At 41.9% G+C, this 249,810-nt stretch overlaps 19 protein-coding genes across 26 annotated transcripts; 12 read left to right on the plus strand and 7 right to left on the minus strand.

Annotated features, from left to right (window-relative positions):
- Positions 1-1,436: 1,436 nt before the first annotated feature.
- Positions 1,437-7,156, plus strand: ecsit (ECSIT signaling integrator). Its single transcript, XM_071926113.2, has 7 exons — positions 1,437-1,595; positions 2,527-2,926; positions 3,296-3,519; positions 4,047-4,104; positions 4,466-4,614; positions 6,232-6,337; positions 6,554-7,156. The coding sequence occupies exons 1-7, from the start codon at positions 1,458-1,460 to the stop codon at positions 6,850-6,852; spliced, it is 1,374 nt and encodes a 457-aa protein (XP_071782214.2). The 5' UTR covers positions 1,437-1,457; the 3' UTR covers positions 6,853-7,156.
- A 5,361-nt stretch (positions 7,157-12,517) lies between these two features.
- LOC144543546 (uncharacterized) lies at positions 12,518-17,040 on the minus strand. The gene is made up of 6 exons (XM_078291729.1): positions 16,893-17,040; positions 15,778-16,610; positions 14,016-14,828; positions 13,537-13,586; positions 13,387-13,448; positions 12,518-12,855 (listed from the first exon to the last, which is right to left on the minus strand). Exons 1-6 carry the CDS (start codon positions 17,038-17,040, stop codon positions 12,518-12,520), a joined length of 2,244 nt encoding a protein of 747 aa, XP_078147855.1.
- Positions 17,041-22,251: 5,211 nt separating this feature from the next.
- On the plus strand, positions 22,252-32,136 carry zfta (zinc finger translocation associated). The gene is made up of 5 exons (XM_071926125.2): positions 22,252-22,375; positions 24,135-24,650; positions 26,153-26,533; positions 30,414-30,869; positions 31,646-32,136. The coding sequence occupies exons 1-5, from the start codon at positions 22,252-22,254 to the stop codon at positions 32,134-32,136; spliced, it is 1,968 nt and encodes a 655-aa protein (XP_071782226.2).
- Positions 32,137-38,439: 6,303 nt separating this feature from the next.
- On the minus strand, positions 38,440-67,667 carry rtn3 (reticulon 3). 2 transcript variants are annotated; one of them, XM_071926058.2, is made up of 9 exons: positions 67,395-67,667; positions 59,880-59,927; positions 51,614-54,175; positions 46,671-46,878; positions 45,192-45,330; positions 43,879-43,948; positions 42,896-42,942; positions 41,810-41,868; positions 38,440-41,661 (listed from the first exon to the last, which is right to left on the minus strand). In XM_071926058.2, the coding sequence occupies exons 1-9, from the start codon at positions 67,483-67,485 to the stop codon at positions 41,613-41,615; spliced, it is 3,273 nt and encodes a 1,090-aa protein (XP_071782159.2). In that variant the 5' UTR covers positions 67,486-67,667; the 3' UTR covers positions 38,440-41,612. The 2 variants fall into 2 exon arrangements, with proteins under 2 accessions (XP_071782159.2, XP_071782161.1); XM_071926060.2 differs by lacking the exons at positions 51,614-54,175; positions 59,880-59,927.
- A 1,251-nt stretch (positions 67,668-68,918) lies between these two features.
- Positions 68,919-77,452, plus strand: men1 (multiple endocrine neoplasia I). Of its 2 annotated transcripts, none has more exons than XM_071926104.2 (10): positions 68,919-68,991; positions 70,277-70,767; positions 71,089-71,297; positions 72,298-72,426; positions 73,141-73,181; positions 73,341-73,428; positions 73,597-73,733; positions 74,888-75,032; positions 75,191-75,364; positions 76,045-77,452. In XM_071926104.2, exons 2-10 carry the CDS (start codon positions 70,332-70,334, stop codon positions 76,576-76,578), a joined length of 1,893 nt encoding a protein of 630 aa, XP_071782205.2. In that variant the 5' UTR covers positions 68,919-68,991; positions 70,277-70,331; the 3' UTR covers positions 76,579-77,452. The 2 variants fall into 2 exon arrangements, with proteins under 2 accessions (XP_071782205.2, XP_078137967.1); XM_078281841.1 differs by having other exon boundaries at positions 68,941-68,991; positions 70,285-70,767.
- Positions 77,453-78,172: 720 nt separating this feature from the next.
- On the plus strand, positions 78,173-105,386 carry map4k2 (mitogen-activated protein kinase kinase kinase kinase 2). Of its 3 annotated transcripts, none has more exons than XM_071926042.2 (32): positions 78,173-78,471; positions 84,415-84,472; positions 84,884-84,974; positions 85,398-85,462; positions 86,183-86,238; positions 87,254-87,301; positions 87,445-87,487; positions 87,639-87,711; positions 87,902-88,033; positions 88,834-88,896; positions 89,918-89,999; positions 91,217-91,330; positions 91,984-92,062; positions 96,102-96,160; positions 96,288-96,340; positions 97,127-97,165; positions 97,641-97,674; positions 97,768-97,933; positions 98,888-99,060; positions 99,287-99,328; positions 99,846-99,930; positions 100,411-100,490; positions 101,093-101,153; positions 101,253-101,376; positions 101,536-101,597; positions 101,703-101,806; positions 102,054-102,225; positions 102,538-102,606; positions 102,697-102,783; positions 103,069-103,139; positions 103,261-103,316; positions 104,142-105,386. In XM_071926042.2, the coding sequence occupies exons 1-32, from the start codon at positions 78,379-78,381 to the stop codon at positions 104,227-104,229; spliced, it is 2,622 nt and encodes an 873-aa protein (XP_071782143.1). In that variant the 5' UTR covers positions 78,173-78,378; the 3' UTR covers positions 104,230-105,386. The 3 variants fall into 3 exon arrangements, with proteins under 3 accessions (XP_071782143.1, XP_071782144.1, XP_071782145.1); XM_071926043.2 differs by having other exon boundaries at positions 101,539-101,597; XM_071926044.2 differs by lacking the exon at positions 97,127-97,165.
- A 987-nt stretch (positions 105,387-106,373) lies between these two features.
- LOC139932320 (RNA-binding protein 4.1-like) lies at positions 106,374-111,179 on the plus strand. Its single transcript, XM_071926050.2, has 4 exons — positions 106,374-106,405; positions 107,874-108,310; positions 108,692-109,446; positions 109,641-111,179. The coding sequence occupies exons 2-3, from the start codon at positions 107,899-107,901 to the stop codon at positions 109,429-109,431; spliced, it is 1,152 nt and encodes a 383-aa protein (XP_071782151.1). The 5' UTR covers positions 106,374-106,405; positions 107,874-107,898; the 3' UTR covers positions 109,432-109,446; positions 109,641-111,179.
- A 1,159-nt stretch (positions 111,180-112,338) lies between these two features.
- LOC139932329 (RNA-binding protein 4.1-like) lies at positions 112,339-116,641 on the plus strand. 2 transcript variants are annotated; one of them, XM_071926068.1, is made up of 4 exons: positions 112,339-112,454; positions 113,967-114,390; positions 114,487-114,508; positions 114,761-114,928. In XM_071926068.1, the coding sequence occupies exons 2-4, from the start codon at positions 113,985-113,987 to the stop codon at positions 114,789-114,791; spliced, it is 459 nt and encodes a 152-aa protein (XP_071782169.1). In that variant the 5' UTR covers positions 112,339-112,454; positions 113,967-113,984; the 3' UTR covers positions 114,792-114,928. The 2 variants fall into 2 exon arrangements, with proteins under 2 accessions (XP_071782169.1, XP_071782168.1); XM_071926067.2 differs by lacking the exon at positions 114,487-114,508 and having other exon boundaries at positions 114,761-116,641.
- Positions 116,642-117,328: 687 nt separating this feature from the next.
- On the plus strand, positions 117,329-129,413 carry sf1 (splicing factor 1). 3 transcript variants are annotated; one of them, XM_071926092.2, is made up of 12 exons: positions 117,329-117,713; positions 118,378-118,509; positions 120,449-120,524; positions 122,904-123,056; positions 123,302-123,391; positions 123,610-123,793; positions 124,850-124,965; positions 125,651-125,758; positions 125,900-126,095; positions 126,575-126,800; positions 127,178-127,342; positions 127,965-129,413. In XM_071926092.2, exons 1-12 carry the CDS (start codon positions 117,464-117,466, stop codon positions 128,294-128,296), a joined length of 2,028 nt encoding a protein of 675 aa, XP_071782193.1. In that variant the 5' UTR covers positions 117,329-117,463; the 3' UTR covers positions 128,297-129,413. The 3 variants fall into 3 exon arrangements, with proteins under 3 accessions (XP_071782193.1, XP_071782194.1, XP_078147875.1); XM_071926093.2 differs by having other exon boundaries at positions 126,578-126,800; XM_078291749.1 differs by lacking the exons at positions 117,329-117,713; positions 120,449-120,524 and having other exon boundaries at positions 118,392-118,509.
- A 1,695-nt stretch (positions 129,414-131,108) lies between these two features.
- pygmb (phosphorylase, glycogen, muscle b) lies at positions 131,109-146,239 on the plus strand. Its single transcript, XM_071926038.2, has 20 exons — positions 131,109-131,460; positions 133,721-133,822; positions 134,816-134,894; positions 135,021-135,124; positions 135,286-135,417; positions 135,525-135,636; positions 135,764-135,846; positions 136,491-136,634; positions 136,826-136,918; positions 137,645-137,791; positions 138,508-138,671; positions 138,776-138,890; positions 139,618-139,719; positions 139,930-140,077; positions 140,164-140,222; positions 140,413-140,554; positions 140,728-140,935; positions 143,591-143,725; positions 144,138-144,204; positions 144,754-146,239. The coding sequence occupies exons 1-20, from the start codon at positions 131,218-131,220 to the stop codon at positions 144,901-144,903; spliced, it is 2,529 nt and encodes an 842-aa protein (XP_071782139.1). The 5' UTR covers positions 131,109-131,217; the 3' UTR covers positions 144,904-146,239.
- A 4,028-nt stretch (positions 146,240-150,267) lies between these two features.
- LOC139932336 (uncharacterized) lies at positions 150,268-153,272 on the plus strand. The gene is made up of 3 exons (XM_071926074.2): positions 150,268-150,907; positions 151,753-151,998; positions 152,689-153,272. Exons 1-3 carry the CDS (start codon positions 150,292-150,294, stop codon positions 153,270-153,272), a joined length of 1,446 nt encoding a protein of 481 aa, XP_071782175.2. The 5' UTR covers positions 150,268-150,291.
- A 2,208-nt stretch (positions 153,273-155,480) lies between these two features.
- LOC139932337 (protein C-ets-1-like) lies at positions 155,481-162,574 on the plus strand. The gene is made up of 7 exons (XM_071926075.2): positions 155,481-155,499; positions 156,060-156,179; positions 156,304-156,507; positions 159,642-159,770; positions 160,967-161,191; positions 161,284-161,402; positions 162,359-162,574. Exons 1-7 carry the CDS (start codon positions 155,481-155,483, stop codon positions 162,572-162,574), a joined length of 1,032 nt encoding a protein of 343 aa, XP_071782176.1.
- Positions 162,575-171,504: 8,930 nt separating this feature from the next.
- LOC139932323 (bolA-like protein 2) lies at positions 171,505-220,152 on the minus strand. Its single transcript, XM_071926054.2, has 4 exons — positions 220,136-220,152; positions 173,205-173,322; positions 172,375-172,472; positions 171,505-171,780 (listed from the first exon to the last, which is right to left on the minus strand). The coding sequence occupies exons 2-4, from the start codon at positions 173,265-173,267 to the stop codon at positions 171,681-171,683; spliced, it is 261 nt and encodes an 86-aa protein (XP_071782155.1). The 5' UTR covers positions 173,268-173,322; positions 220,136-220,152; the 3' UTR covers positions 171,505-171,680.
- On the plus strand, positions 174,011-178,852 carry slx1b (SLX1 homolog B, structure-specific endonuclease subunit). Its single transcript, XM_071926115.2, has 5 exons — positions 174,011-174,449; positions 174,537-174,588; positions 175,591-175,911; positions 176,700-176,915; positions 178,519-178,852. Exons 1-5 carry the CDS (start codon positions 174,277-174,279, stop codon positions 178,546-178,548), a joined length of 792 nt encoding a protein of 263 aa, XP_071782216.1. The 5' UTR covers positions 174,011-174,276; the 3' UTR covers positions 178,549-178,852.
- On the minus strand, positions 179,732-187,205 carry LOC139932365 (membrane-spanning 4-domains subfamily A member 4A). Its single transcript, XM_071926114.2, has 7 exons — positions 187,069-187,205; positions 186,732-186,853; positions 184,913-185,023; positions 183,894-183,947; positions 182,298-182,459; positions 181,749-181,871; positions 179,732-180,337 (listed from the first exon to the last, which is right to left on the minus strand). The coding sequence occupies exons 1-7, from the start codon at positions 187,076-187,078 to the stop codon at positions 180,299-180,301; spliced, it is 621 nt and encodes a 206-aa protein (XP_071782215.1). The 5' UTR covers positions 187,079-187,205; the 3' UTR covers positions 179,732-180,298.
- Positions 187,724-195,254, minus strand: cd68 (CD68 molecule). The gene is made up of 6 exons (XM_071926051.2): positions 195,112-195,254; positions 193,369-193,862; positions 192,796-192,915; positions 191,341-191,410; positions 190,767-190,940; positions 187,724-189,448 (listed from the first exon to the last, which is right to left on the minus strand). The coding sequence occupies exons 1-6, from the start codon at positions 195,158-195,160 to the stop codon at positions 189,309-189,311; spliced, it is 1,047 nt and encodes a 348-aa protein (XP_071782152.1). The 5' UTR covers positions 195,161-195,254; the 3' UTR covers positions 187,724-189,308.
- ing2 (inhibitor of growth family, member 2) lies at positions 198,037-201,511 on the plus strand. Its single transcript, XM_071926052.2, has 2 exons — positions 198,037-198,299; positions 200,067-201,511. Exons 1-2 carry the CDS (start codon positions 198,155-198,157, stop codon positions 200,762-200,764), a joined length of 843 nt encoding a protein of 280 aa, XP_071782153.1. The 5' UTR covers positions 198,037-198,154; the 3' UTR covers positions 200,765-201,511.
- On the minus strand, positions 206,018-217,695 carry LOC144543547 (uncharacterized). The gene is made up of 12 exons (XM_078291730.1): positions 217,506-217,695; positions 216,889-217,097; positions 215,899-216,024; positions 215,115-215,248; positions 213,529-213,657; positions 211,987-212,234; positions 211,050-211,215; positions 210,229-210,430; positions 209,826-209,959; positions 208,707-208,843; positions 207,069-207,217; positions 206,018-206,257 (listed from the first exon to the last, which is right to left on the minus strand). The coding sequence occupies exons 1-12, from the start codon at positions 217,693-217,695 to the stop codon at positions 206,018-206,020; spliced, it is 2,064 nt and encodes a 687-aa protein (XP_078147856.1).
- Positions 220,153-231,830: 11,678 nt separating the features above from the next.
- On the minus strand, positions 231,831-238,213 carry rwdd (RWD domain containing 4). The gene is made up of 7 exons (XM_078291795.1): positions 238,044-238,213; positions 237,115-237,195; positions 236,463-236,572; positions 236,196-236,346; positions 233,593-233,701; positions 233,096-233,145; positions 231,831-232,944 (listed from the first exon to the last, which is right to left on the minus strand). Exons 1-7 carry the CDS (start codon positions 238,065-238,067, stop codon positions 232,891-232,893), a joined length of 579 nt encoding a protein of 192 aa, XP_078147921.1. The 5' UTR covers positions 238,068-238,213; the 3' UTR covers positions 231,831-232,890.
- Between the last annotated feature and the right edge of the window lie 11,597 nt (positions 238,214-249,810).

Consider the following 249,810-nt stretch of genomic DNA (forward strand, 5'->3'; position numbering starts at 1 on the left):
AAGTTGCAACACAACTTTTCGAGGTGGTTACGCCCCCTGTCAAATATAAAAATAAATGTCACTTCAGACTATTTATTTTGGAAAGCGTTTCCCGCCACCGCGCGGTAGGGTTTTGTAGTGCACGCGCTCTAATGCTGCCTTCTAGGGCTGTCGGAAATATCCGAATTACCTCCCAACAGTGGCAACAATTTCTTTGAAACCCGAGTTGAAAAGAGACTGGAGCTGGAATGGAGTATGGAAGTTGTGTCAACAATTAATGATGTATTTTACTGTCATGTGCAATTGTTAGGCATTGTATGTAACTAATTTGTAGCCCCATTGTTTTGAATATGTCTATTTTCACTTCTTGTTTAACTTGCACTTGTCATACATTTTTGTTTAAATACATTGATTCATTAAAACATCAATTACATGCGAATTCTGTCCTCTTCTGCCGCCGCAGCTCAAGGGAGCTTTGAGTCGCTTGATTTCTAAAATAAAATAAAAAACACAGATACCAAAAATTGTTTTGCAATGGGTCCTTTTTGTTATTAGGCCCTATGTTTTCTGAAAGCAATTCAGTGCGCGACGAGTTGTATTTCCATAGCAGTATTCTGAAAATTATGACGGAACAATTATTGGCGCTCATGTTTCTGTTCGTTAGGGGAAGGTAAGTGATGTAGAACCAAGACGTTCTACCGGCTATTCAACATGGAGGCGTCCGTGGAGAGAGATTTCTGAAGGAGACTCGTTTATTCATACATTCTCCATAATCGTAGGTATTACTGAGTGACAGTTGTATACATAAGTTAGTCTATCGTGTAAGTTATATAAATTGGTCAAACTTTGTACTATAGAACAATGTTTTCATTCAATCTTAAATGTATTTGTCTAACACTTAGCAGCAATACGTCCCGTTCTCTCGTATGGAGAGAACTGCATGCCAAATGCCATTCAAAAATGTCACTTTAATGTTTCCTTGCTTATCGGCAAACGAACATACCTGGTATAACATGACTTAATAATGGTTACGAATGAATCGATGCCACTCTTCAAGTCGGCATACATCACATTCACGAAACGGCACTTACTTCTGTACATTTTGAACTTTTGTGATCGGTTAACCTCATGTTCCATAGTCGCCTTCCACCAAAATACACCGTGTTGGGTGTTAGCGAGCAGTGGAGATGAACTCTACAAATTGAGATTTTTTAAAATATAGCGCTGTTTGGTGGGTTATCTCTATGCCGAATTTACCAGGCGACCTTAATGAGTGTTAATGAGACTTGGGCTTTGTTCTATGAGATGTGTACAGTTGCCTGTAAGCAAATGAGCATGAAATTACCAGATTTCTGAATGGAGTTTGGGGTAGCTTATCGGGGCTAGTTCCCATGTACCTATGTCATTGTTGCTGAAATGTAACGGTCGTTTCATCTGTTCAATTTTGTTTCGCTGAAGGTCAGTGTGATGGGTCTACCATGAACTGTGCTCGCTGCCTGTCGCGGCTGCAGAGTTTCGGCGTCCTGGGCCCGTCAGCCAAGTCTGCCGCCCAGTATGCTGCCTTGCTCCAGTCAGCCTCCAGTCAGCCTCCAGTTCTGTCTAACACCCACAGCCAGGTAAACTATACCCCCCATACATACAGTACATAGCCTCTTGTACTCTCTTATATGGAGAAAACGTCACGCCAAACTCCACTCAAAAATCTGTCAATTTCATGTTAGCAAAGGTACATACCGCATAAATATGCTTCACTGAATCACTGGGGTCCAGTCTTCAATTTAGTACACATATAATCCACCAAGCAGCACTCATTTCAGTAAAATTAGCTAAATCTATTATTCCCCTGTCTTCTTCCACCAAAACACCCCATGACCCCTAACACCCTGCAGCGAGTGAACCAAAAAACCTAAACCGAAAAGTTACAATTTTGTTGAAGAAATGCTGCTTGGTGAAATATATGGATGCCGAATTGAAAAGTGACTCCTAATGATGAGGAAAAGTTCCTGAGTCATATTTTATGCGTCGTGTACCTTTGCCGATAAGCAGGGCAACATTAAACTGCCAGATTTTTAAATTAGTTTGGCGTGACATTCTCTTCATATAAAAGAGAACGTATTGGGGTGAGGTAAACTTCACACCTAACTGTAAATATGTATTTTCACACTGCTTTTTAAAACAAAATTGAGCTATTTTGAATGCAGTGATAAATATACTTAATTTTGATAAGGAAACTTTTGCCTGTAAAGCTGCTATAACTTAATGCAAATGCAAAGGCTTGTGGTTTGTCACATGACCACATCCTCTGCCTCTGTGTTGGCAACCTATTGGCTGTTATTTCCACTGTCTCTTATTCCATTGGTTGATTTTAGTGTGTTTTTTTTGTAGCTATTTATGCTTTTAGACTATTTGTTTTACAAACCCTGACTAAGGTCACATGCTGAAACATGTTGGTTTTACTAATAAATCTGTTCTTGAGTGTTACTGGATTTTCCTCTGTCCTGATGTTCACAGCTACACCTTATAACCAAAAGAAATTGTCACCCGTAGGTGCTGAGGCGTTTCCACGGCAGCCCAGCCTGTCCCAAGAGTCGGCGGCCCGTGCCCTCAGACTTTGTTGAGGCCAAAAAGGACAAGTCGCTGGTCGCCCACGATGACCTGTTTGAGCGAGTGGCCAAGGAGGCCAAGACCAAGGCCACGTTCAGCAAGGTGGTGGACGTGTTCAACAAGAGGGACGTGAGGCGCCGGGGACACGTCGAGTTTATTTACGCCGCCCTGAAGAAGATGGCGGAGTTCGGCGTGGAGCGGGACCTCGTCGTCTACAACAAGCTGCTGGACGTTTTCCCCAAAGAGATTTTCGTGCCCAGGAACTTTATCCAGCGCATGTTCAACCACTATCCCCGACAGCAGGAGTGCGGAGTGCAAGTGCTGGAGCAGATGGAGAACTATGGTGTGTGTGTCGGTTTATGAGGTTCCCTCCGGTCGTGGAATATCATGGAATGTAGAGAGGGGTATTCCAGGCAGGGGAAGTCAGGGAATTTGATAAATTCTCTGGAGAAGTCAGGGAATATTAGGGAATTTTATAAATGGGTCACTTTACAGGAATATAGCAGAATGCATTTGTGGCATTAGATGGTTTTTTAGATGGAAACCAGCCTGAAAAACAACATTAATAAACCAGCAAGGGAGAGCATTTTTAGGTCATGGAAGCACTCCAATTTAGTGGACATCCACGTTTGCCTGTGTCCATGCTTTGAATTGAACTGAACACACATCCTTCTACTATTTTCTGTATGTGTGTTTGTGTGTGTGTGACCAGGTATCATGCCCAACGTGGAGACCAAGGTCCTCCTGGTCCAGATCTTCGGGGAGAAGAGCCACCCCATGAGGAAGTACCAGCGCCTCATGTATTGGTTCCCCAAGTTCAAACACATAAACCCGTTCCCCGTCCCCCTGCAGCTGCCCGAGGACCCGGTGGACCTGGCTCGACTCAGCCTGACCCGCATCGCTGGCGACCGGGACGCCAAAGTCACCGTCTACCAGGTACAGCTGGGCTTTTTCGGCTAAAGCTGAGAGAGGTTCAATACACCGGGTGCTTTATGAAGTAGATCAATACAACTACCGATCCAAGTACTACTCAGTTTACAGTCATTCATGCTGCCTAGTTCTGGCCAGAAATAAGTAATAATGATAAACAATAATAATAACATAGAAAATAGATAATAATAACATAATAAAACAGATCTTATTGAGAGACTAAAAATATCTTATTCAGAATAGATTAACAGATAAAAACAGCGTATTCAGAATAGATTAACAGGTAAAACCAGTTTATTCAGAATAGGTTGACAGTTTAAAACAGTATATCATTAAAGTATGGCTATCAGGACAGCTACTCAAAAGCACCTTGACAAGAAAAGCATGTGTTTTACAATGTAAAATATAGTAAAAATATAAGTTGTAATATTGTCGTGATGCACATGAGGCTATATGGTCATCAATACTGAGATCTGTGTGTCTGCCAGAAGGGGGCATGTAATCATGTCTGTTAATCTCCTCCTCCCTCCTAGATGCCCTGTACAGACATCACAGAGACCGGAGAGGAGATTACACTTCCACACATTGTAGGTACGGAAACAACAGAGTTTCATCTTTGGAGTTGTCATGTTTTACAGGAATTCCTGCAATATCATGGAATATAGAAAGGTGTATTCCGGACGATGGGAAATCTGGGAATCAGCTAAATTCTCTAGAATATTTTAAAATTGGTCATTTAACAGGAATTACAGGAATATAGCAGAATGTGTTTTGCAACTCGTTTGGCACATTCATTGCTTTAGATGGTTTTCCAGCCCAACTGGAATGGAAACCTGACTGAAAAACACCATTAACAAACCAGGAAGGAAGAACATTTGACCAAATGCATTGGTCTTAATCATATCCGTACACGTTCTTTTCAGTGTTTTCCTTTCCTTTCTTTCCTCTCCAGGTATCCAAAGCCCCGACCAGATAGAGCTGCTGGCCAGGCACAACACCAGCAGGCCGGTGTTCGTGGAGGGACCCTTCCCTCTGTGGCTGAGGAAGACCTGTGTCTACTACTACATCCTCAGAGCCGAGCCCGTGCCCCTCGACGAGAAGGTGGGGCACACACACACACACCATTCATTTCCAGTTTTCTGAATGGCGGTTATGTCTTGAGGGGAAAAAAATCCACCCTAAAACACTTTAACACTGTTCTGTATCTGTATGTATCTTGCATTTCTGTGTCCATGTTGTTGTTTGGTAAAATGTCAAAGCTTGTATGTTTTTTAGTGCTAAACTACAACTTGTTTCACTTATTTTCTTTTTATTATTTTTATTATTTTTATTATTATTTTTTATTCCTGGACTTCTGTATGAGTAATTGCATCTCCAGGTCTAATGTTGGTTCACTTCACTTCAGCAGGCTGCTTTTTTTTAATATTGGTATATATTTAATTTAAGTAAATAACTAACTAATAATAAGGTAGAGGTTTTTTGAGTATGCATAAAATAGAGGTTGCTTTTTTTGGGGGGGGGGGATGCATCTCACCACTGATGCCACCACTCACCACCATCTGATTTTGACAAAACTTGTGGAAATGATGCATCTCACCGCTGCATTCCAGCATTCAAAATGACACTGATTGGCCCAATAGATGAGTTTCCCGTTTACAAACAGTCAACAGCTCGGGCAGAAAAGCCGCTGTGGCTATCGGAGCTATAGCAACTTGGCTGTCGCACTGATAACAAACAAACGGACAACAATGGCGTACCTGGCTAGTTCGTCAGACTCTGATCACACAGACTATTTAGAAAAACTTGTTTTAAGTACTGGTGAATGACTGCCGGACCCTTATGCAATCCCAGTTGATGAATGGCTTGTAGACATGGCCAAGTGGCCACTGATCCAATGGCAAGACATATATGTATCTGATTGAAAAGCCTAGCGTATACAAAAGACACCCTCCGAGCATACAAATCTCTCGATTCTGTAAATTACGTAGTATGTTGTTCATGTGCAACAAATTAGACATTACATCTCTGGTGAGTTTTGTGTGTTCAGAGCAGAGGTCTTACCCAGCCAGCGTCAAAGTGTGAAGGCAAAGCCTTGTGATGCCTGGGTGTACGTACTGAAAAAGGCGACATCCTGACAACAAATTGTACATGTATGGCCGGGTAAGTGTCAACCAGGGGGTTTACTATGAAGCTAGCTAACTGAGTTAGCTGGATTGCTACTTCAATAGCACCCAGCTGCAGACCCGGAGAAGCCCCTGGCTAGGCTAGGCGGGGTTAGGTGAGTGTGCTGCCAGGCCAGGGGCTTCTCCGCTTCTTCGCTTCAGGGAACTCAGACTACTAACTAACGAACTGAGTGGCTATCGGTAGCCTTTCTGCCCCTGAGATGCGCGCACACTTTGTGACGTTGCTCGGAAACTCATCTATGGGGAACTACAGTTACAGCTCAAAACAAGGTGACATATCTGTTACTGATTGGCCCAGATGGGGACTTCATTATTCATCGGTAACTACATTTGTTCTCGTTTGTTTTTGCATTTTTTTTCTGATCAGGCAGTTGAAACGATGACCTATTCCAAATTGTTTACCGGCCAATTATGATCGGTGCACCCCTGATACTGGATGTTTCATGTTCACACACTGAAATCCGTTCGCATCACCACTGCTAGCTGAACCTCATGCAGTTGTATCTGTGTTTGTGGTCCCCCCCCCCCCCCCCAGGTAGAGGAGCCCTATGATCCAGAGAGGTGCTTCGACTTCCCTCTGCAGCTGAACTTGGATTTGCAGCGCGACCTTGGGGATGACGAGAGCTTCGATATGGAAGATGGTAAGATATTAGTATTGGTATCGGCCTTCAAAAACCCATATCAGTCAAACAGCCCACATCCCCCACCATATGTCATATGTTTTTGTCTACATAACACACAATCAGAGGACAAGTTCAAGCTGTACAGCTTTTAATGGTCCATTTTTATCATGTGGGAGTCAATAAAAATCCTCCAGTCAAACAGGAAACCTCATATGTGTCGTCTTCTCTCTCCAGTGGACGAGGGTCCAGTCTTTGCCATGTGCATGACCAGCCAGGGAGACCAGGCCACCCTCAACCAGTGGATCTCCGGCCTCCAGCAGGCCAACCCCGTCCTGGGCCGGGTCCCCACCCTCTTCCGCCTGGACGCCGGCCCTCGGGAGCTGCAGCGGGCGGCCGACACGGAACCGGGCCGCGGCCACCGGCCCGACCCAGAGACCGACGCCCGGGCCGGGGAAGAAGAACCGCGGTGCGAACCAGAACCTGATATTGTCGTGGAAGAAGAGCCGCGGAGAAGCCAGGGGATGAAGCACTGAACGGCAATAGGACTGTGAGCCTATCTTCATCCCATATAAAGCCGATTTTGATGTATAGGTCAAACTCGGCTGGGGCAAGGTGGATGAAACCAGTATGAGGTGGCAGTGCATTCTCAATAGGAAGCAGTGGCACAAGACGCCCAAGTGGGACAAAACCAGTGCACCTTGAGGAAGGTTCTGGGAAATATCAGCTGGTGTTTAAGCACTAAATACATCTTAAATCAACTTGAGTATCATTTTGGTTCCCGCTTGCAACTCCCCATTTGAGTGTCTTGCATTTGAAATCACCACAGATCAAGGTCATTTAAATTGGCAGAAACCAGCAATGAAAGTTCCACTGGTCATGGACTGAATCCCCAGTGTACTATAGCTGGGTTTCCATCCAAGCATTTTTTTGCAAATCATGATGTATTTGAATTAGAAAAGCTCAATTGAAACGGCAAAACTCAAGAAAATATCCTCAATATTGCAAACAAGTTTTCACGTTCGCTTGAAGCGGAGCGTCTTTTGGTCACTAAATAAATTCCGTAGGCTTGGCGTGATCGGCCTGATGAACGGGTTCAAGTTCAAAGAGGAACAGTTCAAAATTGACTTTGGACATCATCACCAATATAAGTCTACGTCACAGTTGTATGACTATTAGTTTATACATAATAATATTGCCAGTGCATTTCATTGTTTCTATGTTCAGAGAGCATGAAATATGGCCAACATTTATCAATTCTTGAAAGTTTCCATTTTTCTGGTGGACATTTTTCTTTACTTTCAGGAAATCCGTATTTTACTTACTTACATTACTTACATTTTAAAAGTTTGCTTAAAATTTGCTTGGCAACTGGATGGAAACGCAGCTTATGACTGAAAAAATGATCAAGCTAGAATTCAAACAGATGTATCCTAGACATTTCCATATAGATTTGTTATTGATCTGACACTCTTATCAAGCATGACCTGCATTGAGTGAGCAGGTGGGGGTTCAGTGTCTTGTTCAAGCGCACATGGCTGTTGCTGGGATGGAAGACTTAAGACCTTTGGGTTACGGAACGGTCTCTCTAAACCACAAGGCTTCACTGCAGTTTGTACTGTGGTCAACCCAAGTCTGAATAAAAGTGAAAGCCAGCAGCGGTGTATAAATACCGTCTATAATATACATAATAATATATATGTAACTCGATGCTCTTTAAAGTCATTTCAGTGCTTAAATAAAGCATTCATTAAGACTATTAGAGCACATTGAAGGTACTGTGTGTCAAACAGTCCGCAATCATCACAAAATAAAGACTCCCTTTCTAAGTTCTGTTGACTGAGGTCCTTTGTGTTCATGAAAGCCATTGAAATATTGTATTGAAGTGATGGTGGTGGATAGGTAAGTTCCTCTCACTGATATGAATATTTCATGTATCACGAAGCCAGTTCGGCCTAAGGTAAATTTGCAATAGCCGGCTACAGAAAAACAAACAGTGTCAATCCTGGCAAACCGGTCTCTCCAAGGTGGTTATCAACTGGCCATGAGAGAGGCGGGGATTGTAACAAAGAGCCAGTCACATACAACATGGACAGATCCAGAGCAACGGATTTCACTCAAGAAAAACAAACTACTGTAATGAATAAATATGAGGAATACTAAAAAATAACGGCAAAAAGTGACACTTGCCGCTGCCAAAGCTAGAGAGGATTGCTGGAGGAAAACTGTAGATAGTCCTCTGCTGCATAGGAAGTGATGCATTCTATGGTTATTTTATTGAAACTAAAACTAATTATGTGTATTGTATCAGTGCATACTCATAACCTTAATGTTTTTCCTATAGCGGCAAGAGAATCATTTTTATTGGCATTTTTCATGAAAAAAATATGATTTGGATATGTTCTCCTTCAAGAGTCCTGGCCTTTATTTGTGGAGCTCAAGTTGATGATAGGTAAATCTGAAAGCAAGGTATCTGCTGATCCTTAAAAAGCCTGAAAAAGTCTTAATCTTTTAAGGCCTGAAAAACTAACATCCAGTTAGTAGAAGTCTTATTTTCTCACCATGTAATGACAGGTTTCTTTGTCCAAGAGAACAGTACAAACTGCATCCTCCTGGTTTCCTTTTTCTTATTCTGCTTGTATAGTTTCACAACTTTCATGTTCAATCTTAAATCCAATTCCAGATAGCATTAGAAAGGTCTTAAAAAGCCTTAAATTTGGCTTTCTGACACCTGCAGATACCCTGGAAAGTCGATCATCTCATTGTGAAAAAAGTGATGCTCATATGTCAATCACAGAACCAGCTCAAAAGGTATAAAAGGTTTATTAGTACTAAGAAGGCATTTGAACATTCCCTTTTAACCAGTAAACAAGTCATCAAGTCAGAATTACATTCTCATAAGGTAAAATAGCTTGGTCAGTTTCAGATATTTACAGTTGGTTGTGGCTGTGTGGGCATTGTTTCTTCCCATAATGCATTTCTCTGATTCGACACGACCGACTCGCGAAGCTTTGTGCTCAACGGGACTTTATCTCAGCATACTGGTGATGAAAATCATATGGGAAAAAAAAAGAAAAATGGGAAAGCATTCCGGATCATCATCATCTGTAATATACAACTGTCCATCTGTTTACGACTCATGCAAGGACGCCTTTGGATCTTCCAAAACTCACAAATGAGATACTAGCTAAGGATATCAATAATGCATCATCATGACATAATCAGTTGTGTAAGAACAGATTCAATAAATAATAAATAAAGTTACATTTTCCATTGGAAGATTGTTCAAAAATAAAGAAAACAGCACAGTAAAAGATTTGGCATCATAACCACTTGTATTTTGTGTCGTATTTACAGTGTGTTTCATGTTTGACAGAGCTGATATGAACTGCAGGAGTATGTTTGTTTTTTTTGTTTGTTGTTTACAGGAGTTCAGAAAGTTACTGTAAAAAGTTGTTGAATACAAAAAGGTGTCAAACAGGAGTATCTAAGGTTCAGGGTTTGAAGTACAGCATGGTGCGTTACTATGGAACCAGAACAGTGACGTTAGTATTTGGCACTGAAAAAAAAGTTGGCATTGTATTTGGAATTGGGGGAAAAAATGGCATTGAAAAACAGGACATTGGCATTGAAAACAAAAATTTAACTGATAAAAAAAAAAACATTGGCATTGAAAAACTTTAATTGAAAATAGTATTTATTGGAACTGGAAAAAAAAATCTTGGCATTGAAAAAAAATGGATTGAACAATAGTATGCTGACATTAAAAAATAAAAACTTGGCATAAAAAATTAACTGAATGTAACACACTTTCTCTACACGTTTTTATTTTTTGATGCCAATGTTTTATTTTTCCAATACATTTTTTTTCAATGCCAAGATTTTTAATGAAAGTTTTTCAATGCGGATGTTTGTTTGTTTTTCAGTTCCAATAAATTCAATTTTCTTTTTTTATATGCAGGTGTTTTTTTAGGTTTTTTTTTAGTTACAATAAATACCATTTTCAATTAAAGTTTTTCAATGCAGATGGGTTTTTTTTTGTTTTTTTCAGTTAAATTTTTGTTTTCAATGCCAATGTCCTGTTTTTCAATGCCAATTTTTTTTCAATTCCAAATACAATGCCGACGTTTTTTTTGGTTCACTGCCAAATACTAGTCATTGTTCTGTCTCCATACTTACCGGCTACAAAAAACAGCTGTAAAACATTTCCAGGCCCTTGTAGAAGACGCCCATGCAAACATCCGCGAACAACGGGAGTAGAACGGTCTTGGACCTGAACGCCAGCCTTTTAGTTGTGCAGTAAAAACTTTGTACAAAACTGATAGGAACTGTCGGCTCGTACAAATACACGACAATAGAAAGATTTTACGTATTGTGCTGTGTGTGAGAAATAGAGTTAGACCGATATATCAATTTGCCGATATATTAGGCCGATATTGGGGTTTTATAATAAATGTCATATATTATTTATCATAATTTATCGGCCAGTCAGTTTGGTCCATCTCTGATAAGATGGAGGATCTTCCTGACCGCAGCTACACAAAAATTTAAATTTTGGAATTTGATTTTCTTCACACATTTTATTTATTCATTTGATTGTTCAGTAATGTTTTCTGTAAACTAATTTTTCAGCAATGTATCCCAGAGTTTCTCCCACCATTGAATAGGTGGAGTGGGAACTGCTAAATAATTTCATGAATCTAGGTTTCAATGGAGAGTTTTAGTGTCCCATGATGGTCTAAATGCTTTTTCACCCTGACAAGAATTAAATCCTGGGAGAAACATTGATTACTTGTTTTTTTAGCATAAAAATGGTCAAATTTAAAGATACTGAATATAATCACAAAATATCGGCTATCAGCGGTTTCAGTATAAAAATATCGGTATCGGCCTTCGAAAACCCATATCAGTTGAACCCTGGTAGGAAATGAGGTAAAGCTTCTTTTTGGGGTGTGTGTTCCCTTTACAGCATTCCCTTTCAAGCTGACCTTCCATGAAGGTGAACAAACTGATCTTTTTTCGTTTTTTTTCATGAAAATAAATAAATAAGACAAATAAAGTGTCGGTCTTCTCTTCTGGTCCGTATTCTTCTGCAGGCTCTGACATTTAGTTCCTGTGTGCTTCTGCAAAACAAATATGTGAAAATCACATCGTCTGCCATTCAGAAGCTATGTTTCCATCCAGTCAACAAATTTTAAGCAAACATACTGTATTTTCTTAACTTATTATAGCTTGTTATATTCAATACTCTACTGTACCACCTAAGGGTCATACAACCAGGATGGGATATACCTGGGGAAAACAGTGGGTGTATTTCTGAAGGTCAGACAAACATCGCTATGTTTCCATCGCTATTCATCACACTACTTATCCACCAAAACATTTTCAGAATTTTATAAAATTTTGCCGCCTACATTCAGCTTTTCTCACTTGACATATCCCATTATGTGTAAAAATACACAGGTGGATACTGTCTACTGTCAACTGTCAAATTGATGGTTCTTTTTGCCTCAAATTCAAAAAAATGTCAACAGTGAGATAGGTAGTATATAGTTAGGTTAGACAGAAATATGGGTCCGATATTGTCCTTTTATTAAAAATTAGATCTGGTCCAGTCAGTGTCACCCACCTCTGATATAATAGATATGATGCAGTGTGATTGATTACATACATACAGTACTTATTGTAGAATTTATCAATACTACACTGGTTATTTATGGGAAGACCTTAACCTGAACTGATTATAATGAGGCATTTTGATCAGATTCCACACAAGTAGTACTATGCTATTAGTAGTAGTAGTCGTAGTAGTAGCAGTAGTAGTATTTATTTCTAGGTTTCAATGGAGAGTTTTAGTGTCCCATGGTCTAAATGCTGTTTCAGGGGCTTTTCCATCCTGACAAGATTACACTGAATACTTGCCATTTCTTTTTTGGGGAATTTTTTGGCATAAAAATTGTCACATGCATGACTTAACGTGTGCAGTTTTCCTTTTACCTCTTAAATGTATAAATCTATAAATACTGACTAAAAGGATAATTCCGGATATTTTCAACTTGGGCTTTATTTTCCATCATGATGATTGATTGTGCTCAAAATTTCATCACTTCACAAAATTGAAAATGAGGCCCAGGTTGAAAATAAGCAGAATTATCCTTTAACAGCTGCCCTCCCCTCTCTCTACATCACTTCATTATTACTTCAGTATATCTCCACCGTACCTGCCAGGGCCCCGCCGTGCTGCTGCAGCTGGCTGGTGAAGAAGCGCTCCCGCTGGGACACCTGCTCGTCCCAGGCCTCCAGGATGCGCCGGCGCTCCCCGGCCTCCAGGCTCAGCGTGTCCGGGTGGGCCTCGTCGATGTGGGCCCGCGCTCCCTCCAGGCTGTGGGAGTACTGCAGCTCCCCGCACACCATGCACACCAGCAGCTGGTTCAGCGGGTCGTAGTCCATGAGGTAGCGGTTCCTCCACACGGCGTCCGACACGGGACCGTCCTCACCGTTAGTGTCGTCGTAGTCCTCGAACAGGACCTCCGATTCATCTGGAAAGACAGTGGGGAGGAAATTAAAGTCAATGACATGTATACTAGGGTTTGACCAATATGGGTTTTTGAGGGTCAATACCAATATTTTTAGATGCAAGCTGCTGATAACCAAAATTTTGTGCTATATTCAATATATTTTAATTTGACCATTTTCATGTCAGAAAAATAAAAAAATTCCAATTCTGGATGTGGGTTATTAGACCAATATGGTTTTTGAAGGCCGGTACCAACATTGATATTTAAACTGTCAATAGTCAATATTCTTTGTCTAAATTTTACTATTTCAATCCAAAATTTGCAAAAAAAATTCAAGAAAATTGAGAATTGTATTCTTGTCAGGGAGGAAAAGCCCCTGGTACAGCATTTAGACCAAAACTAAACTACTTCTAGACTACTACTAAAAATACAGTAGTGAAATGAAAGCAAAGTTTTTTGCTATCTAGCATTGATAACATTTTCAAAAAGGTAAATCTTCAAAAAGTTACCAAAAACCTTTTTAAATTGAAAGTGACAGAGTTGATACTTCACCTTCTATTGGTGCTGTGTAACTTGAGTATGGAAAGTACCCCAGGTCCGTGTCTGAGGAAGTGCTGTGAAAAACAAAGTCAAAGTTACTTCCACTATTATCAAACATTGAGCTGGCAACAACTACAAAGAGCAGCCAAACAAGTTTCCCACCTCATGAGCTGTTCAGATTCCTCCGAGGAGTTTACCCACTGACCAGAATCCTATAGATAAGACAGGGAGAGAGAGAGATGGGGGGGGGGTTAAAAGAAATGAGAGACTGTCATAAACAAACAACTGTACTTAGGCTCCGTTCACACTGCAGCTGAACGTGTCCCAGTTCTGATTTGTTACCTCACATGTCACGCAATCAGTGTGAAGAGCAAAGAGCTGCACGGAGTCACATGTTAGCAGTCAGTATCTGTCAGTTCATATTGGTGTGAGATATCGCTTACATCCTAGAATACATATGTACAGTCATCCAAAAATAATCAGATATGAGCAGCAATTCAGAATTGAGCATGAAGTCCTGCAGTGTGAACGTAGTCTTAGAGTTACTCATAAATGATCCACACTCTCAATCATTCAATATGAATATATTAATGATACAGAACCTCTAATCCATCTTTTTCAGATACCAGTGAAGCCCTTACCTGTGTCTCCAGGCCCTGTGCAGGCAGGATGGGCCTCCAGTTGTTGGAGGCTCTCCTTTGGGTGAGCTCCCTGTCCCGAATGGCCTTCCTGGCTCTCTGCTCCTTCTTTTTTACCCTCCAGTACTCCCTCTTCCTCTTCAGAAAGTCCTCCTCAGACTCTCCTGGGATGGGCTTTGGAGGAACCATGGTGCTTATAGGCGCCAGCTTGCCGGGAGCCGGGAGCATATGCTGGGGGCTCCGAGGCGGAACGCAAGGGATTTTTACGGGATTGCGGGTGGATGTGCAATTTGGACTTTGACCGAGGGGTTCGATGGGTTGCAGGTTGATGCTGGACAGCGGGTTGTCTGGGGGTTTCAGAGTAGGGAGGGAGGGGGCTGAGTCTACATCTGTGCTTTCTGGCACCTCGAGCGTCCACTTTCGAACTCTGGGCTGATCAGGGCTTGAACCTGGCGTGGCTTGTTGCTGATTCTCCACTAACAGCAGCCTGCCGTCCATCCCGTTGCCCAGCGACGGAGCGGCGGCGTCAGCTCCTGCAGGGTCAGACACAGGACTCAGGCTACGAGACGTCTGCGAAGGCCCAACATGCATTTCACTCTGCGCCCTGCTGGGTGAACAGGAGACGCTGCTGATGGGTGGTTTGACCTGGAGTGTGTCGGGTGATTGTCCAGCACTAGATGTAGTAGGGCTGACGACCAGGACAGTAGGGATGCTAGTCACTGCTGTCAGAGTAGCAGTGGAAGGCTTGGGCTGGAGGGCTGGTTTTATTGGTGGACTCACACCCTTGACACTGTTGATAATAACGAGACTTGGAGCCTGAAAGATGACGAACAAATTAGGAAACACAATGAAAGCCAGAGATTAGTTCATAACCAATGCATCTTTCCAAAACATACACTTAAGTGTTTGTCTCAAGTTTTAACGGGGCCCCTCTAAGTCGCCTTCCCCTCTATTTTTGCTGCTGGAGTGTCAAATGCCAGAGAGAGGTTTGTGGTGTAATGATTCAGGTTTCAGCTGGACTGGGCATTGAGCCCTGCCTACAATCAGTGGTGGAAAGAGTACTAGAATATCCTACTTAGAAGTATTGTTACTCTGCTGATATTTTACTTAAAAAGTAAAACTAAACTAGTACCTAAAAAAGTACTAGTGTAAAAATCTACTGAAGAAAAAGTAAAAAGTAGCTAATTTAAAATGTACTCAGAGTTACTTTTTTAGAAAAGATCACAGTTTTAGATGTTATCTTTTCTCTGCAATTCTAAAAGGACAAGAGGACAGAGTTCAATCCTAAGTTCTTTTAAATTTTTCCCATGTGGCGAGTCACTTCTAACCTGGCTGACACAGCGGCCCTGTGTAGGGCTCCACAGAGCCTGGATACGGTTCTTTGATCTATGTCAGCAAACCCATGATAATGAGGTAATCACATGTCAAAACACAACTTGCTCTTTACGAAAACCTGCTGCTAGCTGGGCTGCACCTAGCTAGCATAGTTTCCTCTTGCCCTTAGCTAGCAGTTGTGGTTACGGTAGACTGGAGCGGCTTTTGGAGGCTATGTAGGAACTTGAGAATATAGCCACATTCAAACATATTGGGGTACTGCCAGTAGCCGCCATTTTCTCCACTCCTTGTAGGGCGGGCGAGCCGTAAAGTGAGAGGTATTTTGCCCAGTAAAAGTTATTCTTGGCAGGTAAATTATTTGAGTTTACAAGCCCTTAGCAGATGAGCCAAAAAGTTCATTTTAAACGCTCACTCTAACATATTCACTCACCTGAATGTTTTTCGGGGAAAATCGCCTGTATTCTCCCTGTCTCTCTTTCTGCCTGGCCTTTGACCTGGCCCTCTGCTGCCTCTTCATCAGCTTCCAGTACTCCCTCTTCTTCTGCAGGCTGCTCATGCCGCTCTGCTCTGCCACCACGTGCTGCTGTTGCTGTTGTGCTGATGGTGAGTTGTTCTTTTGGCCTTGCTGTTGTGGTGGACACTGTTGTTCACAGTGTTGTTGCTGTGGATGCTGGTGATCCAAGGGTAGGTGATGCAGCTTTGGCGGCTCTGGGGAGCAGCAGTGTTGATGGCCCACCTTTTTGGTGCGAAGCCTCTGGGCTCTGCGTGGGGATGATGGGGTTGAGCCGTCTGAGGCTTCCAGGGAGGTGCACAAGTATGAAGGGGTTTGAGATGAATGTTCAGAGGCGGGGTGCAGGACTGCCTCATCAGAGGAGGGCAGAAGTGGGAGTGTTAATGTGGTAATCTGGGGCGAGTTCTTGACATGAGGGCTCGGTGAACGAGCTGTTACCAAGGCATTAGCATCTGCCTGCCAGCTTTTGATCTGTAATGTAAGGTCAGCAGCAATGGGCACCTCCTCTTCATCTCCGAGGGAGAGCTGAGGTACGTTTGGCTTCATCTCTTGCTCTGGGCCCTCGTCTGCTAGACCATCCTCCACTTCAGGTTTACAGGGCAGATGATCTGTTTTAGCACCAGTCGGTTCATTTTTACACTCAGTCACTGTGCTGAGCGATTCCTCCAGGAGTTTTTTCATAGAGGCCACGGCTAAGAGAGTGGTAGCTTGGCTGTCTGTACTCAGAGCTGGGTCAGGATCTGGCTGAGGTGCTGGAGGTGGTGATGGAGAGGGTGGGGGTTTGATATCTAGACAGATGGCTTGTTCTGGTTGAGAATTTAGGTCAACTGCTGGTGTAGACTCGCCTTCTTGTTTTATCTCATTTGCCTGTGGTGTAATAGGCACACTACTGTTGGGAAGAGGTTGGGTATTCCCTCTATGGTTAGTTACATTTCTGCTTAATGTGATATTGGTCGCTGCTACTTGTTGAGGAGGTGTCAGCTTTTGCATCTTCCTCCTCTGTAAGGCTGCATTGACCCTAGCTTGTAACACACCCTGCTTCAGCCTAGCAGCACGAGCTGCTCGCTGCTCTCGTTTCTTAACCCTCCAGTACTCCCTCTTCTTTGCCATCCTCTCCTCCTCGGTCAACTCTGGATCCAGAGAGGGCGCCGATAGTGACGATGCACTACTTGAAACGGCCATTTTCATGACACAGCCACCGACGTTTGACCCTGCTGCCAACACTCCAGAAACGGTGTTTTGAAGGGTTTGAGGGTGAGTGAGTGTGAGCTGACCTGTGGTTTGAACAGCTAATGTGTGTGAATTAGTAACAGTTGCGCTTGTGCTTTCAAGTTGGGTCCTTGGTCTGATTGACAGTAACCTTGGAGGCTTGTTTACTGACTGGCAAGCAAGTGGAAAGGAGACTTTCGCCTGAGCTGGGCGGAGTGGAGGGGGAGGCCGGTTTACCCTGATGGGGTCTCCTAATGCCACACTTTTAGTTGCACTACCTCCAAGTTTGGTGTGAGGTTGATGTTGACGGGGTGTGATGGTGTTATTGTTAGAAAGTAGATGAACTTCTTCTTCACTTTTGCTTGCTGCTGCGTTGTGATCCGTGGGAACTTGGGGGATGTTAATGGTCACCGTCCCATCCTCTTTGATGAACCCTCCAATGGTCTCAGAGGCATGGGTAAGGGTGCTTCCTGTTGGCTGGGTCACGGTGCTGCAGGCCTCCGCTCTGGCCCTCCTCATCTCCTCTAGTATTTTCTGGTAACGTTTCACTCTACGCATCAGAGAATCCTTCTCCTTCAACCTGGCCTTCACCTCTACAGACAGCTTGGCTCGCTGCTCGCGCTTTTTGATGCGCCAGTACTCTCGCCTCCTGGCCGCCGTCTGCTCAGGTATCTCATTGGGGTCAATTTTGGGGGCATTTCTGGTATTGAAGACTGAAGCATGGGATGGGGATTTCCCCCTTATGGTTCTTTGAATCATGAAACTCTTCTGGGCTTCAATGAACCTCTGTCTAGGCGTTCTACATCGTGCAATCGCTCGGCTAGAATTTGAAAGATGTACATAACTGGGAAGCTTTCTGGTTGGTTCTCCTGGCTTTTTCTCAGAAATAGCATCATGTCTGATAACTGTCTGTGATGCCTTATCCCCCTGTGATTCTTCTACTTTTATCTGGACTGCTTGCTGATTCTGGTTAAGGTTAACTGTGGTTAACTTAGCTGCCCCTGACTGTAAATGAGCATTCTCCTTTTTAACAGCTATGGTAGTGTGTTTAGTCATGGTAGAGGACATTACCATGACTCTGGTGTTCTTCATAAAACGTCCTGCAGATGTAAACGGGGTCTTGACCCTACTAAAACACTGTCTCCGGCCTGCTCCTCTGAAAAATGATGGAGATGGAACATGCTCAAGAACCGCGCTGTCCGACTGTCCTGTTCTTTGCGATGTTTGCTTCTGCGACGTCACTTCACCGCTCTGTGTCCGCTCTCTGGCTTTAGCTAGTCTAGCTGCCAGCTTTGCTCTCTGCTCTCGCTTCTTGATCCGCCATTGCTCTCTGCGCTTAGCTGCTCTTTCCTCCTCAGACTCCAGGGAAGGCTGCGTGTTGCCAATACCTTTAGCCCTCTGGGTGGCGACCAAGGCACTCTTTTTTCCAATTTGAGGTGTTGTTTTTGCTGCTCTGGCCTGTATTTTGATAGGAACAGGGGCAGATGGAGAAGACACAAGCATCATGCCTGTGGTAACATTGGTGGGTAATGGTTTGGGCTGAATGCATACTGCAACTTGTGTCTTACGTTGTGCTTTGGGGACTGGTGCACCCTGCATAGACACACATGGCTGAGGTGTTGCTTTAGCAGAGCTGCCATTGGTAATGGTCATTGTGGTCACTCTGATTGGAGGCACTGAGGAACTGGTTTTGAACAGGGTTCCAGTGGGTTTGGGTGAGGTAACGGATCTGCTCACAGCGCCCCCTGTTGATAGGCATTTCACTGTGGCTTTGTTGACCCCAGCAGCTTTGGCTGAGATGGAACTTGGTGCTGGGAACTGAGGCAAGACTTTGTTGAGTTTTATCGTCTTCAGCCACTTCTCCTTTTGGCTTTGACTGGCTTCGACAGAACTCGCACCCACTCCATTTCCACTCTGTGACGCAGGAGACATATTGGCTGTTTTGTTTGACTCATCATTATTCTGCAGTGGGGAAGAGGAAACAGCCAAGGAGCTGGATAAACTGGAATTCGACAGTGCAGAGGCATTTAGGTGTTGGGGTTTTTTACCTCGACTGTCTTGTTTTGGCCTTCCCCTCCTCTCTGACAGTCGGGCCCTCTGCTCTCGTTTCTTGGTTCTCCAGTATTCCCTCTTTTGGGCAAGGGTGGCATCGTCGAACTCTGCGGCAGGCCGGTAGCGCTGGGACGTCGAACCACCAGTCTCTCCTTTACCTTTCATGGTTGGCATGCTATCGGAAGCTTTGACAGCCCCCCTTCTCACCCAACAGTACCGGCCGGCTCTTCCCTCGTCACTCCGATTCAGTTCATCTCTTCAGTCCAGAATCCTTACTCCAAGAGTAAGTGCCATTAACTTACATGGTGTAAGCTAACACTGTCCTCCTATGTGATGTTGCAGTAGGTTTTCGCTCTGCAGAGGAACCGCCAAATCTCTCAGACATCACATCAGCATGTAGGAGTCCTGAGGGAGAGAGAATAAAACATGTTACATTCACATTTGTTTCATGCTATTGTAATAAACACTGTAAATACTGGGTGTGGGTCTGTTTCCTTTAAAACTATATATAACATGAGCAAAATCAAGCAGTTCTCTTTTTCCTTAAGTTCATGTCCTCATGTCCATTTCTGATGTATGTTACCATGCACACGAGTTGAGGCATTATTACTGGTAGGAAAAAAATTTGTTTGTCCCTACATCTAATATCATTTACCAGCACAACTTCCAGACCTGCTTATATGAATAGACTTATTTTCAAAGTGGAGCAATGATTGATGACTGACAAGATATTAATGTGATAAATTATTGGATGTTGGTCACCAATCAGCTTAGAGGGATGGTCTGAATGCTCCTTGATGTGATTTTTTAAAAAACAAATCTGCCTAATAGATTTCTAGTGCTTTAGCTTGATATTTGTTCTCCAATATAAAACTACAAGATTAAATTTGGACTCACTTAGGCTAAGGTATGGAAAGTGTCATACAGCTCCTGTGTGAGTGGTTTAAACCAGTTGAAATGCATTTCAAAAGACAATACAAAAGGGAATAAAACGCCCATACATCACAATACTAGTACACAGTGGACGATTTCTAGGTATGATAGAGTAAATAGCTTATAGTTGGCTCAATATTTAAATATGTCAAATGAAATTTAAATGTTACATATTTTCATTCCAGAGCATCTTTGGTACAAAAAACACATCATGTATCTACAAAATGTGTGTATCTGACGGCGTGCAGCTCAACCAGGAAGGAAGCAGAACGACACTGTCCCTTTAAACCTGTCCCTTTCTATCACAAATTATATCTGTCGAGAGCCATTTTCATCCTTTATTCTGTATCTGTTTGATTCCAAACGCAGCGAAACAACCGCCGCTCGAGCACAGTCCAAAACACCTACAGAAACCGACCGAAATTTTGCCACATTTGTGTGTAAATCACACCGAAAAGCGCTGTCTCTTACAGCGGCACAATGGACAAGATCTTCCTCCTTCTCTTGTCCACACGGACTGGCGCCTGTCTGAGTCTGCTGCCTGTCTAAAAGAGCCGAGAAAGCCCGCACGCTACTGTCATAAAGCCGGACGCTTCGAAACATGTGGAAGAAAAACATGCATACCCGTTACCTTTTAGTTACACCTAACTTTCCGGGACAGTTTTTTGTGAACGTTTTTGGACAGATATTGTGCCAGGACACTGCAGCTACTTTCCGCCAGCCAGCCGTGCTCTGAGGCTGCCTTGACAACGCTGAAAAGTACCAGGATGTGGGACCTGGATGCTCGCGCTGTGTGTGTGTGTGTGTATGTGTGTGTGTATGTGTGTGTGTATGTACACTGCATGGCGGGGACACATAGAGACAGTAGATACAGTAAGCCGACCCCCTCCCCCCCCTTTTTTTTAAAGCCCTAACCCATCACCACGGGACCCTCCACTGTATCTATCCATGCCAAATTATCTCACAATATTCTGCTTATGATATGAGAAGTGCATGAGTCACAACACACTGACTGACTGACTGACTGACTGGCTGCTGATCAACCCAATTTGACATTTTGGTTGTTGCGTGAAGCCTAATTTTGGCCACAGGGAGACAAATTCACCAGCTTATCCAAAGAAAATGACATGAATCAATCGAAAATGCATATGAAGCCTATACAGAATTATATAAAGCGCGTGATGACATATAGGCTTGTATTGTATTTCCACCTTGGAACAGCTGGACAAAGGTCCATTGATTTATAGGCTGTCTGTAAAGCTGGCCTCAATTGATGTTGGGGTTTTGTGCAGAATTGTATTCGGGCTACAGTTCAGTATGTTGTTTTGATAACATGCACCATCCATCAGATGCAATAGTTTGCCAAAAAATAAAAAATAAAATCTTTAATTTATGGGTTATTTCAACATTTTGCTATGAAAATAATTCCACTGTAATTTAATTTACTAGAAATTATCCCAAATAGAGAATGTATGAGAATGACTGGGTTATTATCTCCCTGCGTAGCCACATAGACAGTTATATAATTCAATATTAAATAAACAAAAAAATAATCCAAAATCTTATCAGATTGGGGTCCGTGGGGCCCTAATGTGTGTCTATTATGAATCTGACACGTTTTAACCAATACGTTGCTGAAAATGAAACCACTGTGCTCGTGCATCATTCTGTGAGAACACCAGCATTAGTATCAGCAGTAGTATCAGCATTAGCGCCTGCTGCTCCATCTGGCCCCCCGGGTGGGTGTGTGTTGTCGACGCCGCTACTGTCTCTTTAAATTTACCCAGGAGCCCCTTAAGGAGCCCCAGGGGCCCCTAGTCCGGCTCCCCACCCTGAAGACAAGCAAGAGCCTTAAAATACATTACTGGAGGCCTGCGCTGAGGCGCTTCCACACACACCAGGACCGACGACCGGGCCGAATCCGCCGCCGGAATACATGATTCTATGCTTATATGAAAAGTTAACTTGGCTCCCGTGCGGGGCGCGTGGGGGGACGAGGGGGACATTGTAGAGCACGGGCTCCTCAGCGATGGGCACGTTCTAGAGCGCCTGCCAGACGCGTGTCGAACGGTGTTAACATGTTACTGTTGTAACATGTTGTTGTTGTGAGTGTGACATGTCCCGCTTCGGCGCTCCGTAGAGGCGAGACGGTGAAGGAGGGAACGCGAGCCACTATTCCAAACAGCAGCCAGGCCAGTGATGGAAGAGAAAGAAACGGGGGAAAGCGAGCCCGTGGACCTCCGGTGTGCCGAGCAGGCTGAGCTGCTCTCATTAATAATAAGCGGAGAGGAGGAAGCGACGCAAGAGGAGAGTGACTTGGGAGGTAACAAAAAAAAAAAAAGACCCAGATACTGTTATTATTGTGGGTGTTTTCCACCGCGGAGTGGCTCTGCGTGGCTGTCAGAGCCACGGCCATTGTCACCCATCCAGTTAATCCGTGTCAGGGACAATGCCATGGAGCAGCATGGCCCCTCCGTCTCTGTGGCTCCTATAAACAAAGGCTCAATAGCACGCAGGCAGGCTGGCCGTGACGCGCAGTCGCCACCTAGCGGGCAGCAGCGGTAGGAGTCGCCGCCCACCACATAATAATAATAATCATAATCATAATTATCATAATAATAATAATAATAACAAACAAGACAACATATTATATTATATTTTATTAGGCTATATTATAACCACCAACCCCATATTATTATTAATATTAGTATTATGAATAATATTTATGTAGTATGTTTGTAAACACAGTAACAACACCCTTTACACTGGAAGTAAAACAACAAAAAAGATAAAATCGACAGTAAAAACAATTAAAGCAAAGTGAGTAATATGAAATCAAGGCAAGATCCACAAAAAGTAGGTCAAAAACAAATCATTAAAAGGAAGGTTTTTCAAAAGTTCTATATGGAACCATAATAACTCAAAGAACCCTCTGATTGGTTGAAATATAAAAAGTGGCACATCAGAATAAACAACCCAATGTGGTTCTTAAAGAGTTCTTTTAATACTGCTGGTTTGGAGCATTTCGTATATTCTTAAAGTCTTAAAATAATTCTGTGTAGAACCTTTGCTATAGAGAACCTCTCTAAAAGGGTTCTACTATGGTAGGAGTCTAAAGATCCATATTAAGGTTCTACATAGATTGGGAGTAGACCCCAAGTTGCACACATGTTCCCAGTAATACTGTTTAATATCTTTATTGAATGATTCATAAACAGACAGGTTGTTTTCACATTATTACAGTCAGTGATGTAGTGTAATAAGCTGGATAAGCTGTATCAATGATCATCATGAGCCAAACAACCACCAATATAAACAAGAATCAATTTTATTTTCTCAAAATAGAAGTTCAAGTTAAAGTTTTGAACTTGAACTTGAACTTCTATTTTGAGAAAAGCAGCCTTAAAAGCCCCCACCTTCATATAACTTGCATCAGTTTGATACTACTTGCTGTGATGTGTCCTCCTGATTTCATATCATTAAGGTTTTATTATATCAGCCTGAAAAGGTGGTAAACTGTATTCTGCTCATAAAAAGGTGGGTAAAGTGAGGTTAGGTTGGGTTTACCCAGGGATGGGACGATATATCGAAATTCAATATATCGCAATACAAAAATGTGACAATACGTATCGTGGGGCAGAAAAATGAATCGCGATATTAGCTCCATTTTATTCTGCTGTAGTAATCACAAATGAGACGGTTTGACCATCACAATTTCTCAAGCTCTCCATCCAAATTCTATTATTTGCACTTTGTAATGACATTTTGAAATTGTTGTTTACATTCTAGCAAGCCAAAGCCATCGCTAGAAAGATTTGTGGCTCAGAAATAAACATAATTCTGCACAGTCAGACTTTGTTGTCACTGAACTTTTATTTATTACATCGTATTGTGTTTGTATCGAATCGTGAAGCCCATATCACGTATCGAATCGTTTTGTGAGATAAACATATCGTCCCATCCCTATGTATTTCCTATTTCCTCTGCCTGCTTTCGGCCATATCAGATGTGTTTCCATGATGTTCACTGTCCCTCAGCACATTCTATTTCCACGTCACTCTGTTTTCTCTCGTTCCCTTCAGAAGAGGACGGTCTCGCCAACGGCCACGTGGAGGATGAGTCGGAGGCCGGCATGGTCACGCCCGCCGGCTCTCCGGGCACCAGCTACTGGAGCATCACTGAGGGGCCCGACCACCCGCTGCTCCTCTCCCCCATCCCCGGGCCGTCCGGACGCAAGCCTCGGGTGCAGCGGGCCTCGCGTCCAGGCCTCAGCCGCATCCCGGGCCGCGACCACCGCCGCTACTACCACGAGTACTGGCGCAGCGAGTACCTGATGGACTTCGACCCCCAGCGCCACGGCATGATCTGCATGGTGTGCGGCAGCTCGCTGGCCACGCTGAAGCTCAGCACCATCAAGAGGCACATCCGCCAGAAGCACCCGGACTCCCTGCTGTGGAGCGCCGCCGACAAGGAGGTGATCCGCTCGGGCTGGGAGAGCCACCTGAGCCTGGAGGGGGGGCAGAGGGCGTACGGCGCCGTCGCGGGGCCCTCGCCTCAGGGGGAAGACGGACTGCTGGACCTGGATCCGCACGCTGCCGGTGGGTAGGACTCTCACAGGGAAGCTCAGAAAGGATGGGCCAATAGTTTTCAGGAGCTCACACTTGGTGGCAGTATGAGCTTGTCTCTTGATACGATGGTGTGTGAGGAGGAGAGGATGATGTAATGTTCCAGGGATTGGAGAGGGAAGGATTGTGCCTGGACATGATCCTGTATAGATTAATAAGGGTATGATAACAGTACCCATATATGATACAAATCATACAGAAATAATTACATAATATGTACAGACTGGGATTATAATAATGTACAGAACCAGTCTGGGTTAGAGGCACCCCATTCACTTTTAAATCACTATTTCTTCACAAATAAGGCAGAAAGTGCTTGCTCATCATAGAGTTATTACGACATTAGAGGACAATTTTTATTAATCAATTTAAACTAAGGAAATTGAAACAATGCTTGGACAAGGTACTAGGCTCCCAAGACTTCATGAAATAATGCAACCTTTTAATAACATCTAAACAGCTAAACATCTTCTGTAAAAGAGTCTCCCACCTAGTTCCCACAGTACATCTCAGTGTCATGCCCCCACATTAGATACTATCCTCAGTGTAGGTGGTTTATTTTTTGCGTAAATGCCCACATTCAACAAAAGCCCCAAAGTTCCACCCTCATACAACCCTTACTTTTCAGTGAGGTCCCTCATTTACTTTTCTCATTTACAATTGACTACTGCATGAAAACTACCCAGGTCTTCAAAAGTCCACCCTGACATACTTAATGGTTTTTGGGTTAGCTTCATAGCTAACATGGACATTTAGGGAGTCAGAGAGTAGATGTTATCCTGCATCAGACCTACTGTGGAGGTGAAAGTCCCAGTGTCTGATGAAACCACTGTGGGGTTAAAGGGAAAACTTTATTAATAGCATTTGCCATTTGAGAGTCTAGTGACAATCCCTTTGTGCTAATATAAAAAACAGACATGTATATATAAGGTGTTTATTACTTAAGTCACGTGTTTGTCACCACCAGTCAGCAGTAGATTGACTGTAGGATTTTACACACACAGTCAGTGATGGTGTAATCACAAAAGACATACAAAGCCATTGAAATAACAATCACTTTTGCAGTACACTATGTAGACAACCATAACCAAAAAGTAGATCACATCAGAGATTCTATAACCAGTACACCAATAAACCTGGTAAAGATACAAAAAGTGTGAGAAATCAATTTGTCCTTTAAAATCTGGGTGTTGTGTGTCTTGAGGGTATAAATCCAGAATGTGTCCCTTTGTAGCAGTTTCTAGTTTCTTTTTAACCCATCCCCTCCCCTCCTCGATTCAAGCTGGGTATTTATTCAGTACCTGATATGTCCAGTATTGCAATTAATGAATGTTTTGATGTAGAAAATTCTATTAGGTGATGTCAGTAAATGAATTTTTGGAATACTCTGATCCCTTTCCAAAGAATAGTGGAGGTAGTACCAAGCACTCCTTCATATAGTTTTCTAAATTCCACTCTTTCTTGATTCTCATTAGAACACCTAGACCCTGTGATTCCCCAGCAGCAGCCCCAGCAACCTCCCAGCCTGCCCCCACCCTCCATGGCGGGCGACGCCCCCCTGCCCCACGTGGAGGAGGAGGAAGAGGAGGAGGAGGAGGAGCGGGACCCCCCCGGGCCGTCGGCAGGCACCCTGGAGCGCTACCTGAACGACTCGCTGCACGCCTGGTTCCGCCAGGAGTTCCTGATGGAGTACGAGGCGGAGGCCGGCCGGCTGCTGTGCATGGTGTGCGGGGGCCAGCTGCCCTCGCTCCACCTGGACCACATCAAGAGCCACGTGCTGGACACCCACCCCAACTCCCTGGTCTACAGCTCCGAGGAGAAGCACTGCATCCTGCAGGCCTGGGCTCAGACTCACGGTGAGAACAGGGCTTTCGGGTGATGCAACACTAGGCTTGGGCAGATATTTGCGAATATTGAAGATCGCAATATTTTCGAGAATATTGCAGTATTTTCCGCAGTATTGGTATACTGACCCTAGCCTAGAAATGTTATGTAATTTAGAAGAACTAAAATAAAAACAAAACAAAAATAAAAATGGGAGACTCATGCAATTGACATTTTTCACATGCTCTCACGCCACAAGTCCATTTTCTCAGGCAGTGAAAAAACAAATTCATAACTGATAACGTCGCGGGCGAAAAGAGACACTGACAGCGCACGGACAGACAAGACAGAGCAGCACCGTGCAGCAGCGAGTTATTCAGACCATCTGAATAGCGAGAAATATACACAAATCTATTATATTGTAATTTATTCCCATGCATAGTGCTCAGAGTAATCTCAGTCAGCGGCTCTTCTGCGTCTCTCCTAGCCTGGTAAGACCATCCTGATCACGTGACCTCACATTCTGTTTCGCTCCACGGATCAGTCTGGACTTCCAGCCGCCCACATCGATTTCAGTGGGCGGGAGTACTTGCCTTGACAGACAAACTCCTTCAGCCAATCAGCGAATCCAAATTCAAATCCAGTCGGAAGGACGGTGAAAACGTATTTTCCGCCGAGAAACTCCGCTAGTGCATACTCTTGTTCTTGTTTAATTGTTGTTATTGGGTCTATTTCTGCAATAACTGCACTTATGGCTGTGTTTACTCTGCTAACGTTAACGTTAACGCTCGTTGCTTCAGGAGACGCCATTACTGTTTTGCCAACGGCGGCCTGTATTTCACGTCATCAACTACGACGCAGTCCCTGATTGGCCCGGTTACATTGTAATTTCAAGAAATCGATGTGGGCGGCTGGAAGTCCAGACTGATCCGGGGAGCGAAACAGAATGTGAGGTCACGTGATCAGGATGGTCTTACCAGGCTGCGTCTCTCCCTTTCCTCTCGTGCCGTGCGCACGCAGGCAGGAGTGAGAGTGAGTTACTATGGTTACGGGGACGCTCTGTGTCTCTGTCGCTCTGAAACTTTCTCCCCCCCCCCCGGAAACAGGGTTCCCCCACCTGCCAAATCCCACTTTAACCCCTGCGTATATATCGCAATATTTTGGTTGGGACAGCATCGCGATATAAAATTTGGGATATCGCCCAAGCCTATGTAACACACCCTCTGGCGGCCATGTTGGAGGTGGTCAGCTCTTGGCTAACAAGAGCATAACCGATATTCGATAATATTGAATATCGCGATATTTTGAGAATGTCGTGATATTTACCACGGTATTGGTATATTGCCCCCCCCCCCCTATAATATTATTAATTAATAATATTAATATAAATTAATTAATATTATTATTATTATTAACAGCCTAGAAATTTGATGTAATTTTGAAGCAATAAAATAAAAATAAAAATAGAATAAAGAAAACACCCCTCACCCCCCTGCAATAATATCGTATATCGCGATATTTTGGCAGGACAGCATCGCGATACATAGTTTTGCATATCGCAAAAATAACACACCCTCTGGCGGCCATGTTGGAAGTCGTCAGCTCTTGGCTAACAAGAGTATAGCCAATTGCATTTCTAACCTTATGACTCGGTAGGGTTAGCAGATTTTTAAAAATCTCAAACACGCACATGCTTGGTCATGCACATGTGCGTGTACAGTATAAAGTACATTGATCATTATGAGCGGTTACCTTCTGTTCACCATTTATCTATACTGGGTAAACTTTAAAAAGAGCCGATACCAGTAAATTGGACTGTTGAGGAAATTAGGACTCAGCTCAGGTTAGGAGTGTCAGAGGGTATGGCTTCTTTTTTGCTTACATATAGGTTAGCATACAAAGTCAGAGGCTGCACACTTAATAGAGAAGTGTAGATGAATTTATACTGTAAAGAAACTAGAGCATAGCTATGTACTTGGCCTTGAAACAGATAACTTGTAGCAGTGAATGACCCGTACAAACTGGAACAAAGAAGGAACGTGAGGGACAAAGCGTGACGTGTGACCCGAAGCAACTGTAACAGAAGATTCAAGGATAAGTGATTGGGTCTTAAAAGATTTAAGACGTGAGTATAAATCTAAAGGTTAAAGGTACATATGATTCAAACAGGTTAAGGGTTAGGGTTAGAGAAGGTTAATGTTACTCTTCTGCACGACCACACAGGGACACTAGACTTCAAAGAATGCTGTGGTGCAATATTAATATCTTTAATCATTTTTAGTCAAAAACAAACAAAACGAAATCAAACAAACAAAAACAAAAAACTGGTTGTTGTAGACTAGTTAATTTTGTTAATCTTGTTTTGTGGGTATTTTGTACGTTTTCATACACATTGTCCATAGTCCATATAATTATAGAATCTATACAACAAACTAGACTATACTATAAGATTGTTCTAAAACAGTTCTAGTCAAATATTTCATTCCAAAACCTTAAGAATAACATATAGTCTGATTGATTTCTCCCCTTTTTTGTAGTACATTTCATTCAAGATTCAAGATTCAAGATTCACATTTTAAGTTTGTCCATTCAATGCCAATATGTGCTGTGCAAAGTATTGCCTGACGATGCCCTACAGCTATAGTACACATCCATAATGTCACTCACTGCATGGCTGCATCTGTTTGGGATGCACTGCCTAGCCTGCCATCTGCTTATGCCAATTTATAGGCCTACCTTAAGCCTTTGGTGTTGAAAAGTGGATCTTCTTCAGCAGACTCTTGTTTTTCAGGAGCTCCCCTTAGAACTCTGAGCAGGTTTAGACCAAATTCGTTGTTTTAAGGTGGACGGTTATGTCAGATTTTCCACCGTGGCAACCAAACTGCATCATATCCATCAAATCAGATGTGCATGACACTTCTGACAGCTTCTGACAGCGTCTAGACTAAAATTAGGCTACATAACTTCAGTTTTTCGATTACGTCTTCTGGGGTAAATGACAAAAATAAAGCACGATCTTGTACTTATGGACTTCTCTGGTGCATATTTCTGATATTTGTAGCTGTTTATGCATTGTTTAAATATGTAATAAAGTATTTACTGCTTGGGTACACTGGGCAAGCCAAAAATATCCTGGGCTATATGAGAGCTGAAGCATAGACACAACATTGAAATCACGTCTAGCTCTCAGTGGGATCAGTCTAACCCTGTCGTGAACTCAATGTGCAATGGAGTCAAAGTTAAATCCCCTGCCGTCTGTGACAGGAGTTATTACAGATATTAAAATGCTGCTTTATCAATCAACTACTCACTACCAAGCAACACAAAACCTTATATGACGTTTAATAGACTGCGTAGGTGCAGCAGAAGAGGAATGCCTGGGCCCAGATCAGACATAAGCCATAAAGGCTATGGTATGATAAATTACATTGGATTAGCCAGGTGTATACAATATGGCTACAATTCAAACCAACCAGTCAGAGTTGGGTTTAGCCGTATTCCTTGGTTTGGCCTAATCCTTTAAGGCCACCCTTCTGCAGTTTATGGGTGAGGGGGGATTTAGCACCAGCCTGAAGGTGCAGGCCGGCTGTTAAACTAGATTAAGAGGCATGACCATTTGTTATATTAATTTAATCTATTATCATCCATCTAGTATTTTTATTTGGCTTACGAGGCTACTTTACAGCCGCTTTCCTGTCATGAATGACTGGCGGCCAGATGTGGATCTTTAGTATCACACTGTGGATCTTTTTCTATCATACTTGAATGTACAATTTGGTTTATGGGTGGTTGAATGTCTTCAGCACAAGTCTTAACTCCACTACAGAATAGACATAATGCTTGTTTCAGTCATTTTAGATGCTTGTATTCATTCTGTTTTTGATTCCTCCCCCGCTCCATGCCCCATATCAGAAGAGTCGGACGACTTCATCAAATTGGAGCCCAACACCAAAGACGGCGGGGTGGACCTCTTTCCTCAGGACGTGGAGGCCATCCAGATCAACGCTGACCTGTACCCAGCGGGCGATGGCGCTTTAACTCAGGACACTTGTCTTATTGGCGAGGACGGCGGCGTCGGATCTCCGCAACAGGGACCCCAGCCTCTTCGCCAGCCCAGAAAGAGGCGACTGCGCGGGGGCGATCCGTGGCGGCTCCGCCTCGACTACCTGGTGGCGTACGGACCTCAGGGCCGGGGCACCTTCTGCATGGTGTGTTCTCAGGTCCTGCCGGAGACCAAGGTCAGCAGCTTCCGCCGCCACATCCAGGAGTGTCACCCCGAGACAACCACCCTGAGCAGGCAAGACAGGGAAGCTATGGCCGCAGCCTGGACCAAAGATTATCCCACTGAAGGCACACAAATTAAAGAAGGTGAGGTACTGCTAGCCACTGTGAAATACCGCCTGGGGCTGGTGTCAGAGTTTGGACTTATTTTAAACTGTTTGAATTTTGAGGACTTTACTACTTAGAAATCATACATGACTTCAGTAAACTGCGCTCTCCTCTGACCTAAATTTCCCCTTCTTGTATTGCGTTCCATTCAAAGTCGGAAGTTTGAAATTCCTAAATTGTAGGTTGTACTTCCAACCTCGGTTCATTCCAGTGGTCCAACTTGGAAAAACCAGGGAAGAAACATGGATGTCCATGAGATTTGCTTTGCCCAACGTCAAATACCGTTCAGCCAATGTTATGTCTGTGATAGTTGGCAACATTAGCTAGCGAGTTAGCATAGCACATTCGCAAATGTAAGTACATTTCAAGTTTATATGTTAACCCATTTACCACACAGGTGATCATTGGTGAGTCCAGCTTCCTCTGGACGGAGCACTTGCTCACTGTTGTTTAGGAGACACTTTTGGATTTCGCTCTTAAGTTTCAATTCGTCACTTCTCATGCGGGGATGGGGGTGGGGATGGAGATGCTCTTCTCTGTTAAAGCCCAACTTTGTAATTTAGGCTGATAAAAATCTTGCCTAGTGCAGCTTTAAAGATACAAACATTTGAGAGAGTTGTTTGTGATAGAAGTGGGCAGCTTTGTCCATTAGTAATTCTTGGTAAACGGACAAGAATTAGAGACGAAGGGAGTTTTACGTAGTTTAACTAGAACAATACCCTCCCTCACACTCACTCCCCTTCCTACTTTGGCAGAAATCGACCCAAGCGAAGCCGTCGGCCTAATTATTGCAGGAGGGCTGAACGACAACACCTCGCCTGACGCCGGAACACCCAGCAAAACAGTGAAGAGGGAGGAGGGCGACGGCGGAGGGAAGGGCAAGCCGAGGGACGGTGGCGCCGCGGTCGCACCCTCCCGCCACGGCCATTACCCCGGGAAGGACCAGCGGAGGAACTACCAGGTGCGCTGGCGGATGGAGTACCTGATGGACTATGACTGTCGGAGGCACGGCCTGATCTGCATGGTGTGCGGAGCCACCCTGGCCACGCTGAAGGTCAGCACCATCAAGAGGCACATCCAGCAGGTCCACCCCCACTCCCTGGACTACGGCCCCGAGGAGAAGCAGCAGGCCCTGCTGAGCTACAACCAGACCGCCCTGCACTTCGTCCACTCCGACGACTGCTTCTCCTCCCAGGACCACGGACACACGGAGCTGGGCCAGACCCCGGCACACTTTGGCACTTAGAAAGGGCTTCCCCTCTGTCGCTCCCTCCCATGGCTCCTGTTCAGGAATGACCCTCGGCTTTGTTTTGCATATCTGGATCCGAGAGTTACCGCTGAGGGACTGGCCGAAGTGACAGTAGATCTGAAGCCTATCTGGGTTAGAGGAAAGATACCGGGAGTGGTTCAGGTTTCCCCCAAACGACCACAGGTGCTCTCGGAGGCCAAGAAAGGAAATGTTATGACCACAAATGTGTTCTTGTGGCATAACAAATTCAAGTGCAGGCACCTGTGGGTCGTCCTATGTCTTCATCAGGGCGCAAGTCCAGCCCACAAGTGCCTGGACTTGGATTTTTTTGCGCCACAATAACATATCTTTGTTCATATTTCCTTTCTACCGATTACGTTTCCAGATCCAGAAAGGAGTCCAGGGCTTGTTTCTGGTCAGGGCCAGAGTCTTACGTTCTCAGGAAGTTAGAACAAGAGGCTTCGGCAAGGCCGATGTGAATTAGTTTTACGATAACGTGTCTGAAGACAACGCAGCACTTTGTCCCAAAAATGTACTAAATCCCAGCTTTCCTTGTGTACAGCTAATCGAATGAGACTGTGTTTGAAGTTATTGCTCAAGACAATGAATGCCACAGTGCAGTCCGTGATTTCAACTTTCTCTAGTCTGTTATTTAATTCCTTGTTTACAATGGAGGAAAGGGCCTCCCCCTTCTGTTCATCCATTACAATGAGATATGTTATCTCTCTGTCAGCCAGTGTGTTATACACCGGCCTGCATCCATTCCCATGATCCATAACCCATCTTGGCTAAAAGCTGCACAAAAAAAGAATCTATGTAAATATGCGGAAAATTATAATTATTTTTCCTTTATACAAGCACTTTTATGCGTCCTGGTTTCTACAAAACAAGTTTGTAATTACGCCCAGTTTTTCTACTTCATTCAAGAAACAACGCTACACAACGCCATTTTGCATGAAATGCTGTAACCATGCACAGCTGTCATGACATTGCTGTTTAACAGCTGGAGAACGGTTCATTGGACTTTTTGCATTTGTTAATCACGTTGAATTTCTCCAGCTTCATTTCTATTTCACCATCTCACTCATTGTACAAAGTTTATGCAACTGAATAAGTTGAAGAAAAGCTTACAGCTGACTAAAAAAAAACTCGTTCTGCCATAAAATGTCACTTGTTCACCTGCAACACGCACGACTCAGGGATTCTCCGTTTCCATCGCTATTCATTTGATCGGTAATCTTCTTTCAGTAACACTTAGGCTTTTGACGTTTCGAAAGATATTGGATACAAGTGTCAAATTAGCTCTAGACCAGGGGTTCCCAACCCCCGGGCTGCGGACCGGTGGCGGGCTGCGGAGGAATTATAATTTTCTTTATCATAAAAAAAAAAAATCAAAAAGTCATGTTATTTCATCCAAAACATCAAAAATTCGAAATGAGTTTCTTTGACTAGCGGCAGCCCTGTGATCGGTGGAGTTTTGAATGTCGGCTTGGCGGTTCATTAGTTCCGGTTCCGAACTGCACAGCACAGTGCAGTGTACAGGCAGAGATGAGTGGGCCTCAGCAAACCTCCATGGACCGTTTCTTTGCGGGCTGTTCGGGTAAAAGAGATGGTGATGCACAACCGGAAAATGTTACCAAAAAGAAAAGCAAACAAACGTCGCTGCAAGAAGGGCTTCATGTCGTTGCTCACCGAATTGCCAAAGCTAAAAAGCCCTTGACAATCGGAGAGGAGTTAATTCTGCCCGCTGCAAAAGACATCTGCCGTGAACTTTTGGGGGAAAAAGCAGCTAGCATGGGAGGAAATTACTACCACTAAGATTAAGAACAGACTTAGAAGCTGACTTGATGTGAGGAATACCCTGCGCGTCTCATTGTCAACCATCACGCCCCGGTACGATGTTCTTGTGGCCGGCAAACAAGCCCAGGGGTCTCACTGACACGAATATCAGTAAATTGATGCTCATTAATATTTGTAAAGCTAGCTTGATCTCTACATTTACTTTTAGAAATGATAGGCTGAAATCACTGTGAGTTGCGTATTGTAGTAATGTCTTTAGTGACAAAAGGGGAAGAAATGTTTAATTCTGAAGCAGTCTGACCGTTGAAATAGGCTGTTATTTACATAAAACTAGCCTTTGTTGCCACCCGCTGGTGAGTAAATATATGCAACTAAAACCATTGTAAATTAACCATTGTAAAACAATAATAATAGCCTACTTTTTAAAATGCACTTTTTTTTTTTGCTATGATGCATATTAAAATTGACCGGTCCGCGATTTTTTTTTTTATGTATGCGTCGGTCCGTGGCACAATAAAGGTTGGGAACCCCTGCTCTAGACTATTAACTGAAGAATGACCAGAATTTACACGCGCCCCAAACTGAACTTTTGATATACAATTAACGCGGTAACATAGTGAAGGAAATGTCTGCCCGAACCAAACTAACCCCCCCCCCCACACACTTCCCACTTCCCACTTCCCACATCGCTCTTTTGACATAGCACTTAATTATTTAAAAATGAAGTCAGTTACAGCGAAATGAATGCTAAAAATAGTTTGTTGCGATGAGGTATGATGCGTTTGCTTGTGTGTGTATTTGTACTGTGTACCTGTATGTGGGGTGGGGCAGGGGGGGGGACATATTAAAAAGACCCCCAGGGAGGTACTGTTTGGCTACACCATGACACTGCTCCTCAGCTTTTCTTCCGTTCCATCTCATCCACTCACCTTTCATCTGTACATGCCGAACATTTCTTGAAATATGCATTCTCTCCTCAACGATCCTTGTAATAAATAATCAACACCACGAGGCTGCCTGGTTTATTATTTACAGAATAATGCGACCCTCTGTTGCTGTGGATTTCAGCTATGTGCCATCGTGACCGAAGAGTCACACTTCAGCAATTCACTCCACTAATTAAAGGATAAACCCAGCCTTAAACACTTTAACGCTGTTAAAAAAAACAGCTATTGGTGATATATCTTGCATTTCTGGGTCCATTTTGTTGTTTGGTGGTGTATTTTACTTTTTATTCCCGTGGAAAACTAGCCAAACGTAGATGCTGTGATGTCATGTCCAGATATTTCCAGCAGCTACAATGGAGTTTGATAGCAGAAAATGTCAGCAATCTAAAACATCAATGGTAAACGTCAGGTTTTGGTGTCAGTCCCTCAGGATCAAAGAGCGAGGGCTTCTTTCTTTCTTTCTACACGACCCACAGCTGAAAGCTACAAGTTCAGGCTCCCTCTCTGAGGGTTGTTGAAAGGCATTCTGGGAAACGTAGGAAATCACTAACTGAAGTAGAAGTAGACGAGGCAGGTTGAGGGAAAGTGTATACCTAAAGAGTTAATTATGGCAATATGGCAGCCAGGAATGGCTTTGCTGTTTAGTCATGAAGAAAAAGGGGGAAAGGAGGAGAAAATGAAATCTGTTCAGCCTAAATAAAACCTCAAACTGTTAAGAGGAACTTCACCTAAACCAGCCAACATACACAGCTGTACTGATGTCACATTATGGTTGCACCATCCAGGACTCGATCTCACAACCTTTGTTGCCATAGGCAGGTCACAAATTTATTGAGCCAGCTAGGAAGTGATTCCACCTGCGTGTTTTTATAGTATTTTTTTTTTTTTTACCTTTATTTATTCAGGGGAGTTTCACTGAGAGCAATGCTCACTTTTTCAGGAACGCCCTGATCACATTCACACACATCCACACCTGGAAGCTGACCAGTACAACCACAGTCTGATCTGCTGGCCACTGAGCAGCTCCACTGGAGCGGTTGGGGTTAAGGGCCTTGCTCAAGGGCACCTCAGTGGTGGTAATGAGGGAGGGGCAAGCGCTGCTTTTCACTTTCCCCACCCAGATTTATCCTGCCGGTCCAGGGGATTGAACCGACGACCTTCCGGTCACAAGCTCGCTACTCTTACCTTTAGGCCACCACTGCCAAGTATGACTTCATGAGAGCAGGGTTTTAAAAGCTGAGGCATTTTGAGGCTTTCTGCTGGTCTTAATGTCCAAGAAAATCTGTTGCCACCATTACTGTGGAATCTGCTTGAACAAAGGAGGCAGTGAAAACATTTAAAAGTGGATTGTACTTATTTTGTCAAAATGGCAGCCTGCAACACCATTCTCTGCTCACAAATTTGCATATATCTTCTGTATAAAATCTTAAGTTTTTATCACATATGTAGTAACTGCACCCACACCATCATTGTCATCTCACATCTGGAAAGGCCCTGTGCATTTTGTGTGAGCCTCCTCCCTGATAACAGATCAGTATAGTGGGGGAAGACTGAGAGATCGAAAGGAAAGGGCACTGACCTCAATGTAAATTACCTCATTTCCACCCCTAAGAGCTGGTATCAAGGAACAGACCTGGTAAATAACCATAAAACTCCAACACTCAGCCCTGTCTTTGTTAATCCCCAAAGAGACAGAGAGTCTGAGATGAGGCACATTGGAATGTGTCCAAAATCAGGAGAAATCTTTGATACAGACTCATGAAACCTTGGGTATCACATTGTGGTGGACTCTAATGTATGTGTCTAATTTTATGTGTAACTGTGATGTTTTATATAATAGTTATTTGCATTATTCAATTTCTTTATCTTTACATGGGGCTTAGATAGCCATGTTTGATATTAAAGTGTTCATATATTGGATAGATCTGGGAACCAAAATTAGGGTTTCATGCATATGTAATGAGCCGTAATCATCGGAACCAGAGTGGGTCGGCGTTGGCCTTGAGAGACCCACAGCCCTGTCCAGCAGCCTGCGTGCTCCAGCCTGCTGAGAACAACTGAACAGACGTCGGATCTTCAACCTCCAGCACCTCGTCGAGCCGAGACTCCTCACAGACTCCCGGCCTCTCGTGCTTCATCTCTCTCCGGACCTCTGCTGGTGTCGTACGTACTGATCGTTGTCCACTGGGCATCATATCATACATCACACATAGCTATTCCATTACATTCTTCACACACATATCACACACTTTATTACAGCTCCCTATAGTTATAGTAACCATTCAGTTATTCAAGGATTCATTTAAGTCAGTTTTCCAGATATACTGTCGCCCCTTTAATGCTATCGTTGCTGACTCATGTTTTCTACTGCTCATCTTCCATGATTGTGTCTGCTGAATTATTGGTTTAATTATCAGTATTGCATATCCACATGATCATCTGTTCCTATTGCCATTGATTCATCACAATTCATAGGTATACCTCTTGTATATACTGTACTATATTCACTTGTATTTACCTGATTATTGAGTGTGCTTTAGTTTAGTAATAAATATATTATTTTGCATAAAGTCACCTCCTGTGCTCATTGTGTGGGTTTAAATTCAAACATGCCGAGAACTCACTCCTTCAGATGAGACCTGTTGATGCTGTCTGTTATCTGGTGCCCTTCTTAATTCTCATTGAAGCTAACTCTAAATTATATTGATATCAGACACCATTAATACCTACCGCCACTACACATATAACTTGGATGGTCTTAATGATAATCTAGTTTGAAATGTTTACTGCTACAGTTCACAAACTCACACCCACCTGAGACATTCTGTGCCATAACTCTTCTTTTTCAATATTTCTTTTACTTTGAATGATGCATCGATAGAGAGGCCCTTGAAGATCAGATACTGGTCTAGATAAATAAAATCTGTTCAGCTTTAGGTTTTGGCATGATATGCAAATTATTCCACATTTGTCTAATTAGGTGAAAAGTTTGAGTGTTTCCCAAATTTCAGATAAAATTCTGAAAGAATTCTCATCTCATCCAGGTAGTGCTGAGAATTTTGTCATTAATTTTCTTTGAGGTTGGTTAAATATTGGGCCAAAAGTTAAATGTCTATATACAGTATAATTTATAGTAAGGAGGTGTGGGGGGGAATCTCCCTCCTCTCTTCTCATCTGCTGTGCTGCAGCAATTCCCACTTTGTAACGCTTAAATAATTCCATATTTATGACTATGTAGCGTGGATTGTATTATGCAATAACACACACGCTCTAAGTAAGTCGGCAAGTGTGCGTCTGACTTTTAATACTTCATGATTTCAGTATGCTGGCCCCGTCTAAAATTAGAAAGCTATAATCCTCTCTGCGACAAAACACCATTCCCTCCATCTACAACGGACAGCGAACTCAAGTCAAATCTTCTTATTGGAAGATATTTCATCTTGATGCATATTTTAATCCTCAATCCCTCCATGCCGAGGATGTTTTTCTGCTCATCTAAAAAGCCCTAAAGTGCCCTGTAAATACAGAGAAGTGAACACACCACCAGGCCACGCTCCTTTGACATGTTTTTATTAATTTCACTTTGACATCAGTACAGGGACCACATATGTTTTTTTTTTCTGTTTTTTTTTTCTGTAACATCTTTCCCAAAAGCTCCAAAATATGAACTAAAGTCATAGCTAGAACAAACAGAGCTCTGATGTTAGTGAACAACGTCTAGATACCGGTCGAGTCAAAAGCAAAAACAAAAGACTTGCCAAAGACCAAAAAAAAAAATAAGAACACTCCTGCCACACTCCCATCCCCGAAGAAAAACACAGAGGAACAAACAGTAAAAGGAGAAAAAGCAACATGCTGTGAGGAAAACGGGTTAAAAATGTGCATGTCGATTCATTTTATATATTACACTCTGGAGCGATAAGCCAACTACGATGCTGCATCTTAAGAAAGAGGTTTGTAATAGTAGTGATCTATTTCAAACATAGGTTGCATACTGTAACGTAGGTAACATGGCCTTTGCTGCACAAAGGCTTCACTGAAAGGCGGTGCTTTCGTAACACACACACACACGCTTCTGAGGTGAGGTCACACTGACAAAATGTTAAACATAAGATGAATTGAACTGAATGTGTGTGGTTGGCAGTGTGTGAACAAACAAACAAACAGCAGCTTGGGGGGGGGGTTGAGCTTTTTCATGAACACGACAACATAGTCTTTCCAACTACAATATGCAACTTTAACATGAAAATAAATAGGATATATTCTACATGATCGGTCAGTGTGTTCATGCCTAAATCCCCCCAGTTTGCCTGCAATTGGCTTTTCAGTGATGTTGGGATGTTTCTGGGGTGTAAAGCATTTGCTGTGGGTGTGGCCAGCAGTGAGCTGGTTGTGGCTATCGAGGTGAGGCTAGCAGCCACAGAGCAGGAAGTCACCGCAAAACAATGGTGGAAAGCAGGAAGAAAAGAAAGAACATCAGCGGGGTTTTTTTTATTTTTTATTGCAGATCGGTTGCGTTCGCCATCTGCTTCTTCTTCTTTACAGATGCCGGTTAGTGGCGGTTACCTCCGCCTCAGGCTAGATGACAGTTCATCAAGATGAGTGACAGGTGTAGGGGCGGGGCCTTGACCAGCCGAGGGGGGAGGAGGGCGGGACTAAGGGGACAAGTTGCATATTGTAGCTTGAACCCGCACCCGAAGTGACAAGTCTCTGAATCCAGTGGCTTGAGTCTGCTATAAGACACCACGCGCACGGAATCAGCCAAGCATTGCTGCCAGACATCTGAGGCTCAACTCTAACCACAGACGACAATTAAAAAACGCACAGTGGATGGCATGCATGGGGAGGAATGTTCCACCAACGTTGCAGAGAAAACATTCAGCAGACGGAAAAGTCGTAGTAGTTACTGCATCGAGAGGCAGCGGGAACGGATCGCTCCACTGCCGGCCATTCATTATTCAGGAGGGGAAGTTGCACTAAACTGACAAAATGGCGTGCAAACTTACATTGGGGGCACGATGAAATGAAACGGCGACGCAACGCTGTGTTCATCACTTCAGTTGCTTCTATAGAAATCCCTATCAATCCCGACATGTAGAGATGTAGCAGTTGTGCTAAAATAGGACTGTTTTTTTTATTGAATTCAAAAACACCATCATAACAATCACAAGTAATAATCATCTTATAAACAAAAAAAACTAAAAAAAATCAGGGTCAAGAATATGATACAGCCTATATAAAGGGTGAGAATCTGTTTCCAGCTTATGCTATGACATGCGCTTGACGGCATTCAAAGAAAAATAACAGATTAACGAACAAGACCTCTATAATAACCACTCAGCGGACTGCTTCCACCTTCCCCGTCTCCTCCTCTTACTTTTAACCTGCCAAACCATCAGGAATCCACTTCTCAAGAGGCTGCTGGAGGCCTCGAGGTTAACGTTACGAAGCTCAAGTGACACTTTACGGAGCTCTTATGATGCTGTTGTCAAGCTAGTAGGGAGTTCAAAGCAGCCATCCTATAAGTAATATCCATATCAATAATAGTAATAAGAGTAGTGATGAGAAGAATCAAAATTTACAAGTGAACGTGAGGTTTTCCGACACTTTGTGACTTGAACAGGTGCGACAAAAAAATGAGTTGCGACTGCTGTTAAGTAGTGGGGGCAACGTTTCCGTTGATATAAAAAGCGAGGCTAACTGGTTTCCACACAGCAGAGAGAGAGAGAGAGAGAGAGAGAGAGAGAGAGCCTGTTGTCGTCTTTAAGGTGTATATACATACAGAAAAACATTTCGAAAAATGCATCAAATCAAAAACAGGGTGAACTAGACCAAATTATCACAGCTGGCTCAGTGTTCAATCCTCTTTTTTATTTCAACCTGCCTCGTGGGTTTTTGAAAACAAAAACAAAAAAAAAATGGTTCAGTGCATTGCAGAAACTTACATACATAAGTGCCTTTAAGGTGAACAGAAAAAACAACTCAAAAACAGGCCAATCAGTAACAGAAATCCCATTACTACCTTTCTACACATGAACTTCTTTTTTTTCTATTCATACGACTGCTGTAGAGCGAGAGAGCAGGCAAACGCTAGGCAAAAATGACACCCGAAAGTATTTTTTAAACATTTTTTTTTTTTACTTTTCTAACTCATTTTATCCGTTAACCTTCAGCGAAATGTGTTAAAAGTACAGACATTTGCTTTTTTTTTGTGTTTTTTTTTTTTTTTTTTTGCTAACAGCCACCCTCGAATGTAAAAACCCCACCCGCCGTCCGCTCGCTGCACACTACGAAAACCAGGTCATAGATTCAGTCTAGTTCACTCGACCCTGCCTCGATCCCAACACCCCCTCCTCCCCTTCCTCCTCCCCCCTTTCCCCCGGTGGCGGGTCGGTCGCGGCGTTACATCACTTCCTCCACTAGCGACTCTGCTTCCTGTCCGCGCAGGATACAGGTCTTTTTTTTTTTTTCCTCTAATGCTTGGAAGTTAAGCTGCGCAGTAGTTTGTCGTTTTTTTTACATTGAATATCGAGTAGCTCAAGAAGATTTTGTTTTTCTACCTAGCTGGTTCAGTGCGGTAGGGTGGGTGGTAGTAGTAGTAAGACGGTTGGTAGATGGAGCGGGGGAGGTGGAGTTAGATGGGGGTGGGGTGGAGGGGGGGGGGGGGGGGGAGATGGTGATGATGATGATGAGGTTTTAGTGGGCGGATGGGGGGATGGGGGCCGATCATTCGGTTTTGCTGCGCTTCACAGCTCCGGGAAGTTTCTCTTGCAACCTGGGAGGGGGGAAAGAGAGAGAGAGAGAGAAAAGGACAACGTAAGAAAACGCAAACATCTGTTCTCACGAGCGAAACTGGATTTATGCAGAAAAGCATAAGATGATTATCTGGGACACTCCGGCGCTGACGATGTAGATGCGCTTACTTAGCCATTGTGGTGTTGACTTGGGTGCGTGCCAGGTCGATGTACTGATCGATCTGGGTCTGGAGGGGAGGAGGGGGAGGAAAGAGCAGATGAGCATTAGTCAGGGGAAAAACAGCCAAAAAGAAACAAGGGAACATTTTAGCCATTTTACCATTTTTAGAGAACTAGTAAAACCTACTTTTTTCTGTTTATTTATAAAGCCCTTTATCACAAGCATGTCTCAAAGGGCTTCACATACCATCATATACTTACAACACTATATACCATACTACATCATATACATAATCCTCACATACCGACCAGTTCTACATCACAGAACATAGGACAGAAGGGAAGGGTGGTTTCATTTACTGTTTCCATAACTTTTTAGTGCATTTGTTATGTGCTTATGCTTCATATTAAAGTGTCATGATACCCTCAGTTTGCACCTTTCTTTGCCTACTGCATGATTTCCAAAAATGTAAGTGGCATGAGTGGGAAAGACTGTAGCATGATGATGTATAAAACTGCGTAAATCACCAAAATTGCACTATTCAGTCAAAGGTTTTTGGCGACAGTAAACTGGTATTTGCAGAGAAAATCCAGGAGAAATTATGTGATGAAATTATGTGATGTATTGTCGAGATTATGACCAGGATGAGATGTGTTTTATGTATTTATGGAAAAAAGAAACAAAGCTAAAATGACATTGGATAGATTTGATTTTTCAGATTAGACGATAACCTTTTGGAAAACGAATTTAACAGACCAGTCCCACAAACGTCTTTAGTTTCTGGAGGAACCATCGGCTATGACCAGAAAATGGACAGTCACAGTAAATGACTGCATCAGCATGACGCCGACAGACAGTAAAGTGACTTCATATCTCTGCGACTGGGCATGGTGCGGCAGCGATAGAGATGCAAAACGCCTTCAGTGTCTGATAAAGACTGTAGTCACCCGGTGAGGTCACCCTGCTGCTGATGTGTATGCCCAGTAAGCGCTGATGTCACCGTCGCTCACAGGGAGGACTTTGGGACTCGCTAGGAACAGGATTTGTCATCCGATACACGCGTCATGGCGCGGGGCGGAGGGTCGGACTCTCACCTTGTTCTTCTCGTAGATCGGGGGCACGGCGAAGAGGAGGATGTCAGCTGGGGAGCGCAGAGAGTGAGGCAAACAGCATTGGGTGAAAATTTGCAATGGTTGAGTAAGCCATAAAAGGAAATCTAGATTCTTGCATTTGCATAGTGTGCATAACAAGCATTCTTTCTACTAGGTTGAGACAGATATTGGCCTTTTATTAAAAATCAGATTATCAGTCTGTGATGTTTTCCATCACTGATATGATTTAGCTTCCTCCCTGACCACAGCTAGAATTGAATTAATTTTATTTTTACTACTCTTTATATCAGATTTCTGACCAGAGAAATCATTCCAGTGTGCAGTGGGAGGGTTTTACTCAACAGCCTGTAAAACCTGCAGTGAAACCTGCCTCACCCTGCCTTGAGGAGCTGCTAACACACCTAAAACTATGTCATCAGTATGGCTTTCAATGGAGAGTTTTAGTGTCCCATGATGGTCTGAATGCTGTTTCAGAGGCTTTTCCACCCTGACAAGAATACAATTCTGGGGGAAACACTGAATACTTGTCATATTTGAAATTTCTTGGCATGAAAATAGTCAAATTATCAACACAAAATACTGGTTATTGGCAACTTTGATCCAAAAATATCTGTATTGGGCTTCAAAAAGACCATATAAGTCAAACCCTAGTTTCTAAAAGATGTTTACAGTGACAGTTGACCAGCAGCTCCTCCAATTCCAGAGCCAAACATGAAATTGCTCTACTAAGTGTTGAGGAAAGGGACATGAAGAAGGCTTTAGCTGAATCCAAGGCGATAGTGTTGGACCATTAGACGGTGCTTTACCCATCTTGTCAGCCCAGTAAAAGGTCACTGGTAGCACTGGACTAAATGAGCATGACGGCCTCATTACAGCACCCGGGGGCCATTGTGGTCTCACGGACACCGATGTCTGCAACTGTTAAACGCTGCCGTTTTGGCGCATGACACCTAATGATGCCTTACCCAAGATGAGGATGGTGATTCCGTTGAAGACGGCTCCCACATAGGTCAGCAGCCACATGACCACAGCCAGCTGGGGAAGGAAATGGAAACACAAACCCGCAGTTAGTAGACAGCAGGAGGGCTATAGGAGGCCCTGAGGGAGACGGAGAACTGAAGCATTTCTAGGACAACACATCTATATTAGGGTTATATACAGATATATGGAGCAGATATTGGCCTTTTATTAAAAATCAGGTATCGGCCAAGCGGTGTCTTCCACCTCTGATATGATGGATATGATGCAGTTTGTTTGATTACATATTTATTGTAGAATATATCAATACTATCTATGAGTCTTTAACTTGAACTGGTCCTAAAGTGACATTTTGATTCCACAACAGTATGCATGTATCTATAATTATCATTATTATCCTGAGTTTCAATTGAGAGTTTTAGCATCTCATGGTCTAAATGCCGTTTCAGAGGCTTTTCCACCCTGACGAATACAATTCTAGAAACTGAACACAGTCAAATGTAAATATATTGAATCAAAATCTATTAGCACAATGGGATGGGATGTGAATACTCGAGCTGATGCGATTCTATATGTGGCACGGCGGTGAAATCTGATCCACTTCTATCTAAAGCTTTGCAGCAGCGGGGCCTCGCGCCTGGGCAGCAGACTAAAGCCGCTCTCTGGAAATTTTATGATACTCTCCTGAATTTACATCGCTGGTTAATGACCGTGATATTGGTGCTGAGGGCTCGCTGGGGGGGGGAGGATGACGAGAGGGGAAAGTGAGGAAGAGGCGGTGGGGGGGCTTGGATGTGCGGTGCTGATTTAATAGGGGCTTGGAGAGAGAGCTGAGCTACTGTACAGGGTATTATTCCTGCTTGGCTGATTGTGGGACTGACAGCCGCCCCGCTCTGATGGCTGGCTGGTATTATCTGGTCGGCTCCTGACTGCTGTAATGAGGCTCTTTCTCTCCCTTCTTGTTCTCTCTCGCTGGTCATGTTGATCCACGACCTCAAATGGCGTCTGGAGCCTAATGAGCCTATCTGGGGGTTCGAGACATGAAAACGTTTGGGACGATTGATGTCTATCACTCCTACAGAGTCCCATAATGGTTTTAAATTTCACAGCCGGGGTTTTAGGACTTCATGATAAGCAGAGTGGCGTAGGTGTGGAGGCTTATTACTGCACCGATCAGAGTTATAAAAAGACCGCACTGAGGAGAGAGAGAGTGGGACTATTTTGCCAGTCTGAATAGATTATACGATCAAAAAGCCAGGCATCAGAGCGGACAGCGACTGGACTGGCTGAAGTGGCCCACCTTCAGGGAGTCCACGAGGTCCTCGACCAGGAAGAGGCGGCTCATCTGCTTCAGGGCTCGGTTGATGTAGGTCAGACTGGCGTCCACGTGCTTGCGGAAGGTCTCCGGGGGAATGCTGACATCCTTATCCATCAGCGCTCTGCAGAGAGGGAGAAGGAGGGAGGGGGGGAGGGGTGAAGGCAAAATGAGGCTAACCGGCCAGGCGCTAATTGCTACAGGAAAACTTTAATAACCAGCTTGGGTATGAAACAGGGCTGACTCGCTATGTGCTAATCTTCGCTTTCATTTGTTAAGATTTTAAAAGGTGCAATAAGTAACGTTTTCACTGTCCCACAGCACAAAATGAACATAATACATCTGTGGGGGTTGATAGGGTTGCTGATCAATACCAGTGACTCTACGACTACTTGGCTAGCTGCTGAGATTTCTGGCTTTATGACTCACTTTCTGAACCGTACTCCCCACCCATTGGAGATTAAAGATATTTCCTGACTTCCCCAGAGAATTGACCAAATTCCCCAACTCTCCCTGTTTGGGATACACCTCTATAAAATTCAGTGATATTCTAAAAAATTCATAACCAGTGGGAACCCTGTTTATTCCAGCTACTCTGACTATTTTACCATCTCACTCTACTACCTTTGTGTGTCCGTTTTTTCCATTTCCATTTCGTTTGGAGGCAAAGATGAACTATGAGGAAAGCCTTAATCTGGTGTTTTTGAGGCTGGGCTGTGTTGTGTACTCAAATAAACGCTCCCCCGGGTCCTGGCTCGACCATAAAGGTTGCTCTATAAATAAAACCGGCAGAGGCCGGGGTTATATCAGGCGATGCCATGCCTGACCTCTCACATTCTGCGATTTGGAAGGCTTTTTGAACAGCGGGTAGCTTAAAGGCAGCATTTGAGAGCGAATCAAGAGACAGTGGGTGGTTTTCCAGGTTGAAAACACCAGTTCCCAACCGCAGCATAATGACAACGTCAGGGATACAAACGTAGAGCATTGCTAGGCAGTGATATACCACACACAATGTGCACTGCAATGATGTGGGCCTATATCACAGAATCAATTATTTATCCTCCTTGCTTGCTAATCATTTATCCACTTACATGGTGAAAGCATAAACCCCCACAGCTAGGGTTAGACAGTTTGATTCCATATTTATTTTAGAATTGATCAATACTATGTTGGTCGTCTACAACAGACATTTTTATCAGATTCCACACAAGTATACATAAAAAATTATTATTATCCTGGCTTTCATTGAGAGTTTTAGTGTCCCATAATGCTCTAAATGTTGTTTCAGAGGCTTTTCAACCCTGACCCCGGCTTTTTGGGGATGAATAATTGTCAAATTTAAAGCTATTGAGGATTGGATATTTACAGGAGGATTAGAGACATATGAAAATTCTGAGAATGAAGTCAGAATTCTGAGTTTAAAGTCAGAATTCATGTTCATATTCTCCTTGGGCGGTCTCTTACTTGAAGGGGTGCCCATCGCTGGACTTCTGCACGGCCTGAATGACGGACTTGTAGATGCGGAAGGTGATGGTGACGCAGAGCAGGGCCAGCAGCAGGTAGGAGACCACGCTGATGACGCTGAAGGCCGCCAGCGACAGCAGCAGCAGCATGGACAGGCCGAACACCACGCCCGACTTCTTGGGGTCCCGCCAGTGGATCAGGTCCTTGACTGTAGAGGAGGAGGAGGCAGGGAGGGAGGGAGAGGGGAAAAAGTGGAGGTGTGTATTGTGCATGTAAGGGAGATGCACAGACAGGGATTGGGGGAGGAGGAAAAAAAGAAAGAAATCCTTGTTATGAACACGTGTCTCCATGTGATTGTGTGAAAAATGGATGAGGGGAAAAACTGGGTTAGACCGATATATCCGTTTGCTGATATTGTCCTTTAATTAAATACCAGATACCCGTCATGTCATCATCTCCAATACATTTCTCTGACCACAGGGGCGGGGGCTCGGGCCTGAGCGTTCCAGCAAGTTAATGGGAACACGTGGCATATAGGGCCTTAAACAAAACACACACACAGACACACACACACACACAGACCCATCCCACAGAAAAACAAACGCAGCTAGAGAATTGTTCACGTTTCTCCTTCACATGGGACATAGACTCCCATCTCAGAGTGAAAAACCTATACTAAAAAAATCTTTAAAATTCCTCAGTCATTCCATTTGGGTAAAGACTTAAAATGAAAGATCCAAAAAGCCTCTTTCTTTTCTACGGATTTTTTTTTAAATACTGCGTTCTGATTGGTCTATGGGCCAAGTCAGTGAATACATTTATTGTTGACTCTATATGCAACCCTGTAACCCTGAAGAGGGCTATTACAGGCTAATGCACACACTCTTGTAGTAGACACAAATATCACAAGGCAAACACACCCCTTGCTGCAGGGGGGTCGGTGCCTGGTGTTGGTTTGCCCGCTATTACTTAACTCTGCTGTGACTCACACTCAAGTACATGTTACACAGCGTAAAAGAAGGCCCACACACACACACACACACACACCATCATCTGGCCAAAAACAAGGAGTTCCAGCGTGCCATGTACTGGTGGGCATGACTCGTCAAAATAGGGCTGTGAGTGACGATGAATAATCATTATGTTATCAGCTTGTATGTACATTCCTGTTTGTTTCCTTCATATTCTCCAATTCTTCCAATGTGTTATTTATTGAACATATCTTGATATTTTTATATTTTGTTTGCTAACCTCATACTGCACATATTTCAAATCTTTATTATATACGTATATATTCATATCATATAGCAGTAACGTCATTGTTGTTGGACTCAGAGATATAGAGAGAAACAGTGAGAGAGCGCTCCATTGTTCCTCATGCTGACTGCTGAGCCTATGATGAGAAAATGTGAAAACCTCGCAACTCAAATTTCAAAAAGTTTTAACTTCAATTGAAGGATAACATGGTTCCTCTATGGGTTGAGGAAATTCTACAACACCTTACTCTTATGAAACCCTTTCAAAATCCATTGGATAAACTCGAAAATACACGGTCACACTAAAAACAAGGCTGTGCTTAGTTCCTGAAAAGTTGACATTTTGGAGATACAAGGTTTTCCCCCCTGACAGCACCGATAAGCGGGGTTTCCTCGCCCTGCACTGCAGGGGTCTGAGTGTCCTCCCAGCATGCTTTGCTGCCGGTACCCACAGGGAGGCAGTCGGCGCTTGATGGCCCTTGTTCATTATCTCTCTTCCGTCTCTCTCTCCGTGTCTCTCGCCCCCTCTCTCTCTGTATTCCAGGTCCCAGTGGCCGCTGAGCCGCAGTGGCCTGCTTTTACTGTGCAGTGTGCAGCTCTTAAAGCTACAGGCACAGCCGAGGGCCTGCGTGTATACATGGGGTGGACCGAATAACAGGAACGCCACACGAAAAAGGATTTTAAAGCTGCACTGGGCAAGATTTGTATGTAAAAACCTTGTCTTATTGGCCTAAATCACAAATTGGGGCTGCATTAGAGATTGGAGATGCCAAAGATTCACCCCATTTGCCCAAATGAAATTCTGGTGTCAGGCATTTACACTTCTCTGCCCACTTTTCCCCCAAAAGAGACAGCCCTATAGCTAGGTTTTAGAATGAAACCCTTTGCACATTGTGAAGCGATTGGCAGTTTACAAGTTGTTACCACAAAAGCAAGGGAAGGCTGCAACTTCTATCCATAGATATTAGTCAAGAGCACTTATATAGTGCCACTGGGCAAGAAGTTGCCTTGCTATTTAATTTGGTTCTCTAAGTTCACGCTATTGGAGTTGTTTGTTTTGCTACTGTATGTTACCTTGACTGGACGAGAAGGAGTCAGTATTTTGTGGAATTGCATCAGCAGCAGAAACTTTGCTCAAGCAATCAAACACTACACTGCTTCAAATTAATGCCATGCTGGAGTTGCAAGTGTTTGGTGAGATTGCTGGCATTTCCCCCATTGCACATTAACATCTTTTTTTCCACAAATTACATCCTCTGTTCCGTATTAATCTGTATCATCCATGGTTTAGTAAAGTTGGCCCACATTTTCAAACATTTTAACTTCTCAGACATTACTTAAGTGCACACAGCGTAAACAAATAGATCGTACAAAAACCTTAGACACACACACACACACACAGCTGAAAAAAATATCAAGTCCATCATTATTTGAATAGAGTGGATAGAGGAATAAAGAACATTTTGAAGCAAAGAGGACGCCACCCGCCAGGTTTGGGCATGTAACAGTCAAGTGTAATGAGAAGCCTAACAGATAACTGCTCCCATGGAGTAATTAGCAATAAGATTGCTTCGAGTACCAAGCCCAACGCGGTTTGTGTGTCTGTGACAGTGTGTGTGTGTGTGTTCACACCCTGCTCTATTTTCATGTGACCCCATTACAACACAGCCTGACAGAAATGTTCACTCCTGTTAAGAAAAAAAGAAAAGAGCTAAACGTCAGAAAGCTTCATTAAGAGTCAAATACCGTAGGTGATTATAAACATTGGTGAGACTGGCTCCGTCTGATTCAAGTACTCACATGATCCCCTCCAAAGTGGCCCCCGTCCCTCCTTCACCAATCTCCGCACAAACAGAGGATTAACAAATCTCTCACCACAAATGGATTCCTTGATTTGAACTAATCTTTTGAGGCCTGGCAACAAGTCTGGCAATCTAACTAGCCAGCCAAGGGATGCAGAGAGCCTTTTCGGGCTATCACAGTGTGGACTTGAGTGACAGAAGGCTAGATCAACATGAAGTATGAGCATTTATGGGGTTTTCATTGACAAGGAACTGGTGTGGCAATGCTGCATTAGCGTTAACAATGGAGGCTAGCCAGCTGAAACAGGCACACCCAATGAAATAAACTCACCTAGCCAAGCATACCCCGCCTAATAACCTACAGAGTTGTGGAGCAGCACTGCAGAGAAGCACGAAAATAGCACCAAGGCTGTAGCTGAGGGGGAGGATTCAACACCACAGGGTTCACATACAGAACAGGACACAAAAAGAGAACTCCTCCAACAGAACGCAGTAATTACATCATAATTAGGAAATGGTTACAAAGTGTGGATCACTAGCTTAAATTCACATAAAAGCAGCCAAATCGATTGTCTTTCGCCTAGTTTCTGCTGGCCTGAACACCAATGCATAAGTGTGCCAAGTGTAGGGTATGGCACGCAACACATGCATAAGTATCACTGCATGTGTTAGGATTACTCTGTCTGCATACCAGCCTGTGTGCTTGCGTGTGTGTGTGTGTATGGGTGGGGGGGTTGAGGTTCATGTTGGAACGGAAGGGGGAGGTATTGGCATGAATGCCTTTAGGAGACTGCTGCAACTCTTGTACATTTACATCTTCCAGTACTCTGCCCAGTTTCTGGCCAACTTATCTGATGAGATCTGTATCGCACACAAATATACTATAGAGTATGCAGAGTAATTATCACTGCAAGCTGCGATGCATGAAAACAGCAGTCTGGCTTGGAATAGCTCTCATATTCGCGGCGTATCATTTTGCAGAGGAAGGGAGGGACGGCTGGAACTAGGCTCAAGAGAAGAGGAGAGAACAAGGGGGGGACTGAGAGATCTTATGACAGCAAACTAATTAGCCAAGTTGGCATCCTGCCTCCAAATCTACAGGGCAAATTATCACACAAAAATAATAGAAGAGGCACAATGGCCTCTGGATATGCCATTAATTTTGTATCACTTCCCTTCTTTGCATTGTGCCTCGTCATGCTTGACAATATTTAATCCAACACATGAGATATTAATGACGGCCAGTGGAAAAGGTTAATAAAGCTCCGTTAGTGACCATTCTCTTTCTTGAACGATCTTCTCCTCCAAGTGCAGTGTGCTGTGGAAAGTTGCATCAAAGCAGAAACCCAACACTGGGGATCGACTGTGCCGCCTGACTTCCAGGCCCCTTGCAAGCAGACACTCAGGCACCATATTTAAAACCCCCAACCGCTCTCTGCCAATAGACCACTGCCGAGCTTTAAAGGACAGAGGGCAGGACAGGGTCAAACGGAGAGGGGATCACTAGACCATATGCAGCCTCAGTGTCCATATACCCCATTACAATGTGGTTTGATCCTTTGACCTCTGTGACAACTGCACTGCGTGTGTTACCATGTCCCCAGCAATCTCTACAGACTTGGCATACTGTCAAATAGACCCTTAAAAACTGCCATGACTTTAAAGAGCAAGATAAATCTGTATTACAGCTTTATAGATGCATACCTAAAGAATGCATGCATTATCAAGCTCTTCAAACACATGTAACCATATGTTACACAACAGCAGATTCAAACCTTTTGAAAAAGGAACAGGCAGGTACGAGGTGCAAGTGAGACAAGGGGTCATGTTGAGGTGCTTGCATGAGAGGTTAGCGGGCCTACAGCCCAGAGGGAAGAGATGTTACCTGATAAGTGGGTTAGTATTGCTGTCAAGACATGCTCAGCAAGATGGTAGGCTTCAGCCACCCACTCGTCGATGGCTTCTACCTCTTTGGAATACATGCTGTCGGAAGCAGTCTTGGTTTGGGAAGATGGAGGGTTGGGAGCTGAGATAAAGGAAGACTGCTTTATAGATGCAGGGTCAGAAATCTTCATACTGGACTCGAGTGCCTCCTCTTCATCCTGACTGCTGCCCAGCTCTTTGAGAGCACTGATGGTGAGCCGTTCTTGTTCGAGATCCATCACCATGGTTGGAGGGGACTGGGGAGGAGGCGCGCCAGTTTTGGGGAGCTCGTCCTTGGAGGCAAGACCTTGATGAGCATCGTCGGGCTCTTCATCCTGCCGTGACTTCAGGCACTCCCTCATGAACTCCACAAAGCTATCCGTAGCTCCAGAAACTGAGCAGTCAGGCTCGATGCTTTCTGGGTCGCTTGTTGTGTCAGGTGTATGGTGACCTGCTTTAGTGTCCTTCTGGGTCTTTGAGCCAATTTCCTGCTGTGGCAGAGACTTGCTGCTTTCCATGTTATCTGTAATGATGTCATTCTTCACTTTTTTATCAATAACTGGCTCCTTGATGCTCCCACTTTGGAAAGAGGAATATGGGTCTTTGGGATATTCTCTATAAGACACCTGACCAACTGACTTGGGAAAGGGCTCTTCATCATCCAATGAAGTGAAGTCATTTGTGGTGTTCGCACTCAGTGTTTCAATATGGATCTGAGATGGCCCAGAAGGCGAGGGCTCCTTAGCATGGTTTAGGTCTTTCTCATCCAGCATGTCCTCCAAGGCAGGGGGTGCATCATAATCATAATCAAATGATTGTCTGTCATATACGTCATCCTGCATGAAGGTGGATTTAGAAAGTGAAGCTGTTTCAATATAGCCCTGTTTCTCTTCTGTGCAGATTTTTTCATCCACTTTGGATGGGGTGTGATGAGCTGGATCCTGAGCGGTAACAGTCTTGTCGTGTTTAACCAGGATTTCTTGTGCTTCATCTGACCACTCGTCATCATTGTCTGGGAAGTCTACTTCTTCATTTGTGACAGACTGTTTGGCAGTGAAAGGGGAGGGTTTATCATTCAACTCATTGGAGGTGGTCTGTGATTTCTCAGGTTGTGCAGAATCAGAGTCCTTTGAAGCAGCTGTATTCGGCAGTCCATCGGTTTTTGATGCAGATGTTTCAGGATCAGATTTGAGTATTTTGTGTTTGGGAGAGTATTCAGCATCAGAATCCACAGGTGAGGATGGAGGAGAGTAGCCTTCCATGAATTCAGTTTCTAAGGGGCGTGTCTTGGGTAGCTCAGTTTTAGTCACCTCCGGCTCTGGTTCAGGGGTTTTGGGAGCCTCTCTGGCTGGGTCTTTTACAACCTCATAACCCTCATCTTCCTCCACCTCCAGCTCCATTTCCATCTCCTCGTCACTATAATTTGGCTCGTCGGTCTCAATAACATTGATCGTCGGGACCTGCATTAGCTTCTTCTCTTGCTTCGGTGGTGGGGTCTCTTTTTCCTCAGTGGGGAGGGAGGAATCCAAGGGGGCAGTAGTGGTAGGATCACTTGAAGGTGCAGGAACAGAGGAGGGAGGAAGGGAGGGAGGAGGAACAGAGGCTCCATCCTCAATGACGGTATCATCCGACTCTCCTGAGCTGTCCACTTCACTCACCTCTTGGGGCTCCAGATCCCCACCCCACATGGTCTTCTTGGCATCCGAAACATTCTGTTTAGCATCAATGCCAGCCGGTGGTGAGAGAGGAGGTGATGGGGAGCCAAAGCCTGCAGGAGGTGCAGGAGAAGCAGGAAGTACCGAGTCCAGATTTGGTGGAGCCTGGGCACCAGATTTCTCCTGTTGGTCCCACATGTAGGCTGTTGGCAAGAAGCTGAGGTCAAACTCCGACTCCTCCTCAACACTAGGCTGCTTGGGCGCCTCATTGGACTTATCTTTCAGTTTTGGAGCTTCAACAGGAGAATCCATGAAAGCATCAGGGACACCAGCAAAAGCTGCAGGAACATCAGGTATAACTATATCTGTCTCCTTCATCTCCTTTGATTTAGCATTCTTTTCTGAAGCCAGGGTGCCTTTATTTAAATCTACAGCATCATCAAAGTCTGGTGCTGGAGGTAAATGAGCCCTCATCCAGTCTGCTGTGTCTTCAAACTCATTCACTTGTCTTATATCTCCAAGTACTTCAAATGGGGATTCTGGTGACTCCTGGTCAGCAGAACCTCCTTTCTTCTGGAAAGTTGAGGTGATCGTCTCAGTGGGAGACTTCTCATAGTGGCGTTCTCTGAAATGAGGGAAACCTCCGTCGCTCCTGAAATCAGGTTCCTTCTTCTTGGCAGCAAGAGCTTCCAGTGCCTTTATCCGCTCCGACACAGGAGATGTCTTGATCGGTGAATCTGGTTGTCCATCTGGCGGCCCTGCTTCACTCCCATAATTACCGGGTGAGAAAGAGCCAGGCTGAGAAGGAAAGCGAAGGGAGGTGGCCACACCTTCAGAGGGCTTGTCGGAGCCCAGGACCACCCTTTTATCTGCATTGCCATGCAGGAAGAATGACGACGAAGAGGAAAAAGGAGGGGAGGGCATATAAATCACAGACACTCAACTCCCATGCACTTCTAGTATTATTCAGCGAGGCCTCGATGTTGCAGCCCAAGCAGTCATGCATTGCATCATGGAACCATAATATTGGTTTATAATGGATGGGATCTTACTTTGTGCATGCTGCTCTTAACAACTACAGAAAGTTGCCATTAAGCAGCACTCAATATGGCAACATGAAGAATGATTTGTATGATCAAAATGAAGCAGCACCAAACAAAATAAAATGTCATAGGCTGATAATATTGTTTGTAAATCACTATGTGTGGCTGTGGTGACTGGATATCAGTTTTTAAATCTATTAGACTTACTACACACTCGCAGGCTTTTTTTCATGAACTGTACTTGAGTCCCTATTACATAAGAGAAGGTAAAGAATTGGCAACTGTTCTCTGTACACACCTGCAGCTGCAAAAGGAGTGGTTTTCAGTGATTTTCAGTGATTTTCAAGCAGTTTCCAAAACCTGGGACCATACATTCAAATTGAGTCAAATGTACAAAGTATCTTAGAAAAGCAGTGCTGTTCTAAGACCATTTGCCTTTTAGTTTCTTGTGACCTGACCTGTGAACTAAGTTCAGTACTCTATTCTTAGAATCTTTATAGTCGTTGAAAGTCAAACATTGTTGCCACTCCTGGAAGTGTGGATTTGATAGTGTCAAGGATCTGTAACTTCTTTTAAATGTTACAAAGTCCAACCGCGTGCAAGGCCTTATTTTGTCCATTTTGTTGGTACCTTTTGGATATAATGTAAAGCCTTCCTATTTGTTCATCTGTACTAAAGTAACGCTCACTGATGCAACTTCTTTGGCTGTAAATGGCCATGTCATTCCTAAAAAAAAACACTGCTGTAAAAAAAATTAAAGAGGTTAAAACTGCATCTGGCCCCTCCCTCTATAAGAACAACAATGACAGCAAACATGATAGCTGCTATTGGTCATTCCATATCAAGAAACCTGCAACAGAGAACACTAGATATAAAACTGAAAGCGACACAAGAAGGATGAGATAAAAGTTGTCTCGAGAAACAACACTCTCTGTATTCACTGCAAGACTTTTTAAGGGCAACAGTTAAGGTCAAGCATATATCTAGCATATCAAAACAGTTTTATTATATGATTTTGATTATAACCAATTAAAAAAAATCTAACTTGGTAACTGAAAGTTGATGTTGCTACATAATATTCATGTAACCTTAATAATGAAAGAAAGAGAGAGATGCCAGCATCATTATAATGGTCAAGTTTGTCCCTTGTTTCTAATCTCATCAATTAGGTACTGCAATTAATTCATTAGTTTAGCACAAATTCAATACATTTTATTCCAATGTCCTGTAATACAGCCAAATGGCTCATCTCTAGGACAAAAGTGCTACACAACCCTGGACCAAAAACATAACCAAAAGACAAAAAAAAGTGAATTTAAATGCAACTGATTTACTGGACTTCTCAATACACATTAGGAAGAGAACTGAGTACAGCAATTTGCTGCAATGATAGCTGAGACCCCAGAGATGGGATTTGTTTCCTCATTGTTAGACAACTGAAGCACAGAGAGGTTACAGACAGACTGTGTTCACACTGCGAACAACATGATCAACAAGTCACCAAAGTCCATTCATTTCCTATAGAGCTGAGCCACCAGGGAAACTCGGCCAATGTGTGGATGGTCAAAAAGCTTGTCAGCCGTCAACAGCCAATCAGATTTCTACGCTCTCTTGTTTCCCTACCAATGTGATTTTGTTTCATGAACAATAGCTCCACCTGGCAAAAGTGCAAAATGGATGAGAAGTTGATTACAGCCATTCAAAGCTTCCCAGTTCACTACAACTTTTATTTTAAAGACTACAGGAGTAAACATCTCAAACAATGCTTGGCGAATGATTGCATTCATTGTTCCAGTCAATGGTAAGCTCTTAAGTAAGTTCATTGATTTTTCTCTGTTTATTTTCAATTAATGCTACCTAAGTAGTGCTTGCTAGCTACCTACCTATCATAAAATCAAAACGATTTAATGTTAAGACAGCCAATACCAAAGCAGTGAAAAATATGCAGGAGAGCTCTCCTTTTCTAGATAATCTATGTTCCCCCTGCGCTGTCAATCAGGTCATTAAACGTTGTTAACCCACCACTATTCCTCACACCCACAGCTGAGGTGACATTTTGAGTCACTGTGATGGCAGGGTCCCCCTCGGGTATCCTGGGGGCCACAGAGTCCACAAGATGTTCCAAGCAACTGTTCCAATAATCACATGATCCCTTTCAGCACCAAAGGTCTCCTATGTCATTTTCAACACCCAGCGTCAAACCACCATGAATTGGCAGCTATATCGGGAGGTGAACGTCAGCTGTCCAGCTCAACCTCTGCATGCCCGACTCCACCTACGACCAGGGTTTAACTTTTACTTTGACCAAATACTCTAACAGGTGTACCGTGCAGTTGTTTTTTCTACTTAATACAAGGTCAATTTTTCCCCCCAGTGTTGATTAAACACTTAAAGGTGTTTCAAGTTCACCACAAGCATGTTTGGAGTGGCTCGTTCAAACTTGTTTGGCCAGGTTCTCACCTGGTGGTTTGATAGGAATGAGAACACAATCCCAACCAATTACAGGTAATGACCCCAAAATGCAAGGGTTTATGGGTATAAGGAGATGGATGTTGCCATCTGATAGCCAGCAGTTCCTCATGCTTGGAAAGCCTAGCATAACAAAATTAAGTCTGGGCTGATGCTCATATACAGCTATTTCTTCAATTACGCCAAAGAGCGCAGACAAGTCCATCATGCTTAGTTAAACTTACAGGGACTCGAATCAGATTTGTGACTCTCTTCACTGCCAAAATCTCTAATCTTGTGGGATGACACGTTACCAAAACTCTCTCCAATAAACGAGCAACTTGAGTCGATGTGACTTTTGTTTACAAGAATGGTTTGCTTGTAATTGGGCAGTGTGAACCTCAACAAACCAAATACTAAAATACATTAAGAAAACTTTACCACTATGGTTCAGACCAAAAAAACAAGGGTGATCACACCCTAAAAGACCATTTGAAAACCTGTTGTCAAATCTCATCATTACAAAGACAGATTACATTAACATATTTACTGTTTTTTTGTTATTGTGAACTATTGAACCTTGTAATATTTGCTGTGTGGTCAGCATGATCCCACCCCCCTCCCCCTCCAACCACTGTTATAGGCAACTCACAGACTGCCACTGGTGCACAGCTGACTGGTGCACTTTGTCTTGGTCAGGACCCACACCTCCCCTCTCAGTGAGCGCCACAGTACAATGCATTGTTCAAACTAGGCCACATGAATGGACTTTCCATCTAGCCGACAGCGATGTAGTCCTTTGGCTCTGCACTGGTAAACAAATTCCAAAACAGCTAGTGCTCCAAGAGAACGGCCACAGATGGAAACCAGAGCGAGCACTACTTGATTAGAACCATGAACACTTCAACTGGGCCTTTAACACAGGAGTGGCATTTTGAACATGGTTCAGATAAAGCTGTCAACAACCTTGTTTTCTAATAGGCCACTATTCATGTGCAATCTTCTAAATGAAACATCAGGGGCCTTCCACATCTGATTTATGTAATCTGCTCTCCACAGTAAAGTATGTGGGCTGAGTATCAAATATACCTTAATGAAATAGCAAATACCTCTCCTAAATTGAATAACTGGAGCCTTTGCCAATGTCGCTTTCGAAAATATGCGTAAGTTGCACATTTTTCAGAGAAGTAGGAATGTTAATCCCTTCATTGGTATTCAGTCCTTGAATAAAGCTGAATTAAAATAGTTTTAGTTGGCAAATTTGGTCTTCTCCACTAAATTTACTTTAACAACAACAGGAGTATCCCAAATAAATGACTAGTTCAAGAACGAAGGCATTTTACAGATGGTAACTTCCAGACAGCATATTGCACTTCTGCAACATTACTATCGAAGGACCTGGTATCCGTTATTGATAAAGCATTGCATTGCATGAGCCAAGTCAGATATTTTTGCTAAAGAGCAGACAAGTCAGTAAGAGTTCAAATTCCATAGGGTGCAGTCGTGTCATCTGCCCCTTAGTGATGTAGGGAATAGGTTGGACCCTTGTGTCTAAGATGTGTGATAACCTGTGACTAAGAATACCTTTGCACTTTGTGGTCCAAATAGATACATCTATCCCAATCAGAAAATAATACTTTCTACTTTATTACTGACTACCATTTTACAGATTACTCCAGCCTAGACTTCTAAAATTGTGTTAAAAATTAGAACTCAAAAAGAATCTGAAAATAAAGCAGAACAAAAAAAATAAATAATAATAATAACTAGATGAAAGAAAACCTACTTTTGAATCTCCAGCATAGATGTGAGACATGCACAAAGCCTACAAAGCCATAAGCAGATAGTGGAGTGGTGGGCGAGCGAGCAGCCACAGGCAATGGCGGGCCCAGACCCCTGGGCGGTGGATGATCCCTCCAGTGCCACTCATCCTCCGGGGTGCGGCTGCTACTGGGGCTGGAGGGGGGGCTCAGATACTAGGGCTGGAGGAAGGTAGGACCTCCCCCGGGACACCAACCTGATCCATTTTTAGGTTTCTGCTCTTGTGCGCACAATGTGAACTTGAACTTCTCTCTGCTTTCTTAAAATAAAGTGGCAATCTTGGGATTATCTTGAACCTACAGCGAGTGCCGCTGACCTAAATAATGCTTGCTAGCAGGCGGTAAAGACTGAAATGGATCAGACTGCTGTCATCTGTGGAGACTCGGGTTTTACAGATCTTTAATTTGGATGTGGTAAAGGTTCTGGGGACGGGTAAGAACAGGCAGCAGTGGGTTCTGAAATAGGAAAATAGACTTACTTTGAATCATGCATGTTACCACATGTGCTGCTTATTCAAGTGTAAGCTATTGCCAATTTGTTCTGTTGGAACATGAGGCATATGGCTGTCTAATACAGCATCACCAATAGGTTGAAGGGATCAGTCGCTTCTATGGCAATTGGGCGTGGGCAAATTAATCTTTACACCACATGCTTAGTATACCACAAGTGTAAACAACTGTACAATTTGTGTTGGTTAAGCTTTAGCTGATCAGACTATGGCTGTGCAGAGATTAATGTCGCCACCCACCCCCCAACACTGATTTTTCAAGACTAAAACCAGAGAATGGTTTGTCTCCGGCCATGCACTGAAGCTCCAGGTAGGCCATTTACTCAATGTGGTACGTTTCATCTCCAGTTGGGAGGGTTAAAATAATTACAACTGCCATATGTCGTTGAAAAGGGGAGAAGCTATGCCGCCCTGCTAAGTTACAATTAGTGCAGCCACCGAGGGTCAGCAGCGTTGGAAACAGATGGGATAATGTTACAAGGCTTCTAGGAGGAGGGGCGGGTAAGAGCAGTCGGGTTAGGGGTTGCGCTGGGTTAGGATTGGAATTCATGATGTTGTTGGTTTCTTTGCAAGCCCATTTTTAAAACCGTCTTTGATTTGATCTTACGAGCAGGAGAGGGGCACTAGAAAGAGGGGTGAAGAGAGCATTACAGCAGCAGGCCAGCAAGAGAGAGGTCAGAGGGAGAGAGAGGTAAAGTGGAAGAGAGGGGAGAGAGAGAGCAGGCGAGCAGCGTAAGAGAACCATACACTTGCCTTGAGGAGACTGAATGAGAGATACAGGCGAAGAGGAAAGAAAGGAATCTGAAAAAATAAAAAGGACAGAAGAATGAACATCCTAGAGAGGAAGAATATAACTCCTATCCACTGCACCCCGCCCCTTCCCATTAAAATAAAGACATTAACAATCAGTTAGGTCTATCCAACCTTAACAACTCTACATGCTATACAAAAAACTACTTCAGAAAAAGACCATAAAATACTCACTGTATCTTTTCACCCTTGATGCCCCATGCATATACTCTCCAGATTGACTCCAGTAAACAACCTACAATTATGTTAACACATGCACTTATATTTGCTATGCAGGCAGGACCAAGACAAAAATAGAGAAACTATAACTAATTACATAATTACAAGCATCAAAGGCACTTGTCTTTTTCCGTTTTCAAATCAAAAACGCTTCCCACAATTCAACTATAACCGATCATTGTTTCTTATTTTTCCAATGACATTCTGAAGTACCTCTCCGATGGTTTACTACTTGCCACACCAGATACCAGCTGGGCACCCATAGTTCACCCACTTGATGGGAATTATGTAGCCTTACAACATTTCTGCCTCACTTCTGAATCTCATGTGATTGGGAACACAAAGTCCTCCTTTGTGGAGCGCTATCGCCCAACACTCTCCCATGAGTATCAGGGCAAAGAGGGGGGAGTTACTGGAGTTCACGTCTCCTTTTCCCCTCTTGCAATCGAATGGGTCGGGAATGCCAGGAGAGAACATCTGAAGAATGTCTTTGGTCATGAGTAAGGACTGAGGGCGTGTGTGTGTGTGTGTGTGAGTTTCCGGTTTATCGAGGGAGGTGTGGCTCCTGGAGTTCAGAGACAGGCTGGGCAGGTTGGTGTTGGTGAGCCCTTGCGTTGCAGCATTCCTTCTCTCAGATTCACACCGCCCTTAACCTCTGACACACCACACCTTCACTTTTCAACCACAAGGCAAGCTCTGCATTTCACTTACGTTTCCACATTCGTCAGAGGTTGCAAGTAGTGTGCAAACAGGTGAGCCGCTCCAGTGCAAAAGAAAGCAATATCCCTATGTACATCGCTATTGAAAATACGCACATGGGGGCGTCCTGGTGGCTCAGTGGGCTGGGGCGCGTGCCGTGTCCTGGGTTCGAGTCCGGCCCGGGACCTTTGTCACACGTCATCCCCCTCTCTCTCAGTCATTCCTGTCTCTCTCTACTTTGTACTATATAGCCTAATAACAATTTAAAAAAATAATCATCTAAATAAATAAAAAATATGCACACGCTATGTCATGACTTGACCAAACATGGCAGGAGAAAAGTCGTCGGCTAATTGGATGAAGAATGTATTTCATAATCACTTTTACTGGCCAATTAAGTTTGCACATACAGGGAATTCGACTTGGCGGCTTGCTCCTGTAGATCACATTAAAACGTAACAAAATTATACAAAGAAGTATATAAAAATGTTTTAGCAAAATTTAGTAAATAGGTCTCTTGTGTACAATAATGTGCACATGGTTCTCTGTTAGAAACTAACTGTACTGATGTGAAGCCACAGAAGTCAAAAATAGAAAAGAATGAAATAACAGAATGCAGATCTAGAGAATACTGCACTTACTGAACGCTGCAAGGGAAAAAAGCTGTACACGTGAATTGGAATGGTATAAACAGAGCATAAATGGGTATATATACACACACAACTACACAGACAGCAGTGTTGAGTATATAAGAATAGATGTCCAGTCTGTTTCACTGAACATTTCCAGTGAAAACCTTTTCGTCACAATGCCTGATCGTGGAAATGATCATCTCTGCAGAAGAAGGTCTATCTGGGACAAGGGTTAGACATGGCCTTCATGCAGTAGTAGCTCATATTTCCAACACGAGGGGTCTTCTATGTCAAATCTATCATAGGCAGACATGAGTCGGAAGTCGGTTTGGCTACTGTGTCACCTCGGGCTACTTAGTCCGGGTGAATCCGAAGGTCTCTTAGGGGGGTTGATGGTACAGGGAGGGACTACTGGCATCTCAGTCATGCCTGCCATTTCTGCCCTGTGCTAGAGCTATCCAGTCCTGTCCACCCCTGAGGGCTATTTGCTCTGGTTGCCTTGGTGACTTTAGTGATTATAGTCGGCTCCATCAAAGAATGGGGAGGGGTGAAGGCGGTCTTGGTGGGATAAATGGAGAGAGAGAAGGAAAAAGAACTCCATGTTCTTGCATATATCGAAGGTAGCACAGCCATAACAGCGACTGGCCTCCTGTTAATTTATTAGAATGCTAGTGGATTAGGCTAACCACACCCTGCTGAAAAGGATATGGCAAGAGAAAAAAAAACATGATCTAGCCTAGTCCTGCTTGTAACTCATTGGGCCTCATGCAAGAACATTTTCGTATTTTTATCGTAAATTAACTAAAAATAACTTGTGCTGTTAATGCAGTGTTGTCTGTTGTGCGTTCCCTTACGAAAATCAACTATAGTATTTCTATACATTTTAGATGAATACTAAATAAATATCCCAACAAAGCTAATTCCCTATAGGAATATTATAGTGATACTACAGAAGACAAAAATACCATGATAAGGTCAGTATAAACTCACTATTGAGTACCACAGACACTCTAAGTCCATATCGGAGTATTATAGGAATATTATAGGACTATAGTGATTTGTCGTTAGGGCACAGTCACAGAAATAAAAAAGAAAAAAAGAAATGGCTTGACATGAAATTAGATGCAAAAAGCAAGGCGATCCATGACTATAACAGGAGGGCCAGGAGGAATTCTCCGTTACACAGACAGATGAAAGAATAGGCTTATAGCTGCCATAATTGGCGATATAGCTGTCAGGTGTTCAGCGATGTCGCCCTGGACAGCGACTTGCACCTCAACCTGGTAAGACCTAAAGCCATTTCTCTTTTTAAAGTTTAGATTCACTTGCACCCACATTAACGTTATCAGCTGGAGTAAAATAGCCTAGAAATCAGATTTATCTCCCTCTATAATGTATTTCCCCCAATACAATCTAACCTTGCCTTTGTCTCATCTGAATGTTTGTCAAATAACCTGGCAAATTAGTGTTTTTTGTTTTGTCTTTGTATTGAGCGCACTTATAGGCTACTATGTAACCCAGATGGATAGCCTACTTATGAGATTTTATGCGGCTCTGGTAAAATAAATTACGCACTACCTTCTTTTGAAAAAGCCAACAGTGCTCCCTTGCTATTTTTCCTATGACTATAACCACTGTACTGGTTAATCTCAACATGATTATACATTACTTTACAGAGTCATTTATATATTCAAACTCAACATTTCTTCAAAGTGACAGAGATACAATCCATTAGTCAACAACAAAGTTTTTTTTGCTTTGGAGAACGGCAAGTTGATTGTACGTGACTCGTACAACAGGTCTGGACCACTCGTAAATTTTGTTCGTACCTAAGAGAAAATTCTAAATACGAGAAAATTGGTGAATGCGGCAAGTTCTCGTAAATCGCTCGTACGAGTGATTTACGAACGAATCTGTGCGTACGAGTGGTTCTTGCATGAGGCCCAATCTCTCCAGCCTACACTTTGGCCTGCAACAGGACACAAGCCTATGAGATCAATTTGTGTTAACTAGTGTTACCGTGTTTCACGCTGTGAGCAACACAATCAACAAGTCACCGGAAGTCCATTCATTTCCTACAGAAACTCAGCTGATGTGCGGATGCTCAACAAGCTTGTCGGCTGAGAAACGTTGACCACGGCTGAAATTTTCACGGTCATCAGCTGTCAACAACCAATCAGATTTTCCTGACTCCTTGTTTCCCTACTGATGTGATTTTGTGAACGATAGTTCCGCCTGGCAAGTGCAAAATGGACGTTGATTCCAGCCATTCAAAGCTTCCCAGTTTTCAACAACTTGTATTTGACCCCAGTTGTCTTCCAAGCATAATTTTTGAATCAATGAATAAGCTCTTGAAGTCATTTTTCCTGTTTATTTCCAATTAATGCTACCTATTGGAGCTTGCTACCTAGCTACATTAACTCATCAAAAAGATGTAACGTTATAAAATGCAATATGATTTTCCTATTCAAAACATCTGCAGGAGAGCACCGCACTGATGCAACCTGAGGCTCTCGCACCGCCCACTGTCGGTTAGAATAGAGCGTTCAGCCAGGTTGCTCACAGTGTGGACAAGCAGTTACTGAGTAGAAGTACTGAGGTTATGGCTTTAACCTCGATAAGAGGTGGGAAGTGGCCTGGTGAGACAGTCTGGCTTGTAATACTGGCAATTATATGACCAATAATCATGAATGATAACCCGACAGAAGCCATTTTCTGTCTTCTTCAAAGTCCATGTTTACGTATGGAAACTATGGTTGGACAGAAAGGCAAGCAAATGCAAACATTCAGAGAGGTAATAGATCAAACTGAAAGGTGAGGTTTGATGCCTTAAGCATTATGAATAATGCAAATACTAGAATTTCTAGAAGGAAGGGTGAGCTGAGAGCCAGTTGTAATACTCAATAGTAATTTACATTTACTGAAGAGCTAGCAGATAAGACAACAACCTAGAGCTATTACGAGCTCTACAGAAGTTACTGTTGTTGAAATGTCAGTTGTGATTCTCCTGTGTGCCGGCTCTTCAATGAATTTCAACCATTATCACGCATTAAAACTACCTTTCTGCTTGCTGTAGAATGTTTGAGTCTAATATGTCTGGGTGTGCACCACAGCCATTTACATGTAGGAAACATTTTCCTTGACTGCAAGGACTTACCTAAGACCATTATTAGTACAAAAGACATTGTGTCCAAACAGTTCCTGCAATTGAGATTACACAAGTATGACATTGGAAACAGCATTACAAAGATGGATTCCGAGGCTAACCCGGCCCTGAAAATCTGGTGCAATGTAGTTTCAGAAATTAGGTCTTCATTTTGAAATGTGTCACTTCCTTTGTGGCTAGTGTCACTCATTGTGCCGCTCAAGTGTGTTGGGCTCGGCTGCAGAAAGGAGCTGGAGAGGCAGGCCGGGCCATCTGGTAGCTCACTGGGCATCCGCAGATGGCAAAATACACCAGTAGTGATGACACACTCTTCCTGCCCTTACCTGTCACACTGCTAATGTATTTGGTTTCATGGATTGTTCTGGAGGCTGCAAAGTAGCCTAATGCTGGATTCATGTTACATGAGAATGACTGTCAGAACTCCATGATTCATCTTTTCTGCAGACTTTGGTTGCTCTTGATCAGCTTTTTCACACTTAACACATAAATTTAGTGATGATACATTTGAGTCCATCTTTTACAGCAAACCAAGCACTGCAATGTCAAACACAAGCCAAAAATCCAGCAAGTAGTCGTGTCCTGGCATGGCAATGTAAGAGCTCGCAAAATGACTGATTGATAAAATCCATTAATTTTGTCGGCGTTTTTTAATAAATGTAAGCCTATCATTCCCTATGCTGAACTGCAGATATTTCCTCAGAATTCATAAAGTTAGAAAAACTGTCCATTGCCAAACCCAAACGAGTTCCAAAGTATTTACCATCTGAAAGTTGAGGTGAGCAGTATTTTCTAGAAGGAATCTCATATCTACAGTCTTTCCCATATGACTAAAGTCCAAGTGATGTGTTGAGGTGACTCAGCAGTATTGTAATGGCCAGGGGTCCTGGAGGACACAGGCTGTTTATCTGTCACAGAATGTTCATAACCTGTCATAATCATTCTTTGTGACAAGTTTTGTCAGGCATGACAATAAAATGACTGTCACAAGCATGTTTTCTGGACCGTGCCTTAGAAATTACAGCTCTAGCATGCCAAAACGAATTCTTGACAGAAGCTTTTAAAGAGGTATACCTGTGCTACAACTGTCTGACACCTGTCTTGTGGGATATTTAATACAAACATCATATACAAGGGGGTCACTACTATTCACTATGGCAAAGTCCCTTCATCCAATATCACCACTAAAACTTCTAAACCAGCAGCACTAAAAAGTGGAGCAATGACTGACAAGCTATTATTTGGTAAATGTGATAAATTATTAGACATAGGCACTTACATTATAATTTGGTCAATGTGATAAATCATTAGATGTAGGTCAGCAAAATATAAGCTAATAGAGAACATTGGTCCTTAATGCTCCCTGGTATGACTAGTATCTATTGATTTTTTAGACACGGCTTCCCAATAGATTTCTAGTGATTTTTGCTTGATCTTAGAAAAACTACAAGATCAAATTTGGACTCCCTGAGGCTAAGGTACAGAATGTGCCACACCTTGCCATGCCCAGTTGACGCCCATGATGGGATGAATCAGCATTCTATGAAGCTTGTTATCCATTCAAATAACATGATAAAGCTTTGAAAATACATCTTAAATAGATCTCATCTAATGGCTGATTGAGCCATGGAGTTTACATCAGATAGCTGTACAAACGCAGATGGTCGCCCTGCCCCTCCCTAATACACAATAACTTGTCAATAAGGCCCTGGCAGACAACAGTGTCTCTCTTTGTTTTAATAGACTCCTTTAGACTGCAGTAAACCTGGATAAAATGGAAAAAAAAGAAGACATAATCGAACTCCTCGGCATTTAGTCCGCAGAAAAAAACGGACGGTGGGGAAGCTAATTATGGCGTGAGGTTTTGTTCTGGGGTTGTATGCCATTAAGACACCGACACAAAATGGGCAACGCGCCTTTAAGAGGTCCTCCCTTCATTGGCCGTTGCCCAGTAACAATGCATCTGCAGTGCAGAACACCGCAACATGTAGCCCCGATAACGTCCCGTTACGCCACACTGTATTCCAAAATCTTGTTATTTAAGGTTTCATTGCTTATCGAAAAACATACACACCTCGCACAGCATGCGTTAAGACTTTTTCTGAATCAGTAGGATCCACTCTTAAATTCGGTATACATCCAATACACTAAGCAGCATTTATTTAAATGAAATTTTACTTTATTAATTGGTTCCCTGTTATTCTGACAGTCTTCTTCCGCCAAATAACACAGTGGTGCGTTTCTAAAAGTTGGGAATTTATTGCTGCTTGGTTGACCATTTGTCGGCCGAATTTTCCAGAAGACACTGAGGATTCATAAATTGTCCTAAGTCATGTTCTACCACGTATGTATCCTTGCCGATAATGAAAAGCAACATTAAACTGGCCGACTTTTGAATGGAGTTTGGCATGACGTTCTTTCCATACAAGAGAACGTTATGTGTCGGGGTTAAGGCTACACAAGGCCTGACTGGTACCCGTGTGTCCAAGTTCACCACCACAGGTGTCTCCCATACTAACCGACGTAGGCTAGTAACAACTACATGAAAGTCCTAAACGCTACAAAAAAAAGACTGAATAAAAGAAAGGAGTTTTTGCGTAACAATGGGAACAATTCTTCATTGTATTGTCGCCTCTCGCGGATGATTGACATGAGGCAGACATATTCAAACATTAAGACGTCTTTAAAGACGTATCATGTATATTAGTGATTATCGATTTAATTAAAGCTTACGCTATTACTTACCGGATAGCTTTGAGTCTTTGGCAGCAGAATTCTGTCCATCGGCAAACCCCTGCGACGATGATATCTGGGCGGACTGAGTCATTGGATCCATTTTTTTCAAACTATAGTTTCAAAAAACTGCACAAAGGCGATGAAATTGATGTCGTTACACTTGATATTCTCCTGTCCTGTCCTTTGAAAATGTGTTTTTCGTCTGACTTTCCTCCTATTTCCCCAAGAGCGGGACGCAGCGTTACACGGCTCTGCACCTTAACACGCAACGTCCGAGCACTGAGAGACAAGCCAGCGATGGAGGGAGAAACAAGAGAAACAAGGCGGACCCTGGAGGAGAAAAAAAACATGTCGCGCTGTGATGCTGCCTCCATGGTCTCCTCTTAAACTCCAACTTTCCATATCCAACTTCGGTAATACGACTTGTCTGCGCGTTCCAGTGCTTTCGATCAGAAACAGTCATAACAGTAGTCAAAATAGATCTGTAATAAAATAAAGGTATTTTTTGGTGGTTGCTGCTTTCTTATAGAAATCAAAGGGCATGATCACTTTGTTGGGTTGTTCATGAGGGCTCAACTCTTAATTCAGATATTTCCGATAGCACTTGAAGGCAGCAAGAGGTTGACGTTCACTTACTTAAAGGGATATTCCTGAACACAAACACCTGACCTACTCTGGAAAAAGTAGAATTTTGTATTTCTTACATCAACTATTCTGACATCACCAACTATTATATCATTGGCAGCTTGAACTGAATTAATTTGGAGGGGAAAGTGACAGACATTTTATTTTCAGAATTAGTGTCAGCTACCAAAACAATCCTCAATTAAGGCCCTAGTCGACGTTTTAGTGGAGCATTATTGAAAAATGTTGAAAGAACGTCGTGTTGTATTAATGTTTAAAGAATGACAATATTTTTGGTTTAAGAACAAATTTAACACGTTTAATTTGGAAATGTAGGCTATACATTTATTGATAGTTATATAGGCTACTATTGTATAGTAGAAGCCTGCATGTTTTCAAACCAAATAATTTGGTAGATCAATATGGTTTGAATGTGCAAACTGTCGTTTGCTGGTTTTGATCATTTACATTTTGTAATTTTTGTATACTGCTTTGGCAGTAACGTTATTGTTTGGGATAAACATTCATATCAATAAAGTAATTCAATTGTGTTGAATAATGATGAAGATGTAACAAGTCAGTTACACTGATTCTATTTTTTTATGTATCTTTTTTAATTGAATAATTTTACTGTGGCCCGTTTTCCATTATGTAATGTTTACCTTTGTTCCATTTTGTAACAATGTATCAATGTCACGCTACCATGCCGCCCTCTGCTGGGGATGTTTACCAAAATATCCGATGGACTACATTTCCCAACATGCATGTGAGGGAAGCGTAAGCGCAGGGTTGTAGATCTAAAACGAATGGAGATTGGCCTATTAGCGTTCAACCACAACCGACGTATTGTTATGAAATCTGGTCTATTACGCAAATATATACACTTACAACGTACTCCAACTGGTTTTCGAGCTGTCTGAACTGCGCGGCAAAAGAAGGGGGACACAAACAAAAACATGTGGCTGCGGCTGTGAGAGAGCGGGTATGTAATATCCTATCTAACACACTGGTCAAAATTTATGCTGCTGAGAGCTTAGAATGACTCATAAATGTTTGATATTGAGACTCCATAAACTTGTTGAGCTAGCCGGGTTAACGTTATCCAAAAGTGTTAAGGTTAGCTACCCAACAAGCTAACTAGCAGCTTGTTAGCTAACCCCTGACAACAGTCGTTACCCAGCCAGCTGGCTTGTTTGTTGCCGTGCCTGCTTTATTTTCTAGCTATTCTATTTCAGTATTAAATCTCACGACTTGGAATTATTTACAAGTCAGTACTTCTACTCATTCAGCAAGCTAACCTTAACAAGCCCACTTAGCTAGTCAAGTTAGCTAGTTAGCCGACGTCAGCCAACCAGGCTAGCTAACAAATGCACTCACAGAGAGTGTGCAGGACCTGGCCGAAATGTTTCAGCCTTTATGCCCAAAATGGATATACCCTTTCCATTTCTCAGGTGGCGTTTATATTTAAGTGTATTCATCGCTACGCCAAACCTTATACAACTAATATCTGTATCTTCGCCTTAGAGCTGCGTATGTAGCAGTAGCAGTAGCAGTGCCCCGCCCACTAAGCGCCAGACAGTTCATGTTAATGCTGTTGATGTAACAAACATTACACAACAAGAGCAGCCTAGTCGTGGGTCAAAGTCTCAGAGGAGGACGTGTGTGGATATTTTTCTAACATCAGGTAGTCCACATGATGAGGACGAATCGATTTTTGGTGAGAATTTAAACTGAAAGTGTGTTAGTCCCGATACCTCTATTCATAGAAAAGATAACGGTACGCCAAAGTCCATTCAAAAATCTGACAGTTATATGTTGCCTTGCTTATCGGCAAAAGTTCACACGTGGCAGAGCATGATTTAAGACCTTTTACAAGTCGTTAGGATCTACTGGTAAATTCGGCGTACATGTGATCTACCAGGCAGATGTTAAATTAATTAAATTTCTACTTTTCTGTACACTACCACCCAGAATGATGTGTTTTTGTGGAAGAAGATGGTGGTAATAACGGACAAGTCAATTCTAAAGATTGGACTTTTATTTACATAACAGCTTCTGGGTGGATTAGATAAATTTAATTTATCAGTGGAACCATATCATCATCATATTTTACAAGGTATGTAACATTTGCTGATAAGGAAGGCAATGTTAAATTAACATATTTTTGAACTGGAGTGTAGTATGGCATCCTCTCCATACAAGACAGAATTAAATGTATGAAGGCTAATATGATATTTAAATTGAGCTCACTGGTCTGTAACATTCAGCACTGCAGGTGAGGAGAACACCCATACATTGGACTTTTGAGTGACAGTCAACAATATGGGGCTGCATTCGGCCCAGAAGAAGCACTTTCCCCTGCGGGGGATCGACGGGGTGGTTCAGCTGTTCGATGCTGAGCTCCGGAAACCTGAGCCAGACCTGGCCCTCCTTTCCTTAGTCCTGGGATTTGTCGAGCACTTCCTGGCCGTGAACCGGGTCATCCCCATAAACGTTCCCGGGGTGCGGTTCGAACCGCTCGAGCCAGACTGTCCCAACTCCTGCTTTCCCACAGTGGAGCTGGGGATGATCTCCGCACTGCACGAGCGCTTCACGGCCCAGATCCGCGGGGCGGTGGACCTGTCCCAGTACCGGCGGATCGCCGGAGGGTCCAGCAGGGAACTGGTTAAGAAAGTGTCGGACGTCATCTGGAACAGTCTGAGTCGCTCTTACTTCAAGGACCGGGCTCACATCCAGTCTCTCTTCAGCCTCATCACTGGTACGGCATTACACATAACAGTATATAATATGGCTGAGGACATCAAGTTGTTTGGTGTGGTAGATAGTGATTATTGTGATTATAGGGTTCCGTATTTGGATTGATTCAATATCTTTAAGTTTGACAATTTTCATGCCAAGAAATTGTAAAATTCAGTATTTTTTTCCAAAATATTTTATTCTTGTCAGGGTTGAAAATCATCTGAAGCAGAATTTAGACCATCATGGGATTCTAACTTACTAACCATACTTGGATGTAGATAGTCATTACAATTGTTGTTGTCAAATTTATTTAACTCCTTATTTCTTAAATTTGACCCAGGCACGAAGCTGGACAGCTCTGGCGTGGCGTTTGCGGTGGTGGCCGCCTGCCAGGTGCTGGGGCTGAAGGACGTCCACCTGGCTCTGTCCGAGGACCACGCCTGGGTGATCTTCGGCAAGAACGGCGAGGAGACGGCCGAGGTTACCTGGCACGGGAAAGGCAACGAGGACCGACGGGGACAAACAGTCACGGCGGGAGTCAGCGAGAGGGTGAGGCACGCTTCGTCTCTCTGAAATAATAAAACGCTATGAAGTGCTTTCTCAACACTTGAAGAAATGCTCAAACATAATACAAACTTTAGACTACAAAATGGCAACCAAACATACAAGAGGTTTGTCAGAACTGATACAAGTGCCAGATACTTTATTATGTAGATCGGCCGATATAAGTACTGATGTAAGTATTACTCAATTTACAATTATTCATGCAACCTCATATTGGCCAGTTATAAAACAATTACTGGAATAAGTGCATCAATTGCATTTATTTATTTAATCAAATTATGCTCTGACCATTGTACAATATTCCTCAGTCAAATAAAAGAAAAATCATGATAATGAAATAGAAAATAGGCTGCATAACATGGGCTAGAAGATATAACTTCTCTTTATTTTGCACTGATCAAACATAAAATAATATAGAATAGGTTAACAGATAAAGAATAAAGAAACAATATAAAAGAATCTTTGCGATTAATCAATTCAGCCATGTGTTTGAATAAAATATACTTATCCAGCAATTTGAATAAAATACTTCAAGAGTAAAGATTAAAATCATTTACATTAGCCTCCACCCATATTCGCCATCAGTCAAGAAAATATTCAAAAGTTTAGGTTGTATTATTATAATATGTTTTAATTCGCACAGAATTATGGGAAATTCAAATAAAGAAATTAGAGGGAGGATAATGGTGGAACTGAGGTGATTCCCCTCCCCTGAGTGCGGAGGAGGGAACATAAAAGCTCAAAAATGAGATTCAGCCATGGTGCAACTTTCATATTGAGGCAGGAAGTGTATTGTTAGTCCCGCCCTCCTCAAGTTCCAACCCCAACACTTGTCACTCATCTTGAGCTGTCTACCTTGAAACAGCATCTAGGCTGAGACTGAGGTAACTGGCAAACGTAGCCAATCTGCAATAAAACGGGGGGATTTAGGCATGAACATTGATCACCCATTTACCCGGCCCGCCTGTGTTGGTGTTTCCCTCAGAGCTGGCTGTACCTGAAGGGCTCCTATATGAAATGTAACAGAAACATGGAGGTGGCCTTCATGGTCTGTGCCATCAACCCCTCACTGGACCTGCACACTGACAGCTCAGAGCTACTACAGCTGCAACAGGTGAACACTGACCGCTCATAGCATACAGTAGAATGTGATATACATCTATTTTTTCTTCCCTCTTTGCAGAAGCAATGAATGAAGTAAATACGCTATGTATTTTACACATTGTGTATATAACCTGTAAATTCACATATTTCTCATATTCCCATATTGGTTGTTATTTGTCATATATTGCATATATCTGTCATTTTTCTCATTTTCATTTTTGGTGTACTTGCATTCATTTTCATGCATTTTTCTTTTCTTGGTATTTTTCACTGAATTTATTTTGCACACCCTCATAAAGTTGTAATCCACATTTTTTCATGCTTATCGCTCATGCTTTTCTACTTAATATGTTCTTGATATATTCAGGAGAATTCATGCGGTTGCATTATATTTGATACTGCCAATTTGCTCTTTTCTTATTTATAATCTAATTTCCTCTGCTGTATCCTGATACTATTTTGCTGCTGCAGCGATCCAGTTTTACCCACAGAGATCGTCTTACACAAACACCAGGGCTGACCGCAATAATCAGTCACCAAGAAATAATGCATGGGATGAATGTTATATTTGAATGATGGAAGCTGTGTAATACATCATCGACACTGACCTGTAACCTGCAGCACTAGGACGTCTTTGTGGGATGTTTTTTTTCTGATCTGTCTCTTCTCACTCTTGATCTCTTGATTTCTTCTTCTTTCTTTTGTTTTGTGCATGGTAAAACAGAAACTGCTCTGGTTGCTCTATGAACGAGGAGACCTGGACAGGTGAGAGTTTGTGAAGTTGGTAAGGAATGAGATGTGTGTGATAGAATGTGCTTTGTTTGTCTCTGCCCATAAGGTCGTCGTCGGACATTTGATTCTTTCTGAAATTAATTCAATACAGTCTCTTTGTAGTCCTAAGCCTCCTTCTGTATTGTGTTCTAGATATCCCATGGCCATGGGCACTCTGGCAGACCTTGAGGACCAGGATCCCATCCCAGGCAAGGAGAACCCCCTCAAAATCCACCTCAAAGTAAGTCTGTACAACAGTATTCCCCAAGTCATGCCACGCTTAATTGGTGAATATTGATTGGCTACGAATTGGGTATGAATGCTTAGTTCAGTAAGTTTCTTCTCTCTGTTTTTTCTAAATTGTCAGATAATGTTAATTTTTATTCTGTGCTGATTTGTTCTTTCCCAGGCTGTGAGTTCTGCTCAGAAGCACTACAACAACGAGCACATCTACCCCTTCATGTACCTGGCCGGTTTCCACTACAGGCATCGGGACGTCCAGGAGGCACTTAGGGCCTGGGCAGAGGCAGCTCAGGTCATGCAGGAGTGAGTTAACACCGACTGCTTGTTCACACATGTGCGGATTTATTCTGACCGATTGTGGGCGGGGCCAGAGGCTCTGATTGCATCTATGTAGCAATCTTCAAAGTCAAGTCAACTGACAGTGAACGGATCGAACCCCTGATGGTTTTCAGGCAACAGTGTTGTTATATATTCTCTTAAATAAACCCCAGCTTCAGTTGTTATTTCACTACACTAACACAAGATGGCAGCGAATGCACATCTGATTCTGATTACTGATATTATCACTTGGAGCTGTCAAACGAGCAGCAAGATGACAAAGTGCATTTATCAGGCTTCCTGTATTTACTTCCCTAAACTGTGACATGATGCATGCATTTATCTCTGGTTGAGACTGTGTAGAGTAATGACTTTCTTTTCTGAAAGACTGACTGTCATATTCCCACCTCGGTGAAGCACAGTCCCAGTTTTGTAGCGCAGGGTGTGGTTTGCCCGAGGCTCGGCCAGGAAGCGTCCTTCAGCTCTCCATCCTCGGCTTTTCCTCCTCCTGGGGACAGGCGGCCCGCTCTCTCCTCCCCTTTAAACACACTGTTCATGTTCTCCACGAGCCACAGCTAAAAATACCAGCACTGACCGACCAGACGACAGGGAAAAATCCAGGCGAAACCCTCACATTCCCTCCCCGTCCATCAGCTTCCTTTTCCTGTCCCCACCATTGTTCCTCAGTTGCAGCTCGCCCTCTGCTCAGCATCGAGAAAAAGGGAAATGGTGTGCGGTGTATACATAACGGTGGATTCTGTTTAGAGTATATGCAGCAAAGTTCATTTCTCGGTATGTCTGGGCTGTTGTAATGGCGCGTTCTAAAGCTGCTGCGAGGGTTTTGACTAAAGCCGTAGGTCGTAGGTCCCACAGTTCCAGAATTCCTCTGTTCACCCATTGGCCAGGCCCTGACTTGCATAGAGTTGTTGTGTCCTCACTCAGGTCCTCTGAGCAGGCAAAACCTTAAAACAGAAGGTGATGGTGCCAGGCTTTCTGTCCGGCATTCTCTTAATCTGATGCTCTCTGCATTTATGATATGGCTGGTTGAGCAATTATTCAGTAGATGGAAAGAAACATGCTTCGTCACTGCCCATGATTACCAGTCTTTTCTCTTCTTTTGCCCCCGCTCCGCCCTCCAGCTATAACTATTTCCGTGAGGACGAAGAGATCTACAAAGAGTTTTTCGACATCGCCAACGACGTTATCCCCACCTTGCTGAAAGAGACGGCCACTGCCGCTGAAAGTGCCGGGGAGGGGGGAGAGGGAGGCGAAGGAGCCGACAAGGTAACCCATTCCAGTACTGTAGCAGATGAAACTTTTGACCCCACCCTCCCCTATTGGCCTCTCCTGAAAAATCACATCGGTTGCAGTCAGTCTCGTTCACCTGTTTGATAGATTATATCGTCTCTCTCTGTCTCTCTACCCCCCTCTCTCTCTCTCAGGACCAGCCCAAGCAGGCTGCAGCCTTCTCAGCCCTCCAGGACCCAGAATGCTTTGCCCACCTGCTGCGCTTCTATGACGGCATCTGCAAATGGGAGGAGGGCAGTCCCACGCCGGTCCTGCACGTCGGCTGGGCCACCTACCTGGTCCAGTCTCTCAGCCGCTTTGATGCCCAGGTGAGAAACCCAGAATAGCTCTGCCTTTGAACATCAAAAACAGCTACAACCAACCATTACATCAAAGGTATTTGAACAGAATAATAACATTTATAATAACCTTTATTTATCGAGTACTACTAAATACAAACAGGCACACACACAGACTAATTGAAACAATAAAAACAAAATTTGGACTATTCAAATAAAAGCAAGCCTAAGAAAAGTGACTTTTTAAAGGAGTTGACTGACACACCTATTCCAACTCAACATTTGGCAGCTAATATCGAAAAATTAGGTCACGTTTTGATCAGATTGCCCCCTTCTTGCGTATGAAGGTCATTTTTTAATCCTGCCCCACAAAATCTGGTTGCTGGGGTCAGGGACATTCATCAGACAGGCTCTTCTCTCAGCATAGAAATGATTTCAGACTCTCAGGGTTTAGTGACGTTTTTCACACCCTAGGATGTCTAAAATAGTCACTACCTGTAATGGATGGAGCAGAGTGGATTCACTCTGCTGGTTAAGACGGCTGTACAGTATTTAAGATGTGATGACAGGATTGGGTAAGAGCAGTGCTAATGAGTGTGTTGTATGCTATACCTATCAAATGAAGTGTTAAAGTGAAAAGGAGTTCTTACTGTGTTTTGACCTTCCATTCTCATACTGGTCATCTTGCATATTCACGTCTGCTTCAAAAGGTGCGTCAGAAGGTGTCGATCATCACCAAGGAGCCGGAGTCCCAGGACGACGACGACCAGTCGAGCGACGACCCGCGGGAGGGCCGCCGACGAGGCCCCAGAAGGGAGTCCAAGCTGGACGAGCAGAGCCCCCCTCACCCCTCTGCTCCCGTTCCACCAGCCTCCGCCTCGCCCCCCACCCAGCCGCCAGCCCAGCCCAAGAAGGCTGGCGAGGTCGGGGGTCGCCGACGCTCCTCCCAGGGCCTGCGGGCCGGAGACGGCGACGGAAAAGCCAAGTCGCCCAGCCCAGACCCGTCGTCCTCGCCCCCGTCCCAGCAGCAGGCGCCCCCCTCCTCCGCCGCCGGCCCGGTGGTGGCCTTTCAGAGCGAAAAGATGAAGGGCATGAAGGAGCTGCTGTGCGCGGCCAAGGTGAACTCCAGCGCCATCAAGCTGCAGCTCACTGCCCAGTCACAGGTACAGATGAAGAGGCAGAAGAGCACGCCGGCGGGGGATTACTCCATGTCCTTCATGAAGCGGCAGCGCAAATCGCTCTAGCCTTTTTTTTTGTGATTGTCATAGGAGGAGTTGTTTAAGACTTTGGTAGGACATTGTTCCGTTGTACTGTGAAAGGCAACGCAGACACACGAAAAAACACATCCACCTCGCTTTTTGTTTGTGAACGTTTTTGCCAGTGTTTTCATCCAGAAGTTCCTTTCAGTCATAAGCCTCATAATTCCTCGCAATATATTTTCCTCGCACAGATGATCTTGAGTCGAGTCGAACATCACATATCAAGTTTGAACTGAAGTAATGGCCGTTTCATCTTTGTAATTCAATAATTACCGTGATATTATTTTCTGGGTACCTTTGCCTCATTCATGGTTGATTGTGAACATTCAGTCATGATTAATTTGTGGTTTAAATGGGCAGGCAATTGCACACTAACTATTGAATTCTCATTGACATGTAAGTGGATGTTTTGAAGTTCTGGAAGCCAAAGTAATGGGGATTATCAGCAACATGACACTTGGAATACATTGTTTACGTGTTAAGTGTGTAAATATCACATTGTACCATTCTGAACCATTCAGTTTGTCCTCCACTCATCAGTTGACTGAAGCCTTTGGAAGTGATTTATTTAGGATAGTTACCATGTAACATTGTCCACTTCTGCTCTATCGACAGCTTATCTCTCGCTAGCTATATGTTGCCTTACTTTGCCTTTGTTATTTTCTAATGTAGGTGGCCTTTAGTTTGGAGAATAGCTGAGGTAGGCCTATTTCTAATGATTAGAGAAGACCAGAAAGACCATGCACTGTTGAAAGGGAACCACTTTAGGTGGCCCTGCTGCGTTGTATTTGCTTGATAACTTGTGTTTTTGTTTGTTTTTTTTGTATCTGCAAGTAATAAAGACCTGACGAAAATGTAATGTGATGGAGTCTACTTTTGTATAGCACACATAGGGGGGGCAGTAAGGCACTGGGTTCACAGGTGTTTGAACTGAAGTGGAGGCTTTACACTGCAAAAAATGTCCCAGCAAAATGAAGAATAGTGGAATTTTACTATTGGCTTGAAATTATCTCAGTTAGAGAATGTATAGGAATGCATTCCTGGTTTTCACTTTCACCACTACTATCTCCACATGTACAGTATAGACAGTCTATATAGTTCAATACTAAACAACTAAAAAGCCCATATGGATCACTGGGACTAAATCTGATCAAATGGGAGTCTGTGGCTCAAATGTGTGTCTATCTGTAGTTGCGTGACAAAGTATTTGAGAACCACCTTAAGTATTGAGTTTTCAAATTGAACTTTTCTTAAAACAAGTACAAAAAACGACAAGTACAAACCAAAGATAGTGAGATAATTCCACCTTTTCCCAATGCAAATCAACTCGATCAAAGATTTTTCTTGCATTATTTTCTCAACACTCGTTTCTGCCTGGCTTCAACATATTGAGAAAACCAGTGACATCATCCCACTTACTGGCAGAACATTTCCGACTTGTTGAGATGGATATTTTTTGCAGTGTGGCTTTTCATTGCTCATGCGCAACGTCATCTCCAACAGCACTTGGCTCTATTTGGATACAGACGAGAGTAGTGTGTCAGTGGCGCGGAGTTGTTCCGCTATCTACCATGCCTGTCAGTGAAGAACAGAGGAACCCTGTGTGTCTGGCAACCGGATCGATACACCGACAATTAGTCAGCTCCAATTAGTTCCGATCATTCAGTCAGTCAGGTAATCAGAGTCTGCTGCTGCTGCTGCTTTCCCTCCGACAACAACACTGGGGATGTGTGACTAGAGAAGCTGGCGCGGCTCCCCCATTAGCACCCATAGGTGTCTCCAAGCATGGATACGATCGGGGTGTCATTCCTGGACCCCTTGAATGACTACGAATTAATTCACCGTGTCGGGTGCGGCACGTATGGAGATGTGTTCAAGGTGAGTGTGAACATTTCCCCTTTCTGTGATCTGCTGTGTTCCACACTATGGTGGAGACGTCATAACATTGGTGAATTTGGTTCTGATTTGATTTTGGATTCGCCTTTAGGTCTTTTTCCTCTTCATATACTTTCTGTCATCAAGGTGAAGCTGTATTGTTGGAGCAATATCTGTAATAGGCCTATATGAATGAGTTTTTAATCACCCAATGTTATTTATGATGCGTGATACTGAGACATTGTCAAGACTCCAAGCATTAGGCTTTGTCTCTATAGGCTTTTTATTGTATTTCTTCCAGTAGATCACACAGTCAGATGAATATCAAAGGAGATACAAAGCAAAAAATGATCCAATGCTGTCTAAAATCCTCTTATAGAAAAGTCTACAAGTGTAATAAAGCCTGTAGGTATTGCTAAGGTTTAGATACAGCCAGTATAAAAGACTTGGGTCCAAGCCCTTTCACCCTATAGCCATTTAAAGTAGCCCAGTTTCCCATATTAACAGGCAGGTATTATACTAGGCACAGTACCAGCCGTTATATCATAACTGTTATATCAGTGGTTTTCACACGTTCATGTTCATGTGTTCATCTCCGCCACTGTGTGTTCTCACTTGATGATGTGAGCTTCAGGATGCAAACATCCTGTGCTGTTCACCCGCCCCGGTGCCTCATGCATCCTGCAGCAGCAACACCAAGAATTGGTTGGTGCCTCTTTTATGCCCCCAAACAGACACCACAGCAGAGACGTTTAAAGTAATCTGCAACTTCCAACCGGTGCTGGACATGCTGTTTGATTGACAGGTGATCTCTGGGAAGTGCAGTGCAGAAACACCACAGCAAGGAGCGCTGAGCACCAAAGATGGAGACGAAATGTAACAAAGACCTCACAGATGACCACCTTAACCAGAGGATCCTCTTTCAAATTGACATGAGCAATATCTAGCTCATGGCTCACTGTGGTGTTGGTATTCTGCACCATCCTTGCACCGCCGCTGCTGCATTTTGACATATTGTGTGCCTGCTGTGAATGGGGGAAACGGCACTGTTTAGCAGACAATAGCCCATTATCGCCTCCCACTTACCTCTGCTGCTGGACTTGGTGGAGCTGCTACAGTAGGAGTCAAGGGTGAAACCGCTGGACATGTGACGGCATGTGGGCTTTCAGTGGAGACTCATTAGACGACTATTGTTCGCAGGAAACTCTGCTGACAGCTCAGGGTTCAAGTGTGTGACCCTGTGGTTGCTCTATTGATAGTGATCCGTGGCTATTACCAGCAAAAGCTAGTGAAGAGGGGCTAGTGTTTCTATCCTCAAGTGGCCATGATGGTCCTAGACATCAGGTCGGTGATGTAAACTAAACCAAGCTTTCTCTGGCTCCCTAAACTGTCGAGTTGGATCAGTTCACTCTTTTAAATCGCCTCTGAAAATCTCATTTTTATGAACTTGCATTCTGCAACAATTCTTGGACTGTGTTTTTATTTATTATTGGCTCATTTTGTGTAATCTCCTATTTTTATGTAATGTATGATATGATACGATATGCTACGATACGCTACGATAAAATTAGATTAGATACGATATGCTACGATACGCTACGATAAGATTAGATTCGTTACGATATGCTACGCTACGATACGATATGCTACGATGCGATACGATATGCTACAGTACGATACGCTACGCTGCGATACGCTTCTATGAAATTAGATTCAATACGATATGCTACGATGCGATACGGTATGCTACGATACAATACGGTATGCTACAATACAATACGGTATGCTACGATACAATACACAACGATAAGATACGATTCGATAAACTACGCTATGATGCGATACGATACGATAGAACTTTGTCAGATTTCTCTGAAATTTGTTGTCTTGTTTTCGCTTGCTGTTTTTTTCGTATGCCCTGTTAAAGTTTTGTTTTTGAAAAGCTGCTATGCAATTAAACTATATTATAATTTTTGTGTGTGTAATAATAATATTAAGGAGAAGAATGATAATAATAACCTCCAGTTGGTAGTAATCATAGGGCAAGCAACCACCAACATAAAGTCAATAATATTTTCAGAAAATCATTCATTTACGCTCTTTTCCCCTTAAAAGAACTTATCCTCATATAACTTACATCAGTTTGATACTACATACTATGATGTATACTACTAATTTGCTTCATAAAAGCCTTAAAAGGTGGGTAAACTCTCTTCTGCAAATAAAAACTGAAGTTGAAGTGGGTTCACCCTCCACTACATCCCTGCATCAGCAGAAGGAATGGTTGTACTATGTGAGTGAAGTGCAGTGATGTGTGCTTGATCTAGTGTGCTGTGAACGCAGTGAAACCAGGCCATAGACAGGATGAGGTGTGTGTGCTTTCAAAAGTCTAGGCTAAGCTTGCGTTACGCCACTGAGGACTTGACTCAGAAACCTGTGAGACTCTCAGCATTAAGTCTGAGGTTTCGTCTCAGTCTTCACTTCCTTGTATGTCTTTCTTCACTTCCCTCTCACCTGACGTACTCATAACACTTAGTAGTAGTGGTTTGGTAGCCTTACACTGAGGTAAAGCTGGTCAAATGTGTTATCGAGACACAAGAATCTGCACTACAGTTGCTCTTTTCACTGATTAAAGGAAAACTCCACTCTCAGATACTCTTACGCTGTTATAAACCATCAATCTGTGATGTCCAATGGGGGCCTGACCTTGTTGCTTTCAGCTGTGGGTTTTGCATGTAGGCGGAGAGAGCGGTAACGATTGCAGGGAGTGTGAGTTTTTCCAGTTGAGAAAAAGAGAGACGTGCGCCTCTTACTCAAAGCACAACATGTCTTGTGGCTGCATTGCATTCTGACGCCAAAACCTGACACTTACCGTTGATCGCTGAAACATTTTCTGCTATCAAACTCCATTGTAGCTGTGCTGTAAATGTAAAAATACACCAAACAACAAAATGGACCCAGGAATGCAAGATAAATCACGGCTGCTTTTGTGTTGAGCTGTTTTGTGGTGGAGTTTTCCTTTAACACACTTTCAACCAGAAAGGAGGAACTGATCAGTGAAATGAGCTGCTGTAGTGTTCGGTTGGAAAGAAATGCTGCAAACTCTTGGCCCTCGATGGCACATGGTCGAGAATCACTAATGTAAGGTAAAACCTAAAGCCAGGTCCACACTACATGACTGTCAACAACCTAAGACATCTGCACTGCTCACATTACCTTGTTTCCTGTAGATTCTTGTGTTGCCGATGTAGAGGTGGCACTCTAGACAAAGTGGGTCACGCATTAAAAGATTCTTCATTTGGATTTGGTCATGAGGGATCTCGATACCTTGCTGTCTCGCCAAAACAAACACGGATCATGACAAGCTAAAATGGAGCTTGAGAAGGAAGAACAGCTCACAGCACTCATTGTGTACTTTGTGCCAGAAACGGGGAAAAAAAAGAACAAGGCTAGACGCCGAATTTGGAAGAGAGAATGTTTGGGGAGTTGTGGGCAGCATGGGTTGTTCTGCAGAGAGATCTGGAGGTGAATTTTAGCTAGTAATATAATAGCAAAATAGCTAGCTAGGCTGTGTATTGTTAGTTGTTCATACTGCTGTTGACCTGCTCAATCGTCAAACGCTTCGGTGACAGCAGCACAAAGACTGACATGGGGACTTTGTCTCAGGTCTTAAAAACTGGTCTGGGACAGCTAAGTTGGGCCAAAAGTTGTGTAGTGTGCGCCCGGCTTAGGGAAAGAGAGAAAGACGACATTTCTCCTGTCGTCTCGTCTCGTCAACCTTCTGTTCTTTCTGCTACTGCTATAGTTAGCTATCGCTGCAACTGAACATCACTTTTGGCTCGTAGCCCAAGCACGCCTCATGATTTCATCTGTATCAAATAGAAAATGGGGTGGTTTCATTGTGAAGAAATTACACTCCGGCCCGAGACTCCATCAAATCTCTGGCTTGGAGGCCGTTTGGGCGCATGATCTAAGTGTGGTGAAGCTTCCTCTCCCAATTCCCTGGTATGTAACCCTGAGTGCCTGTTATTTCAGACTTTTTCAGACGTAAAAGCCATCTCAGAGACGTTACTGTCACTTTAGTCACAGGAAGTCCTGTGGTATAACAGGAAAGAAAACAGGAAGTTGACGCAGTCAAGCCACAGGTTTTGTCTAGGCCGACCTGCTTATCCCATTGGCTGCTGCCATGCTTGTTGTGGATGCAGAGAGTGAAAAAGTAACCCATCTGATTGATGTTCCCAGGAAAAATTGGGGAAGTTAAAAACATAGCATAGATGCTTTGTCACAGCATCCACCACCACCTCTCCTCTGCTATTGTGAAATCACTTGAGCCACAGGTTTTTGTGTCTGGCTGTGATGGTTGCAAGTGTCTTGCCAACAACCAAGGAAGAGAGCAACAAATAACATTTACTTTTAGCTTTTTTGAGTAGCTTTAAGTAAGCTTTTAGTTATGTTTTCACTGGAGTATTGTACTTTGTTCTCAGCATATTTTGTAGGCTCTCCATAAGCATTGCATCAGAAACTAATCGTAAATTACATCTGCATAAAACTCCCACAAGCATGTGGAGGAAACGTTAAGTTAACTAACTGTAACATTAAATGTTCAAATTTATCTATGATAGTAGCTTAGTTAACATCCATCCAGCTACAGTGTTATTGTTTTGTGTTAGCCTGGTTGCTGGCTAGCTAGTGTGTTACAGTTAGGGTTAGCTAGTTGGATAGCTAAAAGAAACAAATCATTGTAACATTACTGAATACTTGGGATGGACATTTTCATTTAAAAAAGATCACAACTCAACTTCAGCATCTAATTGAAAGAACGCTCAACATAGTCTAAAATGTGTTAGGCATTTCTCTGGCCTACAAAAAAAGTAAACTGACTTTTCTTTGTTAAAAGAACCTAAAGTTTGAAATATATGCCTTCTCGTCTTTTTTGCATTGTCTTTGTTTTAAAGTAACTCAGCAGCATTTACTCTGTGTATAGGCCTATATTTTAAATGTGCTACTTTTTACTTGATACTTTACTTGAACTAAGTTGATTTTTACACCAGTATTTTTTCTTCTACCTCTGTAAAACGTCCATAACAATACTTCTATTTGAGTAGTATATTTTGGTAGTCTTTCCAGCCCTGACAACAAGCTACTTTTTATCACACAATCAAAGAATAACTCTTCAGTGAGTGGTACTTCCATGAATCTATCTGACCTTGTGACCTGGGGCTTGTCTGGGCTCCCGAGTAGGAAAGAGCTCTCTATCACAATACTATTAGCGCATGCTGTGGAATCAATACAAGGTGAAAGCCAAGGTGACGCAGAAGGCAAAAACAAATCATAGATCCTTTATCATCAACATCGCATACTGAGCTGGACAGATGCCCAGATTTTACTATCTTGATGGAGCAGGCAGGTGGCAGAGCTCCAACCAGGGCTTAATGTGTTCAGATGCTGCCTTTGGAAAAATGTGGTTGATGCTCTCTACATGAAACAACAATATGTCTTTTGCAAGACTTCTGGCAGTATTTCATCAAGATATTAACCCTCTATCTCATTATCTGTCGTAAACAGGCATTAGGGTGTTGGAAATATTGTTGTATGTGTGTGTGTGTGCCCTTTTTTTCTATAACAGAAGTGCATGGCTGGTCACAGCAGTGTAAACACAGGCTACTGAGTACTAAATTTACCATCTGAGGCCATTCTGTTGGCCAGAGGTTCCCAGACGTTTTTATGTAAAGGACCCCATTTCATTCATATCCAGTGAATGAAATAATAGTGAAATTAATTATTAATTTTCCTGTGGAAAGAGTGCCTCCCCACCCGTTTATTGGCCTTTCATTTACTTTCACACAACCGAAGTGTCATAGTAGGCAGCATGAGGCTAAAGGCCTAAAATATGAAATAAAATATAAAATACAATAAAATAAATCATATTTCTTTCATCCACTCCAGGCTCGTAACATCAGGACCTCTGAAATGGCAGCCATCAAGATTGTCAAGCTGGACCCTGGTATGTCAACAGTCCAAACATAACTCAACATGCTCACAACTGGTTATTCGTAACACAGTTATTATAGGTTGTTTTATGTGTCTTGCGTCTACTAGGGTCAGACAGATATGGGTTTTTGATGGCTGATACCAATATTTACCAATACTTTCCCAGGGCTTCTCATAGACAACTAGTGTAGTATTGACCAATTCAGTATATAATCAATCAAACTGCATCATATCCATCATATCAGGGGTGGACGACACTGACTGGACCAGATCAGATTTTTAATAAAAAGCAAATATCGGCCACATCAGCAAACCCATACATTAGTCTAACCCTGCATGCTGGTCTATAATTTTCCTTTTCTAACTGTGTGAACTCAGCGCACTGTGTCAGAAAAACACCCTAAACTGCTGCATGTCTGTCCAGGTGACGACATCACGTCCATCCAGCAGGAGATTACCATGATGAAGGAGTGCAAGCACAAAAACATCGTGGCCTATTTCGGCAGCTACCACAGGTGCCGTATGTTTTCAGCCTGTCCGCCTTAGATGTGTGGAATTCCTCGGACTGTCGGTGGACTCAAATATGTGGAATTTGACTTTTATCTCCCCACACCCCTTCCACCCACTATGCTGGATTCCTCTCCCACTCTTTATAGTATGTGGTGAGATTGTTGGCACAGCAGCTCATGCGTTAGTCTCTGTCTTTACTTTTTAGTATCTCCTTTTGTAATGCCTCAGTGTTTTGTTCTACCAACACAAGGTCAGATGATAATTTGTTGTTGTTTGAGTCCACAGATCCTTATTCCTGCACAATCAGTTCTCTCACAATCCCTCCAAAAAATGATAAACAAAAATTTGGATGGAAACTTCTTCAACCTGGAGAATAAGCAGAGCACATGTCAAACAGAAAGATAAAAGTTGTGTATCTCCCTCCCCAGGAACACCAAGTTATGGATCTGCATGGAGTACTGCGGTGGAGGTTCACTGCAGGACATGTACCATGGTAAAAATATAAATAAATATTAAACATCCATGATCTTCAACGCATTTTAAAGGTGCTGTATGTATCATTTTAACATCAATAAATCGTTACCACATCAAATTGGAGACATTAGTATAATAGTAGTGTAATTACAGTAAACAAACAAGACCATCACTGAGAAGCTTGGCAGCCTCTAGCAGCCCCTACACTGCATCTTACATTGTGCAGCACTGGGTGGGTTTTGGCGGGAAATCTGCTTTACAGCACAAAGGGAAATTGCTTTACAGCACAAAACAGAAAGAGGGCACTGTTCTTCCAGTGCAAATGGAGCTTAAGCTTTCAGAGTTGGTGGAAGGAGTGAAAGGCCGATGGAAAAATCACTTCCAACATGTTTATCCTCTTCAGTAAAGACAAAGACTTTTTTGAGAAGACTATCCATCCATAAGGAAGACAAAAAGACTAAAGAAAAGCAAAATTTGAGAAACACCAGCACTGACAGTACCACCGGTATGAGATAGACGCTACCAATCATCTCTACCACAGTCTCATTTGTTCACAGTAATTACACCAAGGTCTCACCATTAATTTGACAATGATATACTGATGTTTAAAAACGCTACATGGAGCACCTTTAACTCCGAGGAGCCAATTGTACTCTATTTTTAGAAATGTACCTGTAGGCTCATTCCTGTTCACCCTCCTTGTGAGCGTATAGGCTATTAATCAAACTGTTCCTTACAGTGACGGGCCCATTAAAGGAGAAACAGATAGCGTACGTGTGCAGAGAAACCCTTCAGGTAAGGCTTTTCAGGATAAATAGGCTTCTCAAAGTCACCAGCTGAGGTGCGCGGTCCTTGTTGCTCTCGCATTGTGAATTCTCTATAGATACAGTGCTGAGAGAATGAGTCTTGTTATGTTTTTTCCAGCCACAGAAGAGCAAAATAGTATTTAACCTAGCCAGACCGCTAAATATAGAGGTAAATGCTGCACAAGCATAACAGAGTCATGAGTCCACAGCAGAACATTGCCTGCCTGTCTATATTTTGCTAGTGACTAATTCAGCTGGTTGTTACTAGTGACCGTACCCCATTGCAAGGTTTTATGGGATCATTTGAATTGCAGGCAAAAACTCACACACTGATTTAAAAAAAGGTGGAATCCAAAAGGCCAACTGATCAAAAAAAAATGTGCTTGTTTGAATAATTTTTACAACCATGCTAATGTTTCTCTTGTGTACTTGCTTTAGTTTATTCACTATTTGGTCACTTTTGCACCTTATGTAAATAAACTGAATGATAATAAACCATAATTAACCGTAATCACAGAATTATCATCATCTGAAATTTGTTCATTTTTAGTGTTCTAATTTTGTGTACATGGTTATCATTGTGTTCCTTTACTGCTTTTTTTGGCTCTCTATGTTTAATTTAATTTTAATACTACTACTACTGCTACTATTACTACTATTAGTACTAGTTCTACCACTAGTACTGCTACTACTACTATAACAAACTACTTGTTTTATCTCTCTATGATAATTTATTTTTGTTCTAATAGATTTCTTTTATTTTATAGACGTTTTAACTATTTGTCTTGTTTTGTAATTTATATTTTATGTGGATCCCAGAGAGACTGTTTATTAGTTTATTAAGGATCCCCATTTGCCCATTAGCCTATGAGCTAATGGGCTAATGGGCAAATGGGGATCCTTAATAAACTAATAAAGTAATAAACTGAGATGGAACATAATCTGCATGGTAAAAAATAAAAGGGAAAATGTCAGCTGATTGTGTTTCTGTTGTTTTTTTCCAGGGCTTGTATCACCTGCATGAAACTGGCAAAATGCACAGAGACATAAAGGTACAGTAAGTTTCCTAGTTTAGCCAAGTCGTTACTATATAGTCATACATTATTATGGCAGGTACCGAGTCTTATTTCAGAGTGTGTGTTATCTAATGGCTTGTGAACTAGAGCCCATATCAGTGTGTGTGTTCTCTCTACAGGGAGCCAACATCCTTCTGACAGAGCGAGGAGATGTGAAACTGGGTCAGTAGTGATCTACAGTATATCGCGCGCGCACACACACACACATCTGCAAGACCTATTTGACCACTCACTCACATTCATCAAGTATGCTAAAATAGGCCTTCTATATTAGATTTCACCCCCAGTATGACGCTGTCTCTCTCTCCTGTAGCTGATTTTGGCGTGGCAGCAGAGATCAGCGCCTCTGTGGCCAAACGGAAGTCTTTTATAGGAACTCCTTACTGGTAAGATGGATGGAACTGCACTCACCTGCTGCTCTGAACATATAATCACACTTTTTGTTCCTCTCTTCCTATAGTACAAAACCCTGCAGATGAAGGGTAGATTAAGGGTAGACTGCATACTGTGTGCATTTCCTTTTCTGATGTTTTCTCTCCTCCTCCTCCTCCTCCTCTTCGGTGTTCATCTGTCCAGGATGGCGCCGGAGGTGGCGGCGGTGGAGAAGAAGGGTGGGTACAACCATCTGTGCGACATCTGGGCCGCCGGCATCACCGCCATCGAACTGGCCGAGCTCCAGCCGCCCATGTTTGACCTCCACCCGATGAGGTGAGTCAGCACCGACAGCATGGACACCGCACACACAGACAGCTGGGAAATGGAGGGATAAAGGAGAGTCAAGTGTTTACCACAGTTCCGGTGAACAGAGACTGTTTAGTCAGAGGAATTAACATAAGATGAAATTCCCGATGATTCCTGTGGGGGAATTGGGTCGTTGCAGTAGCAAATAACAATAGAAATAAGAATACAGGAAATGGTGTGTCAAGAGCACATTAAGTACTTTTTAAATTATACATAAATATTAAGTATTTATGAATGAAGAGCATGAAAATGAATTACAATATCATGAGGGTGTGCAAGATAACAGCAGTAGGACATACTTAGACAAGAAGAAAATGTAATGCAAATGTGTACAGTATGATAATATTCCTAAAATTAAATATATGCTGTATTAAATAGGTGAAAAAGTCTAAACCTATCAAGATATATGCAACATATAGAAATGTGAAGAATATGAAAAAAATAAATAAGGCTATGTGAGTTTAGAGGATATATACAGAATGTGTAAAATGTGCATTGCATTCACATTAGCAGCTATACAGAAGGCCATATGCACAGAGAGTACAGGTGTGTATGTATAGAAATTCTCATAGTCACTATCATGACCAGAACATATTTCTAGATTAATAAACTCTACATGGTGTCAAAGTAGGGACATAAACAGCAGACTTTTGTTATGTAACATCGTAATTTTGGCTGCCTGGTTTGCGTTTTGTCCTTGGACAGCCACAGTATGTAAACTGTTCAGACGGTTTCCCAGTCTGGTGACATTTAAAACTATGTTTCAGAGCGCTGATGTTGATGTCCAAGAGCAACTTCCAGCCCCCCAGACTAAAGGATAAAACCAAGTGGTGAGATTAACTGTCTGCGCTTCACATTTTTTCGGCTTCATAACTCTCTCCTTACCTCTCTGAAGGAATTTCCTTTAAAGGAATACACCAGGTTTTTGGTGGATTGTCCCGTTTGGTCAACTTAATGAGAACATAGACACCAAAATCATCCATGTGTCCCCGGTGGATCATTAGCTCTGGTGCTCCATGCTAACACTTTAGCACACACTATGTTGAGTGATAGTAGGCTCCATGCTAACACTTTAGCATGCACTATGTGTAATAGTAAGCCACTAGCATAGGGAAGTTGACATAATTTCTGTCAACCCAAATGTTGACTCTGTCAATGTATGGGAAGTTACTTCATATAAGCGATCTAAAAAGCATATATGGCTTTGATTTTGAAATATGTTGTACTAAGCATCAACACATCTCGTTTGGCTTAATTTCGTATTATTTACATGAACGACAGAATTACCGAACTACACTACCCAGCAGCTGTTTAGCTAGTTGGAATGTTCCATGTCCTGCAAAGGGGGCAAGCTACATTAGCTAGCTAGCTACAGCTTCACAGGCTATAGTGAAAAAATGTCAATCGTTACTTTCATGAGCCTGAACTCAAACTTAAGCTGAATTTCCCCAAGGGGATTAATAAAGTGCTATCTTATCTTATCTCTTATCTAAGTCAGGTGTACAGGTTTGATAGAGAAATACAAGAAAATATATATATATTTTTTTACATTTTTTGGCATTTTTTGTTTAAGAGGAGTATATTATAGCATGGCAAATTAGCTAATATGGTGGAAAAAGTCATTTTTGTCATTTCATTGTGACATTAACTAAGAAGCTGACCAATGGGACAGTGTCCCAAAAACTTCCTGTAATACTTTACATATAGGGTTTACATATGTATGTACTGCATACATTCACTTTTTGAGTGATACTTCTCATTTTTCCCATTAACCTGATCAATTTCCTCTTGATTTATAATTCATTCCTTCTTCGTCACTCTCTCTCTCCTCTTGCCTTCCTCTCTCTGCAGGTCTGCAAGTTTCCAGAGCTTTGTGAAGATGGCACTCATTAAAAACCCTCGGAAAAGGCCTTCAGCTGAGACACTACTGCAGGTTAGCATGCTTTCTATAGCTCCTAATTAATGAGAGGCACCTAACAGGCCATCCGTCCTCATTATTGAGCCCATTTACTTCAATGGAGGAGTACTGATTCCTCTCCTGCAGTGTCAAGCAAACATGCACTGCTGATAGATGCAGTAACAGTCTTCTACATTTTACTTAACCTTTATTTATCCAGGAAAAGTTGACTAAGCACCATGCTATTTTCCAGAGAGCATGGAAATGAATGCTTCACATTCATACAGTTGAACACATTCACACTGGGAGCTGCCCACAGTCTTCTACTGTTGGCCAGTGAGCCGCTCCACTAGCAGCTGGGGGTTCAGTGCCTTGCTCAGGGAGAGTGTTACTCAGTTTCTTTCCCCAACCACCTTCCGGTCACAAGCCTGCTTCTCTAACCTCTAGGCGACCACCATGTTTTGTCCTCTCAAGTGTTGTTGGAGCTTTTGGATTATATCCAGATCCATTTTTTCCACCTATGGGATGGAATTAATGGGATTTTTGCGTCCCGTTTGCTGATCATTCTGTTCTTAAAATGGGTGAAATATTGTCAGTAGAAATTACATAAGACAAAGTTATTAACTATTTCACAAAGCCATAAAATGCTGGAATGCTAAGCTAAGTATGGCCAGCGATTTTTTTTTTTTTTTTTTCATTGCAGCTTCAAAACCCATCAGAATCCACCTCAACAAATAAAGAAATGCATAACAGAGGAACCCTCGAAAGCAACAGTAGTCAATATTAGTGTTGGACGTAATTAAAAGCAATCATTTTCACATTTGACTGAAAGGGGGTGGGATCCGAAATCCCTTATTTGGGCTGAAAAATTATGTCACGCTTGAGAGGACAATTACATTTTGCTTTTGCCTTTTAGACACATAGTTAAACAAGTAAACATGTCATGCCTCACAAATGATGCAGGCACCCCTTGGGCCAATCAGTAACAAGATGCATCATCCCTCCAAGTTTCATCAAAATCGTGGTGTAGCAATTACGGCCTTTCAAAGACCGAAATTTTGATCTTTAATTATAGCGTCTCCATCAGACCAATCAGTATCATTTTTTAAACACCAGAACACAGTGCCAGCTTTCATCAAAATTGCACCAGTGGGGTCTGAGATATCACATTTGAGTTAAAGATTTTGCATCATTACACGACTCTATGAGATCAACATTGTTTCAAGGTGGTGTTCTTCGACCTCCTCCTCTAGCATCCGTTTGTGACCCAGCTGCTGACCCGTAACCTGGTCATCGAGCTGCTGGACATGGCCAACAACCCCGACCTCCACACCGCCACGCACAGCATGGACGACAACGAGCTGGAGGTCAGTACTGGGGACACTGGTACAGGACCAGTACCAGTACAGGACAGGACAGGGAGGAGTGGACAGACTGATAAATAGATGATTAAGATTTTAGTGTCAATCCAAGATCTAGGTCAAATACTTTTTTATTCTTAGTGCTTGTTTAAACCTGCTTGGTGTATCAGATGGGATACACTGAGTTCCAGAAAGTTTAGAAGACAATCAATATAAAGTATTTGAGAGTTGTTTTAATATACCTTTGTGTAATTGAAAACTTGTCCTGATGCAATAAAAGTTAGTCCATTTTTAAGCGATTTGTAACCATTTTACTATTTAACATTAGCAGTCATACTATCAGTAATACTACTACTACTATAACTACTACCAATACTAATCCTATTACTACTACTACCACTACTACTATAACTACTACCAATACTATACTACTGCTAATCATAATATGATTGTTTTTTAAATTTATTTTATATTGTATTACCCATCTGGCACTCCAAGCAGCTCAAACACAATTTGACCCTAGCCTGGACAGTCAGATCAAACTATACAGAAAGACAAGCTGGATAGAAAAACGTATTAAGTGTTTCGGGTTCAGCCCATGTCCTTTTCACAGTGTGTAATGTTATTACTGGTGTGTCACCTACGTGTTATGTTAACAGATTGGGGAAGCGGCTCCTGACAAGATCCAGTCAGCAGGGAAGCACCTGCCTGTAGAGAGGACCTTGTCTGAGGAACAATGTGAGCACACACACACACACACACACACACACACACACACACACACACACACACACAGTCAAACACACTCACGATGAATCATTATGCAGTGATCCTTCCATGAATAAGCCCACCTCCATATGCAGACCTTGCAAGTATTCTGTTAATCAACTGTTCAAGGTCATTCTTTTTTTTGGAATATTTTCATATTGTGCATATTTCCAGTCATTTTTCTTTGTCTCAGTGTGTTCTAGTAGCAGTAGTAGTAGCAGTAGTAGTATTATCCTACGTTTCAATGGAGAATTTTATGGTACCATGATGGCCTAAATGCTGTTTCAGAGGCTTTTTCACCCTGACAAGAACACATTCTCAGGGAAACACTGAATTCTTGTATTTTTCGGCATAAAAATGGCTTAAAGATATAGAATATCGGCACAAAATATCGTCTACCAGCAGCTTCAATCCAAACATGCCAGTGTCAGTGTCGGTCTTCAACAACCCATCTTGGTCAAACCCTGTCGCACGTGTAACGTGCCTGTGGCATGCAAACCACTTGTAAGTGTGTCTATAAATATATAAGGGAAGTTGAGGTCAACACCAGGCTGATGTACAGTATGGTACCAAGCAGAGTGTGAAGACAGCCGATCGCACCAGAGCAACCCTTGAGTCTTCAACCACAAGAAGCCCATTGACATTGCAGCGGCATGAAGTCACTCAAGCCCCGCGCATAGAAGTGCCACTGTCCAGCACACGCCAATGGCATGTTCTCACTGCCATCCTCTGACGTGGCCTCCAGCCCACATGTATGGATGGGTTACAGAATGAGGGCAGTGACTGAGAATCTATTGTCCCGATTCATATTCTGGAGATTACAGCATTGAATACAGGGGGGTCTTAATGGACAATGAAGCCACTCTTCAGCAAGGACAAACGACATATATTTAGACATGCGTGCATACAGTCAGAAACACACAAATACAGTGCGCTACCCAACCCCAAGGACTCGCATATACGGTGATCTCAGGAGTCACAAACACATTACCGTTTACAGTTTATTAAAGACAAAACTGTACAAACAAGTACCATAATATCCCTCTTAAGTAGAAGTGCTGTTGCCGAAAGTTTACTTATAGTGGTAATCCGTGAGTTCCTCATATTTTTTTTATTTTGTCTCCATCTTTGGTGCTGAGCGCTGTCAATCAAACAGTGTGGGCGGAGCTTTGATTTTCTGTTGATGCAGTTTGAGTTTGAGTTTCACTTCCTGTGCGCCAGAGGCTGAAGCTTTCATTAACTGGCTGTAGGTTGAATGACTATTGTGTTGTGTGTGTGATAGAGTAGGAAAACAGACTTTTAATGTTTTTATATAAAAATGTCATGGATTATTACTTTAAGGAAAAGTAAAATTACTGGCATAATAATTTACTTAAGAAAAAGTAAAAAAGCAGCTCATTTAAAATGTCCTCAGAGTAGAAGTTACTGAGTTACAAAAACATAATGTTATTACATATGATCTTTCCCATGCAATGGATGGCAGAATTTCCTCTCACACTGTTATGTATCATCAATCTGTGATGTTCTAGGAGTTATTTTGTTTTGTAAATTACTTTTTTGGTGTACTTACTTTCCCTCAGCCTGCCTTGTCTACTTCTACTTCAATTCAGTGAGAGAGAGCAACATCGAAAGCAATAGCGATTACATAGTAAGAGCATGAGCGCGAGAGGTTTTCCAGTTCCGAAAAAAAAGTGAGAGTCACGCGTTTTTTCATCTCTCTCTCTGAAGGCAGAGAGAGAGATGGAATGGTCTTTTGAAACTCATTCCAGCGGACTGGAATGAGGAGTGGCTAAGGGAGGTTCTTGCTCTGGGGACATTTAGCAGGATGTGACAGGAAGACCCAGTGTTACGGGAAGCTGATGAGATTTGTACCAAAGTTTTCAGATAGGGGGTGTCAGACCAAGGACAGCTTTGTTCTGTGCATTGGTGACAACCTGATAGCAGAGTGGTACAAAACATCAGGCCACTCAAGAGCACCCTTGCCTGCAAACCTATAAATAACACAATCTAACATGGTGTTGATTTGTATGATGGTGAGTTTGGAGGAGTGTTGGAGGAACAGTTACGCTACAAAAAGCCAAGTTTTGCTTTGACTTTTGTTTGTGTGTTGGGAGAAGGAGAGGGTAATATCTAACCAAATTCCCAGATATGTGTGAGATGACTGAACTGAACCATCAGTGGTCATGATAGTGCCAGAGAGTATCACATTTTTTCCCCAAACCACATGATTTAAGTTTTAGAAGTATTTAACACCAGGTTCAGAGAGAGGGCCATCTAGAGAGCAATAAAGTTGCTTTGAGATGATTGTAGTAGGGAAGGGTCCAACCAAGTACAAGATTGTGTCATCTGCATAAGGATGGATAAACGAGTCACTGACCGCATGCGCAATATGATTGATGTAGATTGAGAATAGTGTGGGGCCGAGGATGGAGCCTTGTGGTACTCCCTTGGTGACAGGCAAGGGTTGAGACAATAGATGAGCTTTAACACTGAGTTCTACCAGAGGGATAGTGGGAGAACCAGGCGAGGGGGTGGTTTGCGACCCAAATGCTGCCAAGTCTGTCAACAAGAATAGAGTGGCCATACAGTATCAAATGCTTTAGCCAGGTCAATAAAAATAGCTACACAGCATTGTTTGGAATCAAGAGCAGTAGTGAAATCATTGAGGACCTTAACAGTTGCGCTGATACAGCCATAACCAGAGTGGAAAACCAAAGAGAACACTGTAGACATCAAGATATTCAGTCAGCTGTCTATTCGCAAGTTTTTCCATCACCTTAGAAATGCATTGCAAGATAGCGTGGCTGCATTACATTATGGACTATTGAGGCTCCTGTTGGTATTGCTGCCTCCTCTACTACGGATTTCTCTCTGTATGATTGTTGAACGTCGGTGCAAAATGGTGGCTCTAGAAAGAAGCTCTCGCTCTTTGATTCTGAGGGACTGACATCAAAACCTCAGGTTTACCGTTGATGTTTTAGATAGCTGAAACATTTCCTGCTAACAAGCTCCATTGCAGCTGCATTGGAAACATTTCACCGTGACATCAGGTGTTTGACCAGCTATCCACAGGAAAAAAAAAAATACACCACCAAACAACAAAATGGACGAAGGAATGCGAAGTACATCACCAATAGCTGTTTTTTAAGTGTTAAAAACACTTATTTTTACAGTGGAAATTTCCTTTAAATTCAAAAAAACTTGCAAAATATAGTACAGTGAAGCATGAATCAACCACACTTTAAGTTTAACACTTTATGTTAGTGGTGGTTTCTGTACAGATCATCCCCCTTTTCTTCACCAACATAGTCACTCACTCAAATAGTGTTTCCAGAACTGTAGGCCAAGGCCATCGGTCTGGATCTGATGACATTCACTGACTTGCCCAAACATTTCCTTCACTTGTTGCGTGTAAATTAACCAGTTTCTGATGCAAAGCTTATGGCGAGCCTTTAAAATTTGCAGACTGTAATGGATGCGATTTGATGTAGTGAAATATATCAGTCAAAACATACTTGCGTGAAAGTAAAATTACTGATTCAAAAAATACTCAAAAAAGTACAAGTACACAAAAAAGCTGCTCAATTACAGTCACGAGAATCATTGCATTTTGTTACACTGTGAGAAAATAAGGTGCAGACTTGGGGACTGTACCTTGTTTTCTCATAGTATACTTCCACCCTTGACTAGTATAACTTTTCTAGTTAACTGTTTTGCGGGGTCAGGGCTGTAGCGTGTCAGAAGCCAGTCTACCATAGTGCTAACTCATTATTGACGTTGTGATGGGAAATGGTGTGGTTGTAGAGTGCACCCTGCGGCCGGCAACAGCTAATGCTAATCGATGCACTTGAGAGTGAATGCTAATCAATCGGGTACAAATGAAAACGTCTGGACTGTCTGGTAGCCGATCGGTCTGCTTTTTGTTGTCTTACTCTGATGTTCTTTACTCTGTCGTAAACCACACTACTCTATGTGCAATACTGATTTCATCATAACATTTTCCTTTCAGTTGACCAAGTGAAGTTTGGGCCCCCATTGAGGAAAGTCACAGAACCTTATCCTGATATGGTAACTCGCTATTTCATGAAGTCATTAGCATGCTGACATGTTTTTGACAGTACATACTGTATGTTGATGACATATGAAGATATATATGAATATGACTAAGGGTTCTGTTTTGTTCCCCCAATTTCAGCAGGGCTCCTATGACGACGACTGGAGTCTCTCCGGAGATGAAGACGACTCACCGTAAGACATTCTTCTTCTTACTACTTTTCCTCTGTATCTGGAATATTGTGATAATCATTGTGAAGTCATCACAACTGTACAGGATGCCCCTTATTAGCTGACCAGAAGTTAACCTGAGGACAACAATGGAAAAACATCCTAAATTTCTCTCCTCTTTTCATGCCAGAATGTGGATATTAATAGCCTCAGGCTGTTGATAGAAAAGGCTGTGGACACCTTAGTGAGACAAAGGTGGTTCCTTCTTGGGTTAGACTGATATAATGGGCCGATACTGTCTTTTATTAAAATTCAGATCTGGTCCAGTCATTGTGGTTCACCTCTGATATGATGGATATGATGCATTTTGATTGATTACATATTTATGGTAGAATTTGTCAATATTACACTGGTTGTCTATGAGAAGAACTTAACCTGAACGGATTCTAATGAGACATTTGGATCAGATTCCACACAAGTACGCATGATTGTTTTGTGATCGTTATTATTATTACTAATATTATTATTATTATTATTATTATTATTACTATTATTATTATTAGTAGTAGTAGTAGTAGCAGTAGTAGTAATAGTATCAGTATTCTTATTATTATTGCCATGAAAATAGTCAGATTTAAAGATATTGAATATCGGCACAGAATATCAGCAGTCGGCAGCATCAATCCAAAAGCATCAGTATCTGTATCAGGCTTTAGAGACCAGTATCAGTCGAACCCTGGTCCCTTCCCTCCCATTGTTATCGGCCAGCCAGGCCCATAGTCAGATAAACACCAGGTCTTCCTGTTGCAGGAGCCTGTTGGAATGTGTGGAGCAAGCTCTGCAGCTGAGGTAGGCCACATCAATCCACCTCTAACCACCAGTGTTCCCTCCCTCCCCCATGAATTCAGTTGAAATTAATCGCTTGGGACTATTATTAGTATGTAAATATCAGCTAATGTCAAAGATCTTTTACATAATCAGTGGTTTTGTGTACACACTCTGCTAATCCCAACCCCAAACCCCAAACTGCAACTATATACTTCATGAACTGGATGTGGATCTGATTTAGCACAAACCCACTGGTTTTGCTCCTTGGCTTTTTGTGCTTGTCTGCGTGTTTGTGCGTGGTTTTTCTGTTGCCATTTGTTTATGTGCTATTCTTTGTGCTATTCCCTCTGCATTCATCTTAATTGTCCGGCTTTTTGTCATAATTACATTGCCAGATCAGCTGATTTGATAATTATTCTTAAAGACTATTTGATTTGAGCATCTATCCACTCAGTGCCTGATAAGGACTCCTAATGTTGCTCCTTTTGTCTTTCAGGAGTTTAACCATTAAGAGAGCGCCATCTACTGATGTGAGTGGGAACTACATAGCCTATGCAAAAATGGAGATCATCTGTTGAAATCCCCTCTTATGTCATTCCTCGTGTTATTCTGACATTTTTCAGGGGGGTAAAGGCGGCAGGAAGGGCAGTTTGTTCAGCCCGTCCACGGCCTCCCTGCCGGCCTTCAGCTCCTTCACTCCCAACATGGAGGAGAAGGACCTGACGCTGCGACCCAGCTGCACACTGGGCCCCGACTCCACCCACGCTGCTGACTCCACCTCCTCCTCAGGTACGACGCATCCAACCAACCTGTCCGTAATGGCTCATGGTGAAGTCAGTAATATACACAGGGGCATCAACTCACTGAAGTCTCTGCATCATCATCATCTTCCATGAAAATTTCCAATCCCGCTTATATCTGTTAAATTTATTTTGGACAAAGTTGAGGAATGACTGAGGAATGACTAGATATTATTATTTGGCCAATGGAAACGCTCTCTGGTGTGATTTTTTTTAAATATGGCTTCCAAATAGACGATCCAATTAAAGGATTATTAAAGTTTCAGATTTGAGTTTTAGTTGATAGCCGGCTTCACAAAACCTAACTATGTGAATCCTGGCTAACTAACCGGTCTCACAAAGTTGGTTATCAACTGGTTCTGTCAAACCGGGACTTTCCAATCCAGCTATGAGCACGTTCACATGAAGGAGGCAGGGTTTGTAACAAATAGCCAATCACATGCAACATGGACAGATCCACAGCAGTGAGAGACATTTAATGAGATAAGATCAAACTATTGATACCTGTGGGGAAATTAGGTCGTGGCCAAAGTACTATGATTCAGCGGGTAAAAGGAAATATATAAGCGCACAACTAGAATATAAAAAGAAGCAATAAAAGTAGTAGAAAATAATGAAGCAATAAAACCAGTAGGCTATAAATAATTGTGTAAACATATGCTGCTGACAATTTCAACACACTAAGTAGACTGTAGAAGTAGGTATGGGAAATAAATGGATTACTATCATTTCATATAATGAATAGATATGAGCAATGCCAAAACATTGCAACAGTGAACAGTAATAGTGTTTCTGCTGCCAAGGCTAGAGAGGATTGCGGGAGGAAAATTGCAGATAGTGTAAATGCGTGAATAAACATAATCATTAAGGCTCAGTGGGCGTACTTTCCATTGATACAATCTTAATCAGTCATCTTCTCTGATATTATCTTATGTTTCACCAGCCTTGGCCAGGTGCTCCGCCACGCAGGACATCAGACAGCGCTGCAGTGACCCCTGTCTGCCTGCGGGGGGCGCTGGAACGGCAGAGAAGAAGCCCGCCGCCGTTACCTCTCCAAAAAGGGAGACGCCCCTATCGCCCGAGTGGAGCACGCTGAGAAGAAAGACTGAGGACTCTGTGAGTTCCAGCTGAATATGTATACATTTATCTACATCAATAAGCTTGTGTGGTTTGCTAACCTAATAACTTGTCCTACTGATTTTGTTTTGACCCTTTAAAAGTCTGTGCGTCTGTAAGATTAAAGATCCTGCAACCAAACAATCCTGATTTACAATGCATCTGAAATCATGCAGTCATTATCATCCCCCTTTTTTTGTTATGTGTAACCTTTTTAAATTTCTAGAGAGCTGTTTGTCATGGACTCCCTCCTACTCCTCAAGTCCATGTAAGTGTGAAATCTAATAGCATGTAACCTACAAAATACCATACTCACCAATTGCAGTCCTCTCATAACTAACAACATAAGTATCTTTGCATGCTTAAAGCTGCACTAGGTGAGATTTTTAATGAAATTCTGGCGTTGACGAGTCGAAACTTAAAAGCAAAATCCAAACTGTCTCCTAAACAGCAGAGAAAGCTGGACTCACCAACGTTAGATCTTTTGCCTCTCTTATCTCTTTGGTTTCCTTTGGTATAAAGCATCACAGACGGACCGTGTATGTGGTTTGCTGATGTCACATTACAGAATTTCTGGGTAGTAAATTCAAACCGTTGCCTCTGGGGCCGCCAACACGCAAAGTTGCCTACTGCAGCTTTAATTTCAATACATACTGTAGTCATTCTAATCATCGTGCATTTTATGTTTTTGTTGATACCATTAAAAAAAGGAAGGTTTGCTAGAACTTCGAAAGATGTACTACTCTAGACTATTAGTGAATCAGTTGGTCTGCTGCGTTCTTTAGATGGGAGCCTGCTTCTCCAAAGTCTTCAACGGTTGTCCTCTGAAAATCCACTGTGCTGTGACCTGGATTTTTCCCAAGACAAGAGGTAAGGCGATTGAGAGTGTCTTGAAACTCCAAAGGGTGGGGAGTGTTTGTTCCAATACAGGAGTAAAGTGGGCTTTGAAAGCCAGAAATCTCAGCACCTGTCCAAGTAATCGTTGAGTCATTAAAGAGTAAAGCCCAAATCTGTGTAAAGCCTGACATCTAATGGTAAAAAGCATGCTACTGAAATTGCCATCTGCTATTGGCTGATCTTTGGTGCCAGGTGATGTCACCACCTGTTGTACTCTGTAGAAGTTGACATCACCTGGTACCAAAGATCAGCCAATAGCAGATGGCAATTTCAGTAGCATGCTTTTTACCATTAGATGCCAGGCTTTACATAGATTTGGATTTGGGGTTTAGTTAGTCTTTAATATTGATCAACAACCCTATCAACCCTCTGCAGATATATTTTGGTCACTTTGTGATATGGAAAAAAAAATACTTCTTGCCTCTTTAACAAGCGATGTCTTTTCCATCTTAGATCAGTACCTTATTCTTGGGGCAGAGGAGGGCATCTACACACTCAACCTCAATGAACTTCATGAAGATACACTAGAGAAGGTAAGAAAAAGGACTGTTCCGTTTATTCACCATATTCTAATTTCACTTGAATTGAGAAAACTGTACCATAATACCCTTGTGAGATAAGTCAAGATTAAACTTAAATTGGGTTGTTGCAAATAGGACACAGCAAAGAAAAATAGATTATAAATAAGAACAGAGGGAATGGGGGATTTAAACACAACCGACAATTCCAATGTGTCGAGAACACAGTAAAAAGAAATATATATTTTTATACTTTTCATTCATATGAGTTACAGCGAGGGTGTGCAGAATAACAGCAGTAGAACATACTGACACAAAGAATAAAATGAATGAAAATATGTACCATTTTAAAATGTAATAAAAAATGAAATGCATGCAGTCTTGATATTTTTTAAATATCAAGATATATATGCATTGGATTCACATTAGCAGGTCCATGCAGAGGTATGCAAACACCAGTTGTAAAAGACTATTCACATCATCATCAAATATATTCCATTTACAGATGTAGATAACATCATTTATGTCGTGAACAGTCTAGGTGTGCAGATGTGTGTAGTATATCATGTTTATCACATGGTAAATGCAGATTTTACGTGTTGATTGTCTTCCCACAGAAGCTCCCTCAGCGATGTACATGGCTGTATGTTATGAACAACGTCCTGATGTCCGTATCAGGTAACACGTCCATTCAAGTGGTGGTTTTGTCAGAGAAAAACAAAGTACTGTATATTATCTGTCGTTTCCCTCCGCTCTAACAACCCGTCCCTCCTGCAGGGAAGTCGTCCCAGCTTTACTCCCACAGTCTGACGGCCCTGTTTGAACAGAGAGGACATCTACAGAAGAAACACAGCAGCCTGTCGCTCGGCACCAACCGCTTCACTGAGAGGATCAGCCACAGGTAGAGTAGGACGTCAACTAGAGTTAGGGGCTCGACAGTCAGTAGTGGTAGTAGTAGTAGTAATAGTAGCAGTAGTAGGAGTAGTAGTAGTAATAGTAGTATCTTGATTATTGTCTTCATGAAGGATGTTCTTGCTATTGTGTATTGTCTCTCCATCAGCAGGAAGTACGCCATATCTGTGAAGATCCCCGACACTAAAGGCTGTAGGAGGTGCAGTGTAGGTAAGTGGAGTGGAATTTGCCCTGGATGCATTGTCATGTCTAATCAGTCATACAACTACAGACTCCACCATAGTATACGAGTCTTTCTTTCCTTCTTTCTCTCAGCAAGGAATCCATACACAGATAGTACCTTTCTGTGCGGGGCGGTTCCATCTGGCCTAGTTCTACTGTTGTGGTATGAGCCTCTCCAGAAGTTCATGCAGCTAAAGGTTTGGACCGAGATGTTATTTTGTGTATTATTATTATTATTACACCTATTACACCACCTCCGATATGATGTTTGATTTTGAACCATTGAATACTTGGAGTTTTAGGGAATTTTGTGGAATGAAAATGGTCAAATTAAAGATACTGAATACCACAAAATGTCAGGTTCAGCATCAGCCTTCAACACCCCATATCTAATGATCATAACCTGACTGTTCCTCTTTCTACTGCCATATGTTTTGCTTGCAGCATATAGCAATAAGCCTCCCGGATCCTCTCCCGATATTCGAGCTGCTGGTGCTGGTGACAGATGAGTTTCCCCAGCTGTGTGTTGGGGTGAGAGACTGCAGCGAACCCTCACCCACCCAGCAGGTCAAGTTTGACATCATCGAACTGAACGGCACGCCCAATTCAACACCAGGTAGGATGTGAGCGGTTGCTGCTGTGGGTAAAGGTGACTTTTGTATGGGTTTAAATAATCACTTAATTAATCCTCGTCCACTTCTACTTCAGTCAGTGATTTCCTACATTTCCCAGAATGCCTTTCAACAATCCCCAGAGAAGCGTGAACTTGTCGCATTCAGCTGTGGGTTTTACATGCGTTTCCTAAGACCTCAGATGTTTCTCAGAGAGCTCAATCTGAATTGAGAAAACTGAATTTGAAAGGAATCTCTTTCCATCGGAAAAGACTCATTCTGTACTTAATTTACATATTCTCTCTCTCTCTCTGTAGATCGTGGACCAGTAGGGGCAGTACAGGTAACCCAGCTGGACAGAGACACCGTTCTCATTGCACTAGAAAGTAAGCATCGAAATCTAATGAAACATTTTGAATCGGCCAGCCATCTCTCACACTGATTAACGTTTCTCACTCTTGACACTCACTTGACAGAAACTGTTAAGACTGTGAACCTACAAGGGCTGCCATCCAAAGAGCTGGCCGCCGAAATGGTCTTTGACTTCCGCATTGAAACGCTAGGTACAAACCTACATCTACTACAACTTTATGTAATATTTATTTCAACACTAACACAAGATATGAGTGCTCGACCGATATGGGTTTTTGAAGGCCAATACAGATATTTTAGGATTGAAGCTGCTACGATATTTTGTGCCAATATTCATGTATTTCATCCATACTTGCATGGAATTCCCATAGATAACCACACCATATCCCATATATCGGTGGAACCCTAATTTGAATATTCCTCTCGTCTGCCTGTTTATTTAACTGAGTTTGAGTGACATGACTTGTTTTTAACAGTTTGCCTACAGGACAGCGTTCTGGCTTTCTGGAAGCATGGCCTTAAAGGGAGAAGTCTCCATTCAAGTGAGGTGATTATCTCAAAGGAGATTTATGTACGGCCGCGGTGTTCGTGCAGGTGTTGTTTCATTCATTCAAATTTTAACATTTGCATGATGTCGATAAAACAGTCAAATGCATGTGTATTTGCAGGTTACGCAAGAGATCACAGACGAGAGTCGAGTATTCAGAGTTTTGGGAACAAACAGGTATGTTAACACTTGTCTGCCAACATCAGTCACAAGTTGACACACTAAGAGGTGAAAGAACATAGTAGTAGTAGTAGTAGTGGTAGTGGTACTAGTAGTGGTAACATAAGTAGTAGTAGTAGTACTAATACCAGTAGTAGCAGTTGCAGTAGAAGTAGTAATAATAGTGGTAGTAGTTGTACTAGTAGCAATAATTACAGTAGTAATAGTAGTAATTGCAGTAGGAGTAGTAATAATAGTTGTAGTAGTAGCAGTAGTAGTAGTAATACCAGTAGTAGTTGCAGTAGAAAGAGTAATAATAGTGGTAATAATAGCAGTTGTAAGAGTAATAGTAGTAGTAGTAGTTGCAGTAGAAGTAATAATAAAACTGGCAGTAGTAGCACTAGTAGTAGCAGTAATAACAGTAGTAGTAATTGCAGTAGGAATAGTAATAATAATGGTAGTAGTAGCAGTAGTAAAAGTAATAGTAGTAGAAGTAGTAGCAGTAGTAAAAATAGTAGTAGTTGCAGTAGAAGTAGTAATAATAGTAGTAGTAGTGTTTTTGGACTTTGAAATGAAAAACACAAATTCAGCTACTCTTGGAGGAAAATTGACAAAGCTTTAATATTAAAAACAATACATTTCAGCTGCAGTAGCCTTTGTTACACTTTGACAAACCCTGATGAAGGCTATTACAGCGGAAACACTTTGGTTTTTAATATTACAACTTTGTCAGTTCTTCAAGAGTAGCAGATTTTTTTTCTAATTTCTTTGGTTCTGTTTGATTCATGCACTTTGGAGGAGCTGTGACAGACTTTGTGCCCTTTCTCTTTGGACTGTGTACAGGGACATTGTCCTTCAGAGCACACCGACATTAGACCCCTCAGCACTGAGCAACCTGTACATCCTGACTGGCCATGAAAGCAGCTACTGAGACAAAAGGCTGAACAGAAAGTTGAAAACAGGAGCTGCAAATCTTCAGAAAATCACATTGGAAGGAATCACAGTTCTACTATATAACCCTGTGGATAGAAATTGTGAAAGCAGTGCCCTCTCTGACTGAAGGTGTAGCCGACACCAGCACCGACTGATCCCACTAACTCTCTGCTGTGTATGAGACATTATGCCAATACGGGATTCAGTTTCCCTCCCAGACTGAAACTGTATTTTTCTGGAAGGACCTGTAAAAAAAAAAAAGAAAAAGAGAGAGACTTGTCAAAATGCTCAGTGGTGAGTTTCTAATTCTTGGATGTGCTACATGCTACATAAAGTTGCATTAGGTAAAGGTTTGTAAAAATACATCCGTCTTATCCGCCAAAATCACAAAGTGAGGCTTCAATACTAAACGTAAAATACTGTTCCGCATGCAACAGCCAACAGTATTTGGCAGCGTTAGCTAGCTAGTTAGCATAGAACGTTAGCAACTGTAAGTGCAACCTTACATTTCCAATTTATGATTAACCATTTACCACACAGGTGTTTTGGTTTCCCCTCGATACCATTTGGGGCCGCCGACATGCAAAATTTCCGAGTGCAGCTTTAAACCTCGACAGTTTCTCCTTTCATACTGCTATGAAATGACAATAACTCACCATGGAGGAGTGAAGTGGATGTTCAAGACAGAGAAACCCTACTGCTTTTTGCTTTTGCTGCAGCCGATATTTCCACTTACATATAACACAACATATGGCTACAGGACGTGCCATAGAAATGGAGTGCTAATACATCCTAATACTGCTTGTTTGACTAGAATTGAAATGCCACTACATAAGGATTTTGCTAATTGTGTGTGTTTGATATTTATGTCATGGGAAGAGGCCAGAAATAATGTAACACTCACTCTTCCCTGAGAGATACTTGAAAGAAGCAATATGCATATGGCTATTTTTTTTTTTTTTTTAAAGGTGTCCTAATATGTCTTTGAGAATCTTTATGTATATAGCTGAAGATACAATTTCAGTATGCTCTTATAGTATGAGGGGGGAGAGTGTGACTCAAAATAAGCTTTTTTATATTCACTGAAGCAGATTTACATCTTACATTGTCATGAGAGTGGTTTGGTAAGATGTCAGAATAAAATGGTGATAAATGTTTATGATTCTGTCTGGTTTAACTGGGTTGATTGTTATGTTGTCCTTAAGAAAGTTATTGCTTCTACGATCTCAAATAAACCAAAATAAACTGAATTTTCCATTTATGACAAGAAAAAATAAACATGCATCAGTTTGACACTACTTATTATGATCTATACTACACATTTAAACTGTAAACTGAGTTTGGCTGGGTTGCCTGTCCACTACATCTCTGGATATATCTTTCCAGAGAGCAATGGAAAACGGTTATAAAACAGTTTAATTTTCACAAAGAGCACAGAGGAGATTTCCTTTAAACCTACGTAGAAACTGTAAAATTCAAGCGAATTTCTTTGACTTTGTTAGTTATTAGAATTTCTAGAGGCCCTGTTTTAACCACGATGTGATGTAGTTCTCGCTTTTACCAGAGGGCGGTGCTGTTGGACGCTTTTCCCGTGCGTCAGTGCTATTGAAATGTTGCATTCATGCCCTATGGGAATAACCGTCAGAACCTCACCGAACTCATTTGAAGCGACCGACGCGTAACGATTGGTGTTTTCTGTAGACTTTGGTTGCCCATCGTGTATTTTACAGCACACCAAACATTGCAATATCAACACCAAACGAAATATCAGCTGGTAGTTTCCTGCAATGGCATTTTAAGAGTTGTGACACAAAATTACTTATGTGATGAACATCGTTAATTTTGATGTGTGTGGGGTTTTTTTTTAATGAAACTATCATTGCCTGCACTTGACTATGTATTATAAGTTGGAGAAATCAGGGTCCTTCGTCACAACCCGAGTCCCACTCCTCAGTTAGCATTTAGCTGAGGCAAACGGCACTTTCTCGCAGTGTTACTTATCGAAAGCGCAAGAGAACTGTAGTATTTACCACGTTAAAGTTGACATTTACAGTATTTTGAAGCAGTAGGAAGTACATGTGTTTTTTCCCAGCGGACCTGAATGCAGCATCATCCTGCTAGCGGCGCCATTTCACTGTTCATTCATTGGTGTTGAGGCCTACGTCGTTTCTCAGGTAAATCAAGGATATCTACTTTAAAATACTATAAGTAGACACCTTTAAAGAAGTGGGTGATATATATTTCCCTTTGTGGCTTTATTCCGGTTGAAACTTTATGAAAAGCCATTGTCTGAATTCACTAGCCAGCCAGAAATTAACGTATTAACCCAAGTTAGCGAGCGTTAGCTTGCTTAACTTAACCGCCTTCGTTAGCCAACCATGTCAACGCCATTACGTCGAAACATGCAGTGGCTATGAAAACATCAACCAACGACTCATATTAACTGAAATGTAATGTTATTAGCTACTAGCCAGCTATGCTGACATGGAGCAAACATTAGCGTGAAGCCAGTTATTCTGTTGTGGCGTAGATTGGTTGGTAAAGTAGCCTTTAGCAAGCTTACTGTGACAACCTCTTCGCAGCTAATGTTTACTTAACGCTAGCAATTAAAGTGAAATGGCTTAAGGCCCATTCTGCAGTGGTTCAATACAATACGTAAGGTATCTTGCTAAGGGGAACAATGGCCGAAATTGTGTGTAACTGTGCTAAACTAGGATAACTGTGCTAAACTAAATAACGCCGTAAACTAACGGCAACTACGTAGCTATTAGCCTAGCCTCGATACGTGCTGTTCTCTCTTGTATGGAGGAAAAGTCACGCCAAAGTCTATTCAAACTCCATAAAAAAACTGACAGTACAATGTAGCCTTGTCTATCGGTAATCCCCGTGGAACATGGCTTATGACCTTTTGTTTTTCAGAAATTGTTAGGGTCTCCAGGTAAATACGGCATACAACTGATCCACCAAACAGCATTTATGTAAATTAAAGAAAAAGTTTTATAATTGGTTCACCCTGCTGGATGCCGCCCACCATGGTGTATTTTGGTGGAAGGTGATTGTGGGAATACCAAGCAAACCAATGTCAAAAGTTGTTAGTGCTTCTTGTTGTATTGGGTGCATGCTGAATTGAAGAGCGGACTGATTTGTAAAAGTCATCAGTCATGTTCTGTGACGTGTGTACGTTTGCAAGGCAGCATTAAAGTGTCAGATTTGTGATTGTTTTTCGTTTCATACGTGAGAATAGCACGTCTCTGGACTACAATTCGCCCTAACGTTATGTGCTGTTAGCTTTTATCAGGGCTGCCTGGCAACCTACTCAAATTTGGCTATTGCAATCGTGCTTAAACTTTTTTCCTCTTGGGAATCACCTTAAAAATATCTCCATATTTCCTACTCATAAGATTTTTAAAAACATGTTTTTATAGGCTGCTGATCCTACTACTATCCCACATCCTCTCATTAGCCTGCTCCCACATTATATCGTGCAGGGGAAATTAAAGTATGATATAGCCAGGAGCTCCATGTAGATCAGAGTCATCTTGTTTAAAACCAGTTTTTGAAGGCACCTAGGCAGCAAATACTAGTTTGTGGGTGTAAAAATGAACCTGTTTGCTAACAAACCTCTTTCTGACCATCTCCTAGGATAAACCCAGGTGGAGTTTTCATCATGGTGAAAATCTTTGTCGGTAATCTTGCCTCCAGTACCACAGTCGAGGAGCTGCGCGATCTCTTCACCCAGTATGGCAAAATCTCAGAATGTGACATCGTCAAGAACTTTGGCTTTGTGCACATGAAGAGCATGTCTGAAGCCGAGGAGGCCATCCGCAACCTCCACCACCACGAACTGAACGGCGAGCGCATGAATGTGGAGATGAGCAAAGGGAGGCCCAAGTCCACCACCAAGCTGCACGTCAGCAACCTCGGCGACGGCGCCACCAACGACGACCTGCGGGCCAAGTTTGAGGAGTTTGGCAGCGTGGTGGAGTGCGACATAGTGAAGGACTACGCCTTTGTTCACATGGAGCGAGTGGATGACGCCATGGACGCCATCAATAAGCTGGACAACACAGCCTTCAAAGGTGAACTCTCGGGCAGGGGAGAGCTTGTAGTCTTTGCTATCTATAGATACGAATTGGGATTCTCTTTAATCGCCGTAGAGCTCACGTGACGAGTAAAACCCACTAGCTCTGATTTTTCCACATAAAGAGAAAAAGAATGGAAAACCTTTTATGCCTTAATTGACGAGACGGACTGAAAGTAATCACTTGTAAGATTGGCCCAGTTTATTGTATAACCAGCGGCAATGTAACCGGTCAATAGGCACTGACGCAAAATGCGCTGCAGGTGATTTCGCTTCGCTCAGTGATGTCGGTGAAATTAATTTAACGTGTTTGTAGTCGGTAAGAGCCTTTCGTGTCAGAACCCAACGGTCTCATGCGTCTCTTCTCTCTCCTCACAAGGCAAGCTGATGAGCGTACAGCTGTCCACCAGTCGGCTTCGCACTGCCCCGGGAATGGGAGATCAAACCGGCTGCTATGTCTGCGGGAGACAGGGTCACTGGTCGAAAGACTGTCCAGTCGGTCGGAACGGTAGCCACAGTGACGGCATGAGGGGTCGCAGCGGCCGGGTCCTCCCACGCGGTCCCCCAGGTTATGGCAGGGGCGGCTACGGGATGGCCAGGGCTCCAGCAGCTGATTACATGGGTGGCTCTGCGTATAGTCGAGCTAGTTACTTGGGCGGGCTGCCGCCTCCCCCTCGTAGGCTTAGTGGCTACGGGGCTGAGTTGGGGGATAGGTACGCCAGCAGAGCAGCAGGCTCCTATGTTGAGAGGTCATCAGTTTATGATCGTGACCGTAGCAGTGTTGACTATTATGAGAAGTACAGAGCTCGCCCTTATGGCTCAAGCTATTTCGAGGATCGCCGTGTCTCCTATCTCCCCCCTCCCCCACCTCCCTCTTCCTCCCTCTCAAGGCTCTCCTCCAGCATAGATCCATACGACCATCGGCCGCTGCCTCCGCCTTCGTCGGCCACCGCTGCATACTATGCACGAGACCGCAGCCCGATCAGACGAGTGCCGGTCACCTCGGCGGGCTACTCCTATGAGCGAACGAGACTGTCGCCGGTGTCTGCCTCCAGAAGCTCCTCCTACGCCGTTCCGCGAGCCAAGGACCCTTATGCGGCACGCTATGCGCCTTATTAAAGCCACGCTGCCAAGGTGAGCAACATAGACGAATGTAACGGTTTGTCAGATCTCCCAACTTTACTGTGAAACGTTAATGGTCAGTGGGGTCTGGGATCTCGACATGCGTTTTAACCTAGATTTCCAGGTACTGAATCCTTCAGAGCTGTGCTGCGGACCGTGACGCTAAACCCCGTTTCTCAAAAGGGAATGCTCTGCTCTCTTTCTAGGTGTGTTTGTGAACTGCAGGACTTTTCCTTTGCTGTCATTTCTCCGAGCTGCATGATTCCATCGATCTGTGTGGTGTGCCGCAAAACAAAGCGTACGGGATGCGATCGGAAACCGGCGTGTGCATCTCCCCGGCACCTGAGGTGCCAGTTGCCTGCAGATGAATCGATCTTTCAGTCATTGAGTCAATCCACATCCTCACGTGCACATACTTCTTTTACAGTTTTCAAGAAGGATGGTTCGCAATTTTGAACCACACTGTTTGTATGACATTTATAATGTATAGAGTGATCATTTTCTCGCTTGCTCTGCGGGTTTTCAACTTTTTAGTCACGTGTCTCTTTTTTTTTTTTTTACCTGTGTTTCTTCCTCACATGAAGCAAATTGTTGAATTAAGCAAATGTCAAACTTTTTTAATAAGTAATTTAGAGAAATGTTCTTGTTTCAGGATTATTACTTAAATTTATTTGATTGGTTGGAGAGCAGTTAATCGTATGGGTTGCTCAGTGCAAAACAACCTCTTTTTCTGTTGTCTCGCCCCTCAAACACACGTCCGTGTCTTTTATCGAGGACGTTCTGGGTCGGTTATATGGACATGGACAAAGCCCCGTGCTACACAAAATCCTTTTACCCCAAATGATCTGCATTAGTGGTGTCCAACCATGTGCCATGGAGGGCCGAGAGTCTGCAAGTTTTCATTCTAACCAAACACTACAGCAGCTAATTTCACTGGTTAGTTCTTCCTCTGAAAGGTGTGCTAATCCGTGTAATAAGCTATCTAAGTGTTTGGTTGGAAAGAAAACCTGCAGACTTTCGGCCCTCCATGGCGCACGATTGGACACCACTGATCTACAGCGAAAACAAAATCATAATCCATATCCATGCAGCTGGCCCTGAATGTTACTGCTGAGCGTTACGTTGGGATACAGTCTCATGCTTTAAGTTGCCATCTGATGTAAGAAAGAAGTGATTTCAAAACAAACATTCCAGCCTCTTAATTGGTTTTTGTCTAATTTGAGTCTGTGTGACCTCTGAATTATAAAATTGAAGATTTATCACATTGGGTCAGTTCTCTGACCTGAAGTCGGAATGCTTTAAATACTTTATAGTGTTTGTGCTCTATTCTATTCAGTGACACCAAAACAAAAATGTAGGCTGACATTTGTACAGTATGCAAGTAAGTAACATTAGTCACTGTATTTTCTCCACACTGACAATGTTTCAGACCTTGCACATAGCTGATAATGAAAATAACCTGTCTTTATTTAACATTGAATCTTAGCCTGGGATGGATGTTGATGGCGAAAGTATCCAAGCAATACAGCAGCAGCAGTAGATAAAGAAATGTGAGGCAGAACTCAGGGCTTGGGCTGTATGTGAAGGCACTTGTGTTGTTTTGTTGCGGGTGCCTTTGTCAGTTTTGAATATGGGTGGAGTTGAAGTTTGTATTTTTCATACTAGCTGTAATAGTCACAGCATACATTCAATGTTTAAAATGCATATGGTTTTTAATAAACCCAAAGTTATTTTGGTGACACTGACATTTTTCAATTCTTTGGTTTGAAGCTTCATTTGACTTTCTGTAGGTGAGATGGGGTTCATTTTTACAATATTGCCTTTGAGCAAGAGAATCAGGGTGTTGGAACTGGTTTATTGTAAGGCTATTAAAGCTGACCTCATGTCAGTATTTCCACCAGAACGTTCTCAACGGATGGTCTATACAAGATTTGGACTATGTGACTCTCATTGATTACATGAAAAGCCAACTTTTACTCAAGCTTTCCAGGCAATCTGTAGCACCACCAGCATTTTTTTCTGACTATTATCAACAATCGTAAACAGGCAAAATGACATATTGAAGAACCCCCCATCTTGCATTAGTCTATTATGGATAGTTTTGATTATGGCTTCTTGGATTAGTTTCCAGATCCCCGTGGTACTACATATTTTCCATTTCAAAATCCCATACTTTTCTGAAAGCCTTAATTTCATGCCTGGATTTGAAGATTATGGTTATTATTCCCCTGCAAATATCAGAATTTAAGAAATGACAGTGGGTTTACAACAACTATATAAAATTGGCAGTGTATGGGGACTGTGTAACAAACCTTCAGACGTTTTTGTGCAACTCCTCAACATTTGAAGACCTGTAAATCATCAGCTTCCTTCATCCGTGAAGCGGATCATCCTTCATTCAACTAGTGGGAGGAATGAAGTTAATGTTTGGATCTACTGACATAGAATGCCAATATTTAAGCTGAATATCTTTTGGATCTCAACTGGTTCTTAGCTTCCCAGTTTATAATATACTTGGTCTGTATCTTACAAAATATCACCAGAAAAGCAAACAGTACAATGAGATACAAAAGTGTCTCTTTAGACACATTATATTCAGACTGAATGGCCATAATCAAATAACCAAAATTCTCTTGTGAATCATATCCTGGCGGCTATTCTGCTTTCTAAAGTCCCCGTGCTAACCTAAACGGCATCAACATGTGGCAGAATTCAATATTTTGCTATAATACTTTCCCCACAATGTGAAGTTTCATTTTCTTGCATGAAAGACTGAAATTATGGTCGTTAAATCCCAACACTCATGATGGTGGATCACTTCATTCATTCATTGTTGTGCACACATGCAAATCCCAATAAAATAGCCTTGGATGGTAGGCTACAGCATTATGACTATACCATAATGGTCCCTCCCAAGCCCTATAGCTTATTGTAGTGTACTGTTTAGCTTAGCGGTCCACAAATTCAGGAGTCGCCATTTCACGCTCAGGGGGTCGAGGCACTCACGGCATCATTACAAGGTATGAATACAAGTAACGCAATGCTAAAATGAATCTAGGGTCAAAGCTGCTGCTTGGTTAAAATACAGAATAACGCTTTCGGGTTAGCTGTAACAAACGCTAGCAAACTTAACTTTGCTATACGACTACGAGTAGGCCAAGCTGTGAGGCTCCTACAGTAAGAGGCGTGTAATGTTTGCAGGGCAATTGTGACTCGAAATGTGGACAAGCATGGTACTTGCAGGATTCAATATATTCGTAATATTGCTATTACTGATTACCACCCAAAATCTGCCCTGCATTCCAAAATACTAGTGGCAGTCATGGTGCAAATTTGGTAGTTGCTAGCGTTAGCTCGCTAGCTAATACTTTAGCTTGCCAATTGGCCACGGTACGTGCCGTTCTCTGTATGGAGAGAACATCACGCCAAACTCGATTCATAAATATGACAAATGGATGTTACCTTGTGAGGGTACATAAATAACCTCGTATAGCTTGGCTTGACTTATTACGAATCGTTAGGGTCTTCTGGTAGATTCGGCACGCAAGTGATCATCTAAGCATTACTTAAATCAAATCTCAACCTTTAGAATTGGATCCTACAAACGTCTTTAACCAAGATGACGGCTGTATCGAGCAGTATGTACACTTGTTAAAGTTGAGATTCTATTAATAATACATGCTGCTGGATTATCACTTGGACGTCCATTTTGTCTCAAGACTCTAACCATTCATTAATGGTATTTAAGATATGTTATACGATGTATGTACCGATAATCAAGACCACATTAAATTACCAGTTTTTTTGAATGGAGTGACGTTATCCATACGCGAGACCGGAGCTTTCTCGGGCCTGCTGCAGCACGTTCAAGTTAGATAGCAGTTTGGATTTGAGTTGGGCCTTTTCTTGCCAGTACATTCTATTCATAGTTGTAACAAAAGCAATTTAGCTAGCATTGTGCGTCACATCATGATTATACTGCAATGCAATAAAATACAACCTTTTAGCCGACAATATTACTCAATACGACTACTCAACAATACATCTGACAGTTGCCTTCAAGCAAGGCATGATTCACAACTGCATAGCCTACATACAATAGCCACACAGACATGCAGAAGACATCCGCATTACAAATTGGGCTTTGTGATGATATCTGTGATATTATCAAGAACCCTTTTCTGGAGCTGGCTCAATGAAATGGAAATGGAGACAATGGAGTTTGTGATCTGGAGTCATAGAAGGTGTGATTGAGCTTTATGTTTAAATGAGATTTATTTCCAAGATGGTTCATCTTAATTTATTGATATCACAGATTACGGTCTTGATTCTCCCACCTTTAACTGTGGGAAAGCCTTGTGTATGTACACAAATCAAGACTCCTCAATTGACCAGGAAGATAGTAATATGGTTAATTTTGATTTAACTGATTAGGCGTGTGAGATTTCATTAAATTAATAGACTGATATGCTTTATCTGTGAATGCTGTTGGACCAATACCAACACTTTGAATTTCTCATCTCTTCCTGTAGTGAAGTGGAAGCTCCACAATGGTGAAAATATTCATCGGGAACTTGTCACCGGACACAACAACAGATGACCTTCGCTCTCTCTTCTCCCAGTATGGCAAGATCGCAGAATGCGATATTGTCAAGAACTTTGGCTTTGTGCACATGGATGACAAAGCGGAGGCAGAGGAAGCCATCCGCAACCTCCACCACTATGAGCTGAACGGCCAGCCCATGAATGTAGAATTGAGCCGTGGCAAATCAAGAGCTTCCACCAAACTCCATGTTGGCAACATCGCCTGCACCAACCAGGAGCTGCGGGCCAAGTTCGAGGAGTTTGGTTCTGTGTTGGAGTGCGACATAGTAAAAGACTACGCTTTTGTTCACATGGAGCGAATGGAGGATGCCATGGAGGCCATCAGTAAGCTAGACAACACAGCCTTTAAAGGTGAACTCTCGGGCAGGGCATGATGGGGAATTTGACCTTGTTATATTAGACACACGTTATCAAGAGTAAGTAATTCTGTTTCCTGTGAATTAACAGGCAAGTTATGGATACAGCACAGGTAAGTGAGAGGATAAAGATTAAGGGATAAAGGTAAGACAGAGAAAGCAAGGCAACGTTGATTATTTTGTAGCTTGTTTAATAATTCTTATGCTCAAATAAGTGATGTATAATAGTTAGGTTTCGGAGTATAATCCTGTTTTGTTACCAGGCCGATAGACTGAGACACCTTCATGCCAGGGAAGAAGTGTGAGAAATGAATTATTTAGGATTAATGCAGGCATAATTCCTTATTGCGTCTTTTCTTTTTAAGGCAAACTGATGAGCGTGAAGCTTTCGACTAGCCGCCTGCGTACTGCGCCGGGAATGGGAGAGAGATCGGGTTGTTATCGTTGCGGGCAGGAAGGCCACTGGTCCAAAGAGTGCCCTCTAGACCAAAATGGCTACCACAGAAACGGCTCAGAGCCAAAGTCCGACGGATACGGTGACTTGAGATTTGGCGGGCGTGGTCGCAACCGGGGTTATCATCCGGGCTTCGGTGGCGATCCAGATTTTGGCGGCAGCTACGCCCCTGTACATGGTTTTTCCCGGGGTTCCGGTCACAGCAGCAGCGTGGCGGGGTACGGCAGGGGCGCAGGCTACGAGAGTGCAATGAGTTATGGGGCGCCCCCAGGTTACAGCATAAGCGCTGCGGCTGAACATAGCATGGCTCGGATGTACGGCAGCGAGGTGGCATACGGGGGCGGCAGCTCACTCTATGGCGCGGTACCAGCCTACCCGATGCGACGGTCGTCTTGTGAGGACAGGGATCCGTACGGGGTCGTGGACTTCTACGAGAAGTACAGGGCCAATCCATATGGAGGCAATTATTTCGAGGATCGCCGCACCGTCCCCTTGCCTGCTCCATCACCGCCTTCCTCCTCTGCTATAATGAGGGACCGTCTGCCGCCCTCTAGCCTCGACCCATATGAGCGCCCTCCCCTCCCTCCTCCACCGGCCCCGATCTCCTCATACTACGTACGTGACCGGAGTCCGATTCGGAGAGTCCCCGCCGAGGCAGATGGGTACGCGTATGAGCGCTCGCGCCTCTCCCCGGTGCCCACCCTCCCGAGAAGTACGCCCTATGACCATCCGCGGGATCCCTATGCTGAGCGGGCGCGCTATGCATACTAACCCTTCTCCTACACTGCCAAGTGAGAGCTGGCTGGCTTTCAGTGAGTAGGATAGCCTAAGTGCCATTGGAGTAACTAAAAATTGAACACTAGTATATCTCATAGGTAATATCCAAGATAAGGGTCAGCCCTCTGTCTACATGAGGTGTCTGGGTAATAAGAGTAAAGTTACATTCAAGCTTGCTGATCACAATAGCCTAGGTCTTATATTTGTGAATGGATGAATGGGTTAACCTTGTGGTATGCTCTCGTTCTGGGTTGTACTCCAACATGTAGTACAACTAATTCTCAGTTGATCACCTTTCATTGCTCTTGTTGCGTATTGTGGTTTGGTCCAATGCTGAGATGGCTAAGCCTAAGTGTGGGCATGCTAATATTGGGTATCTGCAACTGGGTCTGCAATCACTTCATGATACTGTTGAGATCAACGTTTTTCACCTCTGAAAGTAGATTGTACATACACTATTTAGATTCCATTAGGCAAGAAGGATCAACTTAGTGCATGATGCATGTTTTAAGGTGAGTCCTATGATTACGTTCATGAAATCTAATCAGTTCTCCTCAGCGGCATCTTGATGTATTACTTCCTTGCTGTTTATTTTCCATTATAAGAGACCATTGAGGGTCACAGTGTATCTGTGTTTGTGCAAGAACATCATGTTATTTCACAAGTGAAAAAAAAACACAACACAACAATATGATAAACAAACTTTATATTGTTTTACCTGTGGGCTTTTGTCAAACCTGGTCCAAATATGAACTTGCTCAGAGAATAAAAAATGGTTGCCGTTTTCGCTTGGGCTATGTCAAACCTGTTGTGAATTTGTTGAATTGTGATCATGGTTTATGTTTTTGCAGTCGACACACGCTTTTGATTTTTCTTTCAAATCGGGTGATGAATATGAGGTTTCACATTTTGAACACTGATATGGTTTGATGAAGTGTTTTTAATACAATTTCACATTGAAAATTACCTCAGTGGTGTATGCTGTCTGTTTTTATTTGTAATGCAATTTAACTGTTAGGCTAATCTATTACTCATTAAAGTCAGAAAAGGATGTGCTCTCTGTGTTTATTGCATTGTGTATCACTCAAAACATGATGTTACAAATATTTACTTTACTTTGTATATTATGGAGGTGTCAAACCCATTCCCAACACAATAGATCAAGTTTCATTTGTCTTGGTAACATTTCTGCTGAACCATATATGGTCTGAAATTTCACAGTACATTATGACACATGGTACAAGGACAAGGACCTTACATGCAGTGCAAAGGGATGATGCAGGACATACAGTACATCAGACAGTACACATACCACATTAAATGTTGCAGTGGCATTATCATACATTATGTACAAATCTACTTATTGCTCATTCATGTATCACTTACTGGGATAAGCACACTTTTATATCAGTTTGTTCGTGGTGTTTTCATAACATGGAAAAGCCATAGCATTTCTAGTACCATGACGTTTGTAGAAAGGGACGGGGTCAGAGGTTGACCAAAGAGGCGGACAATAACTGGATTGGCAATTGAGTGACCCAATCAACTTCCAACAAATTTTGAGCTTGACGACGAAGAAATCTTTTTTTCGTCCAATAGAAGACGACCCTTAGGGAGGGGCTTAGCTTGGCCAATAGGAGAGCTTCATACTGCAGCGGATCATCCTTTGTGGTTTTCTGGTGGGCGCCATTTTAATGATACCACAGCGCGAGCGGAGGAGACAGTGTAACGGCCGATTTAATATTTCACTAGATATTTTCATAATTTGTCTAAATCTACGTTTGGTCTGAGCCTGCTGACTTTTGACGGAGGCCAGTTCTTTTGAGTACCTCTGGAAATGGCCACGGGAGCAAATGCAACCCCTTTGGGGAAGCTGCACCCCAGTATTGGCGCTAAACGAGGATTTGACTCCGGGCCTGGTGCAGGGAACGGGCTGATGCCAACGCCGGGGCCGCCCGTATCTTTTCCGACGCTACAGGGTTTCCAACCCCCGATGCCAAACGTCTCTTTTCCGCAGTTTACTGCACCAGCAGGTTTTCCTACGCAGACTCAACAGCCAGCTGCAGTGGTCGGGATGCCCAAAACAGGTAACCCAGACGCCCGCTGGCTACAAAGATAGTCTCACTGTATGAGCTAACGTAGCAACAGTAGCTAGACAGCTAACGTGGACTAATAACGTGGATTAAAGGCCCAACATCAGGCTCTGGCCCTGCACGAAATGGAGACGTCCAAGCTAGCAGCTGAATGTTAGTTTACAAGCTAACCTTATTCCACGTTAAGGTTACTATCCTGGTTCACTGTTAGCATTTACACTTTAACGGTTAGTTAAATTATTGCATTGTGATTTTTGTGGAGGTCGGAATGTTAAATTAACGTCGATGCATTAGCCAAGGTTAGCTCCGCAGTGTGCTGTTGTGTTATTGAGAGAATGTCACGCCAAACTACAATTCAATGGGGTCTGCGTTATCTGCTAATATAGCTAACTTTATATGACTCCGTGCCGTTTCTGATTTGTTAGGATCCACTCTTAATTTCTAATGCATATGACTCAACCAGCAGCACTTACTTCGCTATTTAGTTTACATGTGCCGAATTGAAGACAGCGTCATAATGATTCAGAGAAGCCATGTTCAGAAAATCCTTATTTTTGAAACAAGGTCACGTAATGATGTTCTCTCTGTACAGCAGAGGACGGCATGTAGTGGGGCTATAGTCAAGCTACTTCAGCATGTTCCGTAATTTCTTTGGCAGATTTCGGTCAGAAGAAATCGAGGAAGAGGAGTCGCTGGAGCAGCGAGACGCCTGACCAGAAGACGGTCATACCCGGCATGCCCACTGTCATTCCCCCTGGACTGACCCGGGATCAAGAGAGAGCCTATATAGGTAAATTGACTTACAGTGTACCCGATGAACCAAGATTGTAATGTTAAACATAAACGTAGATTTGTTTTATAGAGATGTCTTTTAATCGGATCTGTGTGTGAGGTTCAGGTTTCTCTACAGTGTGTGTACACATAGGTTATGTTTGCTGGATTCCCAACAGTTAGAGCTCCGTTCAAGTGTACAAAACATCAGAGGTTCACACTCCAAATTAAAGTATACAAGCTCACCAACACATTTCCATTTTACTAGATAGCATTTCGTTTCTGAAGCTGGTCACTGCTTGATGAGTTAGCTCCAACTGTTGAAATTCAGCAATCAATTCTAGTGAGCAACAAATGCAACATGTTGATGTGAAGTGTTAATGAAGGCAATTTCTCCCTAATGGAGGTAAAGTGGTTCTGCTGTGGCGAGTGTTTTTGTGGTCTTAGGGTTTGCATACCATTGGGCACCCATTAGCAAGAGGAGATGCGGTTAGGGATTAGACACCACTGCTTGCTGATAATTGTCCTGAGCTGCAGGTCACTCACTGTCTTGCCTGTTTCCCTATACATCATCAGTATTGTTCCCTTGCATGGAGGGGTTACTCATACTGTCCTTCTAACATGCTAAATTATGCTTCTGTTTATATTGGTATCAAGTGTGACTGTGAGCAATGCTGCTTCAACGGCAAAAGAAATCCATCTAACATACACATTTGAATTATTCATCACTTGGTAAATCCTTTACAGTGTTGTGGACCTTAATTTCAAATTGCGGCAAAGTGGGAAAACGCATGATTATTGTTTAGCCTTGCCTTTTTAGGTTGGGTTTAAAAAAAAAACGAATGAAACGGGTGCTTGTAACCTGAAATGCCTTTCAGCAGCAGTGTAGCACCAACATACTGCCTTCATAGGCCCTTAATAGGGTGTTTTGAAGCAGACAAATCTTTTGTCAATAACTGAAGTTGTTATTGATGTTGTTCACTCATTGTTAATGGTTGGTCTTCCTTGGTATGTAAACATTCATTTGTGCCTACCTTCCGTTGTCACACTTATCTTTTCCTTTGCTCATTCAGTAGAACCCCTAAAACAATTCAAGGGAAGCGCTTTAATATGAAATCGCTGTGAACCACAATTCACAGGGGCTGTATTCATCTCAATGAATCCAGAGTAATCATTTCAGTGACCAGTGAATCTCTGTTGGGTGTGTGTGGGAATCAGGGGGTGGCAGGGTTGTCATTATAAATTTCATAATGTGCATGAGATGAGTGATTTCTTTTTTCATTCCCTTCTGAATGTAAGAGTTGCTTCAGTGTAACTGCAGCCCCTCAGCTTTAGATCTACGGAGTGCAAACAGTGACTGCGATCACCTGTTTTGTTATTTAACCATGAAAACTAATAGAGCTATTAGTGATGTAGACCCGGCGTGTCCTTCAAATGCCAAAGCCACATGGTACCATATGCTGCAGTTTGTAGGCAGTAGATGAAGCCATGTCTTTTTGGAAGAATATACTTCAGCTCAGGTTTGCAATATTAATGGACTGGCAGGCATTTTTAGGAACCCTGGTCTAGTCATCCACTGACATGTTGCCATATGTTTCATCATGTCTGAAGTTGATTAGTCTTATGTAATTGAGTTAATCAGGAGCCATTGTCCCATTGAAATTTAAGACTTGTTATTACCTCTAGAACGTGTTATTCATATTGGTTAATTTGTTCCTCTGATTTCCCCAGAAAGGAGTAAGGACTTTCATGTTCTAGAGTTATTCTTTGATAATGAGGTGTTCATTTTATCTCCCCCTGTTTTAATTTAACAGACTCATCATTTGCTGTAATATGTCTTTGCTTCAGTAATGAATGAGACAGTGCTCTAATGTGAAGGGCGCTGTCTCTCTGATGTTGTTGTGGTAACCACATTTCTCTCCATCCTTGTTTTTCTTTCCTAACCTGAATTCTTCCAGTCCAACTGCAGATCGAAGACCTGACTCGTAAACTGCGTACAGGAGACCTGGGAATCCCTGTTAACCCTGAGGACAGGTCGGAAAAAGATTAAACCCACGAACAGTAACACTTTCTCTACCTTCTTGACGTTTTTTTTGAAGACAAATGTTGATTCTCATTATATTAGTGGTTGTTAGCCTAAATCTCAGATGGTGTATTAGAATTAGCTGGCACTTTTATTACTTAGCTAGCTATCTCCTACTGGAAGGACAGTATTATCTAGAACATTTTGGCCAAGGTTTTTTTGCACATAGACAAAGCCTAGTGCTAGACTAAATGATATACATTGATAAATGTTCAGCCCTTGGACTGTTCAAGCCATCACTAGTAAATGTACTTGATAGTACATTAAATGTACTTGATAGTACATTTACCGGTACTGGTAGTTTGCTCAATTTTTATATTTTGTCAGCTTTCTTTGAATTGGCGTTGGTCTATTTTTACAAGTAGGACTATAGAAATAGCATTTTAACATTCCTGTTTGGTTTTTTTTGTGAAGTTAGGGTGGGGACGAAGGTATGTCTGACAGGTTTTCATAATTTGGCTATGATAACTACATTCATTAGGTATATAGACCAACTTAATTTTTGAAGTTGAGTTCAGGTGTATTAAAATAGAGACAATTTGGCAAGTGATTTGGAATTCTAGTGACGGAGCCAAATTGAAATTGTTCTAAAGACGTGCCCCTTTTCATTGGATTATTTTTCAATTTACTTGCCAACTTGACAGTTTACTAGAGTTATTGCCTCCAGTTTAGCTTCCTAGTCCTTATTCATCATGGTTATGTTTCACCTTCATTGCTCGTATTGGTATGTGTTCGATGTAGTGGTGTGTGAATGTATGAATGCACTATTATGCATAATTAATGTATGAAGATTTTTTCTCAACTCTGAAGCAGGTTTGGGTCAATACTTGTGACTCTACATAAATGATTATTTAATCTCCTTTTAGCTGTTGAGTTTTAGTAGTTCTAATAAATTGGCATTTTTGGAAAAGTCTTAAAATACTTTAAAAAGTCCCATCACTGGATGTTACTTTGTCTAACTATTTCAGTTACTGGATATTTTAGTGACTTTGCATTTTAGATTGTAATAACAGAAAATTTTTTGCCAGTGATGATTGCACTAATTACAACATGCCTACGATTAATAGGTTTTACCTGAGACATGACAAATTAATAACCAGTTGGATGTTCTCCATGGTCATTTATGGTTTTCCCATAATGTGGCTTCCAACATTTCCACCCGGGGGGGGGGGTTTTCCAGTTTTCCATGTGGACTGTTGAGCTCTGGAAGAAAACTGCCAGAATCCTGTGTGTTCTGGAAAAGCAATGGCCAGCTTATAACATAGTCTCCATAAGGATCTATTCCCGCAGGAAATGCCGTTGCTCTCAAGAGTGTGTGAGATTTATCTTTGTTAGCTAGAGTCCCTGTCGTCTGTATATGGTATAGAGTTTCTCATCATAATCTTAATCAGACATTTCCACAGCGACATAAAAGTTGACTCCAGGACTCTTATAAATCACTCCCCACTCTAACATGAAACAAACAACCGGGGGTGTTTCAGGTTGTCACCGTTGGAAGTTTCAAGCATAAAATGAAAGACCTCTATTTTTTTTTCCTACTCTTCCTCTCTGAATTACCGTCAAATGGACACAAATGTGGCTCTCTGATGGGAGAGCTTAGGAAAAGGTGGACATCTAATCTTAATTCCTTTTCTCTAACCCAAATTACCCCACGTCAACCTAACCCTTTTTCAAGCACAGAGCCTCCTTAACGCAGCTACACAGGTTTTCAGCACCCATGGGGAGGTACGGACCTCTTCCGCCACGTCAACACCAGGCAACTCTCAAAGCCAGCCTTTCTGTTTAGGATTGCGAATTTTGCTTTGTTTTCTTTTTTCCTTCAACTTTCCTTTCTAGTAGGCCAACAATCCTGTATGCAGGTTTAGTTATGGCCACTTATTTTTTCTTTGTGGTGGATGCCCCTCTAGTGCATTGGGTTTATGACCACTATACAGCTTTGGTTGCCCCCCGTTTTTTTTTACCTGAAATTGTGTGATAAATGGGACTCTTTGGCCTATTAAATATCAGTGCAGAGTTCCTACATAATTTCCATTTTCTTTGAGTTTACTGCTCTAGCATTGACCATGTGTCATATAGCCAGCCTGTCTGAGAGATTTGTTTCTCTCCATAGTTCCAAATTCAGAGTAACCATTTTTTCCCCTGAATAAATGAGCCATGTTTCTCTGTGAGACATGTTATTGCTATTGATCCAAATGTCCTACTGAAGATTGCCAACTCTTAAAGGCTTAGATAGCTATAGGGAACCTGTGTGATTGTCACTGGCGTAGTTCCACTTCTCGAACGATATTGACGGTGGCTTTCTTGTCTTTTTCTTCTGCCACCGTTTTCAGGTCTCCCTCTCCAGAGCCCATATACAACAGCGAGGGCAAGAGGCTGAACACTCGGGAGTATCGTACGCGAAAGAAGTTGGAGGAGGAACGTCACTCCCTCATCACAGAGATGGTGGGACTCAACCCTGAGTTCAAACCACCTGCAGACTACAAGTATGATCTATTTTTTTCCCCTTTAACCATCAAATGTTGTACGATTGGCTTTAGACGGATACATGGTGTGCATGTGCTTCCCCATTTGAGTTTAAGGATCAAGGTATAATATTAAATCGGCAAGGTGATTTCCTCCCTGACCTGTTCATCCAATCGCCCAATCCTACTTGTAACGTTATGTCTTGCTCTACTGCTGCTTGTAGTTCAGAATCTTTTGATTTATTTCTTGTGCTTGTCTCCTGCAGGCCCCCGGCCACCCGAGTGAATGACAAAGTTATGATCCCGCAGGACGAATACCCCGAGATCAACTTTGTTGGCTTGCTGATTGGGCCACGGTAAGTTGGACTAAATCTTACTCATATGGTGTACCGTTTGTTCCTCACAATGAAATTGAGGAATGGACTATGCATCAGCCCAGGTCCGTCCATCTTGCACAATATTTCAGACGCCAATATTCCATATTGACATAATTTCGGGGAATTATGCACGTCAGATTTACACTGATTGACCTAAGGGAGTGCTACAACGTTTTTTTTCTTTACTGTTTCACCAGTGGTAACACCCTGAAGAACATTGAGAAGGAGTGCTGCGCCAAGATCATGATCCGTGGTAAAGGCTCTGTGAAAGAGGGGAAGGTTGGCCGTAAGGATGGACAGATGCTGCCGGGGGAGGACGAGCCTCTGCACGCCCTGGTCACTGCCAACACAATGGAGAACGTCAAGAAAGCTGTGGAACAGGTTCGGGAACTGCAACCTTCCTATCATACATTCAACCTTTGTTCGGCTCTTTTCCATCAACAAGCCGACCTAGTTTGTTGCTTGCAGTATGGATACACAGCGAGTATCACTGTGTATCCACACTGCAAGCAACTTTGTTGCTGACCGGTTGTTGGTGTTGCGAGAGGCTCTGGTTGCATCTATGTAGTGGTCTGCAGCTACAAAGTTTTGATCAGCCAAATCATGTATTTTCCACTGCTTTGTTAATGCCTTTCATAACGTTAAATTGCTTTGAGTCAACATGGCTAGCTGACATGACATGTTGCTACAACTTGGAGCCGGGACAGGGGGTGACATGCAGCAAAGGGCATGGGCTGGATTCAAACCCATTCTGCTGAGATTAGGACTTGGCCTTAATGGTACGCGCTCTACCGGTTGAACCAGGGCGCCTGATAATTTTGATTTTTATCACCTCGGGGATTTGTTTCAGTGTTTTCTGTTTGAGTTGACACACTTCTGCAATTCCAATTCCAAAAAATTCCCACATATCCCACTTGTAATCTAGCCTGTAGTATTTGGGAGCTGATCCGCTTCCCAAGTACTTGTATTGAAATCGGCTAAGAAGCTTCCTGTTATCGATACTGAAACGGAGGAAAATGTCTTCTGACGTGAAAACGTTTTTTGTGAAGTTCATGGGCAGAGCAGTTATTGTTTAGAGGAGCCGTGGCTATTTAGGCTGAATGCTGTTTATTTAGCCTAACCTATGGCACTACTCTTTATCTGTTAACCTATTCTGGATATGGAGTTTTTGATCAGTGTGGAAGAGAGAAGATATATATCCTGTAGCCTATTTTTCTTCATAATTATTTTTTATTTTATTGAGGATTGTTTCATAATTTCAGTATTTGTATCAGTTCAGATACAAATACTGAAAGTGGTATCAGTTCGCTTCTACCACTCACTAGATTGCTAATGTTTATGTGAGCATTTTGTGCATGTATGCTCTATACCTTGCCATTGCAAGTAACATTTGATGTACATTATTATATACTGAGTGTGAGAAATGTGTATCCGTAGATCCGCAACATCCTGAAGCAAGGCATTGAGACACCTGAGGATCAGAACGACCTACGTAAGATGCAGCTGAGGGAGCTTGCCAGGCTCAACGGCACTCTGAGAGAGGACGACAACAGGTCAGTGGAACAAGTCTTTCTATGGTGGAGTTTCATGAGGAGTTGGATATCGTCAGTTCATGGGTCCTTTCGCTCAAATTTTTGAGACAGAATGTCTGGGTGCATTCATACCAAGCATGTTTGAGGTGGTTTATTAAAACTCTGGAGCGTTTCCTCCTTTAGTTTGATTAATTTGGCCAGGTGAGAACAATGACATTCAAATTCTGGTGGTACCAAATAACTGCAGCAAGACGCCTGAAAATGTGGTCCTCTTCCAAAAGAACTGTGCTACAACTTGTAAGGAAACAACCCCTAAACACAAGGGTTTATGAGTATATTGAGACATTTGATAGCCAGCTGTTCCTCATGTTCCTCAGAAGTCTACAATAGCAAAACAAAGCGAGGGCGAACAGCTGAGTATGAGCATCTGTCCAGACAGCGATTTCTTCATGTGTTCCTAATTGGTATGAACACCAGAGAAAGGAAATTACAGCCAAGAGCACAGACGAGTCCATCATGCTTAGCTAAAGTCCCTGAACAAATACTTGGTCCATATTGCTCGGGTTTTAGTGCAGGTATAGCTGTATTACATTTCTTTACAACTGCTTCAATCGCATCTAGACTCTGGCAGCAATTCACTGCGCTTGCTTCTATGGCTTCCACTACAATCACCAAAGACAGAAAATGCCCTTTTTTGTCTCTGTAGGATCCTTCGTCCTTGGCAGAACTCTGAGCCACGCAGCATCACCAACACCACCCTCTGTACCAAGTGTGGTGGAGCAGGCCACATCTCCTCTGATTGCAAGTACACCAGGTAATAACCATGAGTTGACCGAATCAAGTCACAAAATGTAAACTGAGTTTCTTCTGAGAGTCTAATCCAGATTGTGTAACAAATATAAGGATGCTAGGATGGTGTTAATTTCCAATACTTTTTTATCTTTGCTTTCCCTAGTTCGTTTGCTGCCCACAGAGCGAGTGGTGGCGAGCCTCCTCAGTCGGCCCAGGACAAGGCTCGTATGGACAAGGAGTATCTGTCCCTCATGGCCGAGCTGGGGGAGGCTCCGGTCCCCTCGTCTGGCGGAGGACACTCCAACAACCAGGGAGGAGGACCTCGGGGCTCAGGACCCAACAATAACCAGCCGCCGCCGGTCAGTAGTTGTCTCACATTATTCACTCTAGGGTTGAACAAGCCAGGGTTTGACCAGTACGGTTTTTGAATATTTTTAGATTGAAGCTGCTGATATTCAGTGTTTTTAAAGTTGTCCATTGTGATGCCAAAACTTCCAAGTATCCAGAATTTCATTCTTGTCAGTGTGGAAAAGCCTCCGAAACAGCATTTAGACCATTGGACACTAAAACTTTCCATTGAAGCCCAGGATAATAAACATATTCATGCATAGTTGTGTGGAATCCTATAAAAATGTCTCATTTATTCAGTTCAGGTTAAGGGCTTACCGCAGACAACCAGTGTAATATTGATCAGTTTTACAATGAAATGGCGAACATATAGTCACATCAGTATATTCCCAGAACAAATGGCAGATTTCCACCCTGGTACATCAAGTGATTCAACCATCCTTTAAGTCCTATTTCACACCACACATCTGACTGTTGCATCTCTGTGCAGCAGAACCGGCCTCCTTGGATGAACTCCGGCCCGTCTGAGAACAGGAACTTCCACAGCATGCACGGAGGGCCTGGTGGCCACGGGGGACCCCACAACTTCCCTCCCCCCATGCCCAACATGGGAGGCCCCCCGATGCCCCCCAACCCCAACGGCCTGCCTCCCCCCTGGATGCAGCCCCCACCTCCCCCCATGGGCCAGGGACCAGGACCTCACGGACACCCCATGGGTAAGGGCTGACAACCAGGATTTAGTTTTATTTTGTCCATTTATACCACGACTCAGAAATTTCTGGAAACAACTTCAGAAAAAAAAAAAAAATCTCTGTGGAAGTCAAGGAATATCAGGGAATTTTACAAATGGCTTATTTGACAGGAATGTAGCAGAATGTATTTTCCAACTTGTTTCACACATTCATTGTGTTAGCCTGAAAAACAAACCAGGAAGAAAGAATATGTTTAGCAAAGTTTGTATCAAAACTGTAACTTTACTATGGAAGTCAGTGAAGAAACTGGACAGTCAAGTTACTGAATGCACACTTTATAGCCGCTCTATATTTCTTTGTTAGTGTTTTGACCTCTGGCTAACGGCTTGGTTTCTCTGTAGGTCTGCTGCCTCCTCCCATGGGCATGATGCCACCACCTCCTCCCCCCCCTAACAACCAGCCACCCCCTCCCCCCTCTGGACCCCTGCCACCATGGCAACAGCAGGCCCCGCCTCCCCCTCCGACCAGCAGCATGGCAACCAGCGCACCGCTGCCATGGCAACAGAGTAAGAACACACAACACCTTTGTGAAAGGCTGCCCAGAAAATTAGGCACTGACAGTTTGTGACCCGCAAACCAAGCCGTGTTTCTTTCAGAGGAATATTTGAGAAGTTTCTTTATTGTTAATTGTTTAATCATGGAGTGGTCAAAATAAGTTTCTACAGTGCAATTCTGTTCTTTTTGACAGTGTCTAATAAAAGGAATTAAAGTTATTGTGGAAATGTAACTTGACACTACCTGGCTTTGATTTCAACAAACTCAACAAACTTCTGGAGTCATAATCTATTACAACTATTGCATTAACTATTACATGGACTATTGCCATACAGTGATGTGTGTGTATATAAATCTTTTTATGATAAGACAATAAATGCTCTAGCATTTTATAATAAATCATTGTTGTATCAGCAGTTCTTCTATGCATAGTTGTAATATGATATAAGCTATGTTTGCTAAAGTTTATGTATACTCAATAGAAGAGATGAAGGAAGCCAGAGAGCTGAGATCACATTACAGTAAACTGATCATTATTTAGGTCTATATGTCATGGTGGGACTGGACACAATGTGAACTTGTTGCTTAATGTAAAAAGTAAACTAACAGCTCCCCCTCTCCCTCCCCCCACAGATACCGCCACAACGTCCAGCCCGGGCACCGGCACCCTGCCCCCCTGGCAGCAGCCCCAGCAGCCCACGGCCTCTGGACCCCAGCCGCCCCCACCCATGGGCACCCCCTCCATGGTGCCCCCTCCCCCGGGAGTCCAGCCCCCGTTGCCCCCCGGCGCCCCGCCTCCCCCCCCTCCGCCGCCCCCTGGCTCCACCGGCATGATGTACGCCCCGCCGCCTCCGCCGCCGCCCATGGACCCCTCCAACTTTGTCACCATGATGGGGATGGGGGTACCGGGCATGCCCCCCTTCGGCATGCCCCCCGCCCCGCCTCCTCCGCCGCCCCAGAATTAACCCCTCTCCGCCCGCGCACCCTCCCTCTGTGTCCGCCGGCCACAGAAGAATCGTCCTCCCACACGTTTTTCCAACCTGCAGCACACTGTTCACCAGATATCAAACAGACTTATAATATTCTATACAGAGCATCTACTTCTGTTCACTGAAAAACAATTATAACCTGTGCTTTATTTTTTATTGGTCCTTGGCATTGTGAATCTCTGAAACAATGAAAGGGTGTGTCCGTTGAATTTGTAAATTTGTGTAACTTAATTTTTTTTCTCTTTTTAAAAGTTTGTATTAACACAAAGCTCCTTGTGTCCATACAAACCCTGTTGCTCTTGGGCAGGTATTTTGTGTTGTATCAGTTTTGCAGTGCTACCAATGTTTCTCTGTCATAATACTCGTACCAAATAATTTGCCGCAAGTTTGATTTTGCTGAACAGTATCATTTCATTCGATAAAACAGCCTAATATGTTATTTGGTTTAAATCTTTAACATTGAACTTCCATTGGATTTAATCTGTTAACTTGAGTTTAATTCTTAATTCGCATGATCCATGTTCAGATTCTTCAGCCCGTTCTCAAGTGACTCACGTCATGTTCCCTTTTGTTGGCTTTTGAGTTGAACAAGATGAATATTTTTGTAACAATAAGATGTGAAGTGTATCACTCAGTTCTGTCAGAAAACAGATTTTTGTAATACTGTCTCAGATTGTTTTCCAGAATTTTCCAGAGTTTAGATTTTTGGTTACTTATGCATCTTGGCTATGAAACTCGTTCAATTTAGTAATTCAGTTGGGTCCATAGTGAAAAGGGAATTTGGTGCCGCGTTGTGCTGGCTTCTGACCCCATGGACTACTTGAATACTGAGAGTCTGACTATATCCCTGTTCTCCTGCATCTCCCTCTGCTCTGACATGTAGCTGTGTGCAGTGTTTCTGTTGCTTCAGCAAGGATGAAAATCTTACTTTTGTCCCTTCAGTTAATGGAGAAGAAAAATGTTAGATGATATTGTATTTTTACTCTTTATTTCTGGAATCGGTCTGTCGGCCTTACTGTTGTGTTATTGGTTCTAGCCTGAATGAATAGCTGTTGAAATCTTGCTTGGTTACCATTAAACTCATCAAATTTCACCTTTTGTCTTTCTGTACAGATTTTCTCTTTTTATTCATGGGTGCTAGGCCATTAATTGAGTCAGACAAAATGTCTGCCAAGTGTCCCCTCTTTCTCGGCAAGGGCATGTATGCTGCCTCATTCACATGTTGCATAACAATTTGGGTTTTGCCAAGCGTGTCCTTTGCCTCACAAACGATATAGGAAGACAGCACTTTTAGAGAAACTTGTATGTCTTAAACACAATTGATAAGCAGGAGTTGATGTACAACTATCACATGGTATCTGTCCTTCACACCACAATCTTTCTGTGGTCTTTGGCAGTAAGACAAAGTGGCTTTAAATAGCTGTCATGGTCAAATTCCTGCAGAGATGAACAGTGGTGCTATTCTATAGGACAGAAGCAGTGAGCTCTATCTGTGTCTATACTGACTTTAAATACATAGCTTCCATATTATCTTATGGTGGGAACCTCAACTTCCACTTACTAATTGCATGCACCATATAGAAAACACATTGTACCCAATGATTGGCTTGACTTCCCTGTTTTGATCTGTGCGTGTGCTGTCGGAAATATTGAAATCACAAGCTTGGCTACATATAAACGACCCAACAAAGTGGTAAATACAACTGGAAAAGAGGGATTTTCTAGGTAACCGAGTTGCTGAGGTGTGATGTCTAGTGGAGTGGAGAGCATGGAGGACAAATGATGTAAAAGTGATGGATTTTACATTCTTTTTAAATAATTTGTATAGCATGTTTCAATTTTTATTCTTTGTTTAGCTTTTAGTTAGTTTTTAATATATTACTTAAAACAGTTGACATAATTGATTTGCATTTTCTCCTCTTTATTGTACTGCTGCAGCACAAAGCTCTGTGCCACTTGATTTCCTAAATGAAACAGCCACCAAAAACTACTTTTGTTACAAGGTCCATTTTATATTTCTGACCTAAAGCACTTCACCTCACTGCGTTCAACGACCTCCAAAGTCAGAAGCAGGAGTACGAGGAGTACTTGAGGAACCAAAGACCCATGCTTCACTGTGTTTAGTTAAAGTAAAAAGTAAAATTAGTAGTAAAAAGTTCTGTTATTAAGAGCCAATCCTCAATTGTGGCTGTATCTTCAATAGACCCTCCTCTCAGCCAGAAATCCGTCAAGTTAGCCAGTACAACACCGGAAGTAAGTGATATAACATAATTTGCTTTGATAAATGAGCCTGCTGGCTAGTCAGCTAGCTAACAGTTTGTTCAGGTTAACTGAGCTGACTCTTCTCAAGCTACAACTCAGAGTGTTTTGGAGTAGAGACTAGGGCTAAAGACAAGACAGTTTACTGTGTCACAGTAACCTACATTTGGAAACAAATCCACCTTATCACACTGTTCACTTTTACTTAGAACTTTACTGAAGAGACCAACAACCATACAACAAACTTATCCAGGAAGCCTATTTCTCTTTTTCTTGCCTGGGTGTTATTTCGGCATTAATAATAAAAAAAATTAAAAAATAAAAAATTCTTTAACGGACCTCCATGATGGAGCCAGGCGTGGTTGATAGGAGATTAGCGACGCACCTGCAAAGCCTCTACTCTAAAACAGTTGAAACAAATATGAGCTAATGCGGGTTTTATTTTGAAAGTTCCAACCGGAAATGCCGTGTTTAGTTCTGACTAACTTGACACGGGCTAAGTGACATATAAGAGGCTGGACTGGCACATCCTATCGGCTGTCTGCGCACTGTGGAGAGACCAGAGAGGGGCGGACAAGTTGCAAAGTGAAATTTCCCCTTTTATTTATTGAAATTAAAGTTAAAAACCCTCAGTCATCATGCCGAAGCCGCTGACAGACCAGGAGAAGAGGAAGCAGATCTCGGTGCGGGGGCTGGCCGGGGTAGAAAACGTCGCGGACCTGAAGACGAATTTCAACCGGCACCTCCACTTCACCCTGGTAAAGGACCGGAATGTGGCCACCAAACGGGACTACTACTTCGCCTTGGCCAACACAGTCCGAGACCACCTGGTGGGCCGCTGGATCCGGACGCAGCAGCACTACTATGAGAAAGACCCGAAAGTAAGCAGCGGGCAGATGCCGCAGTTCCGCACATCCTGCACGTACACACAGCAGCTGACCTGGGAACAGTGGGAGGGGATGCAGGGCTCCCATAGACTTATTATGGCGCAGTATCAACTGATGCTCGAAGTGTGTGTGTGTATGTGGTTTGTGGTCACCGTGAACCACATATCCATTTATAGAAATGTTCTGGCTGCTGTGTTTTGACGCATATTCTGCAGGGAAATGGAGTGTAGTGTGTGTATGTGTGTGTTGAGTGCTGGCCGCCAGGGAATCCTGTCCACAGTCACATTTCCTCTCATATCAAAGCTGCCTGTTACATAATCTGCTGTTTGTGCATCTGCTGCCGCCTCGGTAACCTTGATCTGATCATCGTGTACAGGCTGGCATTGAAGAGGCTGAATGGCTCAAATGGAATGGAAATATCAATTTTAGCCAAGTATTGATACTTTGTAGAATGAAGAGACTCAACTGGTTGTTAAAATATGTATTACGTAATAGGATATTGCACCCCCCACCACCACCACCACCACTCAATGTATCATAAAATGGCCACACACACTATTTAAAAAAAAAGCCAAATCAAGCTATATTGGCTACTCTTTTGAATTATTACACATTAAACTCAATATATTATATGCATCTGCGAAATGTCCAGCAGTCAGCGCCTTGCATGCCTGGAGTAGGAGGCTAATGGAAGAATTTCAAGGACCTTCACCCTATAATAAATGAAGCCGTATGTGTGGCTGCACTTGGCTCCGAGCAGCCTGCTGCATTCTGTAATGACGAGCCAGTTCCTGATGTGATGGGGGCTGGATGCTGTCTGGCCTCTTGTGCAGCCCACTGAGAACAATATACTGATATGATATGGTATTCCCCTTAACTGGTGGAAGTTGCATCAGAGGAAGAGAAGTAAAGGCACAACAGACTGAAGTCTGAAGTTTCCATTTTGACTTGGATCCTTTGTCATCCATTACCTTGTGCGAAGCTGCACTCCTTCAGAAGCTGTTTGTCCTCCTTCCCAGTGTGTTGCTCACATTTGACAGGTTTACATAACAGGTATTTTCTCTCTGTCAGCGAATGTAAGCTGTTTGATGTGCACTGTTTCCTCCTTTTATAGGTACATCATGTATAAATAAAATCAGCCCGACCCAAAATTGGGGTTAAAACCCAATGGAACTGCACTATACAACCAACCTGAAGTCTCATTAAGTGATATAATGTAAATTGAGTTATTTTTCTGACTGTACTCTATGTGTAAACCGATCTCTGCCAAGGAGTGGCATCCGTGTGTAGACAGTGTAAGCAGTGTAAAACACCCCCCCCCCCTACTTTTTTCCATGCCTGCTTCCTTTATATGACCCTCCTCCCATCACTTAGCAGCAAGATCAAGAATGTCAAAAGTCAATGGAAGATCACAGAGGCTGCCAAAATGTCAATGAGGACATCAGCAAAGACCAGTAGTAGTAGCAGTAGCAGAAGTAGTAGCAGTAGTATCAGTACTAGTATCTCCATATTACTTAGTATGTATAGCAGTACTGCCACCACTTTGTGTTCATTTTGGAAGTTTGTGTTAAATTCCACGTTTTCTATCAGAGCTATTTAAACTGCAGTGAGATACATGCTGTATTAATATGGGCTTGTGGTCTGAATTCACCCCTCTATGCACTGTAGGAGCTATTGTTGGAGTAGCTGCCAGAAATAGCACTCCTGTTGTTGCCTCTGACAGCACCTGTTGTCTTCTAAACCGAGATAACGCTGCAGGGTCATTGAGACACATGGAGACGCTCTGTAGTGGCTAATAGTCTGTGGTGGTGGCTACTAATCTGAGGGAGAAGAATTGTTTGGGATAGATATTGATAATTATGATGATTATAATGATCAGTGGTTGAATGTTGGCGTGGGAGATGGAGAAGAACTTTTAGGTTTTTAGGTTTCAACTCTTCTCCTTCCTGGCTGGATGTAAGGATCCAGTGGCCTTTGACCTCCCCACTCCAGTCAGAGCAGCAAAGTCACTCCATTTCTTCAGTCAAATTATGAAAACTCATCTTTTCAAGAATTATCTCACCTCACTCTCTTTCCACTGTTGGATCCACTCTGCTGGATATTCGCTGGATACGTGACAATTTTGGGATTTTTTTTGGCATGAAAATTTAACCCATATATTGAATATTGGAAGGAAAATATCAGGTATTGTCATATCAGTCGAACTCTAATCTACCCAGCAGTCACTGATGGGTTTTCCTCTGTTTGCCTGCAGCGTGTCTACTACCTCTCCCTGGAGTTCTACATGGGCCGGACTCTCCAGAACACCATGGTCAACCTGGCTTTGGAGAACGCCTGTGATGAAGCCACATACCAGGTGAGGCAGAGGAACATGTGGAAGAACCAGAGCCACGGGACAAAAGATTGTCAGAATCAGAAATCACTTAATGTCCGGTCGGTGATCATCATAAGGCAAACAACCACAGATGTAAACAAAAATCAATTAAAATTAGATCTCAGACTCCACTGATCTTTCATGAAACTTGAAGGGATGATGCCTTTTGGCACTGTGTTCTGGGTTTTTTTTAAATGACATTGATTGGCCTTATGGGGGTGCTATAATTAAAGGTCAAAATTTGTAACTTTATCTCAGACACCGCTGGTCCAATTTTGACGAAACTTGGAGTGATGGTACTTTTTTATGTTCTGGTTTTAAAAAATTACTCTGATTGGCCTGATGGGGGTGTTATAATTAAAGGGCAAAATTTCTACCTTTTGAAAGGCCGTAACTACTGCACTGTTAAGTCCGACTGACGCAAAACTTGCTACACACAAACTATCCGTACAAATTACACTGATTGGCCTAATGAGGGCGCTATAATTCAAGGTCCCATTTTTAAACTCAAACATTATATTTTAGATGTCAGGTCCAATTTTGACAAAACCTGGGATGACCCGTTTTGGCGTTAATATTTAAATTTCAAACTTTGAAAGGCCCAAACTGCTACACTACCAGTTCAATTTTGATGAAACTTGGAGGAATGATGCATCTTGTTACTGATTGGCCCAAGGGGTGCCTGCATCATTCGTGGGGGACGACATGTTTACTTGTTTTGTTTATAATGGTCATTGTTTGCCCTATGATGATCACCAAGTGGAAGTTGTCTTTACTTGCCACTAGTGACAATAGATATTGTTATAGCTAACAATAGATTAGCTCATCCTCTAATGTAATAAAAGACCAAAGTATGAAACAAACCGACTATTTTTATACTGTATAGAGGTTAGAAAAGGGGCTTTGAATATATATAAAATATGGGCGGCCAAGTGAATGTGTAATGCAGTATATTAATGTTTCTGTTTTCTGCAGCTGGGTCTGGACATGGAGGAGCTGCAGGACATCGAGGAAGACGCCGGTCTAGGCAACGGTGGACTGGGTCGTCTCGCTGGTGAGCCACCGCTTCCTCCTGAGAAGAATAGCCTGGTCATAGACAGTGATGCTTAGTGGTCTGGACAGCCTTGTCTCACCCAGTCTCTCCCCACCCCCCCACCCCCTCCACCCCCTGTTTCCTCAGCTTGCTTCCTCGACTCCATGGCCTCTCTGGGTCTGGCTGCTTACGGCTACGGCATCCGCTACGAGTTCGGCATCTTCAACCAGAAAGTTGTCAATGGCTGGCAGGTATTTTGACCTCTATATTTAATGCTCACCTTGGATTATGGCACAAGGGATATTAACACCATATCCCGCGTATTGATAAATGTCATAGGACAATTAATCATGAAATGCAAAATAAGACCATCGTCCAAAAATAACACAAAGCGATCGACATTTTCACAAAGGTGGAGGAAGCTGATGATTGGCTGCGTTACGGCAACCCCTGGGAGAAGGCCCGCCCCGAGTACATGCGCCCAGTCCACTTCTATGGGAGAGTGGAGCACACCGCCGAAGGAGTCAAATGGGTTGACACACAGGTGAGTAGGAATACCCCACAGGTGAGACTTCATCAACGCATTAAGCAGAGTACAATCCATGATAGTCAATGTAATTAATCATATATTTCTTTATACTTGGCGTCTAGGTTGTTTTGGCCCTTCCTTATGACACCCCAGTCCCCGGCTACAGGAACAACATCGTCAACACTATGAGACTGTGGTCTGCCAAGGCCCCCTGTGACTTTAACCTCAAAGACTGTGAGTATTTTAATGTAGACTGTCAGTGACATAATGTGTAGCTCATCACCTACTAATAGAATCCTACATAATCTAATTCAACAATGAGAAAACAAATTTAAACAGACATACTACTGCTGTCCCACAGTTAATGTTGGTGGCTACATCCAAGCTGTGCTGGATAGAAACTTGGCCGAGAACATCTCCAGGGTTCTCTACCCCAACGACAACGTGAGTGGAACTCTGTTTTGCTGCTGTATATATTCATACCCTGTCCATCCATATAAACTCCTCTTAATAATCCATAAGCTTTTCTAAATCAAGATACCAGAAACCGCTTGTAAAATCTGACCAGTGCACACATTTCAGAAGTTGGCAGATTAGAGATTTAGTTCTACAAACGTTTCTCGTAGGCAGAGTTGCTCTGGAGGCAAAAATAATCTCATTGGTTGAGTTAAACCTCAGTGGGCGGAGCCAAAGAACCACACTTTTCGGAGCATAAAGTTGGATAACTGGCAAACTTGAATGGCAAAGAAAGAATTCCGGTCAAATTAAATTAAAAAAAAAATATATAAATGGCAATGACTTTTTTATTCACTCATGTCCATGCCATTTATGATGCTGGAAGGTCAGCAGCAAGCTAACTAGCTTACCTAGATAGCTATAGGCTAGTATGGCTAGTTTGAGTTTGGAATGACAGCTAGCTAACTAGTTAACCTAGGTGAGGTTTAACTCAACCAGTGAGATTATTTCTGCCTCCAAGAAATATTTGTACAACTACAACTCCAATCCGTGACAAGTTGATTACCACAGATATTATAAAAATGAAATGACAGATAGCTATAACAGATTTCCACGTTGTCTTTGGACTGTAGTTCTTTGAGGGGAAGGAGCTGCGTCTGAAGCAGGAGTACTTTGTGGTGGCAGCCACTCTTCAAGACATCATCCGCCGATTTAAAGCCTCCAAGTTTGGCTCCACAGAAGTTGTGCGAATGGACCTTTCCACTCTGCCAGAGAAGGTGAGATACAAGCCAGCTCTCACGATTCAGTGATGGGTTTGAGATATAATTGGGCACTCAGTTGGCTAGAATGCATACCATGTAACTGTAAAGTCCTGTCTTCGAAAAACAAGTGCTTTCTAGTTTCCCCTTTTAATAATTCTACTGCATTGTTTCCTACATTTCTCTCTTTGTCTTTCTCTGGTTTGTAGGTGGCCATCCAGCTGAATGACACCCACCCTGCTATGGCCATACCTGAACTGATGAGGATCTTGGTGGACATTGAGAAACTCCCTTGGGAGAAGGTATATGGTGCCCCAGTAGTCCAGTCTAGTCAGTCAGTCTTACACTATAACATCTTGAGATAGAATTATCATAGGCTGGGGACAGACTATGAAAAGACTAGACATCACACACTTAACGATTATTTTTTTCATCTTGCGTCATAGAAGAACACAGAATTGATGACCAGTTGAATTTGAAGAACACACACACTTAACGACTAGTTGGACTAGGGGAACAAATACTTGACGACCAGTTGGTTTTAGGGAACAATCTCCCAATCTGGCAAAAACATGAACTCTCATGCTGCTGCAACACAACCAAAACAAACATGGAGTTGGAGCATTTTTCTTTCCACACTTTCTGAATTGTTTTTTTCTCTACTGCTCAACTCTCATTTGAGTGGTTCACACTCAAAGCTCACACTTCTCCAGATTTGACATGTAAAGATCAAACAACTTTAAAATAATGGCAATGGTTCTAATTGGATTAGGAGGCAAGAGATTAAAGAACTGAACCTTCACACACTACAAGATCATCTGTACGACATCTTTTCAGCCGAAAAGTTGTGTAGTGTGTCTCCAGCCTTAGAGGCATATAAACCTATAATCCTAAATAAGGAGACTGCTCCATAAATGGACGTAAGGAAGACCAGAGGATCGCAGAACATAATAGATATTTTATGATAATGCATGAAAATGTCAAATTTCTTAAACACACCTATCTCTCCACTTTCCTTGTGTGTCCAGGCTTGGGACATCGTGGTTCGCACCTGTGCCTACACCAACCACACCGTCCTGCCTGAAGCCCTGGAGCGCTGGCCCATCGACCTCTTCCAGAACCTCCTGCCCCGTCACCTGGAGATCATCTTCGAGATCAACAGGCAGCATCTGGAGGTATTCATGTGTCTGCATACTGTATATAGACAATAAAGTTCTGAATTTGAACCTAGATTTACATTTTAGGCATTTAGCTGATGCTCTTATCCGTAGGAACTTACAATGAGTGCAGTAGTAGAAAAAGCTTAAATTCCTAGATCACCAAAAATTACAAGCAACCAAAAAGGAGGTCAAAGGTCAGGGCCTTGGCACCTTTTACAATATTCCTTTAACCACAGACTGATCATGTAAGAGTGAGTGGTAGGAAAATAAATAGAATATCAACTAAGGAAAGGGATTGTTTTTTACCTCCATGTGATCCTTATTGGGCATAGATTTTCTCTTTCAGGATTCAAAATGTTAATTAAAAATGGGCATCGGAATAAGATGTAATTAAACTATGATCTCTAGTCAATGATCATCATAAGGCAAACAACCACCAAATTAAAAAAAATCTATTATATTTTAAGAAAAGCATGAACTTATCCTTTTTGCCCCTTTTTAAGACCCTATCATGTAACTTACATCAGTTTGATACTGCTTACTATTATGTGTCTTATGAATTCATGTCATGAAGGTATTTGTCAGGCTAAAAAGGTGGGTTAACTGAGTTTAGGTGGGTTTATCCTCCACTACATCCCTGCATATCACCCATAGTTTTTTCTCTTTAATATTTCCATGAAACAAAGAGCGCTGCCGTATATTGAGAGGTCTGTTTTCTTTACCCCCTCCAGCGCATCGCTAAGCTTTACCCCGGAGACCACGACCGCCTCCGCCGAATGTCCCTGATTGAGGAGGGCGACCAGAAGAAAATCAACATGGCCCACCTGTGCATTGTGGGATCCCACGCCGTCAATGGAGTGGCCCGCATCCATTCTGAGATCATTAAAGACACCGTGTAGGGAAATCAATTTACCCTCCAGTTTACATCACCAAAATTTGGCATTACAAGGTTTTCCTATGGACAACACTATGGACTGCTCTTCTTCTTTTGTCCACCAGGTTCAAGGATTTCTACGAGGTCGACCCTGACAAGTTCCAGAACAAGACCAATGGTATCACACCCAGACGCTGGCTGGTGATGTGCAACCCTGGCCTGGCTGAGGTCATCGCAGAGGTGTGTGTGTGTTTGTTCTTGCAAATACTTATTTGAATATTATGGAGGCGTGTTGCCATTCATTTTCAAGTTTGCCGTTTCGTTATAATAAGATCTTTTCTTGTCATTGTGAGAAAGGATCATAAGGTTGAATTTGCAGTTTTGATTTGCGGCTTCTTATTTGGGAGTTAAGGGAAAATTAAAGGGGAAAGCTAAATCTGTTTCTAACCTCATAAAACATGTCACATATTTCACTTAACCTGTGTGAAATAACACATTTCAACATAAGTTTAATTATGTTATATATCAATAACCATGTCAAAGGTAGGCACCATAATCTTATCAGTGTTTTCAGTCCAGAATTCTATGGGTTAAAGTATTTTAGGCCACTGATACAACAACTGATTTATAATTACAAGGTCTAATATGTTAAAATGGTAGTAATGGAAAAATTTAAGAGTAGTCATTTATAGTAGTAGTCATTTATTGATACCAAATTGTTGTGCCCTTGGTTGCAAGTCATATCAAGGGCTAAATCATTTTGGACCACAAATATAGTCATAATAACAAGAAAACATCTCGCTATAATGAGAAAAGATCTCATTATCAAGACAAAACCTGGAGAATTTATTTTCAAGATAAATGCAATACACTTCCGTAAATATGGATCTGATATGGCTCAAACTCTGGGACATGTTCAGTACTTGTTATTGGAGGATGCATCTTCATCAGTGTGTTTTATCTATAGAGGATTGGTGAGGACTACATCCGTGACCTGGACCAGCTGAAGGGGCTTCTCGAGTTTGTGGATGACGATGCCTTCATTCGTGACGTTGCCAAAGTCAAACAAGTGAGAACATAAAATTTGTGCCACGTGGCTTGACTGTCCCAGTCATCAGCTTTCACTTTACACTATGACTTTGACTGGAAATATATCACTGTAAACACATGCAGGGATGGATTTAGTGGTTTTTGACATTCAACCTTCATTTATTTGTAAGGAAGATGACCATTTTCATGCCTTTTTGTGCTTCTAACCACACCCCACCTCAACTTTCAGGAGAACAAGATGAAGTTTGCTGTCCATCTTGAGGAGCAGTACAAGGTGAAGATCAACCCCAACTCCATGTTCGACGTCCAGGTCAAGAGGATCCACGAGTACAAAAGGCAGCTGCTCAACTGCCTACACATCATCACGCTTTACAACCGTGGGTGTTTACTCTTTTACTTGACATCATTCCAGAAAATAAATTTTGGACTTGGAGTTAAAGGAAACTTTTTTTTTTGTAATCAGGCATCAAGAAGGAGCCAAACAAGTCATGGACCCCCAGGACTATCATGATTGGAGGAAAGGTGAGCAGCATTTAAAAAAATCATTCCAAGTATTCACTGTTCAATTTATGTTGATCGAACCCTACATAATGATGTTTTGTCTTAGATATCAGCAATACAACAACAAAAAGTCATTCCCAACAGACGAAACATGATTAGCTGCAATGAGGTTTGGTTTCTGTTTCTCAACATGTGTCTCCACTGTTCCCAGGCTGCTCCAGGTTACCACACAGCCAAGATGATCATCAAGCTGATCACGTCAATCGGAGACATCGTCAACAACGACCCCGTGGTGGGAGATCGCCTTAAGGTCATCTTCCTGGAGAACTACCGGGTCACTCTGGCTGAGAAGGGTAAGGGATGTTTATACTGTATAGGCCTATGTAGGTCTCCCTTTGTTCACTCTTAAAGGAGTGAACGATTTCCCTGTGACTCTCAGACTTTTGGACACATTGTACCGTGTTACTGAGCAACTCCTCTCTCACTCTCTTGCTCTCCATCTATACATCTCTCTCTCTCTCTCCAGTCATCCCTGCGGCCGACCTGTCCGAGCAGATCTCCACAGCGGGCACTGAGGCCTCCGGCACTGGGAACATGAAGTTCATGCTGAACGGCGCCCTCACCATCGGCACCATGGACGGTGCCAACGTAGAGATGGCAGAGGAGGCTGGAGAGGAGAACCTCTTCATCTTCGGCATGAGGGTGCACGATGTGGAGGCTATGGACAAAAAGGGGTGAGTTCAAGAATAGGTATGAATTGTAAATCAGTACTAGATAATGTTGAATCATTGGATCAAGTGATGACTCAGGAACTGACTTTTTAGATGTCCTTGGCTGCCTGGCACAGTTATTAAAGCTACATTGGGCCAGTTTTTTATGTAAAATATACACGCCTTCTCAGCCTAAATCACAAAGTGCAACAGAAAAGAGCATCCCATCCCCACTAATTGAGATGCCGTACTTTCACCCTGTTTGCCCAAATTAAATTCTGGTGTCAGTATGGTCGCTGGTGGGGAATCTTCTCCACGCAGGAGGTGACGAATCCAAGAGTGTCTCCTAAACAACAGTAAGTGAGCGCTTTGTCCAGAGAAAGCTGGACTCACCAATGATAGCTGAACCTCTTCACCCCTTCCACCCCCACCACAAACGAAGAAGAAATTTAGTTTACTGATGTCACTGCACAGGATTTCTGGATATTGAAGTCAAACGGTTACCTTTCGTGGCCATTTGGGGCCGCCAATGTGCGAAGTTGCCGAAGTGCAGCTTTAAAGAAAAGATCCATTCCTTTTGTACATGTCTAATATGTAAGCATATCGTCTCTATTGGGTGAAAACCTTGCATCACCAACATGTTAACTTTTCTTAGAATCTTAGAAAAACAGCCTTTTTTAGATTGACCGCCATGCATTTTCTGAGTTTATCCAGAGGGTTTTGAAAGGGTTCCGTAAACAAACACTGACTGTGCTCTAGTCCAACCTTCATATTGTAGAGTTGACTGAGGATGTCCATGCCCTCATAAGGTAATCCTTTCAACTCTCCATTGCTCTCCGTGTACAACTAAACAATGATGTGTTATAAAGGAATTGCCTTGTTTGGTTGCTGATGCCAACATTGCACTTCTTAAAGGGAATGGACTCTCGCTCAAAGACTCTAGAAAGAAAAAGGAAAGGCCAGTTGGCCAGTTGCCTTGGGTAACTGACCAAGGCAATTCACATAGACCATTTATGCCTTAAAGAGAAACTGTTGAAAGGCTGAGCGTATATGGAAGGCCTCTAAACTCACTGTTCACCTCAATACGCTAAAAGATTTAATGAGAAACTTTGATATAAAGGTTAAGAATACCAGAGCTGAGTTTTTCTCTGACCGCATTGAAAAGAATCGTCATGATTCCAGGGTTCTTTTCAGTGTAATCAGTTGTACCGCAGATGCTCACCCCAGTGTCATTATTGAGCCCTCCCCTCATAAATGTTTAGAACTCTTAAACTGTTTTGTTAACAAAGTGTCCCTTGCAGATTATCCAACCGGCCCAGGATGTAAAAGTTCAATGCTTCCTTAGAGTGTTTTGATACAGTGTCCACCGACTCTACACCGAAGCCCTCTTCTCTCTTGACATACTTCCCAGATTTCTCAAGGAAGTATTTGAATCCGTTTGTCCATATACATCTTATCAGTTATCAATAGCTTGTTAACAACTGGGACTATCCCCACCTGTTTTAAGCATGCAATTGTCCAACCACTTATTAAGAAGCCTTCTCTAGACCCCAGTTCCCCGAACAACTATAGACCAAATTCCAAAATCCCTTTTTTGTCCAAGGTTTTGGAAAAAATAGTGGCTGACCAGGTGACTGCTTGTATGAATGGAAATGGAGTCTTTGAGAAGTTTCAGTCTGGTTTTAGAGCTCCTCTCAGTACTGAGACTGCCATTCTTATAGTGGTGAACTTGTAGCCGCTGATGCAGGGAAATCCTGTTTTAGTTCTCTTAGACCTCAGCGCTGCATGTGACACTGTTGATCACTATATTCTGCTTGATCATCTTAAACACTTGATTGGCATCTCTGGTACTGTTTTTAATTGGTTTTACTCTTATCTGCAAGATAGGACTTTTAGTGTTGCTGGTGACTCACAGTCTTCCTGTGGGGTATCCCAGAGGTCTGTCCTCGGGCCAATTCTATTTTCCATCTGTATGCTTCACCTGGGGCATATCATTCGCAAACATAATATCAGTAAGCACATTAAGACGGTTGTGCAGTCTTGTTTTCTACTAGTCAGGAGGCTTTCTAAAATTAGTTCATTTTTATCCTTTAAGAACCTCAAAACTGATACTCATGCTTTTATCACATCTCATCTTTAGTATTGAAACTCTTTGTACACCTTCTGAGCCAGTAGAGTCCTCACAAGGACCAAGAAGAGAGAACGCATTACTCCCGTCTTTGCTTCCCTCCATTGGCTTCCCGTTCAATTTAGGATTGATTTTAAGATTTTATTGATCACCTTTGAGGCACATGTTGGGCTAGCACCTGGTTATATTGTATGAGCCTGAGCGCAGCATTATATCCTCAAGTTCTTTTGGTCATTCTGCAATCCAGGCTGAAGACCTGTGTTTTGTGACTTGTGTTTTTGGGAATGTTGCTTAATTATTAACGTATTTTACTTTGTCATGTATCCCTTCCTCTTACTATTTTTACTTTTCTTTTATTCCTGTCAAGCACTTTGTAACTCTGATAAGTCTCAACCCATAGAGGCACAAGGAATCCTTACATTTTGGTGATTTTTAGTTCTAACTACAATTGGAGTTACAAAGTTTTCATGCAACAGTAAAGATATACGCTTGGTCACATATCCAAATGAAGGTTCTCAATATCTGATAAATGGACCGCATTTTCTCCTCAGCTATGATGCCTTGTCGTACTACAACCGTGTCCCTGAACTGAAGCAGGCCATGGACCAGATCTCTGGAGGCTTCTTCAGCCCCAACCAGCCCGACCTCTTCAAAGACATCGTCGACATGCTGATGCACCACGACAGGTTAGACACACACAGTTATGCTGACGCTACTGAATAAGCACCTTGGCTATGCTGACACAGTCATGGCTTACTTTTATTCCCATAGTCATGCAATGTCTAATACAGTGTCTCATTTTTAAACATCAATCTATCATTGTCAAATTAATTGTGATACCTTGGTATAATTACCGTAAACAAATGAGACCATGGCGGAGACGATTGGTAGCCTCTGTCTCACACCAGTGGTATTGTTAGTGCTAGTGTTTCTCAATATTAAGACCACATTTCCCAGTGTAAAATGCAGTCTAGAGGCTGATAGAGGCTGCCAATCCTCTCAGCGATGGTCTTGTTTAGTCTTGAAATGAATGTGGTAATGAGTTATTGATGTTAAAATGCTGCACATGGCACCTTTAACAATCTGTTTGTACTGCAGGTTCAAGGTGTTTGCAGACTATGAAGACTACATCAAAAGCCAAGACAAAGTCAATGCGCTCTACAAGGTCGGTATTCCAGTTAGTGTCTAGAAAGTCTAGAATGATCTTTTCTTGCTTGTAGTCTGTCAGGCAGCCTATGCAGTAGGGCTGAACAATTAATCGAAATTTTATCAAAATCACAATATGGCCTACTGCAATTTTCAAATCACAGGAGGCGCAATATTTGTTAAAGGCGAAATGTGTGTCAAAATACCATTTTAAATTAAATATTGTTGTGCTGCAGAGATGTCCTGGCCTACACATCATATTCTACAGACGGAAAACATCTTTCCGCAAAAATCACACCATAATCATTTTAATATGTTTTTCAATGAAAATGAGAATAGTGATGTAAAAATTATCATTCCCTCTAATATCGCAAATTATATCGCAATTGCAATATCAGTCAAAATAATCGCAATTAGATATTTTTTCAAAATCGTTCAGCCCTACTATGCAGCATGGTGAAGTTCTGAGATCCCATCTTCCTTAATTGTCTAGGACCAATAGTTTCATCTTATCTCACCATGTGATGACCCCCCCCCCCCCCTTATCTTTCTCTCTCTATACTAACAGAACCCTAAAGAGTGGACCAAGATGGTGATTCATAACATTGCTGGCTGTGGTAAATTCTCCAGTGACCGCACCATTTCCCAGTATGCCAGGGAGATCTGGGGCATGGAGCCCAGTCTGGAGAAAATCGGAGCTCCCGATGATCCCCGCTAAACCGGCACTGTCTCTGGCTCTTCCACAACCATTTAACTCGATGTGTGGTTCAGTTACAAGAGAAAAACCATGTAGCTTTTTCATTGTGTAAAACGTAGCAGTATTTCTGTAGATTATTACGTTGACCCCTATACCACTTGATGACCACTTACCCGTATCTCTTCCCAACTCATCTGGCATTAACATTCGTCAAGGCGGGCTTATTCAGGATCCGTGGGGTTTTGTTTTTTTTCCACCATGCACCAGCAATGCATATTGTCACTGTTGGGTGAGAACCTTGTATCTCCAAATTGTCAACTTTTCAGGAAAGAAAAACAGCATTGTTTTAGCTTGATGACAATGCATTTTTAGTGTTATCCAATGGGTTTTTAAAGGGTTTCATAAGCCCAAGAGGTCGGAGAACTTTCTCAACCCATTGAGAAACCATGTAATCCTTCAACTGAAGCAAAAAAATGCAAATCACCAAAATTGGAGTTACGAGGTTTTCACACAGCAACCGTGAAATTCTACTCTCTGTGCCACAGTGGTTCACACTGCCACTATTCTAGTATTCTGAATACATTCCCCTTCTACTTTGGAGCCAGTATGACAAAACGGCCTAGCAAAAATGTCCGAAAAGTAGAAAACCTCACCACTGTTACGGTACCAAAAACCACGTCTTCCATGGAAGAGAAAAGGGACACAAAGTGGCCTCGCATGTCAAATATGCACAACAGCATCACAACAGCACTGTGACTAGATTGAAGCCATGTCTCCATTTTCACACCAGATTACTTTTCATACTAGGAACTAATAGGTCCAAATCACAGACGGCTCAAACATGTTATTGAGTTCTCTGACCGCTCAGTGTTTCATGGTGTATGCTGAATGTATCCATTTCTGTGTGCGTTCTCATTAACAATTGGGGTAGCCCTGCAATGCAGATGACTGTAAGTATTGACCCATCAGTTTAGCTGTGTTCTCTTCAGCATGATTCTGTCTGTCTCACTATGCTGTACTTTGTTCCTCAAAATGACCTGTGTTAGAAAACAACAAAGCCTTCTCTGCCTAATACCTAAGTGACTGAATTTGTCTTTTCCAAGTTATGTGTAGTTGTGTATGTTTAACACAGGTGAGTCCATGACATCCACTGTATCGCAGCTTGATTGATGTATTGTAACGGCATAATTCCCTGGTTCAGCTACTGCTTATCACTGTCTGACTGAAGTGACACCACTGGAGGACATGAGATGCGTAACAAAGCCTTTGGAGGTGATAGAAAGAATTGTCCACAACACTGAACCTAACATTTTCATTGTCAGTGTTTTTGAAGTCAATAAATGAAATGGCAAAACTATGTTCACGTCTCACCTTTGCTGAAGCTGTTAGCTAAAATCACAGTAAAGCTGCATCGTAGTAACACACTACTCTATTAAAAAAGGAATGCAAATGGTCGATAAATCTTTATAAATAACAATAACTAAATGTTATTTTTCCACCAAGCACTATAATCCTTGAACAGTAGCTAAACGATGTGATTGCTAAGCGACACATAAGTAGCGAGTATGAGGGTTGATTTTCATTTGGCACATTAATATTTAAAACTAAGACTAAACCCAAATCTGTGTAAAGCCTGATCTAATGGTAAAAAGCATGCTACTGAAATTGCCATCTGCTATTGGCTGATCTTTTGTGCCAAATGATGTCACCACTCACACCGCTACTTAAGTGTCACTTAGCGATCACTTTGTTTAGCTACTGTTCAAAGCTACTGTCCAAAGATCTGCCAATGGCAGATGGCAATTTCAGTAGCATGCTTTTTACCATTAGAAGTCCGGCTTTGCAGAGATTGGGGTTTGGGGTTTAGTTACTCTTTAATATGGTCAAAGGTGTGTGTTTATATATTATAATGTTATGTCAATATTTAAATTAACTGCTGTGAGGTCACAGGTGTTTATCAAGTATTTTACAACGGCTGTGCTGCAGTCTGACCTTCTCATTTTTACTACAGTATGTGATATAAATGGTATTGAAGATAAATGTGGTTAAAGTGAAACAACCCCTAAGTTCCCTAAGCACTGAAATCCATAACTCCAACCAACTTCACCTATGACAGACTCAACCGCCTGTTGTACTGCTACTTCCCCCTTCTTATCGTATGCTATCAACCTCTGTTTCTAGGAAACGTGTCATACCGGCCTATCTTGTTTCTGAGTGTTCCTAACCCTAACTCTCTAAAAACCTATAGCTGCCCATGTGGTTAGGCTCAATGGAACCACAGCTCTCATTTTAAACCCCCACACATACATAGAGAACAGTCTCAGGTGATCAGTGGTGTGCCTCCCCCTCACTCTTGCAGCTATTCTTCGCCCTGCTGACAGTCTAGCAGCAGCCGTTGCTGTGAGGAAGTCCATTTCCTTTGTACGTGTGAACAGAGCACTTTAAGGTCACAACCCCTGTGTATGTAGATCTGCTTTGTCATGTCTAGTCCAGTCTGCACATTCTCCTCACCAGAAGTTTGTGCTTCTTTATCATTTTCCTCAACTGACTCAAACAACAAGGCTTCCTCCTTCTTGTTGTGGTAGTAGGCCTCAAGCATCCATACTCTATAAAACAGATAGCTCTGGTCTTCAGTTCTGAGTATGGATGTAAATTCTGATTTTTCTGCCTTCCTGAATTCTGACATCACCAACCATTTCATTTTCACCATCATCCATTTCAAATAAAACAAATAAAGAACAATTTTCAACACAATAGTCATTTCGTAAAATACCATGGCAGGATACAACTTCTTGCTGGAGTTTTGGTTTGTGGTTGACATTGCAAGGTTTGCTTTGCTGCAAAACATGAACTCAAATGTAGCATGTATCAACCCCATGTGTGTTAAATGTGGAAAAGCTGTTCAGGAGCAACAAAAGTCTACAGAAAACTTCAACTTTGAACCATTTAAACTGGTGCTGGTCAGTTGCGTGGCGCAGTTATTCCCATAGCACGTGCACGCAGCATTATGCCTAGCTCTCATCCTCCAATTAAATAAGGTGTGACATTTTAGACCAATTAGCCGGTGTGACGTATGATAGCTAGTTCTTAAATGCACCTGGGTGTACTTCTACAACTTCTCCGACGCTTTGGAAGGTTGATTTTCCCTCGCTATACTGAAGCTGTCACTGACTTCTTCTTTCAGACATGTGTGGGGTTTTTGTTGGACTGCTGAAGGCCCGACGGGCTCTTGCTCCCAGGGCAGGTGGAATGATCCAGCAACGAGCAAACTATATCTTCAGCAAACCACCTAAAGACAACATTGGCGCCGCAGTAAGTTGATAGAGGTTAAACAGCCCCAATGTTCCCTCTTCTTATGTGGAGACGTTGCTTATCGCGAAAGACGGGTCTTTTGGGTCTTCTGGTAAATTCGGCATACAAGTGGTCCACCAAGCAGCACCACATTTCCATAAAATCAACTTTTTAATCGGTTCACACTGTTCGGTGCCGCCCACCACGTTGCATTTTGGTGGAAGAAGATTGTGGCAGTTAAAAGGGGAACCAATTATCAAAGTCGGTGTTTTATTGAACTGAAAGTACAATTTCATGTATGCCGAATTTAAGAATGGCTCCTAATGGCTGGTAAATGTTCTTATGTCATGTCTTACTAGGGGTGTATGTTTGTTAATAAGCAGGGCACTTTTTTTTTGCCAGATTATTGAATGAATTTGGGCGTTACGTCCTCTCCATGTGAGAGAATTAACGTTAATGAGACTAATGATAGCTGTGAACATGCCTGACGTAACTTTAGATTTGAACATGCCTGACGTGACTTTAAGCTGGTAACGTTCTTTTTCCCCTTTTTTAAAGTAACTGGATAAGTAACATGTTGGATTTGTCCTGCAGGAGTCTGTGTTCGTCCTGACCGTCATGACTCTGGCCACCCTCGGACCTTCTGGTTGGGTCCTTGCCCACCTCGACGATTATAAAAAAGCATGACTGGACCAGGCTTTTGAAACACTGTCTTAACTTGTCGAAGCCAGTGTCGTTGTTCCCAGAAGTCAAATGTTTGAACTGTTTCGGAGCTTTGATGGGGGTTTTGTACACGTTACACACAATAAACTGAAGTTTCTTATTGATTTCTACCTGTCCTTGAATGATTATTTAGTGCAGTCCACCTTCCACACCAGTAGGTGGCGGAAATGAATTGATTTTAGCTGCTTGTCACTATGTACACTGAAGTATCAAAGAGTGTCAACTATCAAGATGGAAACGCTTGTCCGCTAGACCGGAAGTCATATCGCACCGGCGTATAACTGAAAATATATTGCTGAATAGTCAGCTAGGATACCTAGCTAATGCATGTAGGAGCTAATTTATAAAGTGACTGCCATGCATAATAACTCACATCAGACCTCACCATCTATGCATGCATTACACTATTATTCTATAAGACAATTATCCATTTTGTGTTACAGCGTTAACTGCAAGCAAAATGTTTGTAAAACGTTGTCAAATTAATTTTTAGTTTATAAAGCAAAATGGTAACAATATTAGCTTTAGCTTCATCAACTCTGATTTCACCAATTTTAATTGCTAAATGTTAAAATGAGCTGAAATGTTAACTTTGATTTCAGTTTATAATTGGAACCCTCGTTGTGATTATGCTGCTTTCATGTCCCATGGGAAAGATGGTAGATGCAAGCTCCTATTTATAAAAAAAAAAAAAAAAATACTGCTTAGTGAGCTTTCACCTGGTAAATACTAGAAAATACTGTTCACCTCAGCTTTCAGATGGTAAATACTACTAGAAAATACTGTTCACCTCAGCTTTCAGATGGCAAATACCACTGGGGAACTCGAGGTTTGATGATGGACAAGGATCTCTGATTTCACCAACAAGGAAATAGCTATAGTCGAGTGTATGTAATGATATATTCATGTCAAATAAAATGAACAAAATTAACGATTTTTAACATAAGTCATTTTGTGTTCACAGTTCTTAAAATACCACAGTAGGATACAAGTATTCGCTAGATTTTCGGTTTGTGGTCGACATTGCAACGTTTAATTTGCTTTAACCACTCAGTGCATGTCTGATAGAGTAGAAAAGGCTGATCGGGAGCGAGCAAAGTCAACAGAAAACTTCATGTTTGACGACTTCAAACAAGTTAACACGCGTAAACACTACAAGTCGCAATAACGGTTTTTCTCATGGCACCTGAATGCAGCATCACATTGTAGTCTTGACCTCCCTGGAAGTAGGCGGAAGTGAAACCTCTCGCTTCGCCTATAAATTCTCTGGAAATAAGCTACATACATCACCACAGGGCAGCAACATTTACACCAATACATTCTCCGTTTTACTCGCACGGAGCTTGTGAATATCACCGAACCACGTCGCTGCGCTAATGTGCCTTTGAAAGCAGCATGAAGTCTCAGCTGCCTCGGACCAAAAAGCTCCCGTTACCGGTGTCCAAACCGGCCGGAGGGGAGGTTTCGCTGTCTTTCCACGACGAGCTCGTCGCAACAATACATGGGGCGTTCGAGGTGGCTGTGGATATCGCAGTACTGGAGGTGACGAAACTGGTCGGCCAGGCGATGGGAGACCTCCAGGACCGAATGCAACGGGAGAACGAGTCCCTCAAGCGACGACTGCAGAAAGCCGAGGAAAAGCTGGAGTCCGTGCGGAGCGGCATGGGGGAAAGAGGCGGTACCCCTTCCGCAAAGCAGCTGTTGAATGCCACCAGCCATACAGACCAGCCGCCTACTCCTCAAAACAACCACAGAGGACTGAGGACTTCAACCGGCCATGCAGACCAGCCACCTGACCCCCAACACAACCGGGCAACCAGAAACGGAGATGCAAAGCAGAACGCAGGCGATGACGTGAAGAGAGAGCCCGCTCGTCACGCTGCTGTGGAAGAACAAAGAGAACAGAGTAACGGATATTTTAGTGAGATCTGTGAAAATGGACAGACACACTGTAAGGAGTTCCCCGACCCCCACCCCAGAAACCCAGTTGCCTATGGTGCCTTGCTCAAGGGTAGGTTGCACTGCATTGGTGTTCAACACACAAATAGAATATAAAATAAGTGACTAAAACAGCAGAAAGAATAAAACACAAGCAACAAAACAGAATAGAAACAATTGTGGGTTTATCATATGTTTCTGACTATTTCAACATATTCAAGTAGACTATGACTGGGAAATGGGGGGGAACATAGAGATTATTAACACATATGGATTAAAGGTACATACAGTTGTTGCATACAGATGATGTTAACAGTCACAATTGTTTACTTAAAGGGGAACACTGGCCATCTTATTTTATTTTTTTAACATTATTCAGAAGCTAATAGAACATAAATGAAGAGACTTATGCTTGTGTATTCATCAAGAACGCACAGCAGAACCACTAGGTGGCAACGTCATCACATTGACTTACTGGTAAACGGAATAAACATAGGAAATAACTGGGAAAGGTATGGTATTATCTTGTGTTAAAGGCAGGGTCGGGTAGGTTTACTTTCAAAAAGTATTCCATTACAGTTACTCATTACCTAGGTAGGTAATGAGGCACCGGTGCAGATAAGAAAAGGTAAAAAATGACAGAATACATCACAATATTTCATGAACTTTTTTCTTCTATGCCACATTTTATAAAGACGTAGAACACCTGCCACTATTTAAATAGACTTCTGAGTTTCTTGTTTTCACTTTAAAAAAAAAAAAAGTTTAATAATCCTCTAATTACATCATTTTTTTCACTTAATGTAAGGAACATGTTTCTTCTATTATGTTCTATCACTTTCTGAATAATATTGACATTTTTAAAAATGGCCGGTGTTCCCCTTTAAATTTGGATCGGTCTACTCTTCTTTTCCCCAGAAGCCAATGAAGAGAGCAGGGTTGAAAGGTCGACGTTAGAGCGGGTCACAGTGAAGGAGGAGAGACCCGTGGAGGCCGGGGACGGTCCGGCCTGCTGTTTCGACTCGATGGGAGTGGAGGACTTTGGCCCGGAGAGCCTGTCTCTGGTCCAGTCCAAAATGCTGGAGGAGTGGAAACCGGAACTGCTGGATATTGAGAGCCAAGAGGAGCCGGACGGCCTGCTGCCCTGCACCAGCCTGGCTCTGGGTAAGAAGGGAAACAGCCACAAGATGTCTCTCTATAGCAGCAGATCCTTGTTTGAGTTAACTGTTCAGGTTGACCTCAGTACTGAACTGAATTGTCTCTATTAGGGTTTCACCAATATAGGCTTCCGAAGGCTGATACTGATATTTTTGGATTGGTGCTGACGATATTTTGGGCTATTATTCAATATCTTTAAATTCAAATTCAACCATTCAGTGTTTCCCACAGCATTGTATTCTTGTCAGGGTGGAAAAGCCTCTGAAACAGCATTTAGACCATCATGGGACACTAAAACTCCATTGAGCGGCCCATTTATGCACCAGGGAAGTGGTGTTACTTCACACACAAAATAGCGACTCCTTACCTTCAATATGTTCCAAAAATCCACAGACATCAGGAGTCGTGGTGCTGTCAGTATCCTGATCATGGCAAGCATCCATTGAATAAAAAAAATGCGCTAACTCTGTAAAACATAATAGAACGTTCATTGTTGTTGATTATGAAATAGTCCAACCTGCCCAGCATGCTGATGATGGACTCGCTCTACAGAAGGTAGAGTGTTGTTGCAATCACAACTCTGAACAATAGAGGCCAGCATTGGACCAGAAAATACACATAGACCCTTTAATAAAAGGCCAATATCGACCCCCTATATCAGCCTAACCTCAGTCTCTGTATTTGATTCCTCTCCAGCTCATCCTCCAAACATGCCCACCAGCGTCCCACCGGTCAGCGACCTCCCCTCCCTCTCCTCAGACTTCCCCAACATCTTCCAGACGGCGGAGCCCGCCCCCGTCCCCGCCGGCCCGCCGCAGGTCTACGACGTCCACGTCCGGACCGCCCGCAGCCTCGGCCAACCCTCCGCCGGCCCCAACGCCTGCAAGATCTGCGGCCAGACCTTCCAGCAGCCCAGCCTGCTGCGGCGGCACTACGGCCAGTGCCAGCAGAAGCTGCAGCAGCGTTGCCGGCAGCCGGCGGCGGGCAGCAAGAGGACCAAGCTGCAGCTCTACCCGCCGGGCTGCAGCCCCTTCCGCTGCAGCGAGTGCGACCGCGAGTTCAACCGCCTGGAGAACCTCAAGACCCACCTGCGCATCCACACCGGGGAGCGGCCGTACACCTGCTCCGTCTGCTCCAAGTGCTTCCGCCACTCCGGGGCGCTGACCCGGCACTTCCGCATCCACACCGGGGAGAAGCCCTACGTCTGCGGACAGTGCGGCAAGTCGTTCCGGAACTGCGGAGGGCTGAAATTCCACCAGCGCTCCCACAGCAGACAGTGATGATAGGGTTCGACTGATATGTGGTTTATGATACCAAGATTTGTGAATGCAAGCTGGTATTTTATGCCAATACTCAATATCTTTAAATTTGACCATTTCCATCCCCAAAAATCCCATTATTGCAGGTTTTGCAGACTGTTAAGTAAAATCCTCCCACACCACACTGGAATGGTTTCTCTGGTCAGATATCTGATATAGGGATGATAATAATAAATTCATATTGACTAGCTGTGGTCAATATGAACCTCCATCATATCAGTGGACTACACTGACCGGACCATATCTGGATTTTAATTAAAGGCCAGTATCAACCCGATATTTCAGTAACCTATTGGTCTAACCTTCAGTGATAGTGCCTGGACATTTCTGGAGAGCATCAGGATATGGGTGAACCTGATCCAGCTGCACCGCAAGCTCTCTACTGTCTATATATATATATTTTTTTTATTTAACCTTTTTTCTACCATGTAGTCTCTTTGAGATTCTGAATCTTGTTTTTAAGAGACGTGGCCAAGAAAGCAGCATCTTAAAAATGCGAACATTATAAAAAAACTAAAATAATAACAAAATAATACACATAAACTAACATGGAATTTTATATTCAGTGATGGGTAAAGTGCAAAGTGCATCTTATTGAGCTGGCCTCTCTTATATAAAGTGTTTTATCACTTGAACAGACGCAGTAGGATGGAGAGAATAAAACAGGGGAAGACACAGGTCATCCCCAGTGTTTCATAGTATGACATGAAATGTTAGTAATTTCATGAAGTTCCGTTGGTTTGTTACCTGTTTTAGGATGCAATTATTAAAGAAAGTCAAGCCTGCTTGTGTTTGTGCTTTTTTATTCTGATTTTGTCGATCTTGAAAGCTGGAGGAAAGCGCCGCTTGAGCCAGTTTAAATGTATTTTTATTCTTTTTGTTTCATTTTATCCAAATATGCCTTTCTTACTTTGACCACAGGGTTCCTGCACAGGTCTGGAAAGTCTGAGAATGTATAGAAAACAAATTTGGAAGTATAGAAAACAAATTTGGAAGTATGGTTTTAGACCCTGTCATCTCACATACTGAAATCTCATTTTGATATTTGTTGCTCTAAAGAATAATCTTTTATATGTATATATATATATATATATATATATATATATATATATATATATATATAAAAGATTATTCTTACATATACATATATATATATATATATATATATATAATATATTATATTATTATTATGCTCTAAAGAATAATCTTTTATATGTATATATATATATATATATATATATATATATATATATATATATATATATATTGATTTGGTGTTAAGTGTTACTTTTGCTGTTAACTATGCCATATCATATATATATACATACATATATATATATATATATATATATATATATATATAATATATTATATTATTATTATGCTCTAAAGAATAATCTTTTATATGTATATATATATATATATATATATATATATATATATATATATATATATATAAAAGATTATATATATATATATATATATGTATGTATATATATATGATATGGCATAGTTAACAGCAAAAGTAACACTTAACACCAAATCAAGAAATTAGGGTCTGGAAAAAGTTTAGAATTTGGAATCTGGAAGCCACATTTATTAAAATTAAAATCTTTAGAATGATTTAAATATGGCTGGTCAGACAGTGGCCTCCTGTTTGTTTCTATAATACTACTATTTTCTCAGTTTTCTACACATGGCAGTTGTATGTTTCCAATGGGGTTGATGGTTGAAGTTTCCAGTGGGTTTTTCAAGGCTGATACTGATAATTTTGGATCAAAAACTATAGCTGATACTAAAACTCTCCATTGAAACCCAGGAAATATAATAACAAGACCCACTCCCCTAGAATTTTGATTTTCACACATTATGGTTTGGCAAATGAACTGACAATATGAAAAAAAAAAAAGTTCTTGCTGTATAGAGCCAAATACACTATGTTATTGCCTCAAGCTGTTACATCACATTTTCTACTTCATCCAAGGGGTTGATAATAAGACACTTTCCATGTATCTGGCCGCTGCCCCTCCCATATCCACTTGATTGGCATGTGTCCGTCACCACCTGCCCCCTCCTCCCCTCCCACCCATCATATTAAAGCCCCATTCTTCCCTTTGTGGGCTCAGTTTCCTCCACCTGATTCTTCAACCCCATTCCCAACAGACTGGGATGGACTGGAGTACTTACGGTAAGGCACCTATCCCATCTGCTCAGCATTTCACTTTTAAATGAACATCATCACAAGCTCGAGTTGTTTCTGATGAATTCCTTGTTTGCTAAAATTTGGGTGTTCTCTATTAAATATTGAACTTGACAGAAGGTTTAGTACAAGTTGTGTAGTTTAAAACCATGAGCAGAACCTAAAAAGGGCTGTGAATGATGTATAACTGCATATGTTTTGGGATCATAATGATGTTTTGTAACAATTTACTTGAAATAAAGTAAGTTTAAATGCTTAAAGTATAAGGAATTGAAAGGCATAAGTGCATTGTAATCACATTGTGAGTGCATATTTATTCGAATCAATATAATTTTAAAAAAATGTGCACAAAATTTATGAGGCAATATAGTTAATGAAATGATATTAACTTGAATTGATTTTTTTTTTTTTTAGCTTTGTCTCATGATTACATTGTAAAAAAAAGTTCATCTGTGCTTCCAATGGTCTTATAAGCTGCTTGTAATGCATCACAATGCATTTAAGTGAAGTGTTACCTGATGTTATTGTTTTTTTTATCTCCGACCAAGAGCCGGACCCCCCTGAGTTCCCTCCTCTCACCCCCACCAGTAAGGAGGTCCTCAGCCAGGCGGTGAAGGCCAGTTTCGCCGGTTTTGCCCAGGAGAGAATCAGCCGACACTTCCCACAAGGTACTGCAAGACCCACTTGGAGCATATTCTAATAGTCAAAAGACAATTTAAACCTTTTATCGGGGTAGTCGAAGAAGTTATACCATCATAAAACGATTGGGAATCTGCTCATGTCTTGGTCTAGATCCTAACTTGTGGTCTCAGTGGGAGGTGAGCCACTGGCTGGACTGGTGCCAGGCTGAGTTCGGCCTCCAGTGCCTGGGCTTGGACCTGAGGGACCTGCAGGGCAGCGAGCTCTGTGGCCTGGACAGAGAGGCTTTCCTGGGCCTGACCTCCGACTGCACCGCTGGAGAGATCCTGTGGGAGCATCTGGAGACCATGAGAAGAGGTACGACTGAAAAACAGGACCAAAGAAAGAGTTCTAAGGCTCTTCAGTGTCTGAGGAGATGTTGGTGACATTCAATCTTTTATCAAAACTTTTACCGTCTCCTTAGATAGCTCCTTTCAATTATGGACTCGTAATGGCATTCTAAAAATGAAAGATCTTTATATTAATGGCACGTTTCCCTCTTTTGAATTACTGCGCAATAAATTCAATTTGCCTCGAACCCATTTCTTTCGATTTCTACAAATTCGCAACTATATTAGATCCAATACAACTACCTTTCCTAGTGCACCTAATAGCACCCAGATGGAATCTTTGTTTTCTGTTGATCCTTCGTCTAGGGGGGTAATATCATATATCTATAACTATATGTCTAATCAATTAGATATATCCCTAGATTTTCTGAAATCCACTTGGGAGGAGGACTTGGGCATTGGCTTAACAGAGGAGCAATGGATAGAGGCACAGGAGGGTGTGCACTCAGCATCCATATATGTACCAGGCATGGTCTTATACAGTTCAGGGGGTTGCATCGTCTCCATCTTTCAAAGGTCAAGCTTTCTAAAATGTATCCTAATATAGATCCTTTGTGTGACCGTTGTGGGGTATTTCCTGCCTCGTTGGGGCACATGTTCTGGCTACGCCCAAAATTATCCAATTTTTGGAACTCTATATTTAAAACTCTGTCTAATATCCTGGACACATGGTAGAACCTGACCCAGTGTTGGCTGTATTTGGGGTACCGGGAGAGGACAGTCATCTTAGAGGACTCACTTCCACTGTGGCAAGGTTCATAACCCTTTTAGCACGCAGATTAATTCTATTGAACTGGAAACAGGCACAGCCTCCCACTTACACTATGTTGATCAAAGATGTTATGCAACACCTTAAACTGGAAAAACTCAGATTCACTTTACGAGGTTCCATTGAGAAGTTCCATAACACTTGGCAACCCTTCATTGATTATGTAGAGGCTAGGCAATAAACATCCTCTTAACTCTTTGCTACAATAACTAGGTTATACCTAATGTAAGATGTCAATAATCACCATGTACAGCAGCTTGGTACCTTGATTGATATTTATACTGTATACTGTATATGTTCTGTACGTGTCTTATTTTTTATTTTTTTATGTGTGTCTGTGTATGCAAATTCTGTACTGTTTTTGTAATATTTTATATCATTTGTATACACTGCTTACTGTTTGTTTGTTAACTAAAATACCAATAAACAGACGTTAAAAAATTTTTTTTTTACCGTCTCCTTGTCATTTGAATTTTCCAGAGAGTGAATATGACTGTAGTTCGTCAGTAGCTGCCTGCACGATGCCATCTTACTGCCACTCTCAAATGAACAAAGGTAACTGTTACTTTCATGTTGCTTATCTAACTTATAACTATCACATACATCAAAATCGTCACAATTTTCCCTTGTTTCATCTGATAATCTTGCCTAAACAAGTTTATAATTCCCTTGTCCATGTTCCCCCACCAGATAATTATTCAGCCTATGTCGAGCAGCATCCAGACAAGCATAGCTACCATCTTCAGTATCATCAGCGAATTCACAAAGAATGGATTGCGGCTGCTAATAGCACCAAGAATTGCGTATCATTTGCAACCGCTATTTGCTCCGTCTCAAGGACCGATTCACAAAAGATATTGCGCTAATGATATGCCAGTGCAAACACGCCCATAACCTGTTGCAACTGAGTGCAATTTGCCCCTGTTTTGTGTCTGATTGCAATTATCAATGTGGCAAAGTATAAATGTTGCCTTTGCGCCAAGAACACAGTAGGCAGGACAATGGCAGAGACAAAGAGAAAAATGAAATTTTTAGACCGCGAGCTGCAAGTCCTGACGGACGAGGTGTAGAGGCATTCCTCAAAACTTCAGGCAAGAAATTTAACCGGGACTGCGAGAAACCATATTTGGGATTTAATATCCCAGTCTGTCAGTGCTGTTGGTGTTTCCAAACGCACACCTTCAGACTGCAAAAGAAGATGGCATGATTTGAAGCGGAGAACAAAGGAGAATGTAGGAGAGCTTTATTCATTTATTTTTCATGACACAATTGCATCCTGTCACTGCATCCTTTGTTTGTCATTACATCTTACTGCATCCCAAAATAAACTAGAAGGGCACTCGGAGAGCGCAGACCTCCGCCAAGGCCAATCCAGTCTTCTATGATAGCGCAACCAATATACGGATCCGCTCCAAAATTTAATGGGTTCTTCCTTGGCCCATGCTACACCCTTCCACCAAGTTTCATGAAAATCGGGCCAGTAGTTTTTCCGTAGTCCTGCTGACAGACAGACAGACAAACAAACACAAACAAACAGCACCAAAAACATAACCTCCTTGGCGGAGGTAATAAATGAGTTTGAGCGGGGCTGTCCATGGTGCTGGATCTTTAGGCCAAAATAAGGCCCACTGTGCTGACTAGTGAGATAAGTGAAAATATTTTCAGAGTGAGAAAGTGAGTTGTATTGATTGTTTGGTTGTACTGATTTATTTGCTTTTGTTTGTGAAGCAATCTGTGTTAAAGTTCTATAGTAATAATAATAATAATAATAATGTCAAAATATTATTTACAGACTGTATTTACAGACAATTTTATTTTTTAGGTCACACGAAGGTGGAATTGTTGAAGAGACATTTGCAAGGTCAATTCAATTCAATTCTCAGTTAAATCAACAAGTGATATTCTCCTTGGAAATATCCGCTCACGAGCACGCCTGGCATTACGATGCCTTCGCCCGGCTACAATCACTGCTGCCATGATCACTGGAAAGTCTGGCCGTGACACCCCTTATAAATGCGCTTCAGTTACCACCAACTCTCTGAAGACGCTAATAATTTCACTCTAACTGCGTGTGGCAATTAGCGCCGATCTTTGTGAATTGGACTGTTTTTGCAATGAGGCTCATTTGCATAGAAAGGGGCCAATTTTGCGCCAAATGTATGCATATTACCTAATAGCACAGGAGCACCGAGATGCTATTTGCGTGGCAGCGCAGTTAGCTGTGCATTTCACCCTTTGCGAGTGCTTTGTGAATTACACGGTTTCTTTTTGTCTTATTTGCACAGGTTTAGCGTCAGCAAAAGCCGTGCAATCCTTTTGTGAATTCGCCCCAGAGAGTATAGACCTCCATGCTCTGGACCCTGTGACAGTGCAACATCAAGACTATTACCTGCTCAAAACAGAGGACCCTCATAGGAACATGGCCTCTGCCGCTCTGCTGCAAGAACCAGGAGGAAATGGAGGTAAGAGGAGAATTTACACTTTTTTGAAAGATAATTTTTTGGGCATTTTCACTTTATTTACAGTTCAAAGTAGAGAGAGACAGGAAAGGTTGGGAGAAAGACCACAGAGGTCCTGGGCTGGATCCGAATCCAGGATGACACATTTACAGTTCATGTCTTAGCCCACCAGGACACCCCTAAATGTTATACTTTTAAAGGTAAAATATGACACAAAGACATTATATCCTTGAATTATATTAGACAGTAGAGGCTTTGCAGTTGTGTCACAAATCTCCTATCAACCAGTCCACTAGAGAACTGGCTGTGTGCAAATAATGTCCATTCAGTAATGCTAGTAAAAGTAAATAGTCTAGATTTGTTTCCAAATGTATACCTTGACACACTGTCTTGTCTTTAGCCCTAGTCTCTACTCTAAAACACTCTGAGTTTTAGCATGAATAGCATCCAGTTAACCTGAGTTGGTGTTTGGTTTGTTAACTAACTTAGCTAACTAGCCATCCTTCCATCCATCCATCCGTCCATTTTCTAGCTGCCTATCTGGGTCAGGGTTGTGGTGACAACAGCCAACTAGCTAGCAGGCTAATTTAGCAAAGCAACTGATTTTAATGTTAACTACTAGTTACTACTAACACTAGCTTCTAGTAGTTAGTGTGAAATCAGATGTGTTAACAGGACAGTGATACTGTAGTTACCATACCAGTGGCCAGTTCCAGACACCTTTGGGCCAAATCCAGACACTCATCAATATTTTAAAATTTTAATTTCAGCCTCTCAAATATGTGTGATTTCACATCACTTGCCTTATGGTAGGAGACTCTTCAAAAAATTGCACTAGAAAACTGTAAACTGCATCAAAGAGTGTGTGTCTGGAACTGGCCACCAGTACATTGGCTAACCAGATACAATTGTTAGCTAGCTAACAAGCTGACATTATCTAAATACAAGATTAATCAGATGTATCCGTGATGAAATGATCAGTTCCTAGTCAAAAGCAGCACAGATATTAACCACGTCTATTCAATTCTGTTGCCAAGTCGTACGCTTAGAAACACAACCATCCTGTGCGCAGCTATTGTGGCCCAAGAGGGACCACCAATATGGCCACCGAGGGTGTGTTACGGTACCTGAAAGCCCTGTATTGCTATAAACCTGCCTTGTTCCCAATCCCCTGTGTTTCTACACTCTTGTACTTCCAGAGACGGACTCAGAAATCGAGATTCTCCACAGTGATGACTCTGACATTGCGGGCTCTCTGTCCTGGACCGGTCCACTCCAGGACATGGAGCCAGGAATGGAAGACACCATGTCCGAGGATGCCTTCACCTTACCACAGCCGCACCGGAGCTTCAAAGAGTTTGTAGGGAACAAGACGGATCTGGGCAGAGCTGTGATACCGGCAGCCATCCTCGCTGGTTATACTGGTGAGATAAACGTTCCATCACATGTGGATCATGTCCGTTCGAGATCTATCCAGCTGATATTCAAGCTGATTCTTCCCATTGTATTTCAATAGGAAGTGGCCCCATTCAGCTGTGGCAGTTTCTATTGGAGCTTCTGACAGACCGCAGCTGTCAATCATGTATAAGCTGGACAGGCAATGGATGGGAGTTCAAGCTGACAGACCCTGATGAGGTAGATCAGATGTCCATACTAGGGTTTGAACCATATGGGACTTTCAAGGCCGGAACCAATACTGATATTGTTGGATTGAAGTTGCTGATAGTCTTTGTTTAGTGCTGATATTCAATGTCTATAAAAATATTACAAGTGTTTCCCCCATAATTTAATTGTTGTTAGGGTGGAAAAGCCTCTGAAACAGCATTTAGACCATCATGGGACACTAAAACGCTCCAATATTAATGATAAACATATTCATGCATACTTGTGTGGAATCTGATCAAAATGTCTCAGTAGAATCAGTTCAGGTTAAGGGCTTCCCATAGACAATGTGTAGTATAGAATAATTCTACAATTAAAACAGTACGTAATCAATCAAACTGCATCATATCCATCATATCAGAGGTGGACCACACTGACTGGACCAGATCTGATTTTTAATAAAAGGACAATATCGGCAAACCATACATCGGTCTGACCCTAGTTCATACAGTCACCTCTATGAGACTCTAGGTGATTGTTTTTGTCATTTTACAATGTTCAGAAGTTAAAGGTGCTATGTGTATCATTTTTAATCATCAATATATCATTGTGAAATGAACTGTGATACCTTGGTATAATTACTGTAAACAAATGAGACCATGGTGGAGACAATTGGTAGCTTCTATCTCACACCAATGGTATTGTTATTGAGAGCGTTTCTCAAAATTTACACTACATTTCCCATAAACCCCATTGCTTCCAATCCTCAATGTAAAATGCAGTGTAGAGGCCAGTAGAGACTGCCGATCTTCTTGGCAACAGTTTCATTTGTTTACAGTAATTATACTAATACCTCAAAATAAATGTGGTAATGATTAATTGAAGTTAAAATCCTACACATAGCACCTTTAATGGCTAATGTTGAAGTTCTGAGGAGAGCCCTGTAGTTGTAAAAGCCCTCTGGTATTACTATATGGTTTTGTCTCCAGGTAGCGCTGCTATGGGGTCGGAGGAAGAACAAACCCAAGATGAACTACGAGAAGCTGAGCCGCAGCCTGCGTTACTATTATGACAAGAACATCATCCACAAGACGGCTGGCAAACGCTATGTCTACCGCTTCGTCTGCAACCTGCAAGGCCTGTTGGGATATGAGCCCGGGGAGCTGCACGCCATGTTGGATATCAGCAACAAGAGTCACGAATAACGTCAAACAGACATTGGCAAAGGAGCAAAGAGACTAAACTGTTTCATATGGGGCCTTCGGCTTAGGACGCTCATCACTTTCATTATTTATGAGAATAAACCAGTTGAGGCCAATGTGGGTAATACACAATGTGTAATCTGTGTACATGTGTGAGAGGATGCTGAGGTCGTCTACTAATATCAGTTCTGAGCCTTGACAGGTGAGGTGTAGCACTTTAAATTGACTGATTTGTGATTGACAAACAATAAAAACTCACAACAAAGTCATTTCTGTATATCTTTATGTGTGAATACTAGGATTGGACGGATATATTGTTTGCCAATATATTTGTCCAGTATTGACCTTTAATTAAAAATCGTCCACCTCTGATATGATGAATATGATGCAGTTTGATTGATTACATATTTACTGTAGAATTCATCAATACTACACTGGATGTCTATGGGAAGCCCTTAATTTGAATTGATCCTAATGAGACATTTTGATCGGATTCCACACAAGTTTGAATGAATGTTTTATTAATAGTAGCAGCAGTAGTAGTAGCTGAAGTATTAGTATTAGTATCGGTATTGCCCTTCAAAACGAAGCGCACTTTGACTTGTGACTAGAAGGACGCTGGTTTGAATCCCTAAATTAGCTGGGGATAATAATATAGGACTAGCAAGTCAATGTGTAGCACTGTATGAATGGGAGGCAGGATGATGCTCAGTTGAGTGTTAAGTGTTTTTAAACAGAGTCTGAGAGATCAGCTGGTGGTTGGACTAATGGAACCTAATTGATGTATTCACTCTTGCTCACCCAACTCCGTCTGCCCTTCAATTCGCCACATATGTGAAGTAGTGCTGTGTGTGGGCGACTGGGATAGTCAGCTCCTGCAGAGAAATCAAGCGGTCTAATTTAACATCTCGGATACCACACAAGGCTTGTTTATTGATTTGCTGCCTTCTAATCCCTAATCCAGCAGGGGGATTTATTTCTGCTCCTATGGATTTCAAAACTGCTCCTTTCAGTCCAACGCTGTTTTGTCTCCAAAGCTTGTCTTATGATGCACCAACATGTAAACAGCATACAAGTCAGAAAAATTTGTAATTGAGGTTACACCAAGATAAAATTTTGAGAAAGTATGATGTAATTTCTTGGAAAACAGATAAGAGGCTGGAATGCTTTTCAGCTAAATTAACAATTGTGGGGTTGGGCACTCTTTGGATAAAAAAAGCTCCTTTGATAATCATGGAAAAAAAGAGGCCCAAGGTACTGCAAAGATCTGCTAAAAAGTCTTGAAATGGTGCTATATACTAGGGCTAGAATGTCAACAAAACAAGTTAGGCTTGAAGCCCTGCAAGTCTTTTTGTCAAATTTTATGTCTATTTTACCAATCCCCCTAAACTAACTAACCAACCAGCCTTAGAGCTGCTACAAGTTCTCATTATCTCACCATTAGGATAATGCTAGTCGCAATTGGCTGCCTGAAAAGTTGCTAAAAGTTGCCAGATGGCGTCATACGCTAATTTGCATATCAATATATTTGCTACAGCTCCTGCTCTCAGTGGAGGTAGTGGCTATGCTGTGTATGGGAAGCACTGTGAACATCAGACCTTTCTGGATTAGACAAGCAGGTAGTGCAAATCAGCATCAGCTACCAGTTTGTTGCTTTGGGAGTCGACACATTAACATTGTTCTCTATGGTCGGAAAAAGTCACTAGATTTGTCACTGGTCACTTAAGAGGTAAAAAGCAACCAGTGCGCCAATGGGCCAAACTCCCAAAAAGTTGTGTAGTTCTTGAAGTTGTTGTTCCATGAGTCTAACCGCAGGGACAGCTATAGTTTGCTTAGAAAGCTAACGTTAGGAGTATGCAGAAGAAAAATATATGAAGTTTTCCTACAAACAGCTTAGATGTTGGTCGTATAAGCCAAGGAGGGGAAAGCAGTATAATAGACTGTTAAGGTAAGAGTCTTAGTGGGTAGTGAGTTGACAGACTAGGCTGAAAGGTCAGGAGGTCTAGCTGGAGAGACTCTAGACCAGACTTTGGCATTAGTGCTTAGGCAGCTTAGGGGTAATTGTGGTTTATTTTAAATGATAATCATAGATAGAATACCATTTTTGGAAACACTGTAAAGGGTACAAATTGTCCCAGAGACAGAACAAGACGTATCTGTTGGTGTCATGTATGTATAAGTGCGCAGTGCGTATAATGTAACCGAGGACTCTGAGTCGTACTTGAGGGGATATTTTGGTCGGAGGGTCCAGTCACACTCAGTGTATTCAGTCACCTTGTCTGCTCTCTCCCACCAGCCAGACTAAAAAGATCAAAGCTGTCTTTCGTGAATCAGAAGTCGCCCGTCGAGGCGGCTATTGGGTGGCTGTCCGTCGAGAGAGAGAGCACATGGGGTGGAGAGTTCTAGAGTCACCATGGTCTAAATGTTGTTTCAGAGGCTTTTCCACCCTGACAAGTGTAGCAGGGAGCACTGTTCCTGACTGGATTCCACTGCATCCCTAGTGGGATCCATATATGGTAGTAGGATCCCATATATGGTAGCAACAACTCCTCCCATAGCAATCTTTCAATCAGTGCAGGTAGTATAAATAAAAGCTAGTTTGGTAGCTGCGGGCACTCCTTCTCTGCCTGCGGAGCCAATGTTTCCCCCTGCTGTGGTCTTTGTGTTTCATTTCTCACCTTGAGACTCTCAGCTTTCCTGATGGTGGCCATTCCCCATGTCTACTTTGAGTAGTAGCAGACGGTCATTCAGCGAGGTACGACTCTGGTTGTAATCGGCCCATGAAAGTTAAACTTGGTCCCTGTCACCGCTGCTGTTTTGCCTGAGTTCTATTGTTCTTAGTTTAGAGTGTGTTCACAGTGCTGCTTACCAATGTACGAATTGTAATTGACTGTGAACCAACTGGTATATTTCCCCCTGGGGCATGTGTTTTAGGAGATTTTAGTGGGATTCTACAGTGGAGCTGAGTGCCACCCTGGTGGGGGTTAGTCCGGTCCCTTCACTGCATGCTGAGTACAGGCACTGGGCACCTTGTAGCTTGATTTTGCTGTGGTTTAACTTGGTTTTGCTGTGGTTACACAATTGAGTATTGCACCCCCTGGGCTTTCGCCCTCCTACTCTACCCCTGCTTCAGCGGCCCTCACCCACTCTAGTGCTCTACTATCTTACTGTAGTTTTAATAATTGTCCTAGTTTTATCCAGAGACTGGAAGTAGTTTGATTAAAAGAAGATATTGTATTGTGTCATTGAATAAACTATCTATTTTTCTACTGCTGACATAATAGTTTATGGCAGTCTTATTTCATTCATTTCATAACCCCTTTCTTCCCCAGCTCCTTCCAGTCTCCCTTTTTAAATCTTAATAAAATAAATAACTTTTTTTTATTTGGAAACACATCTCTGTCTTCCTTTAGTGGATGAACCTATGCATACTACTTTGGGTATTTAGTCTCATACCTGTGACATTTCCTTGGGTGAAATTCCCAAGGTGGCGTGGTCTGCTTCTCCTTTCCTTACCACCACGTCACACAAGCATAACATTCTGGGGGAGTACTTGGATCTTTTTTTTCCCTCAATTGAATTTCTTTTGTTAGCTACTTCATACATATCAATATTAAACCACTTCACTTCAACTTCTAATACTCAAGCTCTCCGCCCAGGGCTTAAAGCAAAAAAACTTTCTGGGGGGGGGGTAGTCAGCACACTGCACCATCGCACCATTTATTTCTCTATTTCTCTATAAAACTAGTCCAATAACAAGCACGGTTTTCTTACACTTTACTCCTAAACCGTGCCCACGGATTAGTAACCCATGCGCACAGATTTGTAATATCTACGTTGATAACATCAAAGAGGGACTTTTAGGCCTATATACAGTGAGCCAGAGCCATTACACACCGCTTGGCATACATATAGTGAGCTGTAATAGCCATTAGGCACCTAGGCCATATGGGAACCATAACCATTGATTAATCACATCAGTAGGTCTAATTTATGATCCGATGTGTGTTTTGGTGACAATATGAAACCTATTTACTCCCTATAAATCATGCTTGTAGAAAAAGCATGTTAATTAGCCTAAATTGTATATGCAACTCTGTGGGCCGCTGTGGTGTCCCTGTTTGACGTTATCAATATACATATTACAAATCCGTGTGCACGGTCTACTAATTCGCGGGCACAGTTCACTATTCCGTGCGCATGGAGCCGTGCGCGGTTTACCAATTGGTGCCTGTATGGATTTCCACAACAATCATTTTTTTCTTACCAGGTGACCCCTGGGGAGCTCTGTAGAGAACAGCCAAAGCAATGCCACATTTTTATGCTGAATGACGATTTTAAATTGTGAAAGACAGATCACGTTCCGGTCTGTCATTGCCGCTGGACCGGCAGCTGTAACTGTCGCTCCCGGTGTGGTCAGATATCGGAGTGCGCGCATAGCGGTGTTGTGTCTGGGATTGACCTCATGTGGAAAGAGCACTTTCTTTCTGCTGGTTGAGCACACAGTGCAGAACAAACCATACGCGGCGCTGTGGGTGGGCCCAGGCCCTCCTAGGCCCACCCACAGCGCCGTGTATGGTTTGTAGGACCCTACAGAGAAATGAAACTCACGTTTCCACAGTTGACTTCCTGCAACAACTCAACTCTCGTGAGACTTGAGCGAGACTTGGTTACACACAGACCGGATCAAGCGAAAGGTAAAGACAAACGTTTCATTTCTCTGTAGGGTCCTTTCCATAATGTTGTCAGACACTAACAATCTGAGCCTGTCAGTGGCAAAAACAAGCACTTTTAGTGGACGTACATTGACGGTTCACATTTGCCCCGTCGGATTACATTGCAGCTCGTTTCGTGGCTGCCGGCTGACGCGATCTCGCTCAATACTGGACCAATTTCAAAAATTGTTGTCCCCTTTAGTCACTTACACACAAAAAGATGGAAAAATAGGGTCCAGGTTGAAAAATACCGAAGTTACCCTTTAATTTGTCGCACCAAGTGTCAAACGGTTTCCCGTCTCCACCCGTTCCATATCCGTTCCAATCCATACCTATCGCCGTTTGTTTTTTACTCCTCTCTCAGTGACGCGTGTATCTTCACCAGCTTTCATAAACTTTGTTTCCATATTTCAGCTGTGCTACACTACGGAATCGGTGCTACATTGTGATAGAAAGTAGCTTGCTGTTCATTGGATAAAAAAAAAAACTTGCTCGCATTCCATTGGTAAATGTAAAATATTGCTTTGCTTTGCTGAATATGATTGGATAAAACGCATCAAAAACAAAAACCCACGTGGAGTGAGTTTTTTTTTTGTTTTTTCTTGTCGAAAATAGTTTGTGAATCTAAAACGTCCATATGCCAGAAATCCGGCACCTGGCCGGAGGTCTTTAAGCCCTGAGTCTCCACCAAATAAAGACTCTCTCTCTAGATTGAAACTGCTTTAAAAGTAAAATGCAAGGTTGTTGTTCTACTCCACCCCTGAAAAGAGAAGTGTACCGCTCTGCCCAGTGTATAAACCCCCCACCCCCAACACACACACACACACACACACTCCCCCACGCCGGGTCTTCCATTAGCTGGCCATGGGAGGGAAAGTGGTGGAAGTAATCCTCCCACACTTGGTGCTCTCTCCCTGCTTCTGTCACCTTATTCACTGAAGGATAAAATCAAATCAACATTCATCCATTTCTCGTAAAAAGGGAATTTTATTTTCGCACCACAAGTCTAGGGATGTAAATGATGTGCTGAATTCTAACCATGTCATGAGTCAGTTCAGTGAAACACCCATGTCTGTACAAGAGTGACACCAATGTAGAACAAGTGAAACATGTCGTCCAAAACACATCATCCCTCCATTGTAATTTGTGAGGATAGCTGGAATTATGTTGCTAATTTTGAGTCAAACGGACTTGCGCTGTAGGAGTTAGGGCCTTTACATGTTAGACATTTTGACCTTTAATTATACCGCCCCCATCTGGCCAATTAGTGTATTTATTTATATTTTAACAACAGTGCCAAAATGCATCATCCTTTTATTTTTTTACATCATGCCTTTTCCACACCCTGCATACATGCTGTTATATTTAATGTTTTATTCTCATAGTTCTAATATGTTCTAGTGTTGTAATTGTTGCTTGTGTTTAATACTCCTCATTTGCTCTCTTCTTATTTATCGTGTTATAGTTTTCTGCTGCAACAAATCAACTTCAGGATTCGACTAATGTGAGTTTTTGAAGGCCGATACCAATTGCCATATTTTTGGATTGAAGCTGCCAATAATATATTATTGTAACAAACTTTTGCGCTGTATATTTAAATCTGATCATTTTCATGCTAAAACAAAATCCCCAAAAATCCAAGTATTCAGTGTTTCCACCAGAATGTTGAAAGGGTGGAAAACCCTCTGAAACAGCATTTAGACCATCATGGGACACTAAAACTCTCCACTGAAAGACAGATCCTCACCTTCATCATATTGGCATTGGGCAACATTGACTGGCCAGTATCGGCCCCATATATTGGCAAACTAAAATAAATCGACTTAACTCTAATGCAAAGTGAGCATCATGTTCACATTAGCAGACCGGGCACTGAAAGACATTTTGACATTTTAAAAATGTAGACCTATGTATTCCACACATGAATGTTTTCTTCTGTTTCTTCCTCTTCCTCTTCTTCTTCTAATAATATACAGAAGCAGGACAGATTTCAACTCATTGAACATGGTTAGTGAATAGCATGGCTTTCTGATGTGGTCGTTTTCACTCTTCCCTGTGCAAAACTTAAGTGAATCTGGGGCCTGAATACCTGTAATTTTTTTTACATGAAAAGGTCAAATTGAAAGATAGTGAATATTGGTACGAAATATCAGCTATCGGCGGCTTCAGTCCAAATATCAGCATTGGTATCAGTATCAACCCAAATCAGTTGAACCCTAGGAAAAACACACTTAACACACTGTCATGCTCAATGGCATGCCTAATCCTCTGTAAAATGCATGTGCCATGTAAGCACTAGGAGGAATTATTTTCACTCACACACACACACACACACACACACACACACACACACACTACGGTTACCAACTGGCTTCTGAATGATTTGTATAATTACAGGTTCTCAATTTAGAAACGGTTATGTTATATGTGTTTATGATTATGTACTTTTGTATTGTTCGTTTTTCAACCAAATAATTAGTTAGTATAGTATTAGTAATTAGTTATTATAGATACTGATGATCATTTACTGTTATATAGTACATGTTTTCACACCAAAAAATTCAGAATTATTATAGATATGAGTGATTATGTATTGTTGTATCATACATGTGTTTGAATCAAATAATTTATCAAATCCATTTGGTTTGAATGTATAAATTCTTGTTAATTTTTGAACAATGGACATTTTGCATACCTACCGCTTTGGAAATATTGTTGCTGACAAAAAGTCCCTGAATTTATTATAACAATATAAAATATTTGTGTTACCCATTTGGCTTTGAAACCATTCATTCCTCTGAATATAAACCTAAAAGCAAAATTTCTCAGGAAATGTTCTCCACAATCCTGGACAAAAGAAAGTGAAATCTTACTAATATTGTCAGCAGCATGTCAGGTGGTGGCTGATGTGTTAAAATCAATAGACTCTTAATAAGCGCTGAACCTTGCCCTCCAGGTGGGGGGTCTGCTTGTGTTAACGCCTGGGCTTTATGTAAGGCTCCAATAGACTTCAACACACATATACATATATACACACATGCACTCTCTCTGCACTGGGGAATAAGCTGTGTGCTCTCAGTAGTGATTTGTATAATGAATGTAATCATTTATATTCAGTGCCTGTTTTTGAAGTGTTGCACACTTGATCTCATGCTTGGTCATCTGTTGTTACCGGGTGTTAAATACACATTGCATCACTATTAGGGTTAGACCGATATATGAAGCCGATATTGTCCTTTTATTAAAAATCACATTTGTTCCAGTGAGTGTCATCCACCTTTGATATGATGGATATGATGCAGTTTGATTCAAATGTTATTAAAATTTGATTGAAATTTGATGGAAATTTTTATCACATTGTGTGAACAGTATCAAAAACCCATATTGGTCGAAAAACTATTTGGGTGCAAACATATAAATAAATAAATCACACAGCAATCTGTGAGACTAGATCTGTATCATGACCATATATGGGCGTAACTATTTTTTTTTTTCCCATCTCACCTTCTGGTGCAGCTCAGGGAGATTCTGGAGGATTTCGTCAGCATCAGCATTATGATAGTAAATCCTTGATAACATATTGCAGTTGTCATGTGAAAACCTTGTAACTCCAATTTTGTTTCCAACACTTCTCATATTGCATAACACCATATTTGTAAAGAAGCAAAAAAACCAAACTTTTTTTAACCTACGATTATTTCGAAGCCTGGTTGAACTAGGAGTGAGCTAAAAATATCTAGCTATTTTTCCATGACCTTTCCATAACCTTCCATAACTAAATCAGATTGCTTCCATGACCTAAACATGTTCTTCCTTCCTGGTTTGTTTATGTTGTTTTTCAGGCTGGTTTACACTCCAGTTGCACCGAAAACCATCTAATGCAATAAATGTGTCAAACAAGCTGGAAAATATACTGCAATATTAATAATAATAATTTACATTTTTGGGTGAACTACTCCTTTAATGATCCATTTGTAAAATCCCATGATATTCCCTGACTTCCCCAGAGAATTGTCTCATAGACATTCCAAAGACATTCTCACAATAATTCCATGTATGACTCAACATCCATTCAATTATAGCATCAAAATTTCAGTTGAGACGCCCTGCCAGTAATCCTATCCCACTTCAAGCAACGTCTGCCACCCAAACCACAAGTGTAAACAAGCAAACATGAATGACACACACTGTACAAACACTCACGACTCCACTGACAAATGAGTATGCGAGTGTTTTATTGCCACCAGTATTTTCCATTACATGTAACTCCATGGCACTGATTTACAGAAGAATGAAGGAGAGCGCTTGTCTGAAATCATGATGAGGGGGATGCATGTGTGAGCTCATCTCCTCTGTCATCCAGCTGCAGGTGTGTGTGTGTGTGTGTGTGTTTGTCACTGCGATTTCTGTTTCTCCCACTGTTCTGGTGTGAGGGTCTTCTGTTCGAACGCATGGATCTCTTTCAGCTCCTCGGCTAAGCAGGCGTTCACCATCCTGACGAACCAGAGGAAAGGTTTATAGGTGCAGATGATGAGTCCATTAGAAGCACAGATAAACTTTTCCTTAAATTTACATTAATTCACCCCTTAATTCATGCAAAATCCCCTTAAAATGAGTTAAGGGAGTTATTAATGAAGGAAACCCAATCAAAACCACCTTAAACACCCCTTAATGTTTGACTGCTTACTTTCTAATTTAATGTGAAATTCAGGGAGACAGGAACTTCCCATTAATAACTCATTAATAACTTGTAAACCTGCACAAAAGGAATTAAAAATCCCTTAATTTCTAGTGTCTCCATAAATCAACCCATGAATAAATCCCTTAAAACCTATGATACTAACCTTACCGTTTTAAAGCTATGTTATTTTTAATGGAGAATTAATGTTTATGTAATGTGAAATTAAGGACATTTCAGGGATAAAATTAAGGGGTTTAGTTTCCTATGACTATTGTGATATTGATTTTGTCCATATAGCCCTTCAAGTTAGGGCTGGGCGATATGGTTGAAATCAATATCATGATAATCATAACAATCTTTTGCGATATCGATATATATCCATTCCACTGAAAGACACTGTACTGTACCTGTGTCTCTGTAAAAGTTGTTTGCCCTCAAACTGGGACGACACTATCAGGACTTTGAAGCTGGCAGCACATCGGTTGGGTGACGTATCCTCCACTTCCTGGACAAGACAAGGTACATGTTGGAGCCATCAGGGTCACAGGTTATGACCAAACATCCACAGGTTACTGTCATGATGGTGATGCTTAATTATGTATGATCTGGTGTTGTATCTTGTTGGTTGTGTCTCATTTTTTATGCTGCAAGTGTCTAGTTTCAGCCTGGGTGAAACCTGCTAACCAACATAGGTCAGGGTTCAGCTTCTGTATTTGGGTTGACTTGAAATTCAGCTTTTGTATTTGGGGATAGAGTGTTATACCAAACGCCATTCAAAAATCGCAAAAGTCACAAAAGTCATTACATTTTTAATGCTGCCTTGCTTGTCGGCAGAAATACATACATCGGTTCGGCATACATTCAATTAAATAGCACTTATTTCAGTAATATTTCAACTTTCACATTTGGGTAGCCTTACTTCCATCATCATCTTCCATCAAAATACACCGAGCAGGGCAGGGCGGTAGCGAGCAGTGTGTACCGATTTAAAAAAAAATAAATGTTTTATTGATATAAAGAGCTGCTTTGTGGATTATCTATATGCCGATTTTGCCATATATATATAATATGTTCATAAAAGCTCCAAGGTACGTTCTACCAGGTGTGTAATATGCCGATAAACGAGGCAACGTTAAACTGCCAAATTTCTGAATAGAGTTTGGCGTACAGGACAGCGCATATCGGGCCTAGGCTGTACTGGGAAAACATGTGCTTCAAATAATAGCTACCAACCTACCACATGCACCGCTCCGAGCTCCTTGATGAGTTTCTCCCGGATGTGATCAGCTGTTATGGCCATATCTGCATGAACAAAACACGCGTTGTTGTAAGTGCTCAGCTGTTACAGTGGGATTCTGAATTGATTTCATAGATATTTTCAATGTGTTACAGCAGTCGGAGATAGACAGAATAATACCAGAAGTAATGCATGTTTGCCTTCACAATTAAAGCATCACTACACACAGTCGTCGATGATGGTTTTATTTTGAAAGTTATTCGCGGAAGTAATTTATTGTATTCTGGCTAACTTGACGCTAGATAGAGGTTAAAGACCGGCGCATGAAGGGGTGGGATTAATTGACCAGGAAGCGAGGAAATATCCAATCGCATTGCGGCAATGACCAACAAGACCAATCACATCCAGTATATAGAAAATATGGGCGGGGTTTATTTTTTGAAGCAACGAATCATAAGAGAATATTCGGGGTCCTTACAGCAAGATGAACGTACATGTTTTGACTGATTAATATAAACAAACTAAAATGATGTGATACGAGTTCGTCCACTTTAAAGGTAAAGCATTACCTATTCCAAGTATTATTATAAATTACACTTTTTATTTTGTAATTATTATCTGCTAGTGTTCCTTTTTTAGAAAATATTTTATCAGGCAAATCGGTGAACTACTAAATCTCAAACGCCGCACTGTTTTGTTTACAGTTACATGCTAACGGTTAGCTGCCCTTTTGCGGTGTCGTTAAAGTTAGCTGTAATTTACATGTGTAAATTTTATAATGTATTGCATACAATTTTATAATGTCATAGAGTAAATAGTAGTAATATTGCCATGGCAACAGAGACATTGAATTGGCGGAAGTATTTGCTTTATCTTTCGTTTTGTTTTAACGCTAGCTAACTAAGCATATTGCTTGCTGATGTGCAGGCTGTAAATTAGTTATATCATCGTTTACAGCCGTTATTTGGCTGTATTCAATATTAGCGACATGGATGCTGTGTCTCTTTTTGGTGAGGAGTTAAATTAAACTCTGCCCCGTGTTTGTCTTACTGATAAATTATCTTCATGCACAATGGTAGTAGAGGTAGAAAGCTTCTTTGGTGTGTACATGCTATACTGCACTAATCCGAAATTCAAAGGTCGTATCTACATCGGGTTCACTGTCAATCCCGAGCGGCGGATCGGACAACACAATGCTGGGCGGCACAGAGGGGGAGCCAAGAGGACCAGTGGAAGAGGACCGTGGTATGACCTTATAACCTATACTGCAGTACACGGTGCATTGTAATCACCTCATCTGTAATAATCTGCATATTCCTTTGTATTACACAGGGAGATGGTTCTCATCATCCACGGCTTTCCTTCTGATATTGCTGCCTTGAGGGTAAGCCGGTGTTTACCTGAGAATTGTATCTTTATCAAGGAGGAAAAGCCTCTGAAACAGCATTTAGACCATCATGGGACACTAAAACTCTCCATTGAAACCCAGACTATTGAAATTATTTTCGTGTCAGCAGCTCTTTAAGGCAGAGTGACCCACCACCAAATTCAAATGGGAACAAATTCTTCATTACGCCGGGAACTATTTTAGGTGAAATATGCTGCCCAGAGCAACGGCATGGCTCTGTGATGTGTTTTTAATCGTTTTTTTTAATACAATGGAGTTCTATGGCTGCTGGGACATGAGGCTGCATTCGGCACCAGCTACATGGATGAGACTTGTTGGCAAAACAAAATCATTGCTGATTTTGTTATTTTCATAGGATTTGTTGAGGGTAAGCAATGCATTAAAAAACACCAGCCTTATCCTTTAAGTAGCTGTGGTCAGGGAGGAACCTCCATCATATCAGAGGTGGACGACACTGACTGGATGATATCTTATATTTAATAAAAGGACAATATCAACCTGATATTGGCTGTTCCAAAGTCCACATTAAAAACAAGAAGTACGTGGGTCTTTGCCTTCAGGGTTGACACTTTGGATCCTGAAGAGCTCAGGCTGCTAAATGCAGGTTAGCTGTCCTTTAAAAAGTCTGAAAGATCTTACAATAACTTATCTAAATTAGGTTTTTTGGTTGTTACATTGGCCTTAAATCCAATTCCAGGCAGCATTCTCAAATTTGGCTTAATGAAACCTGCAGATTCCCTGCAAATATGTATCTGTATCTTTAAATCACTTCTTAAAACTCATTTGTATTGACTTTTGCTTTCATGCTTTCATGACCTTAATTGTCCTTGACCTCCTATTTATGCCTTAATTTTATATTTTATATCCCTTGATTTTGCTGGAGATTTTATATCTGTTTATTATTTAACTCCTTAGCAAAGTGCTTTTTTTAATCCATAAATGATGCTAAATCATGTTGTTATTATATGATTCTATCAGTTTGAGTGGGCGTGGCAGCACCCCCACTCCTCCAGGCGCCTGTCCCATGTCTCGCACCGCTCCAGGAAGGAGTCCAGCCTGCAGTTCCACTGGCGTGTCGTCTCCAACATGCTGCGCGCGGCGCCGTGGAGACGCCTGCCGCTGACCGCCCGCTGGCTCAAACAGGAGTACAGGCTGGACTTTGAGCCGAGTCTCCAGCCGCCCCTGCACATGCCTATCGCTTTCGGAAGCGTCAGAGCCAAGAAGAAGCCGCCGCCATCTCGGTCTGAGGAGGAAGAGGAGGGGACAGTGAGGTGTTTGCTCTGCCGAGGGCCGGTCAAGGTAGAGCTTCTGTCATTTACAGATGATGATCTTGTTCAGTTTAAGTTCCATTTTAGTCTCAAACATAGAATCAGTTAAATACAACCTGCATCATTATTATTGGCTTTTTATTAGAAATCAGATCTGGTCCAGTCAATGTGGTTCACCTCTGATATGATGGATATGATGCAGTTTGATTGATTACATATTTATTGCAGAATTGATCAATACTACACTGGTTGTCTATGGAAAGACCTTAACCTGAACTGATTCTAATGAGACATTTTGATCAGATTCCACACAAGTTTGAATTAATGTATCGTTATTGTTAGTAGTAGCAGTAGTAGCAGCATCAGTATTGGTTTTATTAGTATTATTATCATCCTAGGTTTCAGTGGAGAGTTTTAGTGTCCCATGATCCAAATGTTTCAGAGGCTTTTCAACCTGACAAGAATAAATTTCTGGGGGACACACACTCAATACTTGTCAATTTTAGGAATTTTCCGGCATGAAAATGGTCAAATTTAAAGATTGTTGTCATAAAATATCGGCTATTGCCAGCTTCAATCCAAAAAATAGCAGTATCGGCCTTGAAAAACCATATCAGTCAAACCCTAGTTGCTGGCTTCACACATAGGTGAGAGAAAAGGAGAAAAAACAAGGCCTGGTCATCAGTTTACTGTATAGCTTTGATTAAATTAACATAAAGAGATTTACACAATAGTGACATTAAGCCTCCTATTGGACTTCAGAACTTAACTTGTTTGGTCGTTAGGGAAACCGTCAGCCAACGCTCTTCTCCTCCCCAGGCGTCGGAAAAGCTGAGCTGCTTCCACCCATCCTGCGGCATGAGCAGCCACCTGATCTGCCTTGCCAGGCACTTCCTGAAGTCGGAGCCCGCCCACCTCCTGCCGGTGGAGGGCCGCTGTCCGGCCTGTCATCACTCGCTGCTTTGGGGGAGCCTCGTCCGCCACAAACACGGCTGCTTCGGAGACCTGGAGGAGATCGCGCCATCTGCGTCCCAAGTAAGTCAGCGGGATGCACAGGTGTGTGTGTTGTGTACAAGGTTTAGACGGATAAATGGGCCCAATATCGTCCTTTTATTAAAGATCAGATCTGGTCCAGTCAGTGTCGTCCACCTCTGATATGATGGATATGATGCAGTTTGCAGCAGGGTTGGGGTCAGTTCATGAATTAACTCATCAATGTTCAAGGTGATGACTTGAATTGGAGTATAGTTTTTTAAATATTCAATGAAGGGGCATTTTTACATTTTAATTAGTAGTATAAATCCTCCAGTCAAGAACCCCCCCTTAATGGACAAGTATGAGGTAGTGCATTCTCAATAGTAGCACTAGACACTCAAATCTGGCACAAAACCAGCACAGGAAGGTTCAGGCTGCCTTCTGATTTGCCTAGAACTACATTGTAAATCAACTCGTGAGTGAGTTTTGTCCCTGCATGTGCTTCCTCATTTCACTGTCAGCATTTCCTACAGGAAGTGTGTCAGGTGGTCGTGGCTGAATAACCGCACACGCTTAGTGTTTTCTGTCTTGCACGTCTGTTTTAATGTGCAAGGGTTAATATACTTGATATATATTTGTAGGCTCCCAAAATAAAATGCCCTTCATTGGGTACAATGTCGCTCATGCCCAGCAGATGTCACAGTTAGACCTTGCGTTCAACATGGCATACGTCTCAATGAAAATGAATGCATATATAATGGAGTTTTGGCTTTTCTATTTAGGGTTTTACAGTCAAGGCGGAGAGGGTTTTTTTCTATAAAGAATGTCTTGCACGAGGCTACATTTTAAATGACCAAATATGGTCATTTAAAAAGGCAAAATCAGCAAAAGAGTTTCCACTGGCATGTATACATCCAATTGCCTGACACTGGTACTTGAGAGACAGAGATAGAGACAGACAGAGACAGAGAGGGAGAGATAGATACAGAGAGTAAACTCATATTGATTTGATCATATTGAGTAACTCATATTGATTGAATAATTGTGAATAATTTCCCCACGGAGGTCATTAAAGTGTCATCTAGAGTTATGGAATGTTTGCAAAGTGGTTGTAGGTGAAGACAACGTCCAGGGATACTTCACCCAAAAAAAAAAAAAATAACAACACAAAGTTTATGTATTATACACATAATCCTACAGATATCCCAAAACTGTAAATAAGTGTATTTGGTTTAATAGCTGTTGTTAGCTTTAGTAGCAGAGTTAATGACTCTGCATTTGTCTGATGTTATCTAGGTGACACTTGTTTCCTGTAGTGTTAGACAGCTCAACACAATAATGAAAATGAATAATGGCATGAACTTTGCTGTGAAATAGTGATGGAGAATGTAATTTTCCACTCAGTAAGTTAATTTGAAATGCGTAGTAAAGTAAAAGGGCTTGTGAGGAATTTAAACTAAAACCAAGCATTACAATCAATTATCTACTGGACTCAACTAAAGAGCCAAAAATTCTATATTGGTTACACGTTTATAACCAGGTCTAGTATTTCAGATGCTTGAATCCAATACTTCAGTTTATCAAGCCCTGACATCAAATGCATCAATTTAACATCATCTTGGTAGTTTTTGCTTTACTATTTTTGTCCTCTGATCTTCCACAGAGCCACTGGGCAGATGGACTGCAGATCTGAATGAGTGGAGCCTCTGAATATTTAATTTTTATGAGTATTAAGTAGAATAATGTATCATTGAAGATTCCTTTTCTTACTTGTTAGGGATATACAGTAACTGAAAAAGCTTGACTGTCCCCTACCAGATATCTGTAAAGGCCTGACACATCTAGTTAGGATCCAACAGTACTGTAAGAACTGGCTATCTTACATTTTTATAAATGTGAAATTTAACTTTTAACCATGTTTGCTTATATGTATTGTAGTATATGTATTTGATGTATTGAATATTTGTGTAAAAAAAAAACTTGAATTGTGGGATAAATAAAACATGAACTGTTTTCTAAAAATGTGTGGAAAACTTAATTTTCTTTCACAAGCAATGCATAAATATTGATCTGTCCAGTGAAACACAACAGATTCTGTTCATTCAGGTTGATAGGAAGGTAAAGTATAATGGAAATTGTTCTAAATAAATAGAAAACAGACATTTGCATACACTAAATGCAAAAATGTTCAATTATATATAGTTACAGTAAATACAAGTTTATAAAGAAATCTGTTTTTGTAGAACCACATGTCCAGTGGTTTGAAGGCTCCTGTGTTTGCCTTGGATCTGTTATTGAATATGTTCACGAACATGTTAAATGTCAGTTTCCAGGCTATTTTTGTGGCCTCATTCAAATGAATGGGAAGTAAAAATCTGAATGCTACAAACTCGTCCTGTTGTATCTGATCTTGGTGATTAGTTTATATTCTGGTTTTCATGGTGGTCAAGTGCCGGATAACCCCCATGTTAAAACTAAGTGGAATATTGCTTTAAAGTTTCATCTTACCATAATACTGATATTTCTGACAGCACTTGGAAGGCAGCATAGTTACCTCAAACACCGCACTATATCATTTGACACTGTCAGGTGACTCGATTTAGCTACCAACTTATTATATATTGACGTGACATTATGATAAAGTTAGTTAAAGTTATGATTTTGTAGAGTATGATTAAAAAAAATGAATACCATTGGTTTCTTCTGTCCTGCTGTGTGGTATTGCATGTGAGATTAGACTACATTTTACAGAAAAACAAAGTTGCAATTAGTTCCATATCCATATATACTGTATATATTCCATATGGTGTATTATAGTTCAAGTACAATCCACCCTCTGTTGAAAAGACCCCTCAGAAAGAAAGTAGAAAACAATGTTAAACTCATTAAAATAGAATTGTTTCTTATTTTTCATAGTCATTACATACAGTGATGTAGTGGTAAATAAAAAGGAGGGTAAACTATGGCCTCCAGTTGGTGATCATCATAAGGCAACCAACCACCAATACAAACAAAAATCAGCTGAATTTGCAGAAAAGCATGCATGTATTGCTTTTTTCTTCATATGACTTACATCAGTTTAATAATACTTACTATGACATCTACTATGAGTTCACCTCATAATCCAAAAATGAGGGTAAACGTCCCTTGTTATGTGTTAATGTATACATTCAGTAGATATTTCAGTTGTCTTGTTAGAACCATGTTATATCATTTTCATTAATAATCATATAGTCTATTATAAAAGTGAACATTAATGGAGAATGAGTGCATATAAAAAACATAGATATCAAATGTAAACAAAACAGTGTCATATTGCAGATTATAGTACATTATATTTTTGTCATTTTTACCAAACACATTTAAGTGTAAGAAAACCTTCATGAAGTTTTTACAGGAATTGTATGAGGCTTTGCATCTGGCTTCTCATACAGTTTGTCTCCTCATTGCTGGACAGGAGGGGCTTGGACAGTGATCACCGGCTGAGAAGGAGTAGAAAACAAGGAGAAGAACAAATTAAAGCAGAGGAACGGCCCCCTCCATGATTACTTACCCAGGTGCTGAGGCTTTCAAAACTCACTTCCCCCGCACCCCACATTTTTAACTGCTCAACAATGAAGGATGATGCTACAAGCAAGCAATCAGTGTCGCAACACATTTCAGCTATTGCACATTTCTCGGCTCTACTTAGATAGCTTACAACTCTACATTGTGAAATTGTTTGTGTCAACTACAGGCCACTGTAAGCTGTGGCAGAGACCTGTCAATGTTTTTGTAATTCCTTTGGTCGCTGATAGAGGTCGATAAAAGTCAGAAATTACTTGTCCCTTTAAACAGTTCCACAGCTATCTGAAAACATTTTCAGTTGTCTTATCAACAGTTCTTATGCTTTCTAAGAGAGGATTTTCAGATGACTTAAGGCAATATTCCACTTAGTTTTAACATGGGGGTTATTTGGCACATGACCGCCATGAAAACCATAATATAAACAAATCACCAAGATTGGATACAGCTGGACGTTTGTAGCGTTGGATTTTTATTTCCAATTCATTTGAATGAGGCCACGAAAATAGCCTGAAAACTGACATTTAACACGTTTGTGAACAGATTCAACAACAGATCCTGCTTTTAAGACAACAAATAAAAAAATGTCATGGCGGTCAAGTGCCAAATAACCCCCATGTTAAAACTAAGTGGAATATTGCTTTAATGCACCCTCTGGCGGCCATATTGGATGTCCTCAGCTCTTGGGCAACAGTGGCTGAAAACAGCTGGTTGTGTTTCTAAACATACAACTCGGCCGACTCAAGAGAACTGAATAGACTGGGATTGTTTTTGACTGGGAACTGATCATTTTGCCACTGATACATCTCATCAATTTTGTGTTGATGATGTCAACACTGTCTTGTTAACACTGATTTACACACTAGCAAACGTAGCTAGTATAAGCTAGTGTTAGTAGTGGCTAGTACCTAAATCTCAACATTATCAGGTGCTTTGCTAAGTTAGCCTGCTGGCTAGTTAGCTAGCTAACAGTTTGTTCAGGTTAACTGAGCTGACTCTTCTCAAGCTACAACTCAGAGTGTTTTGGAGTAGAGACTAGGGCTAAAAGTTACAGTAACCTACATTTGGAAACAAATCTTCCTTATCAGACTATTGACTTTTACTTATTACATTACTGAATTTACCTACAAGTTACAACCACACAACAATCTTTTTCAGGAATCTCTCTTTTTCTAGCCTGGTTGTTTATTTGTTTAGACATTGTTTGTTCACAGACAATTCTCCAGCGGACCTCCATAATGGAGCCAAACATGGCTGATAGGCGATTTGTGTCGCAACTTCAAAGCCTCTATAGCTTTATTTCTCTGCTGACCATCAGGCTCCACTCACCATTTTGGGTGCCGGTGAGCAGCAGTTGACCACCTTGCAGCAGTAGGCAACCAGAGTGATGGAGATGGCGACCAGAGCAGCCTGTATGACCACGCTCTCAGCGAACAAGTGGGAATGGGCGTTCTGCGGAGAAAGGTTGGCAGGGATTAAGCCTTGATTGAACAGACAAGATAAGATGAAACTTCAATGATCCCTGTGGGGAAATTTGGTCATTGCAGCAACAAATTAGTAATAGGATACAGTGAAGAAGAACAGAGCAAATGGGGGTATTTAACATAACACAATTGACAAATCCAACATGTCAAGAACATATTAAGTCGAAATGTATGAATGAAAGAAGAAAAAAATTGAATTACAGTATCGTGAGGGTATAAAGAACAACAGCAGTAGAACATAGTGAGATAAAGAAGAAAATTAATGAAAATGGGTACAGTATGAAAATGTACCAAAAAATGAAATATAAGCAGTATGAAATGAGTGAAAATTAAAAACCTGCATGAACTATCAAACATGACAACGCAACCAATGTCAAGAGCGCACATAACTCACCTCCGCTTTTTGGCAAACGTCGATTGATGTGCTATTTTCCTCATAGTGATAAGCCCAGCAGGAATAGTGAATGGGATGATCTGCCAGCTTGATCGCATTAAGGAACATATTGAACACGGAAGCCACACAGGCCACCATCTGCATTCCCAAACAGGCCTTCAGCTGAGAGACAGAAAGAAAACTGTTGATTCTCATTCATTTCTCTGTAAAAATAACATTTAGAAAAGTTGTAAGACGACAAAATAACGGAAACACCACATGAAAAAGGACTTTGTTGTAACTAAATTGCAATTACAGCGACTTCGCACTTTGGCAGCCCCAAGTGGCAGTGGGAGGTAACTGTTTGAAATTTGAAGGACTTCATTACCCTGAAATTATACAACGTGATGTCACTAAAGTTTTCTTAATGGCTGTTAGAGGAGATGGTGAAAAAAGAATCTTGGCTGCAGGTCCAACCATCATTAGTAAGTGCAACTTTCTCTGGATGGAGCACTCGCCAGAATTTAATTTGGGAAAATAGGGTGACTATGGCGCCTCAGTTAGGGGGGGATGGGACGCTCTTGATTTAGGCTGGTAAAATGGCTGGATTTTAACAGAATATTCGGTAACGCTTTATTTTCCGGGTCCGCAATTTCCTAATAATTTCCTAGAAAGGAAGTGTTAATTTCTTAGGAAGTTTCCTGGAAAGAAACATGAAATTATGTACTAATTATAGGGAAAATAGATAAAGAGTTCAGTGGTAGTTGGTAAATTCCTCCACTTTCTTCTGTTGTTTCTAAGACAGAACCATTAAATTATATAGTAGTTAAATAGAAAATTAGAAATTAACTACAATTAATTAGAATCCAACAAATAACTATATTATATAATTATATGAATAATGACTTCTGGTAATTGACCTCTGCCTATTATTTTTCCAATAAATAGTTTATAGTTTTGCAGTTCTTTCCAGGAAATTCTTTTGGAAATTGACAGTATCTTATCGACTCCACCAGACTGCTTACATTTTCTATGTAACTACTACATCATTTCATGGTTCTTTCCAGGAAACTTTTATATGTGAGTTTTCAAAGCAACATGAGGTAATTAACTACAAAAAATGTGGTAATTAAGGACAAATGCTGTATTCAGAGCCCACATTGCAGGAGCATCAGTCACAAAAACTGCCAAACTATTTAATGTGGCAGTGGCAAGGGGAGCAGCCTGCCAAACACTGACACACTGCATCAGTAAAGAGGAACTGTGGTCAAGTGGAAGCTCTCCGACAGGGACAGACAGACACTTAACAGTCTGTGACAGTCTCAACAAAAACTGTACTGAGCTTCACCAAGCTGGTGTTTAATGGCAGAGCTGCGATTCAGAAACCACTAGAATCCAAGGCTGACGCACAAAGATGCATAACCTGGTGTAAGCAGCACAAAACCTGGAGCCTTGAGGAAAAGGGAAAAAGCAATCTGGTCTGATGAGTCTTTCTGAAGGCCTGACTGGTTTGATACTTCATATTTAGAATATACTGTTTGGTGTTTCTGTTATTTTGCCCGTCCCCTGTATATAGATAACCGAGATGAGCTTCTCCTCTCCAGCCAAGTAACTCACAGTGGGGACATGGAGGCTCTGCGCCGCTATGGCCACACTCCCAGCTATTATCACCTGTTGAGAGCACAAAATGAACATACTCAAAATATCCTCAATAACACTGGGACAAAGTCTGGAATTTCACCTTTAACATAAGATGAAACTTAAACGATTGCTGTGTGGAAATCGAGTCACTGCAGCGACAAATACTAATAGGTTACATCAAAGAAAGTGGAATAAAAATAAGAATAAGGCAAATGATGGATCATATAAACATAAGGAAAGTGACAATTCCAATATGTAAAGTAGAAATGTATGAATGGAAAGTGTGTGGATTATAGCATTATGAGGGTGTGCAAAAATACTGAGACCAGGAAAAAATGAATGCAGAATATACATTATGGGAAATTATACCAAAATATGGAATATATGCAGTATGAAATAAGTGGAGGGTGGGGGGGAATAAAAAAAAAAAAAAAAAAATATATATATATATATATATATATATATATATATATATATATATATATAACAAATGAGAAAGATTTGAGAATGCAAAGAAAAGTTGCTTAATTATGGAGACTCTAGTGTGCCAAGCTAATTATTATAGACTAGTTCAGTGATTAAATATTACTTATTAATCAATAGATACAGTACATTTAAAAAAAACATGTTATGAAGTGATTCATTAGATCCACATTTAAATAAAAACGGTTACTTAAAAAAGTTGTAATAAAATGTTTATTAAATGTGTCAATTAATAATTCCATTTCCAATTCCAATGAATTATGAACCGGAAAATGAATAGGAAAACACACTACTAAATGGAGTAACAAAAAGTGAAATTTAAATGGCTTTTTAAAAATCATCTTACAAATCCGTTTAGAAATTCAGTCATTTACTCATTTAATCATTTAAAGACATCATTAACCATTAATGAACACTTTATTACATTCTAACAGTTTTTAACTGCATCATTTTAATGTAAATCGAATGAATCACTTTATAAACTGTTTCTGAAATGTTTTCTCCATACTTACCAACAGCGATGCGATGATGAGAGATATGTCGAGCCCACGAAAACTACTGTCCTGGGTCATAAACATGCTAACGCAGCTGATCTCAAACACACTGAGGCCAATTTGAGTGATCTAGGACAGAAGAGACAATACATGCGTTACATTACACACACGCGCACACTCACACACACACGCACACACAGATGAAAGATTTATTTACCGGTATGTCCACATAAATACAAGCATACAAAGGACACACTATTAATGCAGTCAGATATTGAGTCAGTCAGTTACGTAAGTGCCTAATTGGCAGCCACATTGTTGCATACACACAAGGGCGGATATTTCATTTCACTGTTGGGGGGGACAATAAACAGAAAAATTTCTCAAGAGCAATTCCTGAAGGGGACACCAAAGGTGCCGCCAAAAGTACTGTTGTATTAAATGTATATAGAGGTCCATTATGAAACATTTCCATAAGCACTTCATTCCTTTCGTATGAAGATTTTATCAAATTGCCTTTGATATTACTGGGGTCTTTCTACTTGGCGTTTCGGTGCACTGAAAAATGATCGGATGTCTGTTTTTCTTTTCTCTGCCATTTTAACTGACCTGGCTGGCTGACAAATAGACACACACACACACACACACACACACACACACACACACACACACACACACACACAGCATGCAGGTTATTTACAGTAGTAGGTGAGATGCAACACCCATTAACTGAACTAAAGCTAATATATGCCTAATTAGATTTTGTTTTCCCGAAAAAGCAGATCTCTAATGTTTTGCTGTCAATGTAAAAGTCCAGAACGCTATGAAGCCTGCCAGAAACGTACTTATATTTAACATAATGTTTGTTGTAATTATGTCTTTTTTATTAATTAAGTCTTCATTTATTTCCAAAATTATGAACAAAATAACATAGTGGCAGCCATTTTACATGCAGTAAGAAAAAAATAATATACTTAGAACCTAATTACATAGGGTAAGTTAATCTTAAATATTATATTATAGAAATATTACTGTTACCATCTACAAAAGATAAAGTATTTTGGTATGAAATCCCGCATTTTAATTTAACCAACTATCCTGTATCATAAATACATGTCTGGCATTTGTAACAAACCAAACCGCTTGAAAATCGGTCGAAAATTCAGTGAGTTATGATGATTTTAATTGTGGATAGACCTCCTGCCTCCATACACATACATGCATTAGGAGACGCGGCTCCGTACCAACACGTTGACGCACAAGATTCAACCGCGAGGTAATGGAACAAAATGTAGTCTGGTTACAATTGTGAATGTGTTTTATTCTGTTGAGTGGTAGAAGTAAAGAAAAATGTCTGACACATCCTTTGTTTTAAGTTAACCTCAGCTACTTACTGGAGGTCAGCCACCACTGACACACTTCCAGAGATCCTCCACACACACTCGTACCGAGGGCTAATGTGTGTGTGTGGGGGTTCGGGGAGGCAGGTAGGCAGTGGACCAAACCACTGTGAGGCATATGAGAGAGGGACTCAACGCATTGTTTTGCGTCTATAATTAGCACAAGTGCTTTCAATGCATATTATTATATTATTTAAAATTATATAGTTATGTTTACAATGATATATTGAGGGGGACAACTCTCTGTTAATCCCAGGAAGGGGGGGTCCGGACCCCCCTGTCCCCCCCGTGATTTCTGCCCCTGCATACACACAGGATGAAAACAGTGGCAGGTCGAAGGAGACACACACGCACGCACGCACACACACACACACACACACACACACACACACACACACACACACACACACACACACACACACACACACACACTATACCCCTAAAGCTTGAGGCTCAGACTCCAGGTACTTCTGTTTCCTCGCAGGGTTTTTCTGGAAAGTCACTTCGACCAGCGGGCTTTGGGCCGGACCGCCCTCCGCCTCCACGGTTGCTTCTTCGTCTTTAAAAACCAAAACAAATCACATTTCTTTTTAAGTTGGCTGGTTATTTTGACCCCGGCAAAAAAGGTAGAGGTAGAATGAGAAAGAAAACACAGTCTAGAACGACTTTAGGCATGAAAACACGCGTCGACCGCATCTGGAATTCATTACTTTGAACAACATCCTTCTCATCGCGCTACATAGCAAAACATTCGGGAAGGTTCTGTTTTTTTACCTGCCATCATCGCTGTGTCCGTTACGACGTCACGAAGCGACTCCTTTCTGCTTATTACAGGTTATACTGAGCACAGTTGGGGTCAACGACGTTTCGCACCAACGCCCCAAAAGGTTCCGTGTATCTCCGTTAGTTTTCAGCCAATCCCACCCGCCCCCTTTTTGGTCAATGGAATTTAACTCCTGCAACCCATTTCCTGTCCTGTCAGTGAGGTTATGAGGAGGTTACAAACACTATCATGATGGGCTGTGCGATGATTTTATAGGGAATATTGATCCTGAATGCTCAGCTGATTATATATATTTTTTAGATTTGGCTTCCAAAGAGATTTCTGGCCATTTTTGCTTGATCTTTACTACTGATAACAACTACAAGATCAAATTTGGACTCACTGAGGCTGAGGTATGGAGAGTACAATGCTTCCCTAAAACTTCAAGACCCTTATTATAAGCACATAGAGTTCAGAAATATGGTCCAACAGTTATCAGCATGAATTGTGAGGCTATACTTAAAAAAATAAACATAGGCTAATTTATAATTGGCTTTTTATCTCAAGGCCAGTCTTTGCCTTTGCTTTTCCTTGCTTTGTGAAAAAAAACAAGGAATCTATGAGTTTGTAAGATTCACTACCCAGCAAAGAGAAAGACACACACAATGACATTTAGAAATACATTCATCTTTATTGGCATGTGAGGTTTACAACATGTAAAAGTGCTGATACACGGTGTCAAGACTGTACATTACGTCCCTCATTTCAATTCAATTATCAATTTCACAGCATAACCTCATAGCTGGAATCTGTAACTACACTACTGAGGAGCAAAATAAACTGTTCTCCATAAGTAGACCGGGGGAATCTGTGTCCTGTATTCAATTCTACACAGACAAAATGAGCGTCAATTGACAATTCTCCAACTTACTCTCTTTAAATCTCTACTTCATGAGCCGACAATGACAGAAAAACTATGATTATTTTCACCAATATGCAGCGTGGGCTGCATGTGAAAGATGAGGCAATTAGGTGGGATATATGCAAGCAATCAGTGCATTAAAAGTCAACCACGCAAAAACAATCCCTTATACAAAACATGCTCCAAATATTCCCTTTGTACTGATTACCTAGAATGCAAACATAATGAGCATAATCAGTTCTTCTACAGTAACAGTGATTGGATAAATTCCCCTTTTTGCAATTTCTCAAATATTTCCATTTTGAAGTTGCCATACATGCAAGATGACTTGATCCTTTTTGGGAGAAAAAAAACAACAGAACAATAACAAAACACACAAGAATTAGTGCTTAAAGAATGGAGAATTAGAAAGCACTATACAATGTATTTGTACACACAAGCTCCATGTAATTAAGCCTAAATAGGAAAGATGGTAAAATTCGACTTAGGTCTTTCTGTTAGTAGGTTAGGTTATCAACCATAGAGGAGGTGGAGTTTTGAGCTCCCACTTTCAAATCCCTTCATTTTATTGTATTTTACTCATACATGGCTAAGGTTGGCTAAGGCACGTATCATGTAACCGCAAGATAGTGGGTTCGAATTTCCCTATGTCTCTCTCTCTCTCTTCCAGTAAACAATGCCCAAACAATAATCTGAAAAAAAAAACTGGGATACCAGCCAGTCAGTGTCATTCACCTCTGATATGATGGATATAATGCAGTTTGATTGATTGCATAGTTATTGTAGAATTGATCAATGCTACACTGGTTGTCTATGGGAAGCCCTTAACCTGAATTGATTCCAATGAGACATAATCAGATTCCACACAAGTATAATATGTCTGTATGTATGTATATATTGGTATCATCATCCTGGGTTTCAGTGGAGAGTTTTAGTGTCCCATGATGGTCTAAATGCTGTTTCAGAGGCTTTTCCACCCTGACAAGAATACAAATCTGTGGGAAACATTGAATATTTTTCCTTTTTGGAGTTTTCTTGGCATGAAAACGGTCAAATTTAAAGATTGGCACAAAATATCGGCTATTGGCAGCTTAAATACACAAAATATTGATGTCAGTATCAGCCTTCAAAAACCCCTAACAGTCGAATCCAAGTATTTAGTAACAGGTTGCTAAAACACTGTTAATAACAGTAACAATGGTAAAGCAAGACGAAAATTGGTAGATACATTTTGAGTGGAAGTGCCCCTTAGCCCCTGAGAATGATCATTATCTTATTGACTTTGGCGTATCATGGGAGTGACCTCTGGGTGGCCTCTGCCGGGCGTGTTCACAGAGACTGGTAGCCGTCTGTCCTCCTCCTGCGGCCCAGCAGGTAGGCCACCACCACGATGACGATGAGCACCAGCAGCGTCACTCCCACCGCGATGGCCACGCGGTAGTCCGGCTGGTCAGCGACACACTGGTCAGCTGGAACACACACACACACACAGATATCAAATTTACGTCTGACAACTGATAAAAACAGATGAAACGTGGACGACAATCCACTAAACCCTATGGAAAACTCCCTGCATCTAATATCATTCAACACCAAAACTTCTAAACCTGCTGATATCCACATATCAGCAGTCCAAATTTCTTTATTTCAATTATTATTTGGTCAATGTGATAAATTGATTATGTGATTCAGTTGAAGGGACTGACAAGATGCTATTATTATTACTTTATAAGTCACCAAATTATCAGTTTAGAGGAAACATTGGTCCTGGGTGTTCCCTGATAGGCGATTTTCTTTTTAATGATTTTTAGGCAGCAGCAACGCTGGCAAGCATCGAGAATTGTCAATGAAGTCACTGTTAAACTGTGCATGTCTTGGAGTGCCGTTTGATTGCTGAACCTGTGGTGGCAACCCTTACTGGCCTGCAGATGGCGCTGGTCAGCTACCTGTGTAATACTACAATTGCCCTTGACTGTGGTAGTATGATTCACAACAGCAGACACACACTTCAGTAACAACCAATATTTGTGACCAACATCATGATTAATACATTAGGCCTACATCCCCCTTCATGGGATAACAAAATACAGCTGCCAAACATGGAGGTAGTTTTTAGAATTGTCTTTCCAATAGATTTCTAGTGATTTTTGCTTGATCTTTACTCTCCATTATAATGAGAAAAACTACAAGATCAAATTTGGATTCACTGAGGCTAAGGTATGGAGAGAACCGAACCTTACCACACCCAGCTGACACCCATGTGATGAAAGTATAGATCCACCCTTATTGATTACTTATTATCTACTTAATAATCAGATGTTGGAGTGGAAGAATCATAGTGGAGACTTTGTAAATACAAATGTCTCTACTTCCTTGTTGGCCTGACCAAACTTGTTTGTTTCATAATTGTAACCTGACACCTCTACTCTATGTATCTCCCAAATCTAAGAGACTCTGTGTGCCTATCGTTGGCAGAGTTTCTGTAAGTGGCACTCTTTTCTTTGTCTGTTCAGCCATGGTGGCTAATGCTGCTCATGCTAACTACCCAGTTCTTCTTCTGTTTATTACAAACAAACCAAAAATGCATCACTTCCTGTGCAGCAGAGGATTTTTCCCAAGAAAGAGCTACCAAACACCAGGTTTTTAGAACAGTAAATGTACATTTTTTTCATGAACTGGATATAGGTATAATCACTAATGTGTTATATCAATCAGTGATAGAGTAGAAAAATGGACATTTATTTATATGAAACTGTTGCCAATATTTTTTAATGAGAGAACACTTACGCAAACCAAACTCCTTGCTTTTGGTCAGATTGAAGGCCTGCATCCTATCTTGAGTGACATCCAGGTACAGTCCGTTCCCCATGTAAAGTGATTCGCTCTTGCAGGAGTAGGAGTGTCCAATCTTGGCAGCAAAGAGATGCACTGACTCGTTCTTGGCAGTGTAAACGGCATTACCTGCAACATTGAAACAAAGCAACAAGGGAATGCTAATGATCAGATATCCAAGCTTGCTAGTCTGCAAAGCTGAAACTAGCTTAGTTGTTACTGGTATCAGGTGCTTGACAGTAATTCAACAGATTGTGTCTATATATAGCTGGAAAGAGACACACAAACAAGGAAGTTCATGTAGCACCGCCTGGTGATTCTCAAACGCTTCTCACAATGTTAATATTTGCCAGTCTTGCGCAACAACCACCTGCAGTTGAAATATAAATGCAAATGAACGGCTGACATGACCTGATCTAAAATGTCAACTTTGAACTGGCAGTAAATAATATGTGGCGATAATATGTGTGCTCCACAGCATTTACCCAGCCGGTCTTGACACACTTTGCTTGGTGGTCCACTGACTTACCTCCAGAGCTGAAGGGGTAGGACAATTTGAAAGACAATGTGTTGACATAGACAGCCTTTTCGGTAGCACTCTGGAGGGGAAAAAAAGAAAAAAGGGACAGCTTGTCACCAAGGTTTCAAATAGGATTAGGTCATTAAAGGTGCCACGTGTAGCATTTTAACATCAATACATCATTACCATGTTAATTCTGATATATTAGTATAATTACTGTAAACAAACAAGACCATCACTGAGAAGACTGGCAGGCTCTACTGGCCTCTACACTGTATTTGACATTGAGTGGCACCGGGTCGGATTTGGCGGGAAATCTGCTGGATTGCTTTACAGCACAAAACAGGAAGAGGGTGATGTTCGTAAAGCATAAAAGTTTTGAGAAACAATAGCACTAATAATTGAGGGCTTTTAGGTGATGTGACACGTTGTCAAATGGCCATATTCTAAGTCCACAGCTCTTGAGCAACAGGCTGTGAACAGCTGATTTGATCTCTAAACTTATGACTCGGCTGTCTCAGCAGCATTCAATAGACATGGTTAATTTCTGTACTGTTTTTTACTGGGAACTGATCATTTCACCACTGATTTAGTGTCTAGATAAGGTCAGCTTGTTAGCTAGCTAACCATAGTATCTGGTCAGCTAACTATCATAATCTTACTGTAAAAAACATCTGATTGTACACTAGCTAACGTATCTAGTAGGAGCTAGCGTTAGCAGTGGCTAGTAGTTACATGTTAACATTAACATTAGCTGCCTTGCTAAATTAGCCTACTGGCAAGTTTTTCTACACTGGTTGTAATATATTCAGACATTATTTGGACACAGCCAATTGGCCATGGTCTCATTTGTTTACGTTAAGTATACCAAGGTATCACAATTAATTTGACACTGATAAATTTAAAAATGCTACATGTAGCACCTTTAAAAGTTCACATCCTGTAGATCTGGAGAGTAACTTTGGAAAAGCATGGGATTAATCACACAAGCCTTGTGGTATGCGACAGTGTGATGAATTTGTAACAGAGTGGTGTTTTGAGGTATAGCATATACACATTGGGGGACAGGCAATGTTACAACATTTGGTCACATCTCTCTAACGTGATTCATCACTTTGCCACAAGGCCAAAGTTTCCCTGTCACATGCTATAAGAATAGATCTGTCAACCATACTTCCCTTTTCTTCACAGTTCTTCACTGATTCCAGTTCCCATATGAAATTACAGGCCTAACAATTTGCTATTGATCAAAAGGCTGAATGAGTTGGTTATTATAAATGTCACATAAATGTCGTACGTTGTATTAATTAATTAATCATTCAAGGCCTTGTGTAGAATGCCAAATCCGTATAATTAGGTCAAAGATAAGATGTGGTATTGTGAAACAGGGCTGACCTGATCGCCACATGCTCTCATTATTGTAATAATACCAAATTTATTACAATTCTAGGAAATCAAAAGTACCTTGTTGAACATGAAGGTGATGGCGCCTTCTTTGAAGGTAAGGGTAAGGTTGGCTTTAGGTGCCTCACACTTCCCTTCTGCTTTTGTCAACTGTGGCTGAACAATGAAGGTTCCATTCAACTGAAAGACAAACAGAGGAATCAATCATGGGATGCATACACATGATTAATTCAGGCACACTGGACGACCACCTTGTACTGAAAGGATGCAGTCGCACCGTCCACGAGATAAATCATGTTGCTTTTGTAGGGTGGGGCAGCAATAGTCTTATGACACGAAGATGACACAAAATCTAACCCTCCGCAGTCATCGAAACACGCCACAATGAGGAAATCAAAACTTACATAAAAACATCGTCAGCATCCTGCCGAGACTTTGCAGGTTTATATAGCGTATCTATTTTCAGGAATTGAGAAAATCGCTTTACTTTGAGCTGAGCCGGAGTTTTGTGGAGGAGACAAGTTCTATCAATGTTGCTGCAATTAGAAGTCATCTATAGAGCTCAATAGATTACTTAAGGCACCTTTAAGACTTTTGTCGTGTGTTGTGTTTATTATGAACGCTGACATGTACCTTGGTTGTTACCAGTCGGATCTGCACGGCCATCTGAGCCATCAGGCAGATCCCACCTTTGTCTGTCAAGCTGTAGTTTCCCACAGTCAGGTTGGCAGGGGGTGTAGGTTTAGGAGGTGCTGGGGTGGTAGGCTTGGGGGTGGTAGGCTTGGGGGTGGTAGTTGTAGGCTTGGGGGTGGTAGTTGTAGGCTTGGGCGTGGTAGTTGTAGGCTTGGGGGTGGTAGGCTTTGGGGTGGTAGTTGTAGGCTTGGGCGTGGTAGTTTTAGGCTTTGGGGTGGTAGTTGTAGGCTTTGGGGTGGTAGTTGTAGGCTTGGGGGTGGTAGTTGTAGGCTTTGGGGTGGTAGTTGTAGGCTTGGGGGTGGTAGTTGTAGGCTTTGGGGTGGTAGTTGTAGGCTTTGGGGTGGTAGTTGTAGGCTTGAGGGTGCTAAACTCAGATGCAGGGGACAGGCTGGCAGCAGGTTTGTTTCTCTTTCCGTCTTCAGCAGATGACAGCGCTTCAGTTGAAAAGAGAGAGGAGCCAGTGCATTACAATGCATGCCGCCATCTGAGAATGTTCTAAAACCTGACCTCTGAACTGGCTGCACATGAGGGTTTTTAAACAAAGACTGAGAATGACACTGTGTAGCTGAGCGTCTGAGTAGATTGGCTGTGTTTAATAGTCTAACTACTTTACGTGTTGACATCAACTGATATCTCTCGTATCTAGACTTTGCCCCAGGCTTCATCTGAGTACACAAGACCACAGCACGCTTTGGCTTGTGCTTTCAGTACACAGCTTATATCTACAGGGTGAAGCAGAGGTAACTGAAACGTCCTAACCCAGCATTCAGAAAGATGCGCCAACAGGATACAGACCACTCATATTTACTGACTGTGCTCTGAATGGAGGGCTTGCAGCTGGATTGGAGTTGTAAGCAGGAATGTAGTGGTAAAAATGTGGGCAAACTTCGGTGATCATCATAAGGCAAACAACCACCAATATGAGCAAGAATCAATTATATTTTTCATAAAAGCATGCAGTTATACTTTAAAAGACCCCTTCTTCGTATGACTTCATATGAGCCTAAAAAGGTGAATAAGCTCTATTCTACAACTAAGAAGGTGGGTAAACTGACTGGTTGTAGGCATACTTTTATTTATTTTTTTAAATACTGTATTTTATTACAACATTGGAGTTGGAGCTTGGGGTTACGCGTTAGCCCTTAATGGGTTAAAAAGCACAAACTGGAAAGGATTCTTCCTTTACTCTGCCAGTAAAAAACAGCCCTCCTGTCTGCCAGCAAACATGTGACTCAGACCTGTAACTTGCTTATACTGCCGAAAGACTCCGGAAATCTCTGTTCTCTACACAACCCAGGAAGTCAGGGTGAGCTGTCAATAACACAACCGAGGGTTTTGATTTATAGCCTGTGTGCAGAAAAAGTGCTAAAGCTGCCTTTATTCGTCAGAATACACACGACCTCTATTAGACAATATTTCCCACCATGGTGTGCATTAGTCGACGGCACGAAGGTGAGAATGTGCATTAACGGCTGAATAGAAAAAATTTAACAGCCTGTTTTTTTAAATAGGCTAATTAATTCTTAAAAGTTGTCCGAGTGGACCTAAATATCTTATAATATTGTAATAAATGTACTGGAGCGGACTTATTTGTCTATATACCGTTACAGTTCACCACTAACCTGCTGAAACACCTTTACAAAATGGTTTCAGTTTTTACGAAGTAATTTGCGTGTGGCTTACCTGAGACAGCAGAGCAAACAATGCAAAGTAACAGAAGTGCCCTCTTCATGGTGACAACTGATGAGTTAAGGATAACTAGCTTACTGCGCCAGTTGTCGTGTAAAGAAGAAACACCACCACCAGTCTGGGGTTAGAGCTGAATGTGGAACTAAAGCAGCGCTGCGTTCGCTTGATAAAAACCAGCTGCGTCAAATTGTCAGAAATAGTCGGAATGTGACGGGAAGTAAGGCGACTTAGCCTTCAAAATAAGAGCATCACTAGTCCTCAAAGAATCCTACTCAAGTAGAAGTACAGTTACTCTGCTAAAATGTTACGTAGTAGAAGTAAAATTACTAGTGTAAAAGGTACCTGAGTAAATGTTATGAGTTGTTTTAAAAAATAGACATTGTTACATCTTTGAACTTTATGCATTGTATGCTTAGCTGTGCTAATTATACCCTGCTGGTTATATGGGATGTTGAGTTATCAGTACTTGGAAGCTGGAAAATATATTAATTGCACACAACTGTTGGTCTGTCAGTTTGTCATTGCCACTTTGCTGTCCTGTAACTGTTGTCTTTCCCATGCAAAGCAAAAAGGACAGTTAAAAAAAAACCTTTAATTAACTTTTAAAGTGCATAAACAAAGTAAAGCATGAATCAACACAACAGTTTATTGCGTAATAAGACTATAGTAACTTAGTGATTTGTGAGAGATTTTTTTTTTTTAAATGCCCAACCCCTTCATTCACTTTTCAGCCGCCATAGCCAAAAATGAGAAAATAGAGATGCTGACTTTCTCTGGGTGGACCTATTTAGATTTTATCCAGTAAAAAAAAGAAGACAAGAACATTGGACATCAACGCTGTTTGGTTTCCTGGTTGTTCATAAGAGAGCAAACTGACTGATCTTGATTTTAGAAGGGAAAAGAGGCAAAGATCAAGGCAAAGTTGAGGCTTCAGTGGGGCTTTTATTTTGAAAGCCGTGACCGGAAGTCCTGCAATTTATTCTATAACTTGAAAACTGGTATGAACAGCTCAGGAAACGAAACTGGGGTTGATAGCAGAGCAAAGGGAGCAGACATGGGCAGACAAGAAATTGCTCAACAGCAAACTGGAGTGGTCATAAGTTAAGCTGCGTGTTATTTTCGACCAGAGGAAAAGGAAACCTAGCCTTCTGACTTCTTTGTTGCTTTGTTAATTTGATTTATATTGAAAATGTGCAGAAACTGTCAAGGGATTGGAGGTAGACGGACTGAAAAAGTGACATTTTGGGCAATGAGTTCAATTGGGCATCAAATTAATGTTCTCCGTGATCTATCTTGTATCAAAAACACTTCGCTTCACTTCATGACCAAAGCTGAACCACCAACACAACATAAATGTCAGTGAAGAGGCTTTCTTCACATTCACAGACATTTAAACTTAGTCGAGGAGATGTAGTAGCAATAACAGCAGTAGTAGTAGTAGCAATAGTACTAGTAGTAGCAGTAGTAGTAGTAGTATTAGCAGTAGTTGTAGTAATAGCAGTAGTGGTAGTAGTAGCAGTAGTAGCAGTAGTAGTAGTAGTGAGCAGCAGTAGTAACCTACTAGGTGTAATAGTAATAGTATTAGTAATCTAGTAATAGTATTAGTAGTCGTAGTAATAGTAGCAGCAGTAGCAGTAGTTCTAGTAGTATTAGCAGTAGTAGTGGTAATAGCAGTAATAATAGTAGTACTAGCAGTAGTATTTGTAGTAGTAGTAGTCAAGTCAAAACTTGATTCTCCCCCAGGGGAAATTTTGTTTGCAGCAATGGTAAAAAATACACAACAATAACCACACAGCAATCAACATGACGAGACAGTCAAGAAGAGAGAACCCCCACAGTAGTAGCAGTAGTAGTAGGCTACTAGTAGTAGCAGTAGTAATAGTGGCAGGAGTAGTAATAGTAGCAGTAGTAGTAGTAGTAGAGTAGCAGAAGTAGTACTACTACTAGTAGTAGCAGTAATAGTAATAATACTAGCAATAGTAGTAGTAGTAATAATAGTATTAGTAGTAGTAGGAGTAGAGGTAGTAGTAGTAATAGTATTAGTAGTAGTAGTAGTAGTAATAATAGTAGCAGTAGTAGTAGTAGTAATAGTAGTAGCAGCAGCAGTAGTAGCAGTAGTAGTAGTAATAGTAGTAGCAGCAGCAGTAGTAGTAGTAGTAGTGGCAGAAGTATTAGTAATAGTGATAGAAGTATATAAGTACAAGTAGTAGTAGTAATGTTGTTATTAACATTATTGGACAGAAGAATGTGGACATTCCTTCACCTCGTGACACAGAAACAGGAAATAAAACTCATCCCCTCAATATATATATATACATGCATCTCCATATAACTATATTGGGTACACACACACACACACACACACACACACCCAAGCAGGTGGTTGCACCGGAATTGTTTAGCTACAGGCTTATCTGAAATATGTGGTCTAAAGGAGGAACTTGAATATCTAGTTGTGTTCATTGTCACGAGGTTGAGGTGAGAAAAGCCCTGACCTAGTTATAATACTTTAAAATGTTTTAAATTGCCAAAACACAATGATAGTTATTTTTATATGGTCAGTTTAATTTGTGTAGTTGTTTGTTTAGTTTCAGCATTCACAATCAATCCACTAAAGCCTAAAGAATAGTATATCTATATATATATATATACATATGTAATATATGTAATAACTATACTTAGAATAAAAACTTATAATACTTTTGCTCGATCTTTGCTCTTCATTATGACATACTGTTTTAGATTTCCCCATTTTTTTATTTCCCGGGAAAACTTTATGATAATGAAGTCACTCTCAGCCAATACCGACGCTGAAAATAAGACTGGGCCCGCCTCCTCTGACGTTGACCGCGAGGAAACTGTGCATTACCATAAAAGGAAAATACTCCCGCATGCGCAGTGGCCTGAGTTTTGTTTGAAGTGAACTGCTGCCTGGAACTGCCCTGCAAGCAGCAAAGTCGCCAAGCATTTGATTTTAACACTACATTTTTCAGATTTCTTCCATATTCTTTTAGTGCCTCTATGCATCGTAGGAACGATGTTAGGCCACCACTATCCAAACGCCGAGAAGTCACAACAACTGGTCAACTATGTGGAGGATTATCTGGAATGTGTGGAGTCCCTGCCTCTGGACATACAAAGAAATGTTTCTCTGCTTCGAGAAATTGATGCAAAGTACCAAGGTATGGTATTTACGTGGTTTATTAACAATTACAACTGTGTGTGTTTCAATCTGGCAAGTTTGGACTGCAGTCTAACCGGGTGTGCTGAAATGGTGGAGCAGGCGCCAGGCTTGTGTTCCCATTTTGCAAAAACCGAACGCCGATTGTAAGTGCTAATATCTGCTTCGATGAACACCAATGTGACCGACTACAATTTGGATAATTTCATTGACGAGCTAAGTGTTAAAAAACCAAGTTAGCCAGCTATCAGTTAGCATAACCCCGATACATTCCGTTCTCTCGTATGTGTCAAGCCAAAGTCCGTTAAAAAATCAGGTAATTTAACGTTTCATTCTATCAGTCAACATGCATGCCCAGTAGAACACGACTCACGACCTGGTATGAATCGGTAGTGTGCACTGACAAATTCGGCATTCATATAATCCAACAAGCAGCACTGTATTGTAACAAAACCTTAACTTTTAGAATTGGTTCACACTGCTCTCTGCCGCCCACCGTGGTGTATTTTCGTGGAAGATGAGTGTGGGACTGACAGGGAAATCACTTATGAAAGTTGGAATTTTATTGACATCAACTGCTGCTTGGTGTGTTGGATATACGCCGAAGTCAATATCGAATCCTAATGATTCGGGAAAATGTTTTAAGTCGTGTTATCACGTATGAACCTTTGCCGATGAGCATGGCAATATTACACAGCCGGATTTTGAATGTAGTTTGGTGCTGCGTTCCTACGATAGAGAACAACGTATCGGGGCTGATTAGCAACTTGTTTTGCTACCCAATTCCCAGCGACAGCAATTAATTTTCGCCTTGTTATTGATTGTGATGTACAATATTCATGTGTTTGACGCGATAACTCTCCTATTAATGCGATAGGGTATTTGTATTAACCAGCGTGAAAGTAGTTCGCTTTGCAGTCGCTTGTTTTCCCTCATTGTTGCATGTTGATGGAGGGTGTGCAACGGCTACAACTAGCCTCCGTTACCGATAAAAACTACACGACGTTATCGACAGATTTACATTAGCGCCAGCTATAGAGTCAACGACGCGTTCAATTTGAATTGTTTTTAAGCGACATTACACATCCAAGCGTGCTTTCAGTACGCTTGCTCCACAACTCTGCTCCGTCGACTGTCGACAGCAAAAGCGAATCGTTCTTTTTCTTTGAGGCAACCCCCTTCAACATCTGACTGCCGTCACTTCCTGTAGGCATGCATTCTAATGCGGAAGTGGAGGCTCCCTCCTCCTCCAGGCTAACTCCAATTTACCTGTCAATGGCCTCTCCATTACTGACAAAGATTAGCAAGTCGTTCATATGTCTGTAGTTGACCTACAGCAAGATTTAGATGGACTTCAACCCAGGTTTTTAACTAAATGTATGGACGTTATCTTACAAATAATGTAGCCAGACCTGTGTACCTATAGCACAACCTTAAACAATATCATTTGTAACAACAAGAAAGTTGAGATTCTCTACAGCTGTTGAACAAACATATCATGTGTTCCTTTGTTTTATTTTGTGTTCTATTGATTTTTTGTCTCTGTTGATAACTAATTGATTGTCTCTGGCTTTTGTATGTAGCCCTATCACCATATGAGACTTCAGTAAAATAATAATAAAGTAACAGCCCCAATCAAAAATTGCAGTTTGCAATGCATCCCCTGCTTTACACTCAGCTCACATGCCCCTTCCCATGCTTCACACTCAGTTTCAGTAATTTGTGGAACCCCACCCCCCACTCTCTGTTTGTATCTTTTATTATCCAGAGGTGCTGAAGGAGGTGGATGAAGTGTTTGAGAAATACAAAGGCGAGCAGGACGCGGCTCAGCGAAAGCGCCTCCAGAACCAGCTGCAGCGAGCGCTCATCATCAGCCAGGAGCTGGGCGACGAGAAGATCCACGTGGTGACCCAGATGACGGAGCTGGTGGAGAACCGCTCCCGCCAGATGGACTCCCACTCCCTGTGCCTCCAGGAGCCCACCGAGGCCGAGCGGGTCCCCACGGAGCGCCGCTCCGGCGTCCAGGAGTCGCCGGCCCCCGAGCGCGCCTCCACCCGACGCCCGCGGCGCCAGCGCAACAGCGAGAGCCGCGAGTGCCACCCGTCGGCCAACGGCTCCCTGGCGGATGACCCGGCGGAGGAGCTGCCCGTCTCGCAGCCCCGAGAGAAGAAGTCCAAGTCGGCCAAGAAGAAGAAGCGCAAGGCCAAGCAGGAGCGCGACGCCTCGCCCGTCGACTTCGCCATCGACCCTAACGAGCCCACCTACTGTCTCTGCGAGCAGGTGTCTTACGGCGAGATGATCGGCTGTGACAACGACCAGTGCCCCATCGAGTGGTTCCACTTCTCCTGCGTGGGGCTTACCTACAAGCCCAAGGGCAAGTGGTACTGCCCCAAATGCCGAGGGGACAACGAAAAGACCATGGACAAAAGCCTAGACAAGAACAGAAAAGACCGCCGGTCGAGGTAGTGACTGGTCTTCGGTTGCCCCTTCCTCCTCTCCAGGTTGCTCTTGACCTTCGACCCGAGGGTTAAGACTATCCAACGTAGTTCATAACAGTACACAAGATGTTGTGAGAGCACAATCGAACACTATTAGTAGCAGCGCTTATTATTAATCAAGGACTCGTGATCGAACTTGTGCTGTTACATCACTGATTATTCCCACTGGCTATAACTGTATTATAGTCTGGGGAGTCCAGTTGCTGTAAGAATCATCAGCCTGAAGCTGCCATGTCCCCTAACTGTATTGTTTAGCCTTTTCTGTGAGACAATTTTATTTTTTGGATGTGTGACAACAGAATGAAAGTATCTCACCATCTTTTGGTTTACTATCCTTTTTTTTTTATTCTGGACAAGGTCCTAATTTAATATAAAGTTAAGCCTACTAATAGTCATTATTATGTTCTCCTGTTTTTGCTAAAACAGTTATGTTTGTCCTTTATTTCAACTCACAAAACATCATTCCTAAATTGATCTCAAATATTTAAAATCATTGACTGTCTATATACAATTATGAGATGAGGTGAGTGAGTTCTATGTATGGCTTATAGAGAATAACCTTAACACGTGAAATGTGAGGTTGACTTTAAATTCAGGAGCTGATTGTTGATGGGACACTGGAGTAGGACTTGATGTTTGTGGACATTCTCCATGTTGTCACTGGCTTAATATCACTATTGTGTAAATTTCTTTTTATATTCATTAAAACAAAGTTATACAGTAATTTAGTGACAAATCCCTTGTCTTTTCTCCTTTACTCCCACCTACATTTCAAGCCGGCATGGTCTTTAGCCTGGGATTCTCGTACAATTCTGCACACAGTCAGCCTAGTCGGAGATCTTGTCTCATCTTCCTCCCTTCAGAAGAAGCTATTTGCCGCCATTATTCTTTGGACGGTATAAAAAACAAGTTCCGCTATTACAGAGCGAGTTATTCCATCACAGTAAACATAAAAGCTTCATTTGATTTGGTCAAAGTTTCTGTTTTCTCCTTATTTCAGGAAATAATCCCTTAAAATTGTCACATCCATGTCTTTTTATGTAGGCCATCTTCGCTATGTTTGACACTGTAATGTTTGTATTTTACAAACAACAAAAAAACGAGTAAATGTTAACAAGTCTAATTACATACAGCATGCACTGCAAAATGACTAGGATGTAAACTAGATGTAGACAGTAGTAAATGGGCTGTAACTCTAAATGACACCAGTGTTCCCCTTTAAGATTATTATTTGTCCCTTTTGGCGCACTTGTTTCATGGCCTAAAGGCCCTGACACACCAAACTGACGGTCGGCCGTCGGCCAATGTCGGGCCGTCGGTAAGCGTCGGTGTCCCTAGTTTTTGCTGTGTGTCCCGCACCGTCGGCACTAGTCGGACCCTGTCGGCGTCTTTTCGGCCGATTGAGCATGTTGAATCGGCGTCGGAGCCCGTTGGTGAGAGAGATCACTCTGATTGGTAGTTCGTTGTTTTGCCTCTGGATGATTGGACTGATAAATTCCTTCAACATGTGGAACTGAACAGGAAAGAGCCGAGTGAAAATTTTAAAATCGGAGGTTTCATTTATCTCCAGCTCTCGACACAGGTTGGGGGAAAGCCCCTTGAGCCTGTCGCTGGAGTAACGTTATTCATGATTTCACCCATTTAGTGCGGTATTATTTATTTTTCGCCTCCGCCTCTTCCTTTCTTCTTCCACAACCAAAAGACCAAGGGCTGACAACGCCAGTGCCATTTGCAACTTCTTATCAGACATATGGTTATTTCCCCTCACGCAGGCGCAGAACATACGTGCTAGTTGGCCGTCGGCTGTAGTCTTTGCGGTGTGTTCAAGTGCAACTTTTTGGACCAGACGCAGGCGACGTGAGGCGACGCAACAGTCGGCCTTCGTCGCCACTGGTTCTTTGACGTCGGTTTGGTGTGTCAGGGCCTTAACCCTACATGGTTGGGTGGTGATCTACTGGCTGAGTGGAGTTTGTCCTCCACTCTGAATCGGCAGTAAAAACCGGCCAGCAACCGAAACAGAAAGCCACAATCTGATCAGTAAGCTCTCTACAATGACCAAATGTAGAGAACGTACATTTATTTATCGATCGACTTGCTAAAATACATTTTTACCAAGAGCTTATCAGCCATGTATTTTAATTTGCCATAGAATTATTTATAACAAAACCTTGCTTTTTAAGTACCAATATAGCTATTGTATGTTGTAAGGAAAAATCCTAACCCTCTAAAACACAGCTGTTTCAAAACTAGCTGGCTATCTAGCTAGCTTGGTGATGGGTCTTGCATTTCTGGGTCCATTTAGTTGTATGGTGGTGTATTTTTTTATTGCCATGGATAACTGGCGCTACAATGGAGTTTGATTAGCAGAAAATGTTTCAGCGATCTAAAACATCAACGGTAAACATCAGGTTTGGTGTCCCACAGCTGCAACAAGTTCACGCCTCTTGTCTGGAGGTTGTTGAAAGGCATTCTGGGAAATGTAGGAAATCTCTAACTGGAGTAGAGGAGACGAGGCAGGTTGAGGGAAAGTGGGTACATCAAAAAAGTAAATTACAACACTGTTATCACAAAATAACTCCTGGAATGCACTGAACATCACAGATTGCTGATATCTAACAGTAGAGTATCTGAGGGTGGATTTGTCCTTTAATCTAGCACACCCTATAAGTCCTCTTCCTCGCTGCTACTGGACTCTCCGAACAGGTCTTCCCCTGTGGAGACTTGCGTGGTCGTGGTGAGGGTCTGGGCTGTGGGCCGGACGGTGATGAGGGCGGGGCTGTGGCTGAGGCCCAGCAGCACGGAGATCCCTCGCCCTTCCAGCGGCATCATACACTGGACACGTGCGTCCAGAGAGAGCACAGACAGGACACTGCATGCCTCCAGGTCCCAGAGGCTTAACTGTCCTGGATGATCAAAGTCAACAGAAAAACATGGGAGAGATTCTGCTGTGTTGATCAGATAACACACAAGTATGCATGAATATGTTTCTATTATTATTACTCTGGATTTTAATGGAGAGTTTTAGTGTCCCATGATGGTCTAATGCTGCCTTCAAATGGAACTCGTGAGCTCATGGTTACGACATGGGAAGTCGTGTACATGACTCGTGAACTCGGAGCTTTCAGAAAATTTCCACTTCCAAAGTGTGAATACCACAGGAGGGGGGCGTTCATATGGACTCTTCTCGTGAACACGGTAAAACACGACCCCATTTGAAGGCAGCATAAATGCTGTTTCAGAGGCTTTTCCACCCTGACAAGAATCCAAATCTGAAAGAAACCTTTTTTGTAAGTGGTTGGCATGAATGTGGTAAGATTTAAAGGTAATAAATATCAAAACCCATATCGGTTCAACCCTACTGCGCCTGGAACTGCATCATAAATTCATGACACTCATTTCAAAGTGTGAAAACACACACACACAAACAAGCTGTAAAGTGACACCCCTATGCAAACACTTCCTGAGAAGAAAACACACACACAGTAGGTTTTTAGCACCTGAGTGTGATGACAAACACACACTTCAGTCTTGTCAAACCACAATTCTTTCCATTCCTTTATAGGAGCTTTAATTAACTAACTCTGTTTCCTACCCGACAGCAGAATGGCTTTGGCTCCTCCCTCGGTCATGTACACTTTACTGGATACTCCTATTCTGAGGTTCCCATAGCCGGAGATGCTCTTATGGTTTCTTTTGAAGGGGTCCCACACCTTCAGTCTGTCAGAGGGAAGATGGACAGTACTAATTAATATAACTGTAAGAAGGAGAGCCAATTCATGCTCAACTTTTGAAACTTGGTATAGAGGGCTTTCAGGTGATGTAACACACCCTCTGGCGGCCATATTGGAGGTCTAAGCTCTTAGGCAAAAATAGCTGTCAACAGCTGATTGTGTTTCTAAATGTACAACTTGGCCACCTCAACAGAAGCGAAAAGACATGGTTAATTGCTGTGCTGTTTTTGACTTGGAACTGATCATTTTGGCACTGATACATTTTGTGTTTATGTCAGCTTGTTAGTTAGCTAACCATAGCACCTGGTCAGCTAACCAACACTGTCTTGTAAACACATCTGATTTGCACACTAGCTACTGTATCTAACAGAAGCCAACGTTAGCGTTAGTAGTGCCTAATAGTCGCATGTTAACATAAATATTGGTTTCTTTGCTAAATGAGCCTGCTGGCTAATTAGCTAGCTAACAGTTTGTTCAGGTTAACTGAGCTGACTCTTTTCAAGCTACAACTCAGAGTGTTTTGGAGTAGAGACTAGGGCTAAAGACAAGATAGTTTACTGTGTCACAGTAACCTACATTTGGAAACAAATCCACCTTATCACACTGTTCACTTTTACTTACGACTGAACTGACCTACAGCCACATCATAACTATCTTTTTCAGGTGTCTCTTTTTCTACCCCTCTATTCGACAGCAGAAAAGACCGGAATTAATTCATCACTCTAGTCAATAAGAAAGCTGAAAACTTTTACTTGTTGCTCCCTGTGACCCCAAAGACCACTCTGCTGGCACCGCCTGTGATCGCCAAGCAGCAGACTCCAGGCTCATTCCTCAGCCTTTTCCTCACCTAGGAGCATTTGGACAAAACACAGCCTCAGGTCAATATGAGAAACACATATTCATATTACGCTGTAGGGGCTTCGGCCCACACTTTCCAGGCTGATCATTTCAGTTTACATTGGTTCCTCCCTGATCAGATAAAGATGTGTGGTGTTGGAGGATTTTACTCAGCAGTCTGTAAAACCTGTGATGAAACCTGCTTCACCCTGCCTTAAGGAGCTGCTAATCCACCTAAAAGAATCTAATGTATGGCTTTCAATGGAGAGTTTTAGTGTCCCATGATGGTCTGTTTCAGAGGCTTTTCCACCCTGACAAGAATACAATTCTAGGGACATTTTTGGGGAGATGTTTTGTCATGGAAATTATCAAATTCAAAAATATTGAATCATAAACTTTGGGCTTAAAAAATATTGGTCATCCATCATGTGCATCAGTATGAACTCCTCCGTGCCATAGCTCCGTCAGATGTCATTATCAAATCTCATGAATCAAATTTCATTGGAGATCTCCATTGAAATATCATAAATACTTAGCACCACAGTTAAATTTGTGAAACCAGTTAAACAGTCCATACCAAAATGTTATAACGCAATGAGAAGTATTTTGATAAAAATTGTAATACCTTTAATTAAACATTTATGTAGCCCTTACTAAAATTGAGTTGCAAAGTGCTTTAGACCCACCGTGCCTTTCTGCAGGTCCCAGATGGTGATGTAGGGGATGCGCTGGGCTTGGCTGTAGTTGGCCAGCACGAGGTGACTGCCAGTGGGGGTAAGTGCTGCGGTATGGAGGCTCAACAGGGACATTTTATCCTCCAGGGTGTGCAGATGTTCCTGGGACGCCATGCTGAAGACGTTGAGGTGGCGCGCAAAATAGGAGCACACTATCACCTAAAAAATAAAGGTGGGGAAAACAAAGAGAGAATCAGTGTGGACAAAAAAACAACAACATCCAACGCAATTGAGAGAATGATAGATCTAGAAATTGGAGTAATGCACTCTTCAGGGTTTCCACTGGTCCAGGAATTCCTGGAATATCATGGACTTTTGAGAGGTGTATTCTAGACAGAGATAGTCAGGGGATTTGATCAATTCTCTGGGGAAGTCAGGGAATATCAGGGAATTTCACAAATGGGTCATTTTATAGGAATATAGCAGAATGTATTTTCCAGCTTGCAATAGGCTACAACCAAAAATCAATTATATTTTCAGAAAATTCATTATTTAGGCCATCATTCAAATTCAATTTCATTTATTAAAGGGAGGATTTTCCATAACTACTCAAATTGTCAATGTGAAATAATGGCTTTTAACCTTTGTTCACAACAGATTCTTTGATTTTTAACATTCTTGTCATACCCATTCCGAAAGGTACCTGTTGATTGCTTTCTACCTTTCTGCTTTTTAGTTTTTTTCCCTACTTGTGGACTTTAGTTAGGCATTCATTTGTTTCTATTTCTCTTAAAAGACCCTATCCTCATTTAACTTACAGTATCAGTTTGACACTGCTTACTAGGATGTACAGTAGCCAATACTAGGAATTTACTTCATAAAGATTTCTATCAGCCTAAAAAGGTGGTAAACTCTATTCTGCTAATAAAAATGTGGGTAAAGTGAGTTTAGGTGGGTTTACCCTGCACTACATCCCTGCTTGTATTCAATATACTGAACTAGTACTGTTCGTGGGTGTTTTGCCTTGTACCTTCTCATCTCCACTAAGGAGGTACTGGTCTATGGCGTTGTATTTCTCTCTGTCCAGCCTCCTCTGCTCCTCTTTCTCCCTCTGCGCCTCCCTCTCCAGCCTCCTCCTCTTGGCGGAGTGGCTCTCTGTTCGGATGTCCCAGGGCATCACTATGGTCAGGCAGGGAAAAAATCATTAATACTTCAATGTGCTACAGTATGATCTGTCCAGATGTATCACCTACACTATTATCTATCCAGATAGTGAAGTTTGATTTGGCAAAAACTTTATACAGTAACAGTGAAGGGTGTAACTGTGTTGAAATAAGAGTAGAGCAATAAATACAACATAAAACATCTAACAATTGTTTAGTTTCCTTGATTATTTAAAGGTGTATTAAGTAAGGTTTTTACTGCCCCATAGCACAAAATGACTATAATATATATGTGAGGGTTGATAGTAGATGCTAAAGTACCTGGAGTCTGAACCTAAACCTTTAAGGGTACATAAGTAGTATATGTATGTGTGTGTGTGTGTGTGTGTGTGTGTGTGTGTGTGTGTGTGTGTGTGTGGTGTTCCTTATGAGAACCAAATGTCCTCATAAGGACAGAAGGATGAGGACATTTTGCCATTCTTCACCTCTTTAAGGAGCTAGTTTATGGTTAGGACTTGGGTTTAGGGTTACGATTAGATTCACGATTAGGTTTAGGTTAAGGTAAGAGTCAAAGAGGCATTACGTAGATTTGATTTATTATTGATTTTATATATTAAGTAACATTTGGGTTAGGGTTAGGGTTTAACACAAAATGACAATTATGTATATATATATATATATGTATATATATATATATATATATATATATATATATATATATATATATATATATATATATATATATACAGTACATTTCTGGCTTTCAAAACTCACTTGCTGACCTGTACTCTGCTTTGGAACAAAAACTCCCAAGCCGTTAGAGTTTCAAGACAAGTGAGTGACTGGCATCGCATCACATTTCAGCTACGAAGGCTAAAAAGCCTTGTTCTCAAGCCAAAAAAACAAATGACAAAGCAGCATTATTATTCCAGTATTTAGCATGGTGATATATCACCTCTTCACTGGACATGTGTGTTGGATCTCTGCTCTAATTAGCTAGCTTACTCTTTATTCTTTATTTGTCCTAGAGATCTGTACATGTTGTTGCAATTCCTACATGTCGCCAATAGAGGTCAATAGAAGTCATGTATTACTTAATGCCCCTTTAAATATGATTCCAACCACACGGTGTCAGTGTAACCAAGTACCTCACTGAATGAAATTGCATCTCTATTGTAACTGCTCTTCAAAAAATCTGTTCTATCCCTCTCCTTAGCTCTTTTCTTTTCCTAGCACTCACTCTTATAAGATTGCTTTATTATCAAAGGCCCTTGAACTTTGCACTCCTGATATTTGGTTTCTTGTACTGCTGGTGATCTGGGAAGCTTAGTCTACTGTTGCACTAAGTTACACTGGATAAGAGCGTCAGCTAAATGCTTACAATGTAAATGTAATGTCATGTAAATGTAAATGTGAGCTCGATAGCTGGGCTATTGCAGAACATGGAAATGACAAAAATGACTTGTTCAGCAGTCTTTCTAGATAAGGAGGAGCAGCCAGCTGACTTGTTGTCTCTCTGGTTGGTGTGATGAGAGGCTTCTGGTCTCGGACGGTGCTGCTGGACAGGAGGGACTCTCTGTGGGAGGGCTTGATCCGATCTTTAATGTAGCCAGACTCCAGATCCCACAGGATCAGATGATCTCTGCAACAACATCCAAACATCCAACAGACAGGATTTCAGGTGACTGAGATGGGTTTTCTGAAGGCCAGTACTGATATTTCTGGATTAAAGCTTTTGGCACAAAACCTGATATTGTGTGCCAATACTCAATATTTTTGAATTTGAGCATTTTAATGCCAAGAAATGTTTAAAAAGCATTCAGTGTTTCCTCAAGAATTGTATTCTTGTCGGGCTCTGAAACATTTAAACCATGGGACGCTACAACTCTCCATTGAAACCCAGAAAAATTGTTAGAATACATATTCATGCATACTCAGGTGAATCTAGGTTAAGGGCTTCCCATAGACAACGATTGTAGTATTGACCAATTCTACAATAAATATGTAATCAATCAAACTGCATCATATCCATCATATCAGAGGTGTATGACACTGACTAGACCTGATCTGATTTTTAATAAAAGGCCATATTGTGTGTACAGGGTGTCAAAAAACTCTGGAATCATAGAGAAACTGCAAACTAAACAAGCATCAAAACTGCATGTCAGAACTCAAGCCTCCATCTGGAGACCAGAATCCCTGGCACCTTAAGGTGAGATCACGCCTACAGTCGGTTTGTTTGGTCCAAACCATAGTGGAAAAGTTTGTTGCATTTGGTTCATTTAGCTTCACTTTCCCAATTACTCTCTGTAACTCTCTGTAACTTTAGCTAAGCATGATGGACTTGTCTGTGCTCTTCTTCTCTAATGTTCATACCAGTTAAGAACACATGAAGAAATAGCTGAATATGAGCATCAGTCCAGACTTCATTTTGTTATGTTTGGCTTTCCAAGCATGAGGAACTGCTGGCTGTCAGGTGTTAACATCTGTCTCCTTATACCCATAAACACTTGTGTTTTGGGGTCCTAAATTTGGTTCAGATTACATTCTCAACCATGAACCACCTGGTGCCACCAGAGTTTGAATGGCATTAAAAGTTTTACCAGTATTAATCCTGCTCTCACCTGGTCTCTGACAGGCCCAGGAGAGTCTCTCCGTCTTCCAGAAGCCTGTACTCATGTTGAGGACAGGGAACAATGTAGAGCCCAGTCTGTCTCCTCATGTAGCTCCGCTTAATCAAATCATACACCAGAAGAGTCTAGGAGGCCAGACACAGAACTCATATGTTACTATAAGGGTGGAATATGGTTATCTAAAAAGTTGGAAGAGGTACCAACTACCAATACAGTCATCAGTCATGCATCCTGTTAAAATGTCTTAGAGCAAGACATTGGGCCTCATGCAAGAACCATGGGTATGCACAGATTTGATCTTAAAATGTTCTTGTGTACAAGTTAAGCAACTTTTTTGGCAATCATCATTCTCTTATGTCTCTTATTTCCCATTTGTTCCCATGGAGTGCCTGACCTGGAATCTAGGTGAAGGGGTGTCGGTAGCGTTGGTCGTGCCTTTGTCTGTCAGGATATACATTTTGAGGTCATGGGCCAGCGCCACATCGGTGTTGCCATAGAGGCCGTGCTCCACTCGGACGGCTCGGCCTACGAAGCGCCGTCTGGCCAAGTTCCACACATGGACCGTACCCGCTCTGATGGAGCGGCACACCGCGTACCTGCCAGCAGAGGGAGGCAGACTCCTTCAAATGAACACAGTGCCGGGATACAAATGTGGAGCGTGGAAGATGGTCCTTCAAACCCTCTAGGGTTCGACCAGTATAGGTTTTTGAAGGCTACTTACAATGACAAGAACTGATATTTTGTGCTTATAATCAATATCTCTACATTTGACTATTGTCCTGCCAAAACAAATTCAAATAGATTCTCTGAAACAGCATTTATACTATCATGGGACACTAAAACTCTCCACTGAAACACATAATAACAATTATAATACAAATACCACTACTACTTCTAATAATAATAAAACATACTCATGCATGTTCAAGCAATTCAAGCAAAGTTCTTCCCATAGACAACCAGTGTAGTATTGATCAATTCTATAATAAATATGTAATCAATCAAACTGCATCATATCAGCTCTGATATCCATCATATCAGAGGTGGACAACACTGACTGGACCGGTTCTGATTGTTAATACATCCAATAGATCGGTCTCACCCTACTTCAGACTATTCCAAAATACATCACAGATAGATAGAAGCCATCAACATGCATGTTGGATCACAAATTGCCAGTGGCAGGAGATGAAAGCACCAACTGTCAGTACCTACCGTTGGCTTTTCCCCATAGGGACGACCTCCGCTGTGCCGTCGCTCCTCGGCTTGTGGACGTTGTAGGTGAGAGTCTGGTCGTGGATCCTAGACCTCAGGTCCCACAGCCTGAGGTACTTCTCTCCACTGCAGATTCCCAGGCAGAACCGCAGATCAAAACAAAGCCCTGCGGGCAGAGGAGAGCATCATACATTTACTGTAATTAAGGAAAATTAGAAAAGTTTTACTCACATCACAGGAGCTGGACAAAAACAGCAATCAAATGAAGAAAAGAGGAATGTCTGCTCACTGTTTCAATGCCCCCAAAGAGTTTTTTTCAATTGGAAAAATCATGTTTTAAACAAAAAGCTACTAATTTCTAACAAAGTATTTAAGTGGTAATCCGCAAAATATGTTTTTTTAATTTTGTCTCCATCTTTGTTGCTCAGCGCTCATTGCTGTGGTGTTTCTGCACTGCACTTCCCAGAGATCACCTGTCAATCAAACAGTGTGGGTGGCAGTTCTTCTTCTATTTATTTCCATACAAAACAGAAATGTAAAATGTATCACTTGCTGTGCAGCGGAGGATTTTTAGAACATTTAGAACATTTTTAGAACGTTTAGAACATCAAATGTAAAAGCTTTCATGCACTGGATAACGGTTGAATCATTGTTGTGCTTTGGTGTTGTACTCTATAGATGACATCACCTGGCACCAAAGATCAGCCAATAGCAGATGGGAATTTCAGCAGCATGCTTTTTACCATTAGATGTCAGGCTTTACACAGATTTAGGTTCGGGGTTTAGTGACTCTTTAAATATTTCCAGAAACACAGTGAAGACCATAATGAAGAAGTGGAAGAAATGTGGCAGGACCTCACCTTGATCAGGCCAACCCTCCATAATTAAATTATAGACATTAAACTATTCTTCATTTGAGAACCCCTTTAAAACAAACCTGCGGTCAGTATTGCGGGGAAGCGAGCGATGTGCTTGTGGTCCTCGGTCTCCAGGTTCCAGGTCACCACCTCGGTGATGCCGGTGCGTTGGGAGGGGCAGAAGGCCACGGCGTGAGTCCCCGCCCGGTTGACGGCCACCTGGGAAATGTAGTCCTGGCTGCAGCCCAGGATGGATCGCAGGTACAGGAAGGAGGCTGTGCTGAACAGCTCAATGTGGATGATTTCACTGTCCCTCTTGTATGGGTATCTGACAGAGACAGAATACAAAAGTGGCTGGAAAGAAGAGAATGTTTCGCTACAACCAGGTGTAGTTTAGAGGTTCTCAAGGCGGGGTACGGGGACCTCCAGGGATCTTTGAGGGCATTCCCCAGCAAAATGAGGAAAAAAAATGAGGAATAAAAAATGAGGAATAGTACCACTATTACCTCCTAACATACAGTGTATACAATTCTACAATACTAAATCAACAACACTAGCAGTCTTCCTATATGGGTACCTGGGACAAAATCTGATCAAATGGGAGTCTGTGGCCCTGATATGTGTCTATTTGTCTTAAAGGAGAACGACGCTAAATTTATCGATCTGCATACTGTATGTTATACTTATTCAGTATAAGAAAACCAAAACTATTATCTGTGAAGTAATGCCATTTTACAGCTGGAATCTGCTTTGTTGACATGGACAGGGAGACTGACATTGTGGAGTCAGAAGAATTTTGTCTGAACTTTTACATCAAGTCAGCTTAAAAGATATTGAGACAGTTACCTATCTTTTCTACTGCATTTAATTTCCTAGGGCATGGGAATGAACAACATATGAATACTGTGAAATTCAGTGGCGTTCCCCTTTAATGCCCACTACCAGACGGCTATAACATGAATCAAGTGATTTTGAGGTAGGTATTATGATTCACAGATGTTATTATGTTATTAGTTCCTGTAATCACTATTCAGCATATCCAAGTCTCATGGTACTGCACCAGCAGAAGACTGCAGAATATATAGTTCAAGGGTTCTCTACTGTTTCATGTCCCAGACCCCCAAATAGACCCACATTAGACCACAAATTTGATAATGTTTTGATCAAAATTTGATCAAATTATAACCTAGGGAGTTTTAGTTTTGATTTAGTTTAGTTGTTGATAATACTAAAAGAGTAAAAGGGGAGTTAGTCTGTAAAACCTGTGATGAAACCTGGCTCACCCTGCCTTAACAAGCTGCTAACCCACCTAAAAGAATTTGATCAGTATGGCTTTCAGTGGAGAGTTTTAGTGTCCCATGATGGTGTAAATACTGTTTCAGAGGCTTTTCTTCCCTGACAAGAAAATAATTATGGGGGAAAACACTGAATACTTGGCATGAAAATTGCCAAATTTAGAGATACTGATACATCAGCCTTCAGAAACCCATCTCGGTCTAACCCTACTAGACAAGATTTACAGTATGTCAGGCTGGAAAGGCGGGTAAACTCTAGTCTGCAAATAAAAAGGTGGGTACACTTCAGGTGGGTTTACCCTTGCAGTACATCCCTTGGTAATGTACCTGCAGAAGAGCAGCAGGTATTCTGAGGTCATCTCCACGGCCTGGATGGAGGCGGCACCATGCTGGGCCGACAGGACGGACAGCACAGCGCCCCCTCTGGCACTGAACACCGCTGCCTGACCCCCTGACCTGAAACACAGAGAGACACAGAGAGAGAAAGAGTAGAGAGGTAAGAGAATAAAGAGAAGATGAGAAACCCCCCCCACACACACAGACACACCGATTTCATCATTCGGGGGACAAAAAAAGGCATAAAGCAGGCTGTGCAAAGCAATAAAGAGCAACAAAGAACAAAGAACACGACAGAGCATAAAGAGAGGAAGAGAAACCCCAGGGTCTATTAAAGCCCCATTAGTGAACCTCCCAGTCTGTAAGCACAGCCTTATTAAATCTCCATTAACGCAGTCTTGGCTGCCCAGCCAGGCATTGCTCCACATCAGGCGTCCTTGTGAACTTATAAAGCCCGCCAGAGACGGGCTGCTTCAAAGACTGTTGCTGCTCGTTCAGTTTTTATTTGGTTTTTATAGATTTTTTGCTGCAGGCTATTTCTCCTGAGACAATGCATGAACTCGTATTGATAGCTGTGTTAAGGCAATGCATGATTCAATTTACTCACAGTCCCAAATTAACTTTTTGGTTCACCTGCCAAGAGCTGGTAAACTGAAGAAAATGGAGAAGCCGAGAATAATCTTTATCAGACAGAATTATGAATATACATTTCTCAGAGAAATATGTCACTCTCTCCCCATTTTCAAAGTTATCTTATGTATAGAATCAGATGCTTTGTAATTCATCATGGTTGTATCAGAGAGTCTGTTAATTCAGGGAGTTAATTTCCATCAACATTTCAAAACTGGAAATCTTTTGCCATGAAGCATTTCTTATATCCAATACCGAGGGCTTTATCATTATTATGAGAATACAGTTTCATACAGTTTCAATTAACGCTTTGAATTGCCAACACACTGTAACCGCCCCCGCCGTCTTGTATTACCAACAACCACCAGCGACCTAATTTGTTGCTTGTCTTGATACCAACACCTCTCCAGTGTGAGGGTATGGATTCCACGATAATTACCCTGAGAGCAGTCACGACGTCCTTTTAATTAGGTAATGAAATCAAGATCAACTCCCCTCTGGAAAATGTATCACTTTTAATATCTTGTCGGTATCGCCCTGGGCATCAGCTTCAGAATCGTTCATCTATGTGACAGGAGCTAAGGAGTGGAGAAATCACCTGCGTACCGTATTACACTGACCAGGCACCTGAGAAGTGGATCGCCTTAATAATTCAGCACTGTTTTCATACCCGGGGGTGAAATTTGTCTAGATACTATGGCGGCCTGATTTCACAGCTTGTTAACAATGGGATATGTGATATTATTTAAGAACGAGGTCACTCCAAGTGACACTTGTGGCTCATGCATTGTAAATGTGATGATAACGCGATTGCCATCGGTTGACAATCATGATGACCTACTAGGAGCTAATCAGGCTTGCTGTGTCAATAGGATTCCAATAAGAGTTAAAGGGAGTTTTTGGCGAGGTTGGCCCATATGGGTTAAACCCTCTTCCTGACCTCTGACCTGTAGGCAAAGAGGACGTAGTCTCTGATGGAGTTGTTCGACAGGACAATGGAGTGGTCTTTGTGGATCGCCTCGCACTCCAGGGAAATGCTAACGCAGCACAGCAGAGAACAGGAAGAGGCCAAGTCGAAAACCTGACAAACACATTTAGGGCACACATTCAGTTTAGACATCAACTAAAAGCCTTCTTCTATGGACTTAAAGAGCATGACAGTTTGACATCACAAAGGAGAATTCTAGCTTTTCTTTCCACCCAGGTTCCCTTTCTAATGTCTCTGGCATTCTAGCGATCATCCCAGATGCTTATTTTGCAGATTGAATTAGTATTTAAGATAAGATCAAATGAAACTTTAATGATCCCTGTGGGGAAACGGGGTCGTGGGCAGCAGCAAATAACAGGATACAGCAAAGAACATAGAATATAAATAAGAACAGAGCAAATGGGGGGTAGTAAACATAACATAACTGACAATTATAACATTGCTAGAATGTGTGTAGAAATATATCAATGACAAAATATATGAATTCAAGCAGAAACAAAGAAAAAAATGAGTGAAAATGTTTGATATAAAAATACACCAAACTTTGAAATATATGCAACTAAAATAGCCTAGATTGACAAAAATAAAATTTTACTTGAAACTGCCATGTTGATCTGTTTTATTCTAAATCAAAGTCTATTGAGCTGGAGTACAATAAAGTAACAAGGCAACCGATGGAGGGACACAGCCCAATCCATAGTCCCCCCCCCACTTCATAGTGTGGGTAAGTAAGCTATCAGTACCTTGACTAGATGACTTCCATCATAGAAGACCACCAGCAGCTGTCCTTCACAGGTAGTGGTTACGATGGGAACGTCCATCGAGTCGCTTTCTGAATACACAACTCGCCCGGATTCCACCTCTCTCACCTGAAACACAACCACAGAGTTCATAGATCGACATCTCTGATATGAGTTTTGCAGACTGCTCTTGATATTATATTGATGTTAAACTGCTCTTGCTTACATTTTTAGCATGACTGGCCCCAGTCAAACCCCCTAGCCCTGACAGTGTTGGTACCATGCTTATCTCAATGAGCCACATGACGACCAATAAGCATCTTCAGTGAAGTTTCCCAACAGTTGGACAAGCCAAGGGGGAACAAATGCTGCATTCATGTCAGATAGGAAAGATGGTAGATATAAACCTCCTACTAGAAAATACGGTTAAATATTACTTGGGAACTCAGGGTTTGACGAAGGATCTGGACATCTGACTTCCTGAATTCTAATGTCACTAACAAGGAAATATGTGCAGTTCATACTGTGTTCACATCATATTGTGAGAAGAGGAAGAATGGGATGCTACAACTTGGAAGCAGTCATGCGTGTAATTCATTAACGATTTTCATCACATTTGTGTCGTTTTTTCGTCACAAAGCTTAAAATGCCATGGCAGGACTCAACTACTTGCTGGATTTTTGGCTTGTGGTTGACATTGCAATGTTTGTTTTGTGATAATGCATGAATTCAAATGTATCATCACTAAGTGCAAGTGTGTTTGAAAGTTTGAAAGTTTGAAAAAGCTGATCAGGAGCAAGCAAAGTCTACAGAAAACAATCACTGCATCTTGACAGCTTCAAACATATTTGAACATGTGAACACATCCAAGTCGATGCTATTAACCTTTCAAGTCGTCCCAATGGTTATTCCCATAGGACGTGAATGCAGCAAAAATCACACCTCCTTTTCATTTAAACCAAGAAGTGAAATCAAAGTTTGCCAAAGTCCAACCTGCAGACTCTGTCCCATGCGGACAACAAGCACCCTATCATCCAGACCGAGCGTAAGGGAGTCTCCCACCACGCCCCCCACCGCGTCCAAGGTCCGGACCACACGCCTCAACTCCAGGTCCCACAACCTCAGGCTTCCATCTGCTTCACAGGTGACACCCAAGGGTCCTCTCTGTCCCCCTCCCAGGGCAGTCACATTGGACGAGTGACCTGGGCAAACAGATATTCATTGACGACGGTCACATTTACATGCACATCAAAAATGCAATTAAGGCATGCTATTGAAATTGACATCTGCTATTGACTGATCTTTAGTGCCAGGTGATGTCACCTTCTATAGAGTACAACAGGTGGTGACATCACCTGGTACCAAAGATCAGCCAATAGCAGATGGCCATTTCAGTAGCATGCTTTTTACCATTAGAGGTCAGGCTTTACATAGATTTGGGTTTGGGGTTTAGTTACTCTTAGTCAAAGTAAGCATAATCACAGTAACATATGTGGAGTACTTCAGTTTTAATTGCATTAATAGACACCAGTTAAAACAAGTAGATACCTTAAAAACTCGGGGTATTCCTTAACTCTGTGAAGTAAAGCAGTGTACGTGTGATGGGTTACCTGCCAGCAGGGTGTGTTGCAGCCCCCCTGGGGGCAGCAGGCAGGTGTAGGAGGGCAGCAGGACGGGCAGGGAGGACTGGGCACACTGAGCCAGCAGGGCATGGAGGTAGCTGAACTTCAGCGGGTCACCTGGGTGAGAGCACAGCTTAGAGACCAGCAGATAAAGCAGACAAATACTGATGATTTTCATGCCCATAAATACCCCAAAAATTACAAGGATTCAGTATTTCCCCAGAATTATATTCTTGTCAGGGTGGAAAAACCTCTGAAACAACATTAGGCCATCACTGGACACTAAAACTCTCCACTGAAACCCAGACTAATGACTAGGTGGGTTCTCCTTAAGGCAGGGTGAGACAGGTTTCACTACAAGTTATCCAGATTGTTTTGAACTAGGAGGGACTACTTTCCCTGTGGAAAGGTCTCTGGAGTGTGATTTGTTCTGCTTCCATAGGAAGGATCAGGGAAGAAACTCCATCATATCAGAGGTGGACGACACTGACATATACTGATATAACAATAACACATATACTGTTCATAAATGTTCACAACCAAAATTTAATGGGAGATTGTGTGTCAGACTACCTGGAGCCACAGGCCGGTCCTCGGTAACGATCTGTCCCAGTCGACCCACAATCTGGGAGGCCAGCTGACAGGGGTCCTGCTGCAACACTGTCCTGGACAGCTGCAGAGCACCCGACAACACCTCCACATCCACCAGCACCCTAGGGAGAGAAGGAGGGCTGCAGCAATCAGTATTAAGACAGATGGGAATGACATGCAACAAATATCAGGGGCTGGACTTTAACTCATGAATACTGATGCAGTAGAAAGCTGTTTAAGCTGTACTAGGCAAGATTTTTATGTAAAAATCCAGCCATCTAGACAATTTTTTGCCGTCTATCACGTATCACTGCAATGTGAATGCAGCATTAGACTTAGGGCAGGGTGCTCTTTCTGTCTTCTGACTGGACCTACTTGTCTGGCAGCGTAGCCTCCTTCAGGTCCTCCTCTATGTCCAGGACAGACAAGCCCCAGGCCTTATGCAGCAGGAACTCATAGTTGAAAACACACTCGGACAGGAAGGGCAGGATTTGGCCCGAACGAACCAGATGGTAGGGCAGTCCGTGAAGCTTCCTCAGATTGAATACGTAACTCTGAGGCGTACCTTCACCGTCCTCTCCCTCGCCCAGCGTCCATGCCAGTGGCTGAAATATGCGCGCGTGTTGCGATTTATCCCGGTAGTAGTCGGCGTAGTCTGCGTGCACGGCCATGCGGGAGTCGTCCGTTTTTAGATAGCGTTTCGTACATATGCGGCTCAGTTCGGAATGGGTCCAGCGGTACACCCACGTCCCGTCTGTCTTGACCTCAGTCAGGTGGTGACCGAGGTCACGCTTCAGTTGAGCCCACAAGACATAAGGCACCCTGGGGTGGCTGGAGGAGGAGGAGGAGGGGTAAGCTGAGGTCACTTCCTGGAGCACCTTCCCGTCTCTGGCCAGCAGGTCCAGTAACTCCTGATGACGGAGATGAAATTCTGGGATTCTATGAAAATTATGATTAAATCTCTCCGAAAACACAGATGTCTTTAAACGAAAAGTGTAATTTCTAATGCAACATTTTGATTAGATTCCATATAAAATGCATGAAAATGTACGTATGTATTATCCAGGGTTTCAATGGCAAGTTTTAGTATACCATGGTCTAAATATTTCAGAGGCTTTTCCACCCTGACAAGAATAAAATACTGGTGGGAAACAATGAATACTTGCAATTTTTTTTAATTTTTAGAATGAAAATAGTCAAATTCAAAGATATTGAATATCGGCATAACATATTGTCTATCGGCAGCTTCAATCCAAAAGGATCAGTATCGGTATCGGCTTTCAAAAACTTATCAGTTGCACCCTGGTAAAGATGTTCTGAGGTACATCTAGTTTCCCCTACCTCTTCAGTGACGCCCCATCGCGAAACCGATATCAGTGACGCTGCCCGTCTCACCAGCTGCGTCCCGTGGGCTCTCTCTAGGCGAGCCAGCAGGCCGAGGTAGAGGCCTTCCAGGCTGGCTGGGAGGCTGAAGCTGGCCTGGGGGGAGAAGGAGCTCCACAGCTGGCTCTCCCAGTACGCTGCTTCCAGGTAGAGAGGGGAGGGACAGGACACACAGGCCTGGAGGAGGAGCTGCCACTGCTGGTCCTGCAGACGCCGCCGGTCGGCCCGGAGCTTGGCCTCTAACGCTGCTGTGATGTTGTGGAGGCTGAGGGGCGGGATGGACAGGACCGTGGGATGGGCTGACTGTTGTGGAGAGCGAGAGAGAGAGAGAGAGAGAGAGAGAGAGAGAAAATCAGTGTCAACTAGAGATTGCATACTTTATTTACTTAAAGTATCAGGTAGTGTCTTATTGAGATCAAGATCTCTTTTTCAAGAAAGACCTTTGAACAAAAGCATTCATAGAGATGACACAAAACAATTCAGTTACATGTTCCACAGTCAAACTCATTTCATACAGTGAAACTATCTTACAAAAAGAAATCACACACATTATAGAACATGTGAGATCAGAGCAAGCTGTTTGCTAATTCATTAATTGGTTAAACCAAGAATGAATGGGACTTTTCATACACTAATTTGTTTACTTTCATTGATTTTCATACTGCATATATTTCCTTTGTTCTAGTGCTGTCGTTTTCACACCTTGTCTACATGCTGTAAATTTTACATAAAAAAACATTTTACATAATATATTCTAGTCTTGAAATTGTTGGCTGCATTAGGTTTAATACCCTCTATTTGCTCTATTTTTTTATTTCTATCCTTATCCCGTTTCTTTGCTGTATCCTCCTCTCTGCTGCTGCAATTTCCACATGAGGATCATCAAAGTTTCGTCTAATCTAATCCAACTGTGCTGACCTGCAGAGTGCGAGTGCAGGCAGAGTCGGTGGATGCAGACAGGATGAGGTGGACGTTGGGAGGTAGAGGGACGGAGATCCAGGAGAGGTCTGGATCATGTTCCTCAGACAGCTCGTCTAACCCATCCAGCAGAACGACCAGAGGCTTCTCTGCTCCCACCCGGCCCAACAGAGAGTAGAACTCATTGATCAGCTGAGGGAGGCCCTGGAGGAGACACACAGGCCACCTTTACACCTGGAATTAACATCAATCCTGGGTGATAGGATTGTAATCGGATAGAACAAAAACACATAAAACTCAGGTGGAAATGCACCCAAGATGCAAAGCACCTGGTCAGAGATGCAGCTCAGATAGGGACATACTTGTCAAAAATGGATTGTCAGAATACTAATGGATGGGGAACAAGCTAGATGAGGTCTTTACTGTCAATTTTAAAGGATCTAAATATTGCAAAATGAAGTAAAGTGTGTGGCAATATGTTTTTTTGGCAAGGAAAAGAGAAATCAAATTTCATCCAATGTGTATACACATTGACACATTTTAATGTAGCTATATCACCTCTAGACATAATTTAGATATGAGATGCATATATGCAAGGTGTAAAGGGGGTTGGATGTTGGGTAATGTGTTCAGCCAAATGCAGATATTTAAAGAGTAACTAAACTCCAAACCCAAACCTGTGTAAGGCCTGACATCTAATGGTAAAAAGCATGCTACTGAAATTGCCACCTGCTATTGGCTGATCTTTGGTGCCAGGTGATGTCACCTTCTATGGAGTACAACAGGTGGTGACATCACCTGGCACCAAAGAGGAGATAGATCTTTAAGATATGATGAAGCTATGAATTCTGTGGACACAGGAGATACCACAGTACCTCTGATAGATGTGTGTGGGGACAGTAGGTCTCGGCCAGCTGGACACACAGACTCTGCAGGACCAGACGAATATTCCTGCTCTCTCCGGTGAAGCCGATGAAACGCACCAACACCTTCACAGCTCTGAACCCAAGACACACAAACAATTCTGTTGAGAATATTATGTCACCTGAAAGCCCTCTATTGTATTGTATTTCATTGTATTCTCGTCTGTGCTGTGCTGATGTTGATGATGCTCTGATGTTTGACCTATAATTTGATGAAAAGCAGTTTCTTTATACTTAAGTATATGTTATCTATAGCTGTAAATTGGATATATTTCAAGTTTAATAGTTTCAATGCAAACAATGCATGCTTGCACACTGGCCTGTATATATCTGCACATATGTACTATGTATGATGTGACATTGTAGAGGGCCAACAATGCACATTTTGCACATCCTGTACTCATGCCATAAATTCACATTTTTTCATAATCTCACGTGATCCCATTTGTTATACACAGTATTGTATATACATCTTTACATTCATTTATTTTCATGCTGCATATATTCTCATATTTCTCCTGTATTTTAATATTGTACATACTTTTACATATTTTCCATTCATTTGAATTGTCTCAGTGTGTTCTCGCAACATCACAAAGCCCTGTGCCACCATGTGATCCATTGCTGATATTTGTCACATGTGACCAGCACCTCACCCAGGTAGCCAGGAGGGTGCCTGCTGTGCTACTGCAGCCATGTTGGCGCTCTTTCCCCAGCCTGGAGGTCCCAACAGGAGGATCAGTCTAGTCGGCAACTCCTCCACTGCCCTCCTCACATCAGCTAGGAAAGCCTGCCTCAATACGCAGTCCTTCCCCCTGAAGAGATGGAAGGACGTCTCAATGGAGTTGAATGGGAATACAGTAAAACTGCAAGGAGACTGGCAACAGTGGAAGTAAGGAATTACATTTATCCTGGTTACTAAATTGAGCAGCCCTTTTGTGTACTTGTAGTTTCACATCAGAAACTGGTCAAATCATGGTCTAATCATGTTGGATGTTGATTCCTGCTTTATTTCGCTCATACATAGGCTAACTACAAATGTGCATGTGTATAGAAGTATTTTCTTAATGCTGACTGACATAAAACTTGATTTTCTGTCATGGTGACAAGGTTAAAGGGTATGATTGAGTCCTAACTCAGAAAAACTTTTTTGCTACCTGCTTCCGACTTAATCATCCGACTTTGGGGGGCGTTCATGTGAAATTTCCAAGTAGGAAATCCTTATAGATATATCCAGTAGCACATGAATGCACAATAAGAAGAAGACAATTAGTTCACTGACACCACCTTACAGGATTTCTGGGTATTGAAGTCCTCAAAGTTCAATCAGTTACCTCTTGCTGTCATATGCAAAGCTACAGCTTTAACTAGGTTTTACATAAATTTTACTTCTACTTAAGACCAAAGTAACAGCACTTCTACTTAAGTAGGATATTCTGGCACTCTTTCCACCCCTGGTGATTGGTAATCATATATAATGTGAATATCTAAATGAAAACGAACTGGCAGTGATCTACTCACAGAGCGAGCCCATAGTTTACATGCCGCTGTATCTCCTCCTGTATCCGGACTCTGGCAGCTTCTCTCCTCACCAAGTCAAAGGGGCCTTTGGCTTTGGTCACCTCCATGACTCTGGAATAATGGAAGCATATGTAGTTTCCCTGTTTCTAAAGCATGGCTGTGTTTCCATATGTAGGCGCGTGTCGTACTTGTTGAGGGAGCTGACGACGGTTCGTTGGAAGTGGGAGGAGATGCGCTCTGTGTAGAACTGGTGGGAGCGGTTGTGTTTGGGGTTCAGGCCTTTCCTTCCCCAGCCCACATTACGCTCATAGATGTTGGTGTGGCGCAGCTTGATGATGTAAGACATGGAAATGAATAGATAAATGTGAGTGGTGGGACTCTGCATGAGAAGTAAGGGTGTATTTGGTCTGATCACCAGCGACTTAAAATATGGACAATGAACTAATGGACTAACTTACACTGAAATGGACTGTTTCTTGGACATGGATCTCTGTACTTACCATTGTTGTACCTACATTTACATCATATTGCACTGTATATACTAGGGTTCCACCAATGAGTTTTTGAAGGCTGATACTAATAGTTTTGGATTGAAGCTGCCAATAGCTGATATTTTGTGCAGATATTCAATATCTTTAAATCTGACCATTTTCATGTCCAAAAATAACAAGAATTCAGTGTTTATCCCAGAATTTTATCCTTGTCAGGGTGGAAAAGCCTTTGAAACTGCATTTAGACCATCATGGGACACTAAAACTCTCCATTGAAAGCCATACTAGTGAAATTCTTTTAGGTGTTGCTTAAGGCAGGGTGAAGCAGGTTTCCCTCTCCACCAATACCTTTTTATGAAGGCGGTCTATGAAGCGCTGGTGTGCTACGTGGAGTGTGGGGTTGAGCTGCGGTCGTCCCCTCAGCAGGTCGGCGTACTGGCTGGCATGTTCGTTCTTCAGGTTGTAGTAAAGGTCTGGGATGACTCTCTTGTAGCAGTGGCAGTGCTGCTCTGGTGGAGCCTGATCTCCTAGAGACTGGACACCCTGCTCTACCTCCCAGTCAAGAACTAGGCATAAAAGCATGAATGGTGATAACTAGGGATAAGGGACGAAACGCGAGATCACTTTCAAGAGCGACATTTTCAAGCATCAAACAGTATAGAATCTGCAGAAAATAGAAGATACAGTATATACAGTATAGGATAGAGGATCATACAGTACGTTTCCCCAAACCTACCTGTCCTGAGTAACAGTGACGCCCCCTCCTCCCCCAGTGCCTCGGCCCCGCTGCGCTGTAGCACCCCCCACAGGCGCTGGCAGGTAGCGCTCCAGTCCTTCCTGGCTTGCCTCCTCCGCTGCCCATCCCTGCTCAGCAAGTCTGGGTGGTGAGTGCTGTAAAAGTCACCAAGGATGGGAAAGGGCCAAGAAGCTGATCATTATGTATTTTTATGTGGTGCACCAATATATAGGGCCGATATTAGCCTTCAGGGGTGTCAGTGTCAGAGTTTTAGTGTCCCATGATGGTCTAAATGCTGTTTCAGAGGCTTTTCTAACCTGACAAGAATAAAAAAAACACTAAATCCTTGGGAGTTTTTACATTTTTTTGGTACCAAAAAATTAGATACTGACTATCGGCACAAAAACAGCTATTGGCAGCTACAATCCAAAAATATTACTAATGGTATCGGCCTTCAAAAACCCATATCGGTCAAACCCTGATGTTTATTGACAGGTTATATAGATTTGAGCTTCTTTCCTGAGTAGTTTCCAAGACTACATTGAAATGGAGAAAAGATAGCTGGCCTGTACTAAACAATGAAATCTGCAATGTGACAACAGCACTGAATAGTTAGGTCAAAGGTCAGTAGTTGTTCTAGTACCTCCAGGAGTAAACCTTATTGAGTGAACTTAAGACAATATTTACTAGTGATTGGTGAGTTAATCAGTTAGTTTCTGAGTTTTTACAGTGTATTTAGGGAGGAAGACTTAGGAGACTTTTCTGTTGTGATCTCACTGAGTTCACATGATCATGTTTGCCATAAAATTCAGCTGCTGACTCTAGTGACTTGATTTCCATTATTTTTGATTGCATATGAATTTATGCAAAGACATACAGTAGCTATGGATCAGGCTTCTGTAATAAAAGTAAAGTGGTGGAGTGATTTAAGACTTCGGTCAGCGGAATGACAGTGTAAAGAAAGAGTCTTTGTGCTATGAGAGTATTACTCCCTGCTGTTTGTTTTCTCTCTCTCTCGCTCTCTCTCTCACACACACACACACACACACACGCACACTCACTCACACACATACAGAGGATTATATGACTAATTTTATCGCTCTCAAACACCATTTTCCTAACAATACGTGGCCTGGGGCAACACCATGGAAACCAAACCAAGCACTCCATAAGCTGACAATGTGCAATGTTAGTGCTGTGCAATTATGTTGCTGGGAGGTGCAATATATACTGTAGAAAGAAAGTTTATGGAAACAGTGCTTAGTGTTCTGGGCATTTGAATAATTCCTCAAATAAAGAACAAGATCGTGTTATTCAATCATTATTTTTAAATATTCCATGTGTTGAAAAAGGGTTCGACCGATAGGGTTTTATCCAAGGCAGATACTCATACAAATATTTTTGGATTGAAGCTGCTTATATTTTCAGTGTCTTTAAATTTGACAATTTTCATGAAAAAAAATGACCAAAAATTGCAAGTATCCTGTGTTTCCCCCAGAATTGTATTCTTGTCAGGGTGGAAAATTCTCTGAAACAGAATTTAGACCATGGGACACTAAAACTCTTGACATTGAAACCCAGGCTATTGATACTACTACTACTACTCCTACTACTACTAATAATAATAATAACATATTCATATAGACGTCTGGAATCTGACCAAATGTCTCATTAGAATCAGTTCAGGTTAAGGTCTTCCCATAGACAACCAGTGTAGTATTGATCAATTCTACAGTAAATATGTAATCAATCAAACTGCATCACATCCATCATATCAGAGGTGGATAGCTCCCATTTTTAATATAGGATGAATATTGGCCCCATATACCTGCAAAATTGAACCCAGGAAATACAGTTTATCCTTGCATTATGAGGCAGAGTAGAATAATGACAAAATGACATGATGACACAATGGGAAACCAACAACTTCTTGTTCACCTGATGGGAAGTAAGCGGTAGACAGGAGAAAGGCAGTTCTCGTCGAGCTTGTACCACATGTGGAGAAGACTCAGGTCTTTGTCAAAGTCGCCCCAGCTCCTCTCGCCCGCGGGGCTGAGCCGCACCTCCTCGGCGTCGGACAACGAGTTGCGGGAGCTCTGGCTCAGCAGTGCCGAATTCGTATCTTGCTCTCCGAAATTAAGGTAATTCCCGTAAATGGAGTCCTGGACAAAACTGCCGGCTGCGCTGTCTGTGGTGATGCTGGCCCGGGAGGCGGTGGCGGGAACATCCTCCGCCGGTTTCTTCTTGGACATCCTTTGACGGTCTCTCTCCACCACTCTCACTATGGCGCCAAAGGCCTCTCTCGACATGGTGGAGGGAAGGCTCTGGATCTCATACTTCTGTCCTAAGATCAACTGAGCAACAGAACGGAGAATCATGCACGGTTCATCATCTGAAATACAAAGATGATTTATGCTGTTTTTGAAGAGGGAGGGGCGCTTAGGGGGAAATACTAGGCTGAATTTCAGGACTGTATAGGATATATTGAATTTGTATTATTTGATAGAGACCCCTAAAGCCAGAAATGAAAGAGAAGTTTGTCCCACCCTCAAATCTGTGATCTCACAATAATGTAAAACTTCCTTTAGAATGGAAAACACGGCACTGTCTAAGAGACTGTAGGATTTTTATTAGGCCATGTCTGAAATTCCTGTGGTATTAACCTTATAGACCAACTGATGCTGATGCTAGTTTTCACTGCAGCTGCATTGGAATATTGATTTTCCCATTTCCCATTTCTCTACAAATCAAGTTGCTTGTGGAAGTTTTTGGCTAGCTAGCAGGAGAATAATTTCAAGTTCTCTGGTTTTCTAATAAGGTATGTCCTGTCATTTTACAACATCAGATTGTTCGATTTAGATTTTGCATTTTGTTTGATAGACTGTTTCGTTGTAGGCTTAATCCTTTGTTGAGGATGTAATGTTAGCATAACAGGTCTTGTTAAGTGTGTTAGCACTAACAGTAGTGGTTAAGTTGTTGTAGTGAGCTGTTTCGTTACATAATTTTATTATATAATTGCGAAGATGCTCACAGGTAGCAAAGCTAGCATAAAGCTAATCTTCACTTGGGGAAATAAGTATAAACGATTGTATAAAGATTCAATAAGTTCACAAAATCACATCTCCACTTTGTTGCTAATGGTGCAGCTTCGGTAGGCTACATTTAAATTATATCACATCACATGCATCTGTACTATTGTACAGAGCATGCAAAAACAGGGCTGCATAGGCCCAAAACTCCAATGAGGACTAGATGCAAGGGGAGCTCGCACTCACAAATGGAAGAAAAAACTTCTGAAACTTAGATGTTTAAATGTTTCTCTTTTATCTGACCAATGCAACTCATAATTGATTAACTCAAGACCGTTTCATTTAAGCATGTCACTGCATTGGTCACCTGTAAAATAAAACTGAAACTTTGCATTTAGACATCTCGGTTTGAGAAGTTTATTCTTCCACTCGTAAGTCCGAGCTCCCTTTGCATCAAGTCTTCATTGGACTGTTCTAGGCCAGAGGAATAGCTATGTAAATTGTTAAGTAGTATTCCCCCTTTAAGAAAAAGCCAAGGAAGAGAGGATTACTTAAACTGTGAAGCACATCTGACTTGGAGAACAACATCAAAGGTGTAATAACTAAGATGTCTCACGATAAAGCTTGGTCCCTGGGTTTCCTGACATTGTCGGAGATTCTCCACATGAAGCTCTACAGTGTCATGGTGGTCAGCGACAGGGTTTCCAACTCCCCACCGCAGGTCAACCATCCTGAAGTCATAGCCCCTCTGTTTGCAGTAGAGATACAGTCTGGGAAACACATTCTCCATCAGCGCACTTCTCTCTGCAACGGTGTCTGAATCACACACACACACACACACACACACACACAGTATTTATCTTCCACCTAAATCAGTAACAAGTGATTTACTTTGAAAAACATTGTTTGGCAGACACATCCCAAATATTCTGTTGTAATTGGAAATCTTCTGTTAGTATTCCAATTAGTACTTAATGTAAGTATCACAGGACAGCCAAATTCTGTGGTAATGTACCCGAAGTCCGATGGTAGGCTACAGTACCGCAAATGATACCACCAAAATTATGCAGATTTATGTAGTAGTTGTAGAAACATTTCTTGGATGCAGAGCTGCTCTGGAGGCAGACATAATCTCATTGATTGAGTTAAACCTCAGTGGGCGGAGCCAAAGAACCTTTTTTGGGGGGCTATGTAACATTAGACTGAAGCCCAATGAAAAAGGCAAGAGGAAACAGAGGAGGAAGTTAATATGAATAAATAGAATAAATAGAAGAAGAATTGGGTAGTTAGCATGAGCAGTAATAGCCACCATGGCTGAACAGACAAAGAAAAGAGAAACTCAAACTGCATCAACAGAGAATCCAAGGACAAAGACGTCACAGTACTGGACACACTGTTTGATTGACAGGTGATCTCTGGGAAGTGCAGTGCAGAAACACCACAGCAACGAGCGCTGAGCACCAAAGATGGAGACAAAAAAAAAAAAGAAATTGCCATTTCTAGTGGCTTGACTCTTACCTTTGTACCCTCCGCATACGTAAACCATGAACCTCTTCTCCTTAAAATGAAATGGAGGGGCTTCCTTTCCTTGAAGCTCATTGGCCGCTTCATCACTTAACAGGTGAGTCTTGTAGAGTTTGATGTCCTCCCTTGTTTTGTCCACTTCATCCTGGTTGGACCTGACGGACAGACAAGTCCCGCTCTCTGCCGATGAGGTCAGATCCTCCTTGATGTCTAGACCGTATCCTTCCCTTCCCTCTTCTTCTTCTTCATCTTCCTGCCCAAGTGCTGCCAGGCTCCTCAGCAACTTTGGGGAGTCCTCCTTTCTTCTGCCATGCTCGCTTAGATCTAATAAGACCTTGACAGCTTTGTCCTGTGAAAAATAAATGCTGGGTCTGTGTGAATGCTTGACAGATAATTCTATTTGTATCTAACACTATGCTGTTGAGGCATCCTTACCTTGAATAAATGGCCTTGTGTTTTCAGCAGGTGTAGTATGTCAGTTACTTTGTCCTCTAAGAACGGGTAATTATGGGTTTCAGCTTTGTGCCGCTGCTGTAGCTGATACTGGAAGACAAACAGAGAGGATAATTCAGCTGTTAAAGTTGATCTTGGGATTATCTCAGTAATGGACAGACAGAGGATATAAAATAGAGCATCTGCAAACAGTGTAAGCACAGCACTTACTTTGAGGTGATCTTTAATATCGTATTCTGCCTCCTCATTCAACTTGGTGACATGCATATTCCAGTTTGTCCTCTACAATTTAGGATAGTACATTAGTACAGTAGTATATTCATTCAGTGATTAAAGGTGCTATGAGTAGCATTTTTAAACCTCAATCTATCATTGTCAAATTAATTGTGATACCTTGGTATGATTAAAGTAAACAAGTGTGATCATGGTCGAGATGATTGGTAGCCTCTATATCACACCAGTGGTATTGTTAGCATTAGTGATTCTCCAAAAGAAGACTACATTTCCCATAAACCCTGTTGCTTCCTGTCTCCCCTCCCCAAGAGGAGAAGCATGTTGGAAATGATTTTTCCTCCAGCCTTCACTCACTCCTTTCACCATTTGCCATCACTAGAAACTCTGAAAGCTTTAGCTCTGTTTGCTCTGGAAGAACAGCGCCCTTTTCCTGTTTTGTGCCGTAAAGCAATCCAGCAGATTTCCCTCCAAATCCGACCGGGTAGCACACAATGTCAAATGTAGTGTAGAGGCCACTAGAGGCTGACAGTCTTCTCATTTGTTTGCAGTAGCCTAATTATACTGTGGTAATGATTTATTGATGTTAAAATGCTACATGCGGCAGCTTTAATATGTTCATCTTCATTGATTTCGCCTCATTGGTCCTAATAGTTTTATCCAGAGGACCATAGCCAGTAAGACAGAGAAAAGGAGCTGCTGCAGTCACATTAGTAATTATCAATACATCAAATCAGAAGCAAAGAATTTTTCTCAACTGCAGTTAAACAGTGTCAAATTGAATTGCTGGAGGTGGGGGAGCCAAGCTCTCTCTCTCGCTCTCTCTCTCTCTACACACACACACACCCTACAGGACCTGTACAATATTAAGTTGCTTACAATCATACATTCTTTATAAATCCTACAAGATAATAGACTACAATGTAGGCTACATCAGATCACCTGGCACAGTGAAGTAGGACCAGTGCGGATCGCTGGAAATGTTACAGGCTGTTTGTCCTCCTGCAAGACATGAAGAAACAAAACTATATAGTCCTATATACAGAAAAAACCCATTTGGGTTAAATGACTGATATAGACTAAAATTAAACTTTTTTTTAATTTAACATGTTCATTTGTCTTAGTCACAACTAATGTGTACTGGTAATTGACTGGACAATTATCTATCTATCTTTTTTTTTAACAGTAGCTATTTAAAAGCCATTGCCACATATTTGGTAGAAGTTGCTGTTTTGATTTAGACTATCATTATTTTAGTAAGTATACTATAAAAATATCCCTCATATAGTCATAATAGGAATATTACAGTAATACCACAGGAAACAAATACCATAAAATATGATAAACTCACCACTGAGTACAACAGACAGACTATAAGTCCCTACAGAAATATTGTAGAAATATTAAAGTGAAACTATAGGGGATAAAAATACCATTAAGTGTGATAAGCTCACTATAAATTCATTATTAACAGACACACTACAAATGCTAGGAATATTATAGAACAGAAAATGAACACGATAAAGAGAAGAACGGTTACTAAAATCAACTTATTAATGTTATCAAATAGTTCCTACATGACATTCAACTCCAGACCGTCGTCTCATTAACGTTAATTAGTGACTGAAGCCGTAATGAATAAACTATAAAGGGCTGTCATGCAAACACAAAAACAATATATGATTCATTGACAATATTACACTATTAACAAATATAATTTGTCGCGTGGAGCACCTACTTTCTTCTTCTTTTTGGGAACAAGTCCATTTCTGTAGTAGGTCCACATTGTGCGCGGTCAGCTCCTATAGTGTCAAGCCAGCCGGAGTTAAATACACTGCTTCCGGTCATAACTTTCAAAATAAAACCCCCCACTCCGTCCCAAAAATGAACGCATTCATTGACCCTGAAGTAAATGACAATACTTCAGGGCCTGACAACAGATACTGGATTCTATGACCTGTAGGAACATTTGCCATTTAGGTTTAACTGGACTTTTACAAGATAGTAGTCATATTCCTCTTTTCTAGAATGTTTTGTGTTTACTCATCCACTGTTTTATTTTGCTATAAACTTACCTGTCCATCAAGCACCCTTTCAAAATATACATAATCTCATCTTTGTTGTTTTTGTATATATTTTCCAACTAGAATGTCAATCCATATTTAATCTGCAGATTTTATGATTTTTGGTGGTCTGCACACCTCACTACCTATTCATTCTTTATTCTGTAGTTTTCCAAATTTTCTGCTTTTATTTTGAAGGAAAAATCGACCATCTTCCGGTCGTAGTCAGGCTAACTGTAGTAACTTGACAAAACCAGTCTGGCCTGCAGTTCTGATCCAAATCTAGCCTGAAAACACTCAACTCTATTAAAGAACCTGATAAAAGGAATTCATTATTGATTAATTATGGTGTACAAATGCTTGGAAAGTATTTCAATCTTTGCCAGTGTGCCACTACAGTCATACAAATGTTTTGCAACTCAACACTATTCAGATTACATTACTATGGGAACAGACTATACTGTATATCCATACACAAAGCTGCTGGAGGAGAAACTTCTTAGTATTCACATGAATCAAGCTGTCTCTTTCTCTTACATTAAACACTAACTGCACACATATTGAGTAATTCACGTTATCAGACAAGTTACAAGCAGTAGACCAAATCTTTTTTTATTTATATATAAAAATGTAAAGTATCTGGGTTGGTAGGGAAGGGCAAACAGTTGTCAAAGTAAGAAGAAAAAGGGGTGAAAAGAAGAACATTTCCAGTTGGTGTGTTATTAAAATGTCGTCTGCTTTCACAAAGCACAGCCACATGACACCTCAGGAGTTACCGCGGGATGACACTTGATACTTTCACACGTCCATTTCCAATCACAGTCCTGTATTTATGGCTCCGATGCTTGGCAACTGGACCCAATCTCAGAGAGACTTTGAAACCGCGGCAGTGACAGCGTGTAAGTCTATCTCGCTTTGGTTGAGAAAAGAAAAAATCGTGCACGCTCCACCCTGAAAGCGGAAATCCGAGCGCTAAACTGCATTAAAGGTGAACAAAACCTGGATAATGCGGTTTCACGTCTTGCCCCCGGCTGCTCACACAACACCGAAAACTACTAAAACAACAGCAGCCTGGGCTTTTGTCAAGCTCAAAAAGCACAATCTCAAGTCCACATATAGGCTCTCTGAGAAGAAATTTAAATATCTAGCTGGAAGTGTGTGTGTGTGTGTGTGTGTGTGTGTGTGTGTGTGTGTGTGTGTGTGTGTGTGTGTGTGTGTGTGCGTGTAGCTTCAACTCCTCTCAGGATGCTGTGAAGTCCAGAGCTGATGACTGTGTCCGGCTTTACCCGGGCCAGCTTTGGTTCTAAGGGAAGCAGCCATCTTGAGTGTAACAGGTTGGATCTGAAGGCATCTGGACAGGAGCAGCAGCATCAGGAGACTTCATTGCACTTCCTTTAAAAAACAAAAAAAAAAAGCAGCACTGGAGAAACCGTCCCTCTGGCCTAGTCCTCTTCTTTTCCTCCTGTTTTGCTCAGCTAAAACAGCAGAAGAGGAGACAGCAAATTAGACATTACTTTGTGTTGAGGGAGATTTTTATGAGGTTTAGGAGGTTTTCACTTACGTGCTGGGAGATCGTGAAGTAGTGATGACAAGTGAGAAAGAGAAAAAAAGAAAAGGTTAATGATGAACATCACTGCAGGCTTAAGAAGTGAGTAAGAGTGTCATCTTGTGGAGAACAGGGGAACTACAGTGGTTCAAGAGTAAAAGTCACCTACTTTGATAACGTCAACCCAGTCCCAACCTCTTGGCAGATCCCCCTTGTTATCTGAAAGCACAAATTATCATCACATGCACCGGCATCTGTTGTCTCTTATGCTGCACAATCACTACAGTCTTTAATATGTAGCCTATGATCATAACTAAGACTGTGTATTCATAAGGGATTTACAGGCTTCAGAAAGCCAAATTTAAGACCTTCTGAGACCTTTTTGATGCTGCCTGGAATTGATTGAAAGACCAATTTAAAAAACAAAATAAAGAAACCAAAAACCAGCCTATTTCTGATTAAACATCGCTAATCAAAGGAGACCAGGAAATTAAATGTTAAAGGAATAGCTTGGTTTGGGGGGATTTGGCTATTTTTCCTAGGTAGGAAACATTAATAAATCCCACCAACAACATTGCATCAAAAGACCTCTAATAACTGCATTTAAGGCATTTCAATACTTTAAGGCCTTAAATTGAGATTTTAAGGATACCCCGACTCATTTACCTGTTCTGTTGGTGATCCTCCTCTTCTGTGCTTTGGTCAGCTGCTCTTTCTTCTCCTTCTTCTTGGCCGTTGAGGCATTAGTGGTTAAGTCGCTACTGGATGTCAATGTCTGCAAAAACAAGAGTCACAAATCTGCATTCAAACAACAGAGGACAGAGATGCTTCTAATGGACTTCTGTGTGCAGAGGCATTTGTTGAAGGTGGTGTAGCGATACCAGGGAGACATTTGCAGAAAGCCCACAACCTTTCTGTTGTCTTCTTGAATCAACACCAAATGGCCTATCACAACAAGTGGCCATAAAGGTGTCGAATGGACACAGTCCATGGCTCAAGGAGTTGAGTCTATGCCAGCCAGAGATGTCTCCACAGGACAGCTCAGGAAATTAACGACAGGATACCAACCCGGAGAAGAGCTTTGAAACTCACACATTCCACAATTAACGACCTTTATCTTTCAGCCATCAGGAGGAGAAGGACTCAAGAACTCAGGAATACTAATGAACTATACAATCACACATCCATACTTCTCACACATCTGAATATAGGGAATCACCCTCCTTTCTTCATTTGGAGTACCAGACTGTTCTGGTTAATCAGAAGGGACAGTCACCATTGGGTGAGAACGGGAATACACACCGTGTCAATACGAAGGAACCAATGACTGCTGTTGACACTTTCCAGAGTCTCATCACTACCCCCTCTCTAAATCAGGACAGTCATAAATCTCTTCCCTTTTCACATTCCTTTAAAACCTGCTTTCAACTATATTTTCCCAATGTCTTTAATGGATCTATTTTGTAGTTTGAAGTATACTAGATGTGTTGACTATAGGCCCATATATATGTTGAAGATGTTCAATAGCTAAAGTTACATGCACAGACCATGATGCGTTAAATGATTGAAGTGTATCAGATATTCATCCAGAGACACTCTCCTATTTTCATGGTCCTACACTGCCACCTTGTGGTCATTTATAGCGACGACAGGTCCGTATAAAATGTCAGTGCGTCCAAATGTCTTAAATGTTTAAATTGTCTTTCTCATATTGATCACGAAGTTAGAGACCCAAGTCACATATACGAGTTAACTTGATGAAGACTTTATAGCCACAGATTGTACCAGGAAGGTATTTGATGTCCTTATATTGATGTGCTAGCTATATAAGTTTGAATGTAAGTTGACAGGTTTTTATTATTTCGATCAATTGACAACAGTAATTGGTGGAGATGTAAAATACCGACATATTATTTTAAAAGGAATCTTTATTAAGATCACTTAGTAATAGATCCCAAAATAAAATAGACTAGAGGAATGATTCCTCTTGCATTCCTTTCCCCCCTCCCTCTCAGTTCGGGGTGAAATCTTCTCAAACAAAGAAATTAATTAGTAAACAGAAAAAGAGCGCGAAGCGTGATTTGCATGGCAAACCACGCCTGAGAATTCAAAGAGCTATAAAATGTTCTTATCTGGGTTTTCAGACAGTTCAACATTCCGCCCTCGCCAAGAAACCTGCTGAAGCCAAGACCAACAATTTAGCTACAATTCGACTTTAGCTGAAACTTAGAGTTTGAACCTGGAGTTAGAGACGTCTTCTCCAGATGAACTTAAGAATCTCTTACAAGAAGTTTGAACCTCGCGTCTAATAGTTAAGAAGTTATCAATGCTCGGCCAAGCGAAGGTCATTTTCGAAGCTATTTAGGAACGAGATCATTTAGTTTATAACAGTTAGCAGAGTTAGAAACGTCAGCTCTTCCAAGACCAGCAGTCAAACACTGATGCAACATCGCCGCAGTGTTCCACATCCAGAGAGGCCTGTTGTCTACAGCTGTGAAAAGCCGGTAGCGCTGCTTGCCTCGACGTGACGATAACACATCAGAGACCAGCTGTTCCAGCGTCTGCCGTTGCCAGGTAACCGGCCACGCCGAGCCCGTCTCTCCGAGCTCAGCTGGACCAGACAACCCGACCCGGCAGGACTTCTCAACTGAACAAAGTAGGCTCTGATTATCCACGTCTTTACTGCTGAGAGTTGATGCAACAGCTTAGATTCAAATTACTTAAATAGATCAGGAAAAGTTAGGCTTTTATAGTCTAGTTGCCCCGTAGCTTTCCGCCTCGCTTCTCTGGTTGATTGATCCATACATACCTCCATTTACTGCTGCCAATTCTTATTCCCATATTTCATTATCATTTCCCTTTCATTCTTATTTTGTTTCATTGCATTTCATGTCTATTTTTAGTCTATAGTTTCCGTGCTTCATTCTGGTGATCAATATACGTGCCTTATATTGCTTATCTCATTGAATTTGTTATGCTTGCATAGTTAAATAAATATTCCCATTTATTACAGAGAAGTTGTTAAGTGTTTCCTTACTTGCAGAGTAAAGTAATCCCTGTATTGAAAAGATTTCACGATCTTTAGACTGATGACTGATTAGTATAAGTAAAGGTCCTTCATCTAGGAAGGTGGTGCCCCTTACGAGTGTAAATTGATATCTTTATCAAAGTTTCATATTTTCATACCTTTACTAAATTCTAGATTTGATAATTGCGACTCTACACGCTACAGTGGAGTCCGTTTAGTCAAAGTGCTGAGACCCACTGACCACAGCAGTCACTACAGGCTGGTGGTTCTCCATAAGGGCCTCCTGGTTCTCCTTGGCCCAGTCGAACAGGGTGTACATCATGGCAGTGCCCAGGTTAGCTTCCACCTGCTCCTCCAGCTTGGACATGATCAGCTGCTTGGTCCCTGGGGCGCTGGGGTTCCATCGACAGAATACACAGGAAAGACAAACAAAATCACCATAATGTATGCGTGACATAGCAGGATATTATTCTACAAGACAGTGCAGAGAATTGCACTTGCTACTTACATCCTGTTGTTGAAGAAAGCATCTAGGGATAACTGTGGGGCAGTTTCAGGATAGGTCTCTGGCCATGTGACATCCAGGATGAATGCTTTGGAGTCCTCGAGTTCTCCTATCTGGAATATGACATTGAAATGGAAGTTAAGCTGCAACTGCCCATGTGGCTGCCAGTATTTGAGAAATTGACAGTCAACAAGTGTCCCTCTCACTCTAGCCCCAATACTGTCTGGTCTCTCTTTTTTGGAGAGGACATCACGCCAAACTCCATTCAAAAATCTGTCCGTCTAATGCTGCCTTGCTTATTGGCAAGCATGCATACGTAGTAGAACATGACTTAGGACCTGTTACAAATCATTAGGTTCCACTTTGCAATTCAGCATGCATCCAATACACCCAGCAGCACTTACTTCAATTTCAATCTTTAGAATTGGTCTGCCTGTTATTCCCACAATCTTCTTCCACCAAAATATACCATGGTGGGTGATAGCAAGTGTGTGCCAATTCTAAACGTTGAAACTACATTGACAAGTGCTGCTCTTAAGTATGCCAAATTTACCAGTATATCCTAATGGTTCATAAGAAGGTCTCAAGTCATGTTGTACCGGGTGGGTACCACCAATAAGCAAGGCCACATCAAATGTGTCCGAGTTATACTCACCCTAAACTGAAAAGAAACTGGACTGATCTCCTTGAAACACTCGTCCCCCTCATAGATAGAGCGAAGAGCTTCCAACTCCATCTGTTAAGCATATGACAACAGAACGAGAGACAGGCGGTTAGTGAGAAATACACGTTTTTGTAAAAGTAGGCAACAAGATGAATATCAGCTTGCCCTGACACCGTTCCCTCTTTGAACGGATAGATTCGCACCAAACTCCATTGAAAAAGCGTGTCGGCAAGGGTACACACGCTATTACATATAAATTACACTCAAGACCTATTATGAATAGTGAGGTGCCATTCTTCAATCCGGCATAGATATAATCCACCAGGTAGCATTGATTTCAATAAAATTCCATTTTTTAGAATTGGATCACGCTGCACGCGACCGCCCACCACTGTGTATTGTGGAGAAAAATGACTGGGGAAAAAACAGGCAAACCAGTTCTAAAAGTGTACATTCTATTCATAGAAAGTGATGATTGGTGGATTACATGTATGCCGAATTGATATGTGGATCCTAAATATTCAGTAACCGTCTTGAGACATATTTCATACGGCATGTACCTTTGCAGATAACCAAAAACACATTAACTTGACATGTTTTTGAATGGAGCTTGGCATGTCGTTCTCTCCGTACAAGAAAGAACGACACGTATCGGTGCTTAATAGCAGCTAGAAATGCATTTGAAGCTCTGGCTTGACTGATGTGTCAACTAAACAGAGCTCTTGCGCATAGAATAAAAGTGGACATCTTGTCTGTACAATACGTAAAGCTGTTTTGCTAGCTAGGAAGCAGAAACGCTGTCGACTAAGCTTGTAACCCCAGGCTAGTAGTAGCAGCATTAGCAGATGCTAGTGTCAAATAGTTAGCCGTTAGCTCGCTAACGCCAGTAAGTCTGCTCCTGCATCATCATTCCCTCATACCTCTTGATCCTCGTTGGCTGTCATGTTTTTCTCTCTGTTTCTTTAGGAGATATTCGTTCTGCTTAGTGTCAAAATTATGATAATTTCAGAGTTAACACCCCATTCCTATCATTAAAACTTTAGTTGGTAAATAATTTCACAACTTCCCCAGCTGGTTCACCCTGTGCCACCATGATGTTGTACGCATGCGCAATCTACGTGAACTCTGAACCCAATGATTAGTGGATACAATTTTAGGATTGTGACAATTATTGCAATTATGAACATTTCTTCTTATTATTTTTATTATAATAATAATTATTATTATTGTTATTATTATTATTATTATTATTGTTATTATTATTAATAGTAGTAGCCTAGTAGTAGTAGTAGTAGTAGTAGTAGTAGTAGCCCAGTAGTAATAGTAGTAACAGCAGTATTAGTAATAGCAGTAGTAGCAGCAGTAGTAGTATCAGCAGTAGTAGTAGCAGTAGTAGTATCAGTAGTAGTAGTAGTAGTTAATAGTAGTAGTAGTAGTGGTAGTAGTAGTAGTAGTAGTGGTAGTAGTAGTAGTAGTAGCACTAGCAGTAGTAACAGTAGTAGTAGCAGTAGTATTAGTAGTAGTAGTAGCAGTAGTAGTAGTAGCAGCAGCAGTAGTATTAGTATAAGTAGTAGTAGCATTAGTAGTAGTAGTAGTAGTAGTAGTAGTAGTAGCAGTAACAGCAGCAGTAGTAGTAGCACTAACAGTAGTAGTAACAGTAGTATTAATAGTAGTAGTAGTATAATAAGCATCTGAGGCCCTAACTGCTAAATTACTCATTGTGTCAATAATGCAAATCTGCACTTCATATGAGAATATAAATGAAAAAATATGCTGCCAATGGACCATTACCACCTCACTCATCAAACAATACAACTTATTACAAGCTGACACTTTTAACATTTATGTTACAAAGTATAATTGCAAAATTGCAAGGATGCCATTGACATTTTTCAAGAAACGCTTACAAATCATGGGGTGTGTAAATATAGGCCTCTGCCATAACAGGGAGCCTGATCATTGTTATTTATCTAACTAGAGCAGGAACGTCTGAGAATAGAGAAAAGATCAATACACCAGGAGGAGAAACAATGAGAGAGTGAGAGAGATAGAGCAGGCAGAGTTGTGATCTCTGCTGTTTGCACTGCTGTAGCTGAACTTGAAGCAATGAGGAGAGCGAGACAATAATAGCAGCTATGACAGGTTTGTTTAAGCCTCATTCTCAAAAATAGGCTCTCAATCTAGGGTTGGATCGATATACAGGGGGAACACAGATAGACAGACACTCAGGGATAAGTAGGAGGAGGAGGAGTTGATATTTTTTTTCTCTTCTGGTGCTTCATAGATTTGCATATCTGAAGTTGCACTATAACACACTGTTGAATGTTAAATGTCAACCAACATCCAAACTGATTCGACAAAGATGGCTGGAGCAATACTCAGATGAAATTAAGTCTGTCTAATTAAAAACAAATACAATATGAAATTGAATTTGCTTTGATATTTTAAACCAATCATGTGCAGGGAGTGATGAGAATGTAAATGTTAAATGCCAGCAGCGCTACTCGCACTGAGGAAAAGTTATGATAATTTCCACTGCGCAGCTGAAAATGACACACGGTGTTTGAGTTGTGATTACTGCTGATCCTCTGACTTATTCCCCTTAGGTGAAGCAGGCAGGTGGAGGAGGAGGATCAAGAGAAAGAGAAGACTGGTGAGACAGGTTACGGCTGTCAACCACATCATTATTTATTGCATTTCAGCGATAAGATAGTAGCTTTTGATTGGACAAATGAGCCTGGGAGACTGAACTGAACTTGAAATAGCTTATGCATGTTACCCCAATTTAAGCTTCACTTTATTGACTACCAGAACTCTTAAAAATTCACTTTTTTGGTTTTGTTTTTATTTGAACAATTTTGTTTTTATTGTAGTAGTAGCAGCAGTAGCAGTTAGTCGTAGTAGTAGTAGTAGTAGTAGTAGTAGTAGTAGTACCATCATCATTATCATCATTATTATTTTTATTTTTTTTTGGATAAAAAGTACTATGATAAATATTATGAAAATGTATACAAGCAACTGTTTTCTTGGAAGGTTATATTATGATTCTCAAATTTTGTGAAGGCAGTTTTTATGCTTAATACTCCAAGTCACTTATGTACAGGCTGCAGGAGTTAATGTGAACTATCCTCTGTACTGAGAGAAATGAACCTTTAAGAGACACAAGAGGGCGTCAGGAGCTCAGTGTTCAGAAGGTCCTCACAGTTTGCAGGATTGGTAGACTGACTCTTGCAGCTTTCTGTCTCAATAACCATAACTGCCTGAGCAAAGCTGGCTGACAAGAGATCAGTTCACTGTTGGCCAGCTATGTTACTGCAGCCACAGATGAAGCGCAATTGAAACCCATAAAAAACAAAGTAATAAAAAAAAACAAAAAAAACAACAGGATCTTGAGGATTACCTCTTTAAGATTAGACTATTGTGGCCAATTTGCAACAAAATATATTTTAATGTCTTTTTGTCAATCTCTGATTGCAGCCACATCCAATGCCACTGATTGGTTATTGACCCAAACCGACACAGATGATTACAAGGGTTCAGAGGTCAAACCCTGTTTGCTCAAACCATTTATTGGAGTGTAATGAAGTGTATATGGAGGCTTTTCAGTTTTGTCACAAATTTCACGGCACCACAGCTGGCTCCATCATGGAGGTCCATTGGAGAACTGGCTGTGTGCAAAAAATGTATAAATATATAAAAACCAAGCTAGAAAAAGAAATAAGTAATGCTCTCAGTTGTCTTTAGCCCTAGTCTCTACTCCAAAACACTCTGAGTTGTAGCTTGAGAAGAATCAGCTCAGTTAACCTGAACAAACTGTTAGCTAGCTAACTAGCCAGAAGGCTCATTTAGTAAAGCAAAATTAAGTCAATTACCCTTTTTAGCTCATTAACTATCATGCCATACACATATTTGACAATTTATGGCCAAAAATTACACACAAAAAAATCAAAATCAAAATCTCAGTAATTTTCCTTCCTGGAAAACAGAAAATCTTAAGTGGTGACTTCATCCTGTACCAGGAGGTGACATAAACATTCCAATCAATAAAATCATCACAGATTTTTGAGCAATCCTGCCCCTCTGCCTGTCTCATCAAATAAACCTGCCTTTCTCTCCCTAACTGATATCTCATTAGTTTACACTTTTGAATGATCCCTCTGCGTTAGGCTATGTCCCGCCCCAACATCCTGTTTCAACAGGAAATACATTACATTAAGGAAGCAAGATGCTCTCAAAATGCTTTTTCATTGTGACTTTAATGTTAGGATGCAACTACTAGCCACAACTAACACTAGCTTCTATATGTTAGCTACGCAAATCACAAGTGTCCACAACAGGACCATGTTGGTTAGCTGACTAGATGCTATCGTTAGCTAGCTAGCTAACATAAACACAAAATGAATCAGATGTATCAGTGAAATGTTCAGTTCCCAGACAAAAACAGCACAGAAATTAACCATGTGTGTTTGTACATTTAGAAACAGTCAGCTGTTCACAGCCATTGTTGCCCAAGACCTCCAATATGGCCGCCAGAGTCATAAGCACTCTATTGAAGTTTGGACAAAAGTTATTGGTCTTTGTTTTAAAATGAAAAGGCCCCTCTTACGATAATGCTTTGTGTTAGGTAAATAAGATCAAGATAATATGCTCTGGATCTGTGTTAATGGCTTCTAAATGATCTTTTCTGACTTTTCATGCTGCAATCTTATTTGCAGTGGATCTTATCGGACAGAAGAGCATTACCAGCTGAGTCCAATCACTGCTGTAATCCTCCCCGCTGAGATCGATTGGCGCGGTCAGAGCCGTCCAATGTCTCCCAGCCTGAGTGCTTTGCTCTAATACTCAATATTAACATTTACATGAGAGAAGATACGCAGCAAGCTCTTATGTCAATTTCACTCAGAATGGATTCACTGGAATAGGTAATTGAAGAGAAAGACACTTTTTTTTTCATGAAGCAGATAGTGAGTACAGAATAGGTTCTGTCCTCCATCCCTTCCATACTAATGTGTCTCTACTGCCAATACCAATGCTGCTCATGACTGGGAAACTCAAGGTTTACAACCATGTTGATTTCCATAAAATCTGTTCCCAGAGGGTATGCACATGCCTATAGTGATACATAATGGTTGGTGCACACACAAATACAAATACACACACACAGATGACACACTGCTTCAGTTGTATACCTGGATGTCTATTTAGAATTACCACAACAGCCTCTTGGACACATTGTATATACTAGGGTTGGACCGATGTGGGTTTTTGAAAGATGATACCAATACTGATATTTATGTATTGCAGTTGCTGATAGCTGATATTTTGCACCAATATTCATATCTTTAAATTTGACCATTTTAATGCAAAAAAAACCCCAGTATTTCTCCCAGAATTGTATTCTTGTCAGGGTGGAAAAGCCTCTGAAACAACATTTAGACCATCATGAGACACTAAAACTCTCCACTATTCAACAGTAGGAGAAACTCTGGTACACATTAGGCTTTTCATTTAAAAAAAGTAATAAAAGTAAGAAAATTCCATTACATGGAAAATTTCACAACATGACTGGCCAATATCCGATATTAAATAAAAAGCCAGTATCGGCCCGATATATCGGTCTAACCTTGGTGTAAAGTAAACCGGCTCGTACTGACAGGCTTGATTCCCCATTTGAATTTCTTATGTAACCTGTCCTTCAGAAAAAAAACACTAAGTTCTAGTTAATCAATACATCATGCCCAAGGTGTTTACAGATACACAAAAATGTGTCAGCTGGCTCTGTGCCACTTTAGCCTTGTACAGTAATTAGGTGTCTTTATCTTCTTGGAGTGCGGTCCTCCGATACACAATGACCCCTGCCACAAATACCGAGTGTGAAATGCAATTACTGTACTGCTGGAGCCGAATACAAGGCTCTTATCATCCCTTCACTGTTCTTAATTAACTTATCCACTCTGCAAATGATTTCTGGCCTACGGGGCAAATTCTAAATTGGCTGAGGGAGGCGTGCTTTCTCTAGAGATGCGATAATCCAAATAAACATCTCTCTCTCACCAGAGTACCTTAGAATAACTCCACTTTTTTGTGCTCTGCAAAAGCGAAAAGAGTGAGTGGGAAGGCTTTGTTCTTGTGTTTTAGCAGCGGAGGGGTAAACTTGAGGCAGACTTTCTGTCGTTTGGGGAGCCAGCTGAGCCCTGATTGATAAAACTGGGCCTGTGTTGCGAGAAGTGTGTCGCACTCCCCAGACAGGTCTGCTATTAACATTAGCAGAGAGGAAGGAAATGTTTGACTTTATTTTTCTCGCAGACAGGATGTCACTCGCACATTTGATTCGCCTTCAGATGCGACAACGCAAATACACAGAACGTTGTGAAGACCATATGGCGCATAAATAAGTCAATCGGTGACGTGCGTTTTCTCCAGGCTTCATTTCTCCAGCTTTGCATCAGTGGTTTTGAACTGGCAACCCTTGTTGGGTTTTGCTGGTTTTCAATGGAGAGTTTTAGTGTCCCATGATGGTCTAAATGCTGTTTCAGAAGCTTTCAGAGAATAGAATTCTCAGACAAACATTGAATACTTGTAATTTTTTGGGGGTGTGAAAATTGTCAAATTTAAAGAAACTGGACATCGACATAAAATATCAATATCAATATCTGCCTTGAAAAATCCATATCAGTCAAATGCTAGCATAAGTGGGATTCCAGTCATGATCATCATTTGATATTCCAGATTTACTAATTGTACAAAACAGAAGAGGTATGACTGTTCCATGACTTCAGAAACACTGACTGGGTTTACTGGAAATAATCAACTAGAATAAAGGTTTGGGGGGAAACACTGAATCCTTGCAATGTCTGGGGCATGAAAATGGTCATATTTAAAGATATGAAATGACGGCGCAAAATTTCAGCCATTGGCAACTTCAATCCAAAATGAATGGGTTGAACGAAAGCGGTTGGAGGTGTTGTCTTGTCCTGTGGAGATTCGAGTGGAACAGCCTACCATGTCAAATCAGCGCCCCCACTCCCTCTTCCTCTCCCACCACTTGCCAGCTTCTATCCGAGTGTGAATGGAGTTCAGCTTCCCCAGTAAACAGCTTGAGGACTCCCAGTGAAACAGCTGCTACTTATCTGGTGTCAAACAAGCCGGCTCAGAGCGGCGTTGTCTGCACTGATAGCAGGGTGTCTATTTACCCCACAGGCCGACTGACGGCTACGTCCTCTTACCCGTGTACGCCTCCTAATGAAACTGGCATTATTCCATCCCAGTGCCATTTGAAGACAAGCGTTTGGCAACCTTTGTAAATGTATGCACATTCCTCTCATGAGCAAATAAACAACCGCCCCCCATTTTTCTCCGGGTGCTTTCTTCTTGTTCTCTTGTTGCTGTTGTTTCTTCTCGTTACCGAGGACTGCTCCGCGTTGCATTCGGTTTCTGTTTTTTGAAGAGCTTCGGGGCTTTACTTTGCAGTGTGTTCTTTTCAAGAGTAAAGGAGTCAGCTAACTGGACTTAGCTTTAAAGTTTCAGTTCAGAGGGAAAATGATGGGGGGGGGGGGGGGGGGGGGGGGGGTATATGGGACAATTTTGCTGAATCTTGGGTGCGGAGAGGTCCGTTGCGCTGCTTTGTTGCAGGCAGAACTGCTCTGCAGTCAGAAATAATCTCACTGGTTCACGTTGAACTTCAATGGGTGGAGATAGAACTACAGTTTTTCTGGCTAAGTAATGTTGAAGCCCAGTGAAAAAGACAAGAGGTAAGAGAAGAGGTAGCTAATATGAAGCCAATATCACTCTTGCTACTAACTGAAAAAATACAATCTAGCCATACTGCATTATCTAGGTTAGCTAGTTAGCTATCTGACCTTCCAAGTTCAAACTAACCATAGTTTTCAGCTATCTAGGTAAGCTAGTTAGCTAGCTGCTGACCTTCCAACATCATGAATGCCATGGTCATGAATGAATGAAACTTTATTCATTTATATTGGCCAGCGTTCCCTCCTTGCAATTCAAGGTTGCCAGTTAGCTAACTTGCGCTACCAAAAATGAACTCAAGCAATGAGATTGTTTCTGCCTCCAGAGCCTCCAAGACATGTTTGTAGAACTAAAACTCCAATCTGCTGCTTAGTTATGAACAAAACAGGACATGCAGTTTCTTTTTGCTGCTTCCCCCTTCAGCAAACTTCCTCTACTGTTCTGAAGAATCGCTGAAGGGGAATTTCCTCCACTCACTACTGATAATACATTCATGGGGCGTCCTGGTAGCTCAGGGTTGTTATGGGCCTATTATGTACTCCTGTTGTTGTGGGTTTGAATCTGGTTTATGCCTTTTGTCGCACATTCCCTTTCCCTATCCAATCTCTCCTGTCACTCTCACCTGTACATAAAGCAGATGTTCCTTAAATAAAACATTAAAAAAGAAATCCAAATTCATAGGTTGAGCTAGATGTAACTTCTATCTGCACAAAAGCATGGCCTGCTGTAAAAACACAACTGCCATTTTTCCTACTTGAATAGTCATTTATGTGTTGAGTTGCTTTTATGGCCCTTGGACCCTTGAAAACTGTTAAAACCCCATTGTATAATTGAAAAAAGACATAGTGGGTATTGCTGCCATTCTGGGTGTTTTATGTGAATCCTTATTCATGGTCAGATTGTAAGGGTTTCTCTCCTATGTTGTACCATATAAGGTACTAAACGTATGGCCTTGAACTGTTAGGACGCAACTGTTGGAAAATATTTATGAGGGAAACACTGAACAAGACAGTCATATGAATAACACAGGAAGTGGAATAGTAATTTATTGACAAAAAGCCTCGCTCTGATCTTGAAGGACCAGGATTAGTGCAAAACCGCAGGAGCCGGGGTTATATCCGCCACCGAAAGCCAGGCGAAGCAGGTACGACACAGAGAGGACCGCCTCCCTCTGTGGGCCCTTGATATTAAAATTTGAAAAGCGCTGGAGGGAAACCTTGCGTCCTCCCCCCAGTGAATGATCGATAGAGTCGGCCTCATCACGATAGAAGCAGAATAATAGGCTGGGAGCAGCCAGCCACCAAGAAACAAGGGAGGAGTCGGTGCAGAAAAACAACAGGAGAGAGCAGCGATAGTGAAAAGGCAAATTTCAACCTAGGATCTGCCCTGCTGAAGTGTCCTTGAGCAAGACTATTCACTATGAAATGTTGTGGTGCAAACAAAAGGGGGCAAAAAAAGGGCACCGCGCAAGCTAATAGCCCCTTCATCACCAATTTGAAGCACAAATAGCTTCAGCAGTTAGACTAATCCACCAAGGCTGCACCCTCACACCCCGAAGCCCCTTTATAATTGCAGAGTTCTCTGATCTGATCTAGATTGCAGGATGAAAACCCTCTGCCTCAAAGTCCTATGCCTCCTTTCAAAGGATCTTATATGTGCTACAATAATGCGAGTGAATCGGGCACAATCTCTATTTGCATGGCCTTGCCTACAAATAAATATTACGTGGGCAAATAATGAGATTTACATCTAATTTACATATGACAGGCACAAAGAGGCTTTATTTTGATCAGCGCTGTTAGACAGATTTATTAGTGAATAACATGGCTTTCTGATTTGGTCATTTTTTCTTCTCTGTGGAAACCTTTAGTGAACCTGGACCTGGAGTCCCTACCAGCTCCAGCAGTGCTGCTCTGCAGCTGACCCTGACCTCTGACCTCCCTGTAGATTCTCCCTATGGGGATCGATAGAAGAACATATTGTTAAATTATGCATTGGAGAATGCCGCCATTAATTCATAACCTCCAGGCACATCGTTCATTTCTATGAGTTTTGGGTAGATAATCAAGTCCAAAAGACCTAGTCAAAGCAGATTGCCCCTTTCCACAGCATCCCCTCCACTACAGGCTCAGAGTTAATCAATACATGTCATCATATCGTATGGAGGGTAATGCCAGCAGTCGGAGAGAATAAATGAGAATGTTCCTGAAGTCAGTTGTACCTCTGAAAAGCACACATCCCCTTCTTCCTATCTTCCTCCAAACCCCTGATTTTAATCATGACAATGACTTCAGGGCGCTAAACCACTGCTTTCTGCAATAGAGCTCTCTTCTATTCTGGGTAAAACCCTTGATTTCCACATTTTGGCCATTTAAACGGGCTAAGAAGCAAACAAACAGCTTGCAAAGCTATATTCTGAAAGGCTTACAGCCCCTTAAAAGGCCAAGGAAATCTTATCTCCTGCCCTTTCTGATGCTATGAGCCGGCTGTCCTTTTCTTTCCCTCCAAGACTCCGAGACGCGAATGGGATGACGGATCCAGACGCGTTCGGGTCGAAACATTTGACCTTTCGGGGCGAAACGAGTGGCGGTGACGGCGTCCCTCGAGCAGAGCCGAGGCCCGAACGAGCGCGCGCAAACGTCCGCTCTCTCCCAGTCGGCGGGATAAAGAGCCGCTGGAGTGGCCGTACGGGCAGAGGAGGCATTTTCCAGATGAGGTGAAATAAATCCGCCTTATCCCCCCTCCAGCGGGAAGTCCAAATCCTCGCCCGTAATTCCAAAGTCAAAGAGCGCGAGCATGACACCGCCACGGGAGGAACGGAGCGAACAATGGCTCCGGCCTCCGCCTGGGCCTGCCAGCACGCTCCGAGTGCTCCAGACAGACATAATAGGGCTTAGCAGCTAGCCAGCATATGATCTTAATACTGCGGTGGTGGTGGGGTGGGGACAGACAGCTTTTCGGAACAAGACAGAGCAGCGGATGTCATCTTGCCTGGCGTAGATATGGCGGATGGCAGCGAAGACAATAAGCTGATGTTGCGAGAGCTTTAAATCTATTCAGTTCAGATCGTTTGATTTCGAGGCAGGAGGCGGAAGCAAAAAGCAGCAATCTGAAAGAAAGGGAGATAAAATTGGAGCTGCACAAAATGTTCGTGTTCAATATTGCTATGGGCGTATGGCTCAGCGTTTGAATGAATGCTGAATAGGCCTTCTAAATCTAACCCAGGCAGAAGAAAACCGAGGTGTTCTTCATCTGCCCGGTGCCAGAAACCCTCCTAGATACAGCAGATGCTCAAAAAGCAGATAAATGTATTTAATAATGGAGAGAAAAAGGTATTTCTTTCTATGGAGAACTGTCACTGCTTCAGCTATTTGCCCCGACGTTCCCGCAATCCAACAATCTAAATATTCAACGGGATCGCCGGACAAAAAAACGGCATCTGGGTCGGAAATGGAACCCCATTCCACAAATGGCGCCCCGCGATGCATTATTCATCCCCGGTCTCATTTTCATAACTGAATTTATGCAAATTGCTAAGTAATAATTCATAGGCATTAGAACAGAGGGGGGGACCGTGCTAGGTATTTTTGACATCCTGCCGCCCACCAGTCATATCGTGCCATCTCCCCTTTAAACCAGATACACCTTCCAACAGTGTTCTCTCTCTCTGGTGGTGGAGGGCCTTCAGCGCAGATGGATTTGCATATTTGGAATTAGAACAGAGCTGCCGCTGCTATATCAGTACGCTAAGAATTATGATCTTTATAGGGCTACTGATTAGTTTGGGTTTAACTAGGGTTTGACTGATATGGGGTTTTCTGATATTTTTATCCTGAAGCTGCTCATAAGCCAATATTTTGTGCTGATATTCAGTATCTTTAATGCCAAATAATTTCAAGTATTCATTGTTTCCCCTAAGAATGGGTGGAAAAGCCTCTGAAACAACATTTAGACCATCACGGGACACTAAAACTCTCCACTGAAACCCAGATTAAAGGAATTCTTTTAGTGTTAGCAGCTCTTTTAAGGCAGGGTGACACAGGCCTTTAAATGAAGAATTTACAAAAAAAACTTTACAAAACTCTACAAAAAAAACTCTGGAAATTGTTTCTTTTGGCGATGACAAAAGATTGAATTCTGTAGACTTCATAACTATTTAAAAGATGAAAGAAGTGCACCTTCTGTTATGGCGCGCTTCATTTCTTTGTGCGCTACTTTTAGCAATTATCTGAATAAATTGTGTTCTTTCTTTTAGGAGTGAGGGGGGAGGGTGGGGGTGGGGTGGGGGGAGCTTGGGGGGGGGATTAAATTCATTGGGAGCATGTAAAGGGATTAATGTAATAATGAATGTCTTAGATTAATGCAAAGGGAGGCCAGGGTTAGGCTGTGTGCTGCCTTCAAGTGCCGTTGGAAATATCGCGATCGCCTAGTGGAGCGCACACAAACAGCTCAAAGGGGTAAACGCAGCTGGGAAAGTGGGAATTGTGACGTGATGTTTAAGGGGTGTTAAGGGAAAATGGTGGAGCGCATGGAAGCTGCATCAACAACTGTCTGTAAAAATTATGTACTCTACTGTTACTGTTTTCTTTATGTGACTAAGAACAGACTAAGATGTGACTAAGATTTTACATCATAAAGGAGTTATTTTACCTGGTGTGTGGTGGGTGTTGATTTCTGAGTATGTTGAACTAAGTATGTTATGTTTTTCATGTTATTATAGTATGTAGTATATCTCAGAGGAAATGGAATTGAGTGCACAAACACAGCACACTTGTCCATGTGACAACATGCCCCGATGTGGGGTAAGTTGTCACAAGTTGTTTTTCATCAGTAATAACTTTTGATTCCAGCAAATTATTCAAAATGTAATTAGACATGACCTTAATCTAACTAGAAAAATGTATATTGTATCTCAGTAGTAGAAATACACCAATGAGT

Source organism: Centroberyx gerrardi, chromosome 23, assembly GCF_048128805.1.
Source record: "Centroberyx gerrardi isolate f3 chromosome 23, fCenGer3.hap1.cur.20231027, whole genome shotgun sequence".
NCBI classification, from domain to species: domain Eukaryota; kingdom Metazoa; phylum Chordata; class Actinopteri; order Beryciformes; family Berycidae; genus Centroberyx; species Centroberyx gerrardi.

Coding starts and splice junctions, on each gene's coding strand:
- ecsit (XM_071926113.2), top strand. CDS start 1,458: ATGAACTGTGCTCGCTGCCTGTCGCGGCTGCAGAGTTTCGGCGTCCTG. Junction 1,596..2,526: donor TGTCTAACACCCACAGCCAG/GTAAACTATACC, acceptor TGTCACCCGTAG/GTGCTGAGGCGTTTCCACGG. Junction 4,615..6,231: donor CCGTGCCCCTCGACGAGAAG/GTGGGGCACACA, acceptor CCCCCCCCCCAG/GTAGAGGAGCCCTATGATCC.
- LOC144543546 (XM_078291729.1), bottom strand. CDS start 17,040: ATGGCCGTTTCAAGTAGTGCATCGTCACTATCGGCGCCCTCTCTGGAT. Junction 14,829..15,777: donor TTTCCCCGAAAAACATTCAG/GTGAGTGAATAT, acceptor GTCATCTTTCAG/GCTCCAAGTCTCGTTATTAT. Junction 12,856..13,386: donor TTACACAGCACCAATAGAAG/GTGAAGTATCAA, acceptor CTGTCTTTCCAG/ATGAATCGGAGGTCCTGTTC.
- zfta (XM_071926125.2), top strand. CDS start 22,252: ATGGAAGAGAAAGAAACGGGGGAAAGCGAGCCCGTGGACCTCCGGTGT. Junction 26,534..30,413: donor GGCCTGGGCTCAGACTCACG/GTGAGAACAGGG, acceptor GCCCCATATCAG/AAGAGTCGGACGACTTCATC. Junction 30,870..31,645: donor AGGCACACAAATTAAAGAAG/GTGAGGTACTGC, acceptor CTACTTTGGCAG/AAATCGACCCAAGCGAAGCC.
- rtn3 (XM_071926058.2), bottom strand. CDS start 67,485: ATGGATCCAATGACTCAGTCCGCCCAGATATCATCGTCGCAGGGGTTT. Junction 54,176..59,879: donor TCTCATTCAGTCTCCTCAAG/GCAAGTGTATGG, acceptor ATGGCAATGCAG/ATAAAAGGGTGGTCCTGGGC. Junction 42,943..43,878: donor AATCACCATCCTCATCTTGG/GTAAGGCATCAT, acceptor TGCGCTCCCCAG/CTGACATCCTCCTCTTCGCC.
- men1 (XM_071926104.2), top strand. CDS start 70,332: ATGGGGCTGCATTCGGCCCAGAAGAAGCACTTTCCCCTGCGGGGGATC. Junction 72,427..73,140: donor AGCTACTACAGCTGCAACAG/GTGAACACTGAC, acceptor ATGGTAAAACAG/AAACTGCTCTGGTTGCTCTA. Junction 73,182..73,340: donor GAACGAGGAGACCTGGACAG/GTGAGAGTTTGT, acceptor ATTGTGTTCTAG/ATATCCCATGGCCATGGGCA.
- map4k2 (XM_071926042.2), top strand. CDS start 78,379: ATGGATACGATCGGGGTGTCATTCCTGGACCCCTTGAATGACTACGAA. Junction 102,226..102,537: donor CACGCCCAATTCAACACCAG/GTAGGATGTGAG, acceptor CTCTCTCTGTAG/ATCGTGGACCAGTAGGGGCA. Junction 102,607..102,696: donor CGTTCTCATTGCACTAGAAA/GTAAGCATCGAA, acceptor CTCACTTGACAG/AAACTGTTAAGACTGTGAAC.
- LOC139932320 (XM_071926050.2), top strand. CDS start 107,899: ATGGTGAAAATCTTTGTCGGTAATCTTGCCTCCAGTACCACAGTCGAG. Junction 108,311..108,691: donor GGACAACACAGCCTTCAAAG/GTGAACTCTCGG, acceptor TCTCCTCACAAG/GCAAGCTGATGAGCGTACAG.
- LOC139932329 (XM_071926067.2), top strand. CDS start 113,985: ATGGTGAAAATATTCATCGGGAACTTGTCACCGGACACAACAACAGAT. Junction 114,391..114,760: donor AGACAACACAGCCTTTAAAG/GTGAACTCTCGG, acceptor TTTCTTTTTAAG/GCAAACTGATGAGCGTGAAG.
- sf1 (XM_071926092.2), top strand. CDS start 117,464: ATGGCCACGGGAGCAAATGCAACCCCTTTGGGGAAGCTGCACCCCAGT. Junction 123,057..123,301: donor AAACCACCTGCAGACTACAA/GTATGATCTATT, acceptor TGTCTCCTGCAG/GCCCCCGGCCACCCGAGTGA. Junction 126,096..126,574: donor ACAATAACCAGCCGCCGCCG/GTCAGTAGTTGT, acceptor ATCTCTGTGCAG/CAGAACCGGCCTCCTTGGAT.
- pygmb (XM_071926038.2), top strand. CDS start 131,218: ATGCCGAAGCCGCTGACAGACCAGGAGAAGAGGAAGCAGATCTCGGTG. Junction 135,637..135,763: donor TGACTTTAACCTCAAAGACT/GTGAGTATTTTA, acceptor GCTGTCCCACAG/TTAATGTTGGTGGCTACATC. Junction 140,555..140,727: donor GGTCACTCTGGCTGAGAAGG/GTAAGGGATGTT, acceptor CTCTCTCTCCAG/TCATCCCTGCGGCCGACCTG.
- LOC139932336 (XM_071926074.2), top strand. CDS start 150,292: ATGAAGTCTCAGCTGCCTCGGACCAAAAAGCTCCCGTTACCGGTGTCC. Junction 150,908..151,752: donor CTATGGTGCCTTGCTCAAGG/GTAGGTTGCACT, acceptor TCTTTTCCCCAG/AAGCCAATGAAGAGAGCAGG. Junction 151,999..152,688: donor CTGCACCAGCCTGGCTCTGG/GTAAGAAGGGAA, acceptor ATTCCTCTCCAG/CTCATCCTCCAAACATGCCC.
- LOC139932337 (XM_071926075.2), top strand. Junction 156,180..156,303: donor CAGCCGACACTTCCCACAAG/GTACTGCAAGAC, acceptor GTCTTGGTCTAG/ATCCTAACTTGTGGTCTCAG. Junction 161,192..161,283: donor CATCCTCGCTGGTTATACTG/GTGAGATAAACG, acceptor GTATTTCAATAG/GAAGTGGCCCCATTCAGCTG.
- LOC139932323 (XM_071926054.2), bottom strand. CDS start 173,267: ATGGCCATAACAGCTGATCACATCCGGGAGAAACTCATCAAGGAGCTC. Junction 172,473..173,204: donor AGCTCGGAGCGGTGCATGTG/GTAGGTTGGTAG, acceptor TGTCTTGTCCAG/GAAGTGGAGGATACGTCACC. Junction 171,781..172,374: donor CAACTTTTACAGAGACACAG/GTACAGTACAGT, acceptor CTGGTTCGTCAG/GATGGTGAACGCCTGCTTAG.
- slx1b (XM_071926115.2), top strand. CDS start 174,277: ATGGTAGTAGAGGTAGAAAGCTTCTTTGGTGTGTACATGCTATACTGC. Junction 175,912..176,699: donor TCTGCCGAGGGCCGGTCAAG/GTAGAGCTTCTG, acceptor TCTCCTCCCCAG/GCGTCGGAAAAGCTGAGCTG. Junction 176,916..178,518: donor TCGCGCCATCTGCGTCCCAA/GTAAGTCAGCGG, acceptor GATCTTCCACAG/AGCCACTGGGCAGATGGACT.
- LOC139932365 (XM_071926114.2), bottom strand. Junction 185,024..186,731: donor CTGAGCCTCAAGCTTTAGGG/GTATAGTGTGTG, acceptor CTTCTGTCCTAG/ATCACTCAAATTGGCCTCAG. Junction 183,948..184,912: donor TCATCATCGCATCGCTGTTG/GTAAGTATGGAG, acceptor TGCTCTCAACAG/GTGATAATAGCTGGGAGTGT.
- cd68 (XM_071926051.2), bottom strand. CDS start 195,160: ATGAAGAGGGCACTTCTGTTACTTTGCATTGTTTGCTCTGCTGTCTCA. Junction 190,941..191,340: donor CTACCCCTTCAGCTCTGGAG/GTAAGTCAGTGG, acceptor TCAATGTTGCAG/GTAATGCCGTTTACACTGCC. Junction 189,449..190,766: donor AAGCAAGGAGTTTGGTTTGC/GTAAGTGTTCTC, acceptor TGTGTGTTCCAG/CTGACCAGTGTGTCGCTGAC.
- ing2 (XM_071926052.2), top strand. CDS start 198,155: ATGTTAGGCCACCACTATCCAAACGCCGAGAAGTCACAACAACTGGTC. Junction 198,300..200,066: donor AATTGATGCAAAGTACCAAG/GTATGGTATTTA, acceptor TTTATTATCCAG/AGGTGCTGAAGGAGGTGGAT.
- LOC144543547 (XM_078291730.1), bottom strand. CDS start 217,695: ATGAAAATCATCAGTATTTGTCTGCTTTATCTGCTGGTCTCTAAGCTG. Junction 211,216..211,986: donor CCCCGCAATACTGACCGCAG/GTTTGTTTTAAA, acceptor CTCTGCCCGCAG/GGCTTTGTTTTGATCTGCGG. Junction 206,258..207,068: donor TCCTTAGTGGAGATGAGAAG/GTACAAGGCAAA, acceptor TTTATTTTTTAG/GTGATAGTGTGCTCCTATTT.
- rwdd (XM_078291795.1), bottom strand. CDS start 238,067: ATGACAGCCAACGAGGATCAAGAG. Junction 236,573..237,114: donor CAGTTTCTTTTCAGTTTAGG/GTGAGTATAACT, acceptor GTCATATTCCAG/ATAGGAGAACTCGAGGACTC. Junction 233,146..233,592: donor GAGGATCACCAACAGAACAG/GTAAATGAGTCG, acceptor TTGTGCTTTCAG/ATAACAAGGGGGATCTGCCA.